General features: G+C 57.9%; 10 protein-coding genes, 1 long non-coding RNA gene and 1 pseudogene across 27 annotated transcripts; 6 read left to right on the top strand and 6 right to left on the bottom strand.

The window, feature by feature from the left end:
• The first annotated feature begins 3212 nt into the window (after positions 1-3212).
• On the top strand, positions 3213-28935 carry NADK (NAD kinase). 6 transcript variants are annotated; one of them, XM_064371966.1, is made up of 12 exons: positions 3213-3418; positions 15362-15580; positions 17984-18067; positions 22940-23069; positions 23743-23851; positions 23969-24054; positions 24767-24869; positions 25531-25685; positions 25802-25901; positions 25976-26133; positions 26540-26622; positions 27202-28935. In XM_064371966.1, exons 2-12 carry the CDS (start codon positions 15408-15410, stop codon positions 27359-27361), a joined length of 1341 nt encoding a protein of 446 aa, XP_064228036.1. In that variant the 5' UTR covers positions 3213-3418; positions 15362-15407; the 3' UTR covers positions 27362-28935. The 6 variants fall into 6 exon arrangements, with proteins under 6 accessions (XP_064228036.1, XP_021523147.2, XP_064228037.1 ...); XM_064371967.1 differs by lacking the exon at positions 3213-3418 and adding an exon at positions 4972-5028; XM_021667472.2 differs by lacking the exon at positions 15362-15580 and having other exon boundaries at positions 3286-3418.
• A 5441-nt stretch (positions 28936-34376) lies between these two features.
• On the top strand, positions 34377-64529 carry SLC35E2B (solute carrier family 35 member E2B). Of its 6 annotated transcripts, none has more exons than XM_012467890.2 (10): positions 34377-34439; positions 35716-36133; positions 47302-47764; positions 48054-48189; positions 48648-48775; positions 53590-53710; positions 57046-57099; positions 57468-57540; positions 59677-59822; positions 64193-64529. In XM_012467890.2, exons 3-10 carry the CDS (start codon positions 47443-47445, stop codon positions 64428-64430), a joined length of 1218 nt encoding a protein of 405 aa, XP_012323313.2. In that variant the 5' UTR covers positions 34377-34439; positions 35716-36133; positions 47302-47442; the 3' UTR covers positions 64431-64529. The 6 variants fall into 6 exon arrangements, with proteins under 6 accessions (XP_012323313.2, XP_012323316.2, XP_012323315.2 ...); XM_012467893.2 differs by lacking the exon at positions 34377-34439 and adding an exon at positions 34781-34936; XM_012467892.2 differs by lacking the exon at positions 34377-34439 and adding an exon at positions 34977-35189.
• On the bottom strand, positions 62144-68236 carry LOC135273066 (uncharacterized). Its single transcript, XR_010340945.1, has 3 exons — positions 65612-68236; positions 65203-65467; positions 62144-62718 (listed from the first exon to the last, which is right to left on the bottom strand). It is a non-coding gene; the product is annotated as an uncharacterized LOC135273066 (long non-coding RNA).
• Positions 68237-70632: 2396 nt separating this feature from the next.
• On the top strand, positions 70633-99038 carry CDK11B (cyclin dependent kinase 11B). Of its 5 annotated transcripts, XM_012467898.2 has the most exons (21): positions 70633-70739; positions 72437-72560; positions 72633-72679; positions 73896-74011; positions 76720-76847; positions 78392-78530; positions 87652-87788; positions 90981-91103; positions 91834-91929; positions 92014-92175; positions 93871-93936; positions 94513-94688; positions 96017-96107; positions 96711-96832; positions 97132-97237; positions 97443-97564; positions 97636-97743; positions 97835-97951; positions 98147-98295; positions 98503-98692; positions 98773-99038. In XM_012467898.2, exons 3-21 carry the CDS (start codon positions 72671-72673, stop codon positions 98863-98865), a joined length of 2250 nt encoding a protein of 749 aa, XP_012323321.1. In that variant the 5' UTR covers positions 70633-70739; positions 72437-72560; positions 72633-72670; the 3' UTR covers positions 98866-99038. The 5 variants fall into 5 exon arrangements, with proteins under 5 accessions (XP_012323321.1, XP_012323320.1, XP_012323318.1 ...); XM_012467897.2 differs by lacking the exon at positions 72633-72679 and having other exon boundaries at positions 70634-70739; positions 76720-76817; XM_012467895.2 differs by lacking the exon at positions 72633-72679 and having other exon boundaries at positions 70634-70739.
• An 888-nt stretch (positions 99039-99926) lies between these two features.
• On the bottom strand, positions 99927-102330 carry MMP23B (matrix metallopeptidase 23B). Its single transcript, XM_012467902.2, has 8 exons — positions 102175-102330; positions 101652-101782; positions 101445-101584; positions 101210-101377; positions 100648-100812; positions 100453-100563; positions 100226-100352; positions 99927-100141 (listed from the first exon to the last, which is right to left on the bottom strand). Exons 1-8 carry the CDS (start codon positions 102328-102330, stop codon positions 99967-99969), a joined length of 1173 nt encoding a protein of 390 aa, XP_012323325.2. The 3' UTR covers positions 99927-99966.
• Positions 102331-103895: 1565 nt separating this feature from the next.
• Positions 103896-119823, bottom strand: MIB2 (MIB E3 ubiquitin protein ligase 2). Of its 2 annotated transcripts, none has more exons than XM_064371931.1 (20): positions 119701-119823; positions 118721-118827; positions 110359-110627; positions 110114-110285; positions 109176-109282; positions 108877-109071; positions 108633-108775; positions 108409-108516; positions 107379-107483; positions 107134-107296; positions 106929-107062; positions 106693-106841; positions 106448-106604; positions 106207-106367; positions 105985-106111; positions 105671-105904; positions 105084-105262; positions 104816-104997; positions 104652-104717; positions 103896-104202 (listed from the first exon to the last, which is right to left on the bottom strand). In XM_064371931.1, exons 3-20 carry the CDS (start codon positions 110603-110605, stop codon positions 103964-103966), a joined length of 2868 nt encoding a protein of 955 aa, XP_064228001.1. In that variant the 5' UTR covers positions 110606-110627; positions 118721-118827; positions 119701-119823; the 3' UTR covers positions 103896-103963. The 2 variants fall into 2 exon arrangements, with proteins under 2 accessions (XP_064228001.1, XP_064228002.1); XM_064371932.1 differs by lacking the exon at positions 119701-119823 and adding an exon at positions 119201-119266 and having other exon boundaries at positions 103964-104202; positions 108409-108504.
• A 1683-nt stretch (positions 119824-121506) lies between these two features.
• Positions 121507-122308, bottom strand: LOC105727774 (small ribosomal subunit protein uS2-like; annotated as a pseudogene).
• Positions 122309-139611: 17303 nt separating this feature from the next.
• On the top strand, positions 139612-141740 carry FNDC10 (fibronectin type III domain containing 10). Its single transcript, XM_064371935.1, has one exon. The coding sequence runs from the start codon at positions 139754-139756 to the stop codon at positions 140441-140443; it is 690 nt and encodes a 229-aa protein (XP_064228005.1). The 5' UTR covers positions 139612-139753; the 3' UTR covers positions 140444-141740.
• A 5039-nt stretch (positions 141741-146779) lies between these two features.
• Positions 146780-153560, bottom strand: LOC135273071 (large ribosomal subunit protein eL19-like). 2 transcript variants are annotated; one of them, XM_064371980.1, is made up of 2 exons: positions 152678-153560; positions 146780-151057 (listed from the first exon to the last, which is right to left on the bottom strand). In XM_064371980.1, exon 2 carries the CDS (start codon positions 150284-150286, stop codon positions 149696-149698), a length of 591 nt encoding a protein of 196 aa, XP_064228050.1. In that variant the 5' UTR covers positions 150287-151057; positions 152678-153560; the 3' UTR covers positions 146780-149695. The 2 variants fall into 2 exon arrangements, with proteins under 2 accessions (XP_064228050.1, XP_064228051.1); XM_064371981.1 differs by having other exon boundaries at positions 153065-153560.
• Positions 153561-154147: 587 nt separating this feature from the next.
• On the top strand, positions 154148-184876 carry SSU72 (SSU72 homolog, RNA polymerase II CTD phosphatase). Its single transcript, XM_064371982.1, has 5 exons — positions 154148-154516; positions 163172-163315; positions 181978-182117; positions 182896-183014; positions 184422-184876. The coding sequence occupies exons 1-5, from the start codon at positions 154437-154439 to the stop codon at positions 184521-184523; spliced, it is 585 nt and encodes a 194-aa protein (XP_064228052.1). The 5' UTR covers positions 154148-154436; the 3' UTR covers positions 184524-184876.
• A 1158-nt stretch (positions 184877-186034) lies between these two features.
• Positions 186035-191575, top strand: TMEM240 (transmembrane protein 240). The gene is made up of 4 exons (XM_021667454.2): positions 186035-186368; positions 186799-186905; positions 190597-190805; positions 190884-191575. Exons 1-4 carry the CDS (start codon positions 186312-186314, stop codon positions 191030-191032), a joined length of 522 nt encoding a protein of 173 aa, XP_021523129.1. The 5' UTR covers positions 186035-186311; the 3' UTR covers positions 191033-191575.
• On the bottom strand, positions 191200-219922 carry LOC105727755 (ATPase family AAA domain-containing protein 3-like). Its single transcript, XM_064371947.1, is given in 18 exon segments — positions 191200-191437; positions 191672-192130; positions 192132-192286; positions 198094-198202; positions 201043-201210; positions 202796-202866; positions 204283-204334; positions 205147-205271; positions 205556-205681; positions 205940-205996; positions 206613-206768; positions 209537-209606; positions 209816-209981; positions 211416-211485; positions 213931-213990; positions 214244-214345; positions 215683-215759; positions 219739-219922. Coding segments are annotated over 18 exon segments (2445 nt in total).
• Between the last annotated feature and the right edge of the window lie 637 nt (positions 219923-220559).

Here is a 220559-nt window from a genome sequence, read left to right as displayed (position 1 = left end):
GTGCAGTGGCGTGATCCTGGCTCACTGCAGCCTCTGCCTTCTGGGTTCAAGCAATTCGCCCGCCACAGCCTCTCGAGCAGCTGGGACTACAGGCGCGTGCCACGATGCCTGGCTAATTTTTGTATTTTTAGTAGAGATGGGGTTTCACTCTTTGTTGCTCCAGGCAGGGTGCTTGGTATGTCTGACGCAACCAAGGATGCCCATCTGCACCCGCTGCAATGACTACGGCGCCATCTCCCTGGTGGGGTGACCTGCTGCTGTTTTAGGCTGCTGAAGTGGGTGTGATTGGCAGGCTGAACGGGGTGGGTTTGCCTGGCTTCATCCTCATCCCCCACTTCTCCCTGAAATAAATGTGTTCTTCATAGACATGCAAGTTCTTCGCAAGCCCTAACCCTGCAGCTGTCTTACAAAAGCCCCACTTGAAATGCTACAGTTGAACTTGTCCTGGAGGCGTCAAAAGACATAAAACATTTTAAAAATTAAATGCTAGAGAGTACCTGAGGTGCTTCTCCAGCTGGCAGTTCCCGGAAGGGAGGGGCTCCAGCAGCCCGGAGGCATGGCGGGGCCTGCAGTGGCCTATCTCGGCCCCTGCACAGAGTACAGAAAGGCTGAGCATCTCAGCAGGGCCGCCACGCCTCCGACTCCACTTCCTGCCTTTGGGAATTCCTGTGGCTTCTGTATCCTAGCCTGCCACCCCGCACAGTGACGGAACTGGGACCCACTGGCCTGACGCCCCTTCCCCTTGGCCTGGAAGAGCCAGAGCTGAGGAGGGCCCCTCCCTAGGGCAGCCTGCCTGTCCCTTGGCGGGCAGGGAGGGCACTGCGCCGCTTTCTTAGCAAAACAGGAAATGACAGTGGGTGCCAACAACGTGCATTTGGACAGCAGCACTGGCCGAGGCCGCGTGGAAAGAGGACGGTAATTCCACACTGTCTGAGGGAACTGCAATTATTTTCAAACTTTGAGCACAAAACCAGTTCGTAGATCGCATTAGCCCGGCCGCGGCAGGAGCAGAGCCCTTTGCCGCCAGCAGCCCCGCCGTCTGGGGGCCCAAGGCGCGCTCCCCGTGTCCGTGTCGCCTGACTCGGGCACACCTGTGGCAGGTGCACACAGACAGTGGAGTGACCTGAGGCTCGCTCTGGCTGTTGACTTACTGTAGGGCCTCGGCCCTCCTCTCACTGAGCGGCGCGGGGCTGCCCCGCTCTGCTCTGTGTCCCAGGGATGACGGTCCCCACCTCAATTTGCCTCCAGCACGTGACACGCACGTCCACACTAGAGCAGGGGAGGGCAAAGTTTCCGTTCTGTCCCCTGCGTGTCACGCACCCAGCAGAGCCTGGCCCTCAGCAGGATACGAGGTGGCGCGCTCCGCCCACGCGAATCGGGGACACTTCCGCGGCCGGGCGCGGCGCCCCGCCCCCAGCCGGCCCAAGCAACAGGGGCCAATAAAAGGGCTGGCCCCAGGCCGAGCGCTCCCAGGAAAGGCCGCCCCGGCCCCGCCCTGTCCCCCTACCCCCCGCCCCCTCAACTCCCTTTCTTTCCTTGCTGGGAGACCTTGAACAACTTAGTTGGCTTTTCTGTTCCTCTGACTCCCGCGTGAAAAATGTGGACAATAAAAGCGCCGAGCTGCTTGGTAAGGATCTCGTGAGGTCAGAGGGAGTCCCAGTCGTGCCAAGTGGTTCCTGTTGATGCTCCCCGCCCACCCGAGGCCTTCTACTCCCTCTGCGAGAGAAACACTTGTCCCTGACTACCCCTGGTCAAAACTATACCCCAACCCCTGCCTGCCCGACCAATTCCTGCCCCACTGGAAGGTGAACACCTGATGAACTTTGGTTTCCACTGTTGAATCCTCAGGGTGCCTGGCACATGGCTGGCGTCCTGGGAGAGAGGTTGTCCCTCGCCCCAAACCAGTCCAAACAGGAGGCTGTCATGTGGGCAGTTCCAGACACTGGCACCTGCAGATGCCCCCGTCCTGGCTCTCAGCCTGGGCAGGGCCTGTGCCGGGTGCTGGTTGGAAGCTGGATGAGTGACCAGATAGCCTGCCACACTGACGTCCTTCACTGGGAGCCTCAGTCCCTCCCAGCCACCCTTCCCCGCGTTCACAGCCACTTCCCCCTTGTGGGTTCTGGGCAGACTTTGTTCACCAAGTTCACTGGAGCCAGGCCACCTGAAGTCAACTTCCCTTCCTTCTCAGCCTCCCCAGGAGCAACCCATACCCCAGCCCACCCCATCCTGCTCCACCCCTCATGGCCTCAGCTCCCCCTTCTCCCTCCACCCACCCCATCCCTGCTGGCCCCCAGAAGGGAGTGGGTCCAGGTTTTTGGGGTTCTGAAATCAACAAGGTAGCCATCCTTAAAGAATACAAAAAACAATGCCCAATTGTGTGAAGAGTCCACTGGCACCTCGAGCAGTGGCAGCCCTGGGGCAGATGAAGGTCTCGGCAAGGGGTGCCACCCACTGCTGCCCCCTCCCCAGGGCCTGGTCAGGTAGGAAGGGGTGTTTCCTGACCCCCAAGTCGCTTGGAGGCAGACCCTCCTCCGGTGCAGCATAGGCAGGGACCCTCCACTCCCGCCCCAGTCCCCACGACAGCCTTGGACCCTTCTGTTCCTGCTGCTGGGAGTCCCTTCCCTCTGGTCTCAGCCCAAGCAAAACTGCCTCTAGGTCCATTCCAGGTGCCCTTCCCAGCTCTGGCCTTACTGCCAGTCAGACCTGGGGTGAGGTGTGGGAATGAGATCTTGGCCCCTGAATCTGCAAGGTCACATCTGGGGCCTGCCCTGAGAAATTGCACAACCATGTCAGCTGAAGGAAGCCACAGCCCGGGTTTTGTTTTCTCTCCTGGAGGCAGTCCCCAGGCCAGGGTAGACAAAGGGCTTCCATGTTACAGACTGGGGCAGCTGCTGGAGCTCCCTACACAGTGGGACACACGAAGGCCGCTTGCTGTGTGACCTGGGGCCTACAACAGTCACTGGAGGCCTTGCAGAAGCGGGTGACTGCCTCCACTCTAGAAGATTCTACGGAGGCCTGGCCCAGTGCCTGGCTTGTTTGTGCTCCATCTAAATCAAGCATTATTATGCTAATGCTCATATCCAAAAACTCAGCTCAAGCGTTATTATGCTAATAATCTCACTCCCCCACCAGGAAAAAAACCGGGCAGCTCACAGCCGCTTCTGTGGGCGTGGCTGGTGGTCACTTCAAAACGGTTGGGTTTGCAAAATTACCCCGGGAGGAATTACAGAGCTTAAGAAATCCCCTCAAGTTCCCACAGTCATTGCTTCCTTTTCTAGTAGCCTCTGGTGCCCTGCACTTTACTGCGGTCCTGGACTGGAGAGCTGTGTGTTCCAGGAAGACTCGGCCAGTCCGTATTCCTGGACTCTGGGTACCGGGCCCCCGGAGTCCTGACTGGACGGCAGCCCGACCACAGCAGGTATGCGGGTTTAGGGAAGGCCTGCAGAGGACTCAGGTCCGTACCGAGCCCTGGCCAGGTGATCCACACAGGAAGTATGGACAGAGAAGGAACCTCAGAAAACAATGGTTGGGCCAGGTGCAGTGGCTTACGCCTGTAATCCTAATATCTTGGGAGGCTGAGGCGGGTGGAGTTTGAGACCCAGCCAGGGCAAAATGGCAAAACCTCATCTCTACCAAAAAAAAAAAATATATATATATATACACACACACACACACACACACACACACACACATATATAAATATATGTGTGTGTGTGTGTGTGTGTATATGTAAATCTGCCGAGTGTGGCGGCACCCACCTGTAGTCCCAGCTACTCCGAAGCTGAGGAGGGAGGATGGCTTCCATCTGGGAGGTCAAGGCTGCAGCGAGCCGTGATCCTGCCACTGTACTCCGGCCTGGGCGACGGAATGAGAGCCTATCTCAGAAAAACAAAACAGTGGCTGGCATTGAGGGGCCAGCAGGTCACAGCAGCTGCTCGTGCACTGCCAGTTTACTCAACAGTTACCCAAGAGCTGAGAACCGCGCACAAGGCACATTGTTGGGACATCTGAGGCCTGAAGGCGCCAGTGGTGAGCAGCCACCAGTTTAGCGAGTGCGGGCTGGGTGGGGCCCGAAGTTCCGACTCCGAAGACCGCTCCTGCGGCTTTGGCCGCCGCCTCCAACTCCCCGGGTCCTCCGGCCTGTGGGGTGCGCAAAACACCGGTCCCTGTCCCCCTCGAGGAGGCCCGGACCACCAGGTCCTCCCTCCCCTGCCAGCCTTGGGATCCCAGGCGCAGAGCCCTGAGTCCGCGGTGGGCGTGCAAGGCGCACTTGGGCGCTGGAGGTGGGCGTGAGGCCAAGCGCGGTTCCCCAAGGCGCCGGACAGCCCCGAGGGAGCGCAGCGCCGCCGGAGCTGCCCCGCCGGGTATCGGTTCCCAAATCCGGCACGGTCCGCCCCGTGTCACAGCCCGGTAATTAGGGAATCAGCGGCGGGCGGGGCCGCCTCTCGCCGGGCACCAGCGCTCCCCTGAGCCGGCCCACGTGGTCCGGGAGGTCCCGCCCGCGGTGGCGGTGAGTGGTGGCGGGACGCCGGGCAGAAGCTGGGGTCAAAAGGCCAGGTGCGCCGAGGCGTAGACGTGGCGGGCGGACCGGGAGGCGCGCTCCGGACGCGGCAGGTGAGTGAGGACGGGAGCCCTCCTCGGGGCGCCGACCGCTGGCTACCCGCGTCACGGACGCGCGCCCCTCTCTCGCTGCCCACCTCCACTCCCGGGCCGCCCCTCCTCCGCACCGTCCGCCTCTTTCCCGCCGCGGCCGTCGTCCCACGCCGCGCGCTGGACGGCCCGGCGCCCGTCGGACCCGGCAGCTCCGCTGGGCGACCCACGTGCGCGGCGGCGCGGCGGGGCGCATGCGTGGCGAGTGCGCATGCGCCCTGGGCGGCCGCGGCGCGTTGCTGCTCGGCGGCGCCGGCGCCGGGGTCCGGGCGGCCATGGGGCAGCGGGCGGCCGGGGCGCCGAGGGTCAGGTAGCGACGGCTGGCGGCGGCGGGGCCTGCGGCTCGGTCCGGCATGTAGACGCCCGCGGCAGCGAACGGTGAGTGAGCGGCCCCGGCCCGCCGTCCGCCCGGGGTCATCGCTGCCCGGGAGCGCGCGGCCAGGCGGGGCGACAGCGGCCGGCCCTGCCCACCTGCCCTGCGGGGACGCCGTGGAGGCGCGGACCGGCCGCCGCTCGGCCCGGAGCTGGGCGCCTGCACGGCCCAGGGCGAGGCTCGGCCTGCGGGACGGGGCTGAGGGAGGCCGCCGTCCGGCTGGCGCTCCGGGGCGGGGAAGGTGGGGCCGCCCGGCCCGGCCCGCGCTCGCTCGGTCACCTCTGCGTGGGCGGCCAGGCCCTCTGTCCGGCTTCCGCGGCTGGTTTCCGTGAGCAGGAGAAGTCTTTGACTCGTGAGAGCTTAGAGGGGCCCAAACCTAGTGGGGAAGTCGTGAATAAAGGATTCTGCACAGCAGGATCGGCATGGAATTTTCTAAAAACGTTTCTTTAATTCAGCGCCCAATACTTGCCAGAAAATTCCAGTAGTCTGTGATGATGTTCCTGTAGCCGAGATGTCAGTGCCGGCCTTGAGCGCTAGGTCGTTTTCTTTCTTAATTGTGGGAACAGGGCGCGCCCGGCTCCGAAGGCCTGGTGGAGTTTCCTTCCCAGGCCAGGGACCACCCCCACCCTCCCGTTCCTCCTCCCCAGGCGATGGGATTCCTTTTGGCTTCGATTCCGAGGAACAAGTTATTTTTCCTTTCTTGTTTTGGAACACGCTTCAGTTGTACATTGAAAACTTCATTTTTCTTGGCTCTTGGTGGGAATACATTTCAGAACTCTTCATTTGTTCCGTGTCTCTCTGACCTTAGTTGGCCTGAAACTAACATGTTTGCCTTAATAAGTAAAGTTTTGTTTGGTTTTTTGCTTTTTTGAGACGGAGTCTCCTCTGTCGCCCAGGCTGGAGTGCAGTGGCGTGATCTCGGCTCACTGCAAGCTCCACCTCCCGGGTTCGAAGATTCTACTGCCTCAGCCTCCCAAGCAGCTGGGACTACAGGCGCGCACCACAGTGCCCAGCAGATTTTTGCATTTTTAGTAGAAACGGGGTTTCACCATGTTGGCCAGGATGGTCACGATCCCTTAACCTTGTGATCTGCCCGCCGCGGCCTCCCAAAGTGCTGCGATTACAGATGTGAGTCACCACGCCCGGCCGTAAGGTTTTGTTTTTTTTTCCTTCTGCCACCTTGTCTAAGAAGTAAGTTACTTTCACATCTTGTTAGATAACTCCCTTCACGTGCTTATTCCTGAGCATTGTCCCCCCAGCCTCTGGAGGTCTTCTGCCCTCTTGGACCGTCTGTGTATGGCCTGTTTGTTCTCTGCAGGGGCTTCGCTGTGACTCTGCAGCCACTTCATGGTGTTAGCACGTTGATTCTAAGCAACGTGAGGGATCACAGGTGCCACTGCAGTACCTGGGACAACAGCGTCATCATTTGGAGGTGTCCCCTCCAGAGGGGGTGTGTGTGTGTGTTTGTGTTAAAAACGGGGCCTCACTCTGTCCCCCAGGTGTGTGTATAGTGGCATGATTATAGGTCCCTGTAACCTCAAATTCCTGGGCTCAGCTGAGCTTCCCACCTCGGTCCCCTGAGTTGCTGGAATTACAGCCCTGTGCCACCACACCTAGCTGATTGGTACAATTTTTTGTAGAGATAGAGTCTCACTGTGCTGTCCAGGCTGGTCTCAAACTCCTGGCCTGAAGAGATCCTTCTGCCTCCGCTTCCCAAAGTGCGACCAGTCTTTCTTTTTTCCTTTGAACTCAGAGGTGGGTTTACGTTGCTTAAGTCAGTTGGCAGCCTGCTGTTTGGTTCCAAAACAGCGTTTTCCCCTTGAAACAACTACTGTAAGAAGTCAGGTTTGCAGGCTAGCACAAAATCCTGTTTGAGTCATAAATTCTCAGAGTGAGGATGTCCCAGACAGCTGGCCCAGTCAAGAGCAGTCCTTGTGGAGCGGAGGTGGTGAACAAATAGGGGAAAGTGGCGCTTGTGATGAGAACAGAAAACAATCCGTTTGATTTTACAGAGCTTCACACTTGAGAAAACGTAGGTCTGACTTGGAGAATTGAGAGGCAGGTGGTGGTTTGTGTCCTGGCAGGAAGGTGCAGGGCCTCCCCCGGCAGTGCCACTTACAGTCATCTGTACCTGTTGATGTCACCATCCGGCTTCGGCCGTTCTGGACAAGTGGGTGACTTAGTAAGCCTAGCTCGTAACCCCGGATTTCATTTCTACTCTCTGCTGGTGGCTCATCCTTTGCAATCTCTCCTGGCCCACAGTTGCCAAAGTCCTAACGTTAATACATGGGAATAGGTAAGTTAATAAAAAGAAGTGTTTGTGTTCTTCAGACAGATGGTGAAAAGTGTTCAGAGAAAAAGCAAAAGTGAGCCAGGTGGTATGTGAGGATGCCACGCACACTCTGTGCACCTGAGAAGGTGGGGTTACTCCTGCCTCACCCTTCAGAACTGCACAGACCCTCCTTTTCCTCATCTGCCCCTAGGGAGGTGGAGCCACCTCTAAAGAAAGCCCCCTTCAGACCTGTAATCTGCTGAGGTTTAATGAGGTCGCAGGGTCAAGCCCTGTGGTCACATGGCCATAGCACTTTCCGGAAAGTCTTTCCCAGTGTGTGTACTGCCAGTGTGCGTGCCAGCCCTGGGCGTGATTTACGGGGGGGGGAGACGAGATGGGTAATTGAATGGGCAGTAAGTTTTTTCCAACTCAGGGTTAACTGAGGCTGAATGTATCCCCGTTTCTTTCATGAAATCAATTTTCCATTCAGTGTTTCAGCGAATACTGATCGCGGTCTCACATGGGCGGGTCCTGTGTTCTGTGTTTCATTTGTGCGTATGACGCTGGTTCATGTCCTTTGCACATGTATTTATTGGCACCTTAATGTTTTCCTTGCCATTTTTTTCTTCCTTTTTTTTTTTTTTGAGACAGACTTTCCCTCTTTCCAGGCTGGAGTGCAGTGGCATGATCTCTGCTCACTGCAACCTCTGACTTCTGGGTTCAAGCAATTCTCCTGCCTCAGCCTCCCAAGCAGCTGGGACTACAGGGGTGGGCCACCATGCCCAGCTAATTTTTGTATTTTTAGTAGGGATGGGGTTGCACTATGTTGGCCAGGATGGTCTGGATCTCTTGACCTTATGATCCGCCTGCCTCGGCTTCCCAAAGTGCTGGGATTACAGGCATGAGCCACCACGCCCGGCCCCTAGTACTTTTTTCTAATAAAACTTCCTAATGTGGAGGGTTTTGTTTGTTTGTTTGTTTTTTGATGGAGTCTCCCTCCGTTACTCATGCTGCAGTGCAGTGGCACGATCTCATCTCACTGCAACCTCTGCCTCCTGGGTTCAAGCAATTCTCCTGCATCAGCCTCCTGAGTGGCTGGGAAGATAATTTTTTAAAGTTGGTTTTAATATTTAATACTGTTTTATAAATTAGTTTACTGCTTAGTAATCAAATTAATCTTTGCAAGTAAATATGAACAGAGCTTCTAGGCTGGGTGCAGTGGCTCATGCCTGTAATCCCAGCACTTTGGGAGGCTGAGGCAGGCGGATCACCTGAGGTCAGGAGTTTTTGACAACAGCCTGGCCAACATGGCAAAACCCCATCTCTAATAAAAATACAAAAATTAGCCAGGCATGGTGGTGGGTGCCTGTAATCTCAGCTACTCAGGAGGCTGAGGCAGGAGAATGGCTTGAACCCAGGAGGTGGAGGTTGCAGTGAGCTGAGATCGCGCCACTGTACTCCAGCCTGGGCAACAGGGGAGACCCTGTCTTACAAAAAGAGACAAAAAAAGAAAAGAAAAAATGTACAATGCTTTCTTCTAAAGAGTTTTATAGTTTTGGTTCTTATATTTAGGTCTATAATCCATTTTGAGTTAATGTTTACATTTAGTATGAGGACGTGGTTGGGCTTCATTCTTTTAGACATGGCTGTCCAGTTGTTCTAGAACTATTGGGTGAAAAGATTATCCTCTCGCTGTTGAATCACCTCAGAACCTCTGTCAGAAATTCATGGACTGCGTGTGTGGAGGAGCCTGTGGCATCTACTCTGGGCTGTCTCTTCTGTTTCCTTGATCTGTACGTCAGTCTTGATGTAACACACCGTCCAGTTCCCAGAGTTTCACGACAGGTCATTAATTCAGTAGCGTTAGCCCTCCGTGTTGTTCTTTTTGAAAGTATTTTTAGCTAGTCTAGATAAAATATTCATGTGAATTTTATCAGCTCGTCCTTTCTTTTAGAAAAGCCTGCTTGGATTTTGATGGTTGGGTTTGGGTAACATTTGCAGATCAATTTGATGAGAACTAAGATCCTGATATTGAGTCCTCCAGTCCATGAACATGGTATGTCTCTCGATTTATTTAGATTTCCTTTCCTCTCTATCAGCAGTAGATTGTAGTTTTCAGTATGCAGTTCTTAGGTCTTTTGACAAATATATCCCTGCGTATTTTACATTTGTAATGCTATTATGAAGTGTGTGTGTGTGTGTGTGTGTCTATATATATATATATATATATATATATTTTTTTTTTTTTTTTTTTTTTTCAAGATGAAGTTTCAGTATTGTTACCAAGGCTGGAATGCAGTGGTACAATCTTGGCTCACTGCAACCTCCATCTCTCAGGTTCAAGTGATTCTCCTGCCTCAGCCTTTCAAGTAGCTGGGATTAGAGGCATGTGCCACCATGCCGGGCTAATTTTGTATTTTTACTAGAAACGGGGCTTCATCGTGTTGCTGAGGCTAGCCACGAACTCTTGACCTCAGGTGATCCACCAGCCTTGGCCTCCCACAGTGCTGGGATTACAGGCTTATGGCATCGTGCCTGGCCAGAAATTTTATTCTATTTATTTTATTTTTATTTTTTTGAGACACTCTCGCTCTGTCACCCAGGCTGGAGTGCAGTGGCACAATCTCAGCTCACCGCAACCTCTGCTTCCTGGGTTCAAGTGATTCCCCTCCCTCAGCCTCTTGAGTAGCTGAGATTACAGGCACACGCCACCATGCCTGGCTAATGGTTATGTTTTTAGTAGAGACGGGGTTTCGCCACATTGGCCAGGCTGGTCTCGAACTCCTGACCTCAGGTGATCCACCCACCTCCGCCTCCCAAAGTGCTGGGATTACAGGCGTGAGCCACCGCACCCGGCCAAATTATATTTTTAAATCGCAATTTCCTATTGTCCATTGCTAGTATATAGAAATACAGTATATTTTTGTGTATTGGATTTGCCTCCTGAAACCTTGCTAAACGCTCACTCACTCGGGAGTGACTTCTTTGCAGCCTCCTTATGATTTTCTGCACGGAAGTGCCATCTGCAAGCACAGCCTCCCGTGTTTTAACAGACCCACGTTCTATGCCAAGCCTTTTCTGTCGTTGTGATTTTATTTTTTTCTTATATTATTGCACTGGCTGTGGCCTCTAGTAGAGTTTTAAATAGGAGTAATTATACCAGACACATTTTTGTAGGTTCTGGTTTTCATTGAATTTTTCACATATTTGATTTTTTTTTTTTTTGAGATGGAGTCTCGCTCTGTCACCAGCCTGGAGTGCAGTGGCGCAATCTCGGCTCACTGCAACCGCTGCCTCCTGGGTTCAAGCGATTCTTCTGCCTCAGCCTCCCGAGTAGCTGTGACCACAGGCGTGTGCCACCACACCCGGCTAATTTTTTTTGTATTTTTAGTAGAGATGGAGTTTTGCCGTGTTGGCCAGGATGATCTCGATCTCTTGACCTCGTGATCCACCCGCTTCGGCCTCCCAAAGTTCTGGGATTACAGGTGTGAGCCACCGCGCCCGGCCTGATTTTTTTTTTTTTTTTAAACGGAGTCTCACTGTCACCCAGGCTGGAGTGCCGTGGTGCGATCTTGACTCACTGCAGCCTCTGCCTCCTGGGTTCAAGCAGTTCTCCCTCAGCCTCCTGAGTAGCTAGGGCTACAGGCGCCCACCACCACACCGGGCTAATTTTTTTGTATTTTTAGTGGAGATGGGGTTTCACTATGTTGGTCATGCTGGTGTGGAACTCCTGACCTCAAATGATCCACCCATCTCGGCCTCCTAAAGTGCTGGGATTACAGGTGTGCACCGCTGTGCCTGACTGAATTTTTCATGTATTTGGATAAAACATTGATGTGTCTTTTCTTTTTTCTTTCTGATGGACTCTTGCTCTGTTGCCCAGGCTAGAGTGCAGTGGCATGATCTCAGCTCACTGCACCACTCTGCCTCCCAGGTTCAAGCAATTCTCAATCCTCAGCCTCTCCAGCAGCTGGAATTACAGGCATGCGCCACCATGCCGAGCTAATTTTTGTATTTTTATTAGACACAGCGTTTCACAGCCTGTTGGCCAGGCTGGTCTGAAATTCCTGACTTCAAGTGACCCGCCCACCTCAGCCTCCCAAAGTGCTGGGATTACAGGCGTGAGCCTCACTGCGCCCGGCCTGGTTTGTCTTAAGCTAGGAAGATACTGACCCACTGGGGCAGTGCCGTCAGTTCTGGCTAAACATGAGAATACTCCGGGAGCTCTTTAAAGTACCACTGCCCAGGTTGTACCTTCAGGTTCCGATTCATTCAGTCTGGAGGGCACGTAGGAGTTAGTGTTTTTTCCAGCTCCCAGGGTGATTGTGGAAAGCAGCCAGAGTGAGAACCACGGCTTTTTGGGTATTCAGAGAACTCCTTGACTTTGACGTTAGCGTCGGCCCGCGGTCTCGTCCGCGGTTCCTGAACCTTCCTCCCGCCCACCTGGCCGTCCTCTCACACATCCTCGCTGTTATATTTGAGCTGCTGTAACCAAGTCCACAGGCATGGGGCGGCGGGACAGACGGCAGGAATGTGTGTGCCCTCCGTTCTGGGGGCTGAGTCCAGGGTCAAGGTCAAGGTCAAGGACCAGCTGATTTGGTTCTTCGTGAGGCCCTCCTCACTGCAGAGGCCACCTTCTGTGTCCTCACAGGGGTCACTGTTGTGCCCAGTGGGGTGCGAACGGGTGCGGAGGAAGCTCTCTGGTGTCTTTTTTTTTGAGACAGGGTCTCTGTTGCCCAGGCTGGAGTGCAGCGGCCAATCACAGTTCACTGCAATCTCCACCTCCTGTTGGACTGAAGTGATCCTCTGGTCGCAGCATCCGGGTACTGGGACTACAGGCATGGACCACTGTGTCCAGCGTTTTCTGTTTTGTTTTCTGTAGAGACAGAATCTTGCTATGTGTCCCAGGCTGTTTCTGAAACCTTGGCCTCAAGTGATCCCCTTACTTCAGCCTCCCAAAGCCGTGGGATTACAGGAGTGAGACACGATGCCTAGTCTGGTATCGCTTCTTATAAGGATGCTAATTTTTTAATTAATTAATTAATTAATTAATTTTATTTATTTATTTTTGGAACAGGGTCTCGCTGTGTTACCCAGGCCAGAGGGTGGTGGCATGATTTCAGCTCACTGCAACCTCTGCCTCCCGGGTTCAAGCGATTCTCCTGCCTCAGCCTCCTGAGTAGCTGGAATTACAGGTGCCTGCCACTACGCCCAGCTAATTTTTGTATTTCTAGTACAGACAGGGTTTCACGATGTTAGTCAGGCTGGTCTTGAACTCCTGACCTCAGTTGATCCATCCACTTTGGCCTCCCAAAGTGCTGGGATTATAGGCATGAGCCACCGTGCCTGGCCACAATGCTAATTTGATCTGATCAGACCCCACACTTATAACCTCCATTTTTTTTTTTAAGAGAGTTTCGCTCTTGTTATCCAGGCTAGAGTGCAATAGTGCAATCTCAGCTCACTGCAACCTCCCAGGTTCAAGCATTTCTCCTGCCTCAGCCTCCCGAGTAGCTGGGATTACAGGCATCTGCTACCATGCCTGGCTAATTGTTGTATTTTTAGTAGAGATGGGGTTTCAGCATGTTGGCCAGGCTGATCTCAAATCTCCTGACCTCAGATGATCTGCCCGCCGTGGCCTCCCAAAGTGTTGAGATTGCAGGTGTGAGCCACCGCACCCAGCTGACCTCATTTAACTGCTTTCTTAGAGACCCACCTCCATATTCAGCCACACTGGAAGTTAGGGCTTCAACGAGGAATTTGGGGTGATTGCTGGGTGCAGTGGCTCACACCTGTAGTCCAAGCACTTTGGGAGGCCGAGGCAACACAGAGACCCTATCTCTACAAAATAAAAATAAAAAATAAATTTGTGCGGCCGGGCTCGATGGCTCACGCCTGGAATCCCAACACTTTGGGAGGCCGAGGCAGGTGGATCACAAGGTCAGGACTTCAAGACCATCCTGGCCAAGGTGGTGAAACCCCATCTCTACTAAAAACACAAAAATTAGCCGGGCATGGTGGCCAGCGCCTGTAATCCCAGCTACTTGGGAGGCTGAGGCAGGAGAATTGCTTGAACCCAAGGAGGCAGAGGTTGCAGTGAGCTCAGATTGTGTCACTGCACTCCTGCCTGGGTGACAAAGCGAGACTCCATCTCAAAAGAAAAAATAAATAAATTTGGGGCGGACACATTCAGTCCCTAGTGCCACAGTTACCATTTTTAATGCCAGAATCCAGCTTGTCCCGGGTTTACTGAGATGCGTCGTCTTGAATGAGATGGTGTATCTGGCTTTATTGCATGGGTTTGGCTCTACTGAGCGAATTCTGTTGTTTGCAAGCGCGGCCCCTCTTCTGCTGTTCTGAAGCTTGTTTTATTCTATTTCTGGCTTTATTCAGTTCAATGCTTAGTTGATGCTTCTCAGGGGTCGTGGCCCAGCTTCGATGGGACAGAACTGCCCCTGGCTCCGTGTTGATGTCACTGTCACCTTCTGGGTGCTCCAGGTGTGGGTCTGACCTTCATTTTCATCCCAGTTGGCAAAGAGAAAGTTGAAAAACTTCCAAGTGGTTCAGGGCTTTTCTTTGTTTCAACTTTTATCTTCTCCTGCTTTCATTGTATTGTGATCAGAAGATGCTGTTCTAGGCTGGGCGCGGTGGCTCACGCCTGTAATCCTAGCCCTTTGGAGACCCAGGCGGGAGGATCCTTTGAGGTCAGGAGTTCAAGACCAGCCTGGCCAACATGGTGAAACCCCTTATCTACTAAAAATACAAAAAAATTAGCTGGGTATGGTGGCACACGCCTGTAGTCTTAACTTCTAGGGAGACTGAGGCAGGACAGTCGCTTGAACCTGGAAGGCAGAGGTTGTCACGAGCCAAGATTGTGCCATTGCACTCCAGCCTGGGTAACAAGAGCATACTCCATCTCAAAAAAAAAAAAAAAAAGATGCGGTTCTAGGCCGGGCGTGGTGTCTCACGCCTGTAGTCCTGCCACTGTGTTGGGGGGCTGAAGTGAGAGGGTCACTGGAGGCCGGGAGTGGAGACCAGCCTGGGCCGCACAGCAAGACCCTGTCTCTACAAAGAAAAACACAGTAGCTGGACGTGGCACTGCACTCCCGTAATCCCAGCTACTTGGGAGGCTGAGGTGGGATCCTGTCTGCAAAAAAATAAAAGAGGTTTTCTGTTGTCACTAGTTTTCTTTCAGGGTTAATACTGGTCAGTTTGGTACTGAATTTATGATGCAGACTCTGTTTGCGGGGCATGGAGTTCACAGTGTGTCTGCTGGTTCCATTTGACTGATTGTCAGCTTTTCTGGACTAAGGTGTTTGAAATTGCGCACTTTTTCTGTCTTATTAATGTGCCATATTGTTTACAAGAAAGAATCTGTCTTTCTTTTCTAGAGACAGGGTCTTCCTCATGGGCCACCGTGCCTGGCTAATGTTTTTTTGGTAGAGAAGAGTTCTATGTTGCCCAGACTGGTCTTGAACTCCTGGCCTCAAGTGATCCTCTCTCCCCAGCCTGCCGAAGTGCTGGCATTGCAGACATGAGCCACCACACCTGGCCACACAGTGTGACTTTCTATTTTGTTCTTTTTTTAAACAATTGTTTTTTTTTTGAGATGGAGTCTCACTCTGTCGCCCAGGCTGAATGCAGTGGCACGATCTCAGCTCACTGCGACCTCCGCCTCCTGGGTTCAAGTGGTTCTCCTGCCTCAGCCTCCCGAGTAGCTGGGACTACAGGCACCCGCCACCATGCCCGGCTAGTTTTTGTATTTTTAGTAGAGAGGGGGTTTCACCGTATGGTCAGTCTAGGCTGGTCTTAGACTCCCGCCTGAGGTTGTCTGCCACCTCTGCCTCCCGGAGTGCTGGGATTACGGGCCTCAGCCATTGCGCCCAGCCAGGACCAGAAGTAGATTTTAAATATCTCTGGGATGGAGACAGTCTATTTTCAAAGCACTATGGTAAATTGGGCTTCAGCCATTTTTCCCCTTGATGAAATGGAACATACGTGTGTGTGAATTACTATTGTTTTACATATATTTGCTTTGCTTACATTATTTATTTTATTGAATTAAGGCATCGGTGTTTTTCTGGCCGAAGTCCTCATTTCCCGACTGTGGAAATGGAACAGGAAAACATGACCGTGAATAAGGAGTTGAGTCCCGGCGCGGCTGCGTACGGCTGCTCGGCCTGCCACGGCGACGAGACCTGGAGTTACAGCCACCCCATCCGGGGCCGCGCCAAGTCTCGCAGCCTGTCCGCCTCGCCCGCCCTGGGGAGCACCAGGGAGTTCAGGTACAGCCGGGAGGCTGCTTTCTCTTCTCGTCTCGTCTCTCTGATTTCATACACCTGTCCTGAGCAGTCTGCGTCAAGGCATCCGGTGGTGGGGCTGGTCCGTGCCCAGGTGAAGCCGTGCCCGGTGAGGGAGGTGTGTGCCCCGTGGACGTCAGCGCAGGCACAGGGCGTCAGCGTGCTTCTTTATCTGTCTGTGTCAGCACGGAACCATCTAGCTGGAGCCCACGCTGACCTTTGGTGTTAGACTGAAGCAAACTCAGAGAGGAAACTTGTTTGGTTTTTTTTTTTGAGGCAGAGTCTTGCTATCTCACCCAGGCTGGAGTGCAGTGACGCGATTCTAGCTCACTGCAGCCTCCGTCTCCCGGGTTCAAGCGATTCTCCCTCCTCAGCCTCCTGAGTAACTGGGACTACAGGCACCCACCCTCATGCCCGGCTAATGTTTGTATTTTTTGTAGCGACAGGGTTTCACCATGTTGGCCAGGCTGATCTTCAACTCCTGACCTCAGGTGATCCACTTGACTTAGCCTCCCGAAGTGCTGGGATTACAGGTGTGAGCCACCGTGCCCGGCCAGGAAACGTTTGCCCTACAGAAGTCACTGGGGTGTGAGGGGACCTCCCTCGGGCTCTGCTCATCTTGGGAGGCGAACAGGCAAAGGCTTGGGTGTCTGCACGGTGACGCAGGCCTGGTCATGAGCGAGGCCGAGTCATGAGCGTGGCCTTGGGCGGCCCGGCCCTCTCTCAGCCCCACGTGTCGGGCAAGCGCCTCCCTCCTGTGCCCGGAGCGCCCACAGCGCCCGCTCTTGCACGACGCCGCTTGAGCAACAGCACCCTGGGCTTCTCAGGACCAGCGCGGCGTGATGGTGCCTGGGGATGTTGTTCTCGGTTCTGGTGACAGTAAATGTGGTGAGTTTCAGGGGGAAGCTCGCCAGAGCCAGCGCCGCGTCTACCGCAGGGATCACGGCTATCACATGCCAGCGATGCGCCTCAGAAAGCGCGTGGTCCTTCCCAGTGAGGTGGGAGAGCCTGCAGCGCCTCTCGCTGGGCGGCAGCCACGGGAAACAGGCTGCTGCCGAGCTTTCTGCCTGCAGAGTCGCTGCGAGGGCGGGTGGCTGACCTCACCCTGCGGGTGCTGCCTCACTCGGCGCTCCTCAGATGCGTCTCCGCCTCCAGGCCACCCCGGGCAGTGACTGCACGCTCTTGACAGAATCGCTTTTGCTGTTTTTCCCGTGCGTTCTTTGGCGTAACGCACCACTTCTGTTCACTCTGAACCTGGTGACAGCAGCCCGGGTCAGAGGCCGCCTCCGTCACGAGTGACAGGCGCCTTCAGGGTGAGGTGGGAGAGGAAGTGGCAGGTACGCCCAAGCACAGCCTGTCCTTGGGAAGCACACATGAAATCCCAGCACCCGCTTAGAAAAGCCTTGTTCTCCCCAGTCACGTGTTAAGTTCCTGAGCAGCTGGGGTTCGTACTTGTTTGTTTCGAGACGGAGTTTCTCTCTGTCGCCCAGGCTGCAGTGCAGTGGCGTGATCTCAGCTCACCGCAGTGTCCCCCTCCTGGGTTCAAGCGATTCTCCTGCCTCAGCCTCACAAGTAGCTGGGACCACAGGCGCCCACCACCGCACCTGGCTAAGTTTTGTAATTTTAGTAGAGATGGGGTTGCACCGTGTTAGCCAGGATGGTCTCCAACTCCTGACCTCCTGATACACCTGCCTCAGCCTCCCAGAGTGCTGGGATTACAGGCGTGAGCCACCGATGGCCACGCCTGTGTCAGCTGTGGGCGCTCCAGGCAGAGGAGGGAGCCGCTTGCCCGACACGTGGGGCTGAGAGAGGGCCGGGCCGCCCAAGTCCACGCTCATGACTCGGCCTCCCTCACGACCAGCCCTGCGTCACCGTGCAGACACCCAAGCCTTCGCCTGTTCGCCTCCCAAGACGAGCAGAGCCCAGAGCGAGGTCCCCTCACACCCCAGTGACTTCTGTAGGGCACGTTTCCTGGCCGGGCGCAGCGGCTCACGTCTGCAATCTCAGCACTTTGTTAGGATTGTAATCTGTCTAGACTCTTTAGACATGTAGTCTAAGGTTTTGAGTCCCAGATGCAGGCCCAGAAGGTGGTCCCGGGGAGACTCCACAGGAGTTCTGAGTCCCAGGCTGGCCCTGGCGGTGGCGTTTCCCATGCTCAGGTCATGATCTGAGGGGCGCGTCAGTGCGCGTGCTCCTCACGGGTGCCGCTCCCGTGCAGCCGCAGACCCGGGCAGAACCTTGCAGGGCTGCCGTGTGGCTGCTGGGCAGATGGCGTTGGTGTCATTAGAGTTGCATGTATCTTAGCATGTACCGTCCTCTGTATCTGAGGCTGTCCCTGTGTGTCTGGTTTCAGGCCCTGGCGGCTCTGACACTGTCCTCTCCCTATAGGAGGACGCGCTCTCTCCATGGGCCATGCCCAGTGACCACTTTTGGACCAAAGGCCTGCGTGCTGCAGAATCCCCAGACCATCATGTGAGTGCCGGGTCCCAGGAGCGGGGTCCTTGGGAGGGGAGAGCCCCAGACCATCATGTGAGTGCTGGGTCCTAGGAGGGGGGTCCTTGGGAGGGGAGAGCCCCAGACCATCATGTGAGTGCCGGGTCCCAGGAGGGGGGTCCTTGGGAGGGGAGACCCCAAGACCATCATGTGAGTGCCGGGGCCCAGGAGGGGGGTCCTTGGGAGGGGAGACCCCAAGACCATCATGTGAGTGCCGGGTCCCAGGAGGGGGTCCTTGGGAGGGGAGAGCCCCAGACCATCATGTGAGTGCCGGGTCCCAGGAGGGGGGTTCTTGGGAGGGGAGAGCCCCAGACCATCCTGTGAGTGCCGGGTCCTAGGAGGGGGGTCCTTGGGAGGGGAGAGCCCCAGACCATCATGTGAGTGCCGGGTCCCAGGAGGGGGGTCCTTGGGAGGGGAGAGCCCCAGACCATCATGTGAGTGCCGGGTCCCAGGAGGGGGGTCCTTGGGAGGGGAGAGCCCCAGACCATCATGTGAGTGCTGGGGCCACAGGTGGGGGGTCCTTGGGAGGGGAGACCCCAAGACCATCATGTGAGTGCCGGGTCCCAGGAGGGGGGTCCTTGGGAGGGGAGAGCCCCAGACCATCATGTGAGTGCTGGGTCCCAGGAGGGGGGTCCTTGGGAGGGGAGAGCCCCAGACCATCATGTGAGTGCCGGGTCCCAGGAGGGGGGTCCTTGGGAGGGGAGAGCCCCAGACCATCATGTGAGTGCCGGGTCCCAGGAGGGGGGTCCTTGGGAGGGGAGAGCCCCAGACCATCCTGTGAGTGCCGGGGCCACAGGTGGGTGGGAGTCGCTGGGATGTGTGCAGGTTGTGGGATCGCCGTATTGAGGCAGATTCTCGCCCTTCACGTGAAAAGTACATGTTTTAGGTCATTTGAACAAAAAGCCACATGGGCATTGTCCTGAACCCCCTGAGTGCAGGAATCTGAGTGAGAGCTCCCCAGCCATGGCTTCTCCGATGGCTTTGAGAACATGGACAGCAGGCGAGCCAGGGTCGTGAGCAGTGGACACCGGGCAGCCTGGAGACCAGGTCATAGCCCATGGGCATGATGGCATCAGTGGCCATCAACATAAGACACTCGGGCCTGCTTCTTAGTTTCTAAGAGTAAGAGCTCTAGGGTGGGCCGTGTTGCTGTCTGACGGTTCTGTTTGTCAACACGTTCTGCGTAAAGGCCCAGCGTAGAGTCTTACGGGAAAGACACAACAGCAATCAACCTGACATCTGCGGCTCGCACCTGCATTCCCGGTACTGTGTGAGGCCGAGGCAGCAGATCACTTGGGCCCACGAGTTTGAGACCAGCCTGGGCAACATGGTGAAAGCCTATCTCTACAGAAAATAGAAAAATTGGCTGGGTGCAGTGGCTCATGCCTGTAATCCCAGCACTTGAGGGGCTGAGGCGGGCGGGCTCTCAGGCCTCTGTGCCTCCTCCCTCAGGGAGTCGTGGACACCACTTTCTGCACGGGAGGACCGTGCGGAAGGGCCTGGTGCTGCTGTGCGACACGTGGGGCTGAGAGAGGTGCGCAGCGTGGCCCTGTGAAGTGGGGCGGCCCTTCGCCGACAGGCAGGTGCCCGCGCTGTGGAGGCTGGTGACGCACCACAGGAACGAGGCCCCAGCCCTGGGCTGTCACTGAAGGTCAGGTCTGGCGGAGCCTGTTCTGTAGCCTCCTGGGCTGTCACTCAAAGTCGGGTCAGGGAGGCCACAGCGCCTGCGCTGCTGCCTCTGAGTCATCCGAGGAGCTGCTCTTTACACTGAGCAGGGCGGTGCGTGAGTCCTAGGCACGAAGGTGGTCGGCCTTGCCGCCTCCACATGCTCAGGGCAGCCCTTTAGGGCGGAATTCACTCTGGCGAGGAGTGTCTGTGACCGTTCCCTGCTGCCGAATGCCCCAGGCGGGGCCTGACCCGTTTGCTTCCCCACATCCAGTCCGTCTGTGCTCCCACAGTAAAATACACAAGCATGTCCCCTGCACTGTTACCTGGCTGCCTTTGCTGTGTGGGTCCTGACCAGCAGCCCACCCGCACGCACCACTGCCCTTCACGGCCCCCAGCCACTGAGAGGCACCAGCTTTCTCGGCTCCTTCGGGAGCACGGCCCCCTTGGGCTCTGTGTGTCTGGGATCGTAACCTGGGGGCACAGTCACATCAGAGTCTCAAGACTGCAGTGGAGGGCAGGGCTTTGCACACATTTGAGCCTGTGGTATTCCCTGATAGTCCAGAGCAGGACCCTGTGGGGCTGGCGAGAAGGTCTGCTTCCTGTTTTACTGTCCAGGGAACCGGCGGGCATGTGTGGCAGGGGGCGCGTATGGTGGAGGGCTTGTGGAGGTGCGCGTGTCGCGGAGGGGGCGTGTGGCGGAGGTTGCATATGGCGGGGGCGCATGTGGTGGGGGGGAGCTTATGGCGGAGGGCTTGTTGCGTGGAGGGGCGCGTGTGGCAGAGGGCGTGTGGCATGGAGGGGGGTGTGTGTTGTGGAGGTGCGTGAGTGCCTGTGTTTGTGTGTGGGCCACCCATGGGTGACACAGTCTGAGTCAGAGCCGGCCAGGCTGTGGCCGTGCTGGCTTCACGCCACCTCCTGCCCCCGCATCCAATATCCACAGCCGTATGTGCCTGCAGGGGTTGCTGTCCCGCTTTGCAGGTGACCCAGGAGGAAGTCGAGGCGCTGGTTGGTGGTCACACACAGGGGCGCGTGCCTAGGCCTGTGCAGGACGGTGCTGCGGGTGGCTCTGGCTGGGCTCGGCTGAGCCTCAGGGCTGGAATGGGTGCAGGGTGAGCCGTGTGCAGGGCGGGGCTGTGCTGGCTGACACGGCCAGAGGACTGTGAGCCACCTGCACGCCCTCGGGCCGGGCCGCAGCCGAGCAGTGTTGCAAGGGCTGGGCGTGAACGCCCTTCCACCTGACCGTGGCCTGAGGACGCCTTCCCTGGAGCAGAGCCGGTTCCGCAGGGCTGAGCAGGCCTGGCACAGGGCTGGGAAGAGGCTGGAGGCTGGAGTTTTGACCAGGAGGTCTAAGGACACGGGGACAGAGGGCTCGGTCCCGCCCGGCTCAGTCAGGACCAGGGAGCTGAAGTGTGGCCTCTGCTGCTAAACGTGATTCTGAGGACTTTTTTTCAGTAGGGATTAGGCAAGAGGACCACGTGACCAATGAGGAAACTGTGTTTTGTTTGGTTTGATTTTTGAAAGTTTGGGAAGCTCTTCTGACTTAGTTGCTCTTACAGCAACTTCACCGAGCCCCGTCACAGTTGTGTTTTGCTTTCAGTTTGAGCGTGAGCGCAGTCGGGAGCATGCCACTGAGAGGCCGCGTGTCTGCCGAGCGTGGCCCAGGTGCTGTGGACACGCCGGCCGGCTCCCAGCAGGCAGGGGCCACCTCATGCCACGTGTGTGACCCGGGGCAGGCGCTGAGCTTGTAGGGGATGGCATGAGTGACCTTGCGGCCCCTAGCCGTGCCTGCACAGGGTGAGTGAGTGCTGAGCGGCTTCCAAAGGTCAGAGGCGATGGGCTGTGGGCTGTGGCCCTGTCGGCGTTTGCGTTGTGGTTGTGGGCGTTGTTAGTGGGACAGTCAGGCTCTCGGAGAAGTCACTGCTGGGAAGAGGCATGGCGGGCAGCGGCTTTCTCGATTGGGGAACTTGAACCAGCTGGCCGGCGCTCTGGTGTAAGAACTCGCCCTGTGGGGCCGAGGATGGGCAGTGAGCGCTGACTGATGGCTGTCCACGCCGCACCCTGCCTTGGCTTCTGGGAACAGGAGCGGGCTCCTTGGTGTGTGTTCCCAGTTCTGGGCTGGGCTGGGGTGTTTTCTGTGACTAATGCGGTAATGGGAATCCCACCAGGGCAGGCCCTGCCTGTGGAGAAACACCAGGCACAGTGGTCGGGTTGGGGCCAGCACAGCACAGGCAGCCACGTGAGGGCCACCACGGACTTTTAAACTGTGGTTTTTACTGTGAGAGTGAGGTTAAAGTCCGTTCATGAGGGGTGTAGCGAGCTGCGTGCAGGGCAGGAAGCCTGCCCTTGAGGGTCCTGGGTCTCACCTGGGGTCATGTGCAGAGGATCCTAGGGGCAGAGTCTCCACATCGGCTGGTTTCGGTTTTCTTGGGGTCCTAAGGAGGGCACCAAGCAAAGTGGCCCAGCTATGGGCTTCTGTGGCCATTTCCACCCCGAGACTGTCACTGTGTGGGCTTCCGTGGTCATTTCCACCCCGAGACTGTCACTGTGCAGCCAGGCAGGCGGGCGGCTGGGGTGCGAAGGGCAGCGGTGCGTGCAGGTGGGCCATCATAGTGCCCGGGCCGGGCGTGTGGGCCCGAGCCTGCGTGCGATGGGCCAAGCAGCTGGACCCTGCTGCCCTCGACCTGTGTCTGTGGCCAGGCTCCGGCGCCAGGTAGCCGGGGGTGCCGGTGTGACCCTTAGCCCTGGCCGTGGCCACCATTGAGTACATTTCCTTGGGAGTTGAAAACATCTTTTTTTTTTTTTTTTTGAGATGGAGTTTTGCTCTTGTTGCCCAGGCTGGAGTGCAATGGCGCGATCTCGGCTCACCGCAACCTCCGCCTCCTGAGTTCAGGCAATTCTCCTGCCTCAGCCTCCTAAGTAGCTGGGATTACAGGCACGCGCCACCATGCCCAGCTAATTTTTTGTATTTTTAATAGAGACGGGGTTTCACCATGTTGACCGGGATGGTCTCGATCTCTTGACCTCGTGATCCACCCGCCTAGGCCTCCCAAAGTGCTGGGATTACAGGCGTTGCCACAGCGCCCGGCCTGAAAACACCTTTTTAAGGATTTTTTTTCTTTTCTAAGTCCTGCACCTTCTTTGCAAGGGAGAAATCACTGCCCGTGTGAACTCTTTCTCCCCAAGGCACATTCAGGACCCCGCAAGCCAGCGGCTGACGTGGAACAAGGCTCCGAAGAGCGTCCTTGTCATCAAGAAGATGAGAGATGCCGGCCTGCTGCAGCCGTTCAAGGAGCTCTGCACATACCTCATGGAGGCACGAGGGCTGGGGGGAGGGGCCCTGGGGTGCACACGGAGTTGGGGGCCTCTGTCCGCATCACCACCCATGAGACCATGGGAACCGTCTCAGCTGCTGGGAAACAGCTGCTTGTCTGGAACTGGGACCGAGCGGGGTCTGCCTAGATATCTGGGTTTGTGTGGGCTGCCGTGACAAGCACCAGACTGGGAGGCCATCAGTGACCCAGGGGGCTCACAGCCCTGGAGGCCGGGAAGTCCAAGATCAAGGGGCCGCATCCGGCGAGGGCAGGAGAGCAGGCATGGGGAGGGAGACCAGAGCCGGGAAGCCCACTCCTGAAACCACGGTGTGTAACAGCCTTGGTTCCCGAGACGCCCTCCTGCCGTGTCTTCTCTGCAGAGGAGCAGGTGTTGGGGGTTTGGGGCCAGAGCCGGGAAGTCCACTCCTGAAGTCACAGCGTTAGTAGATTCCTGAGACGGGAGCCTCCGCCACCCAACCGTCCCTTAAAGTTCTCGCATCTTAATCCCGGCACGTTGGCGCTTACGTTTCAGTGTGAGCTTGGGAGGAGCAGGCATGCAGGCTGCGGTGCCAGGTCTCTGGTTCCTGACTTATGCCAGCGCCCGTAAGTCAGGAACCTCCCGGCGGGAGGGCAGGGTCTGCACGTGGAATGAGCAGGTGGGCGCTTTGCTTCCAGGAGAAGAACATGATCGTGTATGTGGAAAAGAAAGTGCTAGAAGACCCTGCCATCGCCAGCGATGAAAGCTTCGGGGCAGTGAAGAGGAAATTCTGCACCTTCCGAGAAGGTGCGCGTCGGCAGCTCTGTGCTCGGCTTCTCCGGCGCGGTTCCCCGCCCTGATGGACGCTTCCGGCACTCGCCAGGGAGGGGCCGCCGTGTGACGCCTGGGTTTTGTGTTTCCTAGATTATGATGACATTTCCAATCGGATAGACTTCATCATCTGCCTGGGGGGAGACGGGACGCTGCTGTACGCCTCCTCGCTCTTCCAGGTGGGGCGCTGGCGTTCCTGGCGCGCCAGGTTCTAGTCGTGCCGTGCGAAGACGGGCTCGCGGTGCATGGCTTCACTGCTTTCACTCACGTAGCTTTACGAGACAGCAGTCGCCTAGAGCGGCCTGGCGCGGTGGGGCTCGACGGCGGGGCCAGGGGCAGTGTGGACACAGCGCTGCAGCTGGGGGTGGCCAGAGCCCGCCTGGGACGAGAGTGAGGGGTGCAGGGCGGCGGGTACCAGCGAGCAGCCCTCACCTGCTGGCCCATCCCCTCCTGTCCTCCCTGGAGCTCCTCTTCCTGGTTTCTCAGCTGCATGGCTCTCCCCGGGGCTGCAGGGCCACCCTGTGTGGGGGACCCTGGCTCTGCCGTTGACCCACTGCTTGTCGGTGCCATTTGGAAGGACCCACGGCCTGCCCTGCTCTCCTCCTCATTAGCACCTGTGGGACTCCAGGCTCTGACCCTGAGGCCACCTCCCCGGCCCTCCACGCCCCAGGGTCTGCTCTGCCTGCCGCCTTTGCTTCTCACCGGCTCCCCCTCCGACCTCGGCCCTCGTGGCCCTGCCCACCCTGGCCTGGGATGTCCCCCTCCACTCTGTCCACATGGCCAGGGCCTCCTACAGAGGGTCGGGGTGCTGTCCCCAGAGCTGGGTTCCTCCTGAGGTGCTGGCGGCAAGCTGGGTGTGTGGGCGCTGAGTGCCTCTCCGCTGACTCACAGGGCAGCGTGCCTCCGGTCATGGCCTTCCACCTGGGCTCCCTGGGCTTCCTGACCCCGTTCAGCTTTGAAAACTTTCAGTCCCAAGTTACTCAGGTGATAGAGGGTGAGTTGGAATGTTCTGGAACCCATAAGCAGCTCTGATCATGCCGTCTCGCTTGGTTGCGGGGTTGTTTTTATTTAATGGTGCATAGGGCCACACTCAAGGTTTCCAGATTCAGGGGTTTCTAGATCAAGTGAGTGAAACCTTTCTCACTAACACTGAGAAGTTTCAGCGGATCACGGGTTCAAGCTGCCTTGTCTGTTGGCTAGAAGTGAGCAGGTTCTCACTCCATGAAGGCGCACAAGTGTTGACCGGGTGTGGTGGCTCACGCCTGTAATCCCAGCACTGTGGGAGGCTGAGGCGGGCGGATCACGAGGTTAAGAGTTTTGAGACCACCCTGGCCAACATGGTGAAACCCCGTCTCTACTGAAAATACAGAGCTTAGCCGGGCGTGGTGGCGTGCACCTGCAGTCCCAGCTGCTTGGGAGGCTAAGGTAGGGGAATCGCTTGAACCTGGGAGGCGGAGGTTGCAGTGAGCCACCACTACGCTCCAGCCTGGTGACAGAGTGAGACTGTCTCAAAAAAAAAAAAAAAAAAAAAGGCATAGAAGTGTCAACTTAGGAGAAGAAACAGCCCCTCACCCTGCTGGCCTCCCTGGGCTGGGCCCCCTGACCCCACCAGCCTCCCTGATGGATGCATGCCCTCTGACCCCGCCGGACCTCAGGGAACGCAGCTGTTGTCCTGCGGAGCCGGCTGAAGGTCAGGGTGGTGAAGGAGCTCCAGGGAAAGAAAACGGCCGTGCACAACGGGCTGGGTGAGAGCGGCTCGCGGCCTGTGGGTCTGGACATGGATGTTGAGAAGCAGGCCATGCAGTACCAGGTGGGTGGGTGGCTCCGGGCTCGACAAGGGCCCCGGGTGGGGGGACCTTCCGGAGAGCCTGGGTGAGATGTGCGCGGGCGCCCCCACCCTGAGTGTGCTGTGCTGCTGCCCTCCAGGTCCTGAACGAGGTGGTGATCGACAGAGGCCCCTCCTCCTACCTGTCTAACGTGGACGTCTACCTGGACGGACACCTCATCACCACGGTGCAGGGCGACGGTAAGGCCCGCCACGCTGTCCTGGGGCCCCGAGCGTCCTCGGGCGGGAGTGACGCCTGCGCCTGTCCCTGTCAGGAGTGATCGTGTCCACCCCGACGGGCAGCACGGCGTATGCGGCCGCGGCCGGGGCCTCCATGATCCACCCCAACGTGCCGGCCATCATGATCACGCCCATCTGCCCCCACTCGCTGTCCTTCCGGCCCATCGTGGTCCCCGCAGGGGTCGAGCTGAAGGTCAGAGCCAGCGACGCTCCTCCTTTTCCGGTTTGTGAGTCATTTGACCCCGTGCAACGCAAAGCCGGGACCTGGCCCCCGGCCCTGCCGCGCTGGCTCCAGCCTCAGACGCGGCCTTGGCATCCTGGGGCCGTCCCTTGCCCCCTCAGATGCAAGCCCTGACTTGCTTGGGGCCCAAGCTCTGCCCACCGAGGTGCCCGGGGCCTGGGTCTGAAGGGGCTTCCTGCCGTCGCTGGCCTCTGGCGGCGCGGAGCTGGGCCGGCACCTGTCAGACATGCAGGCCGCCGTCCGCAAGGCAAGGTCACCGCTGCCCAACCTTCGGCCTCGGCCGAGCACCCAGGGGTGGGCACCAAGAAGCGTCCTCCCCACAGCTGGGTGCCCACACCTCTCCCTGCTTGACCCTCAGATCATGCTGTCACCTGAAGCAAGGAACACGGCATGGGTGTCCTTTGACGGACGGAAGAGACAAGAGATCCGCCACGGAGACAGGTGTGGGCTACAGGCCAGCTGGGCACCGGCGGCCGACCTCCTCCCCAGGCCAGGCAGTGCCCACCCTCTTGGGGTTGGCCTGGGGGCACAGCTTGTCCCCTAGAGCACCAGAGGGCTTGAGTCCCGGGCCTCGGAGCATTACAGTCGGGGAACCCGTGCCGGGGGCAGTGGTTCACACCTACAGTGGCACGTGCAGGCCTGGTCCCAGCAGAGGCCCTAGGGCGTCCCCTCTGGCACAGCTGCCCGCCCCCTCCTCCTGGGACCCCTGAGGGCCCCAGGGCAGTCTGTCAGTTTCCTGCGCCATCCCCTCCAGGACCTGGGGTGGTTATTCCCAGCACCCATGGGGCACCCCTTAATGCCTGCCTTGGGGAGGGACAGAGCCAGCCATTCCTGGGGAGGGAGGGTCTGGGGGGAGCCCCTGGGGAAGGAGGATGTTGGCGGGGAGCCCCTGGGGAGGGAGGGTCTGGGGGGAGCGTCTGGGGAGGGAGGGTCTGGGGGGAGCCCCTGGGGAGGGAGGGTCTGGGGGGGACCTTCCTGGAAGCCCTGGCTCAGGCTCCCCTCCTCTGCTCTCCACCTCAGCATCAGCATCACTACCTCATGCTACCCGCTCCCCTCCATCTGCGTGCGGGACCCCGTGAGCGACTGGTTTGAGAGCCTCGCCCAGTGCCTGCACTGGAACGTCCGGAAGAAGCAAGCCCACTTTGAGGAGGAGGAGGAGGAGGAGGAGGAGGAGGGCTAGGTCGAGGCTCGTCCAGGCCCGAATCCTTCCGCTGTCTGTTTTTCTGCCCTCCATGCACCCTCTGGGGACAGACCAATCTGTGTGTGTCTGTGAACACCTCTGTCTAAATGGCACGACCACTTCCTTTCTGTAGCTGGTTTAGAACCTGGGTCTGCCTTGTGTCCAGATCAGCTGTTTTTTAACATTTTAAATCTGACTTTTTTTGCATTTCTAAAGAAGCAAAGTGAGAAATGGGCTGGGAGCTCTTCTGTCCCGCTGACTCCCTACCCCCTTTCCCCGCTCACCCCCGCGGGTCCCCGGAGCATGGCCTCCAGCTGCCGTAATTCCAGGCCAGATCAGTCAGCTGAAATTCAGAGGTCAGAGTGACTCGACCTGTCCTTCCGTGTTGACAATGTGTCACCCAAAAGCCTTCCTCAGCTGCAAAGCCTTTGCTCTCGGCCTGAGCCTCCTCCCTAAAACTTCTGCAGGGAAATCCCCAAGCGAGGCGCCATTGAAAGCACGGGCTTGCTGGTGGCTGGCAAGGTGGTTTTGTTCTGCTCAGTTTCTGGAGAGGGCTGGATGCTTCCCCCGCCTTTCCCGCTCGAGGCCAGCCCTGAGTCTGGGACCCACGGCGGGAGGGGGCTGGCATCTCCGGCGACCCACGCCTTCCTCAACGTAGCTTCCGCTCCCAGGGAGGTGGTTTAAATCCTGTACATACTTTTTAGAGGCTGTTTGAAACTTTCGAAGTGCTTATGTACATATTTTCTCGTACACACTTTTGTGAAGATTTTGAGGGGAAGCGAGTCGTCCGGCCGTTAAATGTTTACGTTCCTGCAAGACACCGTCCTCAGGGACCATTCGGGGACCATTCTGTTCAGCGTGATCCTGACGGTCTGGGAGATGGGGGTTTCCGGGTTAGTGATCGTGATCCCTTTTGTTTTGCAACTGTAATGAGAATTTTGAGACTAACCCAAGCGAAGGACTCAACACACTGATTTTCCTCCTGCCTCTCCCATGAGCCTCCGGCCTGCATGTGGGCGCTGCGTGCGCCGGTGCCCATATCTTCCACGGGCACAGCAGGCACAGGTGTGTGGAGGCCGTGGTCAGGGCCTGGGGTCCTGGTCGCTGCTGCCCAGGCGTCTATTTTTTGAGTACCTGCTCATCTGCTGGATTGTAAGAACAGGAAGTTTGGAGAGGTGCTGCCCGCAGCCACCTGGCCCAGCCCAGGCACACTCTCCGACACGTGTCTGCCCTGCTCACCCCCATCTGAGCAGTGGGCCTGGCTGTAAGTCAGCCATGACCCCGAGCCCAGTGAAGCCCCCGCCTGCCCAGCCACGGGCTTAGGAGGAGAGAGGGACCAGTACCCAGCATTAGGGCCGAAGACAGCCGTGTTCGGAATTCCAGTCACTTATCTGAACGAAAAGGGCATGAGCTGAGCCCTAGAGCAACCTGAGATGGAAATGATCTAGAAAACTTTGGTTTTTTTAAGTAAATTTTAATGTTTCATATTAATTTCTTGAAAATTTATTAAATGTCATTGAAAGCCTTACTACAATTTTCAGATCCTTTCAATAAACAAGACTTGTACAAAAGAAGTTGGGTTAATAACAGCTTTCTTCTGACACCTTGTAACCAACACAGAGGGGTTGCGCAGGGTCACCCCCATTCAATCCCAGCCCAGAAATGCCCATCCGCTAACGACATGGGCGAGCGCGGCCGGTGTGTGACCCTCCCCAGGGGCTGTGTGGTGTCCCCAGGGCTGGGGGTGCTGCTGCCTCTTCTGGGTGGGAGGGGTAGCAAAGCCCAGTCCTCGACAGAAGGGGCAAAGCTGAGGGGCGAGTCGACGGGCAGCCTGTGTTGCTCCCAGAAGGGCCACAGACCAGAGGGGAATTGAGTCCCTGCATCCCCAGGGCCAGCAGAGTTGGAAGGGCCCCTCCATCCGGGCTGCCTACGTCAGGGCCAGCCACAAGCCAGGTGAGGACCCCTGGCCCCTGGGCCCAGCCTAGGCACTGACATCGGCTTCCCTCTTTCCTCCAGTGACGTGGTCCCAGGTGGCGAGCTCCCTGTGCCACCCCCCAGCTCCCCCCCGCCCCATCCCTGTTGTCCTAACAAGACCGCAGATGAATGTGGCACAAGGCTTTGCCAGGAGCCAGTCTGTGCTACATACGTGCAAGGCCAGGAGAGTCCAAAACACAAAACGACCACCCTGTGGGCACCTGTGCCCCGCACCCTGCCCGTTTTGGGGACGTGAAAGCCTGGGCTGTGGTCCCCTCCCTACAGGCTCGAGGATGAGCCCTGGAGCCTCCCTGCCTGCCCCCGCCTGGAAGAGGCTGTCAATCAAGCCTTAACCTTCCTGGCTTTGGGGAGCACAGAGGCCCCAAGACATCCTCGGGCCCCACCCCATGGGTGTGGCTGCACAAGGCTGCCAGCCTCAGGTTCGGGGCCTTGGAAACCTTTTCCAGCCTGAAGCGGTGGCATCAGGGTCCCTGCCTGCACCCTGGGTACCTCTGTGCTGAGCCAGGCACCCCCACCCTGCCTCCCTCAGCCATGCTGTCTCCTCAGGCCAGGCCCAAAGACCCAACCCAAGTCCCATGGCACTTGTGGGGTCTGGGCGAGGCCTGTCCCGCTGGGAGCCCAGGCAGCCTGGACCCTGGAACTGGAAGTCTGGCTGGAGGTGGGTGGCAGGATCGGGGAGAGCAGAGTGGACAGGTACAGGGTGCCCGGGAAGGTTGTTGGTGCTGGGGACGTAGGGGAAGGCAGGAGCTAGCCGGTCACTGTGGTTCAGCCGCTTCCAGCACATCCCACCCCAGAAGGAGCCTGGGCTGCCTGCAGGGTCTGGTGACACCAAAAAGCCAAGATGGGGTAAACGGAGGCCACAGCCTCTTCAGGAGCCCCCACCACCAGGGCATGCACTTGAAAGAGGAAGGTGGCCCGTGCGGAAGCAGGGTGGACAGGAGGGGTGGCCAGGACAGGCAGCGCCCAGGGAGGGGTGGTGGGGACCCGAGAGCCACCGAGGAGCTGGCTCGGCCACGCCCAAGCAGTAGGCATGTGGGCCTGTGCCAAGGCCTCACCCATGGCTGTCCAGGCCCACATCCTGCTGAGAAGCCCCCAGGCCCAAGATCCCACCCTGCTGCTCTGTGCAGAGGGGACAGGAAGCCAGACAGAAAGACGGACAAATACACACACAGATTCCACACACAGAGACACAGACATACAAACACACAGATTCACACACACAGACACACACAGACACAGAGACACACTGAGTCACAGATTCACACAGACACAGACACACACACAAACACAGAGATTCACATAGAGACACACAGACACACACAGATTCACACAAACACACATAGACACAGATTCACATACACAGAGACACAAACACAGATTCACACAGACACACAGATTCACACACACAGACACACTGAGTCACAGATTCACACAGACACAGACACACACACAAACAGAGATTCACATACACAGAGACACAGACACACACAGACACAAACATACAGACAGACACACACAGATTCCACACACAGACACACACACAAACATACAGATTCACATAGAGACACACAGACACACACACAGATTCACACAAACACACACATAGACACAGATTCACAAACACAGAGACAGACACAGATTCACAAACACAGAGACAGACACAGATTCACACAGAGACACATAGATTCACACACACAGACACACAGACACACAAACTCACAGACACACAGAAAAATACACATGGACACCACTGAGACACACAGACACCACACAGACACACACACACAAATACACATGGATGCCACTGAGACACACACACAGGCACCACACACCCAGAGACACACAGATACACACCACACAGACTCAGACACACAGAAAAATACACATGGATGCCATGACACACACACACTCGGAGACACGCAGCAGTGTGCTCTGGGAAACAGGATGGCCCAGGAAAGCATGACCGGCCTGAGTGTGGAAGGTCCGCAGGCTGAGGGAAACTGCCCATGAGTGACCCTGGCCTGCAGAACTCCCAGGCCTCAGTTTCCCCACCTGCCGATGAGGACAAATTGCAGAGGCGTGAGCGGCTGCTGCTTCCCCACCCCCCGGCAGGTGGCCGAGCGGCCTGCAGGCTGGGTCTCCAGGTGGGGACCCTCTGCTCTTCCTCCCCACCCACTGGACCCTAACACAGACCCCACTCTCTGGGGCCTCTGTCCACGCCTCCCTGCTGTCCTGAACATCCCTTGGGCAACTTCAGCTCCTCTGGGAGGGCAGGTCTCACCCTCCCTGCCCAGAGGGAGCCCCGACCTAGACCGAGCCTGGCTGGGGGACACAGAGGAGTCTGTGGGCCGGGGGGACCCCGCGGGGGCGGCGCAGGACTAGCCATGACTGCTTTCCTTCCCACCTTCTAGAAGATCACCCAGGCCCTGAAGGCAGAGGAAAGGAATCCCAAGGGCCCCTCACCCTGGCAAGGCCCTTTCCGGAGGTCAGCAGACAGCAGACAGGCCGAGGAAGGCTGTGGAGGGCTCTGCCCAGGCTGTGTCGAAAGAGCAGCAGATCCTGGAGCATCCCAGGGAGCCAGGGACACGGTTTGGGGGCGGGGTTTGAACCGTGCCTGGACCCATCAGTCTCGCTCACAGCCAGGGCTTCCCGATTCCTAAGTGATGCACGTCATGTGAATAGAAATTCATCAATATGCATCTTAAACAGAAGAGGACATGCAAGGTAGGAAAACACCGGCAGTGATACAACAGGTCTGCGTTCTCAGTACAGATACAGCTCATGTCATTCACGCAAACATTATAGAAAAACTGTCGCCAGGCGCAGTGACTCACGCCTGTAATCCCAACACTTTGGGTGGCCGAGGTGAGCGGATCATAAGGTCAGAAGTTTGAGACCAGCCTGGCCAATATGGTGAAACCCCAACTCTACTAAAAAATACAAAAAAAAAAAAAAAAAAAAATAGCAGGGCATGGCGGCAGGCACCTGTAATCCCAGCTACTCAGGAGGCTGAGGCAGGAGAATTGCTTGAACCCGGAAGGCAGAGGTTGCAGTGAGCTGAGATCGTCCCACTGCACTCCAGCCTGGGCAACAGAGCAAGACTCTGTCTCCAAAAAACAAAGAAAAAAGCTGTCAAAGGGTAGAAACTGATGATTCAAGGAAAACTATAATTAGCTAAGAAGTAAATGATCAATAATCAAACGAACATAATCAAAGAAATTTGAAATTAAAATTATTAATACACCCCTCCCAGGCAAAATAGCAAAGAGAGGGGTGGCATGGTGGGTCCCACCTGTAATCCCAGCACTTTGGGAAGCCAAGGTGGGAGGTCCTTTCGGGGAAAGAGAGGAAGGTACTCCCGCCTCCCCGACATTCCAAAATCATTAAAATGCACAGCCCAAACCCAGCATGGTGGCGGCCACCTGCAGATCCAGCTACTGGGGGCGGGTGGCTGAGGCCAGAGGGTCCTGAGTTTGAGACCAGCCTGGGCAAAGCATGGAGAACCCCATCTCAAAGATAAAATAAAATGCATGGTCCCTCATCAAATATAAGGCTTTGCTATAAAAATTTTGAGAGGCAGCGTACTGTGTCTTACAGCTGTAATCCTAGCACTTTGGGAGGCCTAGGCGGGTAAATCACGAGGTCAGAAGTTCAAGACCAGCCTAGCCAACATGGGGAAACAGTCTCTACTTAAAATACAAAAAAAATTAGCCAGGTGTGGTGGCGGGCACCTATAATCCCAGCTCCTTGAGAGGCTGAGGCAGGAGAATGGCTTGAACCTGGGAGGTGGAGGCTGCAGAGGCAGGGGTTGTAGTGAGCCGACATCGCGGCCCTGCACTCCAACCTGGGCAACAGAGCTAGACTGCGTCTCAAAAACATCACGCCCGGCTAATTTTTGTATTTTTAGGAGAGACGGGGTTCGCCATGTTGGCCAGGCTGATCTCGAACTCCTGACCTCCGGCGATCCGCCCACCTCGGCCTCCCAGAGTGCTGGGATTACAGGTGTGGGCCACTGCACCCCGTCAAAAATAATCTCTACAGAGCCCTTCAGCCGAAAGCTCGTTCCTGAAAATTATGCGGGAAAGTAAGGCGAGGAAAACGTTCGACAAAGGTTCGCTGCGGGCTCCTCGGGGCCGCAGGTGTGTCTGCTCGAGACGTCCCAACAGCCCCCGCGCCCGCCTGGCAGCGGAGGCCCCGCCCCGGAGCGCGCCACAGGCCAATCAGCGCCATGGGGCGGGTCCTCGGCGACGCGGCGGCCCCGCCCCTGCAGCGTCTAGCCCAGCTTGCTCCCGACGCTTCCCCTCAGGCTGGGCGGAGCGTGGCCACTTCCGCCAGGAGACGCCTTTGAGTCTTCCAACTTAAGCCTACCCGATGGATTTCCTATTCCTCTAACCCAGACCTGGGCGGCAAACCCTCCGAGGCCGCTGTCTCCACAGACTGTCAGATCCCGCCCTAAAGTGCCCGCGGCGGAACGGCCCGGGCGGAACCAACGGACGGCCGCGGGGGTGCGCTGAGCGTGCCATGCCCCCCCGTCCGTCTTCAGTGGAAGGGCCCGGGCGGTACCAACGGGCGGCCGCGGGGTGGGGAGGATCTGAGCGCGCCGTGTTCCTCCGCGTCTCCTGCGGTGAAACGGCCCGGGCGGAACCATCGGACCGCTGCTGGAGAACACTAAAAATCTCGCCGTGTTCTCTCCCTCATTTACCTTCAGTGGAACGGCCCGAGCGGAACCAACGGGCGGAACCAACGGGCGGCCTCGGGGTCACCGAAAAGCTCGCCGTGTTCTGCCCCTCATTTACCTTCCATGGAATGGCCCGAGCGGAACCAACGCGCAGCCGCCGGGACGTTGTGGGCTGTGGCGCTTTTCCGCGGCCACGCCTGTGGCGCAGCGAGGAGTCCGGTGACGGGTTTTGCGCGTCATTTCCGGCCCCGCGGGCGCCCCGTGAAGCCCACCCGGGTCCGCCAGGCCTGTGCTCCGAGCGGCCTCCACGGCGCGCCTCTCAGGCCCCGCCCGCCAGCGTCTCTTTGTTGCGGAGGCGCGGAGGCCGAGCGCTATGCCTGCGGCGGAGACCGCGTCCGGCTGTCGGTGGGTGCTGCGTGCCGGGTGCTCGGTGCTGAGTGCGCGGGCGCCCGGGGTTCCCCGGCCTAGAATCGCTTCTGGGGGTCCTCTCCTATGGCCGGCGGTTTGCGCGGAAAACGCTGCGGAAACGCGGGGTCTCCCTGGATTCGCACCCCTCAGCTTCTGCCCGGGAGCCGGTGGCGTTTCGCAAACGAGTTTGCGCATTTTCACGTCCGTGGGTCCACGGCGACCCTCACGCCCTGAAGCCCAGGAACGCTGTGTGGCGCGTCCACACACAAAAAAAGAAAAAGACACCAAAACTCCTGAGCCGAGTCCCCGTCTGGTGGCTTTTTATTTTTTTAGTTTTTTTTTTTTTTTTTTTTTTTTTTAGTGGAGTGCAACCTACTTAACCCAGGAAGCCTACAAATCACATTTTAAGGCCAAACGACTGAGGGTCGACCGAGCGCGGTGGCTCACGCCTGTAATCCCTGCACTTTGGGAGGCCGAGGCAGACGGATCACAAGGTCAGGAGTTCGAGACCAGCCTGACCAACTTGGTGAAACCCCGTCTCCACCAAAAATACAAAAATTAGTCAGGCGTGGTGGCGCACGCCTGAATCCCAGCTACTCAGGAGGCTGAGGCAGGAGAATTGCTTGATCCTGGAAGGCGGAGACTGCACCACTGCCCTCCACCCTGGGAGAGAGAGCAAGACTCCATCTCGGAAAAAAAAGAAAAGGGGTTGCTGAGAGGAATAGGAAGGCTTTGCACTCCACTCAGGTGTTTTCAACGTAGCAAATCAGAAAATGGAGGGGGAAAAAATCAGCGGATCTGGGAGTCCAGGCGCGCTTACTCTACGTCTATCACAGATGTTTAATGTGTAGGGCGCAGCGGGTCACCTGGCTGGGGGCACAGGGCATCCCTCCGCTGGCGCCTTGGCGTTAGGCGCTTGTGTGGTCTCCAGCTTCTGGGTTTTGGAAGTGGCATCTGTCCTACTGCCTGAGCCTCTGCCCGGTGGTTTCCTTGGGATGACCTCCCCAGGGAGCTTTGAGCCATGGGCGTGGTTTGGAGATTTGGGACACATTTTGCCTGAAATACTCTTCTGGCTGTTTGAACCCACCTGGGCTTCCTGACAGGGGCTCGGATTCTTAACCTCTGGTACAGGGGCCTGGGCAGGGGAAGTTCGCACAGTTGGACGGGGTGGAAAGTGAGCTTGGTCAGTAACCCGGCGCTGAAATTCCCGTGGGGGGACCAGCAGCTCCCGGGCTTCATCCCATGTTAAATCGAGGTTTTCTTTTCCTGTTAGTCCTAGGGTTCCACCTGGAGACTTGCACCCAGGCTGCGGAAGGGAACGATGTCACGTCTGAGATGAGGTTGAGAAAGGCTGGGGCACCTGTCCTGGGTGCTCTCTCCCGCTCCCTGGTGAGCTTGCTGTGATGAAAGCCCCTGCCAGGCTGTGGGCATCCTGTGGAGAAGCTCACCTGGCAAGAAACTGGTTGGGGGGTTTCCACCTACAGCCAGCACGGAACTCACCTTGCATGCCAGCCCATGTGAGTGAGCTCAGAGGCGGAGCCCAGCCCCAGTCGAGCCTTCAGATGAGGCCACAGCCCTGGTCCATGGTATGACTGCAGCTTCAAGAGGGACCATAAACCTGAGGCAGCTGGCCAAGCCTCCCCCAGATTCCTGCTCACGGGAGCCAAGATCAGAAGCACTGTTTGGAGCTGGTAAGTGTGCAGTGACTGTTACAGGGCAGTAGAGAAGGAACATGCACCTTCTCCTCCTTTTTTTTTTTTTTTTTTGAGACAATGTCTCCCTCTTGTCGCCCGAGCTGGAGTGCAATGGCGAGATCTCAGCTCACTGCAACCTCCGCATCCTGGGTTCAAGTGATTCTCCTGCCTCAGCCTCCCAAGTGGCTGGGATTACAGGAGCCCGCTACCACACCTGGCTAATTTTTTGCATTTTTAGTAGAGACAGGGTTTTGCCATGTTGGGCAGGCTGGTCTCAGACTCCCAACCTCAGATGATCTGCCTAAGTTCCAAAGTGCTGGGATTACAGGCATGCCTTTTTTTTTCTTTTTTTGAGACAGCATCTTTCTCTGTCACGGAGTGCAGTGGTGCAATCTCAGCTCACTGCAACCTCTGCCTCCAGGGTTCAAGCAGTTCTCTGCCTCAGCCACCTGAGTAGCTGGGATTACAGGTACACACCACGACACTTAGTTAATTTTTATATTTTTAGTAGAGACAAGGTTTCTCCATGTTGGTTAGTCTGGTCTTGAACTCCTGACCTCAAGATCCACCCACCTTGGCCTCCAAAGGTACTGGGATTACAGGTGTGAGCCACTGTGCCCGGCCCACTTTGTGGTATACTTTGGTGAAACACAATTCTTCATTTAGCCAATTTAGTCAATCTGACCTTTTTTTTTAATGTGTCATGCTTTTGGGGTTTTGGTTGGAGATATTCTTGTCCTACCCTGAAAAGGGTCAGGAAGACATTTCCTGATCATAGGGTTTTACACATATAAGTTTCACGTAAGAGCAGGCGGCCTGGGTTCAAATCCTGACACTGCTGCTATGAAGCCATATCTTCACTTTGTGTGTCTCCTGTGGGTGATGACCTCGCCTTTCCCAGAGGGCTGTTTTGGGGACTCACTGCTGTGCAGAGTGCTGAGGCCTCCTCCAGCACCACAGTGAGGGCTGTGTCGTGTTACTAATTATCGTCAACTGATACAGAATCAAAATCCGGTTTCTTTCTTCCCCGGCTTGGTATCGTAGGCTGAATACGCTTCCTTCGTCAGCAATTCATGGTACCGCCTATGCGGGTCAGAATTGTGCATGTGCTAGACCTGTTTTTGTTTTTTTGAGACAGTCTTGCTCTGTCACTCAGGCTGGAGTGCAGTGGTGCAGTCTCGGCTCATTGAAGCCTCCGTCTCCCAGATTCAAGCGATTCTCCTGCCTTAGCCTCCCAAGTAGCTGGCACTACCAGCACCCACCACCACATGAAGCCGATTTTTGTATTTAGTAGGGTTTCTCCATGTTGGCCAGGCTGGTCTTAAACTTTTGACCTCGGGTGATTCTCCCGCCTTAGCCTCCCAAAAAGCGCTGCGATTACAGGCGTGAGCTACCGTGCCCGGCCTATATATGCTAGACCTATTTCAAGGCCCTTATTCTTTTTTTCTTTTCTTCTTTTTTTGAGACAGAGTTTCACTCTTATTGCCCAGGATGGAGTGCAATGGCGTGATCTCAGCTCACCGCAACCTCTGCCTCCTGGGTTAAAGCGATTCTCCTTCCTCAGCCTCCTGAGTATCTGGGATTATAGGCATTTGCCATCATGCCTGGCTAATTTTGTATCTTTAGTAGAGACGGGGTTTCTCCATGTTAGGCTGGTCTTGAACTCCTGACCTCATGATCCGCCCGCCTTGGCCTCCCAAAGTGCTGGGATTACAGGTGTGAGCCACCGCACCCGGCCTTCGAGGCCCTTATTCTTTTGCATTTGTTTATGTGCCCGTCCCTGCACCAAGGTCTCAGACTGAAGTACAAGTCCTCAGGTCTTGGGAGGATGCTGCCGCTCCCTCCCCGCGTCCCCGTCTCCTCGCAGGACGCATTTGTGTCCTTCGTGCGCGCGTCGCGTTCCCTCTGTAATTGATACGTGCCTCGTAGGGCTGGGTCTGTCTTGAGACTCCGTAGCTGCTGTCTCTAAGCTTTGACTCAGCTGTAGTGTCCACTGGTGACTCGGTTGTGATTATCAGGATTGTTGTGATGGTTACCAGATGGTGACTTCTAATCCCGTCCCTCCTCTGATGATCACGGATTGGGTTTGTACCGGGAAGAAGAACTTCCCCTCCTTTGCCGTTGCTTCCTCAGCGTGGCCTCGTGGGCTCTTGTTTTCGTGGGGGTTCGGATCGTTCACCGCGCCTTTTCCTCTGCGTTTCCAAGTGCATGAGCCTGCCCTCGGCCGGCGCCCCGTCCATTCCTGGAGCACAGACTTGCTGGCCCAGCTAACGTGACGGGCTCACCTGGTACTGTTCCCACTCCAGCCCTAGAATCAGTCATTTCTCCAAGGAGCCTGGTTGACTTTAGTGGAGAAAGAGATTTGTTGTTGTTATTTTTTGTTTTGTTTTGTTTTTTAGAGTCTCGCTCTTTGCCCAGGCTGGACCGCAATGGCACAGTCTCAGCTCACTGCAACCTCCGCCTCCTGGGTTCAAGCGATTTTCGTGTCTCACCGTCCTGAGTAATTTTTGTATTTTTCGTAGAGATGGGGTTTCGCCATGTTTCCCAGGCTAGTCTCGAACTCCTGAGCTCAAGTAATCCACCTGTCTCATCCTCCCAAAGTGCTGGGATTACAGGTGTGGGTCACTGCACCCAGCCCCTTTAGTGGAGAATGATATTTAGAAACCAAGGTGAGGGCTCTGTGGGCACCGTCCAGCTGTTGCCGTCTCTGGGCAGATGTGTTGGTTTCGGGTGTATGTGTGCGTTCGTGTCGCCTGTCCACCCGTCTGTTCAATGTTAAAGCCCGTGCGCTCTGGCCCAATAGCACCTTCACAGGCCAACACCACAGGGTCATCCCATCCATCCTCCTTTCTTTTTTTTTATGAGCGAGAGTCTCTGTTGCCCAGGCCGGAGTGTGGTGGCATGATGTTGGCTCACTGCAACCTCTGCCTCCTGGTTCAAGTGCTTCTTTTGCCTCAGCCTCCCCAGTAGCTGCATTACAGATGCACACCACTGCACCCAGCTAATTTTTGTATTTTTAGCAGGGATTGGGTTTCTCCATGTTGGCCAGGCTGGTCTTGAACTCCTGACCACAGGTGATCCACCCACCTCGGCCTCCCAAAGTGCTGGGATGACAGACATGAGCCACTGCATCCAGCCTCTTCTTTTCATTTTTATGTTTTCACTGCAAGGCGACCTTGAAGGGTTTCTTCCCTATTTGCATCTGTCTTTACTTGCAATACGAAATCTGGCTCCATCATCTACAAAATATGTATGTATTTGCTCAATCCAGAATTCCTAACCTATGCCTCAGCAAAAAAATAAACAAAAGGGAGGCCAGGCGTGGTGTCTCACACCTGTATCCCCAGAACTTTGGGAGCCCAGGCAGGTGGATCACGAGGTCAGGAGTTCGAGACCTGCCTGACCAATATGATGAAACCTCATCTCTACTAAAAATACAAAAATTAGCCGGGTGTAATGGCTCATGCCTGTAATCCCAGCTCTTTGGGAGGCCGAGGTAATTGTCTCATCACCTGAGGTTGGGAGTTTAAGACCAACGTAGCCAACATTGACGAAACCCCATCCTGACTAAAAATACAAAATTAGCCGCGCATAGTGGCACATGCCTGTAATTCCAGTTACTCTGGAGACTGAGGCAGGAAAATCGCTTGAACCCTGGAGACGGAGGTTGCAGTGAGCTAAGATCAAGCCACTACAATCCTGAGCTCAGGTAGTCCACGTAGCTTTAGCTGACAGAGACTCCCTATCAAAAAAAAACCGAAAGGGAAAAGCGTGCTTAGAATTCAGTGTGTATCTGGAACCCGTGTGTGTCTGGAGCCCTTATGTCTGGGGCTCCGTGTGTGTGTGGAGCTCCGTGTGTGTGTGGAGCCCGTGTGTGTCTTGAGCTCTTTTGTCTGGAGCTCCATGTGTGTCTGGGGCTCCGTGTGTGTCTGGAGCCCTTGTGTGTCTGGAGCCCCATGTGTGTCTGGAGCGCTTGTGTCTGTCACCTGTGCACCCACATCCAGCGTCCATGCACCTGAGTTTTCCAGGCTTGTTCTGCTGCTCCCCTCAGTGTGAATGTGGTGTTCATTTGATCTGTGGTGTGGTCCATGCATTCCTGTTTGTGTTCCATTTCAGAGACCCTAGTTGATTTAATTGTTGCAAGTGACATGCATTCATGATCCGAGAAGTCAGACCTGCAGCCGACCGCCTCACTCCACTCCCGCCAAGCCCCTCCCCCGTTACTGAGGAGTCTCGCTATTCTTAGGTGTATCCTTCCTGCGTTTCTTTTTTTTTTTTTCTGAGGCAGGGTCTGGCCGTGTCACCCAGGCTGGAGTGCAGTGGTGAGATCATGGCTCATTGCAGCCTCATCCTCTCAGACTGGAGCGATCCTTCCCCCGCAGCTGGACCAGAAGTCCTGGGCACACCACCACGCCCAGGCCTAATTTTTGTCTTTTTTTTTTTTCATAGATGAGGTTCTATCTTGTTACTCAGCCTGGTATCAAACTCCTGGGCTCAAGCAGTCCTCCTGCCTCGGCCTCCCAAAGTGTTGGGACTACTAGCATGAACCACCACACCTGGCCAAAAAATGTTCAGACTTTTTGTTTTGAGAAACTTTTTAGACTTACAGAAGAGCTGCGGAAGCTTACGCATAGGCCCTTCTCTCTGCTTTCCCTGATGCTAGGACCTCATGGAGCCTCGGTTCCACTCGCTGGCATCACACGGCCCTGGCAACGGTCCACAGGCTGTGTTCAGGGCCGATCTGCTCCCGCCCCCTCTGTGCTGTGAGCCGCCCGGGGTCCCACGTGGCATCCAGCCGTCCTGCGCCTTGGGCTCTCGTCCTGGCTCTCGTGGCCTGCATGCTTTTGGATTTGCCTGGCGTCTTCTCGCAATTAGATGTGCAGTTACACATTTCGGGCAAGAAAGGCTCAGAGGTGACGGAGCTTCCCCAGCAGCAGGCCAGGGAGAGCAGCAAGTCGCTGTGTCTCCCGTCTGGTGACTTTGCCCCTGGCGAAGGCAGCGTCTGCCGGTGTCTCCACGGCGAAGTTACGCCTTCCCCTTCGTAATCAGCAAACATCTTGCGGGGAAGTCACTGGGGAGGACACACAGCCATCCTCAAGTTTTACGCCAGGTCCTGCTTCCTCTCTGGACATCTGTTTGGTTTCGTTCATGCCGCAGGGGCTGTTCCTGTCTGGTTTTGTCCACACCCGCGGGGCTGTTCCTGCTGGTTTCATGACTTTTCTGTCTACTGGATGTGTTGCTTCTGCCTGAGAGCCTCTGCCCGGGGCTGGCGGCCTCCTGGGAGCTTTCAGGTCACTGCTCCTCCCCCACTGCCACCACTCAGACTGGTGACCTTTGATCTTCTGTCTTCATTGTTGATCTTCATCCGTCAACGTTCTCAGGCCTGACTTGTGGGAGTTTCTGCCCAGAGAGGACTTGTTTCTCTGTCTGCCCACAGCTGGGTCCCCTGCAGGCCCCCAATCTGCCTGGCCACCCCAGGCTGGGTGGCCCAGCCCCACCTCCAGCTCCCCTCTCTTCCTGTTGGGAGGGTGGTCCTGGGAGCCTCCCTACGTCTCACGAGCACCGAGACCCCTCACAGCTGCGCCGTCCAGGGTCCGGTTGGATTGAGTTGGAGCTTCCGTGGAGCCACCTGCCCGCCCTCCATGAGGCAGGAGGCCCTGGTGAGGTTTTGCTTCTGCTGTCCTGTTAGTGATTTTCAAGGCCCACTTGGGTGCGGCTGGTCCCCACTTACTGTGGATGAGTTGTGATTTTCTGACTTTATCATGGTAGGAAAGCCGAATGTGTTCAGCAGAAACGCTGCCCTGAGCTCACAGCCGTCCTCTCTCTTCCTGACCTCTGAGCTCACAGCCATCCTCTCTCTCCCTGAGCTCTGAGCTCACAGCCATCCTCTCTCCCTGAGCTCTGAGTTCACAGCCGTCTTCTCTCCCTGAGCTCTGAGCTCACAGCCGTCTTCTCTCCCTGAGCTCTGAGCTCACAGCCATCTTCTCTCCCTGAGCTCTGAGCTCACAGCCGTCCTCTCTCCCCTGAGCTCTGAGCTCACAGCCGTCTTCTCTCCCCTGAGCTCTGAGCTCACAGCCGTCTTCTCTCCCTGAGCTCTGAGCTCACAGCCGTCCTCTCTCCCTGAGCTCTGAGCTCACAGCCGTCCTCTCTCTCTCTGATCTGAGCTCACAGCCGTCCTCTCTCTCTGTCTGATCTGAGCTCACAGCCGTCCTCTCTCCCTGAGCTCTGAGTTCACAGCTGTCCTCTCTCTCCCTGAGCTCTGAGCTCACAGCCATCTTCTCTCCCCTGAGCTCTGAGCTCACAGCCGTCCTCTCCCTGAGCTCTGAGCTCACAGCCGTCCTCTCTGTCTCTCTGATCTGAGCTCACAGCCGTCCTCTCTCTCACTTCCGGTGGGATTGTCTGTGAATTCCACAAGCTGTTTGGCCCGCTAATAGCCAGACCGCGTTAGGTGGCTTCGCCCAAGTGTCGCTGATGTGAGTGTCGGCACGCGAAGGTGGACAAGGCACGTTAAGTGCCAAAGGATGGGCGGGGGGCTGTCTGTGGAGACATCAGTGGCCTTGAAAAGAAGGTGCACTGGGGCAGGCGTCTCACGACGGCTGAGTGCCCACCCTGCTGCCCATGGGTCTCCTGGGCCCTGCCCCACTCCGTGTGTGAGTGGACAGCAAGCGATTCTCCCTCCTCAGCCTCCCAAAGTGCTGGGATTCTAGGTGTGGGCCACGGCCCCTGCCATTTTTTCTCTTTTCTGAGACGGGAGTCTCGCTCTGTCATCAGGCTGGAGTGCAGTGGAGTGATTTCAGCTCACTGCAACCTCTGCCTCCTGGGTTCAAGCAATTCTGCTGCCTCAGCCTCTCGAGTAGCTGGGACTACAGGCACACACCGCCATGCCTGGCTAATTTTTGTATTTGTAGTAATGACATGGTGTCACCATGTTGGCCAGGATGGTCACGATCTCTTGACTTCATAACCCACCCCCCTCCGCCTCCCGAACTGCTGGGATTCCAGGCGTGAGCCACCGCGCCCGCCCGGCCATTCACAGCACTTCAGGTGGGATTCTTCTCCCCCACCCCGTGTGAATCTCGAACTCTCAAAACAACTTAGGAAGGACCTGGGCCTTCTCACCTGGGGTCCGGCACCTGAAGGTGACGTGGCTTTTCCCCTGGGGCCCGTCCCCAAGACGAGGGATCCGGGTGCTCGAATTACCCGCCTTTCACTCTCATGCACTCTCGAATTTGTTTTTCTGCACGAGACATCGTGCTTCCCACACACCTGCCAGCGCTTTCCCTGCTGCGGTGGGCTTGGGGTCCGCCCTGTTGGCACTGGGGCTGAGCCCCTTCGTTTCCGTCGTAGCTTCAGCTCCGTGAATAAATTATATTTGTTTCTCTTGTTGACAGGCGCTTAGGTTGTAATTCTTTCAGTGTTTGCTTTGTCTTGTTTTGCTACTAACAAAAAATGCTGCATTGAACACCCACCTCTAAGACTGTTACCAGAACCTGTGAAGAGACTTGGCCCTCTGTGACCAGGTCAGCCTCAGTGACGTGCTCTATTAATTTTCTTGTTTTTTATTGCTCCCTGTCACCTGCATGACCTTTGAAAGGTCGCACCCAGTCAGGCACGGTGGCGCACGCCTGTAATCCCAGCACTGTGAGAGGCCGACGAGGGCGGATCACAAGGTCAGGAGTTCGAGACCAGCCTGGCCAACATGGCAAAACCCCATCTCTACTAACAGTACAAAAATTAGCCAGGCATGGTGGCGGGTGCCCATAACCCCAGCTGTTCAGAAGGCTGAGGCAGGAGAATCGCTTGAACCCGGGAGGCAGAGGTTACAGTAAGCCGAAATCGCGTCACTGCACTCCAGCCTGGGCGATAGAGTGAGACTCCTTCTCAACAAATAAAAAAAGAGTAAGCAGCTGGCATCAGGAACCACAGCTGTTGACGCAGGCGCAGGTGCTTCTGTGGGAGGAAGAGGAGATATCGCCTCCTCCTGCGGCCCTGGAGCTGTGGGGACAGGGATGCTGCAGGCAAGGACGGTTCGTGGTAGTAAAGTCCTGTTCGGGGTGGGAGGAGAATGGAGGCCCCAGGACCAAGTGGGCGCAACAGCAGGGACCAGACAGCCAGACTGAGTCAAGTTGAGGCAGGGCCATGGGGTCACGGGTCAGTGTGACGGCCGGGGCTCAGCACACACGTCCCAGGACTGGGCAGTTCCACTCCTGCACGTAGACGCGGACGAGGGTGCTCCTAATAGTCCAACCCACGTGCTTCTTGGCAGAATGGGTCCGTCCGTCCTGCGGGGTGCTGCCGGGCAGTGATCCAGCAGAGAACCTGCATCCTGGTGTAGCAGCATGGAGGGGCCTTTGTTTGCAATCGGCTTCCTGTTTAGCCCTTTTTCTTTTTTTTTTTTTTTTACTTTTAAAAAATGTTTATAGGCAGGGCCTTTGCTCTGTTGCCCAGGCTGGAGTTCAGTGGCACACTCAGGGCTCACTGCAGCCTCGGCCTCCCTTGCTGAAGGGGTCCTCCCACGCCAGCCTCCTGAGTAATCAGGACTACAGACATGCACCACCATGCCCAGCTACTTCTTAGATTTTTGTTTCCTTTTTTTTTTTTTTTTTTTTTTGAGACAGTTTCGCTGTTGTTGTCCAGGCTGGAGTGCAGTGGTGTTTTCTCGGTTGACTGCAACCTCCGCCCCCAGGTTCAAGTGATTCTCCTGCCTCAGCCTCCCGAGTACCTGGGATTACAGGTGCACACCGCCATGCCCGGCTAACTTTTTTGTATCTTTAGTAGAGATGGTGTTTCACCATGTTGGCCAGGCTGGTCTTGAACTCCTGACCTTGTGATGTGCCCACCTCGGCCTCCCAAAGTGCTGGGATTCCAGGCGTGAGCCCCTGCGCCCGGCCAGACCCTTAAGTTCTTGATGCACGGAGAACAGCAGCATTGGTGAAGTGCGATTTCTGTGTTTTTTGTCTCCACTGATTGTGAGCAAACGTTAAGGTGGGGACTGGGCTGCTTGTGTGGGGCCCTCACTGTGGGAAGCAGTTTTGCCTGGAATGCTGTGAGTTTCTCAGATGGAAACTAAGTAGACAGACTGTTCTGGCAGAGAGCGGTGCTTGGCCGGCCACGTGTGAGCTGGGAGGCGCTGGCGCTTGGACTCGAGGTCCACCTCCGCGTCGGTGGGACATGACCGGCTCGTCTGCCCACGCCCGAGCCCGCGTGCTGCTCGTTGCTGATCATTGATCCTGGGGGCGGTTTCTTGAGCGTCAGCTCCTTGCCACATGAGTGAATTTGCTTTGAGAAACTCACTGGTGGCCTCAGGGTCTATGTAGCAGGTGCTATGGCAGCGTCTCCAGCCAGGGAGGCCCTGGTGCAGCGGCAGCCTTCAAGGTGGGAGGGAGAGGGCGGGGGCCTAGTGCGGTGGGGTGTGAGACCAAGGCCTGCACGCTGGGCTCCAGCCTTTTGTTCTGCCGCCCTGCAGCGCCCTTTGTTCTTGGATTTTCACCTAAGCCAGGTGGCTGCTCCTCCCCTAGCCGGGGCGCCTCGGGAAATGGGCACAAAGTCTCCTACCTCCCTGGCTCAGGGCCTGGCCTGTCCTAGCTCCAGGGAGGCTGCAGCCCACGGAGGCTTTGCTCCCAGCTCCTTGTCACCCCACGCTAAGCAGTGGGCGTGTGCTGCTGAAAAGGAGAAAGGAAATGGTGTCTTTGTGGAGATCTGGTACCGTCAGTGGGCAGAGGAGTGGAGGAGCCCTTTGTTACTCTGGGACCGTGGGAACTGGTGGAGGGGCCAGCCTCATCCCCACTGATGTCTGCGGTGCCCTGGAGGCAGCTATCCTGGTGCACCGAGGGGTCAGGGCACACGTGGGTGGCTTGGGAGTGTCCGGGTGGCACTGAGCGGGTGGTGTGATTGGCAGACAGGGAGCCCTGGGTACATAGACACATAGAGTAGGGGGAGGGGAGGAGAGGGGATGGTTGCAGGGCCCTGGCGTTGCTACCACTGGGGAGCACCAGTTCCCAGGTGTGGGGAGGCCGAGATTCAGGCACCTCTGAGCGCTGCTGGGTAGGTGAGCCGGGAGCTGGCAGAAAGGCCGGCATGAGCGCCCAGGAGAGGTCTCGGCCAGGGCGGGGGCGGCACGCATCCCTCAGTGTAAACATAATATATCTGGTGTAGCAAGCACGCAGTTAGGTAAACGTAGAAGGAGATCGTGGGTGAGGTGGGAACCCCAGCTTCCTGCGGGGTAAAGAAGCGAGAGGAGGAGGGGTCCCAGGTCAGGCAGCACGGCCCACAACACACACGCTAGGAGCGAGGTGGGGAGACACAGTGGGCGACCTTTCAGAGGCACAGCTGCCCCCCAAAGTAGGAAGAGAAACCCAGGTGTGAGAAACAGGAAATGGGCTGCCGGAGCTCTGGGTTGAGACCTGAGGGAGGCGGGGAAGGAAGATGCCCTCTGGTGCTCGGGGAAGCGGCTGTTCTGTCCTGGCCGGAGCTCGTGGGAAAGGAAGGGGTGTCTCACTTGAGAAACCACAGTCACCTGAGTGTGAGGCGGGCGTGAGTGTGGTTTTGTGCCACGGGGTCTGTCTAGAAAGTGGCACGGAATTAGTCCTGGGGCACATGGCGGAGGGAGCCACAACACCCCTCGCAAAGGCGCAGCTGCCGGCCGGGGCCCTAGGTCTGCCAGGAAGACGGTCAAGTGTGCCAGGAGACCGTCTCCCAAGAACAAGAATCCGCCAGCACGAAGAGAAAACGGGACTCCATTGCTAAAAATCTCAGGGCAGTGAACTATTGCGTTTTTTTTTTTTTTTTTGAGACGGAGTCTTGCTCTGTCGCCAGACTGGAGTGCAATGGCGAAATCTCGGCACACTGCAACCTCCGCCTCCTTTGGTTCAAGTGATTCTTCTGCCTCAGCCTGCCGAGTAGCTAGGACCACAGGTGTGTGCCACCATGCCTGGCTAATTTTTGTATTTTTAGTAGAGACAGGGTTTCACCATGTTGGCCAGAATGGTCTTAATCTCTTGACCTCGTGATCCGCCAGCCTCAGTCTCCCAAAGTGCTGGGATTACAGGCGTGAGCCACCGCGCCCGGCCAAACGATTGCATTTTTAAGTGATTTTAAGTTGGTGGTTAAAATGTCCTTTGAGGACATTAAATGTTCAAAATGGGTAATCTGTTTCCTTTTCTTAGCGTTGTAGCATCTGCTTCTGTGATTTGCCGGGGAGAGGCCCTGGTGGCCTCGTTCCTGCCGCCTGGAGTCCCTCGGCGGTCTCGGTGACCCATGTGGCCCAGCTCGGAGGCAGAGTCATCCTTTGTGGCGGTGGTTCCAGCATGTCGTCCTCAGTGAAGACCCCAGCCCTGGGAGAGCTCATTCCTGGCTCCGAGGAGAAGCCGAAGGGCAGGTGGCCTCTCAGCTGGGGCTCTCTTTTTGGTCACCGAAGTGAGAAGATTGTTTTTGCCAAGAGTGACGGGGGCGCGGATGAGAATGTACTGACCGTCACCATTACGGAGACCACAGTCATCGAGTCCGACCTGGGCGTGTGGAGCTCGCGGGCGCTGCTCTACCTCACGCTGTGGTTCTTCTTCAGCTTCTGCACGCTCTTCCTCAACAAGTACATCCTGTCTCTGCTGGGAGGCGAACCCAGCATGCTCGGTAGGTGGCGGCCGGAGCCGGGGCAGCTGGGGGAGCAGCCAGCAGCCACCCGGGAGGGCAGGGCGGGAGCCGGGGCAGCTGGGGGAGCGGCCAGCAGCCACCCGGGAGGGCAGGGCGGGGGCGGGGCAGCTGGGGGGGCAGCCAGCAGCCACCCGGGAGGGCAGGGCGGGGGCGGGGGAGCCCTGTTGGGATGGGACCCCAGCCTCTCCCAGGTGAGCCCGTGGATGGGGAACGCACAGGCACTGGGAGGGCTGACTCCCCCTCAGCTCCGACCGCCTCCCTCCTGCAGGCGCAGTGCAGATGCTGTCCACCACGGTCATCGGGTGTGTGAAGACCCTCGTTCCTTGCTGTTTACATCAGCACAAGGCGCGGCTCTCTTACCCACCCAACTTCCTCATGACCATGCTGTTTGTGGGTCTGATGAGGTAGAGCGTGGCTTGTTTGTGGTTGAGTCTCTTTCAGTGTAAAATCCCTCTCCAGTTCCTAGAGTGGGGAATGCTGCGTCCCGCTGAGTTTTCACTGCGGACTTTATAAAGTGTCAGGCTGTCGAGACACCAGATGAGTGTGACTTCGTGGATCTCACTGCCACGTGTGTTTGTCAGCTTCTTTCCGGGCTGGTCTCAGGGCAGGGCTCCTCCTTGTCTCTGGGGAGTTATAAGGGGTGGTGGAAGTCACTTCACACCAGGCGCAGTGCCATTTCCTGGGCGGTCGACCTGATGCAAGGCAGAAGTGGGTCCAGGGACCACGTTGGTGACGAAGTGGGCGGGGCAGGGTCAGGGGCTGGAGGTGCCCACCGGCCGAGCGAGGCCCTCAGAGAGCTTGTCCTGTGGTTGTAAGCAGACGGACTTGGTCTAATCTAATGGTGCTTTTTCCTTATTTTTAGGTTTGCAACTGTGGTTTTGGGCTTGGTCAGCCTGAAAAATGTGGCGGTTTCGTTTGCTGAGACAGTGAAGAGCTCAGCCCCCATCTTCACGGTGATCATGTCTCGGATGATTCTGGGGGAGTACACAGGTGAGGGCCCCTGGGCCCCTCCGCACCTGTGCCCCACCCCCGCCTGCACCTGTGCCCCGCCGTCCAGGGCCTCCATCAGCAGTGCCCTTCTTTGCTGTCTCCCATGGGGCTCTGTGCAGGAGGCCACTTGGAGCGGTGCTTACACTGGCAGTGGCTTCACTTCTCTCCTGAAACGTTTTCCGCCCGGTCCCATGCTCGGGGGTGTCATGGAACCTGCCACCCACAAGGTGCTCTCATGCTGGCATGCGGAGGTTTGGGCAGGGTTGTGCCTTGTGACCCTAACTGGGTGGGGAGACAGGTGGAGACTGGGCAGATTCATGGCAAGCAAGATCACTGAAGGTGTCAGGAACTGGCCCGAGGAGGACGGGCAGGGGCCACCTTCAGCCGGTGCCGCACAGATGGCTGTGGCTCCTGGTCCATGGGCCCACTTGTGCCAGCACCCCACAGCCTCCCCGGCACCCGCCACCACAGCCTCTCCTGGGCCCAGCCCTTGACCTCGGCTACAACCTAGGCTCCTGCCTCCCCCTCCTCTCCCCCACCTCTCCCCCTCCTCTCTCCCCCTCCTCTCCCCCTCCTCTCCCCTCCTCTCTCCCCCTCCTCTCTCCCCCACCTCTCCCCCTCCTCTCCCCCTCCTCTCTCCCCTATCTCTCCCCTTCCTCTCCCCCTCCTCTCTCCCCCATCTCTCCCCCTCCTCTCCCCCCCACCTCTCCACCTCCTCTCCCCCATCTCTTCTCCTCCTCTCTCCTCCTCCTCTCTCCCCCTCCTCTCCCCCTCTCTCCCCCTCCTCTCCCCCTCCTCTCCCCCTCCTCTCCCCCTCCTCTCCCCCTCCTCTCTCCCCCACCTCTCCCCCTCCTCTCCCCCTCCTCTCTCCCCCACCTCTCCCCCTCCTCTCTCCCCCACCTCTCCCCCACCTCTCCCCCTCCTCTCTCCCCTCTCCCCCACCTCTCCCCCATCTCTCCCCCACCTCTCCCCTCCTCTCCCCCACCGCTCCCCCCCACCTCTCCCCCACCTCTCCCCCTCCTCTCTCCCCCACCTCTCCCCCACCTCTCCCCCTCCTCTCTCCCCTCTCCCCCACCTCTCCCCCATCTCTCCCCCACCTCTCCCCTCCTCTCCCCCACCTCTCCCCCCCACCTCTCCCCCACCTCTCCCCCTCCTCTCTCCCCCACCTCTCCCCCACCTCTCCCCCTCCTCTCTCCCCTCTCCCCCACCTCTCCCCCATCTCTCCCCCACCTCTCCCCATCTCTCCCCCACCTCTCCCCCTCCTCTCCCCCTCCTCTCTCCCCCACCTCTCCCCCACCTCTCCCCCTCCTCTCTCCCCCACCTCTCCCCCACCTCTTCCCCTCCTCTCTCCCCTCTCCCCCACCTCTCCCCCATCTCTCCCCCACCTCTCCCCTCCTCTCCCCCACCTCTCCCCCACACCTCTACCCTCCTCTCTCCCCCACCTCTCCCCCTCCTCTCCCCCTCCTCTCTCCCCTCTCCCCCACCTCTCCCCCACCTCTCCCCCGTCTCTCCCCCCCTCTCCCCCACCTCTACCCCTCCTCTCTCCCCCACCTCTCCCCCGTCTCTCCCCCACCTCTCCCCTCCTCTCCCCCACCTCTCCCCCCTCTCCCCCACCTCTCCCCCTCCTCTCTCCCCCACCTCTCCCCCCATCTCCCCCACCTCTACCCCTCCTCTCTCCCCCACCTCTACCCCTCCTCTCTCCCCCACCTCTACCCCTCCTCTCTCCCCTCTCCCCCACCTCTCCCCCTCCTCTCTCCCCCACCTCTCCCCCGTCTCTCCCCCACCTCTCCCCTCCTCTCCCCCACCTCTCCCCCCTCCCCCACCTCTACCCCTCCTCTCTCCCCCACCTCTCCCCCTCCTCTCCCCCCCTCTCTCCCACATCTCTGTCACTCGCAGGTGATTTCCAGCATCCGCGTGCTGCATACCCAGCGTAGTGCGCGAAATAAGCCAGGGGCAGAGACGCCCACAGAGTCCAACGTCTTGCACGGAGGGGCGGGGGGTGGGTGTGCACAAATGTTCGCTTGTTTAAGAAAACAACAAGATCTTAAGGCCAAGGCAGGCGTCTGCCTTCGGGGGCAGGAGGAGAGCCTAGGGTCCAAGGCAGGCGGGGCTGGTCCCATGTATGCTTAAGAACCACACAAATGTCTAGGTGATTATGACAAAATGAAAGGCCAAAAATCAACTCTGCTTTTGTTTTTTGGTTTGTTTTTTTGAGACAGCGTCTCGCCGTGTTGCCCAAGCTGGCGTGCAGTGGTGAGGTCATGACTCACTGCAGCCTCTGCCTCCCTGGCTCAGGCAATCCTCCCATCTCAGCCTGTTGGGTAGCTGGGACATCAGGCGTGCGCCACCTCACTCAGCTAATTTTTGTAGTGTGTGTGTGTGTGCTTTTTTTTTTTAACTGTGAATATACTTTAGTCTTTTTTTTTTTTTTTTTTTTTTAAACAATTGAGGCCGGGCCTGGTGGCTCACACCTGTAATCCTAGCACTTTGGGAGGCCGAGGTGGGTGGATCACCTGAGGTCAGGAGTTCAAGACCAGCCTGGCCATCATGGTGAAACCCCATCTTTAAAAAAAAAAAAAAAAAAAATTTATAAAAAAACAAACAAAAAAAAAACAATTGAAACTCTGGAAATTCAGAATTAGCAGTGTTGCTTGTGAGCTTCTGATCGATGCCAGAAAAGGTTCCAACCTCACATGCATTCCACGCTGCTCTGCTGGGCTTTGTCCAGACGGACCTTTGTGGGTGCTGCTGTCCATGTCACGGGTTCTCCTGCCCACAGTTTCACGTGGGAAGACCAAGTCTTCGTGAACTGCATTGTGCATGGCGCTCAGAGCACAGCTCCTGGCAAGTCTTTGCTCATTTTTTGTACACCTGTTTTGAGTTGGCTAAGGCAGACTCCTCCTCAAAGCAATGAAGACAACGTGCTTCCAACAACCTTTTCCTCCAATTCAGGTACTAGCCAGACGTGGATTTTCTGGAATGATCTCAGTGGCGGAACAAGAGCAAAGATTATGATAGCTTTCTTTTTTTTGAGATGGAGTCTTTCTTTAAGCATGGGATATGTGAAGAAAAAAGAAATGGAGTCTCACTCTGTGGCCCAGGCTGGAGTGCAGTGGCTTGATCTCAGCTCTCTGCAGCCTCTACCTCCCTGGTTCAAGCAGTTCTCCTGCCTCAGCCTCTTGAGTAGCTGGGATTACAGGTGCCCGCCGCCACACCTGGCTAATGTTTGTATTTTTAGTAGAGACGGAATTTCACCATGTTGGCCAGGCTGGTCTTGAACTCCTGACCTCAGATGATCCACCCGCCTCGGCCTCCTGAAGTGCTGGGATTACAGGCATGATCCACTGCGCCTAGCTTTAAAAAGCAATCCTAAAAATCATGAACAGAGTGACACAGAGGAACCTTACTGCCTTTTGAGCCATGCAGAAAGGAGCTGTTTATTTCCAGCAAGTTTAACTTGTTAGTTCGACCTCCAGCCATGGTAGATGAGACGTTGGAAAACCAGTTCTTGCTGACAACAGTGAGAAAATCTTGATATCATTTAGCAAAAAGAAATCCCCCCGGGGAGGCGTTAGAGAGCAATGGAGGTGCTGGGGCCTGAGGCACACAGCTTCCGGAGCCTCAGGTAGCCCGGGGAAGTGACCCCATCTTGAGCACCACCCTCCCCGGTGCATTTGCTGATGGTTTCTGAGCAGAGCAGTCTCCTGGGGCTAGAGGGGCATGAGCTGGAATGGGTGCCCGCCAAGGGGACTTCCAGACTCCAGACCTTCAGCGGGGATGGGAATCTGGTGCCGGATGGAGGCGTCTGTGACACCCCAGCTGCACATCTGCAGCAGAACCGAGTCCTCCCTGAAGGGTGAAATGGCATTCACAGTTTCCAGTTCTCTCTCTGATTGTCATAAGCATTTTCTGTGATTCGACCAGAGTTTCCAGCAGAGGATGAGACCAGGTAATGGCAAACGAGAGGACATTCCAGTGGCTGGAGCCCTCCACATGGGCCCAGGTCCCTCTGCTACGCCAGGGTCTCGGCCAGGCCGCATCTGTGGGCTTCCCGCCTTCACTCATCTCAGAGGTTTCTGTTTCTTCTTTTGAGGCAAGGTCTTGCTCTGTCACCCAGGCTGGAGTGCAGTGGTGTGATCATAGCTCACTGCAGCCTCGACCTCCCCCACGCAGGTGATTCTCCCACCTCAGCCTCCCTGGGAGCTGGCAGCACAGGCCATGGGCCGCCACCCCAGGTAATTTCTGTATTGTTTGCAGAGGTGGCGTCTCACTGTGTTGCTCAGCCCTGTTCTTAAACCCCTGGGCTCAAGTGATCCTCCTGCCTGCGCCTCTAAAGTGCTGGGATTACACGTGTGAGCCACGTTCCATGGATTTTTAAAAAATCCCTCACGTAAAAGTGTTCTGTTACGTTTCGGAAGGAAACAGGAATAAGCTCATTGTGGGTGCATGTGGAGGCTTAGGGTTCACTCCCCGGCCCCCTTTCCTTTGCACTGCCCACGGGGACATGAGTCGCCTTCATACTCATCACTTCACACACGAGCATTCACAGAACCAGGAGGGGTTCCGTGGCTCGACCGCCCGTGGCTCGGTCCCAGCCTCTCCCAGACGATCTCATGCAGCGTGAAGGGACCACCTTTGCGGGGGACGGGGCGTGTTTGCAGACATGGACTTCCATCTGCTTTATCTTCCAGTGTGAAGAACCTGACAAGTGTTGTTTTTGAATGGAGCATCTGTTCCTTTCCTAAGAGGGGATGGGAACAGCCCGGCTCTCGGGAGGGAGCTTTCGCCGCTCATGGGTGCTGTCCTCTCGCCAGGGCTGCTGGTCAACCTCTCCCTCATCCCGGTCATGGGCGGGCTGGCGCTGTGCACAGCCACTGAGATCAGCTTCAACGTCCTGGGGTTCTCGGCCGCACTGTCCACCAACATCGTGGACTGGTGAGTCACAGAGAGCGTGGGTGAGTGGGGTAAGAGCCAGTTCGCTCGCCTGCACTGGGGCTTGCAGATGAGCTGAGAATTTCTCCTGTCAGTCAAAGCTGGTCCATTCTATTCTGCCTTTTCCTACAGAGCAAAATGCTAGGTGTCCTCGTAAGGTAATTTTTTCTTAGAAACAAGCCAAAATTTCAGGATACACGGCCTTGATACTTAAAATGCTAACCATGGAGACACAGCTGATAAACGCTGAAAGGCCGGCGTGCACTCAGCAGTGTGTGTCGCTCGGTGTGGCTGCCTGTGTCTTCACGCGGCCGCCTCACAGCCGGAGCAGGGACAATCCCTGCGGCGAGTGCTCCCCATTCGGGAGCTGCATGGCCTCCGGGTCAGGCGGATCCTCTGCTTCCTTGGTGGCCGTCTGAGTCCTGGTGTCACGATGGCAGGATGAGAGGCTGACTCCCATGGTGAGGACAGCGCGTGGCAGAGTCCCAGAGGAGAGGGCCCTGTTACTTGCGTCCTTGTCACACAGCAGAGAAGAGGGCTGGATGCTGCACTTGGGGGCTATACAGATGCACTCAGAATTGAGCATCTGTGTCTCTGCCATGCCGTTAATAGCCACACTTCAGCCCTGGCAAAACCTGCCCTTTCAGAATGACCGACTGCTCCTGGGCTGCTTCTCTTCCGGGGCTTCTCCTGCTCCCGGGCTTCTCCTCCTCCGGGGCTTCTCCTGTTCCTGGGCTTCTCCTCCTCTGTGGCTTCTCCTGCTCCTGGGCTTCTCCTCCTCCGCGGCTTCTCCTGCTCCTGGGCTTCTACTCCGGGGCTTCTCCTCCTCCGGGGCTTCTCCTGCTCCAGGGCTTCTCCTCCTCCAGGGCTTCTCCTGCTCCGGGGCTTCTCCTGCTTTGGGGCTTCTCCTCCTCCGTGGCTTCTCCTGCTCCTGGGCTTCTCCTCCTCCGCGGCTTCTCCTGCTCCTGGGCTTCTACTCCGGGGCTTCTCCTCCTCCGGGGCTTCTCCTCCTCCGGGGCTTCTCCTGCTCCGGGGCTTCTCCTCCTCCAGGGCTTCTCCTGCTCCGGGGCTTCTCCTGCTTTGGGGCTTCTCCTCCGGGGCTTCTCCTGTTCCTGGGCTTCTCCTCCTGGGCTTCTCCTCCTCCTGGGTTTCGCCTCCTCCCAGGCTTCTGTTCCCAGGCTTCTCCTCCTCCTGGGCTTCTCCTGCTCCAGGGCTTCTCCTCCTCCTGGGTTTCGCCTCCTCCCAGGCTTCTGTTCCCAGGCTTCTCCTGCTCCTGGGCTTCTCCTCCTCCAGGGCTTCTCCTCCTCTGGGGCTTCTCCTGCTCCTGGGCTTCTCCTGCTCCAGGGCTTCTCCTGCTCCTGGGCTTCTCCTGCTCCGGGGCTTCTCCTGCTCCCGGGCTTCTCCTGCTCCGGGACTTCTCCTGCTCCCGGGCTTCTCCTGCTCCGGGACTTCTCCTGCTCCGGGGCTTCTCCTCCTCCCCGGCTTTGCCTCCTCCCAGGCTTCTGTTCCCAGGCTTCTCCTCCTCCGGCGCTTCTCCTCCTGGGCTTCTCCTGCTGCAGGGCTTCTCCTGCACCGGGGCTTCTCCTCCTGGGCTTCTCCTGCTCCAGGGCTTCTCCTCCTCCTGGGTTTCGCCTCCTCCCGGGCTTCTGTTCCCAGGCTTCTCCTGCTTTTGAGAAATGAAACACCCCACCAACACTGTCCGAGAGTTCATCATTATTATCACTAATAAGTAAGGCAGGTTCACGGGGAGATTTTGAATAACGTAGCTAAGTAAAAATAATAATTTGCTGGGCACGGTGGCTCACGCCTATAATCCCAGCAGTTTGGGAGGCCAAGGCGGGCAGATCACCTGAGGTCAGGAGCTTGAGACCAGCCTGGACAACACAGCAAGACCGTGTCTCTGTTACTACTACTATTTTGTTTTTTGAGACTGTGTGTCATTCTGTAGCCCAGGGTGGAATGCAATGGCATGATCTCTGCTCATTGCAACCTCCGCCTCCCAGGCTCAAGCAATTATCCTGCCTCAGCCTCCCAAGTAACTGAGAGTAAAGGCATGTGTCACCATGCCTAGCTAACGCCCGCCATGAAGCCCAGCTAATTTTTATATTTTTAGTAGAGACAGGGTTTCACTATGTTGGCCAGGCTGGTCTTGAACTCCTGACCTCAGTTGATCCACCTGCCTCAACCTCCAAAGTGCTGGGGTTACAGGCGTGAGCCACCTCACCCAGCCCTCTCTTATTTTATTTTTTTATTATTATTTTTAGAGACGGAGTCTTGCTCTGTCGCCAGGCTGGAATGCAGTGGCACAATCTCGGCTCAGTGCAACCTCCACCTCCTGGGTTCAAGCGATTCTTCTGCCTCAGCCTCCCAAGTAGCTGGGACCACAGGTGTCTGCCACTACACCTGGCTAATTTTTGTATTTTTAGTAGAGATGGGGTTTCACCATGTTGGCCAGGATGGTCTTGATCTCTTGACCTGGTGATCTGCCCACCTCAGCCTCCCAAAGTGCTGGGATTACAGGCATGAGCCACTGCGCCCAGCCTATTAGTTTATTTAAAAATAAAAATAAATTTAAAAAGTAAAAGCTTTTCCACTTGAAAAATTAGCTGGGCATGTTGGCACGTACCTGTAGTCCCAGCTACTTGGGAGGCTGAGGTGGGAGGATCAGTTGAGCCCAGGAGGAGGAGGCTGCAGTGAGCCGTGATCACGCTTGTGCGCTCCAGCCTGGGAACAGAGCAAGACCCCACCTCTAAAATGAATAAGCTAATTAATTAAAATATCTCTGAAAAGGCTCACCCTGCCTCCGTTTCAAGTCCACAGGGCAGCGTGTTGCCATCTGGGCTCTGGTCCGGCCGCTCGTGCACCTGGACGTCCTGTCTTCTCCGCGGCCATCTCTTTTCCCTGTGGTTTGTGTGTCCTGATTTTGAGCCTTTTGCGTGTTTTTCTGCTGGGGTCTTCGTCTTTTTTTCCGCCGTGCAAACGCCTTGGGAACCCCCAAGTGCCGTGGCAGGTGCTGGTTTACAGGAGCTCTTTGTTCAAAAGAGGGTTCTGTGAAGTGCTGGCCGGCAGGGCCTTTGGGGCCCTCTGACAGCTAAGCGATGGGTAGCCTCAGGCAAATCGCTCGCTCTCTGAATGCCTCGGTTTACCCTCCTCTACAGGGTAAACCTCCCTGTGTGCTCTGCCTGGACACCCCCGGCCAGGCGCCGGCTCGGCAGTTCAGCAGCCGCCCACTGAGGTCTGGCTGTCCCGCCGCTCATGTGAGCGCAGACACCTCGTCCCCCGATGCTCTGTGCAAAGGGCTAGTGTTGATGCTTACCTTCTTCTTTTCTTTCTTCTAGTTTGCAAAATGTTTTTTCAAAAAAGCTTCTCAGCGGGGACAAATACAGGTTCTCGTAAGTATTACTCATCACTGAAATCTCCAAGTCAAAGACAAAAAGGACTTCCTGCCCACTTGAAGAGTCAGGACACCCCTCAGACCTGACTCCCTTCCGCTCTAAGCTCCGGAGGGACCCACCTGGTTGGCAGCTGCTCCCTGCAGCCCCTCAGCCAGCCTGGCGCTCGTTTGCCTTTTCATTTCTGGGAAGCTACGGTGGCCCTCGTCAGCTCGGAAGAGAGTGAACGTGTCATGGGTTGGGTTGCCTGGGTGTGGGCTTTCTGTGAGGGAGCTGTGTGGGAACTCGGCCTCTCCGGATGCAGTGGGCATGTTCTCTTGCCACCAGTCCGGACACGGTGGGGGCCCAGCGTGTTCTGTCGCCCACAGGGCCCCGGAGCTCCAGTTCTACACCAGCGCCGCCGCGGTGGCCATGCTCGTCCCAGCCCGGGTCTTCTTCACGGTGGGTTTCAGAAACAGGCTCCCATCCTTGCACGCCCAGCTGCCTTATCTGGCGATTCAGGAGTAGACCGAATTCCCTTTCCAGGCTGTGCGCTGGCTGGTCGCGCCCAGCTCCGCTGCGGGCCCTGCTTAGCTGAGCTGCCCAGGGAGCTGCTCGGGCTTTGCACCTCAGATTTTTGTGTGGTGTTTGTTTTGATTCTTCATGATTCGACTTGAGAGGACTTTTAGGGTAGCTTAATTTCTTTTTTTCTTAGAAAAACTTTTTTTTTTAAATAGAGTCTGTTTTTGTCTCCTAGGCTGGAGTACAAAGGTGTAGTCTCTGCTCACTGCAGCCTCCACCTCCCAGGCTCAAGCTATTCTCCTGCCTCAGCCTCCCAAGTAGCTGGGATTACAGGCATGCACCACCATGCCCTGCTAATTTTTGTGTTTTTAGTAGAGACGGGGTTTCGCCACGTTGGCCAGGCTGGTCTCAAACTCTTGGCCTCAGGTGATCCGCCTGCCTGGGCCTCACAAGATGCTGGGATTCCAGGCGTGAGCCACTGCACCCGGCTTCTCTTGATTGGACGCATCCTGTGCCCACTGTCGAATAGCCGGCAGAGCAGATGTCGGTGAAGCAAAACCTCAAGTCCAGCTCGTCTGTGGATCTGAACACACGCGTCCGTCCACACGCGGCGTGGAGCTTTAGCCGAGGTGTGTGTGTGCGTCTCGCAGACCTCGTTTTTCTCCACACCGGGGCACCTGGCCCTGGCTGCAGGACCACATGTGGAGTGTACCCCTGCCCCCGCTGCCGCTTCCCCTCCCTATGGACAGACATGGACTTGATTTCCCTTTTCACTGCTGGACAGAAAATGAAGAGCTGCTTCTGTCCTTCTCTTTTTCAGATGAGGGTATTTCTCTGGGGTATGTTCTTGGGATTGGAATGGTTGACTGAAAGACACTGCATGTTTAAATAGTCTTATGGCAGTGAAACATATAATGGATCATTTTAACTTTTTTTTTGAGACAGAGTCTCACTGTCACCCGGGCTGGAGTGCAGTGGCATGATCTCAGCTCACTGCAACCTCTGCCTCCTGGGTTCAAGCGATTCTCCTGCCTCAGCCTCCTGAGTAGCTGGGATTACAGGTGTGCACCAGCATGCTCAGCTAATTTTTTGTATTTTTAGTAGAGATGGGGTTTTACTATGTTGGCCAGACTGGTCTCAAACTCCTGATCTCTTAATCCGCCCACCTCAACCTCCCAAAGTGCTGGGATAACAGGCGTGAGCCTCTACTCCCGGCCGCCATTTTAGCTATTTTTCACTGTAAGCTGAGTGACATTAAGTACGTTGATACTGTGTGTGGCCATCACTGCCGCCCATCTCCAGAACTCTTTTCATTTTGCAAAACTGAACCACTGTACTCGTTAAATACTCCGCATTCTCGTCCCCCAGCCCTGGCACCCCTATGCCACTTTCTGTCTCTGAATTTGACGACTCTAAGGACATCATACAAGCAGAATCACATCTGTCCTGTGTCTGGCTTGTTTCACGTAGCCTGCGTTTTCGAGGTTTATGCATGTTGTAGCATGTATCAGAGTTTCCTTCCTTTTTATCTTATTTGTGTATTTCTTTTTTTGAGATGGAGTCTTGCTCTGTCACCCAGGCTGGAGTGCAGTGGCACAATCTCAGCTCACTGCAACCTCCGCCTCCCGGGTTCAAGGGATTCTCCTGCCTCAGCCTCCCGAGTAGCTGGGACTACAGGTGCGCGCACCACACCCAGCTAACTTGTGTATTTTTAGTAGAAATGGGGTTCTGCCATGTTGGTCCGGCTGGGATTGCAGGCGTGGGCCCCGCGCCCGGCCCCTCACTGTGGTTTCTGTTTGCATTTTCCTGTGACCGGTGACGTTCAGCCTCTTCCATGTGCTTGTTGGCCATTTACATCCACATGTTGAAAACTGATGAGTGCAAAAAATAAAAACAGAAAAAAACAGCAAACGGGTGAGCGCGCAGTTCAGTTGTCCCCTAGAGGCGTTTCCAGAGCTGCCCTCAGTGTCGGCAGCTCTGCACGGTGACCGCGCAGGAGTGACGCTGGTGTTCGTGGTAGATGATTAGTACATGGAAAACACACCCCAAGAGAGTATCCTTTTGTTTTCCACATAGGACGTCCCAGTGATTGGGAGGAGTGGGAAGAGCTTCAGCTACAACCAGGACGTCGTGCTGCTGCTTCTGACAGACGGAGTGCTGTTCCACCTTCAGAGTGTCACCGCCTACGCCCTCATGGGGAAAATCTCCCCTGTGACTTTCAGGTGAGCCGAGGAACTTGCCGGGAGGTTAGTGTGTAATACTGGGGTTCACGGTGCCCTCAGCTCCCCTGAGAGGACGTTTCTCCAGGCTCCTGGTCTCCTGTCCTCTCAAGAATGAGAGAGGGGACCACGGCGCAGTGTTCAGTAAATGCCGGACTCAAAAGTGTGTATGCAAAGTGATTTATTTTAAAGCAGAGAGAGAAAAAGGAGGAGAGAGAAAAGCTAACGCTCACACTGAGTGGAAGAGAGAGAAGCTGCTCTCACGCTGAGTGGGAAGGGTTCCCAGAGGGGGAAACCAGAGGAGGAAAGCTCCTCTCACGCTGAGTGGGAGAATCCAGAAAGATGGAATCCAGGAGAGGAAAGCAGCTTCCACACTGAATGGAAGGGGATAGAGAGAGATGGGAGTTTAGGAGAGGAAGACAGGCTTCCACGAGAGAGTGTGGAAGGGGACTCCAGAGGGGAAATCCAGGGGAGAGAAAGACGGCTTCCATGAAGGGAGTGTTGGTGGAAGGGACCCAGACATGAAGTCCGAAGGGGTGTGGAAGAAGGGGACTTTTAACCTGGGAGGAACCCCCACTTTCTCTAAGACCCCGGGCCAATGAAAGGAGTTCCTTCGAACTTCTGCACCGGTGAAATTCAAACATAAACCATTAAATCCCCCAGATGGAGAGAGGTGGGAGGGGGTGTGGTGCTGGGAAGTTCTTGACCTTAAAACTTCCTCCCCTGGCGAAACTGGAAAGAGAGCACATTCCCTCAATGTGTCCAGGTGTTTTTTTTTGTTTGTTTTTTTGAGACGGAGTTTCGCTCTTGTTACCCAGGCTGGAGTGCAATGGCGCGATCTCGGCTCACCGCAACCTCCGACTCCTAGGTTCAGGCAATTCTCCTGCCTCAGCCTCTTGAGTAGCTGGGATTACAGGCACGCGCCACCATGCCCAGCTAATTTTTTTGCATTTTTAGTAGAGACGGGGTTTCACCATGTTGACCAGGATGGTCTCGATCTCTTGACCTCGTGATCCACCCGCCTCGGCCTCCCAAATTGCTGGGATTACAGGCGTGAGCCACCATGGTGTCCAGGTGTTTTTATAAGGGACACGTGATTTTCTGCAGGGATGACTGTGTCCATGCCCTGTAATTACTAGGCCTTTTCATACGCATCCTGTGTGAAATGCAACTGATAGACTGGGCCCAGTGGCTCATGCCTGAAATCCCAGCACTTTGGGAGGCCAAGGCAGGCGGATTGCTTGAGGTCAGGAGTTCGAGGCCAGCCTGGCCAACGTGGTGAAATCCCGTCTCTACTAAAAATACAAAAATTAGCCGGATGTGGTGGCAGGCTCCTCTAACCCCAGCTACTCGGGAGGCTGAGGCAGGAGAATTGCTTGATCCTGGAAGGCAGAGTTTGCAGTGAGCAGAGATCACACCACTACACTCCAGCCTGCATTATGGGAGTGAGACTCCATCTCAAAGGAAAAAAAAAAAAAGAAATGGTAAAAAGAAATGTGAAATAAACTGTAAACTGTGTGAAACAGGTTTTTAGGGAAACCCCCACTAGAAGGCGTTGCTTTTGAAGATTTTTGGAATGGAGTACTTGTCTGTCTAGGATCGCGTAGCGTTTCACTAGTGTTGTCTGCAGGAATGGAATGGTCTCTTCTGGGCTGTCCAGTACAGGAGACAGTGGTGTATACGGCTTCTGCGCACCTCAAATGTGGAGAATGTAACAGGAACCAAATTCTTACTTCTAGCCGAGTGTTGTAGTTTGAGCTTGAATAGACGCCTGTGGCCCCTGGCTCCCGTGTCGCAGAGCGCAGCTGTAGAGACTGGGACGTGGAGCCTTCGGCTTCTTTCCACTTCCGACTGGACAGATTGAATGAAGGTGCAATTTTTTTTTTAAATTTATTGTTTTATTTTTTATTTTTTCCTGAGATGGAGTCTTGCTCTGTCACCCAGAGCTGGAGTGCAGTGGCGTGATCTTGTCTCACTGCAACCTCTGCCTCCCAGGTTCAGGTGATTCTCCCGCCTCAGCCTCCGAAATAGCTGGGAGTACAGGCGCAGTGGCTCACGCCTATAATCCCAGCACTGTGGGAGGCCGAGGCGGGCGGATCGGCTGAACTCAGGGGTTTAAGACCACCCTGGGCAACATGGTGAAACCCTGTCTTCACTAAAATACAAAAAATTAGCCAGGCGTGGTGGTGGGCGCCTATAGTCCCAGCTGCTTGGGAGGCTGAGGCGAGAGAATCGCTTGAACCCATGAGGCGGAGGTTGCAGTGAGCCAAGATCACGCCATTGCACTCCAGCCTGGGCTACAGAGACTCCGTCTCAAAAAAACAATAAGGCTGGAGACTTTTTGGTAGCAAATAAAAAGGAATGAACTTATGTCACCAGCAGCTGTAGAAATCCATGCAGCTGGTATCAGCAGCTGCCCCCTCATATCCTACCGTGGAAGTCAGTGGACCTTTTTTCTGAAACTTCTCATCTGTCATGAGGAGGCAGAATTGTCCCCAAATGTAAAGGAAAAAGCAGACGTAAGGGCTGGTGGGGGTGGGGAGCACTCAGGTGTGGCTGTCCCTCTTCTCTGCTTTCCATCTGGTCCAAGTCAATGTGGTAAATTCGCAGATACCCATCCGAGGTGGTGGCTGTGCGCGGCCAAGCAGTGTTCCACAGCTGAGGAGCATTCCCCTCCTCACGGCAGGTCCCGCAGGCCGCACGCCGGGTCGCCTCATCCATGGCACTGCTTCGCCGCATGCTTCCTGAGTCCTGAGCAGGACGCGTCTCAGAGATAGGAAGAAGGGCTGTGCTTTCCGAGTTTTTCTGGAACTCCTGGTGGTCTCCTGGGCTTGGTCACTGTCTCTCACCAGCTTGTTTCTTTTAAGGGTCAGGAATTATTTCCAAATGCTCCTGAAACCTAGTGTTTTAACGAACATTAGTGATTGTTAGCAATGGTTCAAAAAAAGAAAACCTTTTTCTTTTCTTTCTTTTTTTTTTTATTGCTTGAGATAGGTTCTTGCTCTGTCACCCAGGCTGGAATGCGGTGGTGCCATCTCAGCTCACTGCAACCTCTGCCTCCTGGCCAAGTGATCCTCCCGCCTCGGCCTCCTGAGTAGCTGGGATAACAGATGTCTGCCACCACACCAGGCTAATTCTTGTAATTTTTTTTTTAGAGGTGGGATCTTGCTGTGTTGTCCAGGCTGGTCTTGGACCAGCCTGGCCTCCAGTGATCCACCCACCTTTGGCCTCCCGGAGTGCTGGGACTACAGGTATGAGCCATCACACCCAGCCCAATTATTTTTCAGTAGTATTTTTTTGTTTTATCTAAGTTCATATTGTAAGAGCCACAAGTCCTCATTATGGAAAGTCTGCAAAGGGTATTTCATGGCACCTTTATTTTTGCACAGCCCTAACATTTTGTATGTGGTGCCTTTTTTCACCTAACTGGTGATCCCAGGGGATTGTTGTTCCCAGGGCTGCACAGGCACCGCGGGTGTGTGGCAGGTGTTCTTGTCCTTTAGAGAGCAGGCTGCAGCCCTCGGGGGTGAAATGTCATGATATCATTTTCTTTTCTTTTCTTTCTTTTTTTTTTTTTCTTTTGAGAGAGTCTCGCTCTGTAGTTCAGGCTGGAGTGTAGTGGCATGATCTCAGCTCACTGCAACCTCTACCTCCCGGGTTCAAGCAGTTCCTCTGACATAGCCTCCCGAGTAGCTGGGACTACAGGCGCGTGCTACCACACCCAGCTAATTTTTTTGTATTTTTAGTAGAGATGGGGTTTCACCATGTTGGTTAGGCTGATCTTGAACTCCTGACCTTGTGATCCATCCACCTTGACCTCCCAAAGTACTAGGATTACAGGTGTGAGCCACTGCGCTCAGCCAATATCTTTTTCTTGTTCTTTAGCAAGCAGACTGAAGCACTCAGGGGTGAAATGTCACAATATCTGTAAATTACTTAAAAATATTTCATCCGGGTGCAGTGGCTCACACCTGTGATCCCAGCACTGTGGGTGGCCACGGGGAGAAGTTCCCTTGAGCCCAGGAGTTCATGACCAGCCTGGGCAACATCGTGAGACCCACCTCAACTGGATGAAGCTGATGAGGCGGATGTCATGGATTCCTGCATCTAGATCATGGGACTTGGTTATTCCTCAGGCCTCTCTTCCTCTGACTTTTTTAATAATGAAAAGCACCCCGCAAAAAAGAAAGAAGGGACGAGGGAGCAGGCAAGCCCCCCTCAAAGTTCCCAAACCCCCTGGGCAGAGCTCACCACCACCTGGGTCCCCCGGAGCACCCCAGCCTCTAGACCCAGGCTCAGGCGAGCTGCTGGCTGCCGGCCAAGGTAACCCTGACCCTGAGCTCCCCGGCTGACCCCACCCCCCATCTCTGCAGCGTCGCCAGCACCGTGAAGCACGCCCTGTCCATTTGGCTCAGCGTGATCGTTTTCGGCAACAAGATCACCAGCTTGTCGGCCATTGGCACAGCCCTGGTGACGGTCGGGGTCCTGCTCTACAACAAGGCCAGGCAGCACCAGCAGGAGGCGCTGCAGAGCCTGGCTGCAGCCACCAGCCAGGCGCCCGAGGACCACAGGGAGCCGCTGCTTACCCAGGACCCCAGGCAGCACCCCTGAGTGCAGGATGCCGCATCCCTGGAAACAGGCAGGGACGCCCTCCTCCACGGCCCTACTGGGCTGCAGGACACAGGGAGCTTAGTTGGGCCTTTACTGCTTCTTTCTCGGTTTTCCGGTGGAGACCAGCGAAAACGCAAATGGGCTTCCAGGTATCAGCTTTCTGGAGTGGAGAGCAGAGCCCGCGTCAGCCGAGCCCATCCCCATGTAATGTGAAAACGGCCTCTGCAGCTCCCATGCTGGGCACGGTGCCCATGTCCTCCGTGGGCAGCACCCTAGGGTCCACCGGGAACCAGAGCTGGGTCCAGTGCCAACGAGAGCTGCTCCCTGCTAGAGCCGAGAGAGCACTCAGCTTCCCACACCAGCCTTGAAAGGCCCTGAGGCCCTAGACCAGCTGCAGACTGGCTCTGCGCATGAGGCCACAGAGCAGGGCCGATGGGAGTGGACTGAAGGGTCTCCTGCTGCCACCGCAGGTGCTCAGAACTTCACCCCACATGGCTCAGACTGTCCCAGAGGCATCGCAAGCCCCAGGCTCTGGCGTCGCAGTCCCAGGCTATGATGGCACTCGGGCTGTGACTAGGAGGCCTTTCAGTTACGCTGTGAAGAGGAAAGTCCTCTACCCCTTCCACACCCTGGGCTGCATGAGACCCCCCTCTGGGGCGCCCTGCCCATCACCTTCCACGCCCTGGGCTGTGTGAGCCCCCCGCCCGCTGGGGTTCCCTGCCCATCACCTTCCACACCCTGGGCTGTGTGAGCCCCACCCCTGCCCTCCTACCTGTGGTGGTTTCCAGCCCTGAGGTTGAGGACAAACCCCTCGTGTTTAACTAGGGGAGGAGACGAGTACATTCCTTTTCTTTTTTGGACTCAGTATCAGGCAAGCTGTTCTGAGGTTGCTGTGGGGTGCGCCTGTCCTCCCTCGGAGCCCACTGCTTCCAGTCTCATCCTCGAGTACCCGTTCGTTTCCCCACGTGAGCACTTGGGCAGGACGTTGCAGTGCTCATGGCTCGGGCTGTGTGGCGTGTACACAGACTCGGTCCTTGCTGAAAGAGGAAGCGCTCACTGAATGTTTCTGGGGCACATTGTGTCAGGTGCCCACCCCCCAGCCCACTCCCCCCAAGGGACAGTGGCCCTGCAACGCCGGCCACCGGCCAGCTCAGCTCCTCCTTCCTCCTTAGGTCACGCACCCCGAGGGCGCAGGAGGAGCCGTGTGTCGGGCAGAGGCTTCTGACCGTGCCTGAGCTCTTCACCCTGCATCTCGCACCCGGCATGTTTCTCAGCTGGTGCAGTCTGCTGCCAGCCAGCTCCAGGGCTTGTTGGTGGCCCCACGTCTCACTTCCTCGCCCTGCTTCTCAGCTCTGGCACCCGTGGTCACTTCCCTGGTTTTCCATTTGGCTTCTCTCCTGGAAAATATAAAAATAGCCCCTCTTGAACATAAAATCGTCCAGAAACAGCAATAATGATGACTCATAAGATCTACCTATTCAAAGTCTGATGATGAGTCTTTTTAACCCACAAGCAACCTTTTTATTTTTTTGAGACAGTCTTGCTCTGTCACCCAGGCTGGAGTACAGTGGCATGATCTTGGCTCGGTGCAGCCTCGACCTCCCAGGCGTAAGCGGTCCTCCCACTTCAGTCTCATGTAGCTGGAACCACGGGCATATGCCACCATGCCTGGCTCATTTTTTTAAATTTTTTTGTAGATGGGGATCTCACTGTGTTGCCCAGGCTGGTCTTGAACTCCTGGGCTCAAGCAGTCTTTCCTGTATGACTCAGCCTCCCGTAGTGTTGGGAATACAGACGTGTACCACGGCACCTGCTTCCAGCCACTTTTATAAAACCACTAACCTGGGTGTGGAGGACAGGCCGGTGTGTGCCCACTGCACCGTGAAGATACTTTCTCATGTGACTTTCCCTGGGATTCCATTTCTCTTTCCTCAAAAGCTAATGGAAAGAAAATGCCCTGGAGGTGGCATGGGTGGGGGTTGGTGATCTGTGAGCACCAGAATTGAAAGCAACCCCCAGGGTGGCCCTGTCCACCTCCTCGTGGAGAATGTGGCTGCCAGGTTTCCCACTGGCCTCTTTGAACACTGGTCTGGTGTAAGGAGAGGTGCAGACGCCTGGTTCTGAGCACCTTTGGAATTTCCGGTGCACGTCCTGTGGTGCCCTGCCCTCCACCCTCACAAGGAGCTTCCAGCCTGTTTTGATATTCTGTTTGTGGACCAGACAGATGTTTTTCCAAATATTAACAAGTAGGGTGATTTCCTGTGTAACGCTGCTCTGCGGCCTCTTCCTCATCCTGGCAGAGGGAGCCTGGAGCCATGCGGTGGCCAGCGCTGTGCCCTTACCCGGGCGTGCCGTCCCCTCCCTCTCAGTTGCCTCTCCACGCCCAAGTTGGTTTCCAGTCACCAGTCTTCACGGCATTCCCAGAACAGCCCAGCACCACAGGCAAAGTCCAAGGCCTGGCTGGGCCATGTTAACGACTGTACAGACACATTTTTTAAATCACTCTGTCTAACGCTTTTATAGAATAGTAAGTTCTTGTTGAATGGTCACAGATGTGCTTACAGAAACACTGGCACCGCGTGTTGTGACTTCCATTGGGTGTGCCCATCGTCACTGTCTGTGCCTTTGTAAACACACACAACTCTTGAACCACCTCCTGGACTGGTTCATCTGCTTGCTTGCATCGATACTTACAGATGTGCAGCTCTCTGGCTTTCAAGGAAACCCCCTACTGAACGGCATAAAAAGATTTTGAAAATCCAACAGTCACAATTCCCTGTGTGACTATTAAATATCTGCCTGCTTGGAAAGAGGAGAACACTGTTGCACAACCCAAAATGTGTAATTTGTGAAAAATTAACATGCTGAGTCAGAAGCAGTAATCTTAAAAAGCTGTACAAAGAACATCAGCCCAGTGGAGCCCTGCTTTGTAGCGTGCCTTTAAAGCCCTTGCCACAAAACCAGTGAGCTCTGCTCGCCTAAGGATCACTTAGGTGGGTCAGTGGGAGTCATGGGAGGAAGACAGCTTTTCCCATCTGTCCAAATGATGTCCTGAGGCCTGAAAATACTTCACTGTTGGAAGAAGTAAGGGAGACCGTCATTACAGATACAAATAGACTTCTCTTTTGCCTTGCCCAACATTGTACTAAGGGCATTATTTCCCAACATACATACACACACTGCTGGGGCCTTAGTTCATAGAATGAGAGTGTCCCAGCTCCCCGATAAATCTGGCTAGTTCTCTGTGTCCTGGCTGAGGATACAAGAGTGGGTCATCTACTCTAAGAACCCTCAGAGCACAGAAACCTGCAGCTTTGCTCTCTCTGAAGTCTTTCTTCCATTTTCCCTGTGCACCACCTCTGTCAGTTTGATGACTGCCAGATCCTTGTTCGTGGAAACTCGGTTGGAAACTGTTCCAACTAGCAAAGTCCTTTTCTGTTTGTTTTCTATTTCGTTTGCCTTTCAGCTGAAAGTGGCATTCAGCTGACTTGCTTTTTCAGACTGACTGCAGATGTGAGAGTCTTGACCTGCCCACGTGGTGTTGGGAGGCTCCACCTTGAAAAGGGACAGTCAGGGCAACTTTCCCCACACAGGAAAACTTGAAAGTTCGTTAGCGATCTTCTACGTCAGAGCTAAATTCTATTTCCTTTATACCAAACTATGGAGAACTAAAAGTACATCCTATGTTTATAGTGTTTTCTACGTGCCCCATTTCAGTATTTCTATTACTAGACTAGTGCTTTCTAGCAAATGGTTCTGTTAACTTAGGGAGTCACTGGTTAATTCGGCTGTGGTGATAGGTTGATCCTGTGGATGCCTCCTTGTTATCTTTGTCTAAACTAAGCAGCCATGGTAGCCGCTATGATTTTTGCTCAGCAAAGTAAAATAAATGTTAAATATGGACTAAGCTTTGTTTTCCTTCTGTACTCCGGTGTTTATGCTACCGAAATGATCAAGGCTGGCTTCTTACTGCCTACGCCAGCTTCTAGCAACCTGAAATGAGCCAGACAAACCAATTCTCAAAAAGAAGAGGCTGTTTGTGAACAGCAAAGGATTGCAATCCAGCGTTCGTCCACAGGCTCATCTCAGGGGCTGGGACAAGGGCAAGCTTCTGAAGGCAGAAGGAAGCCCGCGTCAGCTGTCCTGACACAAACATCAGTGGCGACGGGAGCCTGTGCGGTGGTGGCCTCTGTTAACTGGTGGGGCTGGCTGTTGCTCACAGAGGGTCTTCACAGAAGTGGATTAACCCAAACTTCTGGTTGGGAAAGGCCTTTGTGGCAGCTCCCATTACAAGCACAAGCGCAAGGCCACCCCCTCCTTGTGGCCTCCAGCATCGATTTTCTTAGGGTTTGACATAAATGGCTGCATTTGGGTACTCACAGATTTCACAAAGGAAGGGTAAAATGGAGAGTTTCATTCGGCTGCGGTGGCTCATGATTGTAATTCCAAAAATTTGTGAGGCTGGCAGGAGGATCACTTGAGGTCAGGAGTTCAAGACCAGCCTGCCCAACATGGCGAAACCCCGTCTCTACTAAAAATACAAAAATTAGCCAGGTGTGGTGACACATGCCTGTAGTCCCAGCTACTAGGGAGGCTGAGGCAGGAGATTCGCTTGAACCCGAGAGGCGGAGGTTGCAGTTACCTGATATCGTGCCACTGCACTCCAGCCCGGATGAGAGAACGAGACTTCCCTTAAAAACAAACAAAAAAAAGATTTCCCCAATTACCGAGAACCCAGGAAGCAACATGAGAGCTTGGGTACACAAAACAAGCATTTCATTCCAGGATGAAAAAAATTCCCGAACCCGTCGCCCTTCTTGTGCCCTAGTCAATTTCTTGTCCCATTTTACATTTTCCTATTTCAGGCCCAGTAAATGCGGCTGTGTACCTCCCATGGTCTCCGTCCTGAGACTCAGGATGTGACTTTTCAAGTCAACAAGATAACCTGACGTGGAAAGGAAATCACTCGTTTTGTCCGCCTCTCCTGGAAGGTTCTGATTCCATAGGCTTGGAGTGGGGCCTTGGGAGCTACCCAGTTTGTCTGCACAACCACTGTCAGCTTTAAAATCACATTGTAAAAGGCCAGGCATGGTGGCTCACGCCTGTGATCCCAAGCCTTTGGGAGGCCAAGGTGGGCGGATCACGAGGTCAGGAGTTTGAGACCGGCCTGACCAACACGTGAAACCCTGTCTCCACTGAAAATACAAAAATTAGCTGGGCATGGTGGGGCATGCCAGTAATCCCAGCTACTTAAGAGGCTGAGGCAGGAGAATAGCTTGAACCCGGGAGGCGGAGGTTGCAGTGAGCCGAGATCCGGCCACTGAGCGAGATTCCGTCTCAAAAAAATAAAATAAAAATTACATTGTAAAAGGCCAGGCGTGGTGGCTGACGCCTGTAATCCCAGCACTTTAGGAGGCCAAGAAGGGTGGATCACCTGAGGTCAGGAGTTCGAGACCAGCCTGGCCAACATGGAGAAACCCGTCTCTACCAAAAATACAAAAATTAGCTGGGCGCCTCTGGTTCCAGCTACTCGGGAAGCTGAGGCAGGAGAATCGCTTGAACCCGAGATGAGAAGGTTGCAGTGAGCCGAGATCGCGCCACTGCACTCCAGCCTGGGCGACAGAGCGAGACTCCGACTGTAAAATAAATACACAAATAAATAAAATCACATCGTAAAAGCTCTCCCTGCCCTGCTTTTGCGTAAGGTTCAGATTAAAACTCCGGGATGGGCCTTTACAAGACGCACAGTTACAAACGCATCTCACGAGGTCACCAGCATGTCAATGGGGCGGGCTCCACACACCCGCCAGACTGGGGGCCCCAGGGGTCAAGGGGTTCCATTGCGGCGGCCCAAGCCAAGGCACTCTACTCGCTGGCCTCGCGGCCGGAGCGGGCACCGCTGCCTGAACGGTCGCAGTCGGGCTCCGGCGGCCGGCCACGCGTTCCGCGCAGGCGCAAACTGCTGCGAAAGCAGGAATCGCTGCGCTCGGCGCCCTGATTCGTGCGTCACCAGCCCGCGCCGAAGTAGGAATTGCGGCTCAAGGCGCTGATTCTTCTGGAGTCCTGGATCTGAGCAAACGCTGTCTTATCAGTCCGCGCCGACACAGGAAGTGCCGCTCCGCGGACACAGGAAGTGCCGCTCCGGGCGAGCCCCAGTCTTGGTCTCGAGTTTTGCGGCGGAGGCCGGCTACACGTCATCATTAGGCGCCAAAGCAGGAAGTGACGACACTCCTGGCGCGCGCGCCGGTCGCTGTTCGCTGTTTCTTCTCAGGCTCCGGGACCGGTGGCGGCGGCGGCGGCGACGTAGGGGTGAGTGGCGATTGGGCGGACTAGATGTGGGAGCGCGACGAGAACTGCGCACACTGGTCTCCCATCCGAGCGAGACTCAGAGCTGGGCGGACGTGGGCCGGGGCCGGGCGACAGCCTCGCTTCCCCGGCCAGTCTGATCCCGCGCGGAACTTCGGGTGGCGGAGGCGGCGGGCCCAAACGCTCCCTGGAGCCAGCGTCCGCCAGGCTGAACCCCAGGAAATAGCCCCGCGCCCGGGTCAGGTGGCCTTGTCCGCGAGCGCATCTCGGAGCACTTTCCACCGCGGCCTCCAGGGGCAGCTGTCCAGTGTGCTCGTGGCTTCACGTAGTCCAGATGATCTTTCTAGCGGATTCTGACAGCGAAAGCAGTGTTTGCTGAGTGGCAGGTCGTGAGCTAAGAGCCTTTAAATGGGTGATCTTCAATCCGCGGGCGATACTGTCACGTAGATGGTGTTCTCCTGCTTGTGCAGAAGACTAAACAGGTGAATTACGTTACCCAAGACCATCCAAGAGTGACGGAAAGGAGCTTTGATTTCAAGCAGCCATCTTTCAGAGCCCGTCTCCCTTCTCGTCACCCATGCTACAGTGCTGTGGCCGTTTGTGAGCACACTGCAACTCCCGGGCTCCAGCGGTCTTCCTGTCCCAGCTTGCACAGTACCTAGAAGCACAGGCGCCCGCCACTTTGCCTGGCTTACAACTTATCCTTTTTTTTTTTTTTTTTGAGACAAGGTCTTGCTCTGTAGCCCATACTGGGGTGCGGTGACTCTGTCTCGGCTCACTGCAACCTCCACCTTTTGGATTGAAGGGATTCTCCTGCCTCAGCCTCCCGAATAGCTGGAATTACAGGCACCCTCCACCACGCCCAGATAATTTTTGTATTTTTACTAGAGACAGGCTTTCGCCGTGTTAGCCAGGCTGGTCTTCAACTCCTGACCTTGAGATCCACCTGCTTTAGCCTACAACTTAAGCTTTTTTTAAAAAATGGACTGAGTCTTTGTCATCCAAGCTGGAGTGCAGTGGCAATCTTGGCTCACTGTAGCTTTGAGTTCTCCAATTCAAGTGATCCTCTTGCCTCAACTCCCTAAGTAGCCAGGAATACAGGCGCACGACACCACACTTGACTGATTTTTGTATTTTTTGTAGAGAGGGGGTTTTGCCATGTTGCCCAGGCTGGTCTTCAAGTCCTTTGCTCAAGCAGTCCTTCGTCCTCGGCCTCTAAGAGTGCTAGGATTACTGTCTTGAGCCACTGTGCCTGGCCAAAACTTCTCATTCTTTTTTTTTTTTTTTGAGACGGAGTTTTGCTCTTGTTACCCAGGCTGGAGTGCAATGGCGTGATCTCGGCTCACGGCAACCTCCGCCTCCTGGGTTCAGGCGATTCTCCCGCCTCAGCTTCCTGAGTAGCTGGGATTACAGGCACCCACCACCATGTCCAGCTAATTTTTTGTATTTTTAGTAGAGACGGGGTTTCACCATATTGACCAGGATGGTCTCGATCTCCTGACCTCGTGATCCACCCGCCTCGGCCTCCCAAAGTGCTGGGGTTACAGGCGTGAGCCACCACGCCCGGCCAAACTTCTCATTCTTAATGAGGATTTATTCTGAATCCAAAAGTGACTAAGTTCAAGTGTTCAGGAACAATGGAGCATCTAACCATAGCTTGCTGTGTCCTGATGTAGGCTGAATTATTTTTCTTTTTGCAGTGTTTTAACTCAAATGGGTGATGAAAAGGACTCTTGGAAAGTGAAAACTTTAGATGAAATTCTTCAGGAAAAGAAACGAAGGAAGGAACAAGAGGAGAAAGCAGAGATAAAACGCTTAAAAAATGTAAGCCATGTTTTTTAAGTAAGTGGTTTTCTTAAAGGAGATTTAATTTCTTTGCCCTCATTTTTCCATTAGAACAACGCTTCTTCGGTGAAGTTATTTTGTACTTCCAAATGTCACAGGTGAGCCCAAAATCTATTCTAAAAATTACCAAAGACATTCAGATATTCAGTTAACAATTAAGGCAGATTGTTAGGACACTAAAGCTGTATCTAGATTGGGCATATGTGGAGAACAAAATATTTTGAACGTTAAGTCATTAGGAAAATTGGACTCATTTTTCTCATTTCATTATTGGTGTATTCATAATACTATTTCCAAGTATTTTTAATATAGTGGGAACTTGCCTTGAAATTAATAGAAATGTTTTACGTCCTTCTTGGTTTGCATCAGTGTATTCAGAAAAGCTCTTTAGTAATTTGGTAAGAGGAATTGGCAAAGTCGTCTTTCGGTAAGATTCCTGACATTCTGGGATGTTTGCGAGTACGGCATACCTTGTTTAATTGCACTTCGCTTCACAGATACTGTAATTTTTCCAGATTTAAGGTTTGTGGCAACTCTGCATCGAGCATTTTTCCAATAGCATGTGCTCACTTTGTTAGCTTTTTTTTTATTTAAGATGGAGTCTTGCTGCATTGCCCAGGCTGCAGTGCATTGGCACGATCTCGGCTCACTGCAAGCTCTGCCTCCCGGGTTCAAACAATGCTCCTGTCTCGGCCTCTCGAGTAGCTGGGATTACCGATGCTTGGCACCATGCTCAGCTAATTTTTGTATTTTTAGTAGAGACGGAGTTTCACCCTGTTGGTCAGGCTGGTCTCAAACTCTGACTTCAGGTGATCCACCGGCCTCGGCCTCCCAAAGTGCTGGGATTTCAGGCTTGAGCCACCGGCCTCGGCCTAAACCAACTTTCATGTGCATGGGAAACCAAAGCGCTCGTGCGACTCACTTTGTTGTGGTGTACTGGAGCCAGGCCTAAAACATCTCCAGGGTGTGCCTGTACCGTTTGAGGTGGCACCAAGTATTTGGTTTCTAAAGTATTCCTTAAGACTCATTTTTGGTTCATATAAGCAACTAACATACTTGGCATAGAATCTGATGTCCCTTGTCATGCATGCTGTTTTTTAATTTCTCATCTCAGGTTTTCGATTACAGGGAGTTGTAATTTTTATGTCATGGAATTTGAATGAAAGCTTTCTATATGTTGTAACATTCAGAGTATACACGAAAGATTGTTTTTGGATGTTGGCCAGGTTTGATTATCATTAAAAATCCTTGTATCTACAAATAAAAAAGAATTGATCTATATAGAAAATGATGAACTTTCTCTTTGCTTCTTAGTCTGATGACCGGGATTCCAAGCGGGACTCCCTTGAGGAGGGGGAGCTGAGAGACCACCGCATGGAGATCACGATAAGGAACTCCCCGTACAGAAGAGAAGACTCCATGGAAGACAGGTGAGCGCTGTGCAGAAGCACCAGGGCGACTGGCAGCAGAAGACACTGAGCGCTGTACACAGCCGTGGCCTGGCCCGTCTCTCCTAGGGTTGCTGTGACGGCGTATTGTTGTACCTTTAGGTTTATATCACCCTCGTGACTGACTCTCATTTAGTATGCGTTGTCACCTCATGCCCTTGCCCTTTCTTCCCGTAAAGAAGTTTGCCATGTGTTAAAATGCTTAATAAAATTTACTATATAAGATTTTGCACAGGCTGGGCCCATTGACTCACGCCTGTAATCCCTGCACTTTGGGAGGCTGAGGCAGACGGATCACCTGAGGTCAGGAATTCGAGACCAGTCTGGCCAACATGGTGAAACCCCATCTTAAAAAAAAAGGAGAAGATTTTGCGCAAATAAGGTAGAATGCTGAAAGATACCTGAGGGCCGCCGATCAGGAATGCTCATACTGGCCAGGTGTGGTAGCTCATGCCTGTAATCCCAGCAATTTGGGAGGCCAAGGCAGGTGGATCGCTTGAGCCTGAGGAGTTTGAGAACAGCCTGGGCAACATAGGGAGACCTCGTCTCTACACAAGATAAAAAAGGAAGAAGATGAGAAAAACCAAATGAGTTTCCCTGCTATAGCCAGGTGCCACTCATGGCCATTGTGGGAAACAGATGGTAGGCGCCACAAAGAAAAATGAGGACGGAGACAACGGATTGCTCAGTAAAGCAGTTTTTACTTTCTGGACTGCAGGAGGCGTACCCTCCCTAGCCATCTACACGAGAGTACAGCGAACAAAGGGAAAGCAGACATGTTCATCCCTTACGCGTTGGGGTCGTCCTTGCTGCTGTGTGTGATCTCCGTCGGCTGGAGCCAGACCTCACAATTTAAACTAAAACCGAATTGGCTAACAACTTAAAACTTTTTTATTTTTTATTTTTGAGATGGAGTCTCGCTCTGTCACCAGGCTGGAGTACAGTGGCATGATCTCGGCTCACTGCAACCTCCGCCTACCGAGTTTAAGCAATTCTCCTGCCTGAGCCTCCCAAGTAGCTGGGACTACAGGCATGTGCCACCATGCCCGGCTAATTTTTGTATTTTTAGTAAAGATGGGGTTTCACCGTGTTGGCTAGGATGGTCTCGATCTCTTGACCTCGTGATCCGCCCACCTCGGCCTCCCAAAGTGCTGGGATTACAGGCGGGAGCCACCGTGCCTGGCCTTAAAACTTTTTTAAACAGGTGAAAGCAGTGGCGAGCTGTGATATGCCTGTGGGCACGCTCAGCACAGGTATCTTGGTTAAAGTACAAGGACGTAGAATGTGCTACGTGCCTCTGCTTTTGGGTTGAAGTGATTCTCCTGCCATAGCCTCCTGAGTAGCTGGTATTACAAGCAAGTGCCACCATGCCCAGCTACATTTTTGTTTTTTATGTATTTTTAGTAGAGACTGGGTTTCACACTGTGGTCAGGCTAGTCTTAAACTTCTAGCCTCAGGTACTCTGCCCGTTTCACCCTCCCAAACTGCTGGGATTACTGACGTGAGCCACCGCACCCTGCCAAAAGTGTAGAATCTTTGAACAGCTTCATTAAGGAATAAATAACATAAAATGAGCTGCCCATATTTAAATGCGGTGTGAATGGCTGGGAGCGGTGGCTCACGCCTGGAATCCCAGCACTTTGGGAGGCCGAGGCAGGCGGATCTCCTGAGATCAGGAGTTCAACATCAGCCTGGCCAACATGGTGAAACCGCATCTCCACTCTAAATATATAAATTAGCCTGGCATGGTGATGCATACCTGTAGGCAGTAGAATTGCTTGAACCTGTGGCTCATGCCTGTAATCCCAGCACTTTGGGAGGCTGAGGCGGGCAGATCATAAGGTCAGAAGTTCGAGACCAGCCTGGCTAACATGGTGAACCCCATCTCTACTAAAAATAATTAGCTGGGCGTTATGGTGGGTGCCTCTCGTCTCAGATGCTTGGGAGGCTGAGGCAGGAGAATCGCTTGAACCTGGGAGGTGGAGATTGTAGTGAGCTGAGATTGCACCATTACACTCCAGCCTGGGTGACAGAAAAATAAATAAATTAATTAATTAATTAGTTAATTAATTTTGTTGCCTAGGCTGACAAAAAACTAAATATGATATATATATACATGCCCATGAAACTGTCACCACAGTCAAGCGAGTGAACCTGCCCTCACCCCTGCAGGTCCTCTGGGAGGCGTTTCCTTCCCTCTCCACACAACGTCGATTCCTTAGGGTTTTCATCTGAATCTTAAAACACCTAAAGTTCAGGAATTCACATAAATTTCTTTTTTTTTTTTTTTTGAGATAGAGTCTCGCTCTGTTGCCCAGGCTGGAGTGCAATGGCTCACCACAACCTCTGCCTCCCAGGTTCAAGGAATTCTCCTGCCTCAGCTTCCCAAGTAGCTGGGATTACAGGTGTGCACCACCTCACCTGGCTAATTTTTGTATTTTTAAGTAGAGACCCGGTTTCACCATGTTGCTCAGGCTGGTCTCAAATCCCTGACCTTGTGATCCGCGTGCCTCAGCCTTCCAAAGTGTAGGGATTACAGGCGTGAGCCACCTCACCTGGCTTCATGTAATTTTTTTAATGATGTTTCAGCTTCATTCTTAGCTGAATCTTGCATTTTTCTGGGTTGGAGAAACCTTATGCTTCTTACCACTTTCTCAAGCATGATGTGGTGCTGTTGTGTTTTATTTCAGAGGAGAAGAAGATGATTCTTTGGCCATCAAACCACCCCAGCAAATGTCTCGGAAAGAAAAAGCTCATCACAGAAAAGATGAAAAGAGAAAAGAGAAACGTAGGCATCGTAGCCATTCAGCAGAAGGGGGTACAGAAGCATTTTTTTTCTTTGACGTCGTGTTCAAGTGTGATTTCTTTCCTATTCCTACTCTTCTGCCTTCCCCAGAGCACCACTGAAAAAGAAGAGAGAGAGCTCTAGCTAAAAGCATCCATGTGTTCCAGACTGTTGAGAAGTCTATTCCATTTTTGCTCTGACGTTTTCTCCCCAGTACAGTGTTTTGGAGCAGTTTGTTTACATTTAAAATGACCTTAATTCCACAAGTACAGGATAAAACACACCAAAATGGGTATTTGGTCAAGTCCAAATATGGATTTGGCTTGACCAGTTTGCTCTCATACCAACAACAGGGTGTTCTTATGGGTGTTAGGCCAATTGGACCTGCAGCCTGATTGAAATCTCATTTTATACATACAGTCGATTAACGTGGCTTCATTACACACTGTAGAAGCCCACTCGTAGCAAAGCTTTGTTCTGTAGTCTTTATGAATAGTGTTTTTTTTTAATTATAAAACCAATATTTTAATTACAGTTTATTCAGAATAGAAAGTTTTTAAAAGACAAATATTACAGTTCTGCTCTTAGTGATATCAGAATTGTGTTTTTTTCTTTTCTTTATGATTAGATGCTTACTGCAGATGGTTTTCTATTTTCAAAGTTTTTTATTAAACATAACATCATGATTATTCAACTGGGTGCGGTGGTCCATGCCTGTAATCCCAGCACTTTTGGGAGGACGAAGATGGAGGATCACTTGAGCCCAGGAGTTCAAGACCAACCTGGCCAATATACCGAGATCCCGTCTATTTAAAAAAAAAACAGGATTATTTAACATCATTATTTAAATATATGGTGTTCTTTGCTTGATTTAATATCATTTTCATGTAAGGTTTTTTTTGTTTTGTTTTGTTTTTGTTTTTGTTTTGTTTTTGTTTTTTGAGATGGAGTCTCACTCCTGTCACCCAGGCTGGAGTGCAGTGGTGTGAACTCGGCTCACTGCAACCTCCACCTCCCGGGTTCAGGCAATTCTTCTGCATCACTCTCTGAGTAGCTGGGATTACAGGCATCCGCCACCACACCCGGCTAATTTTTGTATTTTTAGTAGAGACGAGGTTTCACCACGCTGGCCAGGCTGGTCTCGAACTCCTGACCTCAGGTGATCTACGTGCGTTGGCCTCCCAAAGTGCTGAGATTACAGGCATGAGGCACCGTGCCCAGACCTTTTTTTTTTTTCTTGTTGAGAAAGAGCTTTGCTTTTGTCGCCCAGGCTGGAGTTCGGTGGCAAAATCTCCACTCACTGCAACCTCCATTTCCCCAGTTCAAGCAAGTCTCCTGCCTCAGCCTCCGGAGTAGCTAGGATTACAGGCACCCGCCACCACGCCCAGCTAATTTTTGTATTTTTAGTAGAGATGGGGTTTCACCATGTTGACCAGGCTTGGTCTTGAACTCCTGATCGCAGGTAATCTGCCCGCCTTGGCCTCCCAGTGTTGGAATTACAGGCGTGAGCCACTGCATCCAGACTCATGAAATTTTTGAAGTGAGATTTCTTTGCATGACACTTTGTTTCTCATCAGGGAAGCATGCTAGAGTGAAAGAAAAAGAAAGAGAGCACGAACGTCGGAAACGCCATCGAGAAGAACAGGATAAAGCTCGCCGGGAATGGGAAAGACAGAAGAGGAGGGAGATGGCGAGGGAGCATTCCAGGAGAGAAAGGTGAGAGGGCTGGCTCCGCCCAGGACGCCTCTAGTGCAAGGGTTGGCCGATGTGTCCTGTCACGGTATGAAAGAAGAAGAATTTGGTAATAGAAGTCACATTTGGTGTAGAAGTGGTAGACGTGGAAATAGCACAGTGAATGCCAGACGAGGCTGACCAACAGAGCCATCTCTCTGGAGGGGCCTGTTACTGCGTCTGGAGTCACGAACGGGTGCGATTTGATTGAGGGAAGACAATAAAGGAATTGGAAATCTGCACGTATGGCTGGGCGCAGCGGCTCCCGCCTGTAATCCCAACACTTTCGGAGGCTGGGGCGGGCGGATCACCTGAGGTCAGGAGTTCGAGACCCAGCCTGGCCAACATGGTGAAACCCCATCTTTACTAAAAATACAAAAATTAGCTGGGTGTGGTGGCGGGCGCCTGTAATCCCAGCTACTCAATAGGCTGAGGCATGAGAATTGCTTGAACCCGGGAGACAGAGGTTGCAGTGAGCTCAGATCAAGCCACTGCACTCCAGCCTGGGTGAGAGAGCAAGATTCAGTCTGAAAAAAAAAAAACAAATTTGTGCATCTGATTCCTCCCGAGGGAGGTTGGGCAAGGGAGATCAGGAGCTGCCCTGAGCAGGGCCTGACTCTGCTGGAGTTCTGAGGCCGGTGGCAGTCGATCAGGAGGAAGCTGGAGCTCAGAGTTAGAGTCCGGGCATGATGCAGTGAAGGCTGAAGCCAGGCACACAACGGGGGAGGTGGAAAGGAAAGCACAGTGGGCAGGGGTGAACTGCTCAGACCTCACAGCTGGCTCCAGGCACGGTGGAGGGGAGCTGCGAGGAATTCTGGGCATGGGGCGGCAGGATGGGATGGAAAGAGGGTTCCTCGGAAAAAGGTGAGATCTGCGCGTGTGTTCAGAAGTGTTTCTAAGCTGTTTAGTCCAAAGTGGAGTCATCTCAGAGAGCACCAGTCAGGCCACGTCCACGCGTTCCCAGTGAATGCTGTCGATAACTGTCTTCGGTGCAGCTGACTCTTCACCTGTTCATTCAGGAGGTGCTGAGCATCTGCTCCATTCTGAGGTCTCCAGGCCGAGAAGGCGAGGGAAGCGGACTGCTTAGGGTTCTCTGGGTCGTACCAGAGATAGGCTCTGGTCCTTTCCAACAACAGCAAAAAGAACAAGAAGAAAGGAGATTACAGGCTCACACCTGTAATCCCAGCACTTTGGGAGGCTGAGGTGGGAGGATCCCTTGAGCCTGGGCGGTCAAGGCTGCAGTGAGCTGAGATTGCACCAGTGCAATCCAGCATGGTCAAAGAGTGAGACTGTCTCAAAAAAGAAGAAGGGAGATCCCTTAGAGAAGAAAACAGGTAACTTGATGGAAAAAGGAGAAAAAAAAAAGAGAAGGGAGATCCCAAAATCCTTGAAGCAGTCTGGAAATAGAGACACTGTACTTTCAGGACTCCTGGCCATGAGTCTGTACGTTCCGCTTTATAAGCTCAGATTCCCAAGAAAGAACGTCACTGTAGCCCCAGATCTGTTCTGTGTACCAGGAAAAAGGCTATAGGCCAGGTGCAAGTGGGCCCACCTCTGCATTGAGGCTGAGTCCAGAGAAAGCCTGCAAGCCAGCCTGCTGCAGGGAAGGGGGAGTCTGAAGTGGAAGGGCATGGGGCCGTGATGGTTGCCAGCAGGCTGCAGCCAGGGCTAGGTGCACAGCATATAAAAATTATGAGGAGGCCGGGCGCGGTGGCTCAAGCCTGTAATCCCATCACTTTGCGAGGCCGAGGCGGGTGGATCACGAGGTCAAGAGATCCAGACCATAATCCTGGGCAACATGGTGAAACCCCATCTTTAAAAAAATACAAAAAACTGGGCCGGGTGCGGTGGCTCAAGCCTGTAATCCCAGCACTTTGCGAGGCCGAGGCGGGTGGATCACGAGGTCAAGAGATCGAGACCATCCTGGTCAACATGGTGAAACCCCATCTCTACTAATACAAAAAAAATTAGCTGGGCATGGTGGCGCATGCCTGTAATCCCAGCTACTCAGGAGGCTGAGGCAGGAGAATTGCCTGAACCCAGGAGGCGGAGGTTGCGGTGAGCCGAGATCGCGCCATTGCACTCCAGCCTGGGTAACAAGAGTGAAACTCTGTCTCAAAAAAAAAAAAAAAAATACAAAAAATTAGCTGGGCACGGTGGTGCGTGAAACCAGAAAACGGAAGTTGCAGTGGGCCAGGATCATGCCACTGCACTCCAGCCTGGCGATAGAGCGAGACTCCATTACCAAAAAAAGAAAAGAGATTATGAGAGGAGCGCTGGTTCTTGTTGATGCCTAAGGGTGTGGGAGACACTGAGGCCCAGAGGTCAAGGTCTGAGACCACAGCGGGTGAGAAGTGTTTCAAGTTGTAGAGCCACAGCCCTACGGGGTCGTGGGGTATCCCCTATTGCTGTGCTGAGGCACAGGATCCGAGAAGTAAAGAGACAGGACACAGAAGGACTGGAAAAGACAACTGGGCTCAGGGGCCACGCCACTTATGAGCGGAGACAGGCCAGGCCTTGAACATCCACAAGTGTCTGTATTCATTAGGTACAAGCAGGGGGCAGGGTCGTGAGCAAGGTCATCATCTATAGGCTTAGTAATAGGGCATACGTAATCACGTGAGTCACAAGCGAGGATGCCACCCCATTGTCACCTGGGCAGAGAGGTGGGCTATACGCAATAGGGGGCCGTGTCGTGTGCAGTAGTAGAGGGTCGTGTACAGAAAAGGGGTCCACCCCCATTAGGTCACCGAGGCAGGGGTGGGCTGTGTGCAACAGGTGTCGTGCGCAACACTTCTTACCTGGGGGCTGGAGACTTCAGAGGATTTCTAATAGAAGGATACTGTCAGCCAATGCGGTGGGAGCTGACAGACTTGTGCCCTTCTCTTAAGATATTTATGGGAGGATTCTTTGAGCTGGCCCAGAAGCAAGAAAAGACTGACAGGGTGTACAGGCGCCGTGACTGGTCACAGCAGAGGGGTTCTTCTCCCTCGGTTACTTCCAGGATCTCAGGCCCGAGGCCGACTTTCCACAGGAACTGGACGCAAGGTGCTACAGCTCCTTTATCAGGAGGAGAGACTCCTGCTCCAAGCCCGCCATACAGCGTGTGCCCTTTCAGGCAGGGATGCCACCGCCTGGGTCTTTGGTTCTCGTCCTGGTCTGGCTGTTTTCCCACGTACTGCTTCTGTTCTGTGACTGCTCTAGGCATTCCTCCTACTACAAACTACTGTATGGTTATATAGAAGGATTGTACAAATAGGCACTAAATATGTCGGTACAGCTCTGACTACAATACCTCTATGATTATATAGAAAGATTATATAGAACTAAGCAGATATAAGTATTAAGTATGATTGTATAAGCTAGATACATGTAAGCAGTCAGTTATACCTCAGTCACTAATTGTTCCGACTGTAAACTAATACATTATTATATATAAAGGTTTATGTAAAGGAAATAGCTCAGTAATAACACTATAAACTAAGATATTCTTCAGGCACTAGCTGTGCCTGGGGTTTACACAGCTCTCCTTCCTCGGTGCCCAACCACATTCTTTTTTTTTTTTTCCTGAGACTGAGTTTCGCTCTTGTTACCCAGGCTGGAGTGCAACGGCGCGATCTCGGCTCACCGCAACCTCCGCCTCCTGGGTTCAGGCAATTCTCCTGCCTCAGCCTCCCAGTAGCTGGGATTACAGGCACGCGCCACCGTGCCCAGCTAATTTTTTGTATTTTTAGTAGAGACAGGGTTTCACCTTGTTGACCAGGATGGTCTCGATCTCTTGACCTCGTGATCCACCCGCCTCGGCCTCCCAAAGTGCTGGGATTACAGGCATGAGCCACCGCGCCCGGCTCCAAATTCTTAATGTATGAAGCATCCATGTATGCCAACCCATGTGCCAGACACCAAGTGTGCCTGGTGCCCCGAGAGTGGAGCTTGGGATAGAAGTGAAGGTTGGTAGATGAAATTTGGGCTGTCATATTTATTTCCCAGAAGGTGAAGACAGGAGAGTGAGCAAAAAGTGTTGGGGTCAGACTTCTGGCTAGGGCCAATTAAGAGCATCCAATCCAGAAATGGGCACAGTAGCATATGCCACTTGGGAGGCTAAAGCCGGAGGACCACATGAGGCCAGCCTGGGCAACATTGGGAGACCTTGTCTCTGGCAAGAAAGAAACTGATACAGGAGAATCTGAGAAGCACCGATGCTTGAAAACTGCTGAGCTGTGGGTAAAAGCAGTAAGAATCTGACCTTCCGGCCTGAGAGCTGTCCCCTTTACAGCCTCCTCTGTGCTTGTCAAGCATGGAGGTTCTGCTGGAAGCGCGGCCACAGGACCTGCAGTGCCCTTGCTGCCTTGGGAGGGGTTACTCAGTTCAGAGCAGTGGGCAGTGCCCTTGCTGCCTTGGGAGGGGTTACTCAGTTCAGAGCAGTGGGCAGTGCCCTTGCTGCCTTGGGAGGGGTTACTCAGTTCAGAGCAGTGAGCAGTGCCCTTGCTGTCTTGGGAGGGGTTACTCAGTTCAGAGCAGTGAGCAGTGCCCTTGCTGTCTTGGGAGGGGTTACTCAGTTCAGAGCAGTGGGCAGTGCCCTTGCTGCCTTGGAAGGGGTTACTCAGTTCACAGCAGTGGGCAGTGCCCTTGCTGTCTTGGAAGGGGTTACTCAGTTCAGAGCAGTGGGCAGTGCCCTTGCTGCCTTGGGAGGGGTTACTCAGTTCACAGCAGTGGGCAGTGCCCTTGCTGCCTTGGAAGGGGTTACTCAGTTCAGAGCAGTGGGCAGTGCCCTTGCTGTCTTGGGAGGGGTTACTCAGTTCAGAGCAGTGGGCAGTGCCCTTGCTGTCTTGGGAGGGGTTACTCAGTTCAGAGCAGTGGGCAGTGCCCTTGCTGTCTTGGGAGGGGTTACTCAGTTCAGAGCAGTGGGCAGTGCCCTTGCTGCCTTGGGAGGGGTTACTCAGTTCAGAGCAGTGGGCAGTGCCCTTGCCCACCAGCCTCCTCAGTGGAGGGAAGCCAGAAAGGCCAAGAGGTCTGCTAGAATGAAGTGGTTGGGAACAGCCTTGATGTAGCCAGAGATGTGCAGCAGAGACTGGATTGAGCTCGAGCCACCACCCATCCTGAGCAGCCCTGAGGGCGCGCCTCTGTGAAGATGATGCCAATACAACCTGCACTTCAGTGTGCTCCCTGTCCACGCAACATCCATGGACCAAGGAGGCCTCGCTGTGGCTTGAGGTATTTGAGCCCAGCCTCTTCCAATGTTGGCTAATTGCTAAGCCATGCAGACACAGTGGTGACCCCCTAGGAAGCCAAGGCTGAAAGTTAAAATAGGCATATGGGAAAGAACAGGGTGTCCATAAGCTGTAAGGGGATGGATTTCGCACGCTTCAACCAGACGGGCCATGAAATACATGGTAATAAGTAGGGGGAAAACTGAGAAGCCAGAATGGCTACAAATTCATTCCCTAAAATTTAAGTATGACAGTATGACCCATATTGAGGAAAAATATCACGAGTAGAAGCTGTCTCTGAGTGTTACAGATGTTGAATTTTGTGAAGACTTGGAAACAAAGAACTTGTGGAAGGAACAGTAGAAATTACCACTTCCGAAGAACAGAGAGAGAAACACGAAAGATGAACGGCGCCTCAGAGACCCGTGGTACAGCATCTGGGGGGTCCAAGTGTCTGGATGTTCAAGAAGTGCGGGAAATTTGAACTAGAATAAATACAAAGTCACGTCCTAGTCAGACTGGGGAAAGCCAGAGAGAAAATGTTGAAAGGCTCAGGGAGGAATGAGCCATTCCGTGAAAGGGGAGCTTCACTACCACTGCCAGCTGTGTTCTTAGAAACGGTGGGGGCCAGAAGGCAGTGGAATGGCATACTCAAACTGCTAAGAGAGGAAAACCCGGCAGCCAGGAATCAAAACTGTTCTACACAAGTGAAAGGGAACTGAAGACATCCCTTGAGAAATGAAGACTGCGGAGTCACTGTTGGCAAGACCTGCCTTAAAAGAAATAGCAAAGGAGGACCTTCAAGCTGAATGGAGATGACACCAGACGGTAGCTTGCACTGCAAACAGCAGATGTAGGTTGACTTAAATGATCCTAGAAATCTCTTTCTTCTCACATCTCAGGTTTTCCAGGAACTGTGATTGTATAAAATAATCACACTGTGCCGTCGTGCAGTACAGAACAGAAATGGATGCACAGAGAAGACAGGGAAGGAGGCTGTGTTACAGGTTTCATAGTTTACTGGAATTGAGCTAAGATCGTGACGCATGCTGTGATCCCTAGAGCAACCACCAAGAAAACAGCTTTTTTAAAAGCACAAATACTGAATTAAAATGGTACGCTAAACGTATGTAATTGAAAACCAAAAAAAGAGGGAAGAAAAAGAAAACACAGAGCAAAGCAAAAAAAAGTCAATCCAACCATACGTGTAAATATGACATGCAAAAGGTCTCTGTGCCCCAACAGGAGGGACAGATTATCAGACAGATAAACAAGATCCAACTGTGTGCTGTCTGTGAGAGGACGGGAAAAGACGCACCATACAAACGCCAGCTCTCACAGGAGAGCCTGAATGGAGATAGTAAGACCGGACAAAACAGATGTTGACAACTATTAGGGGCCGGGCGTGGTGGCTCACGCCTGTAACCCCAGCACTTTGGGAGGATGAGGTGGGTGGATCACGAGGTCAAGAGATCGAGACCATCCTGGTCAACATGGCGAAACCCCGTCTCTACTAAAAATACAAAAAATTAGCTGGGCATGGTGGCGCGTGCCTGTAATCCCAGCTACTCAGGAGGCTGAGGCAGGAGAATTGCCTGAACCCAGGAGGCGGAGGTTGCGGTGAGCCGAGATCGCGCCATTGCACTCCAGCCTGGGTAACGAGAGCGAAACTCCGTCTCAAAAAACAATTATTATTATTATTATTATTATTATAAGGAAAATAGTATTTTCAACTAAATAAAAATGGAAAACATTGTGTCAAAATTGAGAGATGCAGCTACAGCAGTGCTTAGAGAAGGCACTTACATGAAAAAAGGAGGCTGTCAGGTCACAAACCACGGCTTTCTTCACCTGAAGAGACTGAAGGAAGGAGAGCGGCAGAGCCGTCGCCCGGAGCGCTGGGTCCTGGTCTGCAGGTGCCCACAGGGAGCGGCACCAGGCGATGGAAATGCTGAAAACTGGCTCGTGGTGGTTGATGGTTGCAGAACTTCATCAATTTCCTAGAAATCACTGGACTCAGTGGTTGAACTTTATAAGTTAGCTGTACCTCAACTTTTATTTTGAAGTAGGTTAGGATTCCCAGGAATTGGAAAGTAGTACCTGGAATTGCGGACGCCTTCAGCCTCCTCCAGCGGTGTGATCTGATGTGGACCAGCGTTGGCCAGTGCAGGTCACTACTAGACCATAGGCCTTTTGCCATTTTTCACGTGTTCATTTCTTTCTGCGTATCTTGATACTTTTTTAAAAAGCATATTTTTCTCATTGTATTTGGACTTTAGAGGAACATGAAAAATTAATTAACTCTCACAGATCCATGTTAGCTATTTGGCCACTCAGTGAGGCAGCCAAGCACACGTATTTCCGTCACTCGTAGTTCCTGCATTCCCAATGACATCTTCTTTTCAGGGAGCTTGCCCTGCCCCTACCTTATCATATCTGTGCCCACATAGGTGGGAAATGGTGGGGTCTGTGTGCCCAGACAATTCACTGAGTCACGGTCAGCATCGGGGCCTCTGCCTGAGTCTGTGGCCTCTTCACAACTTTACCCAACAGGCTTTTACGCCTGTCTTTTTAGACTGTACAGATTTATCTCATAATTAATTTGGGTTTAAAGTTGGTTCTCATACAGACTTAAGGAAATGCTCGTGTTTTAGTGGAGCTGCTGAACAGAAATGTGCTAGAACCAGTGGGTGTTTTTTTTGTGTGTGTGTGTGTTTTTGAGACAAGGTCTCACTCTGGTCAAGCAGTCTTCTCATCTCGGCCTCCAGAGTAGTTTGGACCACAGTGCTCACCACCATGCCCAGCTAATTTTCTTTTTTTTTTTTTTTTTTTTTTTTTTTTTTTTTTTTTTGAGACGGAGTTTCGCTCTTGATACCCAGGCTGGAGTGCAATGGCGCGATCTCGGCTCACCGCAACCTCCGCCTCCTGGGTTCAGGCAATTCTCCTGCCTCAGCCTCCTGAGTAGCTGGGATTACAGGCACGCGCCACCATGCCCAGCTAATTTTTTGTATTAGTAGAGACGGGGTTTCACCATGTTGACCAGGATGGTCTCGATCTCTTGACCTCGTGATCCACCCGCCTCGGCCTCCCAAAGTGCTGGGATTACAGGCTTGAGCCACCGCGCCCGGCCTGCCCAGCTAATTTTCTAAGTTTTTGTAGAGACAGGGTCTCACTATGTCTCCCAAACTAGTCATGTGGCTCATTAATAACAGGGCTCTCAGAAAGTGTATCTTGGCCGGCACAGTGGCTCACGCCTGTAATCCCAGCACTTTGGGAGGCCGAGGCAGGAGGGTCACTTGAGGCCTGGAGTTCCAGAACCCAACTCTGCTAAAAATTACACCTGTAATTCCATCAGCTTGGGTGGATAAGACATGAGAATTTGAACCCGGGAGGTGGAGGCTGCAGTGAGCCAAGATAGTACTACCACACTCCAGCCTGAATGACAGAGTGAGACTCTGTTTCAAAAAAAAAAAAAAGAAAGAAAAGAAAAGCAGCCAGGCGTGGTGGCTCACGCCTGTAATCCCAGCACTTTGGGAGGCCGAGGTGGGTGGATCACCAGGTCAGGAGATCGAGACCAGCTTGGCCAACATGGTGAAACCTCACCTCTACTAAAATACAAAAAGTTAGCCAGCATGGTGACACACACCTGTAGTCCCAGCTACTGGGGAGGTTGAGGCAGGAGAATCACTTGAACCCGGGAGATGGAGGTTGCATTGAGCCAAGATCATGCCACTGCACTCCAGCCTGGTGACAAGAGTGAGACTTGGTCTCAAAAAAGAAAAGAAAAGCTCTTTATGAATTAAACTACATGGAAAGCCAGTTTGCAAATCTGGGCAAAAAGCACGTGATAAGCAAGCTTTCTGTTTAGGGGGAGTGATGGCGGGTGCCTCTTCCAGGGACCGTCTGGAGCAGTTGGAACGGAAGCGGGAGCGGGAGCGCAAGATGCGGGAGCAGCAGAAGGAGCAGCGCGAGCAGAAGGAGCGCGAGCGGCGGGCGGAGGAGCGGCGCAAGGAGCGGGAGGCCCGCAGGGAAGGTAGGCGGACCGGCAGCTGTGCTGGGTGGGTCACGTGTCTGCTGCCCCCTGGTGTTGGGCACTTGCTTTCACAGGCGGGTTCTTAGTTCCTGTGCTGGGTTTTTGCCTCTGCCTTTTTTTTTTTTTTTTTTTTTTTTTTTGGATCCAGACTGAAGTGCAGCGGCACGAAATCTCTGCTCACTGCAGTCTCCACCTCCCACATTCAAGCAATTCTCCTTCCTCAGCCTCCTAAGTAGCTGGGACTACAGGCATGCGCCACCACGCCCAGCTAATTTTTGTACTTTTAGTAGAGATGGGGTTTCACCATGTTGGCCAGGATGATCTTGATCTCTTGACCTTGTGACCCATCCGCCTCGGCCTCCCAAAGTGCCGGGATTACAGGTGTGAGCCACTGCACCCAGCCCCTGCCTTTTTTTTTTTAAGACAGAGTCTCGCTCTGTCACCCAGGCTGGAGTGCAATGGCGAGGTCTTGGCTCACTGCAACCTCCGCCTCCCAGGTTCAAGTGATCCTCCTGCCTTAGCCTGCAGAGTAGCTGGGACTACAGGTGCCCCACACCACACCTGGCTAATTTTTGTATTTTTAGTAGAGACCAGGTTTCGCCACGTTGGCCAGGCTGATCTTGAACTCCTGACCTCAGGTGATCCACTCGCCTTGGCCTCCCAAAGTGCTGGGATTACAGGTATGAGCCACCATGGCCGGCTGGGGTAAAATAGAGAGAGAGTGTAAAATTTCCCATCTTAAGCATTTCTGGCGTTGAGTGGTGAGAACGTGTTCACAGTGTTGTGCGACCACCCAGCCACAGAACCCTCTTCCTCTCACGAAACCAACACCATCCCCGGCAACAGCAGCTTACCGTCCGCCGCCCCACACCCAGCATCCCACTCTCTGTCTCTGGACTTGGCTGCTGGGGCGCCCCCTGTGAGTGGAGTCACACAGTCGTCGTCTTGTGCCTGGCTCATTCACTCAGCAGATCCCTCGGGGGTGTCGGGGCGACGGAGGAGGAGCACTGGCCGGCTCGCCACGCTTCGTTTCCCCTCGGCCCTGCTGCCTCCCCCCATTCTCCACGTTACTGACTTGTGTTCAGGTGATTACTTGGTAGAGAGATGTTTAAATTCCTCTCTCCTTTGATTTCTGTTCTGTCATCTCTTGACTTTGTGATTCCAGTGGCGATGGCACTGAACACCTGCAGTTACACAGCGCGGGTTTGCACTCTGCCAAGTTAACTGCAGTCACCTACGAAAACGGCTCGGGACTGTATATTCAGGGCGACTTAAATCTGTGCTCGTAGGCTGCAGTCCTTTGAAATAACACGACGCAGAACAGAAACAGAAAACAAACCGCTCCTTTAGCGTTCCGCCCTGACTCCTTTCAGTTGCCGTCACCGACTCACGGCTTTACCCATCGTCCATAAACAGAATCGCTTTCCAAATGCGTTAGCCTATTAAACTACGTAGAAAACGAAAGGCAGAGTCCAAAGTCATTGTTAACAATGCTTTCTGGCTAATAATTTCTGCTTTTTTTTTTTGAGACAGAGTCTTGCTTTGTCGCCCGGCGCCAGGCTGGAGTGCAGTGGTGCTAGCTCAGCTCACTGCAACCTCCACTCCCAGGTTCAGGCAATTCCCCTGCCTCAGCCTCCCGAGTACCTGGGACTACAGGCAAGAGCCACCACACCCAGCTAATTTTTGTATTTTTAGTAGAGACAGGGTTTCACCATGTTGGCCAGGACGGTCTCGGTCTCTTGACCTCATGATCCGCCCACCTCGGCCTCCCAGATCGCTGGGATTACAGGCGTGAGCCGCCGCGCCGGCTAATTTCTGCTTTTTAAACATGTTACTCTTGATACATTTAAAGATGCCCTTCGTGGATCTTTCTTTCTTCATCCAGCTTCAGGTTTCTGTCTGGTGTCCTTTCGCTGCACCCCACAGAACTCGCAGGAGCGTATTCTCCAGGGCAGGTCTAGGTCTCGTGGTCATGAGCTCCCTCCACTTTTGCGTATCGGGAGTGTCCTCGTTTCTCCCTCACCTCGGAGGGAAAGTTCTTCCTGCTGTGTTCTCAGGCTTGCTGGTGATCTCCTCCGCCTGCCCACTTCTGCCTTTGAGTTTCCGTTGTGAACATGCACTTTTTAGCTCTGGAATTTCTCTCTGGTTTCTTGTTCGATCTTCTGACTCTGGATATTCCCATCATGTCCACATCTAAGTCTTTGTCTAGGACACCTACCATCAAGTGACTTTCAGGGACTGCATCTGTCGGCTTATTTTTTTTCCCTCTGAATGGGACATACTCTCCTGTTTCTTTGTTTCTCTTGTGTTTTTCTTAGTCAGAAAATAGACATTTGACTGTCATATTGTGATTCTTCCTGGTCCCCAGGTTTACCACTCGTTTTGATTGTCGGGGCTGTGGGGGGATCGGCCTGTTGTGTAAACATGAGGACCTCACGGGTCTTTTCCCAGCATGCGCCTTTCCCTGGTCATGTGCAGTCACACCGTAATTTTCCCGTAAATACAGTTGTTTTTTAATGTTCTTGTCCTGAAATGTCTGCCTCCCAAAGGGGGGAAAGAGAGAAATGACGTGGGGAAGGAGGGACCTAGTACTGATGCCGGAAGCACCTCCCGCCTGGGGGACGGCCGCGGCCGCTGCCTCTTCGTGCCTCTGGGGTAGGAAGCGCAGGCGTCGCACAGACCTCTAGGGTGTGGAGGGTGGGTCCGTCCGCCCACCTGCAACCTGGGTCTGGCAGCTGTATGCAGGCTGCCGAGTGCCGCGCGTAGGGGCAGTGGGCTTGGGAGCTGCTCGTGTGCTGAGCCAGGACATGGACCTGAACCAACCGCAGTTCACTCTCCAGAATTTCCCCGGAAGTTGCAAACCTTCTGTCGACCCCAGAGCCCCTCAGCAGTGCACGAGACTGATCCTGCCGATGCAACTGTTGTCTAGATGGGGAGACATTCCCGGTGCTTCCTACTCCGTCTTTCCAGAATCTTCTCCCACCCTTCCCTTTTGGCCAGTGGAGATGAGTCTGGAAGGTCCACCTGGGTCCTCGGGCTTCCTGGACTCTGACCCTGACTCTTGGCTCCGTGTGTGCACCGTGGGTGTGTCTGCCAGGTGTGGGTGTGGGAGATGAGGCAGTTATGCCCGGGTGGGACCTTTCGGGGAAGGCAGGGTTGCCAGCGCCGTCTCCCTCCCTGCCCCGCACCCAGTGTCTGCGCATCACCGAGCCATGAGGGAGGACTACGGCGACAAAGGGAAAGCCAGCCACTGGAGTCGCAGCCCGCCCCGGCCGCCTCGGGAGCGCTTCGAGCCGGGAGACAGCCGGAAGCCAGGTGAGGCCAGGCCGGCGCCTGCGCAGAAGCCAGCACCGCGTGAGTCTTTTCCGGGGGGTGTTTGGCGTGAATTTGTAAGATTCGTTTAAGGAAAGCCCCGCTGGGTGATTTTTTCTTCTGAAGAATACGATAGCCGTGCTGGCTGCAGTAGTCCCGTGGAGTGAGAGGGACGGAGAGCGCCGGCTGCGTTTCTCCGACGGGTCCTGTGACGGCCCCACTGGCAGGAGGAGCGGCTCTTCGAGCGTCTGTGGATGAGCTGGTTTTGTCTTTTCTTTTTTTTTGAGCCAGACGTTCACTCACTTTTCTTCTTGTGTTGTGTTTTTTGTTTTTGTTTTTGTTTAGACGGAGCGTTGCTCTTGTTGCCTAGGCTGGAGTGCAATGGCGTGATCTCAGCTCACCGCAGCCTCTGTGCCTCCCAGGTTGAAGCGACTCTCCTGCCTCAGCCTCCCGAGTAGCCGGGATTACAGGCATGCGCCACCACACTTGGCTCATTTTGTATTTTTAGTAGAGATGGGGTTTCTCCGTGTTGGTCAGGCTGGTCTCAAACTCCCAACCTCAGGTGATCCGCCTGCCTTGGCCTCCCACACTGCTGGGATTACTGCACCCGGCCGGATGAGCTGGTTTTCATACCAAGCGAAGTTAATCATTATGCAAAAGGCACTATTCTGGGGTGGTGTTAGCTCGTCTAAAAACATTTCCCCAATTCACCTTTAATGGTTTATTTCATAAGTAAAAGAAGAGAAAATGGAAGAAAGAGACCTGCTGTCCGACTTACAGGACATCAGCGACAGTGAGAGGAAGACCAGCTCAGCCGAGTCCTCCTCAGGTACCTGGACCCGCCCGGCCGGGGCTTGGCCACTGCCGCCCAGGGGGGCCCAGGTTCACCCTCCGCTCCGCCATCTTTCTCCAGCGGAATCAGGCTCAGGTTCTGAGGAGGAAGAAGAGGAGGAGGAGGAGGAGGAGGAGGAGGGGAGCACCAGTGAAGAATCCGAGGAGGAGGAGGAGGAAGAGGAGGAGGAGGAGGAGGAGGAGACGGGCAGCAACTCTGAGGAGGCTTCAGAGCAGTCTGCCGGTGAGGCCCGTGACAACTGTGTGAGGGGCTGTGACTGTACCGTAGTGTTAGAAACTGCAGGGAAACAGCCTGGCAGGGGAGGAGCTGGGACTCTCAGGAGACCTCCACATCGATTCTTTTTTTTTTTTTGAGATGGAATCTTGCTCTGTTGCCCAGACTGGAGTATGGAGGCATGTTCTCTGCTCACTGCAACCTCTGCCTCCTGGGTTCAAGTGGTCCTCCCACCTCAGCCTCCCAAGTGGCTGGGATTACAGGCACGTGCCACCACAACCTGGATAATTTTTGTATTTTTAGTAGAAACAGGGTTTCACCATGTTAGCCAGGCTGGTCTCGAACTCCTGACCTCAGGTGATCCACCTGCCTGGGCCTCCCAAAGTACTGGGAATACAGGCGTGACCCACTGCGCCCAGCCCCCATGTCTATTATTAAGAACACTTGTTGCTTATGTAGGGCTGTTGGGCCCCACAGGGTCGTGGGGTGTCCCTTATGCTGTGCCGAGGTACAGGATCTGAGAAGTAAAGAGACAGGACACTCAAGAACTGGTGAAGAGCATCTGGACTCGGGGGCCACACCACGTGTGAGCGGAGATCAGCGAGAGCCCCAAATGCCCAGAAGCATCTGTATTTTCCGTATTTATTAGGTACAAGCAGGGGGCAGGGTCGTGAGGAGGCTTAGTAATAGGGCATACATAATCACATGAGTCACAAGTGAGGGGCCACCCCATTATGTCACCTGGGCAGAGAGTTGGGCTGTACGCAGTAGGGGGCCGTGCCGCGAGCAGTAGTAGAGGGTCGTGTACAGAAAAGGGGTCCACCCCCATTAGGTCACCGAGGCAAGGAGGCGGGCTGTGTGCAACAGGTGTTATGAGCAACACTTCCTACCTGGGGGCTGGAGACTTCAAAGGATTTCTAATAGAAGGATACTGTCAGCCAGTGCGGTGGGAGCTGACAGACTTGTGCTCTTCTCTTAAGATATTTATGGGAGGATGATTTGCGCTGGCACAGAAGCGAGAAAAGGCTGACAGGGTGTACAGGCGCCGTGACTGGTCACAGCAGAGGGGTTCTTCTCCCTCGGTTACTTCCAGGATCTCAGGCCCGAGGCCGACTTTCCACAGGAACTGGACGCAAGGTGCTACAACTCCTTTATCAGGAGGAGAGGCTCCTGCTCCAAGCCCGCCATACAGCGTGTGCCCTTTCAGGCAGGGACGCCACCGCCTGGGTCTTTGGTTCTCGTCCTGGTCTGGCTGTTTTCCCACGTACTGCTTCTGTTCTGTGACTGCTCTAGGCATTCCTCCTACTACAAACTACTGTATGGTTATATAGAAGGATTGTACAAATAGGCACTAAATATGTCGGTACAGCTCTGACTACAATACCTGTATGATTATGTAGAAAGATTACATGGGACTAAGTACGATTATATATATAAGCTAGATATAGTAACCAGTGAGTTATATGATTATGTAGAAAGATTACATGGGACTAAGTGTGATTATATATATAAGCTAGATATAGTAAACAGTGAGTTATGCTTCAGGCACTAACTGTGCCTGGGGTCTGCACAGTTCTCCTTCCTCCATGCCCCTGGGGAGTGTTACCCACAGCTTAGGTGAAACGGAGCCCGCATCCTGCTTGTGGCAGAGTCTCGCAGCACTTGACCCAGTGCCGATCTGAGCAGACGCCTCTTCTTTTGCAGAAGAAGTGAGTGAGGAAGAAATGAGTGAAGATGAGGAACGAGAAAGTGAAAACCACCTCTTGGTTGGTAAGAGGCCCCCCTGGAGACAGGGCATCCTCCTTGTCCGTCTCTGAGTGCACAGCCTGCTTTTAAGTCAGCCTGTCCTGCAAGGTGTGGGGCATGCCAGGAGCCGACCAGCTGGGAGGCCACCTCATTCGTGGCCACTGCAGTCTGTGCTGGTCGGGCCGGCATCCCTCAGCGAGGCACAGTGCTGACCAGTGGCATCCTGAGTGCCCAGCAGGGAGAAGGAGCTGGGAAGCCCCCACTGAGCCCAGTGCCCATGGGAAAGGCCAGTCAGGCAGTGAGGGCTGTGTCCTCAGCCTGGGGACATGGATCCAGGCATGTCCCCCATGTGACACTGCACACCTCCTCCCAGCTCAGCGTCCAGGCTGTCTCAGCCGAGCCTGTGAGAACTTGGTGCCCTGTGTCCAGGAGGCGAGAGCCCAGCACCAGCACCTCCCATCAGGCCTCTGGGCAGCCCAGCACCAGCACCTCCCAGCAGGCCACGGGACAGCCCTGCCAAGAGCTTGGTGCCCCGAGGGCAGGAGGAGGTTTGTGGTCCTTGCTTGTTACTAGCTTTGTAATTAGATTCAACTTTTCCAGTTCCAGAGTCACGATTTGACCGAGATTCCGGGGAAAGTGAAGAAGCGGAGGAAGAAGTGGGCGAGGGGACGCCCCAAAGCAGTGCTCTGACAGAGGGCGACTACGTGCCCGACTCCCCCGCCCTGTCCCCCATCGAGCTCAAGCAGGAGCTGCCCAAGTATCTGCCGGCCCTGCAGGTCAGGTCCTCCTGCAGCCCCTGGGCCGCTCTCCGCATTGGCAGTCGGAGTCAGCACAGGGGCCGGCTCTGTCCACTGCTTAGCACAGGCTGAGCAAAACCCGGCCCCCGCATTGCTCTGTTGCCTCAGGGCTGCTGGACCCACCTCGGCAGAGAGCGACAGGCATGGCTGCCAGCCCCCTATGCTTCCCGGTCCTGCCTCTTCCTCTTGCTGGACGGCCCTGGGTGGGCAGGGAGGTGCCGCAGGGCTGCTCTGGGTGTGGAAGGGAAGGGGACAGCCCGGGCCTGGAGCCGCTGTGCTGTCACTGCAGTGGACACCAGTGCTCCCCTCTTGGCCCCCGCGTGGGCGTGTTACGTGGCACCAAGGCCTCGTTACTGGCGTGATGAGGAATTGGCGGCAGCTACGGCAGTTGGTGTAGATGTATGTGGCCGTGAGCTTTTTGTCTGGGCGAGTATGGGTAAGGGCAGGATATTGCTGGGAGCAAGTTGGAAGGCACAGGCCTTAGAGGGTGCCAGTGGCCTCGGCGGCCTGGGGGACCTGCTGGGGCTCAGCCTCCTCCTTGGCGCCCGTGGGTAGAGAGGTTCCCTCTGGCACGTGTAGCCCGTCTACTGCCCTGTGCCTGTGAGCGCCTCGCCGGTACTGCTCCTGAGTGGAGGCATCTGGCACAGGCCACCCGAGTACATGAGGTCCAGCCCTGGTCAGCAGCCCCAAAGTCCATCCAGGGGGAAGTGCCGTGGCGTGGGGCGTCGTGCTGCGCTGTGGCAGGTAATGCCCATCCTCAGTGTCCTCCTGGTACAAGCAGGTACGCACCCAGTTTGACAGAGAGACTCTCGGGATGGGCTTTATTTGGAGACAGGGTCTGGGTCTGTCGCCCAGGCTGAGGTGAAGTGGCTGGATCGTGGCTCACTGCAGCCTCGACTTCTGGGCTCACACAGTGCTCCCATCTTAGCCTCCTGAGGAGCGGGAACTATAGGCTCAAGCCACCATGCTTGGCTGATTTTTTTTTATTTTGTAGAAAACAGAGTCTTAACACGTTGGTCAGGCTGGTCTTGAACTCCTGGGCCTCCCAAAGTGCTGGGATTCCAGGCCTGAGCCCTCACACCCGGCCAGATGGCCTTTTGTTCACACTGGTTTTGTTTCATAATAAAGTGCCACGTGGTCTTGAAACAAACATTGAAAGAACCGAACTGCTGCCGGCCCCACCCCCGCCCTTCCCAAGGCTATGCCTTGCACCCACCCTGTGCCAGGTGTGCTGCGCCCATGGACACAGCCTCCCTGTCTCCGGCTGACAGGGCCACCGAGGCCTCACATAGGCGCTTCCTCCCCAGGGCTGCCGGAGCGTGGAGGAGTTCCAGTGCCTGAACAGGATTGAGGAGGGCACCTATGGAGTGGTCTACAGAGCAAAAGACAAGAAAACCGGTGGGTGGAGTCCCGGCTCGCCCCCCCAGGGCAAGGGGACGTGGGGCAGGGCCCGGCTGTCCCGGGAGCTGCAGGCCGTCCCAGGTCTCGCCTCACCTGAGCAGCTGCTGGAGGTCAGACCCCTCAGCACCTCTAGAAGCCAGAGGTCAGCCTGGCCCTGGGGCTCTGCTGCCCCCTGGCAATAGCAGGCAGCCTGCCCCACAGGGCAAAGCCAAGGCCGGGGAGTGGTTCGTGCCGGCGCAGGTCTGAAGGGTTCTCTGCCTTGTGCCTCTTCGTGTTCCCAGCGTCCCGCCCGAGCAGGGGTGTGAGCCGGGGACTCCCCAGCACCCGAGGCCGGCTCTGTTGGCGAAGCCGCGTGACTGCGGGGCTCCCGAGTGGCCGTGGGTTCTGTGGTGTGTGGAGTGTGGCGAAGCGTGTCGCAGGCGTTGCCGAGACCCCGGCTGGGGCATTCTCCTGGTGCCCGCCCGCCCCCGTCTAGAACCAGCCCTTCCTCCATGAAATGCTAGCGCTTTGGGCACGGCCTGCGGTCCCCGCTGAACGAGGCTGCTGTTGGTACTGTGATTTTGAGAACGCCCATCAGTGCCATCTGTGTGTTCTTCACAGACGAAATTGTGGCTCTAAAGCGGCTGAAAATGGAGAAGGAGAAGGAGGGTTTCCCGATCACGTCGCTGAGGGAGATCAACACCATCCTCAAGGCCCAGCACCCCAACATCGTCACCGTGAGGGTTAGCAGGGCCCCGCTGCGCCAGCCCCGGGTGGAGGCTGTTCCCAGAGGCCCCGGGTGGAGGCTGTTCCCAGAGGCCCCGGGTGGAGGCTGTTCCGAGGGGCCGGGCCCATCCTGTTCTGAGAGGGCTCCCCTGCGCTTAGCAGAGTCCTTCACAGACCACACAGAAGCAAGCATTCGCAAGCATTCTCGGTGGCACCAGAGGTCCTTACTGTCCCCAGCGTCGGCGTCCGGGTTCAGGTGGTGGTGGGGTGGGTGGGGCCCGCTGGCGCGCAGCACCCTCAGAGCCGCGCCCTGCAGGAGATCGTGGTTGGCAGCAACATGGACAAAATCTACATCGTCATGAACTACGTGGAGCACGACCTCAAGAGCCTGATGGAGACCATGAAGCAGCCCTTCCTGCCAGGTGAGCCGCGCCCGGGGCTCTGGGTACATGGCTGGAGCGGGGTCCCGGTCGCCCCCTCGGCGACACCGCTGCAGGGTGCGGGCCGGGCCAGCTGCGTCCACGGGGAAGGCCTCGAGAGGCCTCTGTTGCTGCCGAGGCGAGTGGGCCACCCTGAGGGCCCCGGGCGGGGGCGGCCAGGTACACACGTGCGGCTGTCCCCTTCCAGGGGAGGTGAAGACCCTGATGATCCAGCTGCTGCGGGGGGTGAAGCACCTGCACGACAACTGGATCCTGCACCGCGACCTCAAGACGTCCAACCTGCTGCTCAGCCACGCCGGCATCCTCAAGGTGAGCCCCGCCCAGGCGCTGCCCAGGGCCACCTGCCCAGCCGGCTCACGGCCACCCTTCTGTCCTTGCAGGTAGGGGACTTCGGGCTGGCGCGGGAGTACGGATCCCCGCTGAAGGCCTACACTCCAGTGGTGGTGACCCTGTGGTACCGTGCCCCGGAGCTGCTGCTGGGTGCCAAGGTGAGTCCCGGGCGTCTGAGCGCCTCCCTCCCCCACACAGCCTCCCAGCTTGGCAGGCCCTGGCCCTCCTGAGCCTCTCCTCGGCCCTTAGGAATACTCCACGGCCGTGGACATGTGGTCAGTGGGCTGCATCTTCGGGGAGCTGCTGACGCAGAAGCCGCTGTTCCCTGGGAAGTCGGACATCGACCAGATCAACAAAGTGTTCAAGGTGGGCCTGGGGCCAGCACCGTCTCTGTGGCACGGGTCCCCTGCTGCAGGCGCCCTGAGCGGTTGTGGAGGAGCCCTGGGAATGCGGCTATGGGGCCACCGAGAGGCCTCCTGATGGCTCATCGTCTCTGCCGGGACACAGGTGCCGGCACCGTGGGCCACTTGGCGTGGCTGTTGAAACACTTCTGTCTTTTAGGACCTGGGAACCCCCAGTGAGAAAATCTGGCCCGGCTACAACGACCTGCCAGCAGTGAAGAAGATGACCTTCAGCGAGTACCCCTACAACAACCTCCGCAAGCGCTTCGGGGCCCTGCTGTCCGACCAGGGCTTTGACCTCATGAACAAGTGAGTCCCCGTGTAGCTGGGCGGCCACAGAGGCCACGAGCCACAGCGCTGGCTTCCCGGTCCCAGGCCCGCCTGCTGGCTCGCCGCCTTCCAGAACTGTCCGGCGCTTGGTCCCCCACGCCCTGAGCCCCGTCCCACACAGCCCATCTTTGGGGGACCCAGTGGGGCACACGAGCGCCTCCCGGGCCTCTGGCCCTCTCCCCTCAGGTTCCTGACCTACTTCCCCGGGAGGAGGATCAGCGCCGAGGACGGCCTGAAGCACGAGTATTTCCGAGAGACCCCCCTCCCCATCGACCCCTCCATGTTCCCCACGTGGCCCGCCAAGAGTGAGCAGCAGCGTGTGAAGCGGGGCACCAGCCCGAGGCCCCCTGAGGGAGGCCTGGGCTACAGCCAGCTGGTGAGGGGTCTGGCGGGTGGGGTGTGCCCACGGCAGGGCTGGCTTGGGCAGGGTCCTCACAGTAGCCGACTCATGTCCAGGGCGATGACGACCTGAAGGAGACGGGCTTCCACCTTACCACCACGAACCAGGGGGCCTCAGCCGCGGGCCCTGGCTTCAGCCTCAAGTTCTGAGGGTCAGAGTGGACCCCAAGTCACGGGGAGAACTCAGCGGGGACCACAGGCACAGCTTCTGCAGCTGGAGCTGCCATGAGTCTCAGAACTTCGTCTTATTGTGTGTTCCGTGTTTTGCTTTATTTTGGTTTGTAAATTTGTAGAATTAAATCATTATCCTTGTTGTGAAGGAACGAGCTGTGTTTTCAGGTCTACTTGACTTGCGCCCAGGGAGCGGGGGGGCGTCCAAGGGTCCCCCCTACACCGTCTCCCACTCTCGACACACATGGGGCTCGCTGGGCCGTGGTTTTGGGGGGGCTGGTGGGGGCAGGGTCAGTTGTGGAATCTTCAGAGCTGGAGACCTGTTTCTGTATTGGGATGAGCAGTGCCTTCCTGCCCTGACTCAGGCGTCTAGACCAGCCGTCCACGCAGGCCCTGGCCCCAACCCCGGCCCAGGTGCGCCGGCAGCTTCAGCAGGTTCTTATACAAGGTAGTTACAAGTTTTAAAATGTATTAAAGTATTCTTGGAGGAAAGCTCCTGTGTCCTTTCAGTGACCTGGGACCACATCTGGGAGGGGAGTCGCAAGCCCCCCGGGCTCTAGGGGGACACGATGGGGTCGGCCAGGCTCTTACCCGGGCAGGAGGGGTGCTCCTACCTCCCAGGGCCTCCAGTCTAGCAAGGTGGTCCCCTGGCCCCGACTTGCCCGGGCACCCTGTGCCAGTCCTCCCAACCCCCAGCCACACTCATTTACTTACAGAGGATCCCGGAGGCCCATCCCACCTCCTTCAGGAAGCCCCCGTTGCCTCCCTCCCCCATCCCTGAGCAAGTCCTAGACAGAGACCCCAGGCTTCCGGGGCTACCCCATGAGCTGCCCCTGGCACTGGGGCCTTCCCTCATCCCACTTTCCCAGGAGCCACCTCGGCAAAGCCCGTGCCATCCTGGGCTGTACCCGTTGTCTGCTATGTGGGGAAGCAGGGGGTCCCTGGTCCTGAAGACGCCCACCTCTGGAGGGTCAGGGGCTAGGGTGTGTCCACGTGCCCAGACTGGCTGCCACCACCCTCCCAAGAAAGAGCAGGAGACGTCAGGGAGAAAGTGCTTTATCAGCCGTGCTCCACGTGGGCTCAGCCGCGCACTCGGACTCGCCAGGAGTAGGTGGTCAGCACGCGCTGCTGCCTGCGCACCACGCAGGTGTAGGTGCCCTCGTTGACGGCGTTGGCGATGATGCTCAGGTGCGCCTCGCCCAGGGCCAGGTAGCCGGGGTAGGAGAACTCCAGTGGCTCCTGGTCCTTGTACCAGCTGTGGGGGGGGGGTCTCCTGTAGGCTCAGCCCCTGCCACCATCTGGGCTGCCCACCCCGGGGACCACCAGGCTGCCCACTCACTACACTTTCCCCTTCTTGTGGAGAATCTTCTGGCCACAGCGGAAGGTCACATTCCTGCCCTCAGGCACCAGCCTGGTTTTGGTCCTGGGGGGCGGTGGGGTGGCGGCCACCGTGGGGAAGGGGAATTCTGCTCGGGTTGGGGGGAAGAGCCCCGTCAGTGTCCCACCAGCCCAGACCATGGCCAAGACCCGGCTCCCATGCAGCGCTGTCCCGGCCTTGGGCATCACCGTAGCAGAAGTCGCAGCTGCTGGGGCAGAGCCTCTTCATGAGCCTCCGGCGAGCGTCGCAGAAGCCCCTCCGCGCCCAGGACGTGCACACGAACAGCCTGTCCAGGCATCCTGCCGGGAGCGTGGGGCGCTCGGGGAGCTCGGCCTGGCTCAGGACCGCCTGGTCACCCCCTCCCGCCCGACAAAGGGACTCACCGTAGAGCCGGTGCAGCCCCCACAGCTCGTCCTGGGACAACGCCTTCCAGCCGCGCAGCGTGGCGTTCAGGTGCATGAGCGCCCTGCCGTGCTGTGAGTGCATCAGGCCCAGCGCGTGGCCGATCTCGTGGGCCGCCACGTGCACCAGGTCAGTGAGCCACACGCCTGCGGGCCCCCGCCGGTCAGCGCCTGGGAGCCCCGAGCCCGGCCCCGCCGCCCGTGGGCCAGCTCCCCGAGGCCCGGCACATCTGCTGGAGCGCAGCCGCGGAGCCGCCCTCGGCCGCAGCCACGGAAAGATAAGAATGTTCTGGGCCCAGGCGGTGAGCTCGGCCCCCAGGAATGCAGCTCCAGCTACGGCTCCAGCGGCGCAGGGGGATGGGAAGGGGAGTTCAGGGCTGCCGGGACTAGGGGCTCCCACGGGCTCTCCTCCTTGCCTGCTCGACTCCAGTAGCCGCCACCACCCCGGAAAGTCCCTCCTGCCGTCTGCCCCAAAGCCCGCCCGCCCGCTGCAGCCCCCCGTGCTGCGGGGGAGAGGCCCCCGGAGGCCAGGCTGGAGGGTCACCTTTCTTCCAGCTGTAGCGCGTGGGGCCCAGGACCCAGTACTCGCTGTCGTCGAAGTGGATGCCGCCGTGCGGGGGGAAGAAGGCGTGGGCCAGCTCCCCGGTGGGGCCGTCGAAGCAGTGGTGCAGCGTGGAGACCAGGCAGTCCGTGTGGTTGATCGGGTAGAAACCTGCGGGGAGCGCGGGGCTGAGAGGCCGGGCGCGCACAGCCGGGCCGGGCTGGGGGCGGGCGCCCACCTATCCGGAGGTCGCTGGGCTGCTCGGGGGCCACCTCGCGAAAGCTGAAGGGGGACACGTCGCTCCACATGCGGAAGGCGGCAGCCAGGGCCCGCCGGGTGTCCCGCGGGCTCAGCAGGTTCCGCGGGAAGGAGAGGATCCTGCCGGGAAGGTGAGCTGAGTGGGGGGCCGGCCGCGCCCCTCCCCCAGGGCCAAGCCACGGCGCACCTGTACGTGAGATTGAAGTGGTCCCAGCGCAGCCTGGCTGGGGTCAGCGTGTAGCGGCGTCTGCGGGAGGGCAGTGAGCCCGGGACGCGGGTCGGGGGGACCCCCGAGAGGCCGAGCGCAGCGACGTCTCCCTTCAGGAAAGAAAGCGTGAGTGAGAGGCATCGGTGACGGTCCCCAGGGCCAAAAACTGCCCTGGAAAGTGGACTGGAAAGAAACGGGGGTGGGGGTGCCCAGGGCTAGGAGCGGGCGTGGCGGGTCCTGTCTGCCTGCGGTTTGAGGTCTCATCCTGAGCGCCCGTTGCCCGTCCCTGGGAACGCGGCCCAGTGGAATGGACGGGGCTGAACAGGAGGGCGCGGCCTCCCACCCCTCCCAACAACTGGACACAGGGCCCCTCCGACCTCGGAACGCACATTCGGACCCTCAAACACCCCACAGACCGCGCACACGTCCTGCAGGCCCCTAACAGACCAGACCCATAGACGGCAGGCCCCAACCCAATACCTGGCCTCCCCGGGCCGCTCACCTGCGCTGCGCTCCCGGCCGGCACCGCCGGGGCCCCCAGCCGGGCCAGCAGCACCAGCGCGGGGAGGAGGCACACGGAGACCAGCACGGCTCCGAGCCAGCGGCTCTCGACGCTGGCCCCCGTGGCCTCCGAGGGGACACGGCCCCCGCGGCCCATGGTGGACTTGCTGCGGGGCTCAGGGCTGCATGGGGCAGCACCGCGCGGGGGCCCAGGGCCGCAGAGCCGCCGGGGAGGATCCGGAGGGGAAGCGGCGGCTGGGCGGCTCGAGTTACAGCCCCGTGGGCGGGGGAGATGGGGCGGGAGAGGGGGCAAGGCTGCCCCTGAAGGGAACCAGCTGGCCCGTCCGCTGGCCGAGCCGCCTGCTGCCTCTAGCTGGGGGCATGGGAACCTGGGCAGAGGCCTGGGCATGGGCGGCTGGGCGGGGTCCTGGGAGTGGGGGGCGAAGAGGGCCCCACGCAGCCAGGGAAAGGCAGCGCCAGAGCTCCCGCTTCCAAAAGGGCAGCCAGTGGGGGTCCCCAAGCCGGCTGGGCACTGAATGGCCTGGTGGCTTTTTCCCAAACGGAATCTCCAACAATCCCCTGAGCCCTACATGATCGGAGCCTCCATCCCGGCCCAGGCGACTGAGCGGGGCCGCAGGGGACGCGCCGCCCGCCTGACAGTGTCCCTGAGAGATGGGAGGGGACGGCAGGATGGGGACGTGGCAGTGAGTACGGGGCGGCGGAGGGGGGCGGAGAGGGGGTGCGTGGGTGGGGAAGGGCCGCACAGGGTGCCAGGCTGCGGGGTCTCCCGGAGGGCCGGGGAGGGGCGGGCCCTGGCTCGGGACCCCCGTGGGGGGCAGCACGGGAGGTGGAGGGTGTGTGGCTCCTGAATCCGCCCCCTACACGCTAGGCCCCAGCAAAGGGGAGAGGGAGACGGGAGGGGAACAGGAAGCCGAGCCAGGCGCCGGGCGTGGAGGTCTGGACCGTCCTAACTGAGGCGCGGGCGGGGAGCGGGTGCGCAGCGGCCCGAAGGCTCGACGGGGCGGCCGGCGTCCAGGCGCGAGCGGCTCTGGACTGGGAACCCAGACCCGGGACCGGCGTCCCGCGGGGCGGGGGTAGAGAATGGGACAGAGGAGCAGGAGGTTCCGAGCCAGACCGGCCTGGGTCCCGTCCCTCCCCGTTTTCCGCGCCGGCCTCGGGCCCAGGGTGACGGCGGCGGCCGGGCCAGCGGGGACAGCGCCAAGCAGCTGGCGACGGCCGCGGGCGGTTCTTGGAAAGCGCGAGCCGCTGAGCCCGGCCGCGTATTTGCTCCGACACCGCCCCCCACGCCACGCCACGCCCCACGCCACGCCCCGCTCGCCCCCGCCTGCGGGCGCCTTTCCTGGCTCTGGGTTCCCGGACCTGCCTGGGACGCCCCCAAATCCCTCCTGCGCCAGGACCGCACAGGGATTTGGGGTCCTAGGGAGCGCTGGGGTCCCTGGGTCAGAGGGCGAGTCCCCGCATCCGCCACCAAGACGCAAGAGAGAGCGGGGGCCCGGGGGCGAAGGCGGGCGCCTGGGTTGCGGGAGGCGGCTGCGCCCGCGCCCGGGGGAGTCCCGGCCTGGAGGCCGCAGTCTGGGCAGGAGTCTGGATCTGAGAGCCGGGAGCGGGGGAAGGGGAGGTCCCCGAGCCTTGCCCGCGTGTCCCCACGGGAGGACCCCAGAGGCGCCCGGCTCCCCCCCGGGGCAGACAACGGAGACAACGTCCGAGAATCTTTTTATAAAACACAGGGCGGGGGCGCGAAGGCAGCTCGGGCGTGGCGGGCGCGCGGCTCACACGAAGATCTGGATGCGGTCGCGGATGGGCTGGCGGCAGATCGGGCAGGCGCTGAGCGCGGCGCCGCAGGGAGCGCATGCGCCATGGCCGCACTGGAACACGAGGCGGATGTGGCTGTCGATGCAGATGGGGCAGGTGATGCGCTCCTCCATCTGCCGGTAGCGGCTCTGCAGCTCCTCCACCAGCTGGCGCGGCGGGCCGGGGGCGGGGGCTGCGCTCACCACCTCCGAGCCGTCTGCGGGGTGGGGGGCGGGTGTGAGCTGGGAGCCCTGGGGCAGCGGGGACCCGGGGCGCAGTGCCATTTGGGACGGGAGCGGGTGCGGGTACGGGTTGTGATCTGCAGGTGGGCGTGACCTGGAGACAGAGCTGCGGCCACCTGCAGGCTGGATGTGAACCTGGGCATGGGGCATGAGGTGGCGGGGCGGCGTCAGGGCTGCAGGTGGGGTGTGACCTGGGGTGGGTGTGATATGGAGGCGGTGCTATGGGGGGGGTGTGACCTGGGAGGGACTAATATCCAGGGGGGCTGGGGTGTGGTCCGGGGAGTAGGGTGTTACCTGGAGGTGGGGCTATGGGCATGACCTGGGGAAGGGCCTTAAGTGGAAATATGGGTGGGGCCAGGACTCGGGCGGACCCGGGTCGCCAGCAGGAGCAGGAGGCACCTTTGGGGCACCGAGCCTCACCCACCTGGGCGCAGTTTCTTGCTGACGACCACCTGGCATCTGATGCACTTCTTCATCCTGCGCGCGCACTCTGCCGAAGGGATCGCGCGGTGGGCCAGGGCCGCACTGCCCCGACCCCCGACCCCCGACCCCCGACCCCCGACCCCCGACCCGGCACCCTCCACTCACCCTCGCACACGGTGCGGTGCTGGCACGGTGAGAAGAGCACCAGCAGCGCCAGCTCGGAGCACACCAGGCACTCGGCGGCCTCGGGCCCCGGCGCGGCGCCCACGTGCAGGTTCGTCACGGTGTTGGGGGTCCCGAGCGCGTGCCTGGTGCCCGGGGCCGCGCCCCCTCCCGCCTGCCGCTCCCTGCAGGGGGAGGCGGTGGCTTGAGCGGGGCCCGGAGGCCTCGGGGCCCCCCTTCGGCCCCCGGCTCCCGCCGCCCGCGGGCTCACCGGAAGCGCTGGGCGCAGCCCTGCAGGGCCTTGAGCACGCGGCCGTCGGCGGCCAGGTCCAGCGGGCTCCGGCCGCGGTGGTTGGTGTAGCTCACGTCGGCGCCCTCCAGCGCCAGGAAGCAGGCGACCGCCGCGCCCACCGTCAGCTCCGCGCTGCCCGGGAGGCCCGAGGCCTGCAGCTGGGCGGCAGAACAGACGCCCGTGAGGGCGGGCGCCAAAAAGGCCCCAGGGAGGCGTCTTCCCGCACCCGGCAGCCCCAGCAAAGGGCGCCCCAGATGTCAAATAGAAGGCAGGGGCAGCCGTTCCCGGAACCCCGGTGGGACAGGCGGGAGGGGCGCCCTGCTGGGTGAGCTGACACCCTGAGCCCGTCCTCTCCCCACCCCATGAGCACCACCCCGTTTCCCAGGCTGTTCCGGGGTGCAGGCTGAAGGATCACAGAGGACTTGGCTCCTGTCCGCTCCACCCCTGGAACGCCTGGCTCCCTGGGCCACCGCTGGAGGGAAACGTGGACAGCGGCTCGGGCCCTCCCCCAGCCTGCGGCCGGCGCCACGGCAGCCTCTCCGGTGCCCCGCGTCGCACTTCCTCACCCTGGACAGCAGCTGCAAGGGCCCCGGGTCCCCCCCGGCCCCATCCGCCACCAGGGGTAGCAGCTGCTGATGCTGCAGCGCCACGTGCAAGGCCGTGTCCCCCTCCTCGTCCTCGGCGTTGACACTGCAACCGGCGTCCACCAGCAGCGGCACCAGCCCCGCGTGGGCCTGCTGCACGGCCAGGTGCAGGGGGGACTGCAGCTTCCGGTTGCGCACGTTCACGTCGCAGCGGCCCTGGGGAGGGGTGGGCACCGGCTCAGCCCCGGGACCCGTGGGCCCCCTGCTCCCCACCTTGGGCCGCCCGCGCCGCGCACCTCCCGGATGAGGATCTGGGCCACCTCACGGTGGTTGTTGAGGGCTGCCAGGTGCAGCGCCGTGAAGCCGTCCTCCTTCCTGGCGTCCACCAGCTGCCGCGCCCGAGCCAGAATCTTCCTCACGGCTCTGTGGGAGCAGGAAGGTCGGTCTGGGACCTGGCGCTGTCCCCGGGGCAGCACGGCGGGAGGCCGGCGACAGCGGTGTGCCCGGCCCGCACTCACAGTACGTGGCCCTTGAGGGAGGCGTGGTGCAGCAGGGTGAAGCCCTGGCTGTTGGTGGCGGTGACGTCGATGCTGGGTACCTCCGTGAGGACCTCGACGATGCCGCTGGCGCCGGTGCCCGCCGAGATGGCAGAGTGCAGGGGTGTGTCTGAGTGGGCGTCCTGCCGGGGGGGAGTCACCGGTCACCTCGGGGAGCTTCTGTTTGGGTCAAGGCCCAGGGTACGCGGGGGCCGGCACTCACAGGCAGGTTGACGTCACAGCCGCGCTCGCACAGGGTCCGCACCACCTCCAGGAAGCCCCTCTGCACGGCCACGTGCAGCGCTGTGCTCTGGGTGCTGTTGATGGCGTCCACCCGGCACCCAGCGTTCAGGAGCACCCTGGCGGCCTCAGGCTGGTTCCTGGGGGAGAGGAAGTGAGCGGGGGAGGGCGCTGTGCCCACCAGCCAAACACCCAGGCACGGTCCCTCCGGACCCTCCCAGGCCTCACCCCAGGGCCGCGTAGTGCAGCGCCGTGTTGCCCTCCTCGTCCGGCAGGTCCACGCCCGCCCTGGCTTGTAGCAGCAGCCGCACCAACTCCACCTGGCCCAGGTAGGCGGCCAGCTGCAGGGCAGTCCTGCCTTGGTTCTTGGCGTCCACCTGCCAGGAGAGCCAGCAGGTGAGTCCCTGGCCCTCTGCCCTCGCCCTCGGACTGGCCGTTGCGGGAGGACAGGGGCGGGAGCTTGCCTGCTCTGGGCGCCTCCGCAGCAGGTCCAGAGCCCGGGCTGCGTTCCCCAGCGCCACCTCCACCACCAGCCTTCCCGGGTGCTCCGGGTCACTCTTCTGGGCCCGAAGCTTGTCCAGGGCCACGCTCAGTGAGCCTGGGGGCAGGGCTGATGTTAGCGGTGGCCAGGGCGGCCCCACCTCCCGCCGGCCGTGAGCTGGGCCGCACTTTTGTTCTCGCGGGCACGCTCGGCCACGTCCAGGTTGGCATCCTCCTCCGGCCGGTAGGCCACGAGGCAGGAGGGGCTGAAGGTCCACCGCTGACCACCGACCGCCACACGCAGGTTCCCATCTCCAAACACTTTCACCACTTTCCCAACGCGGCCCAGGGCCTGGGGGCAGAGGGGGGGCGTCACAGAAGGTTGCAGGTGTGGGGGGCAGCGGCCTAGCGGCGGGGGCGGCAAGGGGACTCACGGGGGCCATGTCGTCCGTCCACTCGCCGTGGCCAGCCTGCAGTCGCTTCACCGTGTCAAGGTCGTCGATGACCCGGACCACGTCGCCCACCCAGAAGGAGTGGTGCTGAGCGACAGAGAGGGGCGTGAGGGGCCCCCCAGCTGTGTGTGGCTGGCCAGGCTCAGAGCAGGAGGGCAACCCTCAGAGCTCCACGAGACAGGCAGGCGTGCCTCAGCCGCAGGTCCGACCCCAGGCACCACCAGAGGCTCTGGCTGGACGAGAGCCCCAGGTGCCCGGGTGTTTCCCCAGCCCAGAGCCACGGGAGTAGCACCCAGGCAGACAGAAGCCAGCTCCGGGCAGGTGTGAAGCCGAGGCGCCGGCCCTGGGGAGCCGTACGCTGGCCAGCAGCAGGCAGCATGGCCAGGACCCGTGAGCCAGTGTGGGGGTGCAGCCCCAGGACCGCGGGGCTGCACGGACAGGCCCACTCCGCCCCACCTGAGCCCCCCTCGACAGGGAACCCACTCTACAAGCCTGTCTTGTGAGTCCCCTCGGCTCCTCCTCGAAGGTGCCTGTGTGTCCTGGACCCCAGACCCAGAGCTGAGCTCTGACCCCAGGCCTGCCCCTCCCAGGGCCATCCAAGATGCCCCCAGTGCCACCTCCAGCCCCCATCCTGCCATCCTGCTTCCCAAGTGGCCCTCACCATCTCCCCCTCCCTTGGTTCCCTCCACCCTAGGCCAAGCATCCATCTCCCTGTCCTAACCAGCCACCCCATCAGCCGCGTGATGGCACCAAACGGGCATCTTAGGCAGCCCAGCTGCCTCCTTCCCACTCCAGCCGGACCAGCCCCCAGAGACACACCCTCCTCTGGGTTCTTTCACACCCGACCCCCCTTCTCCTCGACTCCACCCACCAGTTCCTCCCCTTCCTTCAGGGCTGAGGACTCATGGGTGTGGCTGGCACCCTAGTCCTTCCTGTCCCCCCAAGGCCGAGTGGGTATGTGGAAGGGGTTACAGAAGCGAACAGATGGGGCGCAGCCCAGCCCCCCAGGCACCTTGGTGAGCGCCCCAGGGTGGAAGGTCCAGCGGGTCTCATGGTTGAACTGTACACGCACGTCCCCACGGTCCGTGATGCGGTGCACTGTGCCCGTCTGTCCGATAAACTGTGGCGGGTCATGGAGCTGTGGCTGGGTCAGGCTGGACACTTGGGGAGAAAGGGGCTGGGGGCCAGAGAGCTGGGCAGGCAGGGCACACAGGGCTCCACGGTGGGGCGGCTCACCTCTGCCATCCTGGGGTTCCAGCCGCCGTGGCCTTCCTGCATCTCCCGTAGGACGTCAGTGTCCAGCAGACACTTGACCTTGTCCCCGTGCTGGAAGGGCTGGCCATCAGCACTCACCCTGCGCTGCAGCTCGGCCGGCTTGCCTGGGGGAGGGTGGTGGGCCAGGCCTCAGGCAACAGCCCCTCCCCTCCGGGACTTCAGCCAGGGCAGGAGGGCTGATGGGGTCAGTGGGACGGCCCCGCACCGAGCCTCGGGAGGTGGTCCTTGTAGTAGAAGCCGCCTGCCGCCTCGCCCACACACTTAAGGTCCACCTTGCCCTTGTGGCCCACGCGGTACACGTTGGTGGTACCGTCAGCCCACGTCACGCTGGCCACGCTCCGGCCTGTCTCCACATCCCAGCCACGGATGTCCACCACACGGCCTGGCTTCCCTTCTCCTCCTGGGGAAAGAGTCCCCGCTGGCAGGCTGAGGCTCTCCTGGAGGCTGAGCTACAGCCAGCCACAGCCCAGCCCCCACCTCCCTGTCCCCTCTGCCTCCACTCACCATCCTGTGAGCCCCACTCCCAGTCGGGGCCTCGCACCACCTTTGCTCCCTGGAAGATGCCCCTGAGTGGGATCCTTGGGAGGCCCTGGCGGGGACTCAGCGTGACACTGCAAGAGAGCAGGTCCTGAGAGCGTGGCACAGTGAAGCGGGCCCCTGCCCACCCAGCTTGCTAGGCTCCGCAAGACAGGTCCCAGCTCCCAGCCCCAGCAGGTCAGCGACCTCCACAGGCTGAGGGGATGCCCCTGGGCTCAGGGGCCCGGGGTGAACCTGTGGACCATGTTCCTGCAGGGACTCCCTGATGCCAGGCTGGGAAGGCGGCCGGGCCCACCCTCAGCAAGAACTCTGGGTGCAATCGCTTCCTGCCTGCTGCCTCCCAGTGAGCCAGGGCACAGCCTGGCCCAGGGTGGGCTCAGCACGTGGGAAGGGAGGCATGAGGAAAGGAGGCCTGGCCAGCCGCACTCCCCACACAGGCCCTGCAGGCAGCCGGGATCCAGACCACGCTTCCTCCACGTGCAGGGAGGGCCAAAGAAGCGAGGGTGACAGGGCAGGGGATGGGGAGGCGCCTCTGGCTGCCTTTGCCCCACCCAGGCCAGACTCTCCCCGGCCGATGCCCTTGGACCACAGCACAGCAGCCTCCAAGCCAGCCCAGTGGCTGCTCCAAGCATGGGCCGTCCTGCCGTCCTGCCGGAGGTCTCGTGCCTCCATGGGGGACTTCGGCTGCCTGACGGCCACTGCTCCCTGCAGAGCCACACGCTGGCCACCCTCGGTGCCCCGCCTGTGCCCGGCTCTCCGGGCCTGTCCGTGGCACCACTGCTTAAGGCCATGGCTTGGGAGTGGGTAGGAGACAGCGCCCTCCCTGGGGGCTCAGGCCCGGGCGGGCGTCCAAGGCCCCCGAGGCAAGGCCCGGTGCGCACGCGGGGGCCGGGCCTGGGACTCACGGGCGCGAGTGCGCCGTCTCGTAGCGGTCAAAGGCGTGGGCGAGCTGGTGCTTGTCGAGCATGTAGCACTGCGTGCAGAGGTCGTAGTCCAGGCAGACGCGGCACTTCCAGCGCATGCCCCGCAGCCCGTGCTTCTTGCAGCAGTCACAGATGATGTTGGGGTGCCGGACGCCTGGGGGCGGGACGGGGTCACAGGGGTGCTCCCGCCCCCGGCCCCGCCCGTCGCACCTGCCCGCGGCACGCACCGATCTGGGCGTTGTCGTACAGCAGCAGGTCGTGTGCGCCCTGGTAGCCGGCGCGGTAGTTGGTGCGCGTGCCCTGGTCCCACTGCACGACCACCGTGCGGTCGGGTGTGGAGGGGCTGCCGTGGCGGCCAAGCTCCACCACCGTGCCCACGCCGCCCTCGCCGCCGTCCTGCTGGCCCCACTTCCAGTCCACACCGCGCACGACGCGCATGCCGACCTGCACGCCTGCCTGGGGGTCTGGGTCCATGGTGGGTGAGGCTGCTCGAGACCTGTGGGCAGAGGGCACTCTCAGGCCTCGACCACCACAGGGCACTCTCCTGGTCACAGAGTGCTGCGCAGGAGAGTGGAGAGGAGTCTCCAAGGGGCGGGCGGACTGGTGCGAGCCCTAGGGCCCAGGAAGGCAGCGAGGAGGCCACGGGGAAGGTGGGCACTGTGCCAGCCTGGCACGGGACCCGCAGGGCACTCTGGCCCCGGCGATCAGGGAGCCCGGCCCCGGGGCTGCCCTGAATGTCTGCTCTGGTCGGCACACAGTGGCCGTCAATGGGTATTTGTGTAAAATGTTGTGGATCTGGACTGTAGGTACCGATGTGGAGGACACGCAAATAAAGCTTTCGGAAGAAAACCACCATCTCTTCCTGCAGCCAGTTAATGTGTTGAACTTCACTAAAGCAAGAGCTGCTGTCCCCCAAGGCACTCGCACAGTGGGATGGGCAGCGGCATGTGAGCGGGCACCATGGCACGTGTCCCTCAGAGGACTCGTGTCCACACAGGGTGAGGAGCTCTCACGACCCACATGAAAACGTCAGACAGTGCAACAGAAAAATGGCAAACGGGGCAGGCGCCATGCAAGGCCGGCAGGCATCTCTCCCAGACACTGCTCCCGGGGGCCACCCGCTTTGGTCCTGCATATCGGGGACAGTACAGTGAGCCACAAAGTCCCATGGAGCTTCTCTGAAAAAGTGGCCCCGGCCATGCCAGGCACTCACAACAGGCCGGACACTCGAGCAGAGTCCTGACACCGGGCCGAGTCCCAAGCAAGCAGACGCACCCGCCACACAGAGCGCAGGCCGGAGCTCACCAGCAGATGGGGAGGGACGCGGCCGAGTGCGAAAGCCACGCCAGGTGGCTCCGGTTATAAAAGGTGCAAATCCAGGCTGCTGGAGTCGGGGACGGAGCCACAGGGCTCGAGGCCCAGGACTGCTCATCCCCAGGCTGGGCGCTGACCCCGAGAGCTCACGCTGCAGGCACGAGTCACCGAGGGCCGCCTGCAGCACAGCCTCGTTCACAACAAGAGTGGACATGAAGGGGGAAAATCAGGAGGTGGAGCCGCAGCTGTGATGGCACCGCCGCACCCCAGCCTCGCCGGCAGAGTGAGGCCCTGTCTGACGGGGGAGGGAGGGCCGTCACTCATTTCTCATTGAACCACCAGGACCCCACAGCCCAGGAGGCAGCCCTCACTGTCGGAGGCAAAGGCGGAGGGACAGCGCAGTCCTGGGAGACTGGCTGGGTGTGGCTGACATCCTCCGCCGCCAGGGCCCACGCGCCAGCCCTCCACCTGGGCCAAAGTGCAGTCCAGCACCTTCCATCTCAGGCCCAGCCAGTTCAGGAAGCAGCCTGGCCCAGGGGAGCCTGCAGGTGGGCGGGGAGGAGGGGCCACAGCAAAGCCCCCACTGCTGCTCTGGCTCAGGGGCCTGAGCCCCCCAGGTCATCCCCCGAGTGAGGCCCGGGGGGAGCCCAGACCCACTCCAGAGACTGAGTCCAGCGCAGGGGCTCTGCCTGCAGGGCTGCGCTCCCAATCCGTGCCCAGCTGTGAGTCGGAGCACAGGCAGGACTCCTGATTCTCAGGGGTACAAATCTGGCCAGCTTGGCCTCTGCCATTCTCCTGCCTCACCCTGCCCAGGACCGCTAGGGCTTCCACAGGAATGGCTGATGTTTTAAAAGCACAGCTTTCCCTGGCCGCGCGCGGTGGCTCACACCTGTGATCCCAGCACTTTGGGAGGCCGAGGTGAGTGGATCACCTGAGGTCAGACGTTCAAGATCAACCTGGCCAACGTGGCAAAACTCCGTCTCTAGTAAAAATACAAAAATTAGCTGTGTTTTGGTGGCGCACGCCTGCAGTCCCAGCTACTCGGAGGCTGAGGCAGGAGAACCGCTTGAACCTCGGAGGCAGAGGCTGCAGTGGTCCGACAGACATTGCACATCAGCCTGGGCAAAAGCGAGACTCCGTCTCAAATAGAAAATAGGAAATAAAAGCTCAGCTCTCCCTGTCAGTGACGAGGAGGAGCCCACCCAGCGGCCGGGCTCTGCTGCTTCAGGGAAATCTCGCATGGCCTCATCTGTCCAGAGGCCTCCCTCACCTAGAGCCTCTGAGACCTTCCCAAGGTGTGCACCAAGCCTGGGCCAGGGCAGGCTCCAGCACCGGGGGTTTCTTTTGCTTATGTTACCAGTGAGCCCCAGACAAAGGGAGGCTCTCCACAGCCATCAGGGCAAGTGGCTGGCTCTGCCCTCCCCTGCGGCCTCCTGGCTGGGCCTCCACACCATCAGCTGCCACAGGTGGCAGAGAGCAGCCCCACCCTGCGCTCGGAGGCCCCGCAGAGCCAGGAGCCCAGCCACCACCCAGGGTGACCCAGGCCCTCCCATGGGCCCCTGTGGCACCATTCCCCTCAGCGGGGCCTGAGGGCAGCCCCGGCCTGTGCTCTGCCACTTCCTGTGCTGGGCCCGGCCCCCGCCGGCTTCAGCTTTGACAGAATGGCTGAGTGAGTAAATGAAACACAAGAAGCCAAGAGAATGTGTGCCAGGCTCCTGTGACGGCGGCAGCCCCCGAGTCCAGAGGACCCACCCAGCAGAGGCCGCTTCCGGCCGGCCCAGCGCTGACTGCGCTTCACCCAGAGCACGTCCAGGTGGTCACAGCCCCACCCTGGTCATGACCCGTGACTCTCCAGAGCGCTGCAGACCCTCCCATCCCCACTGGGGGCTACCCTGGAGGGAGGTCACCCTCCTGCCCCAGCAGCTTCCCACAGCCTGCCCTGCCACCAGCCACGGGAGGCTCTGCGGGGCTCCGGCTCCCAGGATCCATGCACGGACCTCAGCTTCTGCCCGTGGCACGCCCAAGAGGGCCGAAGTTTGGCCTGGCTGAGCTCCCCAACTCCAGCCTCCTTTGCACGGGGCCCTTCCCCACAGAATGGCACAGGCAGGGAGTCTGCGTCTGCCTGCAGGGGGGATGGGCGGGGCACTGCTCCTTAGGGGTGCAGGCCCCACCCCCTGCCAAGCTGTCCCCCTCCACCAGATTCACAGGCAGCCTCCTCCCTGCCAGGAGCCCACCATAATTGGCCACAGCCGGGGTCGTGCTGGCCGGGGCCTCCTCCCTCTCTTTAGCCAGAGGCGGGCTCACCACAGGCAGCCGCAGAACCGACTGGAGGGCTCTCCTAGCAGGGGACACCCACCTGCCGAGCCCCGAGATGGGCCTGGGAACTGAGATGAAGGACTTGGGGCAGGAAAAGCCAATGCCACAAGCTGACACTGTCATCCTCCTGCTGCGGGGGTGGGGGGCTGCCTCTGACACTGTGGACACTGTGATCCCTCTGCTGCGGGGGTGGGGGGCTGCCTCTGACACCGTGATCCCTCTGCTGCGGGGGATGGGGGGCTGCCTCTGACACCGAGATCCCTCTGCTGCGGGGGTGGGGGGCTGCCTCTGACACTGTGATCCCTCTGCTGCTGGGGTGGGGGGCTGCCTCTGACACCGTGATCCCTCTGCTGCGGGGATGGGGGGCTACCTCTGACACTGTGATCCCTCTGCTGCGGGGGTGGGGGGCTGCCTCTGACACCGTGATCCCTCTGCTGCGGGGGTGGGGGGCTGCCTCTGACACCGTGATCCCTCTGCTGCGGGGGATGGGGGGCTGCCTCTGACACCGAGATCCCTCTGCTGCGGGGGTGGGGGGCTGCCTCTGACACCGTGATCCCTCTGCTGCGGGGTGGGGGGCTGCCTCTGACACCGTGATCCCTCTGCTGCGGGGGTGGGGGGCTGCCTCTGACACCGTGATCCCTCTGCTGCGGGGATGGGGGGCTGCCTCTGACACCGTGATCCCTCTGCTGCGGGGATGGGGGGCTGCCTCTGACACCGTGATCCCTCTGCTGCGGGGGTGGGGGGCTGTCTCTGACACCGTGATCCCTCTGCTGCGGGGTGGGGGGCTGCCTCTGACACCGTGATCCCTCTGCTGCGGGGGTGGGGGGCTGCCTCTGACACCGTGATCCCTCTGCTGCGGGGTGGGGGGCTGCCTCAGACACCGTGATCCCTCTGCTGCGGGGGTGGGGGGCTGCCTCTGACACCGTGATCCCTCTGCTGCAGGGGTGGGGGGCTGCCTCTGACACTGTGATCCCTCTGCTGCGGGGATGGGGGGCTGCCTCTGACACCGTGATCCCTCTGCTGCGGGGGTAGGGGGCTGCCTCTGACACTGTGATCCCTCTGCTGCTGGGGTGGGGGGCTGCCTCTGACATTTCGGACACTATGATCCCTCTGCTGCGGGAGTGGGGGGCTGCCTCTGACACCGTGATCCCTCTGCTGCGGGGGTGGGGGGCTGCCTCTGACACCGTGATCCCTCTGCTGCAGGGTGGGGGGCTGCCTCTGACACCGTGATCCCTCTGCTGCGGGGGTGGGGGGCTGCCTCTGACACCGTGATCCCTCTGCTGCAGGGGTGGGGGGCTGCCTCTGACACTGTGATCCCTCTGCTGCGGGGGGTGGTGGAGGTGCCCTCTGTCTCTGAGCCCAGACTCTCAGCCACAGCCAGCCTAGCCCAGGCCGGTGGCCACGTCTGCGCGACCCACTGGCCGATTCACCGCGGCCATATGCCACTGGACCTTTCCAACAAGACGAGCCAGTGTGCCCTGTGCCCAGCCTTGCCCTTGGGTGGATGGGCAGAGAACAGATGTCTCAGGGGTGGGTCGCTGGTGGGTCTTCTGCGAATCAAGACCAAGCCTCAGTGGGCCCCCGCGTCAGGGGGCAGCAGGGTAGGTTGCCAAGGCCATCAGCCTGAGACAGAGTGGCCGGTGCCCAGACAGCACCTGTCTGCAGTACAGCCTGTATTTTTAGCACAGCCAGACAGCTCTCTAGCCCTGGCTCACAAAGTGCCACCCTCCCAGAGGCTGCCCTCATGGGAGCCCACCAGAGTTGGGACACAATTGGGCCAGACACAGGCAGGGCTTCCTCCCCGGCCTAACTTCTTGTGCCTGGAACCAGCCCCCAACTTGCCAAGAGCTGCCCCCCAAGGGGGAGGAGCACGAAGGAGCCCGGCAGGGGAGCTGGCTGCGCCCGCCCACTCCACACCTCTCCCCTGGCGCTGGATGTGAGCACAAGGCCCTGCAGCCCCAGTGCCCCCTCCACAGGGCCCCAACCCGAGGGTCTGGGGTATGTCCCCTGCTTCCAAGGCAGCCCCTTCATCCAGCATGGCACTGCCCTGGCGTGGCCACCTCATCTGAGTGGGGCCTCCAGCTGTGCCTGCCTGCCAACCCTTCTGCAGTGCCACTATGGAGGCAGACCACATGTAGGCGGCGCCCAGGCTCGGAGCTCAGCCTCCCAGACCCTCTGGGGGGGCCAGCAGCTTCTCTCTCCTCAGCTCCTTCCTGCAGCTGCCCACCTGCCTTCCTCACTATCACCCCAGGGCCAGCAGTCACCCAAGGCCACCTGCCATCTGGCTCCCGGCCCTGGGGCTCAGGACCTGCCTATAAAGACCTCCCTGGGTGTGCGTACGGCAGGGTTAGGAGGCAGTGCTGAGACCCCGACAGCTAGGGAAGAGGAGCACCCCAGCCAGGACCCAGCACTTGTGACCCTCCATCTGGGAGGTCCCTTCTCACAGGGGACAGAGCAAAGCTGCTAAGGGGCTAGAAGATCCTGTCTACCAGCGAGGGGCCTGCCCCAACCCCACTGTTCACGGGAGCTGGGGCCTGTGGGGTCGCACAGGCAGCCTGGCCATGTCAGAAGGAAGCTTGTGGACAAAAGGGTTCATCCCTGGGGCTTCCCTGACCATCCTGTCCTCCTCAGGCCACGGGACAGGCGCTCCCAGGTCTGGGATGGGGCTGGGTCAAGCCGGCTAAGAGGGCACTGGTCACAGGCCCCATCCTCTGGGCAAGCCTGGGAGCAGCCTGGATCTAGGGACAGCGCTTGCCGCGCCCGCTGCAGACCAGGTGAGGACTTCCCGGAGGTGCGCAGGTGAGGAAGGCCAGATTAGGGGTAGGAATAGGTGGGCAGTCCTGGAGACCAAGCCCTTTGGGACACATTCCCCCAAGGGCCCCTCACCCCCTCTGCCTGCACCTGGGACTTGCCCAGCATCCATCCCGTCCTGGAGACCAGACGGCCTCTAGGCTGTCCACTCCTGCTTCTCTGTTCTAAACTCACAAGGCTCCTGCGGGACCTGTGAGCCCTGATCACCTGCCCACAGCGGGTGAGCTCTGGGCCAGAGGCTGCTCTGGAAAGCGCAGATGCCCAAGGCTAGCGCTGCCCTCACACCGACCCAGACCAGGCTCTCCACAAAGATGAACCGGAGACAGCCCAGCCACAGCCCAGCACTGGTGGAGGGGCTCCAGGGAGCGCAGCCCTGCCCAGCAGACCAGAGAGCGGCGGCCGTGCGGCCCCAGGTGTACATGGCTGTGGATACGCTCTTCCTCCTGTAAACACAGCCCGGGCTTCTGCTCCCGGGTGCTGCCTCACAAGGGGCATCATCATCTCAGTAAGAAACTGACCCAGAGAGTTACCAAATGTTTTTCCTTTGCCAGAAATGCTGGACTCTGCCATCTACCCAGAGTTCGTAGGCCATGCCCCCCGCTGGCATCTGAGCCCCCACCAGGCAACTGCTCCCAATGTTTAAAATGACAGAGGCAGTCAGGGCATGAAGACTCAGGCAAAAGATGTGCTTTGGCAAATCAGAACTTACCTCAGAGCACACAGCAGCCTCAAGCCAGCATCCCAGGCATTTAATTGCCACTTCCTGGGTCACAGGCTCCCTCAGCTACCAAGCTCTCCCGCTGGCAACCAGAAGCTACCAGCGACACAGTACAGCAAACCCACAGGCAGCCAGCAAGCCGGTCTGCAGAAAAAGGATTTTTCAAAGGCAGTTTCACACATTTAGCATTTACTGTCTTTTTTTTTTTCTTTTGAGATGGAGTCTCACTCTTGTCGCCCAGATTGGAGTGCAGTGGTCTGATCTCGGCTCACCGCAACCTCCGCCTCCCAGGTTCAAGCGATTCTCCTGCCTCAGCCTCCTGAATAACTGGGATTACAGGCATGCGCAACCAGGCCCGGCTAATTTTTGTATTTTTAGTAGAGATGGGGGTTTCTCCACGTTGGTCAGGCTGCTCTTGAATTCCTGACCTCGTGATCCGCCCACCTGGGCCTCCCGAAGTGCTGGGATGACAGGCGTGAGCCACCGCGCCCGGCCCGTTTACCGTCGTAACCACACAAGTGGCCACCGGGCCTGTTCTATTGCTTCTAGTTTCTCTTTTTCGGAAGAAACTGCCAGCTCTCAGAGGACAGGAGGATTTCCGAACCATCAATCAGGGTCCCAGCCCAACGGTCTGGGGTCTGCGTAGCAGAAGAGTGTTCCCTTATTGCAGGTATTTTATTGGAAAAGCTTTAAAAGCCATAAAAACCAAAATCTATTTAGCAAGGAAGTTAGCAAATTGCCTTTATTCAGAAGAAGAAAGTGACGCGGAGCTGGGACTGGACATGAAGCTGCCCTCCTGGCACCTCCAGCAGTGCCTGATGGCCCCGAAATGCCGCTGTGTGTGGCACTTCACAGGCCATGGAGCAGCTCCAGCTAACGCAGGTGGACATGCTGGGTGCCCCAGGGAGTCCAAGCCCACGGAGGAGTGGGATGAAGCCCTGAGACGGGAGGCCAGCATGGAGACACCTACTGGGGGAACGCCCAGGAGCGCTGCGGCCGCCTCCGATCCTGCCCATTGGGGTGGAGACCCGCAGGCATCCTGCAGGCTGGGGTGTCATCCCCACTCACTGCCCAGGGCGGCCCTCGGCCAGCAGAGAGCCACATTCAGACACCTGTTGCATGTGAAGCAACAGGCCAGGTTGGAAACGGGAGAGAGGGGGACTTCCGGAAAGGGCCAGGCTCGCCGGTGCTCCTGCGCCGCGGCCGCGCTGCCCCGAGCCTGCAGGGGCCTATCAGGGGCCTGTCCGGCGCCTCTGCTTATTCCCTCCGTGGGTTCCGAACTCGGAGGGGAAACGCGCGATACTCAGCACTCCCCTCCACTCACATGCATGCTCAGACACAAACACAGCCCCTCTGACGTGGCTTCCACGGAGCCCCAGGGTGGAAGCACCACGTGCAAACGATCAGGCCGCGGACGGTCAAGAGCTCACCTGTCCGGCCGTCCAGTCGCCCGCCCGGCCGCCTTGAGACTCTTGGGCTGCAGGCCTGATGCCCGGAGACTTTGGGACTGGCCTCTAGCCTCGCTGGGCTTCCAACCCTGTGGCCGAGGGGAGATGCCGAGATGCGGTCAGCACCTGCGCCCGCGGCTCGGTGGCCTGTCTGCCCCCGGGGCTGCCCGCCGGCTCCACGTCCACCCAGGGCCGCCGCGTGCGCGGATGGGCTCCCTGGGGTGTGGGGCGCGCAGGAGACGCCAGCGCCAGGCCCGTAACTGCGTGCGCCCGGGGTCCAGTGGCCGCGGCTCGCAGACGTCAGGGCCCAGCCGAGGCTCCGGGAGGCGCACGGGCGGCGGCGCAGGGGAACCGGCGGGCCTGGGGCGGGCACGGCGGGCACCCCCACCCGGAGCGCGCCCCGCCCCCTGTCATTCGTGCCCCTGGCTCGCAGAGGCCGCCCAGCCCCGTCCGCTGCCAGACCTTGCCAGGGCCGCGCAGTCCCCGCCGACCCCCACTTGCCCGGAAGTTTCCGTCCCGCCCGCTCCAAGCGGGGGCGCGGGGCTGCGGGCCAGTCCGTCTCGGTCTGTCCCTGCGCGCGAGGCCGCCCACCAGCCTCGACTGATCAGCGGCGGCCAGGCCGGGCCAAGCTAGGCCAGAGCGCCCGCCGCGCACGCCGCAGCCCACCCGGCGACCCCGGCGCCGACCCCGGCGCCGACCCCAGCGCCGCGGACTCCGGGCCGCGCGAGGTCTGCCGGGAGCTGGAGTCCCGCGCGGACGGCCGGACCACAACTCCCAGGAGGCCCCGCGGCGGCGCTGCGCGCGCAGCCCCAACCCATCCCGCGCGGACCTTGCACCGAGGCCGGTCCGGGCCGGCTAGGTCAGTGGAATCTGAACCGGGGCGGTGCTGCGTTCTGACAGAGTAAAGCAGGACTCGTGGATGGTGGGGAGAAGCAGGGGAGCAGCTCCTCGCCCGAACGCACCGTCAGCCGAGAGAATGGCTCGCATGGTGCCGGTGACCCGGGAGAGACTCAGGGACGGCCTCAGATACCCAGGCCTTCCTGGGCCACCGGGCACTGAGGAGGGCGGCGGCTGGAGACGGTGGGGACACCGATGGCGGCAGCCCAGGGCGCGCCCCCCGACCTGAGCGCCGCGGCCACGCCCCCGCCGCCACGCCCCCGCCGCGGGAAGGGGCGGGGCAGGCACCGGAAGTGCGTTAACGCGGGCGCCTCGGCGTCGTCTGCCCTACGTGGAGCCGCTGGGTTCCAAGCGGCTTAGCCCCCGGGCGCCTGCGCAGTGGCGGTCCCGGAGACGCCCTGGGTTTCCGTAGAGACGGGGGCTCGGGAGCGACGGGCTCTGGCGGGACTTCCAGCGCCGCCGCCACCTCTTTCCGACGCCACCGGAGCGGTGCCGGTTCGGGGCTTGGGGTCACACAGATTTGGGACACTCCTTTCCTCTTCAAAGACTCAGCTCTCCTGTCATAAGTCGTACGAGCTGTAAATCAGTCCTACCCGCTCTTACCGCAGATCGCGCGTTCACCCTGTTAGGAAGAGTTTCAGTCTTAGCAGGAAGGGATCAGTTAGGTCCTGCGGTGCAGCTCCCCGCAGCGGGAAGGACACGGGAACGCACCGGTGAGGATTCAAAGCCGTCCCGCCTTTCGTTCGTGTTCTGAGACTGGGGCAGGCGCAGGCCTCTCCCTTCTGCAGGAGTAAAGGCGCCTTGCTGAGGAATTTCCTAAGTGCGGGTTTCTTTTGTCTACACCGAGCACTTGTTTTCAACAAATCTTGGGAGCTTCTCTGGAATCCCATTCTCCTTCGGGAGGGGCTCCCCACTGCCTCGTTGTGGTGGCCCCAGGAGCGGAGGAAGTGAGGAATAAATCCAGACTCAGCAACGCGGGCAGTAGGGAGGATCCTTGAGAATTCCGAGGAGAGGGCCGGGCGCGGTGGCTCACGCCTGTCATCCCAGCACTTTGGGAGGCCGAGGCGGCTGGATCGCGAGGTCAAGAGATCGAGACCATCCTGGTCAACATGGTGAAACCCCGTCTCTACTAAAAATACAAAAAGTAGCTGGGCATGGTGGCGCGTGCCTGTAGTCCCAGCTACTCGGGAGGCTGAAGCAGGATAATTGCCTGAACCCAGGAGGCGGAGGTTCCAATGAGCCGAGATCGCGCCATTGCACTCCAGTCTGGGTGACAACAGCGAAACTCCGTCTCAAAAAAAAAAAAAAAAAGAATTCCGAGGAGACCAGATAACCCTGTGCACAGATCAAGGTAGGAAACGTCGCTATTGGGGCGACAAAGTATTCCTTGGTGGTCGGCGTCTCTGGAAGTTGAAAGTGTGTGAGACTCAGCATTGGGCACGAAGCCAGTGCGGAGTCCAGACTTGGTTCCGTGGTCACCTCCTATGGCTTAGGGTGGTTTTCCAGTCGGGGGGATTATACGACCCGCCAATGCTAAGAGGGGCCTAAAATTCCTGCGAGGGAAGCGGCCAAGAGGACAAAGTGAGTGCTCACGAGAGCGCAAGAATCCTCCAGTGGGAAAAGGGGAGGTTCAGCCTCTAGGACACAAGAGTGTGAGAAAGCACTAACACGAGGGATTGAGCCTCACCAGCCCCCAGGACGGGAAATGCCCCAAGTAAGATAGGGACTCCAAAAGGCCAGGCAGAAAATAAAATTCCCGGACATGAGTCCCCTAGGCCTTCCGTGAAAATATTGGAAGGATGATGAAAGGGCCAGACACAGGAACAGACTTCAAATGATAAAGTATTGCTGTTTTTTTTTTTTTTAGAAACTCGCTGTTTATTTTCCATGAATCTTACATGTTGTTTAACAGCCCACACAAGAACAGCTCACGACCATTCAGTGGTTGCTCCTACCCATTCAGTGGCCCGAGCAGTGGGAGCTGCAGACCAGTCTTCCGTGGCACGCTGGGCGCTCCAGTCTTCAGTAGGGAACTGCTGGATAGGCACAGAGGGGGGCACCTGCACGCCTTCAGACCAGTCTGCACCCTCATGCTGCGTGGCAGTGAACTCAGGAGCTGGAGCAGTCCGTTCGCCCTGAAATTCCTCCTTGGTCACAGCCCTTTCAGCAGCAGCCTGCTCTTCTTTTTCAGTCTCTTCAGGATCTCTGTAGAAGTAGAGATCAGGCGTGACCTCCCACGGGTGTTCACGGGAAATGGTGCCACGCATGCGCAGAACTTCCCGAGCCAGCATCCAGCACATCACACCCACTGACTGAGCTCCCTTGTTGCATGGGATGGCAGTGTCCACACAGCGCAGAGGAGAATCCGTGTTACACAGAGCAGTGGTAGGCAGGTTAACATAAGACGCCTCCGTGAGAGGCTGGTGGTCAGCCCTGGGGTAGTCACCACAAGCAGCCGTGGCTCCCGGAAGGCTGCCTGGATCTGGTTGGTGAAGGTTCCCGGAGTGAAGCGGCAGCGATTGGAGTGGCCCCAGTGGCAGCAGCAAACGTCAGCACAGCCCTCTGGCCAGTACTCCTGGAGGACATAACCTGACATCAGCAGGGTTTTCAATGGCAACAGTGGCACGAGCTGCCAGCAGAAGCTGCTCCCAGGTCCTCAGATTTATGATGTAGGTGCCATGACTTTTCCTTTTATAGATATACTGCTCCATCTGGAAGTCAAGGTTGGTGCCACCTAAATGGGTTCCTGCTGCCAGGAACTTAAGGACATCCTCCTCCTTCATTTGCAGGACATCAAGGGCTCTGGACATTGTGAAAGTTTCCCTTTAAGTTACGACGGGAATCCAGAAGAACGCCGTGTGGAGCCCTCGGCAGGTGGCGCGGAAAGGAGTGTTGCTGTTTTATTTGGACTGAGGAACCCATCCTCAGACCTTCGGTCTTTTGGCCAAAGTGGGGTCGGACGAGGACAGAATATGCCAACTCCTGATCCAGTATGTCAGTGATAAAGTCCAATTTCTCAAGAGGAGATAGATTATGCTCCATGCTGGGGACAAGGGTCTGTCCTTCTCTATCCCCTAAAGGAATTTACGGGATAAAAGCAAAGCCAAACTCAAAATCCCCAAAGACCACCTTCCCCCACCTACCCCCCACCCCAGATGGAACAGTCAGCCCTTCCCCCACCTACCCCACACCCCAGATGGAACAGTCAGCCCCACCCCCACCTACCCCCCACCCCTGACGGAACAGTCAGCCCCACCCCCACCTACCCCCCACCCCTGACGGAACAGTCAGCCCTTCCCCCACCTACCCCACACCCCAGATGGAACAGTCAGCCCCACCCCCACCTACCCCCCACCCCTGACGGAACAGTCAGCCCTTCCCCCACCTACCCCACACCCCTGACAGAACAGTCAGCCCTTCCCCCACCTACCCCACACCCCAGATGGAACAGTCAGCCCCACCCCCACCTACCCCCCACCCCAGACGGAACAGTCAGCCCATCCCCCATATAACCCTGCCCCTTAACACCCCACACTCCCACTGGACAGCCGCCCGAACACACCCCTTCCTCAGGAACGCACCAGGGGGAGAGAGAACAGTGCCAAAGGGACATTCAAAACTCTCCTTTCCCGTCTTCCTCGGAGAAGTCTCCCGCAACCCTTTTTCCCTTAAGGGAAGTACCCCTTGGAGGAGGGGGTATTGGCTTTGTAAATGTCCCCTTAACTAGTTCACAGGTTAGAAATTTGAAAAGGGAACTCAAGCCCCTGTTAGATGACCGTTGTGGAGTTGCAGATCAAATTGACCAGTTTCTGGGGCCACAACTGTACACCTGGGCTGAACTGATGCCTACTGTAAGTATTCTCAGGAGAGGAAAGGACCGTGACCTGCAGGGCCGCTATGGTGGTCTGGGAGTCTGAGCACCCGCTGCTCAGATTGTCCTAACAGCAGAGCATAAATACCCAGCCCAGGACCCTCAATGGGATAGCATCAGTGTGGTCCACCGAGAAAACTCGAGACCACAGGGTCGTGGTAACGAAAGGGGTTCCGGAGTCAGTTCCTCGAACCCCAAATATTTCCTGAGCATTTAATGTACAACTAGGGAAAGGTGACGGGCCCGTGGAATTCTTAGACTTAAGGAACAGGTAAGAAAATATGCAGGTTTGGACACACAGGACCCACTAGGACCAGGGCTGTTGAGGCTCCACTTTGTCACCAGTAGTTGGCCGGACATTGCAAAGAAATTACAAGAGCTAGAAAATTGGAAGGACGGTCCCATAGAGGAACTTTTACAAAGGCCCAAAAGGTAGATGTAGGGAGGGATTGAGGAGAGGCGGAAGCAAAAGGCAAAACGATGCTGTCCACCCTCCAACAGAGAACTCAACAGGGGTCCCAGGGAAGCAGAACTCGTAAACCTAACTGCCCGGCTGCCAGACCCTGCACAGGGAATGAAGGGGTGAAACCCGAGAGGCAGGGAGCAGGGAGGGGAGAAGGGAAAGCAGGTGTTTCAGGTGTGGAAAGCCAGGACATCTTAAGAAGGCATGTCTCGCCGGGCGCGGTGGCTCACGCCTGTAATCCCAGCACTTTGGGAGGCCGAGGAGGGTGGATCACGAGGTCGAGATCGAGACCATCCTGGTCAACATGGTGAAACGTCGTCTCTACTAAAAATACAAAAAATTAGCTGGGCACAGTGGCGCATGCCTGTAATCCCAGCTACTCAGGAGGTTGAGGCAGGAGAATTGCCTGAACCCAGGAGGCGGAGGCTGCGGTGAGCCGAGATCGCGCCATTGCACTCCAGCCTGGGTAACGAGCGAATAAAACTCCGTCTCAAAAAAAAAAAAGCAGGAAAATAAGCTTCGGGGGAAGCCTCTTCACAAGTGCCCCTCATCAAGTCAGAGCCATTCTGAATCAGAAGGCAGGGAGATTGGCTCACTGACTCCAGAATTTTAAAATATGAAGCTTTCTCATTAGAGAGGGACAACCGAGTACTAACCACCGACAGTTCACTGAACCCTGCGGCTTTCTGATGGGAAATCCAAACCAGGAAGAACCTGGGCGTAAACGCTCAGATCTGGTCACTTGTCAGACTAGAGTCGGGCTGGATCTAAGTGAATCCGTCTTCCAAACAGGGCGCCCCCTTTTCTAGACGGCTCCTCCCGGGTCACCAAGGAAAAAAGGCACAGCAGGTACCCGTAGTGGGTGTGGAAACCTCACGGGAAGACTGCCAAGCGGCCGGTCTGCCCAAACGTGAACTCTGCGTTAAACCAAGCCTCAGAGTCCCTGCAGAATCAGGAAGGAACTGTTTACGCCGACTCCAAGTATGCCTGCAGAGCAGTCCACACCTTTGGAACGATCTGGACAGAATGAGGCTTCATCAATAGTAAGGGCCAAGATGTGGTCCACAAGGACTTAATTTTGCAGTATTAGAAAACCTTCAGCTGCCGGAGAGACGGTGGTTGTCCATGTCCCAGGACACCAAGGGAACCCATTTTTCGGAAGCCGGGGAAATCAGCTCACAGACCAGGTAGCCAGGCAAGCTACATCCTCCCCAGAGGCACCATTTTCCATCTGACCCTTTGTCTCCCCTCCAGCTGCGAGCCTCATCTTCTCCCGCGCAGACCAAGAGAAACTTTTCTTTTTCTTTTTTTTTAAGAGACGGGGTTTCACCATGTTGGTCAGGCTGGTCTTGAACTCCTGACCTCGTGATCCGCCCGCCTCGGCCTCCCAAAGTGCTGGGACTACAGGCGTGAGCCACCGCGCCTGGCCTAGACCAAGAGACACTAAAGAAAACAGAAGCTAAGGAGCGCCCAAGGGGAAGTTGTGCTGACAGAGGGAAGGAAGTGCTGTCCCAGCTGCACACGCTGTGTGGATGCAGCCGTCGGAGCCTGCGGGTGTGTGCGGAGAGGTCCCCTCGCTAGGAACGCGGCGATGGTTGCAGAGTGTGAAGAAAAGCGAATAAGCAAACCGTAAAGACGCGGCCTCCCAGGAGGAGAGATGCAGCGTCGAGGCCGTTCCAAAGCGTCCGAGTTGACTAGGCTGAAAGGCCCCCAGTAGGCCCTCTCAAGATGGACTAGGGATGGGAGACCGTCTCACCCACCGGGTGGAACCACCGCCTTCCCAAGCGTCACAGCCGGGATTGGTCGAAGCCGCGTTTGAACGTATCATCCCCAGGTTTGGACTAATGGCAAACATTGATTCCGACGATGGGGCCCGCTTCACTGCACACGTCATTGAGGGGCCACCCCAAGCCCTAAGAATAAGATGGGAATGTCACACTCCCTGGCACCCGCCCTCATCAGGGAGGGTAGAAAGAACGAATCGAACTCTAAAAATTTGTCTAACCAGATTAACCCTGGAAAGCCGGTTACCATGGACAGAATGCCGTCCCATGGCCTCACTAAGAATCTGAAGTGCCCCTGGAGAGATCTTGGCCTGTCCCCTTAGAGATGCTCTCCAGGCTCCCTTATCCAAATTCCACTACTAACCTTCCTGCATTTGAAACAGAAGATCAGTTTCCCAAAAACTCTGCGGTTGGTCTGCCTGCCACCGTCTCCTCCCTCGGGACTGAAGGCCCAGCGCAAACCCCACCCCTCGGATTCCCAGCTCACCAGCATCAGCCGGAGATCTCATCCTTATCAAAAGTGGGAAAGACGGGAGGCTCCAACCAACCTAGGCTGGAGCCCCACCCCACAAAGTCATGGACCAACGGCCTCCAAACTAACATTCAAAAAGCTTTAATCTGTCTCTTTCTTCTTCCTTTAGCGCCCGAAGAGCTCATCAATGTAACCGGCTCTCCCTCCCCCGCAAACAGTTACATTCGATGCCTGCCTTGCCGTGCCCTGTGGGAACATCCAGCGTCAGAGACAGCTAGCGTCTTCAGAGAAGTACCTCTGCCCCTCCGGGAAAACCAGCACCACCCCGACCTGCAGCGAAGGAGTACAAAGATTCCCGCTTTGGGGACAAGTCCAAAGTTGGGGGTTTTGCTATACTTGGGGAGATGTTCTGTGGATTACCACGTGTCAGGCTGGACCTCCTCGAAGGGTTGTCCCACCCTAAAACCCTGCCTCCCACTGGCGTGGTGGCTCATGCCTGTCATATCTGCATTTTGGGAGGCTGAGGCGGGCAGATCACTTGAGGTCAGGAGTTTGAGACCGGCCTGGCCAACATGGTGAAACCGCACCTCTACTAAAAATACAAAAATTAGCCAGGAGTGGTAGCAGGCGCCTGTAATCCCAGCTTCTTGGGAGGCTAAAACAGGAGAATCGCTTGAACCTGGGAGGCGGAGGTTGCAGTGAGCCAAGATGGCGCTGCTACACTCCAGCCTGGGCAAAAGAGCAAGACTCTGTCTCAAAAAACAAACAAAAAACCCCACCTCCACTTCACCAAAGGAACCACCCCTTCTAATTGCCAGTCTCCCCATTGCAACCTAGTCCGTATCTCCAGTAATACCCCTACCTCCACCACCCTAACCTGGCCTTAGAGCCCTTCTGCGGCCTAGGAGCAGACGTCCCTGGAAAGGTCCCTACGGGCGTCTTTGAAATACGCTTTGATCCTCCCCCTCCATCTTCCCCCGTGACCTCTTCCCAAACTCACAAAACCAAACGATTTCTTGCTTCATCCCCAAGGACAAAACCGAAGTAGCTGTAGTAGAAGTCAAGGGCTTGAAGCGAACTGTAGCCACAGAACCCGGGTGTCAGGACGGAAACGCCCGGCTGGAACGGATTAAATATTTCATTCGCACCCTGAATAAAAGCGACTGTTGCTCTTGTGCAGCGGGCAGGCCAGAAACCCAGATTGTTCCTTTCCCGCTCGGAGGGGCCAGCCAGCCAGGCACGAACCGCCTGGTAGCTCTCCTCCGGCACCCCACGCCCTCTTACACTGCTTTGCCCAAAGGCCAGGAGCCCCATGGGACAGCACCCAGGGCCATCGACCTCCCGCCCTCAATGCCGATTTTACCTGTGTCTCTTACGGCAGAGGGAGAATTTGACATTCCTTGGAAACCTCACGGAATGTAGTGGGCCTAAACTTTTTCAAGAGCTAACCACTCGGTCGGCCCTGGTCTGTCCCCATGTGGATGAGCGGTGGTATCCAGTCACCCCTGGCCCGTCCCCGTGTGGATGAGCGGTGGTATCCAGTCACCCCTGGCCCGTCCCCGTGTGGATGAGCGGTGGTATCCAGTCACCCCTGGCCCGTCCCCGTGTGGATGAGCGGTGGTATCCAGTCACCCCTGGCCCGTCCCCGTGTGGATGAGCGGTGGTATCCAGTCACCCCTGGCCCGTCCCCGTGTGGATGAGCGGTGGTATCCAGTCACCCCTGGCCCGTCCCCGTGTGGATGAGCGGTGGTATCCAGTCACCCCTGGCCCGTCCCCGTGTGGATGAGTGATGGTATTCCGTGGGCCCTGGCCATCCCTGTGTGGATGTGTGGTGGTATTCAGTCGGCCCTGGCCCGTCCCTGCATGGATGAGCGGTGGTATTCAGTCACTCCGGCCCGTCTCCGTGTGGATGAGCGGTGGTATTCACTCAGCCCTGGCTGTCCCCATGTGGATGAGTGGTGGTACTCAGTTGACCCTGGCCTGTCCCCGCATGGATGAGCGGCAGTATTCAGTCAGCCCTGGCCATCCCCGCGTGGATGAGCGGTGGTTTGCTGGGGACCAACCTGGGGTTCAGTGCCAGCAACAGGAGCGGCACTTGTGCTGTGGTTGGTTGGCCAGCCCTTCCACATTGGCATTTCATCAACCAGACGGGAAGCAGGTGACAGGAAGGAAAAGAGAAGCTCCTGACGTGTCCTTTGACCCCCACACTTACATAGACAGTACCGGGGCGCGTAGGGGTATCAGGATCCCGCGAGGGGTACCAGACGAATTCAAAGCTCAAAACCAAACAGCCGCCAGGTCGAGTCTGCCTTGCTTGGTGGTCCGCTCTAAATAAAAACGCTGACGTGGGAAAACGGCAAGGAGGCAGGGCTCACAGATGCCACGTGAAACAGTTACAAGTCCTGGGAACAGTAAACGGCGGCAAAGCGCGTGGGGTCTCGGGGGAGGCAAGCTGCCCTAAGCCTCGTGTTCCCGGTGCGGAGCGGCCTGACCCTGCTACGGTGCATCACGTGCTCAAGGGCTTCAAACCCCTTTTGTAGCATCACACAGCAACCAGACGTGCAGGCTCCTTGTGAGACTCACTCCCTCCAGCTGCGCCCGGAACGCGATCTACAGATGACCACACGTTTCTGCTTTTCAAAGTTTCCCACAAAGCCACCACTGCTAGCGCTGTTTAGAATGACGCGCCAGCTCCCGTTCACCGAGGAGCGTCCACTGTCACGCCACCCCTCCCCACGGCCGCCTCGCCTTCACCCCACCGTCTGCTGACCGCTCAGAGCGATTGTAACCAACAAACACCGCGGGGAACCTCAGCTCGGGGCCTTCGCTGCCTCCAGTACAACCGATGCCCCTGGCCCCACTGTTGTTCTTTTTGTTTTGTCTTTTTTTTTTTTTTATTTGAGACGGAGTTTCGCTCTTGTTACCCAGGCTGGGGTGCAATGGCGCGATCTCGGCTCACCGCAACCTCCGCCTCCAGGGTTCAAGCCATTCTCCTGCCTCAGCCTCCTGAGTAGCTGGGATTACAGGCACGCGCCACCATGCCCAGCTAATTTTTGTATTTTTAGTAGAGACGGGGTTTCACCATGTTGACCAGGATGGTCTCGATCTCTTGACCTCGTGATCCACCCGCCTTGGCCTCCCAAAGTGCTGGGATTACAGGCGTGAGCCACCGCGCCCGGCCTCTCATTTCTTTTTGTTTGTTTGTGTTTGTTTGTTTGTTTTTGAGGCAGTGTCTTGCTCTGTTGCCCAGGCTGGAGTGCTGTTGCACAATCTCAGCTCACCGCAACCTCCACCTCCCAGGTTCAAGCTATTCTCTTGCCTCAGCCTCCCAAGTAGCTGGAATTACAGGCACCTGCCACCAACCACACCTGACTAACTTTTTTTTTATTTTTAGTCGAGACGGGGTTTCACCATCTTGGCCAGGCTGGTCTCGAACTCATGACCTCTCGATCCCCCTGCCTCTGCCTCCCAAAGTGCTGGGGTTGCAGGCGTGAGCCACCGTGCCCGGCCTCATTTCTTAACTGTAGACATGGCATACTTCCAGAGAAGGTCGCTGAGAACCTGGCTGTCCTTCCTTGGAGCACTCCCCAGGGGTCCTCTGAGCTCCCAAACTGTCAACCTGAAAGGAAACCCAGAGGCGGGCTCTCCAGGACAAGGGGCTTCATCTGGGAATGGCAGGGGGTTGCAGCCTGGGGTATTCGTGTCAGGACTGGTCATCAGCCTACCTGAGGGCGAGGGGGAGGGGGAGAGGGGTCCGGGGCAAGGGGGGAACACAGATGGGCTCACAGATGTTGTTTTGTAACAAACCTGAGAGGGAGACCCCCTCGCCTCCTGTTTCCCTGTCTCCACCTCCTCCCTCCACTCCCCTCCAGATGGGAAGGAGACGGAAAAAGAAAAAAAATAGCAAAGAGCTGGGAAGATGACTCCCTTTTCAGCTGGCAGGGCTCTGCTACTTGTGAGCCTTGAAACTGTTGTAAATGCACGCTGTCCCTGGCGGCTGGAGCGCGGCACTGAGTCCCCCCAACGTCTGCAGGGCCCAGGCTCCCTCCTGGAAACACCCCTCCCAACTAATAGCTTACTGCCTTTGTGTCGTCTCTGTAAGCCCCTCCGCGCTGGTCCCTGCTCACGCTCTACATGAACTAGCAGATCAATGAAGCCAAAAGATGGAGGGTGGGACGTCCAGCGAATGGACAATGACATAGTTTCGCCTCAGTTTCCCCGTTAGCCTTGTAAGCCGATACAAGGGGAGGGGAGCTGCTTCTGGGGAGCTCGGCGAACGAGGCTGTAGCCGGCCCAGCTCCCGGCGACTGCAAAGCCACTTCCATCCTCAGTTCGCCATTGGAGACGCGTGTTTCTCGCCGCTTCAACGCCACCGGCCGTGGGCACGTGCTGCAGGCATGGCGTTAGCCGGTCGTTGGACACTGCCTCACCGCCCGCTGCGGCCATTCCTTCGCGAGGGCTCCCCTTCGTGGCCACCCGACTCCGTGTGGTTAGGGACAGAAGTCGTTCCATTTTGGAACCTGCAACTTTCACGGCTGTCGTAAAATCAGGCTCACTCTTCATGACTGAGTGCCTGCTGTTCGACGCTACCGTGTAAACCGTGCCACCATTCCTGTACAATCTCTTTCTTTTTGAGGCAGAGTCTCACTCTGTCGCCCAGGCTGGAGTGTAATGGCATGATCTCAGCTCACTGCAACCTCCGCCTCCCAGGTTCAAGTGATTCTCCTGCCTCGGCCTCCCAAGTAGCTCGGATTACAGGCGCCTGCCACCACACCCAGCTAATTTTGTATTTTTAGTGGAGACAGAGTTTCACCAGATTGTCCAGGCTGGTCTCGAACTCCCGACCTCAGGTTATCCACCCACCTCGGCCTCCCAAACTGCTGGCATTACAGGTGTGAGCCACTGTGCCCGGCCCGACCTTTTTTTGTGAGTTAATAGTTACCGAGTATTTCCATATACCGAGCTTTTTACTGACCCACAGCCAGTTCTTTTTCAAGCGCCCCAACATTTTTGCCACGTGCCTAACATTTTCCGAAGGCCCACACACATCGGTTCTGTCTAACTGACCCTCCTGTTTCAACCCGGACCAGTCGCTTCCCGACTCTGCGGCACAGCCCTCATCTCAGGCTCTTCTCTGCTCTCATCCTTGAGACCCACCTTGCCTTTCTCCTTCCTTGGGTTCCCTATGTAAACAAAAAATAAAATCCCGAGCCCTCTACAAACTGTTTTTTGTTTTGTTTTGCATTTGAGACAGGGTCTGCCCTGTTGCCCAGGCGGGAGTGCAGTGGCACGATCTTGGTTCACTGCAGCCTCCTCTGCTTCTTGGACTCAAGAGATCCTCCCACATAAGCCTCCTGAGAAGCGAGGACCACAGATATGGCCCCACCATGCCAGTTATTTTTAAATTTTTAGTACAGATGGGGTGTCACCATGTTGCACAGGCTGGTCTCAAACTCCTGGGCTGAGCAATCTGCTCACCTCCACCTTCCAAAGGGCTGGGATTGGCTGGGCGTGGTGGCTCATGCGTGTAATTTCAGCACTTTGGGAGGCTGAGGCAGGCAGATCTCTTGAGGTCAGGAATTCGTGACCAGCCTGGCCAACATGGCGAAACCCCGTCTCTACTAAAAAAAAAAAAAAAAAAAAAAAAAAAAAAAATTAGCCAGGTGTGCTGGTGGGCATCTGTAGTCCCAGCTACTCAGGAGGCTGAGGCAAGAGAATCGCTTGAACCCGGGAAGCAGAGGTTGCAGTCAGCCGAGATCACGCCACTGCACTCCAGCCAGGTGACAATGAGACTCCGTCTCAAAAAAAATAGAAAAAGAACCAAAGTACTGCGGTTACAGGTGTGAGGCACTGTGCCCAGCTAGCCCTCCACCAACTGAACAGATCCTCTCTTGGCCGAGGGGATGGACTCCAGAGACATTTTTTTTTTTTTTTGAGACAGAGTCTCGCCCTCTGTCGCCAGGAGCCAGGCTGGAGTGCAGTGGCGTGATCTCAGCTCGCTGCAAACTCCGCCTCCAGGGTTGAAGCAATTCTCCTGCCTCAGCCTCCCGAGTAGCTGGGATTACATGTGTGCACGCCACCATGCCCAGCTAATTTTTGCATTTTAGTAGAGACGGGGTTTCACCACGTTGGCCAGCATGGTCTCGACCTCTTGACCTCGTGATCTGCCCGCCTCGGCCTCCCAAAGTGCTGGGAGTGTATTATTTGGCCAAGTGTAGTTTACAACATCAGAAAAGAGAGCAAGGCAGGTTCCTCTGAATTCTCAGCTGCAGGTGGCGAAGGGGACCCTGTGAGCATGCTCAGTGACCCCCGCGGAGGTGCGGAAGGCAGGGGCCACTCACTGTCCCCAGCAGCTGGTCACTAAATAGGCTGGAGGTTCCCGTTAATTTTCTAGAAAGATGGGCCTCCTGGCAGGTTCCTGAAAAGAAAATAATGTTTTAAGAAAAAGAAAAAATTGGAGTATTTTTCTTCAAAGAAAAAGAAAAAAAATAGGGCCTGCAGAGCTCAAGGACACCAAAGAGGAGGGAGCGGGCGGAGCAGAGCTTTCCTGAAGGACAGGATGTGCTGCCCGTCGCCGAAAAGAAAAGAGGACGCAAGGACAAGAGCAGCAGGAGCCGGAGCACCACGGACGTTCTTACGCGAGCACAGGCAGCGGGCAGGGGCCAGGCTGATCCCGAGCTGGCCAGATCACCTGACAGCAGCCCGCCCCGCACCTGACCAGCCAGCCCCGCACCTGACCACCACACCCCGCACCTGACCAGCCCCGCCCCTCACCTGACCAGCCCCGCCCCTCACCTGACCAGCCCCGCTCCGCACCTGACCAGCCCCGCCCCACCCCTGACCGCCACGCCCCTCACCTGACCAGCCCCGCCCCGCACCTGACCAGCCACGCCCCACACCTGACCAGCCCCGCCCCACCCCTGACCGCCACGCCCCTCACCTGACCAGCCCCGCCCCGCACCTGACCACCCCCGCCCCTCACCTCACCAGCCTGCCCCGCACCTGACCAGCCCCGCTCCGCACCTGACCACCACACCCCGCACCTGACCAGCTCGCCCCGCACCTCACCACCCCCGCCCCGCACCTGACCAGCCAGCCCCGCACCTGACCAGCCCGCTCCGCACCTGACCAGCCACGCCCCACACCTGACCAGCCCCGCCCCGCACCTGACCAGCCCCGCCCCTCACCTGACCAGCCCCGCCCCACCCCTGACCACCACGCCCCTCACCTGACCAGCCCCGCCCCGCACCTGACCACCCCCGCCCCGCACCTGACCACCACACCCCGCACCTGACCAGCTCGCCCCGCACCTCACCACCCCCGCCCCGCACCTGACCAGCCCGCCCCTCACCTGACCACCCCCGCCCCACACCTGACCAGCCCCGCCCCGCACCTGACCAGCCCCGCCCCTCACCTGACCAGCCCCGCCCCACCCCTGACCACCACGCCCCTCACCTGACCAGCCCCGCCCCGCACCTGACCACCCCCGCCCCTCACCTGATCAGCCTGCCCCGCACCTGACCACCCCCGCCCCGCACCTGACCAGCCCCGCCCCTCACCTGACCACCACACCCTGCAGCTGGCCAGCCCGCCCTAGGACAGCCCGCTGATCCTGTGCTGAGCAGCCTGGCCCAATCAATCCTCATCCTGCCTTCCCCATGGGCTCTGGTTGTCACTGGCTCCATATGAGGTCTTTGTATGGAGCAGAAACACGACGAAGAGAAGTTGAGTGACCGTCACCTGCACCCTCCGACCCGCCCCCCCACCCACGCCCCCCCACCCATGCCCCCTCACCCGCGCCCCCCCACCCGCGTCCTCTCACCCGCGCCTCCGACCCGCCCTCTCACCCGCGCCCCCCCACCCGCGTCCTCTCACCTGCACCCTCCGACCCGCGCCCCCCCACCCATGCCCCCCCACCCGCGTCCTCTCACCCGCGCCCCCTCACCCGTGCCTCCGACCCGCCCTCTCACCCGCCCCCCACCCACGCCCCCCCACCCATGCCCTCTCACCCGCGCCCCCTCACCCGCGCCCCCTCACCCGCGCCCCCCCACCCGCGTCCTCTCACCCGCGCCTCCGACCCGCCCTCTCACCCGCGCCCCCCCACCCGCGTCCTCTCACCCGTGCCTCCGACCCGCCCTCTCACCCGCGCCCCCCCACCCGCGCCCTCTCACCCGCGCCTCCTCACCTGAGCCTTCTCACTGATCTCGCTGAGCCGCAGAAAAAAGCAGATTCTACTCTGCTCATCACTCCTTCTAATCAGTTTGATGCATTTTAGGCAAATGCTGCCATCTTGCCAAGGCTCACCCTCTGGGGCATTGGAGGGCAGAAAGATGGTGAGCCCCTGGGGGACACGGGGGGCTACAGGTCCCTCCACTTCCAGGTTCCCTCCACAGGGTCTTGGGGCAGCAGACGGCCCTGGGTGGGCCCTGGCTCTACTTCCTGGCCTCATGGACCCTCTGAGCCTCCGCTTTCCTCTCTGCACCAGGGGGCAGCCAGTGGGCAAGTGGCCCTTTGGGCCTGGCTGCTGCCCCTCACTGGCCGACTCGCAGGTGTCTGCACTTGGAGTCAGGTGGTCAAGGGGTGGGTTCCAGGCCAGGTTCCCTTCCTGTGTGACCTGGCCACCACGAGGCAGCTCCTTTCCTAAGTGGAAAGTATCTGAACACCCAAGGGTCCACCGTGAGCCCCGAGGGTCCGCTGTGAGCCCCGAGGGTCCGCTGTGCTCCAGCTCACTTGGGTCTCATGGAACCACTGGACCTGAAGAAGCTGCCCAATCCCCACTGCTCAGAACTGGGTGGGCTGGGCCTCCTCAAGGGGACCCTGGAAGCCGGGGCTGCTCCATCGCTGTCCCACCAGGGAGAAAACAGGCCTGAGTGCTGGGGCCATGGCTTCTGGCCTGCTGACCACCTGCCCTAGAGACATGCTTCAAAGTGCTGCAGGCCAGGCTCAGGCCTGTAATCACAGCACTTTGGGAGGCCGAGGCGGGTGGATCACCTGAGGTCAGGAGTTCAAGACCAAGCCTGGCCAACATGGTAAAACCCTGTCTCTACTAAAAATACAAAAATTAGCCGGGCATGGTGGCGCGTGCCTGTAATCACAGCTGAGGCAGAAGAATTGCCTGAGCCCAGGAGACAGAGTTTGCAGTGAGCCGAGATTGTGTCATTGCACTACAGCCCGGGTGACAGAGTGAGACTCTGCCTCAAAAAAAAAAAAAAAAAAGGAGGCCGGGCGTGGTGGCTCAAGCCTGTAATCCCAGCACTTTGGGAGGCCGAGGCGGGTGGATCACAAGGTCAAGAGATCGAGACCATCCTGGTCAACATGGTGAAACCCCGTCTCTACGAAAAATACAAAAATTAGCTGGGCATGGTGGCGCGTGCCTGTAATCCCAGCTACTCGGGAAGCTGAGGCAGGAGAATTGCTTGAACCCAGGAGACGGAGGTTGCGGTGAGCCGAGATCGCGCCATTGCACTGCAGCCTGGGTAACAAGAGCGAAACTCTGTCTCAAAAAAAAAAAAAAAAAAAGGCATAGGAAAGAAAGGCCCAAAGGATGGGGGTTCGCTGGACGGAGGCTCCGCAGGCACCAGCTCAGCTCTGGGGAACCTGTCACTCTCACTGCGACAAGCAGCCACACTGCGGGAAACGGGCGTCTGGCAGGGCAGGACGGCGACCTCTCTGCCCTCCCTGATGGCCCCGGAGGATGGGGCTCCTCCCAGCTCTTGCAGCCACCAAGCCCTGGGCCTGGGATCTGTGGGGCCCCTCAGCTTCACACCGTCACTGGCTGTGGATGCTCTTGGGGTGGGTCCCAGGAGGTCACCTCCTCCCCCAGCTCGGGCCACAGATGTGCCCTCGCTGCGGCACCATCTGGTTGATTGGTTGGGCTGAGGCACCCGCGGGGACTGGCCCCCCAACCGGCTCGGGCCCAGGGAGGCTGAGACGACAGCACTTGAGAAAGTCACCCCCGAGAGGGGCTTTCAGGTTCTGCTCCCACTGAGGTCGGCGGGGGCCCGGGCTCCAAGCCCAGGACCTGGTGAGAACGGGCACCCACTGAAAACCACTGCTCCCGACACCAGCGCACAGCCAGCAGGGGCCACCCACCTCTCCGCAGGGGCTCTGTCCCCTCCCTGGACTTTTGGAGGCATGACCGGAGGTTGTGAAGGGCTCTCGGGGGCCACACGTTTCTGGAAGAGAAATTGGTCACTGCTGCTGGAGAAACGGGAGCTCCACAGGAGCAGGAAAGGGCAGTTCCCAGGCACCCTAAGGGAGACGTGTGCCAGGACGCCTGGATGCTGAAACGCACCCAGCTCCCAGGGTGAAGGGGCTGCGGGCCGGGGGGGCGGGCATGAGAAGTGGTGGCTGCTGCCCTAGGGCTCTCGTTCTCGCAGCTCATAAGCATCGGCGCTGGTCCCCAGGTCCCCAGGGACCCACATGCTCAAGTCCCAGCAGGCCCGTGCCAGCCGCAAGGCCCCCTAGAGGCCGTGGCCAGGAGAACACCTCGTCCGGAAGCTCCCCAGACTCCAAGCCTCCACCGTTGCTGGCGACTTCCACTGTTACTGGTCCAGCCTTCCCCGCCAAGCAGAAGCATTTCCCACCCGTCCTAGAGCTGGGGCAGCTGAGGGAAGAGGGGTCCCCGGAGGTCGGCCTGCCTAGAGGGCCGGCAGCTTCCCTGCTACGGGGAGGACTCAGCCCTGTGGCCCAGTCACTGTTGTGGTGAGGGGATCGGGAGTGGCCGGGTGTGACCTCTGAGGGGTCCCCTGGACAGACACCCCTCCAGGGACAGAAGAAGGGCCTGAAAGGACAGGGCAGCACTTCCTGAAGCAGGGACCCGCTGGGTGGGGCTCATGCGGCGGCAGAGGAGGGGCCGCGCTGGGGGGCAGAGGTACGGCCTTTCAGAGTCCGTCTGATGCTTCCGAGCAAGGAGAGCAGCCAAGAACGTCTGATAGTTATTTTTCTGACACTTTCTATTCATGATCACAATACGAAGTTTGCTTTTGGAAAGCACTCCAGGTGAAAAATGAACTCATTTAAAGAAGACGTTTAGTGACTGTCAGGATGCCGGTGTGCGTGCCATCAGCACAGCAGCATGGGAAGTGAGCGCCCGTGAAAGGCCACCGGGGCCCAAGCGCAGGCCCTGAGCAGGGGTCGTCCCTCCCCCTCCTCCTGGCCCCTCCGTCCCCTTCCCTCCTTCCTTCCTCAGGGCTGGCCCCAGCTGGACCTCCTGGTACCCAGTCCCCATGTCTCAGGCGGACACCGGGAAACAAAGCTTTCCTCCCACACAATCGGCTTCTGCCTCGCCACTCTGCTCGCAGCCCGAGGGGCCACTCCTTTCTCTGCTGGTCCCCTCTTCCCTCGCCTCGGGCCTCTCACCGGGAGCTCAGTCCCAGGACTGACTCTACAACCGCAGACCCGAGCTGGAGGCCCGATGCCAGGTGGGCAGGGTCTGCAGCCACGACACCCCAGGACCCTCAGATGCGATGGTCAGAACCCCCGTGTTTTGGTGTTGACAGTCACTTTGCAGTGCAGGATCCAGGTGCTGGAAGCAGGTGGACTGGGCCGGCTTCATTCTCCCGCTCTTCCCACGACCCACCTTCAGGGTCACTGCAGCTGGAATCCAACATCTGTCAGCAAAGGCCTTGAGGCTAAAGAGGTCGAGTCTGGCTGGCCAGGCCCTGGTCACCTACCGACTCCTAGGCAGAGGAGGGTCATCCCCACCCAAGCTTCCCATGGCCTGAGAACACATAAAGGGGGCTGCCCAGAGAGAAACGGAGGTGCTGCTACAGGAAGCTGGAACGATCGTGGCACATGGCAAAGGCCCCAGCTGCCCTCAGGCCGAGATGCAAGGGACCTGGGGGTCCCCGACTCCACACACCATCATGCAGGCCCCTGCCCTGCCCCACTGCCCATGCCCTCTCACCTGGGGGCAGAGGGGCTTCCACTGGAAACTGGTGGCAGCGGGCCAGGTGAAAACCCGGGGAGTTCCGGGCAAGGACAATGTGTTCCCTGGGGCAGCCCCCGAGTCACGTCATGATGCTGGGGCAGGAGTCAGAGCCCAGGGTCCGCCCTGCCTAAGCAGAGGTGGGAGCTGGGGGCAGGGAGAGCCGCTCCCAAGGTCTCTGCCCCCAACCTCTCCCTGCCAGGCGCAGAGGCCTCAGCAGAGCCTGCCAGGGGCCCAACAGCCGAGAGAGGCGGTGTGGGGTCAGAGCCCTCCGTGCCGGGATGGAGGTACACCGTGACTGCAGGGCTGGGGCCTGACCGCTGGGCCTGGGCTCTGGCTGGAGCCCCTGAGGTCCTGTGCCGCCCTGGGTTTTTCACGACGACCAAGAGTTGGTGACGCTGGCTGGGGACTCCGTGCGGAACGAGGACATGGCACCATAAGCAGAACAGACAGTCTCTCCTTGCTGTGCCCCCAGGGCTGAGGCGAGCACAGAAGGGTCGCAGGAGCTCAGGGTCCAGTCGCCAGAGACCCCTCCCCACCCCTGCAGGCCCAGAGCTGGCTCAGCGGAGGTGCCGGGCCAGCCTCGGGTGCGCGGCTTGGCTCCGTTTCCAGTTAGGGCAGGCCGGCCAGGCCGGGGCCAAGTCCGCATCCACAGTCCCTGGCTGTCACCCTGGCCCCGGAGAGGTGTCCTAGTTGCTGTGTGACCTACGCAGGGATGAGATGGAGGGGCCAAGGTCTTGGGGTGCGTCCAGCCTTCCCCTCCCCCATCGGTGCCGTCTGCCCAGTGCACAGGGTGGGCTTTTGGGATTCCCTTTGTCCAGACCTGACCTTCCCGCAGCCGTCGGGAGGGGCCCCCAGCAGCGCCTCTGCCGCAGGAGAGGAGCGATGAGGCAGGGAAGGTCGGCGCCTGGAGCTGCCCGCGCTGCGTGCGGAGCGAAGGGAGTTCTCACCACGCGAAGCCTGGGCTTCTCCCCGGCGGGCGCTGTCCGTCCCGAAAGGAGCAGAAGCCGCGGGGCGAAGGAAACATTCCCTGCGGGTCCCCACCCCATCGGTACGGGCAGCACCCTGATTGTGCCGGCCCGGGGCGGCCGACGTTGGGGAGCAAGGCCCGGGGTCCGGCGCGTTCCAGGCCGCTGCGCCCCCTGCGCCAAGCAGGAAGCCCCGGCTGGTGCGGCCACGGGCGGTCGCGGAGCTGCACGACGCGAAACGAAGCCGGCCGCGGCCCGGGAGAAAGGCTCGGGGGAGCCCTGCGGGGGCGAGCGAACGGCGGGGGTCCGAGGAACGCTCGCTAGGCGGGAAGCGGGAGGAGCGCACCCCCGGCCGCCTCGCCGCGCGCCCCCAACCCGCGTCCACGACACCCGCAGGCCGCGGCCCGGCGAGGGTTAAGGGGGGCGGGGCGAGGGGCGGCCCCGCCTCCGCCGCCGCGCCGGGTCCGAGCGCGCACGGGGCGCGGGGGTGGGTCGGAACAGGCGGCGGCGGTGAGGGCGCGGCGCGCCGGGGAGCGCGGGGAGCGGGCAGCGGGGACGGCGGCGGCGGCGGCGCGGCCCGCGTGACCCAGCGCCGCGCCCCGGGCCCCGCCGCGCCCGGCCCAGCCGCAGGATGCGCGCCCCGCCGCTGCTGCTGCTGCTGGCCGCCTGCGCGCCGCCGCCCCTTTCCGCCGCCGCCCCGACGCCTCCGGGCTGGGAGCCGGCGGCCGACGCGCCCTGGTGCCCCTACAAGGTGCTGCCCGAGGGCCCCGAGGCGGGCGGCGGGCGCCTGTGCTTCCGCAGCCCCGCGCGCGGCTTCCGCTGCCAGGCCCCGGGCTGCGCGCTGCACGCCCCGGCCGGCCGCTCCCTGCGCGCCAGCGTCCTGCGCAACCACAGCGTCCTCCTGCAGTGGCGCCTGGCCCCGGCCGCCGCGCGCCGCGTGCGCGCCTTCGCGCTCAACTGCTCGTGGCGCGGCGCCTACACGCGCTTCCCGTGCGAGCGCGTGCTGCTCGGGGCCTCCTGCCGCGACTACCTGCTGCCCGACGTGCACGACGGCGTCCTCTACCGCCTGTGCCTGCAGCCGCTGCCGCTGCGCGCCGGGCCCACCGCCCCCGCGCCAGAGCCCCCCGAGCCCGCCGAGCCCGCCGAGTGCGTGGAGTTCACCGCCGAGCCGGCCGGCATGCGGCACATCGTGGTGGCCATGACGGCGGTGGGCGGCTCCATCTGCGTCATGCTGGTGGTCATCTGCCTGCTGGTGGCCTACATCACCGAGAACCTCATGCGCCCTGCCCTCGCGCGCCCCGGCCTGCGCAGACACCCCTGAAGCGCGAGGCCGCCTACCCGAGCGCGCCGGAGCTCCCAGGTTCTCCGCCCGCTCTCCTGTCCTCGTTCCTGCTGCCTCCTTGAGATCCCCGCAGAGGAGGGCCTGCCGGCGGCGACCACGGCACCTTGGCATCATTGCGCGCCCCTCCCAGCCGGGCGTCAGACTCCCAGACTCCGGCTGCGGATCGGCCCGTGGGCCTGCGCTGCTGTGCCGGCCGCATCCAGAGGCCTTCATAGAGGCGGCCAGGGCATGGCGCCCCTTCCAGCAAGAGCCATGGACACTCCGGATCACCCCGCACCTCCATCCTGTGCCAAATTGTCCAAGACGGACCGTCGCCATTGCTCGGTCACTGTGTGCTTTGCAGGCCCGGGGTGTAGCCCTCGGAGCCTATGCCCCCCGCCCCACCCCACTGGGCTTAGGTTAGCTTCGTGCCTTAGTATCTCGGGCCCACCGCAGGAGCCAACACCCCCTGCTGTCCAGGGGGGTCTGTGGCCCTGAGATTGGCCGGCCCCTCCATGCATCTGGCCAGCGTCCCCTCGGAGACACCCCCCTTCCAGCGTTGCGGAAGCATGAGGTGAGGGCCTGCAGCGCTCTGTCCCGTTGAGGGTGTGCCAGCCGGGAGCCGTGGCGTGGGAGACCTGGCCCGCGTTCCCCGGGGTGAGTGTCTTCTGACTGGGGGCGGCTGGCGGTTCTCCAGGGCCGGGTGCCCCTTTCCCTGTACGTGTGCAGCCTCTGACTAGGACTTCCTGTGGGAATGGGGATAGACGGCCGCCGTCAGCACGGGTCCCAGGGCAGAAGGTTAGATACCAGCCTCGAGCAGCCCGGCCTTCCTCCGCTGCCTGGATCCCAAGCCTCAGCTGACCCAGGCAGCTTCGGCAGCCACGGTGTGACCGACAGCGCCACGCCCAGCCTTTGCACGCCCAGGGTCGAGAGCCAGGCTCTGGCCCCGGCAATGCCGCCCGCCATGGAAGCAAAGCTGACCCTGCCCACCTGCTGCAGACCCGTGTCCCTGGCCGAGGTTGCTTTCTGTCACGCCCGCCTGGTGACGTTGGACACTGTGAGGGGTATGGCATTGCCCTCCCCTCCTGGAGCCCCTGGCTCTGACCACCTGGACTTGACCTGGCCCCTCCTGGTCACTGTGGCCAAACACCCCCTCTCACCCCAGCTACCCCGGGCCCCAGCTGGTGCCCCGTGACACCTGCAGCCCGCCTCTGTCTTTGCTCCACCCACCCCTGCGTGGCGCTGGTCAGGCGCAAACCTGGCGCCAGTGTCTAAATGTCCATCATCCTCAGACCAACAGTGCTGTCTGTGTGTTTAATTGGGAAGTGGGCGGGAGGAAAAAGGTGGACTCCCCTGGGGCCCTTGGATACCGGCGGGTGGCTGGCCCAGAACCCTCTCCTGGCGCGGGTGGCTGCAGCTCCTGGCAGGACGGGCAGGTGTCCGGAGCTTGTCTCGGCACATTCTTGTCCTGGGCCAGCTGTGTCTGGGGGGGTGGGGGAGGTGGTATGTGCTGCGTTTAGAAATAACACATTCCCACGGCGACCCTCTTGAGCTGTGACTGCAGCAACGAGGCTCTCCAGAGGGGCCCCCTCCCTGCCGGGGCCTCCCTGTGAAGAGCTGGAGCTGGGACGGGGTCGGTGGGCAGAGGACAGCCTGGGGCTCCTGTGTGTATCTGTGCTGAATGCCACTCTCCCTCCCCCACAGCCTCTCCCAGGCTGTCCTCGCAGAGAGGGGTGACCCTGAGGACGCAAAAACAGGCGAGGGACGGGGAGGAGGAGCCCAGCTCTGAGGATGACTCATCCCCGGAGGGGGGTGAAGCCCTGTGTCTAGACAGCCTGGCGGGCGTGGGGGCTCCTTCCAGCCACCTTCTGCCCTGGGGGCCCAGGCCACCTGCAAGCGTGTTTCCATGTCTTCTCCCAGCAAAGGCAGCGCCTTGGGGAGCAGCTGGGAAGTTCTGGGGGCTCCCAGGCCTGCGGCGGGATTCCGGCTTGTTTGTGAGCTTGGGCTCACACCGGCTACAGCCACGGGCCTGTCTTTTCAGTTGGGGGCATCTCAGGGGCCTGGAGTCCAGCTGAGGGTTTGCAGAGGTCCAGGGGATAAGCCTCAGCCTGGGAGCGGGTGTCCCTGCTGGGGTGACTGCATCTGAGCTCGTGGTCACTCCCACACACTGCTTGTTCCCAGCTGGCCACCCTCCTGGGAGTGGGTGTCTGTCTCTCTGTTTCTCCCCACCCTGCTCTCTCTGGACTGTGGCTGTCTGCTGTTCTTCTGACTTGGTGGCTCAGGCTGGGTGGGGGAGGCAGGTGGACCTTGGCTCTCAGTGTAGCACCAGCCATATGCAGTGGAGCTGGAGGGCGAACGGCTGCACCTGACCTTTGTCGCTGGTGCCTGGAGGTATAATTGAAGCTGACACTTTTCCCGTGTGGAGCAGAAGGGACCTGCTTCATCGTGGCTCATCTGTGCCTGCCCTTCAGGAGGCAAGAGCTTCCTCGTTGCCGTGCGAAGTGGCCAGGTAGGGTCAGAATTCTAAAGCACCCTCAGTCCTTTAGACCCAAAGCCCAAAAATTTTTTTAAGAATTAAGTGTCTGGGCACAGCGGCTCACACCTGTAATCCTAACACTTTGGGAGGCCAAGGTGAGCCGATCGCTTGAGCTCAGGAGTTTGAGACCAGCCTGGCCAAGATGGTGAAACCCTGTCTCTACTAAAAATACAAAAATTAGCTAGGCGTGGTGGCTGGCACGTGTAATCCCAGCTACTTGGGAGGCTGAGGCAGGGGACTCGTTTGAACCCGGGAGGCAGAGGTTGCGGTGAGCCGAGATCACACTACTGCACTTCAGCCTGGGAGAGAGACGGAAAACACAACAGAACAACTGATGGGCAGATCCCGGGGAGGAGAATTCGGAGCTCCTGTGGCCACTCTTCCGACTCTCCAAGAAAACCTGCAGCTCTAGAACTGGCACGTAGAGCTTTCCCAGTCCTTGTCTGTTTTTTCCTGCCGACTGTGAATGACCTGCCGTTTCTGCTCGTGTTGAGATAAAGCGCACTGCTGTGGCATTCTGGCCAAGATTAAAAAAAAAATCAAGGGGCTTTAAAATTGCTGGATTTACAAATGACAATAGCTCTGTGGCAACCGAAACCCTAGACACGTTTTGGAAATGTAAATTTAAGTTTGGCTACCGATGGCTTGTGGTGACAGAACAGTTAACTGAAGAATTGAAATACCGGAAGAAAAGGAACTAGAGAAATGTTTATTAAAGTTAGGCTCTGCCAGGAGCAGTGACTCATGCCTGTAATCCCAGCACTTTCGGAGGCTGAGGCTGGAGGATCACCTGAGGTCAGGAGTTCGAGACCATCCTGGCCAACGCGGTGAAACCCCATCTCTACTAAAAATGCCAAAGTTAGCTAGGCATGGTGGCACATCCCTGTAGTCCCAGCTACTTGGGAGGCTGAGGCAGGAGACTTTCTTGACCCTGGGAGGCAGAGGTTGCAGTGGGCCAAGATCACGCCACTGAACTCCAGCCTGGCAGCAGAGTGAGATCACTCTGTCTCTAAATAAATAAATAAAGTTAGGGTCCAGGCTGGGCCTGGTGGCTTACGCCAATGGTCCCAGCTCCTGAGGAGGCTGACGTGATAGGGACTGCTTGAGCCCAGGAATTTGAGGCCGCTGTGAGTTATGATCATGGCACTGCACTCCAACCTGGGCAACAAAGACAGGTCATATCTCAAAAAAAAAAAAAAACAAAGTTTGTCCAAGTTTAGTGGCTCAGGCCTGTAATCCCAACACCTTCGGAGGCCGAGGCAAGCAGATCCCTCCAGCCCAGGAGTTTGAGGCCAGCCTGGGCAACACGCTAAGACCGTCTCTACAAAAAATGCAATAGTTGGCCAGGTGTGGTGGCTCACGAGGCTGAGTGGGAGGATGGCTTGAACCCGGGAGGCGGAGGTTGCAGTGAGCTGTGATTATGCCACTGCACTCCAGCCTGGGTGATAGTGGGGGACCCTGTATCAGAAAAAAAAAGGTAGGCTTTCAGATTAAACCGGTCACAGTCTTGAGCGCAGAGTAATTTTATGTTAGACAGGTACCTCTATCATAAAAGTTTTGCTTTGGGGCAGTGGCAGTGGTGACGGGGCTGTGTGCAGGAGCCTGGGGCAGGCTGGATGTGGGCCGGGCACCCTGGGTCCCAGGCCCTGCAGTGGTGTGCAGGGCGGGAGCGTCCACTCATTCTGGATTACTGGTGCACAGTGTGCCACTGAGCTGCTCCCGTGGCGGTGCCATCCATGCTGGGTCCAGCCGAGGTGCAGCCGCGTGGACGTGGTCCTGGAGACCCAGGCGGCGTGCCTCATCTATGTCCTCTGGATCAAAGGGGCCCAGGGTGGGACTGCTTCTACTCCTTTGGGGGCTATCACTAGGATGAGCCTACCAGTAGCTCCAGCAAGAGCCATTCTGGCCAAGCTGGTCCAGTCCACCCTCTCGGACCTAAGGGGGTCCCTGCGGGCACCCACGCCAGACTTGTAGTGGCAGTCCCCGTGGCACCTACTGTGTTGGAAACAGATGCTCGGTGCCACAAAGGAAAATCAGCACTGAGACAAAGGATCTTTCAGCAATGCAACTTTTACTTCCTGGACCGCAGGAAGGTGCTCTCGCTAGCCATCTTGTCATGAGAGTACAATGAACAAAGGAAAACACACAAATTTATCCTTTACGCGTGTGGGGTCGTCCTTACCGCTGCGTCTGATCTCTGTTGGCTGGAGCCAGACGTCACAACCTAAACTAAAACCCGACTGGCTAACAACTTAAAGCTTCTCTAAACAGGTCAAAGCCATGGAGAGCTGGGACATGCCTGTGAGCACGTCCAGCACAGATATCCTGGTTAAAGTACAAGGGCACAGAATGTACCATGTGCCTGTGAGCACGGCATGTCTAACAGCTGCATAGGATAGGGCTTCACAAAGTTATTAGCACACTTATTCTTTAACAAGAAAAGAAACTTTAAAGAGGAACTTTTCTACTTCCCAAATACTGCCACCTCCAAGAGCCCAGAAGACACATCTGGCCTCCAGCAGGCCGGGCTGTGCAAAAGGGGTCGCTGAGGTGCATTCTCTTTGCACTTGGTGGGGAGGGTCTGACTCTAGGCACTAGACAGTAGTGAACAGAATGATCATGGTTGAATAGCCCCACCGTGTTCCATCTACTGAGATTGCCACACTGCCTCCCTAAATGAAAGTGGGATCTCGGGGCCGAGCGCGGTGCTGCACACCTGGAATCCCAGCACTCGGGGAGGCCGAGGCGGGTGGATCATGAGGTCAGAAGTTCAAGACCAGCCTGGCCAAGATGGTGAAACTGTCTCTACTAAAAATACAAAAAAATTAGCTGGACGTGGTGGTGGGCAACTGTAATGCCAGCTTCTCAAGGGGCTGAGGCAGAGAACTGCTTGAACCTGGAAGGCGGAGGTTTCAATGAGGTGAGATCACACCACTGCACTCCAGCCTGCGCAACAGAGGGAGACTCCATCTCAAGAAAAAAGTGGGACCTTAGTGGGGTCCGATCGCTTACATCTGTAACCCTAGCACCTTGGGAGGCCAAGGTGGGGGATCACGAGATCTGGAGTTCAAGACCATCCTTGCCAACATGGTAAAACCCCGTATCTACTAAAAATACAAAAATCAGCCGGGCGTGGTGGCACACCCCTGTAGTCCCAGCTACTTGGGAGACTGAGGCAGAACTGCTGCTTGAACCTGGGAGGTGGAGGTTTCAGTGAGCCGAGATCAGGCCACTGCACTCCAGCCTGGGCGACAGAGCAAGACTCCATCTAAAAAGGGAGGAAAAAGGAACTGGGATCTCATTACCAGAAGAGAAATGAGGAATTGTGTATCAGTTAGCCTTTGCTGTGTAACAAACCACTCCAAAAGCTGACAGCTAAGAACAGGTCATTTATTTGTCCACAATTCCGTGGTCTGGCAGTCTGGGCTGGGGTCCCTCACGGAGCTGCGGTCAGCTGTCGCCTCAGCTGCGCCTGAACGGTCTAGGACAGCCCGACTTGTCTGGCAGGTGACAGGCTGTTGTTTGGGGCTACTTGGCTCTCTTCCACGTGGCTTGTCGAGCAGGCTGGTTCAGCTTCAGGGCTCCGAGAGAGTGAGAGCAGAAGCTGCAAATTTCTTGGGTTCTGGGCCTGGAACGGGGCTGGGAGAATGTCAGTCTGCTACGTTCCTTTGGTCAGAGCAAATCACAGGCGTTTGATCGGATTCAAGGGATACAAAACAGACCACGTCTTGATGAGAGGAACCACAAGGAACTTGTGGCCATTCTTCACCTATCGCAAATAACTATGGGTGGGCAAATAATTTCTCTCTTTTAGGAGAGTCTCGCTCTGTTGCCAGGCTGGAGTGCAGTGGTGCAATCTCGGCTCACTGCAACCTCCCAGGTTCAAGCAATTCTACTGCCTCACCCTCCTGGGTAGCTGGGACCACAGATGCCCACTGCTACGCCCAGCTAATTTTTTGTATTTTAGTAGAGACAGGGTTTCACCATGTGCCCGGGCTGGTCTCGAACTCCTGAGGTCAGGCAATCCGCCTACCTTGGCCTCTTAAAAGTACTGGGGTTGGGCCGGGCGCGGTGGCTCACACCTGTAATCCCAGCACTTTGGGAGGTCAAAGTGGGCAGATCATGAGGTCAGGCGTTCAAGACCAGCCTGACCAACATGGTGCAACCCCGCCGCTACTAAAAATACAAAATAAATTAGCTGGGCATGGTGGCATGTGCCCGTGATCCCAGCTGCTCAGGAGGCTGAGGCAGGAGAATCGCTTGAACCTGGAAGGTGGAGGTTGCAGTGAGCGGAGATCGTGCCATTGCACTCCAGCCTGGTGACAGAGACTCCATCTCAAAAATAATAATAATAATAATAAAAGAATGAAATAAAATGGAAGCAGTGAGAGCTCTGCGTATCTGTGTTCAGGCGTTTACGCATATGTGCGTGTATGTTGTGCCTCTATGTGGACAGAAACCACTTAAGAACTTCTACTCAGATTGGCTTCGTGCTCATATACAACATAAATTCACCTACGTGCATTTTAGTTCTTATATATTTTTTTCCAGAGTCTCACTGTCCCCGAGACTGGAGTGCAGTGGTGTGACCACAGCTCACTGCAGCCTTGACCTTCCTGGGCTCAGGTGATTCCCACACCTCAGCATCCTGAGTAGCTGGGACTACAGGTGCACACCACTACACTGGGTGAATTTTTACATTTTTTGTAGAGATGGGGTCTTCCCGTACTTCCCAGGCTATAAGTCTTTGATAAATAAGCTGATTTTAAATTTGCTGACAAAATAAAAATAGAAATGTCATAAAAATTTGCAGCATACGTTTCTGCCTGAGTTTACTAGTCAGATAGTTTTGTACTTGTCTCTACTAGATGTTTTGAGGTCATAAAACTATAAAGTCACCGAAAATAAAATGATCTTTTTTGTGTGTAACTATTTGATGAATGAAACTAATTTGATATTATTGGTTTAATGAAAAAGCTGTATCTTCTGAGTTATTGACAACATACACGTGTATTTAAAATTCTGATTTGGCTGGGTATGGTGGCTCATACCTGTAATCCCAACACCTTGGGAAGCTAAGGTGGGAGGATCACTTGAGCCCGGGAGTTCAAGATGAGCCCTGGAAACATAGCAAGACCTTGTCTCTAATGAAAATAAAAAATTAGCTGGGTATGGCCGGGTGCAGTGTCTCACACCTGTAATCCCAGCACTTTGGGAGGCTGAGGGGGGCAGATCACAAAGTCAGGAGTTCAAGACCAGCCTGACTAACATGGTGAAAGCCCGTCTCTACTAAAAAATACAAAAATTAGCCAGGTGTGGTGGCACGTGCCTGTAATTCAGCTTCTCAGGAGGCTGAGGCAGGAAAATCGCTTGAACCTGGGAGACAGAGGCTGCAGTGAGTGGAGATCATGCCACTGCACTCCTGCCTGGGTGACAGTAAGACTCTGTCTCAAAAAAAATAAAAATAAGAAAAAATTAGCCAGGCATAATGATGCACGGCTGTATTCACAGCTACTTGAGAGGCTGAGGTGGGTCACTTGAGCTTGAGTGTTTGAGGCTGCAGTGAGCCTTGATCTCACCACTGCACTCAAGCTTGGGCAACAGAGAAAGACCCTGTCTCAAAAAAAAGTTAATAGGCTAGGTGTGGTGGCTGATGCCTGTAATCCCAGCACTTTGGGAGGCTAAGGCAGGTGGATCACGAGGTCAGGAGTTCAAGACCAGCCTGGCCAAGATGGTGAAACCAGTATCTACTAAAAATACAAAAATTAGCCAGACGTGGTGGCAGGCACCTATTATCTCAGCTACTCAAGAGGCTGAGGCATGAGAATTACTTGAACCCGGGAGATGGAGGTAGCAGTGAGGGAAGACCATACCACTGCACTCCAGCCTGGGCAACAGAGCAAGACTCTGTCTCGGGCCGGGCGCGGTGGCTCACGCCTATAATCCCAGCACTTTGGGAGGCCGAGGCAGGTGGATCACGAGGTCAAGAGATCGAGACCATCCTGGTCAACATGGTGAAACCCCGTCTCTACTAAAAAATACAAAAATTAGCTGGGCATGGTGGGGCACGCCTGTAATCTCAGCTACTCGGGAGGCTGAGGCAGGAGAATTGCTTGAACCCGGGAGGCGGAGGTTGCGGTGAGCTGAGATCGCGCCATTGCACTCCAGCCTGGGCAACAAGAGTGAAACTCCGTCTCAAAAAAAAAAAGACTCTGTCTCAAAAAAAAAATTAATATCCCTTTTAATAAACTCATTTACATACACACACATGTATATACATGTTACATGTGTATATGTATATGTGTGTATATATATGTGTATACATATCTTTTTTTTTTTTTTTTTAAGAGACGGGGTTTCACCATGTTAGCCAAGCTGGTCTCGAACTCCTGGCCTCACGTGATCCACCCACTTCGGCCTCCCAAAGTGCTGGGATTACAGGCGTGAGCCACCGTACCCGGCCAATTTTTTTTTTTTGAGACTAAGTTTTGCTCTTGTTGCCCAGGCTGGAGTGCAGTGGCATGATCTCGGCTCACCACAACATTCACCTCCCAGGTTCAAGCAATTCCCTTGCCTCAGCCTCCCGAGTAGCTAGGATTACAGGTGTGCCACCATGCCCGGCTAATTTTTGTATTTTTTTTTTAAAGGTTCGTTTTATTTTAATGGCTGATCTATGTAATCACAGAGGCCAGTATGTACAGACAAAGGGGGGGCTTTTATTTCTTGGTCTCTTCCTCCTTGGACAAAGTCTTGACGATCTCCTCCTTCTCGGCCTGGAGGCGCTCTTCACGGCGCTTGCGCGCTTCCTCGGTCTTAGCCCTGCGGGCCTCAGCCTGGTCAGCCAGGAGCTTCTTTCGGGCCTTGTCTGCCTTCAGCTTGTGGATGTGTTCCACGAGAATCCGCTTGTTTTTGAACACATTCCCCTTCACCTTCAGGTACAGGCTGTGATACATGTGGCGATCAATTTTCTTGGATTCCCGGCATCTTCTGAGCGGCCGGCGCAGAATCCTCATTCTCCTCATCCATGTGACCTTCACTGGCATTCGGGCATCGGCTGTACCCTTACACTTAACTATGCCCATGTGCCTGCCCTTCCGGCGGGCCAAGGTGTTTTTCCGGCGGCGAGCCCGGGAATGGACCGTCACAGGCTTGTGGACGATCAGCCCATCTTTGATCAGCTTCCGGATCTGCTGACGCGAGTTAGCATTGGCGATTTCATTGGTCTCATTCGGGTCCAACCAGACCTTCTTCTTGCCACAGCGGAGGACACCAGAGGCGAGCCTCTTCTGAAGCCTGAGCATACTCATGGCTGCGGCCGCAGCAGCGAAAGGAAAGAGCTCAATTTTTGTATTTTTAGTAGAGACGGGGTTTCTCCATGTTGGCCAGGCTGGTCTCGAACTCTTGACCTCGTGATCCACCCGCCTCAGCCTCCCAAAGTGCTGGGATTACAGGTGTGAGCCATCGCGCCCGGCTAATTTTTGTATTTTTAATAGAGAGGGTTTCACCATCTTGGCCAGGCTGGTCTTAAACTCCTGACCTCGTGATCCACCCACCTCGGTCTCCCAAAGTGCTGGGATTACAGGCATCAGCCAGCATGCCCGGCCAATATTTTAAAAATAGAGATGGATCTAGCTATATTGAGCAGTCTGGTCTCAGATTCCTGATCTCAAGAGATTCTCTCACATTGTTCTCCCAAAGTCTTAGGACTACAAGCACAAACCACTGTGCCAGGTCAAACTAGATAAATGTGAAGGGACAAGTCTCATGCCTGATGCATGGATCACACAGAATGTTCACCAAACTGCATCCAGAAGAATGAGGTGTGCGGATAACCAGAAGGTGAACAAGGAGGAGAGGAGCTTCACTGAGCGACAGAACAGCTCTCAGGAGACCCAAAGTGAGCAGCTCCTTTCAACAGGCAGTTCCTCCAGACGAGCTGAGGAGATCCGATGTGGATAGATCCTTCCCACAGCCGGTAGTCCTGACGTCACTGTGAGTATGGCTGAGTCTGGGGTTTTTATGGGCTTCAGAAGGGATAAACTGTGTGCTGATTGGTCCATGGGCAGCCACGGATGGGCCTAGAAAAAGCACCATAAATTCTCATTCTGGGCAGCAGACTCCACCCAGAAGTGGCAGCCTAGCCCCCATCTTTCAGGCTGTCCCTAAGTGATGGGTCTTCACTGGACACCCACCCCAGGAGCCTGTCTGCCTCTTGCTGCCATCAATTATTCCATCCACAGGCCGCCGGCTGTTCAGCCCAAGGGTCGCCCACAAGAGTGGGCTGAGCTGCCCTCAGGCCCTCCTCAACCTCGCTCCCATGCTTGTCAGCACCCAAAGTCCAGAGGGGGACGAGGCAGCAGGGGACTAGCATATCAGCACTGCCCTGAGTGCGCACACACATGGCTGGGTTGCAACAGCACCTGGGCTCGGCCTCAGCTTTGTTGGGAGTGGGGAGAGGCCAGATAGCAGGTGCAGGTACTTCTGAGCTTTCAGGAGTGGGGCGGCGAGGCTTCCCAGCCCCCAGAGTGCAGGGATGCCTGGGTCCACAGATGTAGCTGGGCAGATGCAGCTGCACTCAGGAGGGTGGGGCTCTTGTCCTGTCAACTTGGAAGGGGGCAGGGCTCCTATGTGCTCCGTGGCACACCCAGTCCCAGCTGAGCTCCCCCTGCTGCAGCAAGCATCTTCCCAGCAGTCGTTCGAGAGAGGCTGCCACTGCCATCAATGGTATAATTGACATTTCACAATCAATAGCTTCTGCTGGTAACTTCACCAAGCCTGACCTAAGAGATCTTTAGTACCTATTGGTTAAATAAGGTACCAAATAATTCTGTTGATACTATATACTGTACCTGGATAAATTCCTCTGGGAACACTGAGACCCATTTACACAGAATAAGAAAAGAGGTACATGGGCCAGGCACAGTAGCTCATGCCTGTAATCCCAGAACCTTGGGAGGCCGAGTGGGCGGATCACGAGGTCAGGAGCTGGGGCTCTGGCCAACATGGTGAAACCCCGTCTCTACTAAAATACAAAAAAAAAAAAAAAAAAATCAGCTGGGTTTGGTGGTGCACGCCTTAGTCCCAGCTACTCGGGAGGCTGAGGCAGGGGAATCACTTGAACCCGGGAGATGGAGGTTGCAGTGAGCTGAGATCACGCCCCTGCACTCCAGCCTGGTGACGGAGTGAGACTCCGCCTCAAAAACAAAATAAAAAAAGAAATCGGGCACACGGTTACAAATCTCGCCTAATTCCCTATGGCCACATGATTTATTCAATCGGTTTCCTTTCATTTCCAATCTTCTTCTGAGATGGAGTCTTGCTGTCACCCAGGCCGGAGTGCAGTGGTGCAACCTTGGCTCACTGTGACCACCACCTCCTGGGTTCAAGCGATTCTCCTGCCTCAGCCTCCCAAGTAGCTGGGACTACAGGTGCTCGCCACCGCGCCCAGTTAATTTTTTGTATTTTTAGTAGGAACGGGGTTTCACCACGTTAGCCAGGCTGGTCTTGAACTCCTGACCTTACGTAATCTGCCCACCTCAGCCTCCGAAAGTGCTGAGATTCCAGGCATGAGCCACCCTGCCCTGCCTTTTACCTTTTTTGTTTTCTAATCATCATCATCATCTTGCTTTCCTTTAAGCCTAGATTCACGGGTCAAAACCAATATGCAAACTGGCATAACATATTCCTATTAACTTTACCTTGTGTTTTCCCCTTTAAACTTGTTCATTGTAATGTTTTGCAGAAGTACAGTTTCTAACAGAATAACGGTGACACAGCACTTTGAGATGACAGAAGACTACAGCAGTGACAAACAGTGAAGTTAATAATGGACTCCGGTAGACAGCCTGAGAGCCACAGTTTCGAACCTCCTTTGCTCCTCAAATGTGGTAAAAAGGGTTTTGCCAATGACTGCCGAGCAGCCTCTCTCTCCAGCCAGAGACCAGGTCAGCTACCTGGGACAAGCTCATCCCAGCACGGGGACTTCGGAAACCTGACTACAGGACGATTGACTAGCGATGCATTTGGAGAAAGAGCTCGGTCACAAGGGGAAAACAGCCAAGTTGTCAAAATAAAAGTGGACTCACGTGTTTAAAACACTCTGACAAACAGAGCTGGGAAGAGGCCATGAAGGGAGAGTCCTCATGAATAAACAGGACGGAAAACTATCACGAGATTCTGCACAAAGCACAACCTTGCAGTCAGGGAACCTCACACAAAAGATACTTCGGCAAGGACATCGGCACAGCAAATGCCTGTTACTGATCTTTGTAGCGAGGTTATTTCCAAACTGTTATCTTCCTCTTCATTTTTCCTTTAAAAATCATCGTCTTTCGGGCTGGGCGCGGTGGCTCACGTTTGTAATCCCAGCACTTTGGGAGGCCGAGGCAGGTGGATCACCTGAGGTCAGGAGTTCGAGACCAGCCTGACCAATATGGTGAAACCCCGTCTCCAAAAAAAGTCTCTGTACTTTCCAGAATGAGCAAATCGTTGACTATTAGGGCACGCATATTCCCCAGCGCCCTATTCCCAAATAAATACGATTTTCAGTTGTCCCCTCTGCCTTAGGTTGACAATCGTCATCATTCCTCTCCCCTCTGTGGCGCCCCCACAAAAACCGCCAACCCCCCGCCCGCTGCTGCAAGGCTGCCTCCGGGAGACAGGCGTAGCCGGGGAGTCACACGGCGCGTCGACCCGATTTTCTGTAACTTCATCCAGATCTCAGGCCAGCCGGCGGGCTCTCCGAGGAAGCCCGGGGCGAGGAAGGCCCCGGTCGGCGCGCGCTCCCAAGCAGCCGTGTCACAGGCCGGCGCCCTCCCGGAAACGTGCCGCGCTGAAGGGCTTTCATCAAAGAGCGACGTGCTCCTGCTCCGACGCTCCCGGGCGGGAGCGACCCTCAGAACGCGGGAATGTCTGTGCGTCTCGGGGACAGCGCAGGGAACGGGTCTAGAGAAGCGCGACGAGTCGGGGGGCGGCGGGAGCGGGAACGAACGACGGGCCCCCGGGGACCGAGGGGACGCACCGCTTCGCCTACATCGTCCCAGGACACGAGACTCGGCGCGCTGCGCAGCTTTCCCGGCGGCGGCGGCGACACCCTGTGACGTCTCCGGCGTTCGGCGCGGCGCTTGCGTCACACTCGGCGCGTCACAGTCGGCGCCGGCGCGGGCGCCGTGACGCTCAGCCGCGCCCTCCGGAGTGCGGGTCTCCGCTGCGGACGCAGGGGCCCGGCGCGCCGTGGGCCGCCCCCGGCCTCGCCGAGTGTAGCGCGTCCGAAGGCCAGTGCCCGCCGCTCGGGCCGGGCTGGGAGGCCGCCGCGCAGACGCCGCCCGCTACGCCGCCGGCACCGCCGCTTCCGCGTCGCCGGCTTCCGGCCGCTGCGGCCGCCATTTTGCTCGCGCGGAAGCGCCGCGGTGGGGTGGGAGCCCGAGCGGGAGCCCCGCGGGCTGTGCGGCCGCCGCCATGCCGTCGTCCCCGCTGCGGGTGGCGGTGGTGTGCTCGAGCAACCAGAACCGGAGCATGGAGGCGCACAACATCCTCAGGTAGTTGGGGGGCTCCGCCCTGGCCCCGCGCGCTCAGCCCCGGCCGCCGGCCCGCCCTCCTCCCCGGTTCCCCCTGGCCCGCGCCGGGCGCCCCGGAGGAAGCCGGGCCTGGCCGCGCTCGGGGGTCGGCCGGTGGGGATGGCAGCGGGACGGCGGCGCGCGGCGCCCACACGCGGGCGGACGTCGCAGGGAAGGCCGGTTCCGGGACGAGGCGCCCGCTGCCGGGGTCCTCCGAGCTCCCCGAGGCCGGGCCGGGGGCGAGGGTAGCGGCCGAGGTGAGGGGCCGCGCGTCGGCGGCCGGTCATGGTGTTTCGTGTGCGGCGTTGGTCACCTTTGCTGGAAACGCGCACAACATGACCTCGGCGTAGAACGGTGTTGGAAATAACAAAGCCGTCTGGGTTTTTCATGCCGTGGATTTGTGCGCTTGCTACTTCTTGTTTTCTTTTGCAAAAGATCCTCTTCCTCCCTGGACGGCCTCCAACCGGTAGTTTCTGGAATACCACGTGGACTCGGTTTGGCCCCGCTACTTTGTATTCGCCGCTAACTGGCCGTCTGTGACTCTTGCGAAGCCTGTGTCTGATGAAGGTTTCTTCCTGCTTGATACAAGTTTTTCGTTCAGTCACATAGCAAAATCAGAAACCTACCACCTGAGTTACAGTTAGAATTGGGGACATGTGTCAGCTTTGATAGTAAGAGAAGATTGAAACGGCTTTCCCCCGCAGTGTTACCTACGTGAACTTTAAAGGAAAGCCCCATCTCGCTTCTCTTATCACAGTCCAACTTTACTGAGTAATGTGGGAAAATTAGCATCCCTCTCTTTGGTTCACGCCTGTTATCCCAGCACTTTGGGAGGCCGACTCTGGAGTTCGAGACCAACCTGGCCAACTTGGTGAAACCCCGTCTTAACGGCCGGGTGTGGCCAAGGTGGTATAACCCCTTCTGTACTAAAAATGAAAAATTTAGCTGAGTGTGGTGGGGCGTGCCTGTAATCCCAACTACTGAGGAGGCTGAGGCAGGAGAATCGCTTGAGCCCTGGAAGCGGAAGTTGCAGCGAACCGAGATCATGCCGTTGCACTCCAGCCTGGGCGACAGAGTGAGACTGTCTCAAAAAAACGAAAACCAGTGTGAGGTGTTCGTAATCTGCTGATGCTGTTTTTAATTCTTTCTGATGCCTACATTGTCCACAGTGTTTGCCTAGTTGTTTATTTTTATTTTTTTAGTAGACTATATGATTTGAACTTAACAAATTAGTATGAAGGTTTTTGCTTTTGTCTTTGTTTTTGGTTTTTGGAGACGGAGTCTCGCTCTGTCACCCAGGCTGGAGTGCGGTGGCACGATCTTCGGCTCACTGCAACCTCCACCTCTCAGGTTCAAGCAATTCTCCTGCCTCAGCCTCCCGAGTAGCTGGGACTACAGGCACCACCGTGCCTCATTTTTTTTAGTATTAGTAGAGATAGAGTTTCTCCATGTTGGTCAGGCTGGTCTCAAACTCCTGAACTCGTGATCCACCGGCTTCAGCCTCCAAAAGTGCTGGGATTACAGGCGTGAGCCACCATGCCCAGCCCATCAGCTGTCTTTTTATTACCACGAGGTGTGTTTTATTTTCAGTATTCTTACAAATAATTTTCTATAATACCCTGGGGCAAACGGGAGAATTTAGCAGCCCAATTTAGGGGCTTGGGGGGTTCCTGCAGAGACCCACAGAACAGTGGCATCGGCGCACAGCGCCCGGGTTCACAGCGCAGCTTGTGGCATCAGCACAGAGAGTGCCCGGGTTCACGGCGCAGCTTGTGGCTCCTGTCCATCTTGTAGGTGGTTCTTCCTCCACATCACGACACAGGTCTGGATGCTGACAGGGGCAAGAAGTACTCCAGGCTCTTAGGAAACATGACTCCGCCTCTCCTGCTCAGTGGTCTCTGGACAGCAGGGTGTTCTTGTCTCCATTGTCTTTAGCTCGGCCTATTGAAGTTCGAATTTGTATATGTTGTTATTTCCACATCTTTTTGTTTGTTTTCGAGCCAGGGTAAGGCACGATCATAGCTCATCACTTCAGCCTTGAATATCTGGGCTGAAACGATCCTCTTGCGTCAGCCTCCCAAAGTATTTGGATTACAGGCATGAGGCACCATTCCCAGACTACTTCTGCTTTTGAAAATTACCTATGTATGTGCTTTGACTATTCGTTTGGGTTTATTTAGAGGGTTTTAAAACTTACTTAGGAAATGTATGTGATAGTGTTTTTCTGTTACAAGCTCGGAAAGCTTGCGAAAGTCAGATTGAGAGACTTCGAGGCCTAAATGATGTTTGTGAAAAGCGTAGGAAATTCTTGTGATAAGTGAAAAAAGCAGGAAAGGTGTGTGTGCAGGTGGCTGTGGCTGCACGAAACTACAGGAAGGAACAGAGCTAGCTGGTCAGTGACTCACCCCTTTTAAAAATGGTGGGTGTGTCAAGGTGGCTTTTCCATCTATAGTCTTAGCACTTTGGGAGGCTGAGGAAGGAGGATTGCTTGAGTCCAGAAGTTTTAGCCCTGGGCAGCACAGGGAGACCCGAGACCCCCCCGCCCCCCGTTATTACAAACATTTAAAAAATTGGCCACGTGCGGTTGCATGTGCCTATAGTTCCAGCTACTTGGGAGACGGGGCTTAAAGATCACGCGAGCCCAAGAGGTTGAGGCTGCAGTGAGCTGTAGTTGCACCACTGAACCGCCTGGACGACAGAGCAAGTCCCTGTCTATAAAAACAGAAAAACAGCCGGGCGCGGTGTGGCTCACGCCGGTCATCCCAGCACTTTGGGAGGCCGAGGCGGGTGGATCACGAGGTCAAGAGATCGAGACCATCCTGGTCAACAAGGTGAAACCCTGTCTCTACTAAAAATATTTTTTAAAAAATTAGCTGGGCACGGTGGCGCGTGCCTGTAATCCCAGCTACTCGGGAGGCTGAGGCAGGAAAATCACTTGAACCCAGGAGGCGGAGGTTGCAGTGAGCCGAGATCGCGCCATTGCACTCCAGCCTGGGTAACAAGAGTGAAACTCTGTCTCAAAAAAAATAAAATAAGCCGGGCGCGGTGGCTCACGCCTGTAATCCCAGCACTTTGGGAGGCCGAGGCGGGTGGATCACTAGGTCAAGAGATCGAGACCATCCTGGTCAACATGGTGAAACCCCGTCTCTACTAAAAATACAAAAAATTAGCTGGGCATGGTGGCGCCTGCCTGTAATCCCAGCTACTCAGGAGGCTGAGGTAGGAGAATTGCCTGAACCCAGGAGGCGGAGGTTGCGGTGAGCCCAGATGGCGCCATTGCACTCCAGCCTGGGTAACAAGAGCGAAACTCCGTCTCAAAAAAAAAATAAATAAATAAAATAAAATAAAAAAATAAAAATTTTACCCTATTGAAAATTAGCGGCTGGGCACGGTGGCTCATGCCTGTAATCCCAGCACTTTGGGAGGCCGAGGCAGGCGGATAACAAGGTCAAGACATTCAGACCATCCTGGTCAACGTGGCGAAACCCTGTCTCTACCAAAATTACAAAAATTAGCCTGTCATGGTGGTGGGCCCCTGTCGTCCCAGCTACTTGGGAGACTGAAGTAGGAGAACCGCTTGAACCCGGGAGGGCAGAGGTTGTAGTGAGCAGAGATCACACCACTACACTCCAGCCTGGGTGGGAGTAAGACTCCATCTCGGCCGGGCATGGTGGCTCACACCTGTAATCCAAGCACTTTGGAAGCCAAGGTGCACGTATCACCTGAGGTCGGGAGTTCAAGACCAGCCTGACCGATACGATGAAAGCCTGTTTTGGGAAAAAAAAAGAAAGAAAGAAAAAAGAAAAGAGACTCTGTCTCAAAAAAACAAAACAAAACAAAATGAGCTTGGCCTGTATTTTCCTGACAGATCCAAGTGATGGTAAGTGTTGACATCACAGTGTCCTCTGGGGTGATCATCAGTGTTTGAGGCTCACGTGTTCCAAATCCCAGTCCTCGGAGGCCTTACATTTTGGGGGTGCCGGGAGGCTCTGCTGTGCATTTCCACAGCGCTTCATGCTCTGAGGATTAACGTGTCTCCTGGGAACCACTTAGGTTTGTGGGTTTTTTTGTTTTTGTTTTTGTTTTTTTTTTCAGATGGAGTCTGGTTCTGTCACCCAGGCTGGAGTGCAGTGGCACTATCTTGGCTCGCCGCAACCTCCGCCTCCTGGGTTCAGGCGATTCTCCTGCCTCAGCCTCCCGAGTAGTTGGGATTACAAGTGCGCCACCATGCCCAGCTAATTTTTGTATTTTTATTAGAGACAGGGTTTCATTGTGTCGGTCAGGTTAGTCTTGAACTCCTGACCTCGTGATCTGCCCACCTTGGCCTCCCAAAGTGCTGGGATTTGCGGGCGTTGAGCCACCGCGCCTGCCTATTTTTTTTTAATATCAGACTATCTTCTAGATGTTACGGCATGTGTTAGTTTTTGGAAGCTGTGTTTTTAATTATAGCAACTCTAGACAAGTTGTTGTAAGAGACTTTTAGAAAGTACTGGACTGAATTCTGTCAGTTTTCAATTACAACTTTCCCGGGCGGTGTGATTTCTGGAAAGATGAGCATAGTGTCTCCAGGGGTCCCAGGGTGGGCGACGCAGGGCTGTAGAGGCCCCTCGTGGGCGCCCCTCCCAGAGGCATTGCTGGGGTCCTCACCCCCCTTCTAGGATATCCACTCATAGCAGCTGAGAAGAGAAAACCCACAGCTGGGAGCCAGGGCTTAGGAGCGATGACGAGGCTCTGGACCCCGGGGTCTCTGGCCATGATGGAACTGACAGACGAACAGAGGCGAGGCTCGCACTCGAGGGACCCAGGGTATGGGAGAAACAGTAGAGTCACCCGAGGCCCCACCGCTTCTCGCTTTGTGGGGGGCTCGGTGATGGCAGAGGTGCTGACAAGGGCCAGCGGGAAAGGGGATTTGTCCCCATGGAGGAGGGAGCATTTGTCTTTGCTTTGAAGATGATTTTCTTATGGTTTCATCCTTGACCTTAATAGAAGGCGTGTGTGTGTGCGTGCGTGCACATGTATATGTACGTATATATGTATATGTATGTGGGGGTGTGTGTGCGCACGCACATGTATGTGTATGTATATATGTGTGGGGGTGTATGTATGTGTGGGGGTGTATATGTGTGTATGTGAAACGTACTGAAATATGTTAGGTCCCAAATTTCACTAATGATGGCATACATTTTCAGGGATGTTACGATTTCAGAAGAGTTTTTGTTTTTACTTTCCAAGTCTCAGATTTAAATGGTGATAGCCCATGAGCCATTTATTTGGGCTCTGTAAACACGAGGTCATTGTGTAGCTCAAAGTCAGGCTGATTGGCATTGAGGTTGATTTTGTTTTTTTCTTTTTTTTTGAGACAGGATCTCGCTCTGTTGTCCAAGCTGGAGTGCAGTGGCACGATCACAGCTCACCGCAGCCTCGAACTTCCGGGCTCAAGTGATCCTCCTGCCTCAGCCTCCTGAGTAGCAGATGGGACTACAGGCATGTGTCACTTTGCCCTGCTAATTTTTTTTAATTTTTATTATTTTCATTTTATTTATTTATTTTTACAGACAGGGTCTCACCACGTTGCCCAGGCTGATATTGAACTCCTGGCCTCAAGTGATCCTCCCAGCTTGGCCTCCCAGAGTGCTGGGATTATTGTAGGTGTGAGCCACCATGCCTGATAGCTTCTTTTTGTTTTTGTTTTTGTTTTTGAGACGGAGTTTCGCTCGTTACCCAGGCTGGAGTGCAATGGCGCGATCTCGGCTCACCACAACCTCCACCTCCTGGGTTCAGGCAATTCTCCTGCCTCAGCCTCCTGAGTAGCTGGGATTACAGGCACACGCCACCATGCCCAGCTAATTTTTATATTTTTAGTAGAGACGGGGTTTCACCATGTTGACCAGGATGGTCTCGATCTCTTGACCTAGTGATCCACCCGCCTCGGCCTCCCAAAGTGCTGGGATTACAGGCGTGAGCCACCGCGCCCAGCCTGTTTTTTTTTTTTTTTGAGACAGAGTCTCTCTCTGTCACCCGGCTGGAATGCAGTGGCGAGATCTCAGCTCACCACAACCTCAGCCTCCCAGGCAGCTGGGATTACAGGCGCCCACCACCATGCCTGGATTTTTTTTTTTTTTTAAGCAGAGACAGAGTTTCACCATGTTGGCCAGGCCGGTCTCAAATGCCTGACCTGAAGTGATCCACCTGCTTGGCCTCTGAAAGTGCTGAGATTACCGGCCTTTTGATACTTGTAAAGACAGTTGTCTGGAAGATGAGTCTGCAAAGTCACTGGCCCTTTAAGCGCAGCCGGTTGGCGTCAGGGCTGCTTTCCCAGCTCTCCTTGCTTTTCTGCGGGAAACCCTGTTGAAGCACAAGCTGGCTGCCCTGTCAGTTGCATCAGTTTAGGCAAATTAGTGCTTCTGTTGCTAAATAGCCTTTTTGCCATTCGTGAACATTGTGTTGGGGAAAAGAGTGTGCTTTGTGTTTAAATGGGCTTGCTTAAGGGGACTCAGCAGGTGGTGCTTCCTGTTGGTGCTGCGGACAGGGCTTCCCTGGGCTGCTCTGGTCACGTTATTATGGGCTTGTCTATGCTTTTTGTTTTCCCTTAAACGGAGTCTCACTCTGTCACCCAGGCTGGAGTGCAGTGGCACAGTCTCAGCTCTGCAGCCTCTGCCTCCAGGGTTCAAGCGATTCTCCTGCCTCAGCCTCCTGAGTAGCTGGGATTATGCCACCATGCCTGACTAATTTTTGTGTTTTTAGTAGAGACAGGGTTTCACCATTTTGGCCAGACTGGTCTTGAACTCCTCACCTCAAGTGATCCACCCGCCTCGGCCTACCAGAGTGGTGGGATTACAGATGTGAGCCTCCGTGTCGGGCCCTTGCTTGTGCTTTGATGGAAAGTGTTTTATCGTATGTTATCTGAATTGGTAAGGAAGTCGTTTCAGGCTTAGGGGGAAAAGTGCTTGCTCCTTCTCGGGTGTGCTGCCCGTTGTGTGCCCGGCGTCTGGGCCTCTGTCACCCTCTCAGTCACAACCAACAGTTGACTTCATTCCTTTAGCCTCACGTTCCATCAAGATCTGTGGTTATGACTGAATGTCATGAATTTTAATGTTAGCGTTTTCAGGTCTGTTTCACAGTTTGGGTGGCCCTGGACATAGGTTTGTTGTCATGAATTGCTGCTGGTAGGCCACAGTTCTTTTCTTTTTTTTTTTTTTGGGACGGACTCTCACTCTGGCACCAGGCGGGAGTGCAGTGGTGCAATCTCGGCTCACTGCAGCCTCCGCCTCCCGGGGTCAGGCAGCTCTCCTGGCTCAGCCTGCAAGTAGCTGGGATTACAGGCGCACCACTACACTCGGTTAAATTTTGTATTTTTATTAGAGACGGGGTTTGACCATGTTGGCCCGGCTGGTCTCACTCAAACTCCTGAGTTCAGGCGATCTGCCACCTCGGCCTCCCAAGCTAGTGGGATTACAGGCGTGAGCCGCCTGGCCTGGCCTCTTACACAAGCTCTTTGTGCACGTGGAAGTTCAGCACTTGGCACCGTGTGGGGCCGGATTTCTTCACCGTAGGGGCTGTTCGTGTGTCTGTCCCGTGTGGCTGGGATGATCGGTGGCATCCCGAGCCTGTAGATGTCAGTAGCACCCCCTCGTTTCACAGCCACAAGTGTTTCCAGACATTGCCACACATCCCAAGTTGTAATTGAAAAATACGGGAAAGGAGCTGGGCGCAGAGAGCAGGCAGTGTGACCTTTCCAAGTCCCTTAGGACTGCTGTGAACTCGGATCCTGCAAAGCGGGGACACTGACCAGGGACTAAAATGTTCCCGTGAAATCTTCCCCAAATCCACGTCAGTCCGTCCTCGTCCGTTTACAGTAACAGCCTTAAACAAGCTACGCTCAGATGTAGCCTGGCAGTGGTCAGTTCCGTTCTGATTGCCTTTACGTAGCTTCTGTGTAACTTACTCTGGAGTTTTTATACTTATTTGAGACAAGGTCTTGCTCTGTCTTCCAGGCTGGAGTGCAGTGGTGTGATCTCAGCTCACTGCAGCCCGCCTGGGCTCAAGCTGTCCTCCCGCCTCAGCCAAGGTGAGGTCTCACTGTGTTGCCCTGGCTGTTCTCAAACTCCTGGGCTCAAGCAATTGTTCCACCTCAGCCTCTTGAAGCACTGGGATTACAGGTGTGAGTCACCATGCCTGGCCTAAAATATTTAATTAGAATTATTATTATTATTTTTTGAGATGGAGTCTCGCTCTGTTGCCCAGGCTGGAATGCAGTGGCATGATTTCAGCTCACTGCAGCCTCTGCCTCCTGGGTTCAAGTGATTCTCCTGCCTCAGCCTCCCGAGTAGCTGGGATTATAGGTGCCCACCACTGCACCTAGCTAATTTTGTATTTTTAGTAGAGACCAGATTTCACCATGTTGACCAGGCTGGTCTCCATCTCCTGGCCTTGTGACCCGCCCTCCTCAGCCTCCCAAAGTGCTGGGGTTACAGGCGGGAGCCACCACACCCGTCCTAGATTAAAAATTTTAAGACCTGTTCTCTAGTATCAGCCAATGAAATTACTCATTTTGTTTCTTTGCCATTTCATGTGCCTTGCTTTTGGAATTTTGTGTCTTAGTCTGACTGTGATTCTTTGTCTGCTTTTGTCTTTCAGCAAACGGGGATTCAGTGTCCGATCCTTTGGAACAGGGACGCACGTGAAGCTTCCAGGACCAGCTCCGGACAAGCCCAATGTTTATGATTTCAAAACCACATATGACCAGATGTACAATGATCTTCTTAGGAAAGACAAAGAACTGTATCCCAGCGGGTTGCCCTTTAAAACCCCCAGGGTGGTCCTCCCTGGAAGGTGTCACGTGTGGCTCGGGCACGGGAGGCTGTCACCCTGGGCAGTGCACACACTGGCTCCTCCTCTGTCTTTGCGAGAGCTTGGTTGCTAGTCCTGGCGCACATCGGATCGTCCACGGGTTAGTTCCAGTGCCACCCATGGCCTTAGGCGTTGTGAGGCGCGCACGGTGTGAGGTTTACATTGACGTGCTCCAGCAGAGGGTCCTGACATGCTGTAAACCAGGGGTGCTTAGGTGAGGAAGCAGAACCCACAGTCCTGTTGCTTTTCACACTGCAGGCCTGCCCTATTCTTCCCTTTGCCAGGTAGGGGTGCCTGCGTGTGTGCGTGTGCGTGTGTGCGTGCGTGCCCATGTGGTACACATGGCCCCGGGCTGCTTCACACATCTGATGTCCTTAGAGGGCTGATTTTGCTCTCCAGGCTGTTAGAAGCAAATAATGGGAGGGAATGTTCCTTCCCCTCAGGAGGACACAGACAGAGTGCTCTACCGCTAAGGCTCCTGTGAGGAGAACAGTATTCTTTTTTTTTTTTGAGACGGAGTTTCATTCTTGTTGCTCAAGCTGGAGTGCAATGGTGCAATCTCGGCTCACTGCAGCCACCACCTCCTGGGTTCAAATGAGTCTCCTGCCTCAGTCTCCCTAGTAGCTGAGATTACAGGCGCCCACCACCATGCCCAACTAATTTTTTGTATTTTTAGTAGAGATGGGGTTTCACTGTGTTGGCTGGGCTGGTCTCCAACTCTTGGCTTCGTGATCCCCCGCCTCAGCCTCCCGCGTAGCTGGGACCACAGGCGCTCCCACCACACCCAGCTACTTTTTGTATTTTGAGTAGAGATGGGGTTTCATCACGTTGGCGAGGATGGTCTCGATCTCTTGATCTCGTTATCTGCCCGCCTCGGCCTTCCAAACTGCTGGGATTACAGGTGTGAACCACCGTGCTGGCCAAGAAGAGTATCTTAAAGTAGATTCTGATGGATGCAGTGCCAGTTGCACAGTGGTTATGATAATCAGTGCCCAGGTTTTTGACCAGGCATTTTGTGGTCACCCCACACTAATGGGTAGTTTGTGCATCTTTTGTTACAGTGAGTGATGCGTAGTTCTCAGAACAGAGGCCAAACGTATTCCAAAGGAAAAGAGACTAGACGTCCAGCGGGAATGCTTTTGTCTTCATATCGGCCCTCTCGCCATCCCTGCCCTTGCCCCCCAGCAGAGTCTCACCCTGTCCCCAGGCTGAAGTGCAGGAGCACACTCCGTCACAGCCTCGACCTCCTGGTCCAAATGGTCCTTGTGCCTCAGCCTCTCAAGGAGCTGGGACTGTGGGTGCACACCGCACGCCAGGCTTTGTTTCTTTTTTTTTTTTTTTTTGAGACAGAGTCTTGCTCTGTCCCCAGGCTCCAGGCTGGAGTGCAATGGCGCGATCTCGGCTTACTGCAACCTCCGCCTCCCAGGTTCAAGCAATTCTCCTGCCTCAGCCTCCTGGGTATCTGGGATCACAGGTGCGCGCCACCAGGCCCAGCTAATTTTTTTCTATTTTTAATAGAGACGGGGTTTCACCATGTTGGCCAGGATGGTCTTGATTTCTTGACCTCGTGATCCACTCGCCTCGGCCTCCCAAAGTGCTGGGATTACAGGCATGAGCCACCGCGTTTCTTTAAAGTAGATGCAAGTCTCCGTGTCTTGCCCAGGCTGGCCTCCTGTGTGCTCAGACGATCCTCCTGCCTCGGCCTCCCGGTATTGGGATTATTGGCATAAGCCACCATGCCCAGCAATTCTTGCAATTTTTTTTGTTTTGAGATGGAGTCTCGCTCTGTTGCCCAGGCTGGAGTGCAGTGGCGAGATCTTGGCTCACTGCAGCCTTCGCCTCCCAGGTTCCAGCCATTCTCCTGCCTCAGCCTCCCGGGTAGCTGGGATTACAGGTGTGCGCCACCGCACCTGGCTAATTTTTGTATTTTTAGTAGAGACGGGGTTTTACCTTGTTGGCCACGCTGGTCTCGAACTCCTGACCTCAGGTGATCCACCGTGCCCAGCTCTACTGTTGCAATTTTTAATAAGCTAAAAAAAATTTTTGTACACAGATTAATTGGAGTAGCCCGAAATGGCCCCTAAAGGTCTTTCTAGCAAAACCTAGAACTGGGTCCTGGATAATACCACCTTCTGCCCCCCACCACTGCCTCCTCTGCCAGTTACAGTTAAAAGGTTGTGGGTGAGGGCGCTGGGCAGAGTCCTGGGCGTCTCCGGTCAGCTCCCAGCCCGCCTGCTTGCTGCAGCAGAGGGTATGGTCCTGGTGGCGGCGGGGGTCGTCCATGTAGCAGGCGGGCTCTCACCATGGGTTACTGTGCGTCCCGGGGGATCGTCAACAGCACATCCTGCTGCCCCGCTCCGCAGAAGCCCTGGTAACCTGCGTCTGGAATAACCTCCCTGGGAATCTCTGAGGGGCTCAGTAGGCCATGTCCTGGTCCGCCCATGTTATGCACGGCTCAGATGTGGTCGCTTCCGCCGTGGGCTGAGAAGGACCGCGACGGTGGGGTCGTGCCTCAGAAAGGGGGCCCTCCTGATAGGCCTTTGTGCGAGCTCCCTGTCTGTGCTGTGTGTTCATCCCGACCACAGAGCCTCTTCCAAGAGTCTCATTTAGGGGCTGGGTGCTTCCCGTTGCCCTGGAGAAGGCTTTGGTCTCATCTCATTATTCATATTAAACTGTGCCATGAAGCTTATCCTGAGATCCCGTTTTTGAAAATTACTCTTCAGTTAGCACCGTTCCTTTTAAAATTCTTGTATTCAGTAAGAGAAAGAAAAGCTAGTAATGCACAAGCTCACACTGGATTAGTGCAGGATCAGCCCCTTTGTGTCACCCCACTGTGGCCTCCCAGGCTCTGCACGAGGGACTGAGTCCAGCTTCAGCGGTCCTATCCAGAAGGACTTGGTATAGGGAGAGGATGAGTCTGTCTCCGGTAATTCTAGAAGGAGCTGAGCCCGGTGTCCCAAAATTAAGAAGCTCCTCCTTTATAGAGGGACCGTAGGGGTCGGTAGTCTCCCAGGAAGCATCCCACCCAGAAGAGCCCTGTGTGCCTGCGTGTGCTCTCATGCGTGGTGGGGGGAAGGGTGGCAGCATGGGTGCTGTGTGTCACGGACAGGCTCTGCCCTGGGGACCGCGTGTGGGAAAGGCATTGCCTGCGGCGGCCCCTCAGGAGGCGCTGGGAGGAGGGTGCCTTCGTGGCCTTGCTTATATCACTTGGGGGGATCTTTGCCCCCTAGATGGGGGCAAAGGGGCAGAATGGTGTGCCTGCCACTTAGCGAAGCTATTGTGGGTGCTGCCCTTGCCTGGAAAGGAGCAAAGTCCCCAGGTAGTTCCCTGTGGACACTGGCACGAGGCCGGGTGGGGCGTGTTCCCTAAGCGGGGATCGAGGTGAGGAAGGTGGGGTGGGCCCTCTCAGGGGTGTTCAGATGTGCAGCTCGGGGGACCCCGATAACGTTACCTGGTCGGTGGGGGCAGGGGGCCTGCATGAAGTGACTCATGCAGATGAGAGCCCAAAAGCAAACCTGTCACAGCGGCCGGTGTGTCTGCACAGGTGGCGGCTGTAAACTGCAGGGGAAAGCAGGAAGGTGTTGAGAGAAAACGCAGCGTTTGGCAAAGGATTTAAAATTTCAAGGGAAAGGACGATGTGACTTGGGAGGAAAACGCTGCTTATTCAGAGGCGGAGCCGGGGTTGAGGGGACCCCACCAACTCTGCCGCCCGTGGCCAGGGCCTAGGTTTCTCTGTGCGTACCCACCTCACAGAATTGCTGATAATTAAATAAATTAGAACATGCAAACACTGAGCCTGAAACCTAGTGTTTTTAAAGCCCTCAATAAATTTTGGCCCATTGTCCTGTAGTACTGAAATATTTAATTTCCTTTTTTTTTTTGAATTTGTCTTGAACTTCTGGCCCCAAGTGATCCTCCCACCTTGCCTTCTAAAGTAATTGGATTATAGGCGTGAGCCACTGTTCCCAGCTTTCTTTTTTTTTTTTGAGACGAAGTTTTGCTCTTGTTACCCAGGCTGGAGTGCAATGACGCGATCTTGGCTCACCGCAACCTCCGCCTCCCGGGTTCAGGCAATTCTCCTGCCTCAGCCTCCCAAGTAGCTGGGATTACAGGCACGCGCCACCGTGCCCAGCTAATTTTTTGTATTTTTAGTAGAGACGGGGTTTCACCATGTTGACCAGGATGGTCTCAATCTCTTGACCTCGTGATCCACCCGCCTCGGCTTCCCAAATTTCTGGGATTACAGGCGTGAGCCACCGCGCCCGGCCCTCCCAGCTTTATTTATTATTATTTTTTTATTTTTTTTGGTTGAGACGGAGTCTTGTTCTGTCACCCAGGCTGGAGTGCAGTGGCACAATCTTGGCTCACTGCAAACTCCACTCCTGAGTTGAAGCAGTTCCCCTGCCTCAGCCTCCCAAGTAGCTGGGACTACAGGCACGCATCACCACTCCCAAAAATTTGTATTTTTGGTAGAGATGGCGTTTCACCGTGTTGGCCAGGATTGTCTCCATCTTGACCTCGTGATCCGCCTGCCTTGACCTCCCAAAGTGCGCAGATTGCAGACATGAGCCACCACTCCCGGCTGCTTTAATTTCTTTATTTTTATTTTTATTATTAATTTTTTTTTTTTGAGACTGAGTCTCAGCCACCCAGGCTGGAGTGCAGTGGCGCTATCTCGCCTCACTGCAGCCTCTGCCTCCCAGGTTCAATCGATTCTCCTGCCTCAGCCTCCTGAGTAGCTGGGACTACAGGTGTGTGCTACCACACCCAGCTAATTTTTTGTATTTTTAGTAGAGACGGGGTTTCACCGTGATAGCCAGGATGATTGCGATCTCCTGACCTTGTGATCCGCCTGCCTCCCAAAGTGGTGGGATTATAGGCATGAGCCACCGCGCCTGGCTGCTTTAATTTCTTATATACAAATTCTCCTTTACTTTCCGTGAGGTTACCTGCTGGTAAACCCATTCTAAAAATGTCCTGCATTGAGCCATCATAAGTTAGGGACTGTCCATAGTTGTCTATAGATGGCTGATTTTGATTTTTTTCGCCAGAAGTGAGTCTTAGGGGTTGAGAAACTCGCTGCCTGTGAAACCTCCCTTGGGGATTGTTGACGGCAGTAAGCCTAGGTTTGCAGTGTTGGGATTCAAACCTTAAACCAGGCCGGGTGCGGGGGCCGCGCCTGCAATCCAAACGTGGGGAGGCCGAGGCCAGAGGATCACTTGAGCCCAGGAGTCAGAGGCCAGCCTGGGCAACATAGCAAGGCTCCACCTCCACAAAACGTAAGTGAGCTGGGTGTGGTGGCGCACTTCTGTGGACTCGGCCCGGGAGGCTTCATTGAGCTGTGTTTGCACCGTTGCACTCCAGCCTGAGCAAGAGAGGAAGACTTTTTTTTTCTTTTTTAAGACAAAGCCTCACCGTCGCCCGGGATGGAGTGCGGTGGCGCGATCTCAGCTGTCATGATGTTGTTGATCTCCTGTTTTCTTTTTCTTTTTCTTTCTGTTTTTTCCTCCTGAGATGGAGTTTCGCTCGTCGCCAAGGTTGGAGTGCAAAGGTGCGGTCTTGGCTCACTGCAACCTCTGCCTTCTGGGTTCAAGCGATTCTCCTGCCTCAGCCTCCCCAGTAGATGGGATTACAGGCGCCCGCCACCATGCCCAGCTAATATTTTTGTATCAGCTGGGCATGGTGTCTCACATCTGTAATCTAGCAGTTTGGGAGACTGAGGCGGGCAGATATCCAAGTCAGGAGTTCAAGACCAGCATGGCCAATGGTGAAACCCTGTCTCTACTAAAATTACGAAAATTATCCAAGCGTGATTGTGGGTCCCTGTAATCCCAGTTACTCTGGAGGCCAAGGCAGGAGAATTGCTTGAACCTGGAAGTCGGAGGCTGCAGTGAGCCGAGATCACGCCACTGCAGTCCATCCTGGGCAACAGAGCGATACTCCGTCTCAAAAAAAAAAAAAAAGCCAGACGCGGTGGCTCATGCCTGTAATCGCAGCACTTTGGGAGGCCTAGGCGGGTAAATGATGAGGTCAAGAGGTCCAGACCATCTTGGCCAAATCGGTGAAACCCAGTTTGCACTAAAAATACAAAAAAATTAGTTGGGCGTGGTGGCACGCGCCTAAAGTCCCAGCTACTCGGGACGCTGAGGCAGAAGAATCACTTGAACTTGGGAGTTGGAGGCTGCAGTGAGCTGAGATCATGCCACTGCACTCCAGCCTCGCGACAGAGCAAGACTCTTAAAAAAATTTTTATATCGGTATTTTCTTTTGGGAATTAATAGTATATATATATGTGGGGTCAGATGCAGTGGCTCATGCCTGTAATCCCAACACTTTCGGGGGCTGCAGCAGGTGGATCACTTAAGGTCAGGAGTTTGAGACCAGCTTGGCCAACAAGGTAAAACCCTGTCTCTAGTAAAAATACCAGAAGTGGCTGGGTGTGATGGCTTGCACTTGTAATTCCAGCTACTTGGGAGGCCGAGGCAGGAGGATCACTTGAACCCAGATTGCAGAGTCTCAGTGAGCTGAGATCGCGCCCCTGCACTCCAGCCAGGGGAACAGCGAGACTCCGCCTCAAATAATTATAATAATAGTGGTATGTATACATGGACCGGGGTGGAAATCTCGGTTTCCCTGACCTCTGTAGATAAATGGGAACTCTGCTGTGCAGGCTCTCTTCTTAATGAGTGGACCGTCCCATCCAGAATTGTTTTATTGAGATAAAGTTTCCAAATCATACAGTTGCCCGAGTTGGATGTCAGTTCTTTGGCTTTTAGAACATTCTCAGAGTTTGGCAGCCATCACAGTTGGTTTTGGGACTCTTCGCCAGGTGTGGTGGCTCACATCTGTAATCCCAGCACTTTTGGGAGGCTGAGGTGGGTGGATCACAAGGTCAGGGGTTCAAGACCAGCATGGCCAATATGGTGAAACCCCATCTCTACTAAAAATACGCAGGGCATAGTACACCCCATAATCCCAGCTACTCAGGAGGTTGAGGCAGGAGAATTGCTTGAACCAGGATCCTGGAGGCAGAGATTGCAGTGAGGCGAGACTGCGCCCCCGCACTCCAGCCTGGGCTACCGAGCGAGGCTCCATCTCAAAAAAGAAGCAGCACTTTGGTCTCCCAAGGCCTGTAGCTGCTGCTGCCCATTCCCCGCCCACTGCATCCCGCCTTGCAGATCCGGCCGTTCCTCACCGTCCGGCATATGTACAGCCTCTCGTCCCTTCGCTGAGCGTGTGTGGAGCTCTTTCTAAGTTTCTTTCCTAGACCTTCTTCCTCGCTCTGCCTTCGAGGCACGCGGAGTAGAGCAGCTTTGCGCTTGGCGTCCTGCCGCGTGGGCTGCAGCCTCGCTCCCAGGGTCACACGCAGAGGCTTTTCTGTTCTTTTCATTCTGCACTTGAGATGCTTCCTGTAGTCGAGCTTTCCTGTGGGACTTTCTCACTTTTGATTGACGGGACTCTGTGGTTAAGCCATCCCAAGCTTGCCTGAGTGCCTTCGGGAGAAGACGAGGTACTTCCGTTTCTGAGTTAGTTAATGGGCAGTCTGACCTAATGAAGTGTCACTCACCCCAGTGAGGGCGTCCAGGCAGCAGCCACTGGCCCAGAAGCTGGAGGAGGGAGGGGCCGTTCTGAAAGGAGGGCTGGGTGGCCGATACGGCCTGGACAGTGTCACCCCCTCCAGGACAGCACATTCAGCCACAGGAGGAGGTGTGTGGGATTGTCCCGGGATCCCACAGCAAGGTCATCCTTTATGCATTGAAGTTAGTGAAGGTTTACTAGCTCGTGTGATGAGAACTGCAAAACCACTTGTCTTCAAAAGCAAGTAAATATTAATGTGACTGTTTTCCCGTGAAATGCAAATGCATTTCACAGTTTGCTGGGTCTTGTCTGACTGCAGCCAGAGGCCAAGCCTCTGACTGGTATATTGTTCGCTTCTTCTGGATTCTTTTGTAATTACCTTTGGGGTTTGGATTTTTGTTATCATTGTTACTGTTACTTGGTTTTGAGACAGGGGATCTCTTGTTGCCCAGGCTGGAGTGCTGTGGTGCCATCACTGCTCACTGCAGCCTGGTTGCCCCAGACCCAGGAAGGTGATCCTTCCTCGTCAACCCAGTAGAGACAGGGTTTCACCATGTTGGCCAGGCTGGTCTCGAACTCCTGACTTTAGGTACCCAGTAGCTGAGACCACAGCCCCATGCCATGCCCAGCTTTTTTTTTTTTCTTTTGAGACACAGTCTCACTCGGTTGCCCAGGCTTGAGTGCAATGCCATGATCTCAGCTCACTGTAACCTCTGCCCACCGCCCACCCCCTCCCCCTCCACAACCCCCTGTCCAAGCAATTTTCCCGTCTCAGTCTCTGGAGTAGGCACGTGCCACTGTGCCCAGCTAATTTTTGTACTTTTAGTAGAGATGAGGTTTCTCCATGTGGCCACGCTGGTCTCCAACTCCTGACCTTGAGTGATCCTCCCAGCTCAGCCTCCCAAAGTGCTGGGATTACAGGTGTGAACCACTGCACCCAGCCTTTTTTTTTTTTTTTTTTTTTAATTAAGAGACGGAGTCTCGCTCTGTCACCCAGGCTGGAGTGCAGTGGCTTGATCTTGGCTCACTGCAACTTCCACCTCCCAGGTTCAAGCAATTCCCCTTTCTCAGCCTCCCCAGTAGCTGGGATTACAGGTGTGTCCCACCACACCTGGCTATGTTTTCTTTGCATTTTTCGTAGAGATGGGGTTTCACCATGTTGGTCAGGCTGGTCTCGAACTCCTGACTGCAATCCGCCCACCTCGGCCTCACAAAGTGCTGGGATTAAAGGCGTGAGCCACCGCGCCCGACCTTTTTAATTGAGCCAGTGCTGGGCTGTCACCCAGGCTGCATTACAGTGGTGTGGTCTTGTACCCTCCACCTCCCAGGTTCAAGCGACTCTGTGTCAGCCTCTCTAGTAGCTGGGACTACAGGCACACACCACCACGCCCGGCTAATTTTGGTAGTTTTAGTAGAGACAGGGTTTCACCATGTTGGCCAGGCTGGTCTCGAACTCCTGACTTTAGGTATCCAGCCTCCAAAAGTACTGAGATTACAGGCGGGAGCCACTGCGTCCAACCCCGTGTATATATGCTAATTCAGATAAATAGTATAATTCCCAAAATGGAAATGCTGTGAAACTGTTTGTATTTTTATTTATTTTTTGCTCTACCAAAAAGGCACAGGGGAGTGAAACTTTTTTTTTTTAAAGAGGCAGCCTTGCTCTCTTGCCCAGGCTGGAGTGCAATGGCTCGATCGAGGCTCACTGAAGCCTCTTGGACTAAAGTGATTCTCCTGCGTCAGCTTCCTGAGTAGCTGAGACTCCTGGCTCACTTCTATATTTTTTTGTAGAGATGGAGTCTCGATACATTGCCTAGGCTGGCCTCCGATTCCTGACCTTACGTGATCTGCCTGCCTCAGACTCCCAAAGTGCTTGGGATTACAGGCGTGAGCCACCACATCCGGCCCAGAAATGAGTCGTAAGGTTGTGATCTCAGTCCCTCCTGGCCTGCGTCCTGGGGACCGTGTGCACACTCTGCTCTGGATGAGCCGCTGTCCTGAGGACCTCTGCACCACTGCTCCTGTGGTCGACTGGGGCCAGCTGGCTTTTCATTTGCTTCTGGTCAGCGCGCTTGGAAGGAGAGGGCGGCCTGGACCCCTGCCTCCTGGGGGCACTCCCTGCACTCGCAGACTCCGGCCACGTTCCCCGGCCACGTGCTGCGGGCTCCAGTTTCCCCTTCCACACACTCCGCTCTCAAGGGTGTCCTGGGCACGCCCCGCTCGTTCGTGGTGTCCAGCCCGGCTCGCTGAGGCTGCGGCGCCAGGGGCTCTTCTCATTTCCTCTGGTCAGCAGTTATGTGCTGTTTTGTATATTTATTTTTAATTGTATTTATTATTATTATTGATTTTTGAGACAGTCTTGCATTGTTGCCTGGGCTGGAGTACAGTGGCATTATCTTGGCTCACTGCAACCTCCACCTCCCGGGTTCAAGCAGTTCTCCGACCTCAGCCACCCGAGTAGCTGGGACTACAGGCACGCGTCCCCACGCCCAGCTAATTTTTGTATTTTTAGTAGAGTCTGGGTTTTGCCATGTTGGCCAGGCAGGTCTCGATCTCCTGACCTCATGACCCTCCTACCTTGGCCTTCCGGGGTGCTGGGATTGTTTGTTTTTTTGAGACAGAGTCTCACTCTTTCCAGGCTGGAGTGCAGTGGTGCCATCTTGTCACTGCAAACTCCGCCTCCTGGTTTCAAGCAATTCTCCTGCCTCAGCCTCTCAAGTAGCTGGGACTACGGGAGCGCGCCACCACACCCAGCTAATTTTTCTATTTTTAGTAGAGACAGGTTTTACCATGTTGGCCAGGATGGTGTCAATCTTTTGACCTTGTGATCCACCCGCCTCAGCCTCCAAAAGTGCTGGGATTGCAGGCGGGAGCCACCGCGCCCGGCCTCCCAAAGTGCTGGGATTGCAGGCGTGAGCCACCGCGCCCGGCCTCCCAAAGTGCTCGGATTGCAGGCGTGAGCCACCGCGCCCGGCCTCCCAAAGTGCTGGGATTGCAGGCGTGAGCCACCGCGCCCGGCCTCCCAAAGTGCTGGGATTGCAGGCGTGAGCCACCGCGCCCGGCCTCCCAAAGTGCTGGATTACAGGCGTGAGCCACCGCGCCCGGCCATCTGTGTTTTACAGTTAGTTTTGGCTAATGGTATTTATCAGACAAATGAATGTTTTCCTAAGCCAGATACCAATTCCCAGAGAAACCATGATCTTGGGTTTTAGAAAAGCATTCATGCCTGCAGTGGAAATTACGGCCTTTAGGTATTTCATGTAAGGCCAGAGATAGTGGCCTGCTCTTTGCTCGTCTGAGACCACAGGTAGAACGGAACTGATTGGCTGAGGTGCTGGCGGCCACTTGAGGGTCTGGACGGAATGGAGCTGGGCTGACCGATCCTTCCTTCAAGAGCTAGCTCGGGGTCAGGGCCCGTAGGCCTCTGAGTTTCCTCCTAGTCTGTGGCAGGTGAGATGGCGTGTGCAAAGTGGTTTTGCGGTGCCTGCAGTTCCAAGTGACATAAGGCCGTGGTGGACCCCCCAGAGCTGGCCTGAGCCCTGCACAGTTCTGTGTTGAGGCCACGGTTACAGATGGGTGCCCGGCAGCTCCAGAGCTGGCCACAAGACCTCCGGGGGTTCGTGAGTTCTGTTCGTACAGCCTCTGTGCTTTGCCAAAAAGCATTCCTTATCAAAAACGATTTTTTTTTCGACATGGAGTTTTGCTCTTCTTGCCCAGGCTGGAGTGCGGTGGCGCAGTCTCAGCTCACTGCAACCTCCGCCTCCTGTGTTCAAGCAGTTCTCTTGCCTCAGCCTTCTGAGTAGCTGGAATTACAGGTATGTGCCACCACGCCCATCTGATTGTTTTGTAATTTTTTTGGTTTCGAGACGGAGTTTCGCTCTTGTTACCCAGGCTGGAGTGCAATGGTGCGATCTTGGCTCACTGCAACCTCTGCCTCCAGGGTTCAGGCAATTCTCCTGCCTCAGCCTCCTGGGTAGCTGGGACTACAGGCACGCGCCACCATGCCCAGCTAATTTTTTATAGTTTTAGCAGAGATGGGGTTTCACCTTGTTGACCAGGATGGTCTCGATCTCTTGACCTCATGATCCACCCGCCTCGGCCTCCCAAAGTGCTGGGATTACAGGCATGAGCCACCGCGCCCAGCTGTTTTGTATTTTTAGTAGAGATGAGGTTTTACTGTGTTGGCCAGGGTGGTCCTGGACTCCCGATGTCAGGTGATCCACCCACCTCAGCCTTCCAGAGTGCTGGGATTACCGGTGTGAGCCATTGCCCCGGGCTGAATTCTTTTCTTTTTTGAACTCAACTCACTGCAACCTCCACCTACCCGGATTCAAGTGATTCTGGTGTCTCAGCCTCCTGAGAAACTAGAATTAAAGGTGTGCGCCACCATGCCCAGGTAATTTTTTGTATTTTTAGGAGAGAGAGAGAGTTTCACCATGTTGGCCAGGCTGATCTCAAACTCCTGGCCTCAAGCGATCCACCCGCCTTGGACTCCCAAAGCGCTGGGATTACAGGTGTGAGCCACCGTGCCTGCCTCAAAGTGAGTTAATTTATTGAGGCCGGAAGGCGGTGGCTCCGTCACAGCTGCTTGTAGCCTCGTGTCCCTGGGCCCAGACGGTCCTCTCACCTCAGCCCTCTGAGGAGCTGGGATAGTAGGCGTGAGCCACCACACCCGGTCTCATTTTTGTTTTATTTTTAATAGAAACAGGGTTTGGCCATGTTGCCCAGGCTGGTCTTGGACTCCTGATCTGAAGCAGTCATCCTGCTGTGGCCTCCCAACGTGCTGGGATCACAGGCGTGAGCCACCGCGCCCGGCCCAAATGTCCTTCTTGATGTGGCGATGTGGAAGCGGTGGCTGTCAGGCTTGTGGCGTAGCGTGGTGAGGGGTCCCCGTCCATCCCGGAGCCCAGAGTGTTGCGCTGTCCAGTTGTGGTTGGTGACACCTGCCCTTCCCACCCTCTCCTGAGCGTGGAGCTGCCGTCCACGCTTGTGAGGCACTTGGGGTCCTCGTCACCGACACGTACGACGCTCCCACCAGATGGGCCTCCCGCAGCTGCCGCCCCTCCGGCACTGGCTCTTCCCTCGGCCGGCCGAGGTGTTGCTGCTGAGGCTGTCGGGGTCCGGGTCAGAGCCCTGGGCGGTCACTGTGCAGAGCCGCTGCGCTGTGCCGGCTGGAGCCAGGCTCCGCCGAGGCCGTCTCATCCCGCCGCGAGCCAGGAGCGCCGATGCCGGGGCATCCCGTGTCGCTGCTGTGTGTTTTCCCGTTGGAACGACTTGACCCAGCTCTAACCTGACCTTTGACACCTCTGACCTCCCCTCTGATGTGGGGAGTCTCCTGTGTCTGAGGCAGGGGCACCCTCTCAGGCCCCGCAGTGTTCCTGTGTGTCCCGTCACTCACTCGGTTGCCGGGACAATCTGGCCAATAAAGTGGTAGCTGGCCCTCCTCGTGGGTGTGTCCGTCAGGGCAGCAGCTCTTGGCATGCTCTGGGCTGAGTCATATCTGCAGGGGAGATGGTGTGGCCTTCCCAGGAAGGACCGAGGCTTCCACGGAGCCGGGAACGCCTTCAGACTTGACATCAGGAAGGCTCTGCCACCAGCCACAGTTTGCAGAGGAGAGGCCGAGGGCCAGGAGCGGCGGCGTTCGGGGGCGCGCGGGTCTGGCGCTGGCAGCGGGGGCCCCAGATGGTGCTGGGCTGCCCACGGATGGTGCTCTGATGGCCTGGTGCCTGTGGCCAGCGCCCTGCACCTGGCACGGCTTTTCCCCAGGCCGTGGTGGGACAGTGCGGCCCCTGGTCAGGCCTGCCACACCAGCATGGCGGTGCCTGAGGGTGCCCTTTCAAGTCCCCCGTGACTCCGAGAGGGGCCTGGGCCTCACTCACGGCAGGGCAGTGTGGTCCTGGTCCGTTCTGGGCTCTCCTGTGTGATGGGCCGCTGGAGGCAGCCACGCTCATTCTGACTCCCCAGGATGCCCTGGGCCCAGCAAGGCCCCTAAGGAGTGAGCATGGAAAACCATGGGAGGGAAATGCTCTACCGAGCTGTTTTTGGGTGTTTCCTGCTGTGTCCTGGCACCTCGGGGCCATGTCATGTGGGTGTGGGTGGGCGGCGAGGGCTTGTAGGGACCCCTCTCGTCCCGACCTGCCTCATGCTCAGCTTTGCTTTTTGCTGAAGGTGAATCTCAGAACCGTTCCTCTCCCCAGGGGCTGCAGTCCTCCTGGTTTCTCTTTAAAGGCTCTGGCTGCCGACACGTGGCTTCCGTGGCCACCTCACGTCCCTCAGACCTGTTGAGTTCCCACCACGGACACAGCTTGGTGGTCCCAGGAGGAACCCTGCAGGGGACGGTCTGTAGTGACCACTGGCCTCCTCTGGATGAGTTTATCCTCCCTTCTTTGAGTAGACGGTCCAGCTGCGCTGTGAGGAAAGCGTCGCCCTGGTGACATTCACACACGGGAGCACTCCAGCTCACTCCTCAGCCTGGGTGCTGTGCAGCCTTTCCGTTCTCTGAAGCCTTTCTGCTTAAGATTGTCTTCCAAAGCTCAGTTTCCTGGTAAAACTGCTACTGGGTTACTAGTTTTTCAAATCACTAAATAACTGGAATGTCCTGGGGTGGAGAGAGACGCAATCCCTTACTTTCTTCCTGCAGAGGGAGCACAGAGGGGCTGAGCCGGAGACCCTTTTGGGCGGGCATCTGTGCTGAGGGTGAAGCCGTGGTCACAAATGCCAGTGTTTCTGCCCAGAGCGAAGCCGCAGACCCCACGGGCCACAACGCCCAGACCTGCTTTTCTCCAAGTGGAACGTTTTGGATTTAGTCAGGTTTTGTGTTGCAGACTGATTCACAATTTGAGACCTTTTTCTTGAAAACTTTTAAGTACATTTATTTATTTATTTAGAGACAGAGTCTCAATGTCTCCCAGGCTGGAGTGCAGCGGTGCAGTCTCGGCTCACTGCAACCTCAGCCTCCTGAGTAGCTGGGATTACAGGTGCCCGTCACCACGCCCGGCTAATACTTGTATTTTTAGTAGAGAAGGGGTTTCACTGTGTTGGCCAGGCTGGTCTCGAACTCCTGACCTCAGCTGATCCGCCCGCCTCGGCCTCCCACCGTTCTGGGATTACAGGCGTGAGCACCGCGCTGGCCAGCCCACCATTTTTTTTTTTTTTTTTTTGAGACAGAGTTTCGCTCTTGTTACCCAGGCTGGAGTGCAATGGCGCGATCTCGGCTCACCACAACCTCCGCCTCCTGGGTTCAGGCAATTCTCCTGCCTCAGCCTCCTGAGTAGCTGGGATTACAGGCACGCGCCACCATGCCCAGCTAATTTTTTGTATTTTTAGTAGAGACGGGGTTTCACCATGTTGACCAGGATGGTCTCGATCTCTTGACCTCGCGATCCACCCGCCTCGGCCTCCCAAAGTGCTGGGATTACAGGCTTGAGCCACTGCGCCCGGCCCCCAGCCCACCATTTTTATCGCAAATTCTAGTAGCCCTCAGTCGGATTAGATGGCGTGTGGTGATGCCTGTCCATTTGCAGAAGCCATCTTGCCTTCCTGCTGGGCTGGCTCTTCAGGCTGACTGAAAGCTTTCAGGAAGCAGACGCGTCAGATGGCCCCGCCCTGGAGCTCGGGCTCGGAGCGTGGGGCACAGCTCAGGCACCAACCCCTGTTAGAAGGTCTATGAATCACCCCGGACCATTTGTCAGGAGACTCCAGAATCGAAGGGGGTGCCAGGCAGGGTCCTGCTCCCTGGCCCCTGACCTCATTGGCAGCACCTCCTGGTCCCTGTGGAGGAGGCAGCGCCGAGCCGATCACAGAAACTTCAGAGCCCCACTTCTGGAAATGACAGTCTTGGGGGAGCCGTTTCCTTTAGGGCTTCTTGAAGTGACCGCAGGTGAAATTTACTTTGTACTTTTTTTTTTTTTTGCTGATTTTAGCCCAACAGAAGCAGCTTGGGTGTTGTGATTTGGGGAGAACCTGCCCGACGCATCTGCTTGGGGGCTCACTGTGGCCTCTGGGTCCTCCCGTGCCCAGCAGACTGGGGAGCTGTGGCCACATGCGGAGTGTCTGCCCAGCAGACTGGAGAGCTGTGGCCACGTGCGGAGTGTCTTCCCAGCAGACTGGGGAGCTGTGGCCACGTGCGGAGTGTCTTCCCAGCAGACTGGAGAGTTGTGGCCACGTGTGGAGTGTCTTCCCAGCAGACTGGAGAGCTGTGGCCACGTGCGGAGTGTCTTCCCAGCAGACTGGAGAGTTGTGGCCACGTGTGGAGTGTCTGCCCAGCAGACTGGGGAGCTGTGGCCACGTGCGGAGTGTCTTCCCTGGGGGTCTCATTTTTCTAGTTTTCATTGCTGCGTTTCATTCCCGCAGTGGCGCTGTTTATACTCCCCGCGGTCTCGGGAAGGCACGTGCAACTCGTCTGCTGTGCGGACGCGGTCTCGTTTCTGCGGTGAGCAGGTGTGTGTCCAGATCTGTAAGCACTTCAGGCTCTGCCTGGCGTGGGGACATTTGACCCACATGGAAGGTCCCGGTGCCGCTGGCCTGGGGAAGCAGCCAGGCCCGCTCTGCCCTGCAGGGATTGGTGAGGGCGCAGGCAGGCGGGGGGCGCTGGCAGGATGGAGCCGTCTTGGGGGTGGTAGGGTGGCAGACGTGTCCACAGGAGACACCTGGGCCAGACTCAGTCCTGAACAGTTCAGGTTAAGAGAAGGCCCCAGGCAGCGAGATGCCCCCAGGGGTCTGTGCACCTCCCAGGCCCAGCAGCGAGGGGAGGGCGCGTGGTGGGTGATGGCTCAGGGGAGTGAGTGGGGTGTGCACCCTTCCCGATGATGGAACCAGCAACCTTCCGGCCAGCGCTAGCCCGTGGTGCCGCTTCCTGCCCTCCTGTCACCGTCATTGTCCCTGTCGCCGTCCCTGGCCCCGGCAGGCTTGTCCTCCCTGGTGTGATGCTTTGCTAAACCTCCACCCTCCCTCCGTCTTCCTTCCACAACAGAACGGTGCTAAGGCTCTGCCAGTTGAGATCGCTGCCTCGTGCTGACCTGACTCCCTGGGCCCAGGACCATCCCTGGCAGGCATGCGACAGGAGCCAGCAGCCCGGGGCCCAGAGCCCTGTGGGGTGTGGGGAGAGGCAAGAGGGACGGCGTCCCGGGGCCCTGGCAGCGATTCTCTGAGCACTGGCAAAGTGCCTGTGGTGTCCACTGGTGTCTGGGAGTCACTAGAGGGTCAAAAGCATTAGGCTTCACTAAGAAAATCAGTTAGGGTTAAACTGATGTCAGCTGAAAATTGCCTTGAATTAGAACTGAACACACGCGCCTCCGTGCTAAAGAAGAGAGCAGACGTTCAGAGTAACACGATGTGAAGAGTCCTGAGGAGTGGCCCCTCCGAGGCGCCGCTGCCCCTGCCGGGCTGTCGTGGAGGGTGGCGGGGTTGTCTGCAGGGGGCTGGCGTGTCGACCTGTCTTGGATGCGATGGGTTGTGGTTTTTTTTCTTTTTTTTTTTAAGATGGAGTTTTGCTCTTGTTGCCCAGGCTGGAGTGCAGTGGTGTGATCTCAGCTCACCGCAACCTCTGCCCCCGCCCCGAGTTCAAGCGATTCTCCTACCTCAGCCTCCTGAGTAGCTGAGATAACAGGCATGCGCCGCCACACCCAGCTAATTTTGCATTTTTAGTAGAGATGGGGTTTTTCCATGTTGGTTAAGCTGGTCTGGAACCCCCAGCCTCAGGTGATCCGCTCCCCTCGGCCTCCCACAGCGCTGGGATTACAGGCATGAGCCACTGCACCCAGCCAATTTTTGTATTTTTAGTAGAGATGGGGTTTAGCCGTGTTGGCCAGGCTGGTCTCAATCTCCCGACCTCAGGTGACTCGCCCGCCTTGTGAGCCACTGCCTGGCCTTGAGCTCTTCTTTCCGCAGGACTTTGATTCTGAGCAGCTGAAGGACTAAGTTCCTCAAAGCCGACATGGGTGTCGTGGCTGCTTCAGGGGCCTCAGGGACACAGGTGGGACCCCGCGTGTGTGGGAAGAGACACATCAGGGGTGGGTAGGTGACTTAGATGCTGCTGTCACAGGAACTGTGGATGCCTGGCAGCTCAGGGTCAGATTTCTTTTCAAGTTAAACCTTAGATCAACCACTCAATGTATTATAAAAATTATTTTCGCTACCCAGGAAGGTATATTTTAGGTGATCTGAACTTATTTAAATAAATTGACAGAACTGAGAGTTGAATGTATCGCTCAGAACTCCTGAGTCAGCCGGGCTGTTTCTCTGAGGGAGAAGTAAGCAGTTACTTGTTCCCGACCACCTGGAGTGGCTCAAATGAGCTCCCGCAGACCAGGGAGCGCATCTGGGGATTCAGTCTCTAGCTCTTCTTGGGGATGTGAGCCCCTTCCTGGGGAACCCTGAGGCCAGGCATGGCCACTGTGAATGGGGGGAGGGTATCCCCTGCCCAGGACCCCAGAGGCTCCTGTGGCCCCTTCCTGCGAGTGCTGGGGCCTGTGTGTGTCAGCGCCCCCCCCGCCGGGGCCTCCTTCCAGCTGGGCTGGACGCATTCAGGCGTCATCTGTGCTCTGCCGTATGCTCAGCGGTCGCCCTGCTGGTTTTCCAGCCTGATTGCCGTTGGGTCTTCAGTGTTCTTGACTGTTGGAGCTGAGCTGGACTTGTGATCTGCTTTCGGGTTTGCTTTGTCTCTGCTGAAGGGCTCAGGGTTCGAGGCAAGCAGGCACCGCACGGGAGCAGAGGGAGGGTGCGGCAGAAGGTGTCAGATGCTGGCAGGGTCCTGCAGGCCTTGGGGCTTCTCGCAGAGTTGGGGCCCGGTGGGGAGCAGGCGCCTTCCATCCCCCACCTTGTTTTCTGTGGGACCTGCCAGGACTGTGAGGACCCTGCCCCACCAGGGCATGGCCCACCCCCGACAGCTGTCCACGCCTGCGTCCCTGCTGCCCCTGCTCTGGGACTGCGAAGGGGCCAGGTGCCCAGGACACGGGCGCTTCCAGGCTTCATACACGGATGCTTTTTCTCTGACGTTCCTTAACTCCCACGTGTAGCTATACACAAAACGGCATCCTGCACATGCTGGACAGAAATAAGAGAATCAAGCCCCGGCCCGAAAGGTTCCAGAACTGTAAGGACCTGTTTGATCTGATCCTCACCTGCGAAGAGAGAGTGTACGACCAGGTGGTGGAAGGTGAGGCCGGCCCCGCGGCGGCTCTCACAGGGGTCCGGGACACCCGCAGGTCCCACCCTGGCTGGCACATCCCGTCTGGAGTGCGGGGTCAGGCCTGAGTGCGAGCACGCGGAAGGCAGGCCAGGCCGCTGGGTGCGGGCTTTGTGCTTGCGAGGCCTGTCGGAGCGGAACCATTGTGTGCTGGCTGCGGCCTCCCGTGGGCTCCAGGGGTCTGGTTCTTGTTTGGTTTTGTTTTTTTGAGACAGAGTTTCTCTCTGTTGCCCAGGCTGGAGTGCAGTGGTGCAATCTCGGCTCACTGCAACCTCCACCTCCCGGGTTCAAGCGGTTCTCCTGCCTCCGCCTCCTGAGTAGCTGGGATTACAGGCACCTGCCGCCACACCCAGCTAATTTATTGTAGTTTTGGTAGAGATGGGGTTTCATCGTATTGGTCAGGCTGCTCTTGAAGTCCTGACCTCAGGTGATCTACCCGCCTCAGCCTCCCAAAGTGCTGGGATCGTGGGCATGAGACACTGTGCCATGCCCAGGTCCGAATTTCACGAGTGGACCCTGTGTGGAGCTGGGCCTGTAGTCAGGGAGGGTGGGGAAGTGCAGGCTGGCTTCTGCTGAGCTGGGCATGTTCCGAGGTTTGACGCTCAGTCCTTACCCAGCTCCCAAACCACGGAGTCCAGAAACCGCCAGGGCTGGGCCAGGGGCCGGCAGAGCTGGGGACTGGGACACATTGACTGCCTGTTCCCTGGTTCTGGAGCCTCTGACCTCTGTGTCACCTTGTCCCAATCAGATCTGAATTCCAGAGAACAGGAGACCTGCCAGCCGGTGCACGTGGTCAATGTGGACATCCAGGACAACCATGAGGAGGCCACCCTGGGAGCGTTTCTCATCTGTGAGCTCTGCCAGTGTGTGAGTACCGGGCCTGGCACCGCGCTGGGCAGAGGCTGTGCTGGGGCAGTGAGGCCTGAGGCTGGCCCTGCTGTTGGGGCGGGGTCTCCTGCTCAACTGACCTGTGTCGGGATGCTCGCTGGCGGCTCAGAGAGCTGCCCCCCGGCTTTGGAGTAGGAGCCCCCCCTTGCCCTCTGCTCAGCTGACAGACGCAGTGCAGTGACATGCCCAGCAGAAGCTTAGTCCCTCTCCCGGGACACGGCTCCAGGGAGGGCCTGGCACCGCCTCTTCCCTGGGGTGGACACAGCCGCACCTCAGCCAGCAGGGCACGTGGCACTCCTGGGTGCTGTGCGGTCGGAGGTGTGCCCCACGTGAGCCTGGAGGCCCCCAGGGCGTCTGCCACCAAGGGCTGTGTGTCCCAGTCCACCCCTGGACTCAGCCTTTTGCATGCCCGTCTTCCCCAAGGCACCCTCTGGCCCGCCTGCACTGAGGGGCCAGGGGGCACCCCAAGGGCTTCTGCAGCCCCGCTGCTGCCTTGCTGAGGTGCTGGGGTGTGATGGGAGGGCCTGCTGGGGAGAGCCCCACACACCGACCCGCCTCTGCCTCTGGCATCTGTGATCGGATCAACTGTCAAAGACGGAAAAAGCAAACAGCCTGACTGAGAGAGGAGATGGTGTGGTGGGGAGGCCCCGAGCCAGGCCACCTGCATGGGAGAGGCGGCCGTGTGCCCGTGGGCTGCCGCCTGCCCGTCCAGCACGGTTTCTGGTCCCCACATGCCTCATGGTCCAGTGTGGCTGGAGCGCCAAGGATGGTGCTGGTGACCGCCTGGTAGGAGGGAAGGCCACTGGGAAAGTCTCATCCCAGAAGTGGCTGCTCGATTTCTGCTCGGGTCACGTTGGCCAGAGCTGAGTCACAGGCAGGCTACTCCTCGCTTAGAGGCACCGTGTGCTGCTCAAGGTTGGGGACCAGGGGACATTGGCAATGGCGAATGACAAGCAGCCGGGGCCAAGGCCCGTGTGCTCAGGAGCTGAGCTGCTCACTCCAGGCAACAGGCCTCCCATAGGGGCTCTGGTAGGTGGAGACCAGGATGCTGCCAGGATGCTCCAGTGACCAGGCTGTCCCCACCACAGGGCACAGGTCGGAGTCCTTGCTTGCTGGCATTTGGGAAGCGCTGCGGTGAGGCTGGCTGGCCGTGCTGTGCATGAGTGGGCCTGGGCCCCCGCCTCCCAGCCCGCTCTCCGATCCACGCTCCCAGCTTCAGGCTCTGTGGGGGCCAGTGGGGAGGTGACGCCTGCGGCTTCCCAGGAACCTCTGCCCTTGCAGCCACCCGGCTTCCTGGCCCAGGCGGGGGTTTCCCTGGCCATCCAGGTGCTGGCTGGGAGCAGGGGCGGGGCGGGCGAGGCCCTCACGGTGGCCCTGTCCTCGCAGATCCAGCACACGGAGGACATGGAGAATGAGATAGACGAGCTGCTGCAGGAGTTCGAGGAGAAGAGCGGGCGCACGTTCCTGCACACCGTCTGCTTCTACTGAGCCCCGGGCGCCTCCCAGCCGCCTCTTGTTCCTGCTTTCCCCTTCCCGACGTTCCTTTTTACTTACAGGTGTTCTGCTGGTGACGGTAGCATTACCCAAATAAACTGTGCATATGACACGGGGGGGGGACGTCTAAATGCCACATTAAAGCAATCAAGTTTTTTCCTTCCCACTTTTACTTACGAGCGGGATATTGATTATAGTTTTTTTCTTTAACCGAAAAGGAAAGACAGCGGCTTGCGTTCACTTCCCCGCCGTCCCTGTGTCCCCGTGCGCCCGCTCCCTCCCCCCTTCCCACCCCCAAGGCGGTGTTCAATGACCTGGAATTGTCCAATAAATAGATGCTGCTGTCACCTGTGCTTGGTCGTGAATTCCTGGCCCGACCCTGGCCCTGAGGAGGTGGCAGAGGCCTAGCCCTCCGACCACTGCTGGGGAGGTGTAGCTCAGAGCTGGGGTGCTGCTGGAGCCTGGGCCGACCTGAAGCAGAAGCTGGCTGCTCCCACCAGCACTGCTCCCTGTGGGGGAGCCACATCCCCGCTCCATGTGGAAACTCTCCCCTCACCCCGACCCCCGACCCCCGGCCTTGGTCGGCTGTCCCCCAGGCCACCTGCGGGAGAGGCTGAGCCAGGATCACTTGAGCCCTGGAGTCAGAGCTACAGTGAGCCTGGATGGCACTGCAGCCCCCAGGCTGGTCCCAGGCACTGCTTCCAGCTAACTTCCTGCCAGAAGGTGGCAGGGCTCCTGTGTCAGACGTGGTCGCTGGCGGGGGCTCCTGTGTCTGAGACGTGGTCGCTGGCGGGGGCTCCTGTGTCTGAGACGTGGTCGCTGGCGGGGGCTCCTGTGTCAGATGTGGTCACTGGCGAGGGCTCCTGTGTCTGAGACGTGGTCACTGGCGGGGCTCCTGTGTCAGACGTGGTCACTGGCGGGGCTCCTGTGTCTGAGACGTGGTCACTGGTTTTGGATGACAGTTTGGCCCCACAGCAGAGTGGTGGCCACCTGGGCCTCTGAGTGACAGGTGACCCCCTTGTCCCCTCCCTAAGGGAAGCCTGTGCAGGGCAGCCGTGTCCACACCTCCTGCGCCACCTCCCTCCCTTGAGGAGTCCAGGGGTCACCCCGTCCCTTCCCTGTGACCCCCCCCCCGCCCCATGGTTCCATGCACCCTGGAGGCACGTGCAGCCCCGCAGCACCTGGCCGCCCGGGGAGACGCAGTGGGGCGGAAAAGGCCTCGGCGCCCCTCCGGGCCAGATCGGGTTGGGACTGGCGTCCTGGGACCCTGGACAATCGACGGGGGCTGGGTCTGACCGGACTGAGGCGGGACAAGAAGTGGAGGTTCCCGAGGGGGGTCCCGGCCGGCGTCCTGGGGGCCGCGGTACCCTCCCCGCGCCGGCGCTGGCACGGAGCGGCCCGCGGGCGGCGCGGTCCCTCCCGGGAGGCGGAGGAAGGCGGCGGGAGGGAGGAGGGAGGAGGGAGGAGGAAGCAGGGAGCGGAGCGGAGCCGAGCCGAGCCGAGCCGAGCCGAGCCGAGCCGAGCGCAGCGGAGCGCAGGGAGGACCCGAGGGCGGAGCGGAGCGCGGCGGGCCGGGCCGAGCGACCCCCGAGAGGCCCCACGTCCCTCCGCGGCCCCCCTGTGCCTCCTCCCCCCGGTCGGCGCCGGGGTTGCCGCGAGCGGCGGCGGCCGATCCTGGGAAGCGCTGACCTCTGCGGAGGCGGCGGGGGCTCAGCATCGGGCCGGGGCCGGGGGGGCGCCGGGGCCGGGGGGCGGCGCTCCGGCCCGGCCCGGCCCCGCCCGATGTCCATGAGCGCGAACACCATGATCTTCATGATTCTGGGGGCGTCGGTCGTGATGGTGAGCGGAGGGGCTTCCCGCGCGCGCCCCCAGCTCCCCGCCCGCGCGCGCCGCCTGCCCCCACCTCCCGCTCCTTGTTTACCGCCCGTGAGGCCTGCGCTCCCCCCACCCCGGCCTGCGCTCCCCTCCCCGACCTGTGCTCCCCCCACCCCGACCTGCGCTCCCCACCCCGACCTGCGCTCCCCCTACCCCGGCCTGCGCTACCCACTCCACGACCTGCGCTCCCCCCACCCCAGCCTGCGCTCCCCCCTCCCCAGCCTGACGATCCCCACAACCCCTGCGCTCCCCCTATTAAGGCCTACGCTTCCCCCACTCCGGCCTGCGCTCCCGCTCCCCGGCTGCGCTGCCCCCACCTGCCCTGCGCTCCCCACCCCCAGCCCGCGCTCGTCCCGCCCGCTCCCTGGCGCTGACCGGTCATGGGCTCTTCCAGGCCATCGCGTGCTTGATGGACATGAACGCGCTGCTGGACCGATTCCACAACTACATCCTCCCGCACTTGCGGGGCGAGGACCGCGTCTGCCACTGCAACTGTGGCCGGTGAGTCCGCAACCGATGCCGGCTCGATACGCGTGAGCGCACATGTGCGGCGGGGCCCACTCGGGGCGCAGGGGAGCCAGCCCCACGCGGGCCGCGAGCCGCCTTCCACCCTGAGGGCTGCCAGGTGCGCAGGGGGAGGAGCTGTCTCACGGGGGTCTCCTGGGGGCGCATGGCTTTAGGACACCATCCCGGAATGCCTTTAGAGGCCTCCATGGTGACGGTGGAATGGGTCATGGGGCCTCCTGGTCCAGCCTGGAGGCCGGGAAGCCACAGCCCAGTCTGGTGTCCACAGTGGAGACCCAAGCCAGCCTCATCAAAGCTGGGGCAGGAAGCTCCTGCTGGCACAGGGCTGGGCCCTGCAGTGAGGCCCAGGGCAGGGGAATGCGGTCACGGTGGGAGGGGCACGGGGCTGAAGGCCTTGGCTGGAGAGGAGGAGCTGAGGGGTGGGCTGGGGGTGGGCGGTGTGGAGGCGGGACTTCCTCAAGGTCACTCAGATTGAGCAGAGCGCCCAGACCCCACACACCCGCTGTGCGAACCCCTCTGTGCACGTGTAGTGATGGACTCTTCCTGGCCATGCATGTTTGTATGTCCATGTACGAAATAAACATCTTCTCATGAGACGCGCATGTGTGTAGCGTCTGTGCATATACACAGCGCCCGCGCACGCAGGCATGCACTCCCTCAGGACGCCCTCACTCAGTGGCCGCTGTTAACCCTGCTAGATGAGGAAGTGGCCCGAGGCCGTAGAGGACAGACTTGCCCAAGGTCACACAGCTAGTGAAGGACAAAGGGGGCATGAACCCAGAACCCGTGTTCTTCATCTCTGCTGCCTCCTGCTCCGGGGTCTCTGTGCATACGTGTGCGTGCAGGGTATGTGTGTTCGGGACAGCTGCATGTCTTGCTAAGCGTGTTACCTGCCTATGGGTGGAGCCGGCGTGTGGATGAAGAACACGGGTGTTAAGAGAAGGTACAGATCGAGGCGTCTGTGACCCTCGAGTGTGCTGGGCACAGGCTGTGGGGCAAGGGCTTGCGGGGTGGCCGCGTGCTCCCAGAGAGCCTCGTGCTCCTGTCCGGCAGGTCCGACTGCTGAGCCAAGGCCTGAGGTCCGCTCCAGGCCTCCCAGAGGCTGGGCCCAGATCCCGGCTCCGGAGCATCAGGAAGGCGCAGCCCCCGTGGGCGTGGGCCGTGGCAGCGCAGCGAGGGCTCGGCAGGGCAGGCGGAGGGCGCGCTGAGTGTTGCACAGGGGTTGTAGACGCATCTCACGTAGCAGCGCCCAGACTACGCGTGGACTGAGTGCGCTGAAGGCAGCGTGTGTGGGAAACAGCCCCAGCCTGTGTAGATGGTGTTGCCGCGTGTGTGTCTGTGTATGCTCTGTTCAGGGTGTGTACATTCCGCGTACAAAATGCCTTTGTATATTGACAACATATATGTGTATGCAGATTACATGTATGTCACAATATACAGTGCCGTGTGCTCAGGGACATGTCAGAATGTCTCCGTGTGGGTGCCGCCGCTGTGTGTGCAGATGAGTTTTGCGCATGGGGCATCTGCGTATACACCATGTCCATGCACTGCCGTGTGTGCACGCTGGTGCGCAGAGCGAGTGTGTCCATGCGCAGGCCTCGTACGTGCCTGTACGTAGACTTCGGCGTGTTGCCAGGCAGCGTCCGAATGCGGCATAAATCCGCACACGTGGTGTGGCGGCCCCGGAGAGGGTGTCTGCTCGCAAAGCCAAGCGAACGTGCCCCCGTGTGTGGCACCCGCCGTGCGGAGCGGGCTGTGGAGTGCCCGGCCCATGTCTGCGGCATCACACCGTGTCCCTGCATGTGGCGGTGTGCATACGTGACATGATTGGCCCTCGGTGGACACGCAGCATGTGCGGCTCAGGAAGGACACATGTATGTACGTGTCACAGACATACGTGTGCAGACAGCACATCTCTGCCCAGGCCTGGCTCATTCTGCTTTCACTTGGGAGCCCCCCAGGAAGGAGGGCCAGGTGCAGGGTGGGGGAGCTGCAGGAACCCGGGCCAGCCGTCGGGGCACAGGCTGTGACCCCTGACCCCCGGAGTTCCTGAGCCCCTGGGCTGGCTGAGGACTCGCCAAAGGAGGCGGGAAGTGCTTCCTCCCCTGGGGGCCTCGGGCAGCTGCACATTCATTGGTGGCGATGGACGATGGCTGTGGACAGGCTCGTCACCGGGTGACTGGCGGCCGCCAGGGATCAGCCACGGTCACTCCTCACCAGTAGCCCTGCTTGGTGGGTGTGGTCTGTGTTCCCGATATGCTGAGGGGTCTGACTTCCAGGGTCCCCAGAAGAGCAGGAGGGCTCCAAGGAGAGCCTGGGGCAGGGCCACCTCCTGCCTGTGCCTGGGCTCCGGCTCCAGGAACCCCACGTCCCACTGCAGGGAGCTGCCTGTGTGGCCTCCGCTGAGTGCAGGTGACCTGGGTTGGACAGACAGGCTGGGCTTTCAGTGTGGGAAGTGCCCCTGGGTGGGGTGTGGAGCGTGGGGTGGTCTCTGGGTCTTGGCTGAAAAGCAGGCCGAGGCTGATACCTCACCGAGGGGAAGGTGGGGGAGAAGCAGGTTTGGGGAGAGGAGCTATTTTTATGCCCAAGTTGAAGGTGTCTGTGGATCCCACGTGGAGACACAGGCAGCTGGAGCTCAGCAGACGTGGGAGGCAGCCAGGAGGGTGGATCCCAAGGCGTCCCGGGTGCCTGGGTTTGTGGCCTCCTCTCCCAGGCCCTCCCGTTGGCCTAGGGATCCCAGAGTCAGCTGTCGGGCGCTAGTCCGGTTGGCAGAGCCAACCCACCTGCGATCTTGGGGCCCAGAGGCCTTCCTGGGATGGGGTGGGCTGCCGGAGTGAGCCCCATGGGGAGCTTCAGTGTCGCCCCAGCAGTGAGAGAAGGCCTGAGGCTGTGGTGGCCTGAGCCTGGGCAGTCCCCCAGGAGCCCAGGGAGGGGAGGTCAAGGGACACGGAGGGGCCGAGGCCTTGAGGACTACAGGGCCCTGGAGCCTGGACGCCGTCCATCCTGGGAGCAGTGGGGCTGGTCTGTGCCAGGCACAGGCAAGGGGGCGTTCCCCAGGAAAGGAAGAGGACGGGGTGCTAGGCAGAGTACCTGTGGCCTCTGTCAGCACCTCCCAGGGGTAGAGGAGCAGAAGGAACCCAAGAGGCAGGGGGTGGCCTGCGGGGCGGCAGCTGTGGAGAAAGGGGCCCTGCAGGCCGGTAAGGGTGCATGGGAGGGGCCAGTGGTCACCAGCAGTCCAGCCCCGCTCTAAGTGGCCTCCGCAGCCCCGGGCCGGGTGGGTGAGCCGTGACCCTGGCCGTGGGGACCGCCATCCTGAGCCCCTCCCGGGAGGCCTCTTCCGCCCGCAGAACCTCCCACAGAGCTCCAGGCCTAAGGGAGGAGGTGCTGGGCGAGGGCAGACATCCTCGACGGCTGCTGGTCCCACCGTCTGCCTGGACTTCACGCTCGGCCTGCACAGCCCACAGCCACTGACCTCCCACTGCCACCAGCCTGTGACCTGGGCCTGGTTGGGTGTGGCACCCCCTCCCAGCCTGCCCAGGAGGCCGCTTCAGAGAACCCCCTGGGCGGCCCTAAGTGCTCACACCCCCACCACGGACGGGGTAGGCCCCCAGGGTAAGGCCAGGCCGGGGGCGGCGGGAGAGGTGCCAGCCCGCCCTGCCGCCCCCAGGAACCACATCCACTACGTGATCCCGTACGACGGGGACCAGTCGGTGGTGGACGCCTCGGAGAACTACTTTGTGACAGACAATGTGACCAAGCAGGAGATCGACCTGATGCTGGGGCTGCTGCTGGGCTTCTGCATCAGCTGGTTCCTGGTGTGGATGGACGGCGTCCTGCACTGCGCCGTGCGCGCCTGGAGGGCCGGACGGCGCTACGGTGAGTGCCTCGCGCCCGCCGCCCCACGTGCCGCCTCCCGGCCGGCCCAGCGGCCTGACCGCCCCTGTCCCCCCGCAGATGGCTCGTGGACCTGGCTGCCCAAGCTGTGCAGCCTGCGGGAGCTGGGCCGGCGGCCGCACAGGCCCTTCGAGGAGGCCGCAGGGAACATGGTGCACGTGAAGCAGAAACTGTACCACAACGGGCACCCCAGCCCGCGGCACCTGTGAGCCGCGACGGGACTTGCCGGGGCCACCGAGCCACTGGCTGCCGTTCAGATGTAAAAGGGACCTTGTGGACGCCTGGGCCGGCGGGACTGACAGCAGCCCTGCGCCCGGGGCATCCGGGCTGTGGCCGGCCGGGAGAGTCCAGTGGAAGGTGCTGTCTCCTCTTCTTTTTATAAAGGGGGTTGGGGTGGGGGCTGGGGTGGGGGAGGCCGAAGGGCCTCAGGGGGCAGGACCCTGGGCCCCTGGCTGGGCAGGGCATGAGGGCAGACTTGGCCCCAGAGGTGCTGGGGGGCAGGGAGGGTCCTGGGCGGGCAGGCGGGGACGGCCAGGTGCACAGCCTGGGGCAACTGTTTGAAGCCGCTGTGTTTCCCATGCTCTGCGTCCACTGTCCGTCTGGCCCGAGCCAGCCTGGCAGAGGGGAGGGAGGCGAGGGGCGCCTGTGTGTGCACGGCTGCAGGGTGGGGCACAGGCCCCCGGCCCCGCCGTGGCAGGCACCTCATGTGAAGCCCACCCCTCTGTGGTCAGTAAATTCTCCAGAAAGCTCCAGCCTCTGCCTCTTCTGTCACCTTTGACCCCAGGAGGACTGGGGGGCCCAAAACCCCACCCCATGTCAGCCGACAGAGAGACACAGCGAGGAGGCACCTGTGGGACTTTATTAGATCAGCCACAGGCCTGCACCGGCCACGGCCTAGGGTTTCCGAGGGCCACACGTGTGCAGGGTGGGGGGGCCCTGACACCCGGCTCTGCTGTGGGAGCTGAGAACAAAGACCCCGCCCGCCCCTGGGGCTCCGCCCAGCACCCACCCTCCCAGTGGCCTCTGCAGGGGCTGGGGTGCAAAGGCTCCCCCTCCCGCTGTGAGCCAGATAGAAAATGCATCTCCAAAGTGTCTTGGGGGACAGGAAGGAGTCCTGCCCCTCCCCAGCCAGTGCCCACAACAAGGGGCATCCTGGGAGGTGGAATGGCTGACCCCCACAAGACGTCCTGGTGCACAGAGGCCCTGCACGCAGCCCTGGCCCCACCCAGCAGCACTTCCTCAATGCATGGGGGCTGGAGAGGCAGGCGTGGGAGGGGTCCGCTGCCAGGCTCCGTGACATGTGGGTCACCGTGGACTCAGGATGGGGGGCGCTCGTCCCCTGGCCCAGGCCCCTCCGCCTTCAGCCAGGACATCTTCTGCTGATGCTGCTGGACAGCGTCCTGCAAGCGGGCGTCCATCATGGCCTCAGTGAGGACCCCATCCTCAGAGGCATATGCCATGGCCTGCAGGGAGAGAGGGAGCTGAAAGAGGCTGCCACAGGAACCCCCCACCCCAATGTACACCAGGACCCAGAGGTGGGAAGGGGCCAAACCAGGGACCAGCAGGGCCTCAGGGTGAAAGCCAGGCATCCTGCACCACAGCAGACTCCAGCATGTGTGTGGGCGCCTGGAGCGGCCCCCACAGTGCCCACAGCCCTGCCTGCGCCCTCGGCACTGCTATTTCTCAATGACTCTCTGAAAACAGGAAGTCCAAGGCCCAGCCCCACTGACTGCGACGCAGGGCAGCTCCTGAGAGGCAGGGTGGGAAGCACAGACCCACTGTGAGTCTGAGCTGTGGCCAGGCAGCGCCCCTGGGTCACACTACACCTCGGACCTTCAGACCCTGACCCCCACAGGCCTCCAGGGCAGAGGCAGCCACTGCCCACATCGGGGCACATGGGTGGTGGCACTAACGCCACCCCTGACCCCACCTCCTGTCCACCTGGGCATAGGGTCTGGCATCCAGCACGCAGAGGCCAGAGCTGCTGGGGCTGTGCCTTGGTGTGGCTTCAGGCAGCCTCAGGTCCAGCCCTTCTGCCAGGGACTGGTCACTCTCCATCCCAGTGCCAGCAAAGGACACAGAGCCCCCAAGGGGAAGCACCCATGGCTGAGGGCCAGGGTGTGGGGATCCCACTGGGCGCCATGCTCAGGAATTCACCAGGACGCCTGGAGGAAGCACAGGGCAAAGGACCCTTCCCGGACAGTTCAGTGGGCCCCTCACGCCGTCCCGCTGTGCCTGGACGCAGGGGCAGCAGCACACCATTGTCCCACACCGCCACGACAGAACCTGCCAGGGCGATGACCACATGGTGCATGTCCCCCGTGGCAGTGCCCGACCCTTGCCAAGAGCCACTGTGTGGTGCAGACACGGACTGGAGCCGGACCACCACTGCAGGTCAGGGGCCCAGGAGAGCACGACATCATTTTTCGTCTTGAGCCAACCCAAGAGAGGGCAAACAGGTGCAGGAATGCTCAGGGCCCCCCCGAGTGGCTGCACCTCACCCAGTGCCCAGCAGAGGAGAGAGGCTGACAAGCCATGACAGACAGGCCAACATCCCCGACGAGCCATGACAGACAGGCCAACATCCCAGACAGGCCAACATCCCCGACGAGCCACGACTGACAGGCCAACATCCCCGACGAGCCACGACTGACAGGCCAACATCCCTGACGAGCCACGACTGACAGGCCAACATCCAACATCCCCGACGAGCCACGACTGACAGGCCAACATCCCCGACGAGCCACGACTGACAGGCCAACATCCCCGACGAGCCATGGCTGACAGGCCAACATCCCCGACGAGCCACGACTGACAGGCCAACATCCAACATCCCGGACGAGCCACGACTGACAGGCCAACATCCCCGACGAGCCACGACTGACAGGCCAACATCCCCGACGAGCCACGACTGACAGGCCAACATCCCTGACGAGCCACGACTGACAGGCCAACATCCAACATCCCCGACGAGCCACGACTGACAGGCCAACATCCCCGACGAGCCACGACTGACAGGCCAACATCCCCGACGAGCCATGGCTGACAGGCCAACATCCCCGACGAGCCACGACTGACAGGCCAACATCCAACATCCCGGACGAGCCACGACTGACAGGCCAACATCCCCGATGAGCCACGACTGACAGGCCAACATCCCCGACGAGCCACGACTGACAGGCCAACATCCCCGACGAGCCACGACTGACAGGCCAACATCCCCGACGAGCCACGACTGACAGGCCAACATCCCCGACGAGCCATGACTGACAGGCCAACATCCCTGACGAGCCACGACTGACAGGCCAACATCCCCGACGAGCCACGACTGACAGGCCAACATCCCCGATGAGCCACGACTGACAGGCCAACATCCCCGACGAGCCATGACTGACAGGCCAACATCCCTGACGAGCCACGACTGACAGGCCAACATCCCCGACGAGCCATGACTGACAGGCCAACATCCCTGACGAGCTTCATTGGGAAAGTCCTCAGCAAAATGCCAGCACAACTTAACTCAGCAGGATAGTAAGAGGATTATACACCCTGACCAAGCAGGATTTACTCCTGGAATGCAAGGATAGTTTAACATACAGAAGTCAATCCACGTTCAACATACGAAATGTTCAACATAGAAAAATCAGTATTAGCAGAGTGGAGGAAGGAAACCATATGACCCTCTCAACTGATGCAGGAAAAGCATTCAACACCCTTTTATGATAAAAAACATTCAACAGGCCAGGCGTGGTGTGACACGCCTGTAATCCCAGCACTCTGGGAGGCCAAGGTGGGCAGATCACTTGAGGTCAAGGAGTTCAAGGCCAGCACGTCCAACATGGCGAAACCCTGTCTCTACTAAAAATACAAATATTATCTGGGCGTGGTGGTGCACGCCTGTAGTTCCAGCTACTCGGGAGGCCGAGGCAGGAGAATTACCTGAACCCAGGAGGCTGAGGCTGCAGTGAGCCGGTATCGAGCCACTGCACTCCAGCCTGGGCGACAGAATTGAGACTTCAAAAACAACAAAAAAAAATCAGCAAACGAGGAATTGAAGGAAACTCCCTAAACTCAATGAAGGCCATGTATGAAGCCCACAGCTAATATACTCAGTGGTGAAAACTAAAAGCTTTTCCTCTGAAGTCAGGAACCAAGCGAGCATGCCTTTACCGCTATTTCACACACCAGTGGAAGTTCTGGCCAGAGCAATTAAGAAGAAAGGTCATCCAAACTGAAAGGGGAGAGGAAAAATCGCCTGTTCTCAGATGACATAATCTTACATGTAGAAACTCCTGGAGTCCATATTGAAAAACACCCCACGACATTAGCAAAGTTACAGGATACAAAACAGCAAAAGAAGCCGCGATTCTCTATATGAACAACGAAGAATCTCAAAGGGAAATGGTGAAAGCATTTCTATTTACGACAGCATCCAAAAGAATAACATATGGCCGGGCGCGGTGACTCGCGCCCATAATTCCAGCACTTTGGGAGGCAAAGGTGGGTGGATCACCTGAGGTCGGGAGTTCAAGACCAGCCTGGCCAACATGGTGAAACCCCGTCTCTACTAAAAATACAAAAAAAAAAAAAAAAAAATTAGCTGGGTGTGGGGGCGAGTGCCTATAATCCAAGCTACCCAGGAGGCTGAGGCAGGAGAACTGCTGGAACCCACAAGGCGGCGGCTGCAGTGAGCCGAGATTGCACCACTGTGCTCCAGCCTGAGCAACAGAGCAAGACTCCGCCTCAAAAGAAAAAAGAAAAAAAGAAAACCACACAACATTGCTGAGATATCAAGGCAATATAGAGACTGAATGCAATCCCTGTAAAAACACCAATTACTTTTTACAGAAATAGAAAAACCATTCCTAAAATTGATATGGAATCTCAAGGGATCCCAAATAGCCAAAAAAAAAAACCCAACAAAAACTTTATTTTTTTTTTTTTTGAGAAGGAGCCTCGCTCTGTCACCCAGGCTGGAGTGCAGTGGCACAATCTCACTTCACTGCAACCTCTGCCTCCCGGGTTCCAGCGATTCTCGTGCCTCAGCCTCCCGAGTAGCTTGGTCTACAGAATTGCACCACCACGCCTGGCTAATTTTGTATTTTCAGTAGATTTGGGGTTTCTCCATGTTGGTCAGGCTGGTCTCAAACTCCTGACCTCAGGTGATCTGCCCGCCTTGGCCTCACAAAGTGCTGACATTACAGGTGTGAGCCACTGCGACTGGCCAATTCTTTGTATTTTTAGTAGAAACAGGGTTTCATCACGTTGGCCAGGCTGCTCCGGAACTCCTGACCTCAGGTGATCCTCCCACTTTGACCTCCTAAGTGCAGGGGTTCCAGACGTGAGCCACCCCCACTCCATCTGTTCTGTTTTTTCAATTATTATTTGAGCCAGGGTCTCACTCAGTCGCCCATGCTGGAGTGCAGTACTCCCAGGCTCTAGCAACCCTATTTCAGCTTCCCGAATAGCTGGGACCACAGCACGTGACACCACGCCTGGCTCATCTTTGTATTTTTTGTAGAGATGGGGTTTTGCATGTTGTCGAGGCCTGCCTCGAACTCCTCATCTCAAGCAATCCTCCTGCCTTGGCCTCCCAAAGTGCTGGGGTTACAGGTGTGAGCCACTGTGCCCGCCAAATTATTATTTTATTCATTTTTTTTGAGACAGAGTCTCACTCTGTTGCCCAAGCTGGAATGTAGACACAATCTCGGCTCACTGCAACCTCCACCTCCCGGGTTCCAGCGATTCTCCTGCCTCAGCCTCCCGAGCAGCTGGGACTATAGGTACCTGCCACCAGACCCAGCTAATTTTTGTAGTAGAGATGGGGTTTCACCGTGTTGGCCAGGCTGGTCTCAAACTCCTGGCCTCATCTGATCCTCTCGCCTTGGCGTCTCACTGTGCTGGGATTACAGGCATAAGCCACTGAGCCCAGCCCAAATTGTTGTTATTATTATTATTATTATTTTTCGAGACGGAGTTTTGCTCTTGTTACCCAGGCTGGAGTGCAATGGTGCGATCTCGGCTCACCGCAACCTCCGCCTCCTGGGTTCAGGCAATTCTCCTGCCTCAGCCTCCTGAGTAGCTGGGATTACAGGCACGCGCCACCGTGCCCAGCTAATTTTTGGTATTTTTAGTAGAGAGGGGGTTTCACCATGTTGACCAGGATGGTCTCGATCTCTTGACCTCGTGACCCACCCGCCTCGGCCTCCCAAAGTGCTGGGATTACAGGCGTGAGCCACCGCGCCTGGCTATTATTTTTTAAGACGGTCTAGACCGTCTCTCTGTTGCCCAGGCTCGAGTGCAGTGGCACAATCACAGCTCACTGCAGCCTTGACCTCCTGGACTCAAGTGATCCTCTCACCTCAGCCTCCCCAGCAGCTGGGATTACAGGCATGAACCACCAGGTCTGGCTAATTTTTTAATCTTTTTGTAGAGATGGGTTCTCACCTTGCTTTACAGGCTGGTCCTGAACTCCTGGCTTCAAATAATCTGGCAGACTTGGCCTCCCCAAATGCTGGGAATACAAGCACCAGCTGCCACCATGCCAGGCCTCTGCTTTATTAGCTGTGGAAACAGACCTGGTCCCAAGTGGGGATGGCCTAGAACAGAGACCTCAGCTGACTCAGGATGGGGTTTGAGATCTGGGCTCTTTGTCATAGCGGCATAACCCAGCCTGTACTGACTAATACAGTCACCCATATACCCGGGCTCCAATGTTCAAATCGAGGTAGCTGGCTGCTTCATTAATCTGACGCACATTCCTTCAAAAGCACCGCTCAATTTAGTGACCAGGTTGTCACGCAGCCTCTGCGGACCCCCGAGGTGGCGATGCCTGTGCGTGGCCATGGCACCTACCGCCCCACAGACCTGGTTTTGCTTTTCCAGCGACCCCCAAAGACCAGTGCTTTCTGGATGGCCACCCCCACACTCCCGTGGGTCCCAGCTCCTCAGCCCTGGAGCACCACGGAGCTCGCTTGGGGACAGTGAGAGGCCACTCGCACCCATGTGTCTGAGCCCATCAAGCAGGACCAAGCAGAGAGCCCTGCGTGACCGTCAGCCATGGACATGGCCCCACCCTCCCGAGGGCAGGCGCAGGTACACATTCGGATGGAGTGGCCCGACTAAGGCGGAGCCCACGTCACGTCTGTGCACAGAAATCCCCTCAAGAGAAGCTCCTGCGTGACACCGGTGCTGAGACAGGCCTGGCACAAGCAAGCTTCTCCACAACAGCCAGGCTCCCATCCTGGCGGGCACACCCGAGCTGACTCACCTGCCAGGCCAAGGCCAGCTGCGCGATCTCCCGGCCCGACATGCCCTCTGTCAGCCGAGCGACTTCCGAGCACTTCCTCCCGTAGTCGAACTGGGCCAGCTTCAGGCGCCTGGGGAAAGAGTTCCCACGTGGGCCCGCCATGGCAGCAGCTACCACACCACGAGGTGGGGGCTGGAAGACAGGCTGCAGGCCCAGGCCCATGCCGGACACCCCCTGGGGAGGGGCCCTCTTCCTGTGAAAGCCAAGCTCTGCCCCGTCCCCTGCAGGCCTGGCGGGGGGCTAGGCAGGAAGGGGGAGGCTGCAGGGCCTGGAGATGCCCTAGCCCCGCCCACACCTGTGCACTCCGCACCCACAGGGCATGGGGCTGTTACACTGGCAGCGGCGGAGCCCTGACTTCTAGTGAAAGTGTCTGCCCGGGGGCCACAGTGCCAGGGCGAGGAGCAGCCATGGGGGTGGGAGAGCACAGGGCAGGGAAGGAGCAAAGGGAAACTGAGGCCCGGACAGCTTGGCTCGCACGGAGCAGGCGGCAGCGGAGGGGGCAGGAGGGGCAGCAGGGGCGAACCAGGCTCTTTGGAACAGAGCCGCTTTTCTCGTCACTGGCGACAGCAGGGATGTAGGTCAGGTACACAGGACTCAGAAACCAGGCCCCGGAGACGCCAAGAAGTGGAGCAGCCTCTTCTCATCTGGAGAGTTCCCGACGCAGCCGGCGCGGGCGCCAGGGCCCCTCATCACCTGGAGGGCTCTGCCCATGGTGCCTGCTGCACTCGCCGCCAGCGAAAGGGAGCCTGACGGCCTCAAGGCACACGTGCAGCTGGAGCCGCGCCCACATGGCGCCACAGCCTCGGGCACGCCGTGAGGCCCCAGGGCCGGGCATGGAGTTGGAAGGAGGCCAGGCTGGCCGCCAGCAGTGAACCACAAGGAGCCTCTCCCCAGTCCCTACTCAGGGGTCTCAGAGCAACACTCCGCATCACCTCCCCTCACTGCCAGGGCCTGGGGGTGGCTGGGGCACAGGATTTCCTTAAAACCCTCTGCACAGTGCAGAGGAGTGGAAACGAGGCTGGGCGTGGTGGCTCACGTCTGCGATCCCTGAGCTTTGGGAGGCCAAGGTGGGTGGATTACTTGAGGTCAGGAGTTTGAGACCAGCCTAGCCAATATGGTGAAACCCCGTTTCTACTGAAAATACAAAAAAATGACCCGGGCGTGGTGGCTCATGCCTGTAATCCCAGCACTTTGGGAGGCCGAGGTGGGTGGACCGTGAAGTCAAGAGATAGAAACCATCCTGGCCAATATGGTGAAACTCCATCTCCATTAAAAATACAAAATCAGGGCCGGGCGCGGTGGCTCATGCCCGGAATCCCAGCACTTTGGGAGGCCGAGGCGGGTGGATCACGAGGTCAAGAGATCGAGACCATCCTGGTCAACATGGTGAAACCCCGTCTCTACTAAAATGCAAAAAGTTAGCTGGGCATAGTGGTGCGTGCCTTTAATCCCAGCTACTCAGGAGGCTGAGGCAGAATTGCTTGAACCCAGGAGGCGGAGGTTGCGGTGAGCCGAGATCGCGCCATTGCGCTCCAGCCTGGGCAACAAGAGCGAAACTCCATCTCAAAAAAAGAAAGAAAAAAAAAATCAGCTGGGCGTGGTGTGGGGTGCCTGGACTCCCAGCTACTCCAGGGGCTGAGGCAGGAGGATTGTCTGAACCTGGGAGGCAGAGGTTGCAGTGAACTGAGATCACACCCCTGCACTCCAGCCTGAGAGACACTGCGAGATTCCATTAAAAAAAAAACAATCAGACCGGGCGCGGTGGCTCACGCCTGTAATCCCAGCACTTTGGGAGGCCGAGGCGGGTGGATCACAAGGTCAAGAGATTGAGACCATCCTGGTCAACATGGTGAAACCCCGTCTCTACTAAAAATACAAAAATTAGCTGGGCACGGTGGTGCACGCCTGTAGTCCCAGCTACTCGGGAGGCTGAGGCAGAAGAATTGCCTGAACCCAGGAGGCGGAGGTTGTGGTGAGCCGAGATCACACCATTGCACTCCAGTCTGGGTAACAACAGCAAAACTCTATCTCAAAAAAAAAAAAAAAGAAAAATCAGTGTTTCTTCATAGAATAAAGATAGAAAAAACCAAACGAACAAACGAAGAGGAACGGGGAGGTCTCTAAGCGATGCTGGACTCTGTCTCAAAAGCCCGAGAAGATGCCACCAGGCTGTTTTCAGGTGAGGATGAGGAAAGGGGGCACCTCCCTGGATGTGCCTCCAGGACCCTCGGGGCTGACCTGGCCCACGAGAAACCAGAGGGAAGGGAGGCGACGCCCGCCCTGGACACGGGGCCTGGTGGGTGCGCCTGGAGAGTGGGGCGGGGGGCAGCCCCTGAGCGAGGGCCCCTGGACACGGGGCCTGGTGGGTGCGCCTGGAGAGTGGGGCGGGGGCAGCCGCTGAGCGAGGGGGACCCTGGACACGGGGCCTGGTGGGTGCGCCTGGAGAGTGGGGCAGGGGCAGCCCCTGAGCGAGGGGGACCCTGGACACGGGGCCTGGTGGGTGCGCCTGGAGAGTGGGGCGGGGGCAGCCCCTGAGCGAGGGCCCCTGGACACGGGGCCTGGTGGGTGCGCCTGGAGAGTGGGGCAGGGGCAGCCCCTGAGCGAGGGGGACCCTGGACACGGGGCCTGGTGGGTGCGCCTGGAGAGTGGGGCGGGGGCAGCCCCTGAGCGAGGGCCCCTGGACACGGGGCCTGGTGGGTGCGCCTGGAGAGTGGGGCGGGGGCAGCCCCTGAGCGAGGGGGACCCTGGACACGGGGCCTGGTGGGTGCGCCTGGAGAGTGGGGCGGGGGCAGCCCCTGAGCGAGGGCCCCTGGACACGGGGCCTGGTGGGTGCGCCTGGAGAGTGGGGCGGGGGCAGCCCCTGAGCGAGGGCCCCTGGACACGGGGGGCCGGGAGGGGCGGGACACTTACTGCCTTCCTTCCGTGGCTGGCTTAAGAACATACTTGTCAAAATACATTCTCACCAGGCGCTCCCGCTCCTCCTGCCGCGGCAGGTCAAAGCTGACTATCTCGTCAATGCGGTCGTTGATGGCCCAGTCGAACTGCTCGGGCTGGTTGCTGGCCAGGACCAGCATGAACCTGTGGGACAGGGACGGGGACGCTGGGGCTGCCGGTCCAGCTGCCCGAGGGGGACAGGGGCTCCTCAGCCCCCTCAGGGAGACTTTCCAGGAGAATCTAAAGCGGCAACTTGAGAGCACAGGCAACGCCGGAGGATGTGGGCACAGCCCTGGTCGTCTGCCTGCCCCATGGTGCCCGCACACCCCACAGTGCCCAGCTGCCCACCCCATGCCACCCACCCCAGAGCACCCAGCTGCCCACCCCACAGTGCCCACCCACCCCACAGCGCCCAGCTGCTCACCCCATGCCACCCACCCCAGAGCGCCCAGCTGCCCACCCCACAGTGCCCACCCACCCCACAGCGCCCAGCTGCCCACCCCATGCCACCCACCCCAGAGCGCCCAGCTGCCCACCCCACGGTGCCCACCCACCCCACAGCACCCAGCTGCCCACCCCACGGTGCCCACCCACCCCACAGCGCCCAGCTGCCCACCCCATGGTGCCCACCCACCCCACAGCGCCCAGCTGCCCACCCCATGCCACCCGCCCCAGAGCACCCAGCTGCCTGCCCGCCCCAGTGCCCACCTGCCCCATGGCACCCAGCTGCCTGCCCGCCCCACAGTGCCCACCCACCCTATGGCACCCAGCTGCCTGCCCGCCCCAGTGCCCACCTGCCCCCATGGTGCCCAGCTTTCCGCCTGCCCCACAGTGCCCACCTACCCCACGATGCCCACCTGCCTCATGGCACCCAGCTGCCCACCCACCCACCCGCCTGGCTTCCTAGGACTCTGTTCTCACCCTGTGTTTCGCTTCCCCGCTGACCTTGGCCCAGCCTGAGAGGCGGTGCCGGGAACACCACTCCCCCCTGCTGCCTGAGCCCCACTGTGCTCAGAGCAGGAATGAGGGACCCAGAGTCCGTGTTGAGAATACACCCACGTGAGCCAAGAGCAGGACCTCGGGGGCCCAGGTCAGCGGAACAGGGGAGACGGGACTCAGCAGGGCCCAGCCTTCCTCTCTGGGAAGGACCCGAGTCAGGCTCCATGGAGCGTCTCCCAGCAGCAGCTGAGCCAGCGAGCCCAACATGCCTGCGGAGTCAGCCACGGCCCACCAGTGGGGCCTGATCCTCCGTGTGACGTGCGGCTGGCGCTCAAGGGACCCAGTAAACAAAGAAAACTCACAATCGGGGGATCTGGGAGGGACCAGGGAGCCCAGCCGTAGGCAGCCACCCTACTGGCGACCTCTGGGCAGCAGCCCACAGAGGCTACACAAAGATGGGGTGAGCCCCAAGCCTGGAGGGTGCACCCCTGCTCAGCATCCAGGCACAGGGCCAAGGCCCCAGGCTGCGCCCGGACACACAGGACCTGCTCCCGCCCAGCCTGTCATGGAAGAAAGCACATCACCATCTCCCAGGGCACCACAGCCTCCGAGGGAGGCTCAGCAGGGCCTCAGACGGCGAGACCACCTCCCTTGCAGGCGCAGGACCACAGAAACCCAGGGAGACGGACCCTGGCTCCGCCCAGGAGGCCCGTGTTCCTCAGTGACCCCCGTGCCGGCCTGAGCCAGGACCTTCCCAGGGGACATCCCAGGACCCGAGGCGCTCCCTCACTTGCTGCTGTGCTGGCCTGTGCGGTGCAGGAAGGCGTTCAGGGTGGCTCTGAGGTCCTCACTTATCTTCTCCTGCAGAGAGAAGGTTCCAGCCTCAGGCACCAGGAGCAAAGCCTTGCCTACAGCCACAGCAGAACGTCCCACAGGCCTCCACTGCAGGGATGTAGCGACACTTGCGTGGATCTACACTCAAAAGCTTGACCAGGGCCGGGCGAGGTGGCTCGCCCATGTAACCCAGCACTTCGGGAGGCCGAGGCGGGCAGACCACCTGAGGCCGGGAGTTTGAGAGCAGCCTGGCCAGTATGGTGAAATCCTGTCTCAACTAAAAATACAAAAATTACCCAGGCGTGGTGGCACCTGTAGTCCCAGCTACTTGGGAAACTGAGGCAGGAGAATCGCTTAAACCTGGGAGGCGGAGGTTGCAGTGAGCTGAGATTGTGCCACTGTACTCCAGCCTGGGCCAGAGTGAGACTGTCTCAAAAAAAAGCCTGACGGGGCGCCCAGCACTTCTGAAAGTCAAGGCGGGTGAATCTCTTTAGCCGCAAAGTTCCAGCCCTGCGTTGGCAACACGGGGAAACTCCATCTCTACTAAAATTACAACAAAAATTAGCTGGGTGTGGGATCGCGCCCCTGTAGTCTCAGCTGCTCGGAAGATTGAGGCAAGAGGATTGTTGAGATCAAGAGGTCGAGGCTACAGTGAGCTGTGATCATGTCGCCGCATTCCGGCCTGGGCGACAGAGACCCTGTCTAAAAACAATAACTTTACGGGTAGGCGTAGTGGATCACGCACGTAATCCCAGCATTTTGGGAGGCCGAGGCGGGCGGATCATTTGAGGTCGGGAGTTCTTGACCGGCCTAACCAACATGGTGAAACCCCGTCTCCACTAAAAATACAAAAATTAGCCGAGTGTGGTGGCGGGCGCCCGTAATCCCAGCTACCCGGGAGGCTGAGGCAGGAGAATCACTTGAACCCGGGAGGTGGAGGGTGCAGTGGGCCGAGATTGTGCCCTCCAGCCTGAAACAAGAGAGTGAGACTCTGTCTCAGAAAACAAAACCCAACCTGAAAAGTCCAAACTTAAAGGTGACCTAAAAAATACTGTGTTTTTCACACGAAACTCACAGAGAAAAAGCACTCGAGCAGCAGCTGTGGCCTGGCCCAGGATGACCCTGCCCCGCCACGCCCCTGCGGCCTGGCCCAGGATGACCCTGCCCCGCCACGCCCCTGCGGCCTGGCCCAGGATGACCCTGCCCCGCCACGCCCCTGCGGCCTGGCCCAGGATGACCCTGCCCCGCCACGCCCCTGCGGCCTGGCCCAGGATGACCCTGCCCCGCCACGCCCCTGTGGCCTGGCCCAGGATGACCCTGCCCCGCCACGCCCCTGTGGCCTGGCCCAGGATGACCCTGCCCCGCCACGCCCCTGTGGCCTGGCCCAGGATGACCCTGCCCCGCCACGCCCCTGTGGCCAGACAGAGGCTTAGGGACACTCACAGTGGCTCGCTTCCGAAGAAAGGCGTCCGCTTCATCCACAAAGAGCAGGAGGCTGTGAACGAGAGGGCGGCCGGCGTGACGCCAGGAGCAGCCCACGGGGGCGTCCGGCCGCGCCAGGAGCAGGTCAAGCGGGCGGTCCCCACGGGGTGCAGCCTCTGCCCCAGCAGCAGCCCTCGCTCTTGGATCCAGCAGAGGTCGATCCACCCAGCCTCTGGGCAGCTGACCACTCCCCAGCCTCAGAAGGCCGTGGGAAACCGACCGCGCACAGGCTACAAACTCTGGCTGCAGGCTTCACCCACGCCCAGCCCGGGCAGTGCTGGCCGCCACTCAGAGTCCATGCCAGGGCAGGGTCTTCTAAAGTGAAAGGTCAAAGGCCAGAGGGGAGACTGCCAGCCATGAGGAACATGGTGCGAACGGGGAAAGCCGAGGCTGCAAGGGTGCCCAGCAGTGCCCTCCTCGGGGTCACCGTGGGACCTCGTGAAGGGCACGTGCCATGCTGTCTTCAGCTGACTTTCAGATGGTTCTACAAAAAGGAGCCAGTACCCACACCACTGGCACGTGTGTTTACAGGAGGGGCAGCCCTGGGGGAGGGACCCTCCCCTGCAGCATAAAGACCCTTCTCCCCCCAACGCCCACCTCCCTTCAGCCCTCAGCCAAGTATCCCACTGGCTGCCTCCACACGCTGCGGGCCTCGTGTCCACCAGGGTCCACGCTCAGGGGACTTTCCCTGCGACGGACCCTCCACCGGGCCTCCTGCGTGGCCACAAGGACAGAGCTTCAGAAAGACCGCCAGATCCCGGAGAGCCACCTGGGCCCCATTCCCAGAAGGCAGCCTGCTGTGTGTGTGCTGTGGGGGCGTCTCACCCGCGCCGGCTGGTACTGGCCCAGTCGAAGACCTTGTGCATGGCGGTCACACCTTCCCGCCCCATGGGGGCCACGTCCCCGCCTGTCATGATGGCGTAGTCCATGCCTGAGTGCAGGGCGAGTTTCTGCACAGGAAGGGTGGGGGAGAGCGAACAAATGTTCCTGCCGCCTCTGCAAAACCTGCACACTCCACCCGGCGTCCCTGCCCAGAAGCCACGCCCAGCCAGACTGGAGATGTCCCCTGCCCGGAAGTTGGGAGGTGCCGCTGCCCACACCAGCACCCTGAGCCTCCATGAGGGTGGGCAAAGGCCTAAGGGGGGTCCATTCCCGGGTGGCTGAGTCCCCAGACCCCTGCAGGCAGGTGAGACCCCCGCGGCCCCAGGCCCCCCGTGCAGCCGGGCACGCTCACCTTGGCAAACAGCGTCTTGCCGGTGCCTGGTGGCCCGTACATCAGGACGTTCCTGTACAGACTCTGATTCCTCCTGGTGTTCCTTGTTGCTATGGCGATGTCACGCACCCGCGCTTCCAGGCTGGGCTGCCAGGGAAGACGGGGGCTTGAGGGACACATTCTGCCCCCATGGAAGCCTCGGGGGCAGGGGCTGCGGGAATGCCCTGCAGCGAACCCTGCTCCCCGGAAAGTTACCCAGCCCAGCTCACAGCAGCCTCTCCCAGGGGCCCACCCAGCTCACGGCAGCCTCTTCCCAGCAGAGTCCACATCTCCCCGACCCAGCACAACCCAGCCCAGCTCCGGGGTCCCCTCCCCACGCCTCCCTCACCCACCACACCCACTTACACTCAGCACAACGCCCTCCAGCGCGTCCTGGGGCCGACTGAGGAGCCGCCGGCTGACCTGCCAGTGCGGAAGGGGAGGCACCGTTGGGTCACCTGCCACAGCCACGGCACAGCCCCGACACATAAAACTCTCGCTCACACACAGAAATGGAACTCCCGGAAGCACGGCCAGGACCGGCCAGGAGCTGGAACCCTGCCCGCTGGCAGACCAGGCACCCGCTGTTGGGATTAGGGGCACTTCCCGGTTCCTTATGGCTTTTATTTTCTTCACCACCCAAGTGACCCGTGGAGACCCCTCGCCACGTGTGGAAAGCAGGCACGTCGGGGGATGGCGAGCGACTCAGCTCCCCAGGGAGGCTGCCAGACACCGTGGCTGCAGCTGCTTCCCTGACGGACGGCGGCACACCCGAGTCCCGGGACGTGCAAGGACCCCAAAGGGCACCCAGGCCCCATCAACAGCCCGGAGCAGGGGAGACCCGGGCAGGCAGGGGAAGGGTCTCACAGATGCAGACCCCTGAGCTCCAGCGCTGGACAGGAAACCCACACATAGAGCAGGTGCAGGGGCCCGTTATCGGGGAATGGGAAGAACAGGACGGTGTGCACAGCTGTGCTCACGGGCAGAAGGGACTCAGCCAGGAACCGCACTGCGGGGGCGGCCAGGCCCGTGCCACTACCTGGACGGGGTGCCGCAGCGCCTCCAGCACCGTGACGCGGGACGTCTCCCTCACCAGGGACGGCTTCCCCAGCCGAGCCTCGACGTAGCGGCCGGCGACGGCAGTGGCATGCTTGGCCGAGTAGACCCCAACAGCCAGCAGCGTCAGCCCAGCCACCTGCAGCAGAGACACCGCACTGACGTGCCTGCGCCCGCCCTCCCGCCCTCCTTCCTTCCTGAGCGGGAGACCGTGGAGCTGCCCTCACCCTCTCCGCCATTGGGAGGGGCACAGGGCTGTGTGCTGGCCCCACAGGAACCCGAATTCCCGGCCCCGAGTCCCACAGCCCCTCAGTTACAGGAGGCGGGCAGGGCCGTCACAGCGCCCTCGCTCAGGGCGATTTTCTGTGCCACTGGCAGCACAAATCCTCCGGAGCCCCGGCCGCTGAGCAGGGCCCCGGGCAGACCCAGCTGGATCCGTCACAGGAGTACACCCTCTGCTACTTTTTTGGCCGCTAAAAATGGTACTTTCTGCCTGAAAAACAAGGCTAACCCGAAATCTCTAACTCGTTTTAAAATCGATTAGGCCGGCCTGGCGAGGTGGCTCAGGCCTGTAATCCCAACAGCTGGGGAGGCCGGGGTGGGTGGATCACCTGAGGTCGAGAGTTTAAGACTGGCCTAACATGGAGAAACCCCGTTTCTACTGAAAATACAAAAATTGGCCGGCCATGGTGGCACACGCCTGTAATTCTAGCACTTTGTGAGGCAGGTGGATCACCCAAGGTCGGGAGTTCAAGATCATCCTGGCCAACATGGCGAAAACCCATCTCCACCAAAAACAGAATAATCAGCAGGGCGTGGTGACATATAATCCCAGCTACTCAGGAGGCTGAGGCAGGAGAATTGCTTGAACCTGGGAGGCGGAGGTGGCAGTGAGCTGAGATGGCGCCACTGCACTCCAGCCTGAGTGACAGAGCAAGACCCTGTCTCTAACAGCAAACAAAAGTCACCGGTGCACTAAGCAGCTTCCTCATGTCCTCATGTGACGACCTCTACCAACATGGGCAGCACCACCACCTGTGACATTCACCATCGTGCTGATGCTCACTGCCACGCTGACACCATCACGCTGGCACCGTCACGCTGACACTCATGCCACACTGACACCGTCACGCTGACACTCATGCCACACTGACAGTACCACGCTGACACCGCCACGCTGACACTCATGCCACACTGACACTACCACGCTGACACCGCCACGCTGACACTCATGCCACACTGACACTACCACGCTGACACCGCCACGCTGACACCGTCACGCTGACACTCATGCCACACTGACACTCATGCCACACTGACACCGTCACGCTGACGTCATGCTGACACTCATGCCACACTGACAGTACCACGCTGACACGGCCATGCTGACACCGTCACGCTGATACCACCATGCTGACATGCATGCCACACTGACACCGTCACGCTGACACTCATGCCACGCTGACACCACCACACTGACACTCATGCCACACTGACAGTATCACGCTGACACGGCCACGCTGACACCATCATGCTGATACCACCACGCTGACACCACCACGCTGACACCATCATGCTGATACCACCACGCTGACATGCATGCCACACTGACACCGTCACGCTGACACTCATGCCACACTGACACCGCCACACTGACGTCATGCTGACACTCACGCCACACTGACACCGCCACACTGACACTCATGCCACAGACACCGCCACGCTGACACCACCACACTGACACTCATGCCACAGACACCGCCACGCTGACACCCATGCCACACTGACACCGCCACGCTAACACCGTCATGCTGACACTCGTGCCACGCTGACACCGCCACACTGACACTCAAGCCACACTGACACCGCCATGCTGACACTCACCGTCACGCTGACACTCACCATCACCCTGACACTCACCATCACGCTGACACCACCTGTCACGTTGACACAGCTAGCAGCAAGCACTGCACTCACAGCGCTGGGCACCGGCAGCATGGCGGAGCAAGTGCCCACACGTGCCAGTCACCTACTGTGTGCTGGGCAGTGGGGGACAGAGGGCGCAGCCATGTGCGACACGGTTTGCCACCACAGCAGGCCGGAGCCTGCACACAGAAGAGAGTGAGTCTTTAAACGTGAGAGGAATCTGCCAACTTTGAACTCTCAGGGTTTTATGAAAAATACAGAAGGTTTTAGCAAAACGGAGTCAGGATGGCCTTTTTATTATTCCCCAAGACAACCCTCCCTCTCTCCCCAGGCTGGAGTGCAGTGGCATGATCTTGGCTCAATACAGCCTCTGCCTCCTGGGTTTAAGCGATTCTCCTGCCTCAGCCTCCCAAGTACCTGGGACTACAGGCGTGCACCACCATGCCCGACTGACTTTTTATATTTTTTTAGTACAGATGGGCTTTCACTGTGTTAGCCAGGATGGTCTCCATCTCCAGACCTTGTGATCCGCCCACCGTGGCCTCCCAAAGTGCTGGGATTACAGGCATGAGCCACCACACCCAGCCATTTTTTTCTGGAGACAAAGGCTTTCTCTGTTGCCCAGGAAGGAGGGTAGTGGGACAATCTTGGCTCAGCACAGCCACAAGCTCCTGGGCTTCAGTGATCCTCCTACCTCAGCCTCTGGAGCAGCGGAACCGCAGGCGCCACCACCACATCAGCTAATGTGTTATTTTTGTAGCGATGGGGTCTCACTAAGGACCCAGGCTGGCAACTGTGTTTGCTTCTCCCAGCTCGAGGAGGGAGGAGCAGCCGTGGCCAGCAGATCCAAGGTAGGCTTGCTCCGTGCTGGGAGAGAGCCAGGGCCTGCACAGAGCCGGCAGGGACAGGACCCGGCTCCAGGAGGCCTCAAAGGCTGCCCCACCGCCACAGGCCAGCCCTGCCCAGGACACCCGTGTTTACCGTGGCTGTCACTTTGTCCCAGTCCGTCACAAAGGCACGGAATCCTTCCCCAAACAAGGTGCCAGCTGTCCTACGGGGGAAAGTAGCCATGTGAGCGACAAGAAGACCTGTGCCACGTGGCAAGAGCAGGTTGAGTGCGAGGCCCTGACAAAGCAGCCCGGCCCTGCCAGGGCAGAGGGGCACTGTCCCCACCAAGGAGCCAGCCTATAGCGGCCAGGCCTGGGAGAGCCGGAGAGCGCCCGGGGACCAGCGACTCACACCTGCCTGGGCGGCGCTCACCTGATGGACTCCAGGACGGTCTGGCGGTGCTCGGCCGCCTTCAGGCGGATCTGCTCCCGGATGAGGTCTGCGTTCTCCCGCTCGGCCTTGGCGCGTGCCCGGGCCTCAGCCTCCACTCGCATCATCTCGTGCTGGTGCCGCAGCTCCATCTCCCGCTCCACGGTGGCTGCCCAGAAAGAGGCAGAAAAGCTCAGCGCCACGCAGTGCAGCACGTCCACCCATGCCACGGACAGGCCCACCCCGCCAACGAGTCCACGCCATGGACAGGCCCACCACACCGACGGGTCCACGCCACGGACAGGCCCACCGCACCGACGGGCCCATGCCACGGACAGGCCCACCGCACCGACGGGCCCACGCCACGGACAGGCCCACCGCACCGACGGGACCATGCCACGGACAGGCCCACGCCAGACAGGCCCACCCCGCCTATGGGCCCACGCCACGGACAGGCCCACCGCACTGACAGGACCACGCCACGGACAGGCCCACCCCGCCGACAGGCCCACCCCACCAACGGGACCACGCCACGGACAGGCCCACGCCAGACAGGCCCACCCCGCCGACGGGCCCACGCCACGGACAGGCCCACCCCACCGACGGGACCACGCCGCGGACGGGCCCACTCCACAGACAGACACGCACAGGCCCGGGTAGGGACAGCACCCTAGGCCGGCCCTGCCCATGGACGAAGGCCCCTGAAATCCAACCCAGAGGTCAGGCGCCTTAGGACAATGCGTTTAAAGCAACAGAGCGGAAGGTGGAGTCACCGGGGAAGCCCCTCTTACTCAGAAACACAGTGGTCAGAACTCCACAGCGACACGTGATGTGCCATGCGCCATGGCTGACATATTAAATGTGCACACCTCGCCAGCAGCCCACCTCTGCCTGGTGAAAAGCGGTGACAAATGTCTGCTTGGGGCCCTCACCAACAAATGCTGTGTGTCACCAAACACCCGTGATCTCCACCGAGACCAGGACCGAGAAGACCACGTTCCAGGCCGGGCAGGTGGCTCACGCCTGTAATCCTAGCACTTTGGAAGGCCAAGGCAGGTGGATCACAAGGTCAGGAGTTCAAGACCAGCCTGGCCAACACCATGGAACCCCATCTCTACTTAAAATGCAAAATAATTAGCCGAGTGTGGTGGTGGCACCTGTAATCCCAGCTACTTGAGAGACTGAGGCTGGAGAATCGCTGAAACCCAGAAGGCAGAGGTTGCAGTGAGCCAAGATTGTGCCACTGCACTCCAGCCTGGGAGACAAAGACAGACTCCATCTCAAAAAAAAACACACAAAAAACAAAGAGACCCACGTTCTTCCCATCAAATGAAGCAGCGCGCAGACTCCCCACACAGACCCTGGCATCCAGCCACAGACAGAGGTGTCTTCCGAGAAGGAGTCCCACCCCACGGAACCTGGACGCCTTGCCCACGGCATCTGTAGCTATGAGGGGCCAGGCGCAGAACTCAGGCTCATGGTACACGCTGGGTGAGCGTCTGCCGGGCGCCGAAGTCCACACTGCAGCCGCCCCTGCCCCTGCCAGGAGAGCGGACAGCCGGGCGCTGCAGTCCACAGTGCAGCCGCCTCTGCCGCAGCCTACCTCGCCGCATGGCCTCCTGCTTCTGCACAGACTCCTCCTGCTGCCGTAAATTCTCCTCATTGAGAAGTTGCTGAGAAGAAGCCGCAGAAAAAGAGAAAAGCCTTTAAAACCAGAGAAAGGCTCAATACCGATCCAGAGATCGTGGCCTCCCCAGGACCTGAGGGCTCCAAGCGTCCCAGGCACCTGGGGGCCTGCACAGACACGGGTGACATCAGCCAGGACGGCAGATGCTGTGGGCCTGGCTTCAGGGGCCCAAACTCCCCAGTGACAGAAACAGCACCCACTGCGGCTTCATTGGCAGGGGCCACCCCGCAGGGCAGGCACCTGACACCGCTGCCCTATTCGGACTGTGCTGAAGGAAGCCTCTGTCTTCTGCCAGTTACGTTTTAAACCCACAACGCCCCCATCAGGCAACATGTGAACCCTGCAAGTGAGCTGAGGATGGAAGGTGACCAACCCCAACAAGCTAAGAGCAGGTGTCACCGACGCTTTTGCAGGGGCCAGGGACCCACCCTCCGCCACTCACCAGCTGCCCCAAGCACGACCTCCCCTGCTCCCAGCCAGGCCCCTGGAGGGAGGCAGGGAGGCCAGGCGCACCTGGAGAGTCTCTGCTGTGGAGGCCACGTGTGTGTGCAGAGGGCAAGGAAGGGGGGCCTGCATGACTGCGTGCGTGTGGGGTGTGTGCGTGCCCATGCTTAGGGGTATGTGTGTACATGCCCGTGTGTACGTGCATGCCCACGTGTGAAAGGATATGTGTGTGTTTTCAGTGTGGGCGGGGGTGTGTGTGTGTGTGCCCGTGTGTACGTGCATGCCCACGTGTGAAGGGATGTGTGTGTGTTTTCAGTGTGGGCGGGGATGTGTGTGTGTGCCCGTGTGTACGTGCATGCTCACGTGTGAAGGGATGTGTGTGCATGTTTTCAGTGTGGGCAGGGGTGTGTGTGCCTGTGTGTACGTGCATGCCCACGTGTGAAGGGATGGGTGTGCGTGTTTTCAGTGTGGGCGGGGGTGTGTGTGTGTGTCCCCGTGTGTACGTGCATGCTCACGTGTGAAGGGATGTGTGTGCGTGTTTTCAGTGTGGGCCGGGGTGTGTGTGTGTGCCCGTGTGTACGTGCATGCCCACGTCTGAAGCGATGTGTGTGCGTGTTTTCCGTGTGGGCGGGGGTGTGTGTGTGTGCCCGTGTGTACGTGCATGCTCACGTGTGAAGGGATGTGTGTGCGTTTTCCGTGTGGGCGGGGGTGTGTGTGTGTGCCCGTGTGTATGTGCATGCCCACGTGTGAAGGGATGTGTGTGCATGGTTTCAGTGTGGGCGGGGGTGTGTGTGCCCATGTCTATGTGCATGCCCACGTGTGAAGGGATGTGTGCGTGTTTTCAGTGTGGGCGGGGGTGTGTCTGTGTGTGTGCCCGTGTGTACGTGCATGCCCACGTGTGAAGGGATGTGTGTGCGTGTTTTCAGTGTGGGCGTGTGTGTGTGTGTGCCCGTGTGTATGTGCATGCCCACGTGTGAAGGGATGTGTGTGCGTGTTTTCAGTGTGGGCGGGTGTGTGTGTGTGTGCCCGTGTGTACGTGCATGCCCACGTGTGAAGGGATGTGTGTGCGTGTTTTCAGTGTGGGCGTGTGTGTGTGTGCCCGTGTGTATGTGCATGCCCACGTGTGAAGGGATGTGTGTGCGTGTTTTCAGTGTGGGCGTGTGTGTGTGTGTGCCCGTGTGTATGTGCATGCCCACGTGTGAAGGGATGTGTGTGCGTGTTTTCAGTGTGGGCGTGTGTGTGTGTGCCCGTGTGTATGTGCATGCCCACGTGTGAAGGGATGTGTGTGCGTGTTTTCAGTGTGGGCGGGTGTGTGTGTGTGCCCGTGTGTATGTGCATGCCCACGTGTGAAGGGATGTGTGTGCGTGTTTTCAGTGTGGGCGGGTGTGTGTGTGTGCCCGTGTGTATGTGCATGCCCACGTGTGAAGGGATGTGTGTGCGTGTTTTCAGTGTGGGCGTGTGTGTGTGTGCCCGTGTGTATGTGCATGCCCACGTGTGAAGGGATGTGTGTGCGTGTTTTCAGTGTGGGCGTGTGTGTGTGTGTGCCCGTGTGTATGTGCATGCCCACGTGTGAAGGGATGTGTGTGCGTGTTTTCAGTGTGGGCGGGTGTGTGTGTGTGTGCCCGTGTGTATGTGCATGCCCACGTGTGAAGGGATGTGTGTGCGTGTTTTCAGTGTGGGCGGGTGTGTGTGTGTGCCCGTGTGTATGTGCATGCCCACGTGTGAAGGGATGTGTGTGCGTTTTCAGTATGGGCGGGGGGGGGTGTGCCTGTGTGCGGGGTGCTGTGGGTGCCTGCGTGTCCCCACGTGCCTGTGCCTGTACACGTGTGCCGCTGCATGTCTGTCCGAGTAAAGTCTCCCCCGCACTAACACCCATCATCAGCCACTCCAGCGTTCTTGCCCCCTGATCTCTGACCTACTGACCGGTCCCAGAAAGCCACCTACGTTCTCAGGGACGCAGGCCCCTCGCAGGGGAGGCTGAGCTCACCTGCTGCTTCAGCTGGTCCTCGTAGCGCTGCCGGGCCAGCTTGTCCTGATACTGGGCCCTCTGGGGGAGAAGAGGGCGGCAGGGACACATCTCAGTCGGGAGCGGCAGTCAGGGCCGACCGGGCCGGGCGCCGGGGCCTCCAATGCGCCATCAGCCTCCCACAAACGTGCGGAGGCACGGGGACCTCCGGTCCGGCTCAGCAGGGAGGGACCTCGCAGGCCTCAGGTGTCTGTGCAAGGCAGTTCCAGGGCAGCCCTAACGGCCCGCCCAGCTCCCAGTCCTGCCCCGCCCCGGGCCGGGCAGCCTCCCTTACGGCCTGGTGCTGCCGCGTCTCCTCGCTCAGGGTCTTCCTCCTCTCCTCGGCCTGCAGCCGGATCTGCTCGCTCTTGAGCTGCTCCACGGCGGCCTCATACTCCTGCAGAGAACAGCACTCACCGCCTGGCACGTGCTGGGGGCTTGTGCTGCCTGACAGCCCCTCCAGTGTCTGCACCAGCTCCAGCCCGGCAGAGACTCCCTGCCCAGACTGCTGAGTGCAGCGGGCTCGGGGTTCCCAGTTGCATCTGCACCAGGCACAGGCCCTGGAGGAATCCAGACCCATGGTTGGAAGAGCAGCGGCAGCACAAGCCCGCGAAGGCCCCTGGGGATTGAGGCCAGCCACTCCCCAATCCCAAGGCTGTTTCTGGGCAGCTCGGTTCAGGTGCTCCACTTCTGGACCTCGCTGAGGGCACAGCTCGTGCCTGTTCTAAGAATCCTGCTGAGCGGCCCGGGCACAATGGCTCTCACTATAATTCCAGCACTTTGGGAGGCTGAGGCAGGTGGATTACCTGAGGTCAGGAGTTCCAGACCAGCCTGGACAACAAGGTGAAACCCCGTCTCTACTAAAAATACAAAAGTTAGCGAGATGTGCTGCTGGGCTCCTGTAATCCCGGCTGCTCAGAAGGCTGAGGCAGGAGGTGCCAAGATCAGGCCACTGCACACCAGCCTAGGGAACAGAGTGACACTCAGTCTCAAAAAAAATAAAATGAGGGCCGGGCACGGTGGCTCATGCCTGTAATCCCAGCACTTTGGGAGGCTGAGGCGGGTGGATCACGAGGTCAAGAGATCGAGATCATCCCGGTCAACATGGTGAAACCCTGTCTCTACTAAAAATATAAAAAATTAGCTGGGCATGGTGGCGCGTGCCTGTAGTCCCAGCTACTCAGGAGGCTGAGGCAGGAGAATTGCCTGAACCCAGGAGGCAGAGGTTGCAGTGAGCCGAGATCCCGCCATGGTACTCCAGCCCGGGCAACAAGAGCAAAAACTGCGTCTCAAAAAAAAATAAAAAATAAAAAACAAAATAAAATAAAACGAACCCCTTGAACCCTGGAGGCGGAGGTTGCGGTGAGCCAAGATCCCACCATGGTACTCCAGCCCGGGCAACAGAGTGAGACTCCACTTCAAAATAAATACAATAGAACACAATAAAACAAAACAATCCTCCTGAGTGCAAAGAAATGAGATGAGATGTCAGGAAGACCCCTGTCCTCAGGGCGACGGGACACCGCAGCAACACCAGCCCCTCTTCGGGCAGCTCTGTGGCAGCGTCTCTGACCTCCGTTTCCTTCTGTGAAATGAGGTGCCCGAGCTCAGCCCTGGGCCCCACTGCTGCCCATGGACACGACCCTGGCCCTACCCAGCAGCACAGGCCCCCACGAACCTCCACGCCCAAACCCCAGGTGTGCCCCGGCCTCCGCCCACGCCAGCTCCACTCACCTTGAGTTTGGACTGTTGCTCCAGCTGCAGCGTCTGCTCCTGCATCTGCGCCAGCTGCAGGGCATCCTTGGCATGGCCTGCGGGCGCAGGGGCACAGAGAGCGGGTGTTAGGATACGTGGGTGCCACCGGGCAGCCAAGCACACGAGCCAAGGGGCTTTTGGGAATCCACGGCCACGCCTCAAACCCCCCGCCCTGCCTCACCCATCCTCCCTCCTAGTCAGACCTTGCGTGATGCCCCATCCCCAGCAGGCGGCCAGGTGCACTTGCGGGCTTTACCCCCCCAGGGACGGTCTTGGAGAGCCACATCAGGAAGGGACCCCACGTGGCCGGGAGGAGGCCATTTCCCAGTTCAAGAAAGAGTCAGGCGATGGCTGAAGTGTCCTTTTTCACGTTACACACGTTTTTCCTAAGCTTCCAACAGCCATCGTCAATGACCTGCTATCAAGCACGTACCAGCAAGACACGGACTGAATAAGAGTCAGATCCCAGCGCAGGGTGACAAGAGCAAGAGAACCAGAACCCCCACAGCTACATTTTGTTTCTAGTGTGGAACGGACACAGGTCAATGTTCGGGTGTTCCGGGCGGAAGTCGGCCTTCTCCGAGCTGGTGCGGCCTGAGCAGCAGGTCTCGAACTTTCCCAGGATGACACAGTCTTCCCATCACAAAATTTTACCATAAAAATCTTCTGGGCCGGGCATGACGGCTCAGGCCTGTAATCCCAGCACTTTGGGAGGCCGAGGCAGGTGGATCACAAAGTCAGGAGTTCAAGACCAGCCTGGCCGATATGGTGAAACCCCGTCTCTACTAAAAAATACAAAAATCAGACAGGCATGGTGGCCTGTGCCTGTAGTCCCAGCTACTTGGGAGGCTGGGGCAGGAGAATCGCTTGAACCTGGGAGGCGGAGGTTGCAGTGAGCCGAGATCACACCACTGTACTCCAGCCTGGGCAACACAGCGAGACTCTATCTCAAAAAACAAAAACAAAAACAAAAAAAACTTTGGGCCAGTGAGGTGGCTCACTCCTGTAATCCCAGCACTTTGGGAGGCTGAAGAGGGCAGATCACTTGAGGTGAAACTCCACCTCTACTAAAAATACAAAACTTTGCTGGATGTGGTGGCGCACACCCGTGATCCCAGCTACTCTGAGGCTGAGGTGGGAGCATTACTCCAACCCCAGAGCCAGATCAGCACCGCACTCCAGCTGGACATAAAAAACAGCTAAGCTCGGTGGTGCAGCCTGTGATCTCAGCTACCTGGGAGGGCGACGAGGGTGCGCCAGCGCCCTGGGGTCCTGCCCCTGAGCAGTGCACAGGAACGTGGGCATCACGTCAGCACTCTGCCTCTTTCCTCCCTTTGGCTGGATTAAGATGAGGCCACTCCCTCCCTAAAAATGGCTGACAGTTCCCACCCTCACTGACTGGGGAGGATGAGGAGAAAGAGCAGGTACGAGAACAATCAGTCACCACCTTGGAGTCACCCTGTGCCAGGTATGTGTGTCCCAGCGTGTGAATTAAGCAGCCACTGGGCATGAGGGCCTCCTGCAGGCACCCCCTCCGTGGAGTGCAGGGTGAGTGCTGGTGCTCATAGACGGTTCTGGGCCAACTTGCTGCTCTGGCTTCCAAGGACAGGCCAGAGGGAGGGGCGGGGAAGACCGTGGGAACGAGGCGGTGTGGGGCGGCCTCAAGGGCCAGAGGAGGCAGCCCGTCCGTGCGGAGGAGCTGCCCGTTCGCCTGGAGAGCAGCAAGGCAAAAGCAACAGGCTCCGGCCGGATCTCAGCGACCCTGCTGCCAGGAATGGGGCCCGGAGGAAGCCAGCAGCGTCCAGAGGGGACAGGCTTGCAGAGGGGCTACTAGGCAGACGGGCAGGGCAGGGAGCACCCTGGGAAAAAGAGGTCCAGGACAGAGAGGGGGAGGCAAACTACGGAGAAGCCTCTCTCACCAGCCAGTGTGAGGCCAGGAGGAGGAAGAGAAGATAAATGAAAGCACCCACTCCTAGAAGATTCCACAGGAAACAGAGACTGACAGAGGGTTCCCCACGGTGCACCTGGAGACCCTGCCACAGGCCCCGCTCCATCACAGAAAGGGCAGGCCACGGCCCTGGGAACCTGGGCAGAGGAGATGGCGGGTCAGGAGCTCGGGGCAGCCAGGACTGGACCAACTCAGACGCACAGGTCTGCACGACGGGAAGGCCCGTGGCTGCCTATGCAGGCCTGTGCCACCGCAGGGGCCGGGCTGTTAACCAAGCTTCAGCTTCTGACAGCGGGAGAAGTTTCAATCTCTAGGTGACATTAGCAGGTGAAAACCCCCAGAACTAGGACAGAAAGGAACCCTCCAAATAAGGTGGCAACAAGAAAGTCAGTCACCAAACTCTGCTGTCCTCCAAGGCGGCCTGAGGTGCGGCAGCCATTGACTCTTCCTCACCTGATCATTAAAATTACGAGCGAGGCCAGGAGCAGCGGCTCACGCCGGTCATCCCAGCACTTTGAGAAGCCAAGGCGGACGAATCACCTGAGACCGGGAGTTTGAGGCCAGCCTGGCCAACATGGTGAAACCCCGTCTCTACTGAAAACACAAAAATTAGCTGGGCATGGTGGCGGGCGCCTGTAGTTCCAGCTACTCTGGAGGCTGAGGCAGGAGAATTGCTTGAACCCAGGAGGTGGAGGTTGCGGTGAGCCGAGATGGTGCCACTGCACTCCAGCCTGGGCAGAGCAAGCCTGCAGTCCCTTCTACTCAGCAGGCTGAGGCAGCTGGAGAACTTTTACCCAAGGAGGTCAAGATCAGCCTGGGCAACAAAGCAAGACCCCCATCTCCTAAAAACAGAACACGCAGGGGCAGCGGTGCCCAGCTACAGCTATTGATGTTGACCCTGGCCCGGGCCCAAACCCGAATGTCCCTCTGGGGTTATGAAACCCAGCCTGGTCCAGGGACCTCTGCTCAGGATGTTCCCATAGCCCCCTGGGGAAGGGCACGGGACGGAGCCGCAAGTGTCAAGCCTCCAGGCCTTCCCCTCCATAAACAGGAAAACTCTGCTTCTATCTGCTTTACCCAAAGTGCTTCCCACCATGTATTCCCTGAAGGATCTTCTTTTTGAAAAGGAACCCCTGTAATTCTTTCAATCAATACTTATTAAACACCTTCCACGTTCCAGGCTCCTAGGCGTTTAAACCACATCGTGATTCCAATCGTTACAGCCACAGGAGAAAGGAAGGCTGGGGAAGAGCCCTGAGCTCTCAGCTCACACCTGAGAAACTGGGTCAGGGATTTACTCAGGCTGGGCAGCGCGGCCTGGCCTGTGGCTTCACAGACCTCGCCGTGCAAACGCTAACGTCTTCCAACAGTAAGTGCAAACCTGCTACACTCTCGTTAGCACCAAATACCTTCTTATGTTGCCCAAGGCTGGAGTGCAACGGCGTGATCTCAGCTCACCGCAACCTCCGCCTTCCAAGTTCAAGCGATTCTCCTGCCTCAGTCTCCCGAGTAGCTGGGATTACAGGCATGCGCCACCACGCCCGGCTAATTTTCTATTTTTAGTAGAGACGGGGCTTCACCATGTTGGCCAGGCTGGTCTCGAACTCCTGACCTCAGGTGATCCGCCCGCCTCGGCCTCCCAAAGTGCTGGGATTACAGGCGTGAGCCACCGCGCCCGGCCAAGAACCAAATAACTCTCAGATACGCTTCCCTTGTTATGTGGAAATGACTGGCAACCCCCGAGCAAACCCAACTACCGGTCCGGCCACGCCTCGGCCTGCGTCGCGCGGAGGCAGCAGGGGCAGAAGGATCCCGCGCACTCGGCGCTAACTACAGACCGGGGCCGGCCCCAGCCCGGACGCCGGTAACCTGCGAGCGCCACCTCCGCACCTGACGCGCCCGGGACGGCCGGAGAGGTGCAGAAGGGTGGCGGAAAGAGTCCGACCGTCCCGGCACGCGAGACGGCTCCGGCCGAGCGAGCTCCGGGGGCGCAGTCCCGCCTGGGAAGCCGCAGCCGACAGCCGCGAGGCGCGGCAAGGGCCGGACGCCCGGGCCCTGCGGAGGGGCCCCCGCCTCCCCACACTCACGCGAGTGCTCCAGCTCGCGGGCGGCCTTGGCGGCGCGCTCCAGGCCCGTGGGGTCGAAGTTGCTCCATTTGTCCTTGGGCGCCTGCCGGTCTCCCTCGGGCCCGGGCTGCGCGGGCGGCAGGGGCAGCGGCGGCCCCGCGCCTTCGCCCTTGGGGCCCTTGTTGATGCCGAAGAGCCAAGACATGACCCGCGCCGCCGGGACCGCAACGCCAGCGTGACTCGCGCGCGGCCGGGAGCAGCTTCCACGTGCCGGGCGCCGGCGGCCGCGACTGCGCGGGCGCCGCACACGCCCCTTCCTCCCGGCGCCGGAAGCGCGCACGGCCACGCGGAGCGCGGCGCTCGGATTGGCCACGAGGACCGTGACCCCGGGACTGCCCGAGCGTGCTCAGGGGCGGGAGTTGCGGGGGGCGGGGGAAGCCGGGGGGGCGGGGGGAACTGAACCTGGGGGCGGGGACTGGGGGCGGGGGGAACTGAACCTGGGGGCGGGGACTGGGGGGCGGGGGGAACTGAACCTGGGGGCGGGGGAACTGAACCGGGGGGCGGGGACTGGGGGGCGGGGGGAACTGAACTGGGGGGCGGGGGAACTGAACTGGGGGGCGGGGACTGGGGGCGGGGGGAACTGAGCCGGGGGGCGGGGGAACTGAACCAGGGGGCGGGGACTGGGGGGCGGGGGGAACTGAACCTGGGGGCGGGGGAACTGAACTGGGGGGCGGGGACTGGGGGCGGGGGGAACTGAGCCGGGGGGCGGGGGAACTGAACCGGGGGGCGGGGGGAGCCGGGGGGCGGGGGAACTGAACTGGGGGGCGGGGGGAACTGAACTG

The sequence above is a fragment of the Aotus nancymaae genome, unplaced genomic scaffold, assembly GCF_030222135.1.
Source record: "Aotus nancymaae isolate 86718 unplaced genomic scaffold, 86718_ANA_hifiasm-v0.15.2.pri h1tg000250l, whole genome shotgun sequence".
NCBI lineage: Eukaryota > Metazoa > Chordata > Mammalia > Primates > Aotidae > Aotus > Aotus nancymaae.
Note: the sequence above shows the minus strand (reverse complement) of the source record. Positions and strands in the feature narration are given on the sequence as shown.

What these genes read in the sequence shown, in the direction of transcription:
- NADK (XM_064371966.1), top strand. Translation starts at nt 15,408, where the DNA reads ATGGAACAGGAAAACATGACCGTGAATAAGGAGTTGAGTCCCGGCGCG. An exon ending in ATTCTGCACCTTCCGAGAAG is followed by an intron (nt 23,852 to 23,968) that starts GTGCGCGTCGGC and finishes TGTGTTTCCTAG; the next exon opens with ATTATGATGACATTTCCAAT. An exon ending in ACGCCTCCTCGCTCTTCCAG is followed by an intron (nt 24,055 to 24,766) that starts GTGGGGCGCTGG and finishes GCTGACTCACAG; the next exon opens with GGCAGCGTGCCTCCGGTCAT.
- SLC35E2B (XM_012467890.2), top strand. Translation starts at nt 47,443, where the DNA reads ATGTCGTCCTCAGTGAAGACCCCAGCCCTGGGAGAGCTCATTCCTGGC. An exon ending in AGGCGAACCCAGCATGCTCG is followed by an intron (nt 47,765 to 48,053) that starts GTAGGTGGCGGC and finishes TCCCTCCTGCAG; the next exon opens with GCGCAGTGCAGATGCTGTCC. An exon ending in ATCTCCCCTGTGACTTTCAG is followed by an intron (nt 59,823 to 64,192) that starts GTGAGCCGAGGA and finishes CCATCTCTGCAG; the next exon opens with CGTCGCCAGCACCGTGAAGC.
- CDK11B (XM_064371959.1), top strand. Translation starts at nt 71,184, where the DNA reads ATGGTGTTCTCCTGCTTGTGCAGAAGACTAAACAG. An exon ending in CTCAGCCGAGTCCTCCTCAG is followed by an intron (nt 91,930 to 92,013) that starts GTACCTGGACCC and finishes ATCTTTCTCCAG; the next exon opens with CGGAATCAGGCTCAGGTTCT. An exon ending in GGCTTCAGAGCAGTCTGCCG is followed by an intron (nt 92,176 to 93,870) that starts GTGAGGCCCGTG and finishes CTTCTTTTGCAG; the next exon opens with AAGAAGTGAGTGAGGAAGAA.
- MMP23B (XM_012467902.2), bottom strand. Translation starts at nt 102,330, where the DNA reads ATGGGCCGCGGGGGCCGTGTCCCCTCGGAGGCCACGGGGGCCAGCGTC. An exon ending in GCCCAGCGACCTCCGGATAG is followed by an intron (nt 101,378 to 101,444) that starts GTGGGCGCCCGC and finishes CGCTCCCCGCAG; the next exon opens with GTTTCTACCCGATCAACCAC. An exon ending in CACAAGAAGGGGAAAGTGTA is followed by an intron (nt 100,142 to 100,225) that starts GTGAGTGGGCAG and finishes CCCCCCCCACAG; the next exon opens with CTGGTACAAGGACCAGGAGC.
- MIB2 (XM_064371931.1), bottom strand. Translation starts at nt 110,605, where the DNA reads ATGGACCCAGACCCCCAGGCAGGCGTGCAGGTCGGCATGCGCGTCGTG. An exon ending in GCGTGCCCGCGAGAACAAAA is followed by an intron (nt 107,063 to 107,133) that starts GTGCGGCCCAGC and finishes CCCTGCCCCCAG; the next exon opens with GCTCACTGAGCGTGGCCCTG. An exon ending in CCCAGATCCTCATCCGGGAG is followed by an intron (nt 105,905 to 105,984) that starts GTGCGCGGCGCG and finishes ACCCCTCCCCAG; the next exon opens with GGCCGCTGCGACGTGAACGT.
- FNDC10 (XM_064371935.1), top strand. Translation starts at nt 139,754, where the DNA reads ATGCGCGCCCCGCCGCTGCTGCTGCTGCTGGCCGCCTGCGCGCCGCCG.
- LOC135273071 (XM_064371980.1), bottom strand. Translation starts at nt 150,286, where the DNA reads ATGAGTATGCTCAGGCTTCAGAAGAGGCTCGCCTCTGGTGTCCTCCGC.
- SSU72 (XM_064371982.1), top strand. Translation starts at nt 154,437, where the DNA reads ATGCCGTCGTCCCCGCTGCGGGTGGCGGTGGTGTGCTCGAGCAACCAG. An exon ending in GAGGCGCACAACATCCTCAG is followed by an intron (nt 154,517 to 163,171) that starts GTAGTTGGGGGG and finishes TTTGTCTTTCAG; the next exon opens with CAAACGGGGATTCAGTGTCC. An exon ending in CTTAGGAAAGACAAAGAACT is followed by an intron (nt 163,316 to 181,977) that starts GTATCCCAGCGG and finishes TCCCACGTGTAG; the next exon opens with CTATACACAAAACGGCATCC.
- TMEM240 (XM_021667454.2), top strand. Translation starts at nt 186,312, where the DNA reads ATGTCCATGAGCGCGAACACCATGATCTTCATGATTCTGGGGGCGTCG. An exon ending in TGGGGGCGTCGGTCGTGATG is followed by an intron (nt 186,369 to 186,798) that starts GTGAGCGGAGGG and finishes GGGCTCTTCCAG; the next exon opens with GCCATCGCGTGCTTGATGGA. An exon ending in TGCCACTGCAACTGTGGCCG is followed by an intron (nt 186,906 to 190,596) that starts GTGAGTCCGCAA and finishes TGCCGCCCCCAG; the next exon opens with GAACCACATCCACTACGTGA.